This window comes from Pituophis catenifer, unplaced genomic scaffold (genome assembly GCF_029215685.1).
Source record: "Pituophis catenifer annectens isolate HBS135680 unplaced genomic scaffold, rPitCat1.0.hap2 SCAF_16, whole genome shotgun sequence".
Lineage (NCBI taxonomy): Eukaryota > Metazoa > Chordata > Lepidosauria > Squamata > Colubridae > Pituophis > Pituophis catenifer.
Genome location: NW_027256896.1, coordinates 10,480,306 through 10,768,663, shown reverse-complemented (window position 1 = coordinate 10,768,663; position 288,358 = coordinate 10,480,306). Strand labels below are relative to the sequence as shown.

The window sequence follows — 288,358 nt, the reverse complement described above, 5'->3', positions numbered from 1 at the left end:
TCACCTATCTATCTATCTATCTATCTATCTATCTATCTATCTATCTATCATCTATCTATCATCTATCTATCTATCTTGACATGAACAAATATGAAATTCTAGATTTCTAATTGCAATCTCAGTACAGCTTTGGTGATAATACTGCCTTCCTGCAAGATTCATCATTTTCAAATCAAATTGTCTATGTTTGGTAGGTTTTTTAAAAAACAAATAGTTGAACATTTATTCTTTGGGGGCATTTTTTTTTTAAAAAAAAGGACCCAGTGCTCTTGCAAAATGCTAGGTAGGAACTAAAAAAAAAAAGTGTAATGCCTTGAATATTTACTTAGTTATTCATATCCCACTCTTATTTTATTTTATTTTTTTTACAAATAACTCAAGGTGAGGAACCTATTCAGTGCATACCTTCCCCCTCCTATTTTCAGAACAACAACAACCTTGTGAAGTGGGTCGGGCTGAGAGAAAGAGTGACTGGCTCAAAATCACCCACCTGACTTTCATGGGTAACATGGGACTTGAACTCACAGCCTCCCCTTTTTGCTGGCCTGGTGCCTTCACCACTAGACCAAACTAGCTCTACATAAAATAAGAGGTTGAATGCCTCTACTTGCCTCTCCCCCATTCCCCCCTGCCAATTTATAGATGGAGGTACAGGGGAATATGCTCCAGCAGCTGCCCGAATGACACTTTGAAAAACTCACCCGAAGTCAATTCTCCTCCCAGGTTATTACAATGGCAGTGGATGGATGCCATTCCAGCAAATTACAGATTGCAGAAAAGGACAATTATGCATTAGTCCTTTTCAGCAAAACTGCAGGGGCATTTTGGGCTGATCGCAGCCTGCAAACGCGTGAGGGTTTAATGAAAAGAACGTGTTCCATGAAAGGGTCTGCATTGTTACACATCATTTGCCACTCACTCCAGTTTTTTACAGGAACCCCCTATGAAAGCAGCATAGTCCTGAAAAAAGCAGAATATGGATAAAAGTCCCAAAAGAACATGGAATAAAAAAGGGAAGCTAAACGGCACGGTAATTTACCAAAAGCAAGAGAAGGGGATAAAAATCCCCTACATATCAAATCTCGAGATCCCACAGACTCTTGTCATCTTCAAATATGCCACCATCGAATTTTATTTCATTTGCAATGCTCTGAAATCAAATGCAGCTAGTAAAATTGGAATTTCTTGGAAAACACTGGCTCCCATTTCAAAATTGCTCTTAACAATCAGGATTTTATGTTTCCATCTGAAATACATTTCTCCCCCCCTCCCCCAGTTTTGGATTTCTGCAAAACCTGGGAGCCTCCCCCCACCCCCCAACACCTGCCCTGTCCTGCTAAAATATCTGTTTCTTTTCTCTGCTCTTTGGATGGTGCTAATAAATATTAGAGCAGGGGTCAGCAATCCGCGGCTCTGGAGCCGCATGTGGCTCTTTCATCCCACTGCTGCGGCTTCCTGTCACCGGTCGGTGCCACAATTGATAGGACGTTCGGTTAGGACAGGTAGAGGTAAAAGGATGCTGCATTTGGAGGAGACACTATGATGGGGGAACTGGACTTCCGGTCGGCTCCAGAATTGAACGGGGGGCTTCCGTTTAGGACCTTTGTGGCTCTTTGAGTGATTAGGGTTGCCGAACCCTGCATTAGAGGCTAAATATTTAATGAGAGCCAAGAACGGCTCTATTTGGAAGACAAATCTCATTCGGAAGTCTTGGAAGGCCTTCAAAGTGGAGAGATTTATTCCATCATCCACTTTTATGGATTATGCATATTTCACTAGCTGTTTACTCAGTGACAGTCTGCAATCGGCACAAAGGATTATTTGTTGGGCATTTTAGCTGCAAACAAATCATACCGAAAGGCGCTTTTCTAGAACCTGTAATTTACTGGAATAGCATCAATCCATTCACTGCCCGTCGTGATGGACTTTTCTGGACTTCTTAAAAAGTGTATATTCTCGTAACCAGAATACTGGGAAAAGGACACGATTTATGTGGCTGTTCACAAGGATACTCCATAGAGGAGTGTGGATACCCTGTTTCCCCAAAAATAAGACATCCCCTGATAATAAGCCCAATCAGACTTTTGAGCGCATGACGATAAGGCTAAGTGCTTATTTCAGGGTTCAAAAAAATATAAGACAGGGTCTTATTTTGGGGAAAACATGGTATCTATCTATCTATCTATCTATCTATCTATCTATCTATCTATCTATCTATCTATTTATCTACCTACCTACCTACCTACCTACCGACCGACCTACCCTGTTTTCCCCAAAATAAGACACCCCCTGATAATAAGCCCAATTGGGCTTTTGAGCGCATGACGATAAGGCTAAGTGCTTATTTCAGGGTTCAAAAAAATATAAGACAGGGTCTTATTTTTGGGAAAACATGGTATCTATCTATCTATCTATCTATCTATCTATCTATCTATCTATCTACAGTATCTATCTACCTATTTCCCCCAAAATAAGACATCCCCTGATAATAAGCCCAATCGTGCTTTTGAGCACAAGGCATTAAGGCCAAGCACTTATTTCAGGGTTCAATATATATATATGGCAGGTCTTATTTTCGGGGAAACACGGTAGATGTGACCTCTCTAACTTCAGCTCAGAAGCTTGTTATTATTAAAGTAAAATGCTGAGTTTAAAAACTAAATCCTAGCACAGTACCCACAATATGTGTGCATGTGATACACACACATACACACATCCTCAATACACATACTCTCACACACAAATACATATATATTAAAACATTTAAAAGAGAAGACAAATAGTCATAAAAGCTACTATAAAATAAGGAAGAAAGGAAAAGAAAAAAGTCAAAGAGAAAGCAAAAAGGGCAAAAAAAGGAAAAAAAAGTTAAAAATAGAAAAGGAAAATAAGATAGAAGAAGTCATTTTCAATATTCTTCATTGTCATTACAAATAGTTTAACCTCTCTCTCTCTAAAGTAACATCATGATTCTCTTCTTTCTATCGTTTATCCTAACTAATCATCCAAGTCATAAATCACAAGGGTTTTTTTTCCTCATTTTTATACCAAAAAAATCTGACAGTACCAACAAATATGACTTAGGAACCAAGAGGAGGTAAGTAAAACCACTTCTGAATCAAGGACCCAACTCCTGGTGACTTCACTGAAAGGTCCATGAAATTCTGGTTTTGCTCTTTTGGGGGGGACAGTTTAATTTTCCAGTTTAATCTAGAACTTTAAGACATCCTTGGTTGTCTCTCAACTTCATACCGACCAACGCCGAACCTGATCAGCCTTCTGAGTCAATTTCATTGAAGTGCTGCCAGGGATTTTTTAAAATCAGAAGCATTTTCCTTTCGAGTGAAAAAGCTCAGTTAAAGATTTGTTTGGAATGATTTCTTAGTGTTGTCTGCTCGAAACAAAAAGAAATGGCTTTGTGTTACAGCGTGGTATTTCTTTTTGTCATTGAATGAGTTTCTAAGCTATCTTAGTTACTTCTCAAAAGGGCAGAACACTAAAAAAAAAAATTAAAAATACTTTATTAATATACTCTATAACCTTTTTGAACCAAATGTAATGTTAACATTTCTTGCAATGTTAAGCCCAAAAAGAGAAGAATAACATTTTTCAAAGTGGAAAAAAAATAGAGTGGATACAATTTTGATTTAAAAAAAAATAATAATAATAATTATACAAATATCTATTTTGGAAAGTAGTATGGTTTTGCTACAATGTGGTAAAAAAAACCCTGACAACATTATTAAATACGGTATATCTAATAGAGCTAATCTTGCTAAACACCTAAACTATTACCGGTATTAATCAGAATTCTCTGGGTAATGTACACATGATTTAAAAGACTACAAAATATTTAAAATGTGCAATCTATAACAATACAATAATTGAGATAAAATTGTTACCAGCATACAATCATAAATATCTAAATTATTTGAATGTGTACCCTTTTTATTTTCTGTAGTAAAGGAGAAATTGTAGCTGATTTGATCGAAAGAAACAGCACATTGTACTAATAAATATTCCTGATTTATTTCTTTTTTGCAAGTTCTCCAAATTCTGCACTTCTTACTATCTTTTGTATCACATAAATGTGTTTATACTGTATCACATTCTAAATCAGCTTGATTTGCTTGGTTCTGGATAGGCAAACATATTTTAATTTTTCTATTCTCGGCAAGATTCAAACTCTCGTAAAGAAATCTGGAGGAAGGGCTTAAGTGTGTAGGAATCGAAATTCAGAGGGAAAAAAATGAAAATTGTTCCTGTAAAGCAGACTTTCAGTTGACCCCAAATTATGATTAGTGATAGGCAAGGAACACCGAGTACTGTTTTTCTCAATCAATCTTTTATCACTGTCACAGATCAGAATTAAACCCTCTTTTTCTAAAACAGTAGCGTAACAATCTTTGACAACAAATATCCCTGCATTCACGCACAGACTTTTAACTTTTCATCTGCCCTGGCAGTTCAGTTTCCGTTTTAACATCACTTCAGTAACTGATCTTAAGTTTCCATCTCTCTCTCCTTTAGCAGATCTGCCTTTTGCATTCTCTTTAGTATTTTCCAACCTTTATTTTTTTTATTTTTTTGCAAATCACACGATTGTCCAAGATTAACGACCATCTTTCATGTCCTAGATGAAAAGATTAATCTGAAATGAAGAGATTACTTTAAAATTTCTTAGATTACTCTCTTAGAGATGAAGAGATTAATCTGAGATTTTTTAGATTTCTTCTAAAATCTTAGAGCATTTCTTTCCTTGATGCTATCCTGCAAACTTGGTTAGCTCTCTAAACGGAAAAAAAAAAAAAAAAAAGGAAGCTCCTTGGTATCTGGCTAGGCAAGACTGAAATGACCTTGCCTATTGGCTAACAAAAAAAAAAAAAGCAGTTTGGAGCAACGGTTAAGGCATCGGTCAAAAAATTGGGAAGTCTGGGTTCTAGTCCCACCATAAGCCCAAAGCCAGTCACTCTCTCTCAGCCCTAGGAAGGAGACAATGGCAACCAAATTCCAAATAAATCTTTCTTTCTCTCTCTCTTTCTTTCTTTCTTTCTTTCTTTCTTTCTTTCTTTCTTTCTTTCTTTCTTTCTTTCTTTTCTTTCTTTCTTTCTTTCTTTCTTTCTTTCTTTCTTCCTTCCTTCCTTCCTTCCTTCCTTCCTTATTTTATTTTATTTTATTTTATTTTATTTTATTTTATTATTTTATTTTATTTTATTTTATTTGTCAACAAGTACAAGGAAACAAGTAACAGTATAGACACAGACATAGACACATGAAAAAAATTGGCACAAATAAAAGGATATAAATAGGCAAAACATAGCCATAAACACATAGAATGATTACATATAAATGGAGACAGTAGGACAGGGACGGAAGTCACGCTGGTGCGCTTATGCATACTCCCTTAGGGACCTCTTAAGAAACATGAAAGGTCCACGGGAGACAGTTTAAGGTCAAAGGTCTGGGGGTTAGAGAGACTAACAACAGGATCAGGTAGAGTGTCCCAGACACTTACTACTCTATTGCAGAAGTCATATTTCCTATAATCAAGATCAATGCGAATTATATTGAGTTTGAATCTATTGATAGCCCTTGTGTTATTACAGTTGAAGTTAAAGTCCTCATTTACAGGTAGGACTTTTTGGTAAATAATCTTATGAACTCAGTCTAGGTCGGAACGTAGACGGTGTAGTTTGAGGCTATCCAGACCTAAAATTTCAAGCCTGGTGGGATAGGGAATTTTATTTCGAGCAGAGGATTTAAGTACTCTTCTAGTAAAATATCTCTAGAACCTCTTTAGTGTATTGAAATACAGTGGGGGTTCCAGGCAAGTGAGCAGAACCTTGCCAAGAAAACTGCAGAGACTAATCCAGCAGTTGCCAGATTCAAAACTGATGCAAAGGCACGAAAGCAACCACTTGGCTAACAGAAGAGAATCAAGAAAGAGGTACTTTGCACGATGTATGTTTGCACTGATGTAATTGCCAAATAATGTTCAGTGTATTTTCTGCTCAGTGGTTCCAAAACTGTGGCTACATAGCTGGATAATTTTTTTATGACATTTGTCCTTCTGCCAGGAACTTGCTTTCTAATACCATCTTGATACACAGAGAGATTTTACGCGGGTCCTATCAAAGGGGTGCACAATTTAATCATAAGTTTATTTGTCAAGCATATAGAAGATAACAGGTAAAAGTATAAACATAATTTGACTACATGAAAAGAGTAAGAGTAAAAAGGAATATTAGGACAAGTACGGTAGGTACGCTGGTGCTCTTATGCACGCCCCTTACAGACCTCTTAGGAATGGGGTGAGGTCAACAGTAGACAGTTTAAGGTTAAAGTTATGGGAGATTGAGGATGTAACAACAGAGTCAGGTAGTGCATTCCAGGCATTGACCACTCTGTTGCTGAAGTCCTATTTTCTGCAATCAAGTTTGGAGCAGTTTACCTTGAGTTTGTATCTATTGTATGCTCATGTATTGTTGTGGTTGAAGCTGAAGTAGTTGTTGACAGGAAGGACATTGTGGCAGATAATTTTATGTACTATGCTTAGGTCAGACTGAAGTCGGCGTAGTTCTAAGTTGTCTAAGCCCAAAATTTGGAGTCTGATGGCATAGGATATTTTATTGTGGTTAGAGGAATGGAGGACTCTTCTCGTAAAATACCTCATATTTCACATTCTCGTAAAAATTTCCAGTATTATCTCTCCTTGCAATTATATTTTGAAGTTGTGAGGTAGAAGTGAAGGGCAAGCCACTCCAGTAATCCAGGAGATTGCACGGAAAAGAAAAAAAATCAAACTGAATTGTTCAGTGTGATTGGGCTCCAGCCACAAGAAAGGATCTTAGAGAATTTGTGTAAGAATGGCCTTTCAACCATTTTGATTCGAGGCACAAATGTCCAGGCTCAAATTATTCTACTTTGGACATCTTAAGAAGCCTCTGGAGAAGGTTCTGATGCTGGAAAAGATGGAAAGAAAGAAAAGGACAGCCAGAAACAAGGTGAGGGGTCTCATTTACAGTGGTGATGGGGGGGTGGGGCACCCTCGGGAAGATCTGAAGGACCAGCTTGGGAATAGATCCTCTTGCGATCTCTAAGAGTTGAAAACAACTTGATGGCGTAGAATCAGTCAAGAATTGTTTGAACAATGAAACAACTGCCCCTTTTTGGACACTATTTCTTAATAGTAGACATTTAGGGCTTTTGGGAACCTCTCACAAACTGGATATCAAGGCAATCGACAGCCTACTGCTCTTGAACATGGAGATTCATTTGGGTTGTCTAGGGAGATTCTCATTTCGTGTGGGTGGTTTGCTATCTAAAAGCTGTCTTGTACAGTCATTCACAACGAGCGCTGGTATTCCTGACCTCCCAATTGATAAGTCGTTTAACACTCTGTGTACCTCTATTTATGTACAGCTGTTCTCTACTTTATTTGTTCTGCAGTACGAGTTACAGTAACAGTAACAGAGTTGGAAGGGACCTTGGAGGTCATATAGTCCAACCCCCTGTTCACACAGAAGACCTATACTAGGGATTCGAACCGCCGAACTGCCAACTTTTCTGATCGAGAAGCTCAGAGTCTTTGCCACTGAGCCACCTAGTCAGGCTAGGTATGAAGTTTCTTAGGAAATGCAGCAGAAACAATTCTGTAAGATCTAAGAAAAAAAATGGAAACTTACCCTAGGAAGTCCCTTGATCCCACAAATAAATATCTTTTTAAAGTGGGATACATTTCCATTTAGTTGTTGGGCTTAGTGACTAGAGACACAGTAGTAGAGTTCAGTACTAGAAACTATGAGATCGTGAGTTCTAGTCCTGGATGAGTTTAGCAGATTACTCTGTCCAAGCTTTACCTATCTCACAGGGTTGTTGTTATGGAGGGAAAAATAGGAGACAGAATCTATATTATATGCACCACCCCCAGTTGTATGAGAGAAAGCAGAGCTATAAAAATAATATTTTTTTTTCTTTGAATAGCTTATAGCCTTCCTCAAATGGGGAGGATAGAGATCCCTCTTCCTATTTCAGCTCCTTCCTTTTTTAAAAAAAAAAGTCTTTTTCTATGATTTCCTTTTCTTGTACCTGCTTGTCTTTTAAAATCCCATGTAGAGCCTGCTGCTTTTTCAAGAAGACAATTCTCCATTGGAAAAAGGAAATTAAAAAAACAAAACAAAAAAACACCCTTCCAAACTGTTTTGGACTACAGCTCCCATCATCCCTGACTGGCATATTATCTGGGGAGGATGGGGAGATGTACCTCTACTCATCTGGAGGGGAGGTGTCTGGTTAAGGAAGAAAAGCCCTTTTCAATGTAAGGAACTAAAAAAGGCGTGAGAAAAACCAATTTAAATAATATTGATTTTTCTATCAGCTTTAAACGGCTGATCGCTCTCCAAGGGATACCGACTTTTCTCAGCGAATTCCTCCTCTGAAATCTTGTCCTTAGAAACTCTGAAGGTGTACCAATAATATTTAAATGGAAGGAAAGAACCCCACTATTCTAGCCAAAGACAGTTTTTCCATTTGGGGGGGAAAAACCCAGAGCTGGAAATGCAGAAGAAAAACAACTTGATGACATTTGACTCTTTCCCCCCCCCAGATGAATAAATCTAGTAAGGAAACTTTCAGAAAGGTACATTTCAAGTCGAAAAGTCCAAAAAAAACAACAACAAAAACCTTGTGTAAACTTTACTGGGGGGTTGTAAACTGGAACTCCCTGGGAAGAGTTTACTAACTGTGTTTGTGAAAGAATGGGGATGAAAGAAGAAACGCACCAATGCCCTAATCCTGGTTTGAGCAAATCCAGTTGTGTAAACCCTCGCAAAACTCATGCACTGTCAGAAACCCCTATCAGAGGCTGCAAAGATCATCCTTCAACTCACTTCATGCTTTTCCAAACAGAGATTATTATTATTATTATTATTTTCCGGTTGCTTCTGTGCCCAACCAACCAGGTAGAATTTGACTCTTTGCACACCTGCAAACATCCTTCCCCCAAAGTTGGCTCCCTTGCAACCCTCCATGAGCCCAGCACTAAAGAGAAAAGCAAAGTCATCTTCTTACCTCTGAAACGGGACCTCTGCCCTCCCGCTGCGCTGCCTGGTATTGTCTGTGCCGCCTGAGAAGCCGCCGAGATGAGGCAGGCAGGAGGTGTATATTGACGGGCACGGAGGTATCCTTGTCGCATGGCCTGGGTGGCTCCAGCCCCCTTTAAGGAAGGTGGTTTGGTCACATGCTACGCTACTCCCAGCCAAGGATCTGGCACAGAGGGATAAAGGAGGAGGAAAGTGAGAGAGGGAAGGAGGAGAGGAAGCAAAGGAATGGGGAAGGAGGAGGAGGAGGAAGAAGAAGAGGGAGGGAGAGAAGGAGGGAGAGAGATGCAAGCCGATGCCCAGAGAAAGAGAAGAGATGGAGGGGGGGGAATCTTTACTTTAGGAAGAAGTAAAGAGAATTTCCAGGCATCCCTGACTGGCCCAAAGTTTTTTGCATTGCTTCTCTTTTGTATCTGTGACTGCTGGCAACACGTTTCAAGTTTTTATTCAAGGAAGATGTAAAGAAAGCTTGATGCTTCACCTGGTTTGGCCATGGGGAGCTGGGTTGGAGTTTGAATGTGCTGCGATTTTTTTTTTTATGTTTTATTTTTTGTATTTGCATGTACACAGACTTCATCTCCAAACCACCTTTTCGCGTTCCTTTCCTTCCTAGCAAATGAAAATAATAATAATAAAAAATTCCCCGACTGTATTTGCTGTCTTGCCCGAAACCGTCTTTGTGACAGAGGTGACATGGTTATTTATTTATTTATTTTTGTTTAAAACCCTTCCAACTATGAGGATTCCAGCTTTTAGTCCCTAGAATATTATTTTAAAAGGAGGGAGAGAAATGGGCTGTAATATTAAGCAGTTAATTTCTTTTTTTTCTCTCTTCTTTTGGGTCATGTATCCGCAATAATTTATACTTTTATCTGTCATCTTATATATGCTTGACAAAATAAATAAAATAAATTTAAAAAAAATAGAGGGGGGGAGCAGATACCTAATCTCTCTTCCCCCTTTATTTTGTGTATGGTGATGATTTTAACTTTTATAGATGAATTTCCAATAAACGTGCCTCTATCTTAAATTTGGTATTCAATTTTTTAGGGTTTTTTTTTAAAAAAAAATATTTTTACATAGCCCAGAGTCCCTCCGTGCGGGAGATGGACTTTTTCTAAGTGTGATGAATAAATAAATAAGATAAAGTGATGATGAAAAGGAGTCTTTACTCCCAAATTTACAATCAAATTGTGTTTACAATCAAACATGAAGCCGAAAATAATGTTAAAAGGAGAAAAGGAGCTTCTTAGCTCCCAGTTTTTCAGAATGGACATAGCATATGAAGAAACTCCATAGAGTATTTGCTGACAAACCCTGATTTATTTTTCCTCAAGAAAAATATCCATCCTTGAGGATACAATTCTCCCCCTTAGACACATAGGAAGCCTAATTAAGTTGCCCTCTTAATTTTACTCCATTCATAGAAAACAAACTAGAAACCAAATGAAATTTAGGGGTAGTGCTAATTACAGGCAAAAGGTATCTGGAGTTCAGAGCTTCAAAATTAATACAATACCACTTTATAAGGCCTTGGTAAGGCTACACTTGGAATACTACATCCACTTTTGGTTGTCATGACATAAAAAAAGATTTTGAGACTCTAGAAAGAGTGCAGAGAAGAGCAACAAAGATGATTAGGGGACTGGAGGCTAAAACATATGAAGAAAGGTTGCAGGAAATGGGTATGTCTAGTTTGATGCAAAGATGGACCAGGGGAGACATGATAGCAGTCTTCCAATATCTCAGGGGCTGCCACAAAGAAGAGGGAGTCAAGCTATCCTCCAAAGCACGTGACGGCAGGACAAGAAGCAACGGGTGGAAACTCATCAAGGAGAGAAGCAACTTAGAACTAAGGAGAAATTTCCTGACAGTGAGAACAATGAATCAGTGGAACAACTTGCCTCCAAAAGTTGTGAATGCTCCAACACTGGAGGTTTTTGAATTTTAAAGTTTTATTGTTTTATTACTACACATTATGACAAACACATCACATACAACATATAAATATATCCTCTTTTTAACAAATGTTTCTTCGTGGTCTGCTTTCCACTGTGACTTCCCCCCCACCATGTCTCTCATATTGTTTCATTTTCTTCATTGTCCCCTTTTTGATTGATTACAATGTATTTTCTAATCCTAATAGCCTTAATCTTATACATTTCTATATATTTGTTTCAGATGCCTGAAAAACCCATTAATGCTTAACTTTTTTCCCTTAAAACAATTATCTAATATCTATCTATCTATCTATCTATCTATCTATCTATCTATCTATCTATCTATCTATCTATCTAACTATCTAACTATCTAACTATCTAACTATCTATCATCTATCTATCTCAGGGGTGAAATGCTCCCGGTTCGGACTGGATCGCTCCCACAGAGAGGGCCTCCTCAGGGTGCCGTCGGCCAGACAATGCCGGCTGACGACCCCCAGGAGGAGAGCCTTCTCTGTGGTGGCACCTACCCTATGGAACAATCTACCCCCAGAGATACGAGTGATCTCCGACCTTCGGATTTTTCGTCGGGCCCTAAAAACTCATTTTTTCCAGTTAGCCGGTCTGTCTTGATTTTAGGGTTAGTTTTTAAAATTTTAATATTGATTTTAATTGATAAGTTTTAAATTATGGGCCAAATTATAAATTATTTTAACTTCATTTTTAAACTGTGATGTTTTGTATAGATGTTTTTATCTTGGCTGTTCACCGCCCTGAGTCCGAAAGGAGAAGGGCGGTATAGAAATTTGAATAAATGAAATGAAATGAAATGAAATGGATCGCTCGATCCTGTAGCGATGGAAGCAGGTGGTTCGGAGAACCGGTAGCAAAAATCCCTGCTCCTCCCTATGCCCAGCTGAGCCGCACAATCATCAGAGGCTTTTTTTTTTTTACTTTTAAAAGCATTTTTTCTACAAAAAAGCTTTTTTCTACAATTTTTTTTTCTTTTAAAAGCCTCTGACGATCCAAGCTGAGTTGCCTGATCGTCAGAGGCATTTAAAAGAAAAAAACCCTTTTGCCTGATCAGCAGAGGTTTTTTTTCTTTTAAATGCCTCTGACGATCCAAGCTGAGTTGCCTGATCGTCAGAGGCATTTAAAAGAAAAAAACCCTTTTGCCTGATCAGCAGAGGTTTTTTTTCTTTTAAATGCCTCTGACGATCCAAGCTGAATTGCCTGATCAGCAGAGGGATTTTAAAGAAAAAAAGCCTTTGCAGATCAGGCAACTCAGCTGGGATCGTCAGAGCCTTTTGAAAGCATTTTTTTACAACCTCTTCGCCGAAGAGGTTGTAGAAAAAATGGTTTTAAAAGTAAAAAAAAAAAATCCCAGTAGTGGGATTTGGGGGCTCTTTGAACTGCACAGAATCTTAGCTAGAGGTTCTCCCGAATCCCTGCAAACCCCCTACTTCCAACTTTGTTATTCTATTCTATTCTGCACAAATATTGACATTTCTGCCTTTACCATGTCCACAGATAGCTAACCAGAGGCCCCGTTTAGGCTGATCCAATCCTTAACTTGGAAGAGCAGAGTCCGAAATGTACCTGTAGGATCTTTGCAAGGAAGAGCAAAGGCAAAAGTAAAATTACTCAAGTTTGCTGGAAGTTGGAAAAAGGCCATCTAGTGCAGAAAGCATATGAAATCTGACACCAGATAAAATCCTAGCTTTTCTTTTGGGCTAAACTGATATTTTCTAGCCTCAGCCTGACTTTGGCTCGATGGTATCAGGCTTCGTTTCCTGTCACCCCTAAACCGGTACTTACTAGGGCAACCTGGTTTGGTACAGTGGTTAAAGGCACCATGAACAGAAACCAGGAACCTGGGAGTCTTGCATTAGGCATCAAGCCTTACCAAGATGATCTAAGCCCAGTCCCTCTCTCTCAACTGTTAGAAGAAATAATCTTCTGGGTTCAGCTCCAAGTAGGGAAAAAGACACTGGAAACCTGGAGACTGCTTGGAAAGATGGTTTAATGGTGGACAGGATCACATGGTTTGAGTTCCTGAACAGAAAAGGGGGGAGATGCAGCGAGTCCCCGGGTTTTATGCCCTCTCTGGCTTTGAACTTCCTGGGGCCCAGAAAGAGTATCCTGATTGGTTGTCAGACTCCCAGAGGGTGGGGGTCTTAGCTAGCCTTGGTGGCTGATGTAATCTTCCCAGGTGCCATGTGGTGAGTTTCTGTTGCTAGATGGGTCCTATTGTGTTGCAGATGATGGTCCATTGACAAAGATGGGAGGGAATTGAGTTTCTGCCTCTGGCCCATTAACAAAGGTGGGGTGGGGGGGCAAGAAACGACGATCTCCCATCGACCCGTGCGCTCCCACAGAGAGGGCCTCCTCGGGGTGCCATCAGCCAAACAGTGCAGGCTGGTGACCCCCAGGGGGAGGGCCTTCTCTGTGGGGGCACCTACCCTCTGGAATCAATTGCCTCCAGAGATAAGGAGAATCCAAGACCTCAGTGCCTTCCGCCGTGCCCTTAAAACTTTCCTTTTCCAGCAAGCCGGGCTGGCCTAATTTTTTAAGTGTTTTTAAGTGTTTTGTTTATCGTTTTTAATTAATGGGGCCAAATTTATATATACTTTTAATTGTATTTTAATATTTGTATTTGATGTTTTTACTTGGCTGTTCACCGCCCTGAGTCCTCAGGGAGAAGGGCGGTATACAAATTCAAAATAAAATAAAATAAAAAATAAAAGAATGTGGGAGCTGCTTTGTCTTTTAAAACATGCTTCTCCATTTCTCATCCAGGGAAACATAATATTCTGCCTTTGTAATATTTCCTAAAATATTTCATTCTTCTAGGAAAGGGGTGGGCGCTAACTTCCTACACAATCATACCAAGAAAACAAAGGCAAGCCACTTCCTCAAATGTTGCCCAGAAAACCACAAGGACGTATTCATGTACATCACCAGGAATCAAGTTTGATAGCATCATTATGGGAATCAGTCTGATCTGATAAAGGAGAATATTTGTAGCTCAGGGTTGAAATGAGGAGTCCTTGGTGCTCTCTGAGCTTGCTTGGTTTCTTGCTGACGTTTCATTACCCAACTAGGGAACATCATCAGTGCTAGAAGGGAATGGGGTTTGCAGGGAGAGGGAGGAGGAGGAGGAGACGGAGATGTGGGGTCCTTGGTGCTCTCTGAGCTTGCTTGCTTTCTTGCAGATGTTTCATTACCCAACTAGGGAACATCATCAGTGCTAGAAGGGAGTGGGGTCTGCTCTCCATTCTTATTCTAGTGGCTTGCCCTGTCAGCGTTGGTGAGAGTGGACTTGAAGGTTCTGCTGCCCCAACCAACCCACTGCCCTTGGGGCAGCAGAACCTCCCCCCCACCAACACTAACAGGTTGACTGTGAGTTCTAGTCCAACATGGGACACAGAGAACATCTGGGTGACCTCCTCCTCTTTCAGACCTAGGAAGAAAGAAGCTGTCTGCTTGGTCATTCATGCCCTGGCCATCTTCATTTTGGACTATTGCGATGTTCTCTACGTGGGGCTACCTTTGAAAAGAATCCAGAAGCTTCAACTTGCACTTATGACCATCGTAAGCCATTGGCATCTATTTATGACACTTGCAGTGTCCCCAGGTCAAATGCGATTGCCATTTGCAGAATCATTTGTAATGTTTTAAGGGCCCAGTTGCAATGGACGGCTGTGAAAGTTGGACCATAAGAAAGGCTGATTGCCAAAGAATTGAGGGCTGATCTGTGGGGTCCTTGGTGCTCTCTGAGCTTGGTGGATTTCTTGCAGATATTTCATTACCGAACTAGGTAACCTCATCAGTGAACTTTTTAAACATCTACCCGATTTTAGTAGGGCAGCAGGACCCATCTCTTTACAACTTATTCTCATGTGGCATTGCTTTCCTCACACCTGCTGAGAGACAGAGAAAACCATTCACACTGCTTATTTTGGGAGGTAGGGCTTATATTACGAGCATCCTGAAAAATTCCACTAGGGCTTATTTTCCAATAGATATCTCTTTAAAACATCCTCTTCCTTGGTGAAATTGCTTCATAACTCCCAGCTTGAAGGGCCAGGTTAAGTAGGAGACGGAATCTGTCACAAGGCCAACATTTTAATTACAGTAGCAGAATTTCTCAGCTCCCCAAAGCTTCCTTGGTCTTCGTCATTGTGAGCGCTATTGCTTTCATAATTAAAATAGAAATATCCATAAGCAGAAGACTCAGCAAGCTTGGGGAACCCTGAGGATGGCAGAATATATATATTTTTTTAAAAAAAACTAGAATAAAAGACAGCTCTCTGGGAGGAAACCTCCGAGTTGCACAGTGAGAAACACATATGCTTAGTGGCGCTGGAATAATAGTTATCTGCTGCAGGGGAAAAGAGAACATTTGATGTGAAGTGACATGGAATGGACTAACGAGAAGCAGGTCTGATATCGTGAACAGAAGAACTTCATCCTATAATGTTGCGTCGTGAGCTCCATTTGTGAGTTATTGAGCACTAGCTTTCTTTCTAAACTTTCCCACCACTTTTTTTGGAAAGTTGCACAAAGTTGGTGTCCAGAAAGAATAAGATTTTTGAATTGCAGAAGGCTGTTTCTTCCCATTATTTGTAGATCGGTGGAAGTTCAGTGAGAAACTGAAGTCCCAGTTCTTCGAGAATCTGAGCGTGCTTCCAGATGAACGCTTCCTCATGCAATCCCTCAAGAAGCATGGCTCAGTTACTGCCTTGGGCATCATGGAAGGTCTTCTACTGAAAGACCGAAATGCTTGAATGACCCATCAAGCTCCGTAAATAGAGCAGATCTACAGCACGATAAAAGTCTTCATTTGGAAACAAGCTGGAAAACAATCAGGGTATCTAATCAACCACTCATATCCATCCAGGTACCTTCTAAAAGGCCATAAATAGGACGTGTGGGATAACCGCCTTCTCTACAATCATTCTTTTTGGCCTGAACACCCTTCTGGAGATATGGCCTTTTAGATACATGGCCATCAAGACAACAATGACTTCTACAGAGGTCCAAAAAAGGACCCTATTCAAGACTTGATGAACTACAGGTTTCATATGACCCTAATGAGTGTCCAGAAGCTTGGAATCCAGACAAGATCATGGAGAAACAACATGAAGCTCCTACACAGCATTGCTTAATGAACTAATATTCGTGTGACACAGACCAATTTGGGAAGAATTATGGAAAGAAAGATTCTTTTAATTGCTTGATGTTTCTTATGCAGATGAAAATAATGTACATGACTTAGCATGGAGAACCTGAGGTTAAGAGGTCTCCTGAGACCTGAAATGCTGCCTTTCCAAAGAGGAAAGGCCACTTCAGGCCCATAATTTATTCTCCTCACCTGTCAATGGCTCCATTTCCTTATCATAATTCCACCACCCGCGATCTCATACCTCGGTGATGGCATGAAGAACCATCCCTCCCTCCGCCTCCCGTAGGGATGCACGCAAACAAAACACGCCAAGGTGCTCATGCTTTCTTTGAGCCTGGAGGCTGCTTGGAGGAGGGGAGGAGGAGGGGGGGAGGGAAAGGCAAAACGGCGAGCTTGCCACATTTTCTCCCCAGGTCTACCAAGAGGTGTCTGTAGGGCTCATCTCACAGAATGTCAGAGTGCATGTGCTCCACGAAATGGCCTTTCACAACTCATCTCTCCTGCTGTCACATCGGACGCTGCAAATGGGGACTGACAGCTGTCTCCGCACACACCATCCATCTGTAGCAAATGTGTCAGCTAGCTGCATATTCCCAAAGAATCCGTTATGCTGCTCGGGAAAGGAGAGGCCGAGACAGTCAAATGGAAGCAAGGTAGATTTTGGGCAGGTTGGACCATGGTTAGTTGGTCATTCCCTTTGGAGGGCCTTCCGTGTCCATCAGAGTGTCCTACGATGGTCTAACGATTACATAGTGTAAGCAATCCGTCCTATAGCCTCAAACTTATGGAACAAGTTAGTTTTCACCAGCCTAGTACCATGTAGAAGAGCAAAGGCCACAACTTCAAGAAGTTCTAGCCAGGATGGACAATGGAAAGACAGTGGTGGTAAACTTTCTCAACTGACCATCTTCGAAAGTGCCTTCATAGATCTTCCTTCCCCACAGTTGGTATAGTTTCCTAGGTCTTTCTGAATCAAAGAATATACAGGTTGTTGTGGTCTGCCAGCAACCTGCAGAGCTGGCAGCAGAGTCGGACAGTGAGGAGGCTGGGGAGGACAATGGGTCAGTCTTGGAGTCTGGGGAAGGCCCCGACGAGGGCTCTGCGTCAGAGGCAGAGAGGGGGCCAGGGCCATCTGGGAGTGATGTGCGGACTCCGGAGCCTCCAGAGGCAGATAGCAGAGAGGCAGAGGAATAGGAAGAGCCTGTTCCTAATGCACGTATGAAAAGAGCTGCCAGAAGGCAAGCGCAACTAAAGCAAAAAGGACAACTCTTCTGGTAGAACTGGCTGATGGTCATGACCTACGCAACCCACCTTCCCAGCTTGTGTCTCTATGATGTGTTAGGCTTCAACTCTCATAATTTCTCACCAACACAACCATTGATTGCTCCAAAATGGCCTGTGTCATATCACCTGTGTTATATCATCAGTATTCCATAGTAACCTTTGAGGTTCTTAAGACATTGGTTTTGTCCTATGAAAAGAATGAGGTCAGATCCAGAATTATTTGACGCTAGGAACCTACCACATCTGGGGATGCTACCAGATAAAGATTTTATTGCACAACTGTCCCACCATATTCACTGAACCCTACAAAGATCCAAACCAGAGGTGGGTTTCAGCGGGTTCTGACCAGTTCTGGAAAACCGGTAGTGGAAATTTTGAGTAGTTCGGAGAACTGCTAGTAAAAATTCTGACTGGCCCCGCCCCCATCTATTCTCTGCCTCCCAAGTCCCAGCTGATTGGGAGGAAATGGGGATTTTGCAGTAACCTTCGCTTCAATTGGGGAGAAAATGGAGATTTTACACTATCCTTCCCCTGGAGTGGGGTGGGAATGGAGATTTTACAGTATCCTTCCCCTGCCACGCCCACCAAGCCATGCCACACCCACCAAGCCATGCCACGCCCACCAAGCCACACCCACAGAATGGGTAGTAAAAAAATTTGAAACCCACCACTAATCCAAACAATATCTATTCTGCACCTTTCCCATCTCCTCTGCTGTCTTTATTTAGAGGTGGGGGGAAAAGTTAAGAGAGAAGAAATTGAGCAGATGTTCATCTCTTTTGATTGGTCTTGTTAGGCATGGTAGATCTGGAAGTAACCTAGCTATCATCCCAAATTAACCTAAAAACACATGGTTGGTGGGATGGAGTAAGAAACAGGGACATACCGTGTTTCCCCAAAAATAAGACTGGGTCTTCATATTAATTTTTACGAAAGATGCATTAGGGCTTATTTTCTGGTTCGGTCTTATTTTGGGGGAAATACAGCACTAAATACATCCATCTGGCTGACAATCTTAACTGGGGCTTATTTTGGGGGTTGGGCTTATATTACGAGTATCTTGAAAAATCATGCTAGGATTATTGCACAGTCTGTTGATATAGTGGACATGCAATAATCCGGAAAATTTTCGAATGTGCAGAAATGGACAAACTTACTTTAGAACTAAATAATAAGGAAGATTTGGGATACTACTTAACTTGGGAAAATTGGTATCAATGGATAGAAATTAAAAATAAGGCATGTATAGAATAAAATAAGATACAAAATGTGTTTAAATATGTCGATTAAGTAGGAATATGTGGGAATAGATGAACAAAATTAAGAATTATGTACTGTCAGAATGACTTTGAGTTGTATAATTATTACAGATGTATTTTTGTTATAGTATTTTAACTTGTATTTTTGGATTTTAAATATTAATAAAGGTTTATTAAAAAGAAAAGAAAAATCATGCTAGGACTTATTTTCCAATTGGGTCCTATTTTCGGAGAAACAGGATAACAGTGTAGAGATTTCTGAGATATCAAAGTTCAGGTAGTCCTTGACTTATGACCACAATATAGAGCCCAAAATTTCTGTTGTTAAAAGTGAGACATTTGTTAAATAAATCTTGCCCCATTTTATGACCTTTTTTCCCATAGTTCTTAAATGAATCACTGCAGTTGATAAGTTAGTAACCCAGTTGTTAAGTGAACCTGGCTTCCCCATTGACTTTGCTTGTCAGAAGATAGCAAAAGGGGATCGCATGACCTTGGGATGCGGCGACCGTCGTAAGTAAGAACCAGTTGCCAAGCATCTGAATTTTGATCACAGGACCATGGAGATGCTACAAAGGTTGAGAAAAATGGTCGTAGGTCACTTTTCTCAGTGCCGTTGTAACTTTGAACAGTCACTAAATCCGGGGTCTGCTACCTTAAACACTCAAAGAGCCATTTGGACCCGTTTCCCACAGAAAAGAAAACACCAGGAGCCACAAAACCTGGGTGGGCATGGCCAACTCGATGTCACTCACTTCCACCAGTCACATGACTCCCTCTCTGTATATCTCTATGTCTCTCTCTCTCTTCCCCTCTCTCTGTAGCTCTCTGTCTCTGCCCCAGCCACTTCTCCATCACCCGCTGTCGCCTTTTCAGGCCTGGCAAGGAGTGACTGGGAGGGGAGGGCGAGGGGCAGGCCCAGCCAGTGCTGGAATCACCCAACAGGGAGCCACAGCAGAGGGCCCAAATACCCACATGCGGCTCCAGAACCACAGGTTGCTGACACCTGTACTAAATGAACTGTTGTAAATTGAGGATGATCTGTATAAGTTTCCCATTGAAATAACCATCAAAGTAAACTGCTCATTTCAAATTACCGTGTTTCCCCGAAAATAAGACCTCCTCTGAAAATAAGCCCTCCCCAAAAATATTTAACCGCATGTGCAGCTGGTCCCTGCCATTTCCTCTGGTTAGGGTTAGGGAGACAGAGCTGGAAATCAGGTAAAACGGCAAGAGGAGCCCCGTCTCTCCATGTGCCCCAAAATAATAAGACCTCCTCGAAAATAAGGCCAAGCGCTTATTTCAAGGTTCATAAAAATATAAGACAGGGTCTTATTTTTGGGAGAAACATGGTAGAACAGCAAATATATTTATTATCTCAGTTATCTCAAAACCCAACGAGGGGATGAGATGCATCCTGCATGTAGAAAATCAAAAGTTGAGAGTATCATAGGAATCGTTTGTTTAAGAGGAAGAAGGATCATAACTTTGTGGTAGAAGATTTGTTAGAAAATCCAGCTTTAGTTTAAATGGAAAGAAACAAATTTGAGGGGAGCGAATGACTCCCTTTAAACTTTGATAAAGGACAACTTTCTTATGATTGGAAAATACATTTACTATTGATTTGAGCTGAATGTAACGACGGTTATCAGGATAATTCCTTGGTTTTTTTTTTTTTTTTTTTTTGGATAATTCTGCCCTTCTTTTTTGTTTTTAAAATAAAAAATTTGAAAGGGGTCTGGGGGCTACATTCATTCCTGCATCTACAGATAAGTATTTATTTATTTATTTATTTATTTATTTATTTATTTATTTTATTGAATTTGTATAGCGCCCTACTCCCGAAGGACTTAGGGCGGTGAACAGCCATAGAATAAAACATATAAATACAAAATTTAAAATAGAATAAAACAAATTAAATAATTTGGCTGAACAAATTTAAAACCCCAATAATTTAAAACCAAATTTAAAATTTCCATATAAAAAGGGGAAAGACTTAGGTCAGGCCAGCTTGATGAAATAGGAAAGTCTTGAGCGTGCGACAGAAGGTACACAGATCCGGGATCCTCCGTATCTCTGGGGAGAGCTCGTTCCAGATAGTAGGTGCCCCCACAGAGAAGGCTCTCCCCCTGGGGGCCGACAGCCGACATTGTTTGGCCAACGGCACCCGGAGGAGCCCCTCTCTATGGGAGCGTACTGGTCGGTGGGAGGCTATTGGTGGTAGTAGGCGGTCCCGTAAATAACCAGGTCCTAAGCCATGGAGCGCTCTAAAGGTGATAACCAAAACCTTGAAGCGCACTCGGAAGACCACCAGGAGCCAGTGCAGCTCGTGCAGGAGAGGTGTTACATGGGAGCGCCACATCGCTCCCATCACCACCCGCGCAGCCGCACTCTGCACCAGTTGGAGCCTCCGGGTGCTCCTCAAGGGGAGCCCCATGTAGAGAGCGTTACAATAGTCCAGACAGGAGGTGACGAGGGCATGAGTGACCGTGCGTAAGGAGTCCCGATCTAGAAAGAGACGGGAGGCGGATCAGGCAAACCTGATGAAAAATCCTCCCGGATTTCCAATTTAAACATCATGGATCCATTGTCCCAATTAAATATTGTGACACCAACATGTTCATACGATTAATTAAAAATACTTGAAGCCAAAACTGCAAGGCAGAGCTTGTTACAATTAAAACTCGGATCACACGTCTTCTGAATAGTTTTTATCCCAGAGTTATAATTGCAGTCAACAATGAACTAAAGGGCCACCATCAGTGAGCTGTTGGACAGCATTACTTGGTCTGTTGTGTGGATGTTTGGGTGGTTTAGGGGTGGGGAATTTGTGGTGGCTGAGGGTGTGTTTGGGGATTGTTATGTGTGTTGGACCTGGTCTTTGGGTGTTAAGTGAATTTCGTTGTATGGATATACTGTGCATTATATTATTATGCTTCATATAACAATCCTGTCTGCTGTTAGATTATGTAAAATTAAATATGTGTTACCGTTGTTGTTGAAAGGATGCTCAAGATACTGCAGAGGAAAGACCACCCCATGAAGAAGGGGCTGTCACAGATAAGAAGGGGTTGACCTATTCTCCAAAGCAGGGGACTCCAACCTTTAAGACTTATGGACTTCAACTCCCAGAGTTCCTCAGCCAGCAAAGTCCACAAGTCTTAAAGTTGCCAAACTTTGGAGACCCCTGCTCCAAAGCACCTGAGGTCAGGACAAGAAATAACAGGTGGCAGATCATTAAAGAGAGATCTAACCTAGAACTAAGGAGAAATTTCCTGACGGTAAGAACAATGAATCACTGGAACAGCTTGCCTTCAAAAGTTGTGGGTGACATGATGTGGGGACACAATAGGTGTCATCCAGTAATAGAGGGACTGTCGCAGAGAAGAGGGGGTGATTGACCTCTTCTACAAAACACTGGACGGCAGGACAAGAAATAATGGGTGGAAGTTCATTAAATGGAAATCCAGTCTAGAACTAAGGAGAAATTTCCCGATGGTGAGAATTAACTGGCAGAACAGCTTCCCTTCGGAAGTTGTGGGTGCCCCATCACTGGAGGTTTTCAAGAAGAGACTGGACAGTCATTTGTTCAGAATGATATAGGATTTACTGCTCAATTAGAGGTTTGTACTGCCACATGACCACAGAGACGTCTTCGGACAGCGCTGTCTCTTCGGCTTTGAAACGGAGATGAGCACCACCCCCTAGAGTTGGGAACGACTAGCACATATGTGCGAGGGGAACCTTTACCTTTTACCTTATAATGATTATGATGATCGATTATGATAATCAAATTTCGGTTTTAATTGGGTTGTTTTAAATTCGGGCCAATATTATTTAATTGTTTTTTTAAATGTTTTTAAATTTTATATGCTATGTTTTATCCTGGCTGTACACCGCCCTGAGTCCCGCAGGAGAAGGGCGGTATAGAAATATAATAAAATAAATAAATAAATAAATAAATGATGTTTATATGTTAACACTTTGGACACCTAGAAAACACACTGTTCAACATAGAAATGGAATTTGTGATATAAAACAATAAAAAAATATTTATACATAAGAGAAAAAAAAACAATTGAGTGTTGCATTTCTTTATTGGTCGATTTTGGAATGAGAAGACATGTAAGAATTCTTCAGTGCAATCTTTCTTGATCTTCACAACTTTAAGATGAGTGGAGTTCACACACACACACACACACACACACACACACACACACACACACAGAATTACCCAATCAGCGTGAGAGTTGGGAGCTGAACTCCACTCATCTTAAAATGGCCAAGGTTGTTTTAGTTAGGCAGTTCTCTTTTATAGACACACTGGTTCAAATCCTTTCCGATATGCAACATCCCAGAAGATTTTTGCACATTGAGAAAAAGATGCAAAGTTAGGCAGGGGCCTTGCCTGGTGCGACATGTGGCTCAAACCGGCCCCCGTGGTCTCAGTCACGCTTGGCCACCTCGGGCACAACTGTATCCAGAAACAGCAGCCCCTGTCTCTGCATGCTTGGACTGACTTAACGTGGCGTGGAACAGCTGTTCCGTGAAAAGCAATTTCCTGCAGCGGGAAGCTGAAGTCAAAAGAAACGGCTGCAGCTGTTTGGTGGAGAATTAGCTCCGTGTGGGTTAAAGCCTTCACTCCCAGTTAAACCTGCAGGTTGTGAGAAAAAGGGCAATGCTGTCAGGCCCGATGAACGAACGGGGTTCTGACAACCTTTCTTTTCCTTCTTCGGAACAGGAAGCAGGTTTTAGGGAAGGGAGGGCGGGAGAGAGAGAAAGAGAGAGAAAGAAGACGGCAACATTTGGATCTGTCTCTTTGGCTTGGGAATCTCCCCCCCCCTTCCTTGGGAGCGTTTGCCTGCTTTCAGTTCAAGCAGAAATTCAAACAGAAATTCATTCACATTTCAAATTTCAAGGTTGAACTTCCTTCAGAAACGAAACGGACCCTTACCAAACAGAAGATCCAACCTACAACTAAGAAGAGATTTCCTGACGGTGGGAACTATTCATCCGTGGAAGTGAAGAAGTTGTTCTGTCCCCGTACCACACACGCACCCCCACAGACGGCCCAGAATTAATAAGCCACATGACAAAACTCTTTGAAGATAAAGCTGGCAGCAACCCAGTGGCTAGCTGCCAATTCAGACTTTACTCACACAAAACAAAGATTAGACTGCAAGCATTCCGATAAAACAGGCAGAGTTTCAACAATACAAGGATTAATCCAAATGCAGTCCGATAAAGCAGGCAAAGTCCAGTAACGCAGAGATCATGGATTATTTCCAGTTTTTGCTCGTCACAAACTGAACCGGCCACCACACCCACATTTATACCCTGTGGGGTGTGGTCCAGTGACTCAGCTAATCTCTGGCACGCCTTCCACTCTGCTGCGCATGCTTCTCCCTGCGCCTCTGCTGAGGGTCCAGCCAGCACTTATCTTCATCGTCGCTGTCCACCTGTGGCTGCAGGGACGTGCTTGGCTCTGAGCCTATCGTTTGGCCTTCGGTGTCCTCCAGAGGCATTGCCAGAGAGGAGGGTCCTGGAGAAGGAGGCCTTGCCAACTCCTCTCCCTCACTCTCAGAGTCTGCATCTGTCGATAGCCCAGGCTCACGCAACGGAGCCACAACAGAAGTTGCGACTTTTCAAGAAGAGACTTGGACAATCATTTGACCAGGTTGCAATAATAATAACAATCAATGCAATCTTGCCTTTGACAGGAGGCTGGACCTAGAAGCTCTCCAAGGCCCCTTCCAACTCTGTTAATTCTTTTATTCTGTTAAAATTAGATTCGTCCCAAATAATGTATCTTTAGAATGGAAAGATGGCTTTAGCTTGCTAAAATTTTAGTAAAAGAGCAGGGGGGGTTGTTTCTATCCCCCCCATCGTCTCTTGGATAAAAGGAGTGCTCTACAATTCACTTATATTTATTACCTTTCTAATGTTTCTCATAACCAAATGCAAATATCGGGGTTTCAAGCAGAGGTGGTATTTGTTGTGACCTAGGCCCAAGTAGGTATTATCAGACTCAATCAGTTCTAAACAAACAGATTTTATTAGAACAGCTGAGAATTAACTCATTCTCAGTGTAGTCCAAACTAATTCAAAACAAAACACACCAACTAAGACACACATGGTTGGGACGTGGTGGCTTAGTGGCTAAGACGCTGAGCTTGTCAATTGAAAGGTCGGCAGTTCAGTTGTTCGAATCCCTAGTGACGCATAACGGGGTGAGCTCCCGTGACTTTTCCCAGCTTCTGCCAACCTAGCAGTTCGAAAGCAGGTAAAAAATGCAAATAGAAAAATAGGGACCACCTTTGGTGGGAAGGGAACAGCGTTCCGTGTGCCTTTGGCGTTGAGTCATGCCGGCCACATGACCATGGAGACGTCTTCGGACAGCGCTGGCTCTTCGGCTTTGAAACGGAGATGAGCACCGCCCCCTAGAGTCAGGAACGACTTGCACCAGTGGTGGGTTCCTCCCGGTTCAGCCCGGTTCTGCTGAACCGGTAGCGATGACGATATGACATCACCGAACTGGTTCTGCCCCCCCCGCCCCCCGCCCCCCCCACCTCCCCGCGTTATTCTTACCTTTTATTTGGCCCCACCCCCAATCTATTGCTGCCTCCTGAGTCCCAGCTGATGGGCTATAAGGAAAAACTGTTTAAACTCTTGCCGCGGGGCATCAAAGGGCCGCCCTACAGCTGATCAGTGGTAAAAGGCAGTTTGGTGGTAGACCGGTGCCTCCAAAAACAAATGAGTGGATCGGTGCCTGCAAAATAAATGGGTAGACCAGTGCCTGTAAAAATACATGAGTAGACCAATGCCTGCAAAAATAAATGGGTAGACCAGTGCCTGCAAAAATACATGAGTAGACCAGTGCCTGCAAAAATAAATGGGTAGACCAGTACAGCTCTGCAAGTAGTTAAAAGCCCGGTAGACCAGTACCTCTGCTAAATCCTAAAGAATTGCCACATGACCATCAAGCCACACCCACAAAATAAGCCACGCCCACAGAACCAGTAGTAAAAAATATAAATCCAGCCCACCTGATTAGATCATGGTTCAAAAACTACTGTGCAGCCTCAGAAAACGGGATCCTTCAGAACCAGGTAATGAATTAAAACATTTATTATTTAACCCGTTGATACAGCCTGTGGTTATCGGTGTTAGGGTTACCAGAATCAAGCCATGAATGCATTTTTATTGTAGGACTCTTGTTTTTCCCCTGTTCTGCTTCCAAAGCCAGCATGCTTGTTTCTCGGACTTACTAGATGTCACTGTAAGTGATAAGCAATCAAGTGGAATATCGGAGATAAGCAAGACACTGAAAACTTGAGAGTCCATTTCTGAACCCTGCAGCCATTCAGTCTTGTGGGCAGCGAGGACGCAAAGAATTGGTTATTTGTGACTTCCCCTAGAACCTTGCCGCAGGCAGTTTCTGCTGTCAGTGATTGTAAACACTAAGGGTTTTTTGTGTGTGTGTGTGTGTCAAAAGTGTTGAAGTCCAAACCTTGCAGAGAATGGCTCCCTAATGCAGCATTTCTCAACTTTTGGCAACTTTAAGATAGATGGACTTCAACACCCAAGTGGCTGGCTGACTGGGGAAGTCTGGGGGGTTGAAGCAGGGGTGGGCTACTGGGGGTTCGCACGGGTTCGGGAGAACCTCTAGCTAAGATTCTGTGCAGTTTGAAGAACTCACAAATCCCACTCCTGGCTGGCTCTGCCCCGCCCACTCTGCCTCTCCCAGGAGTCTCCATGCGGCCCATTTTGGATGCAGATAAATGCAGGGCACGTGCAGAGGCTCGGGGAGGGCAAAAAATGGGCCTATTGGAAGTTTGGGAAGGCTAGAAACAGGCCCGTTTCCGGCCTCCAGAGGGCCTCCGGAGCCTGGGGAGGCCGTTTTCGTCCTCCCGGAGGCTCGAAGAAAGCCTCCAGAACCCGGGGAGAGCAAAAACGCCCCACCCCTGCCATAGTGCAGGAGGCCGACTAGGCCATGGCCACGCCCACCCAGCAACAGGGCAGAGAACTCCTTGCTAAATTTTTTGAAGCCCACCCCTGCGTTGAAGTCCACCCATCTTAAAATTGCCAAGGTTTGAGGAAAACACGGTCCTAATATGTCAGAATAGCCAACATTAAGCAGAGAAGGCAGGTTGCTATGTTGAAAGGCGGGCTTATCAAAATTGGAAGAAATTACGACGATAGCCGAGAGGGGAAATTGATTACTGCTTAAGCGATATTGGTCTCCCATTAGTCAGACAACTGACAGATCAACAGGCAGGAATCTTCAATAGCTTCTTAGGGCATAACAGATGCCTGAGTGAGTAGGAATGACTTGAATGAAAAGGGCTATCAAGAAAAAAACCATTGGAAACCATCATTTTCGGAAGGTGTCGAACCCGAATATTATACAGCCAAAAACCAAATGTAAATTTTGCATGCAGAAAACAAGTCCCGTGGCTCCCACATCTCAACCTAAGTCAAAGGAGGCCTTCCTCGTTTGAGGCCCTGACTACAACTCCCAGAATCTTGAGCCAGCCTCGGCAGATATGGGCTAAGAGTTTTGGATCGGGTAGTCCAAACATCTTCTAGTGATGAAGGCTTCAATAAATAATACAACCAGGCCAGGAGTGGGTTCTAAAACTTTTTACTACTGGTTCTGTGGGCGTGGCTTATTTTGTGGGCATGGCTTAATGGTCATGTGACAATTCTTTAGGATTTAGCAGAGGTACTGGTCTACCAGGCTTTTAACTGCTTGGAGAGCTGTACCAGTCTACCCATTTATTTTTGCAGGCATCGGTCTACTCATTTGTTTTTGGAGGCACTGGTCTACCCATTTATTTTTGCAGGCACTGGTCTACTCATTTGTTTTTGGAAGCACTGGTCTACCCATTTATTTTTGCAGGCACCGGTCTACTCATTTGTTTTTGGAGGCACCGGTCTACCACCACACTGCCTTTTAATACTGATCAGCTGTAAGGCGGCCCTTTGAAGCCCCGCGGCAAGAGTTTAAACACTTTTTTTCCTTCTAGCCCATCAGCTGGGACTCGGGAGGCAGCAATAGATTGGGGGTGGGGCCAAATAAAAGGTAAGAATAACACGGGTGGCAGGGGGGCGGGGAGGGCAGAACCGGTTCAGTGATGTCATATCGTTACCGCTACCAGCTCGGCGGAACTGGGCGGAACCGGGAGGAACCCACCACTGAACCAGGCATCAGGGGAGAGAAAAAAACTGCCTCTTCTACCTTTCACTTCTGAGGAAAGGTATGGAAAATGGAAGTTCTCTTGTGAGGTTCTTGGTGCTCTCTGAGCTTGGTGGTTTTCATGCAGATATTTCATTACCAAACTAGGTAATATCATCAGTGTTAGGAAGAGTGTGGAGCTTGTTCTTATTTTTGTATACTAGTCAGGAAGTATTCCTGGTAGTTCCTTGATTAGGCTGTCCTTTACTGTCAGCTTGTTCGACTGTGTGGGTAGTTCCTTGATTCGGGTATTGTGTTCTGACCTAGGCTTCCCAAAAGCACGAAGCCGATTCCTCATCCCGATAAAACCCCTTTTATTTAGTTTAAAGGGAAATTCCTCTCCAGCAAAGTCCTGACCAACAGTCTTTCAAGAGATTTCAGGCTTGGAGAGCTGCCAGGCCGATATCTTCCAAACGACAGTCTGTAGCAGACAATACTTGGCAAGAAGTCAGGAACAGATCTTCACTCTAATGAATTGAACTAATTGTCTCCTGCAAAGTCCCCTCCCCATTCGCTCCTCTTTATTCCCTCTGGGAGGGGCCATTCACTGTCCACCTGTGGCTTTACTCCCAAGTCGACCCTTGTTCCTTAGCTGTTCCCTTCGTCTGGCAACTCTGCACATGCGCACACTGGGAACAGGCTCCAGCTGTTCATCTGTCTCACTGATGTCCGACTCCGAAGGCAGTTGGAAACTGCAATCCGGCCCTGGCCCCCTCTCTGCCTCCGATGTAGAGCACTCATCAGAGCCTTCGCCAGACTCCAAGACTGTCCCATGTTCCTCCCCAACCTCCTCACTGTCTGAATCTGCTGCAAGATCCACCGGCATGCCACAACATATTGTTTACTTGATTGTTGGTCTAGTGCAGGGGTGAAATCTACTTACCTTCCTTACCGGTTTGGAAGCGCACACGTTGCACGCACGCACTTGCTTCACATGTACATGTGCACACATGTCATGTGCATGCGCACACCTTCTGCGCATGCACAGAAGGTAAAAAAACATTACTTCCTGGTTAAAACCAGGAAGTAATGACACCTGGACAACAATCACTACCGGATCACCAAACCACAGGGAAAAATCACGACCGGATCAGGCAATCTGGTCCAATCCGGGAGCATTTCACCCCTGGTCTAGTGTTAATTGTAGTCTCTGCTCATAGGGATGTTGATTGCTGGTTAGGAAGTGTTTGGTCTTATTGTTTCCTTTGGGGTTTATTGCATTTTCTTCCCCACTATTTTCCTCCCTACTGCAGAAAAAACCATGGCTACCAACCTGCCTTCCATGGAGGACTTGTATCCTGCACGAGTCAAAAAGAGGGCTGGGAAAATATCTGCAGACCCCTCGCATCCTGGACATAAACTGTTTCAACTCCTACCCTCAAAACAATGCTATAGGGCACTGCACACCAGAACAACTAGACACAAGGACAGGTTTTTCCCGAACGCCATCAGTCTGCTAAAAAAATAATTCCCTCAACACTGTCAAACTATTCACTAAGTCTGCACTACTATTACTATTAATCTTCTCATCGTTCCTATCACCCACCTCCTCCCACTTATGACTGCATGACTGTAACTTATTCCTGTATCCTTATGATTTATATTGATTGTTTCCTAGTATGATTTGATTGTTTATTTGTTCCCTATGACTATCATTAAGTGTTGTACCTTATGATTCTTGATAAATGTATTTTTTTTCTTTTATGTACATTGAGAGAGTATGCACCAAACACAAATTCCTTTTTTGTCCACTCACACTTGGCCAATAAATAATTCTCTTCTCTTCTCTTCTCTTCTCTTCTCTTCTCTTCTCTTCTCTTCTCTTCTCTTCTCTTCTCTTCTCTTCTCTTCTCTTCTCTTCTCTTCTCTTCTCTTCTCTTCTCTTCTCTTCTCTTCTCTTCTCTTCTCTTCCCTTCCCTTCCCTTCCCTTCCCTTCCCTTCCCTTCCCTTCCCTTCCCTTCCCTTCCCTTCCATTCTTTTTCCATACTCCATTCCATTCCATTCCATTCCATTCCATTCCATTCCATTCCATTCCATTCTATTCTATTCTATTCTATTCTATTCTATTCCTGCCATTCCCTTAGCCCTTCATTCCAGATTTTCCAAGTGTTGGAATAGACTTGCCTGATGGTGGGATGGACAGCATATAAATTTAAGAAATAAACGATAAATAACTATCCAGCCAGAGCTAAGCTTCTGTTACATGGGGTCCTGCATGCAAACAAGGGTGGGGGTGGGGGTGGGGGAAATTCGCCTCATCTATTTCCATTGAATTCTTCACTGTCAAAGCAAGCATCCAAGGCCCCTCAAGGATTAATTGCAAAGTTGCACCATTAGCATCTTCGCTGCGTCTCCTAAATACCATTCCCTGCTGGCTTAATGGGTGAGTGAAATGGGGGCTTAAAAAACAAACAAACAAACGAAACCAAATTAAAAAGACAAGGGAGCCTGGGACGAGAGAAACCGGAGGGTGTGGATAATTTCCCAGGCATGCGGGTGATTTTTTGGCCACGTCAAAATGTCACCCAGACAGCGGTCAACAATTCTACCTCGGCAGGTCCACAGACCTTGCTCCTTCCTTGCACGGGAGTGTGTGAGGCTAACGAAGAGGGGTGGGTGGGTTCCCATCCTTCTTTTCACTTAGGTAGATAACGGTTCCAGCAAGGAGGAAGGCCAGAGCCGTTTCCCTCCCCCCCCCACACTCGCTCTCTGCCGTGGAGAGAAACGCGCTGGTGATCGCCCCAAGCAGCTGCATTCAGAGAGCGCTGCGTGGGTCTGCTGTCACTTCGCATCAGCCTCCTGGCTCCGATGTGGGGGACTCGATTAAGTCTGTCGCCGCAGAACCCGTTTAAGGAGTCAGTGATTCACTTCACTGGCTAAGTGGGACCGATCGCGGTGCAGGTCACTGGCAAGGCCTTGGCAGCGTCTCTGGGAAGAAATCGCATCCTACCAGGAGCACAGCAAACCGCAACCTCTTCTTATGGCAGAACATTGCTCCCACGTCTTGTGGGGCTCTGCTGGAGCCAGGACTCCAAAAGAAATATCATGTTGTTGTTGTTGTTGTTGTTAGTTTTGAAGTCATGTCCGACCCATCGCGACCCCATGGACAACGTTCCTCCAGGCCTCCCTGTCCTCTACCATCCTCTGGAGTCCATTTAAGCTCATGCCTACTACTTCAGTGACTCCATCCAGCCATCTCATTCTCTGTCGTCCCCTTTTTCTTTTGCCCTCAATAGTTCCCACCATTAGGCTCTTCTCCAGTGTGTCAGTGTTCCAAATTAGGCTCTTTTCCAGCGCTGACATGATTGGAATAAATGAAAGAGAAGAAGCGTTGATTTATTGCTGAGATGAACTTTTACCTGCATACAGCAGATAAGGTTACCTGGGTGACGGAGGGAGGGGGGCAAATTCCTGTGAAAGAACGTGCTGGGACGAAGAGATGGATCTGCATGATGGCCAATGGGACATTGGGGTTGGAGAGCGGAAGGGGAGGGTGTTGGAGGGGCCAGTTTGGCTGCAAAAGAGTTCAGAAATGTCGTTCTCTATCCTTAAATAAAAAAAAAGATTCATTAGAGACTTTGCATTTGAAAATGAAGTTTATTTAAGATAGCAACGAAACCTGACACAGTGAGTCCTTCCTTCCCATTAGGTGGCCAAAGTATTTGAGTTTCCTCTTCAGGATCTGGCCTTCTAAGACTAACTAAGATGTCACTAGGCTAACCATACCCAAAGCATGCAACCATTCTTTGTACGTTTTCTCCTCCTGCCCTCTAATCATCTTCATTGCTCTTCTCTGTACTCTTTCCAGAGTCTCAACATCTTTTTTTTATATTGTGGTGACCAAAACCGGATGCCAGTATTCCAGGTGAGGTCTTACCAAGGTTTTCTAAAGTGGGACTAAGATCCCCTTGCTTCCCTCCCAACCTGCCAATCCAAAACCCATCGAGTGGTTAGCAGCAACAATGATCTCCGCGCACGGATGAAAGAAACCATACCGCAAGAGGAAGGAAATTAACTTGTTCTTTTCTGCACCCTCTGGGCTCAGCCTTTCGGAGTTTGTCAGCATCAATTTGCATTGCTTGACTGGCACGACCATATTCTCTGCTGGATTAACTGCTCCATAAATTACCATGCTTTCCTCTTGAGGGTTTTGCTTTCACCCGGCATGGAAGCAGATGAGCTGAGGGTCTATTTTGATACTGGAAGTGCCAATCTGCTAACAGCCTCATGACCTTTTGTTTCATTTTGGGGGATAATCCCTTGAATGTAACCTTCTTCTGCTTTGTTTCCCCCCCCCAACCAACTCTTCCAGTGCTCTTATTGAATGTCAATCCATCCATGATGAAACATCAACCATATGGTTGACAAGGTCCACCTAGCAGGCAAATTCAAGAAGCATGAAATCCACAAGGATTTCTGGAAGACCCCATTAATGCTAGAGTAAAGTAGAGACACCCTTAAAAACCGCAAAAGGAAGGCTGAATTATAGCAAGCCAATTCAGGTGGAGGCTATTCCCTTCCCATGACCTCCATCTCTAGGCTGGGTTGCCTCTTCCCAGATCTACTTAACTCCTCCTCTGCTTGGGAGGAGTCCCTGTTAGTTCCTCACATGGGATTTAACAAAATAGCAGAGTTGGAAGGGACCTTGGAGGTCTTCTAGTCAAACATCCTGTTCAAGAAGAAGACCCTACACCATGTCAGACAAATGGCTGTCTGTCTCTTCTTAAAATCCTCCAGTGTTGGAACATCCACAACTTCTGGAGGCAAGTTGTTCCACTGATTAATTGTTCTCACTGTCAGGAATTTCCTCCTTAGTTCGAGGTTGCTTCTCTCCTTGATTAATTTCCATCCTTTGCTTCTTGTCCTGCCCTCAGGTGCTTTGGAGAATAGCTTGACTCCCTCTTCTTTGTGGCAGCCCCTGAGATATTGGAATACTGCTATCATGTCTCCCTTAGTCCTTCTCTTCATTAAACTAGACATAACCCAGTTCCTGCAACCGTTCTTCATGCGGTCTTACTAAGGCTTTACAAAGCAGTAGTAACTTTTCACCTGATCTCGATTCTATCCATTTGTTTGATGGTAATTTTTTTTTAAAATTTGATTTATATGCCGCCCTTCTCCGGAGACTCAGGGCGGCTTACAATGCATTAAGCAATAGCCTTCATCCTTTTGTATATTTATACAAAGTCAGCTTATTGCCCCCACAGTCTGTGTCCTCAATTTACCTACCTTAGAAAGGCTGGAAGGCTGAGTCAACCTTGAGCCTGGGGAGATTCGAACTAGCAGTAATTGCAGGCAACTGGATGATAATAACAGGCTATTAGTTCACTGCGCCACCAGTGAATGGAAAGAAGATCTAAGGTAAATTACTGGGGATTGGGTGAAATCCTGGTCTTGGTGATGGCTGAAGTAAATAAGAGACTTCAACTGAAGCGAAGTCAGAACAAGACACACTGCATATTTCCAGTCACCACTGCTAGTGAGAATCTCTTGGATTCAGGACCATGGAGAGCAATAAAACAGACAGGTTGGTCTATTGCTCCAGGTCCATCAACTGGATTTGATAGCTAAAATAATCTTGCTAGGAAACTCATCCCACTTTTAGTTCTTATAGCTGGCACCTTCTACGAAAGAGAAGTTAGAAATGTGATTGGCAGATTGGTAGATTTTCATCACTGAACTCCACTTTTCCAAATAAAAAAATCAGCATCATATCTTGGGGACCTCAACCTCAACCTCCAAAGACCACGGATCTCTTCTAATCCCTCAACAGAGTCATGATCACAGCTGGCCTCCACAGCTGCGACCTAGTCACTTGACACAGGGAACTCTCAATCCTGGTCTGTTAATGGATCTTCTCATAATCTCCCTCCTTATCAGTTGTTGTTGTTGTTAATTGCGAAGTCATGTCCTACCCATTGTGACCCCATGGACAACGTTCCTCCAGGCCTTCCTGTCCTCTACCATCCCCTGGAGTCCATTTAAACTCACACCGACTGCTTCAGTGACTCCATCCAGCCACCTCGTTCTCTGTTGTCCCCTTCTTCTTTTGCCCTCAATCATTCCCAGCATTAGGCTCTTCTCCAGGGAGTCCTTCCTTCTCATTAGGTGGCCAAAGTATTTGAGTTTCCTCTTCAGGATCTGGCCTTCTAAAGAGCAGTCAGGGTTGATCTCCTCTAGGACCGATCGGTTATCAGAGTACCATAGAATCCCTGCCTGATCTCCAACTAGATCCTCATTTGCTCCAGAGACACTTTAGATCCAACTATTTTTTTTTCCCTTTGAATCCTCTCTTGTGCTTCTGATCTCACAGGACCATACTTCAAATCCATCATAGATATGTGCAGGTCTCCAAGATGATTTTTAAAAAATCATCAGTCCAAGTTCAAGTCCAGATCATAAAAACCATCCAAAGTTTTGTAAGCCGGAGTAGACCAAGCAGGGCCTTTGCTTGTGGCAGCTTCCCTTCCAAACCACCTGCCACTCCACCAAACCAAATCCACCCTAAACTTCATCGTTGTATTCAGAAACAAAGCCAACCCCCATCCCCAGGTCCATTTCTCCCTTTTTCTCTGAATCTGAGTTTCACTGAGTCTCTTGATGCTTCCCCCTGTAGGATGCATGGGGGGGGGGGAAAAACCTGCGTGGGATAAAAGGGCATCATGCAAGACAGAGAGAAGGAATTGCTGGATTCCCAAACCCTCAGATCTTTCTGCGGGTTGCTCTTGAAATATATTTGCTCCGTTCTGCTGCCGATGCTTTGAAAAATATTGGCTAAACATCAAGGACCAGGCAAGTTCTGACCTGTCTTGTGGTTGCATTTAGCACTGGGCATTCGCTGGGTTTTTTGGGGTTTTTTTTTTTTTCCCAACGTCAAGGCTGCACTTGCTATATCGTACAGAAAACACTGGAGGGAGGTGTAGCTTTTTGCTTGCAAAGAAAGCCTTCGAGGCTAGCTCCGGTTCAGAGAAGTTCCTCCTGCCAAACTTAAAAGTAAGCCAACTGGGAAGGAGAGAATTCACAAAGCACCTGACTGGTTAGCAAGACGGATCCCTAATTTTTGATTTCTCCTGCAAAGCCATTTGGAATTTCATAACAGCAAAAAAAAAAAAAATGCAGATTCAATAATAAGGCAAATCCCATGGTAAATTTCCATTTCCTGAAGGCCAAGAAACTCCTTTCTACATGCCAGCTTTTCTGCTTACTTGGGTTTAGAAAAACGAGTGCAAAAACCTCCCTTATAAGATTCTGGTTCGCAAACTGCCAATAAAATACGCCACGTTTTAATCGGGCAGGCAAGCAAAATCCGTCTTTGCTGGTGAAAACCTAGCAAAAACGACGACCGCGTGATCCTAGCAAAGTCATTTGGGGTCTGGCAGATTTTGGGGTCTGGCTACTCTAAAGAAAAGAAGGACTAGGGGAGGCATGATAGCAGTATTCCAGTACTTGAGGGGCTGCCACAAAGAAGAGGGGGTCAAATTATTCTCCAAAGCACCAGAGGGCAGGACAAGAAACAATGGATGGAAACTAACCAAGGAGAGAAGCAACCTAGAACTGAGGAGAAACTTCCTAACAGTGAGAAAATTAACCAGTGGAACAGCTTTTCTCCAGAAATCGTGGGTGCTCCATCACTGGAGGATTTTAAGAAGAAACTAGACAGCCACTTATCTGAAATAATATAGGTTCTCCTGCTTGAGCAGGTGGCTGGACTAGAAGACCTCCAAGGTCCCTTCCAGCTCTATTCTGTTCTAACTCTAATTCAGTGGTGAAATTCAAAATTTTTTTTACTACCGGTTCTGTGGGCGTGGCTTGGTGGGTGTGGCAGGGGAAGGATACTGCAAAATCTCCATTCCCACCCCACTCCAAGGGGAAGGATACTGCAAAATCCCCATTCCCTCCCCACTCCTGGGGGAAGGATATTGCAAAATCTCCATTCTCACCCTACTCTGGGACCAGTCAGAGGTGGTATTTGCTGGTTCTCCAAACTACTCAAAATTTTCCCTACCGGTTCTCCAGAACCTGTCAGAACCTGCTGGATTTCACCCCTGCTCTAATTCATCAAAGAATTTTCAACACCGAATTCAGAAATGCTGGGTGTTCCATTTTCATTGTAACTATTGAGTCTGTCATCTGCACCTCTATAACTGTCTGGTTTGGTTCTGCAACCCAACAAGACAGACACAGACTTCAGAGGATAATTAGAACTGCAGAAAAAACAATGGCTACCAACCTGCTTTCCATGGAGGACCTATATACTGCACGAGTCAAAAAGAGGGCTGGGAAAATATTTACAGACCCCTGGACATAAACGGTTTCAACTCCTACCCTCAAAATGATGCTATAGAGCACTGCACACCAGAACAATTAGACACAAGAACAGTTTTTCCCCGAATGCCATCACTCTGCTAAACAAATAATTCCCTCAACACTGTCAAACTATTCACTAAGTCTGCATTACTATTAATCTTCTCATCGTTCCTGTCGCCCATCTTCTCCCACTTATGACTGTATGACTGCAACTTTGCTGCTTGTATCCTTACGATTTATATTGATTGTTTCCTAGTATGATTTGATTACTTAATTGTACCCTATGACTATCATTAAGTGTTGTACCTTAGGATTCTTGGAGATTGTGCACGAAGCGTGTGCACAAAGAGAACCGGTAGTAACGCCGGTTGGAACCCACCACTGGTGTATGTCAGTGGTGGGTTCCAACCAGCTTTACTACCGGTTCTCTTTGTGCATGCGCTTCGTGTGCGATCGCCACACAAATGCTTGCTTCGCTCGCATGTGTGCCAAACTTGCGCTCCGTACAAGCGCGTTACGAATCTGCCCAGCTGAGATGCGGCAATCCACTCTGCCGCACCTATCAGCTGGGCTAAAAAAGAAGAAATAAAAGGTAGGAATAACACAGGGGCAGGCGGGAGGGCCCAGCTCCCGGACAAAGAGAACCGGTTCGGTGACATTATATCATCACCGCTACCGGCTTGGCCAAACCGGGCCGAACCGGGAAGAATCCACCACTGGTGTATGTATATAGAAAGATAAATGGGATATTATTAAAATGCCGGTATTGGAAAGCTGTAAAAGTGTAACTAAGATTTAAAAGATGTAAACATTGAATAAAAACAATTTAAAAAAAAAGAAAGAAAGAAACGCGGCCAAAAAATTGCATGAAAAGAAACTAAGGATGGGTTGCCCATTCCGTATTTCAGTGCCTCCCTTATTTTTGTTCCTTAACATTTTCTCCCCCCTTCCTCAAAAGCTCAGTTTAGTGCACCAAGTCACGCGCATCTATTAGGCAAATCATATACCCAACATTGGCATATATTTGCATGTATTTCAATATTAGAACTTTCCGGTTTTTACCAGTGCTGAAAACGCATCTCCCCTCCATCTTTACTAAGCGCTGGACTTTCTCTTGTGGAGTCGTCCCCAAAATTCTGGCTCGATAGATTTGCTATCGGTTGCCAGCATTTCGAATCCTATTGTTTTGCATCCGTACCCCTGAGCTGCAGGTTTGTCTCGCCCCCTCCCTCACCAGAATCTAATCACCGAAATCTGTCAACCTTCAGGACAAGTAGCAATGCCCATCTGTCGAACCAGGCTTCTGCCTCAGGTCAACATTGTGGATTATTACGGTTCTGATCAGAGTTTTAACTCCAGGGCTGAATTTACTTGGCTGGATGTTGATCACTAGGATTGTCAGTTTTCGGATACAACCCGGGCATGTGGGCTGAAAGTGGTAAGGATGGGTGCATTCCGCTAAATGACGGGTTCATTATGCAAAAATAAATCAAAGAGAAGACAACGGCGGGACCATCTCTGTCCAGCTGATACGATTGCAACAGGGAGCATTTAAGCAACGCGTAACTATACTATTAATTGCACTTTTATTATTCTGCCTCTTAATGTTTCTGTTGTTCTGAATTAACTACTCAGCTTCACCCAAACTCAGATTGACATCCCATGACAAGGACTGGAGGACTCTGTGGGGGTCAAGGATAAAGGAATACAAAGAGAAGAAGATGGACAAACTGAAATGCAACTTTAGTTGCGGCCAGGGTTGCTATTCAGCAGGTTCTGACAGGTTCTGGAGAACCGGTAGCAGAAATTTTGAGTAGTTCGGAGAACCGGCAAATACCACCTCAAATACTGGCCCCAGAGTGGGGTGGGAATGGAGATTTTGCAATATCCTTCCCCCAAGAGTGGAGAGGGAATGGGGATTTTGCAGTATACTTCCCCTGGAGTGGGGTGGGAATGGAGATTTTGCAGTATCCTTCCCCTGCCATGCCCACCAAGCCATGCCCACCAAGCCACACCACACCACGCCCACCAAGCCACAGCCACAGAACCGGTAGTATAAAAATTTGAATTCCACCAGTGGTTGCGGTCCCTTTCACTATCATTCTCCCGACACAAATGTCTTCACAATGGCAGGTTTTTCTACCCTACCTCCCATAGAACTTCAGCCATCAGAGGTGTTCAAACTAAAGGGGGAAAGGGGCTACTTGAGAGCCAGGTCTTATCCAAGAACATGGAATCATAGGGTTGGAAGGGGACTTGGAGGTCTTCTAGTCCAACCCCCTTATGTCATCCCTGTCAAATGGTTGCCCAATCTATTTTTGGAAACCTCCAGTGATGGAGTACCCACAACTCTGGGAAGCAAACTACTCCATTGATTGTTCTCACTGTCAGAAAATTTCTCCTGGCTTCTTGGTTGGATCTCTCTTTAACAAGCTTCCATCCGTTGCTTCTTGTCCTGCCTTCAGATGTTTCGGGGAATAGGTTGACCCACCCCCTCTTCTTTGTGGCAGCATCTCAAGTATTGGAACACTGCTAACATGTCACCCCTAGTCCTTCCCTCAAATATAAGCAGTGTAGAGATACTAGTAGGAGATAGAGATAGAGATAGATAGATAGATAGATATAATAGATAGATAGATAGATAGATAGATAGATAGATAGATAGATAGGTAGGTAGGTAGGTAGGTAGGTAGGTAGGTAGGTAGGTAGGTAGATAGATAGATAGATAGATAGATAGATAGATAGATAGATAGATAGATAGACAGACAGACAGACAGACAGACAGACAGACAGACAGACAGACGTAAGTAGTAGGTAGGTAGGTAGGTAGAGTAGAGTAGATAGATAGATATTGATGAAAGATAGATAAATATAGGTAGGTAGGTTGGTAGGTAGGTAGATAGATAGATACTGTAGATAAATAGATAGATAGATATTGATGAAAGATAGATAAATATAGGTAGGTAGGTAGGTAGGTAGGTAGGTAGGTAGATAGATAGATAGATAGATAGATAGATAGATAGATAGATAGATAGGTAGATACTGTAGATAAATAGATAGATAGATATTGATGAAAGATAGATAGATAGATAGATAGATAGATAGATAGATAGATAGATAGATAGATATTGATGATAGATAGATAGATAGATAGATAGATAGATAGATAGATAGATAGATAGATAGATGAGAAACAGAGAGAGATGGTAGAGATAGATAGATAAATGAGAGAGACGGAGAGAGAGAGAGAGAGAGATTTTCTGGATTATTTCACTTTTTAATCCTGTTGTGTCCCACTCACAGGCTAAATAGACTTGGGTGGGCTACAAAAACTGCAGATCATTTCATCGATCATTAAATTAAATTAGTGGGGCTCATATCTTGTTCCAAAGAACAAGGCTTGTTTCAGTCTACAAAGCGTAACATCTGGGCTCCCACAACAAATTAAGCTGAAAGCAAGCAGCATACATCATGACTTATTTCTTCGTTAGCCGGACATAACAGCACGCTCAGCAGTTTTGAGTACAATTAAAAAGAAAGGCAGGCAATAAAATCCAAACACATATAGAAAAAAATATATATAATAATAATAGATAACTCTAGCGCCAACTTCAACTTCATGGCCAGAGCCATTAATCCTCAAAATCCTGTGGGAAAGCTCCGTCTTCACTTCTGTAAAGATTCCTACATATCTACCACACAATGGAGGACATCAAAGAAAAGTAAAGGTAGTCCTTGACTTACAACAGTTCATATAGCGCCCGTTGGAAGTTTCAAAGGCACTGAAAATGTGACTTGCGATCATTTTTCACATTTTTGTTGCAACATCCTCATGGTCATATGAACAAAATTAGGATGCTTGGGAACTGGTTCATATTTATGACGGTTGCAATGCCCTGAGGTCACGTGATCCCCTCTTGCGACCTTCTGTTCTGCTCCAGCTACAGATCCCAAAGAACGCAGGAAAGTCCGTTCAAACCTTACTTTACTAAATAAACCAGTCTTTTACAACAATGGCTGTTAATTAACTGCATTAACAGCCGCCAAGAATTCAAAGAATAACTGACAGCTTACTACGGTTGGCAGAATGCCCAGAAGCAATTTTCAGGAAGCTGATAAGATAAGCAAGACAAGATACCAAGGTATGTGAACGAAGTTGTTCCCTGCAAATTGCTTCAGTCGGCGTTCCTCCTTAAATAGGCTAAGGGAGTGGCCAATTAGCCCCAAACCTTACTCTTGAGGAGACCTCCTCCTGAGGAGCCACTCCTGCCTTTTGGCAGCTCTGCGCGCCCGTGTATCGAAAAGAGGCTCCTCCTCTTCATCCTCTTCACTTGAGGGAGCTTCTGGAGGTTCTGAAGGCCCTGGCTGAATCCCTGCCTCTGGCACCACATCTTCTCCAGCCTCCTCATTGTCCGACTCGAGCGCCAGCTGCACAGGCTGCTGGCGCAGCACACCAGCCTCCTCGCTGTCAGAATCAGCTACTAGCTGCACAGGCCACTGACGGGCCACAACCCCTTCTGACAAGAAAAATCAATGGGAAAGCCAAATTCACTTAACAACCGTCTTACCAATTTAGCAACTGCAGTGATTCACTTAACAATTTGCGGAAAGAAAGGATGTAAAATGGGACAAAATTCACTCAAGAACCGTCTCAGTAACAGAAATTTGGGGCTCAATTGTGGCCGTAAATCAAGGACAATCTGTATTTGTGGCCCCCTATCTCATGTGCCACCATCACCACCACCTCAGTGACAATGGCAAGCATATCTTCCACTTTTCCCAAATCCAAACATTTCAAGTTTTCTTTCCCTTTCCAAATCCTTAAGTCATCCCTCACTGAAACAAGCAACATTGAATGATAACATGAAACACCAGCCATCAAGGAATGAGTCCTCCGATTTATTTATGCATTTAATTTGTTTATGCATTTAATTTATTTATATGTATTTAACCAGACTTCCGTGGCTGCATACCTCATACGATAAGGTAGCTCACACACAAAAAAAATCCATAAAAACGTGGTGAGAAAAGAGCCAGTTTGGTCCCTCAGTTTGGGCACTGAGGTAAAAACCATTGCTGTTGTGGGGAAAATAGGAGGAGGAAGGAATATTAGATATGTTCACTGTCTTGAACATATTTATTTATTTACTGAACTTCTATGGCTGCCTACCTCATACGACTGTAGAATAGAATAGAATAGAATAGAATAGAATAGAATAGAATAGAATAGAATAGAATAGAATAGAATAGAATAGAATAGAATAGAATAGAAGCAGAGCAGAGCAGAGCAGAGCAGAGCAGAACAGAATAACAGAGTTGGAAGGGACCTTGGAGGTCTTTTAGAACCCCCTGCTTCGGGGGGTACACTAGTACACCACTAGTACATCACTTCAGACAAATGGTTATCCAACATCTTCTTAAAAACCTCCAGTGTTGGAGCATTCACAACTTTTGGAGGCAAGTTGTTCCACTGATTCATTGTTCTAACTGTCAGGAAATTTCTCCTTAGTTCTAGGTTGCTTCTCTCCTTGATTAGTTTCCACCCGTTGCTTCTTCTCCTGCCCTCAGGTGCTTTGGAGAATAGCTTGACTCCCTCTTCTTTGTGGCAATCCCTGAGATATTGGAAGTCTGCTATCATGTCTCCCCTAGTCCTTCTTTTCATCAAACTAGACATACCCAGTTCCTGCAACCGTTCTTCATATGTTTTAGCCTCCAGTCCCCTAATCCTCTTTGTTGCTTTTCTCTGCACTCTTTCTAGAGTCTCCACATCCTTTTTACTTTGTGGCGACCAAAACTGAATGCAGGATTCCAAGTGTGGCCTTACCAAGCCTTATAAAGTGACATTAACACTTCACACTTCTATGGCTGCCTACCTCATAAAATCTGTAAGTAGCTCACACACACACAAAAATAAATCATAAAAACGTGGTGACAAGAGAGCCAGTTTGGTCTCTAAGGATGAAGGCACCGAAGTAGAAACTATTGTTGTTGTGGGGAAAATAGGAGGAGGAAGGAATATTAGATACGCTCATTGCCTTGAGCCGTTTATAAAATAATAGTGAGATCTTTTTTTAAAAAAAAAACTAAACATGAAGTAACATAATAATAATAAACAGTTTTCTAGCTCACCCTCATGGTCATCTGGAAGACTAAAGGGGTAGAGAGCCCTCAGATCTCAGGTAAAGGAGTGTTCCAATGGGCTGAGGTGGCCTCAGGAATGGGGCATCTCCAAGATCTCATCAGGTGGCCCCATTTAAGGAAGGTAAGAAAAGAGCAACAAAGATTATTAGGGGACTGGAGGCTAAAACATATGAAGAACGGTTGCAGGAATTGAGTTTGCCTAATCTAGAGAAAAGAAGGATCAGGAGGTGACATGATAACAGTCTTCCAGTATTTGAGGAGCTGCCACAGAGAAGAGGGGTTCAAATTATTCTCCAAACCACCTGAAGGCAGGACAAGAAGCAATGGATGGAAACTAATCAAGCAGAGAAGCAACCTAAAACTGAGGAGGAATTTCCTGACCAATTAACCAACTTGCCTTCAGAAGTTGTGGGTGCTCCATCTCTGAAGGTTTTTAAGAAGAAATTGGACAGCCATTTATCCAGAAGGGTAAAAGGTCTCCTGTGTTGTGACCCAGGCCCAAGTAAGTAGTAGGAAAATCAGTCAGTGAAAAAACAAATAAACTTTATTCGAACAGCTGAGAATTACTTCATTCCCAGCGTCGTTCAACTAAATTAAAGCAAATTCCTCCCAACACAAATTCCTCAGTCCTATCGCAAACCTTGGTCCAATTAGGCAAACTGCCAAAGGCCTTTCTTGGCAAATGTTCAGAAGTCACAGATACAAAAATAAACACAAGACGTAGACTAAGAAGAAGACGAAGCTATCAACGTTGTTTTCTGGCAAAGCCCAAATGCCGTTGCTGGTCTGTTTTAAGCCTTATGGGAGGGGCCAATCATCTCTTGGCTCTACTCCCAAGTTGTCTTCTTGGCTTGAGCTGCTTTTGCCTTCTGGCAGTTCTTCTCATGCGTGCATTAGGAACAGGCTCCTCCTGTTCCTCTGCCTCACTCCTATCAGTCTCTGGAGGCTCTGGAGTCCACACCTCACTCCCCGATGGCCCTGGCCCCATCTCTGCCTCCGACGCAGAGCCCTCATTCAGGCCTTCCCCAGCCTCCAGGACTGGCCCATGTTCTTCCTCAGCCTCATCGCTGTCCGACTCCGCTGCCAGCTCCGTAGGCTGCTGGCGGACCACAACATCCTGCTTGAGCAGTGGGGTTGGATTAGAAGACCTCCAAGGCCCCTCCCAACTCTGTTATTGTGCCAACCCTATCTAACCTAGTAGGATGGGAGAGCAGTCCCACAAGTACACTGCCCTGATCAATTTTGGATGCCATCTTTGTCCCTATTCCTTTCCCACTTTTTTCCCCCCAAGCTCTAGATACCCAATTTTAGGACCCTTGCAAACACCAGACAGAGCCCCTTCCCCACCAAAAAAAGATGCTCTAGGAAACACCAAGGCAAAGCGGCAAGGACCTTATCCATCCCAACCCCGTGACTTCTTCAGGTCCGTCTGCCTCCACAAGCTTCTTTTCGCTTCACAAATCCACGCGCGACAAAACCAGAGATTAGAGGCTGATGGAGTGTGTGTGTGTGTATGGGGAGGGAATTGTCGCACGCGGCCTTCCCTCCCTCTCTCTCTTCCCTCCCCCCCACATTTGAGGGAGGGCTAATTGTGAGACAAGGCCAGTGGGGAGGAGAAGGGGGGAGAGACTAGCAATTATTTCTCCTCCCGAAGCCCCGAAACCCATTTGAAACGGTTAAGCAGAAGTCGGGCGGTATGGATGCCACACAGTTTCTTGAGGCGCATTCGCTGTTTTTTCACTTGTGAAATATTTCTGTCAGAACCAGTTAATGTACAAATTAGCAGCAGTGGTCTCTCTCTTACGTCTTCTGACTCACTAATTTGACGGAGGAGAGCGGGGGATGGAAAGCTTGGCCTGTCCGGGGAGAAAATCTCTCTCTCACACAAGGGGGCAAAAGGCCGGTCAGGCACGACCGCGGGTGAAGGGGAGGGGCACACAGGGTGGAGGGTGGAGGAAGGGCTGGGAGGCATTTGTCACAGCTGCGGCAATTAGAAAGCCCACTGCAAGGTGTGCTTCAAAAGTGGGGTGGGGGGAGTGCCCCTTTCCGTAGATGCCATTACAAGAGATGGTCAAACCACCGTTGGGATGATGCCTTGATTCAGCTCAAAACACCCGTCAAAGCTTACGTGTGATTCGGAGATGGCATCTTCCCAATCCTGGGAGATCTTGAAAAGCTAAGCAAGGTCAGAGCTCCATAGGAAGGGATGGGAGACCACCAGAAAAAATTGCCAAGGCTGTGGAATAGATTGGGAAGTCAAACTACACTCCCTTCAAGGTTAGCGTTGGCCAGTTATTCTAAGTCAAGTTGTCCAGAAAACAAGGTCTCCATCCATGGAAGGACTTGCATTCAAGGTCAACGTGAGGTCAACTTCCCTTGGAGCTCCGGTTGGCCCCTGACCTTCATACCTTCCGCCGTGAATTAAAAACCTGGCTATTTATATCCCCCAGCTGGGGTAGTATTTTTTAATTTTTTAAAATACTTTTTTGATTTTTTATGTATATTTGTTGGTTTTAACAGTCGCTTGGTCGATTGTCGTTGTGAGCCGCCCTGAGTCCTCGGAGATAGGGCGGCATACAAATTTTATAAAAAAATAAAAAATACAAAAAATAATAATGCGCATGTGCATGTCACCTGATCTTCCAGTTTCCGGCACTCCTGCATGCGCGGACCAGCTGGCCGGTGCGCAGAACCCGGAAGAGCAACGGGCGAGGGCTGGAGTGCGCAGACAGATGGCTCTGCAACAGTGATGGGTTTCAAATTTTTTAACTACCGGTTCTGTGGGTGTGGCTTGGGTGTGGCATCACTTGGTGGGCGTCGCTTGGTGAGCGTGGCAGAGGAAGGATACTGTAAAATCTCCATTCCCTCCCCACTCCAAGGGAAGGATACTGCAAAATCCCCATTTCCTCCCAATCAGTTGGGACTCGGGAGGCAGAGAATAGATGGGGGTGGGGCCAGTCAGAATTTTTACTACTGGTTCTCCGAACTACTCAAAATTTCCGCTACCGGTTCTCCAGAACTGGTCAGAACCTTCTGAAACCCACCTCTCCTCTGCGGGCCACTTCCAGCACATGTGCCATAGGTTCGCCATCCCTGTTCTAGTCGTTCCCAACTTCCAATGTTCGCTCAGCAACTGGTCGTAAGTCGAGGACAATCTGAATTTCAACAAATCTGGATTTCCAGGGCTTTTAAAAGCAGGGGCTTTTTAGTCTGGTCCGCTTCGGTGGGGATTGGACGCTTAGAAGGTGTTGCTTAAATGACGTTTAGCACCTTTCTGTGATGAGTGGCTATTCAAGTACAAGATGCTTTGCTTGTTCGAAAAGCGTTGCGGGAATCGGCCGCGAAGCTGAAGCGTAGCAAGGGATTTTTTTAAAAAAAATGTGGCACAGGGTGGGGTGGTTCTTTGGCGGTTCTTTTTTTCAAGGGATGAACCGAAAGCACCTTCGGTGAGCGAAAAGTTCCTTCTTTCCAGCAAGATGGCCTGACAGCCTGCTCCCCACCTCCCCTTCAATTAGCGCACACATCTCTATTTTTAAAAAGTACATGGAGCATAATAAATCTCCAGCACTTTCCCTTCACTCGAAAAACCTGACCAGGTGAAAGATGCCCGGGGGGTGGGGATGGGGGGGGGCTTCTGTGCTAATTCTCTAGCTTTGGGCTTTGAGGACTAAACCGCCTTAATACCGGGACAAATTGATGACAAATTGGTTTAGGAATTACGGGCAAATAGCCCCATGGGGAGCCTGGGTCACTGCCCCAGCTCGGCTTTGGAGGTGGGGGGGGCTGGATCCCAGAAGGTGGGGTCAGCTGACATGTTTCCCCCCTCCCTTGCCCCCCCCCCCCCCCGCCCTGAGTGCCTGGTCCTCCTTCTTCTCTGGCTGGAGAAGATTATCCTGACAGATCGTTTGGGTCTGACAAACCATTCTGCTTATCCACCAGCCAACAGGGGCTGCTTGGCGAGGTGGGGTACCCCTGCCAGGCAGGTGGGGAGGCAGGAAGCTGCCTGAGGGTCCCGGGGACAGCATCCACTGGTATGTGATGTGTTGTGGCAGTTTCCCTGCAGCCTGAAGCCAGCCTGGAGCAAACCCCGCTGATGTCTTTAATTGCTTTCCGATTTGATAGCCCACTTTCTGACAGCCTCGGCTGCGCAGCTGCCACACTCGCCACTGTCCCCCCACTTAGTTGGGGGGACAGCCAGGCCCCAGTTTCATCTCCTTCTCCCCCACGACCTTTGAAAAAGAAGGGAGCCAACAAGACAAGAGTGTCGTCCCCTACCCCGTCTCACTGGGCGGACGGAGATTGGACCTCTGCTTGAGATGATCCAAGCTTTCGGTCATCAAAGAATTTCTCCCACGGTGCAGATCCGAATGGAAGAAGAAGATGCAAAGTTGTTGGGTTGCCCCAGTGATTGATTGGGAGCGGAAATGATTACCAAGGGGCCAAAGACAAAAGAGAAGTGGATTGAAGACAGGGAGCTCTTTGGGATCTTTTTTCACAGAGACCTTCTAGGAAGATCTAGGAGTTTGGATCAGCTTTTTCTGGGGTGACATCTGGATTTTTTTTTATTGTACTGTCTGTCTCTACTTTTTCTTCTCTTGGTGGGCTACGGGTGTTTCCCAACTTTGGAAATTTAAGAAGAACGGTTGCAGGAACTGGGTCTGTCTAGTTTAATGACGAGAAGGACCAGGGGAGACATGATAGCAGTCTTCCAATATCTCAGGGGCTGCGACAAAGAAGAGGGAGTCAAGATATTTTCCAAAGCACCTGAAGGCAGGAGAAGAAACAATGGATGGAAACTCATCAAGGAGAGAAGCAACTTAGAACTAAGGAGAAATTTCCTGACAGTGAGAACAATGAATCAGTGGAACAACTTGCCTCCAGAAGTTCTGGGTGCTCCAACACCGGGTGGAAACTCATCAAGGAGAGATTCAACCTAGAAATGAGGAGAAATTTCCTGACAGTTAAAATAATTAATCAGTGGATTAATTGCCTCCAGAAGTTGTGGATGCTCCAACACTGGAAGTTTTTAAGAAGAGGTTGGATAGCCATTTGTCTGAAGTGGTGTAGGGTTTCCTGCCTAAGCAGGGGGTTGGACTAGAAGACCTCCAAGGTCCCTTCCAACTAGAATAACATTCTAGATACTTCTAGAAGATGTGTGGATTTCAGAATAACGGAGTTGGAAGGGACCTTGGAGGTCTTCTAATCCAACTGCCTGCTGAAGCAGTTGACTCTGTACCATTTCAGACAAATGGTCATCCAACATCTTCTTAAAAACTTCCAGTGTTGGAGCATTCACAACTTCTGGATGCAAGTTGTTCCACTGATTAATTGTTCTGTCAGGAAATTCCTCCTTAGTTCTAGGTTGCTTCTTTCCTTGTTTCCATCCTTTGCTTCTTGTCCTGCCCTCTGGTGCTTTGGAGAATAGAATAGAATAGAATAGAATAGAATAGAATAGAATAGAATAGAATAGAATAGAATAGAATAGAATAGAATAGAATAGCAGAGTTGGAAGAGACCTTGGAGATCTTATAGTTTTTTCAACTGGTATGGTGGCCAAGAGGCAGAGCTTTTGCCTCACAATCAGGAGGCAGATATTTCTCTCTCTGGGCACAATGAGAATCTATCTGCTGGACAAGACTCCACATTGGTGACAGGAAGGGCATCCAGCCAGTAAACACTCAGCTCCATTTAGTTGCCCAGACTCCACCCACCAAGGGATTTATGTGGTCTTTAAAAGAAGATGATGATGCTGTGGGTTTTTTATGTTGTAAGCTGCTCAGAGTCACTTGTGTGTGAGTTGGGCGGTCATATAAATTTGTTTAACAAACAAAAAGTAAATAAATTGGAGGAAGGGGAGAAATGAAATAGAAATGTCACTTCTATGGAAATTTCAAGAGAAGTTTTGTCTAGACTAAAATAGAAAAAACAAAGCAAGAGGCTCCTCCAGCCATTGGGTAGAAAAAGAAGATTGAACAATGAACTTTGGAGAGAACTGAGCAAGGAAAAGGTCAGACTCCATCTTCCACAAGTGAGGGATGCTCAAATTTTGTAGCAAAGTTTGGGCCGGTCCAGCCCTTTTCATTGCACAATGTCTAAAGAACGATGGTAGATTTGTTCCCTACTGGGGGCAAGTCCAATTTCCAGCCAAGGAGAGATTGTCCCTCAAGCATATCTGAGCATTCGAGCAGGAGGGATCCATTAGACATCTGCCTACAGCATCCTTGAAGGATAGGAACTTTACTCCTGAGCTGAGGGTACCAAGTGGATTTCTGGGGGAAGTCAGTGAGAGCACCTTGAGCAAGCTGGGTGAACCTCAGAAGCTGAGGTCGGACTGTCCTTGTTGCTTCTCCAACTTTCTTAAGCCAGGATTTCTTTCCAAGACCAGCAGGTGAAGTCAACAAACCCTGGTTATAAACCCAGTGGCTTGGGATGTAATGTTGGGCACTGTCTATCAGCTTCATCAAGTAAATCACAGCAGGAAATGAACTCTAAGGGGAAAGATAAAGGTTCCCCTCGCACATATGTGCTAGTTGTTCCCGACTCTAGGGGGCGGTGCTCATCTCTGTTTCAAAGCCGAAGAACCAGCGCTCTCCGAAGACGTCTCCGTGATCATGTGGCCGGCATGACTCAACGCCAAAGGCGCACGGAACGCTGTTCCCTTCCCACCAAAGGTGGTCCTATTTTTCGACTTGCATTTTTTACCTGCTTTCGAACTGCTAGGTTGGCAGAAGCTGGGACAAGAAACACGAGCTCACTCCGTTACGCGGCACTAGGGATTCGAACTGCTGAACATCCAACCTTTCTGATCGACAAGCTCAGTGTCTTAGCCACTGAGCCACCACGTCCCTAATGAACTCTACAGGAAAGCAAAAACTACTTTCATTGAGATGGGCTACACCGAGATAATTTGCTGGTGCCCTCCATCTCCATTTCCTCTGGTTAGGGTTAGGGAGACAGAGCTGGAAATCAGGTAAGACGGCAAGAGGAGCCCCGTCTTGCTCCACGCGCCCCAAAATAATAAGACCTCCCCAAAAATAAGGCCAAGCGCTTATTTCGGGGTTCAAAAAAATATAAGACGGGGTCTTATTTTCGGGAAAACACGGTAAGAGGAAGACGGACCATTTTGTAACATTTAAGAGAACAGAGAGAAAGAAAAAGAAAGAAAAAGAAAACTTCAGCCGCTTCCCTAGAGATCCTGTGAGAAGCACCACATCTAAAGTTCTGGGAAAGCAGAAAAGAGTGGAGAACTTCGCCAGGCGCTCACAAAGTGCTTACCCCGAAGGGCCATTAGCAAGCAGCCTGCATTATTGAGGAAGGGCTGATGGAGCAACCGCCGACACCGGCTGGCCCTGGGGGCAAACCACTCGGCGTGCTTTCCAAAGCCGCAAGGCCCCAACCGCCTTGCAAAAGGAGACTGTCAGGGCTGGGAAACGTAGGTGGGTTCAGCATCTCTTGTATTTCTGTGCTTCTTCCTGCACCGGCTGTTTTTGAGTCCTTCCTGGGAAGAATGGCTAACGCAGGGATCTGCAACCTTAAACACTCAAAGAGCCACTCGGACCCATTTCGCACAGAAAAGAAAACACTAGGAGTCACAAAAACCCTTCTTGTGCCTGACTATTTCTTGAGTAGCCACAAAACTAGCATATGTAGTTGTTGTTGTTGTTGTTGTTGTTGTTGTTATTATTATTATTATTATTATTATTATTAGTTAATCTTTAGTGAGATTCACAGCCTTTGAGGCTGGTTAATGGCTCAGCAGCTCGAGTCCTAACCAAGGACCTAGGAACTGTTAAGGTATCGTCGGAGGATGTAAGCTGTTCCGAGTAAGGTGGTTTTTTGTAGAGTCAAAATGCTCAAGTCCGGCAAATTTAGAATTTCTAAATAGCGGGGTAGCCCTTTGGGTATTGCTCCAAGGGCTCCAATTACAATCGGGACAACACACGATTTCTTTTTCCACAGTCGCTCAACTTCAATTTGCACATCTCGGTACTTTGTGATTTTTTCTTGCTGATTATTATTATTATTATTATTATTATTATTATTATTATTATTATTATTTATTAGATTTGTATACCGCCCTACTCCCGAAGGACTCAGGGCGGTGAACAGACACAAATTAAAACACATACATACAAAAGTTAAAAAACATAATTAAAACCAAATTGAATAATTTCGCCCGAGACAATTAAAATTCCCAATAATTTAAAAACAAATTAAAATTTCAGTTTAAAAAATTTAAAAGAAAGGGGAGAAAATTAGGCCAGGCCGGCCTGCTGGAATAGGAGGGTCTTAAGAGCACGGCGGAAAGTGCACAGATCCGGGATCCTCCGTATCTCCGGGGGGAGCTCGTTCCAGATAGTAGGTGCCCCCACAGAGAAGGCCCTCCCCCTGGGGGCCGCCAGTCGACATTGTTTGGCTGACGGCACCTGGAGGAGCCCCTCTCTATGAGAGCGTACCGGCCGGTGGGAGGCTGTTTGTGGTAGTAGGCGGTCCCGTAAATAACCAGGTAGTTGAATTAAACGTTCTGTTTTCTTCTGAAACTTTTCTTTTCTTGGATTTATCCATGATTGGCCTACCAAAGGTTGAAAAGCTCAATAAATCGTGTGCCGATGGGTGTTGCACATTGACGGTTGTGATGCATATTTTGAGTGACAGGGAGCTGCAGCAAAGGGGTGAAAGAGCCACATGCGGCTCCAGAGCCGCAGGTTGCTGACCCTTTGGGCTAATGGATACGTTTAGGTGCGGAATAACTTCGTGTTTAAAAAAATAAATAAATAAAAGAGGCGATGTAGAATTTCCTTTTAACCGGGTAAAACTGTTCTTGGGCTCTTTTTAAAGAGAGAGTATGGATTTGGGCTGCCCCTGGAGAAGGCTTTCTTGGCATTTGAGAGTTTGCATTCCGGCTTGAAAAGAAGTTTGAGAGTTTTACTGTGAATCTGATTCGTTACAGTTTAGTGCTCTAAGTTAATAATTTATACCACGTTAACCAGGAATGCTTAGTCCGAAGTGTAAGGTTTTTCCTTTAAAAAGTGGTAGAATGTATTTCATAACTCTAAGGTTCTGTTCAAAAACTTGATCTATGATGGATGGGTGGATGGATTAATGGATGGAAGGAAAGAAGGGAGGGAGGGAGGAAAGAAGGAATTAACCATATGTATTCAAAGAATCTATGGAAAGGAGAGGAAAGGAGGGGAGGGGAGGGGAGAGGAGAGGAAGAAAGGAAAAGAAAGGAAAGGAAAGGAAAGGAAAGGAAAGGAAAGGAAAGGAAAGGAAAGGAAAGGAAAGGAAAGGAAGGAAGGAAGGAAGAAAGAAAGAAAGAAAGAAAGAAAGAAAGAAAGAAAGAAAGAAAGAAAGAAAGAAAGAAAGAAAGAAAGAAAGAAAGAAAGAAAGAAAAGGAACCTTAGCTATGAAAGCCGGCTGGGTGTCTTTGGGCCAATCACCAGGAGACTGGGAGTTCTAGTCCCGCCATAGCTATGAAAGCCAGCTGGGTGACTTTGGGCCAATCACCAGGAGACTGGGAGTTCTAGTCCCGCCATAGCTATGAAAGCTGGCTGGATGACTTTGGGCCAATCACCAGGAGACGGTGAGTTCTAGTCCTGCCTTAACCATGAAAGCCAGCTGGGTGACTTTCTCTCGCAGCCCAACCTACCTCATAGAGTTGTTGTTGTGGGGGAAATAGAGGAAAGAAGGAGGATTAGCTCTATCCGCCATCGTGCGTGGGATTTATAGGATAACCCATAAACAAATGCACATAAATAAGATCCAGTCCCTTTTCCAAGCCATCCTAGGCGTCCTGCCATCCGGCTGTCAGTTACTCCAGCGAGTTAAGCACTCACCTGTTGAGCATGGAATAAAGGCGGCATTTATTTGGTTTCCATCAGCCGGGGGATGATTTATCTTCCCTCCCAACCCAGCCTCTCTGCCTTCTTCCCCGGGATAAAAAGCTGCTCGGTTCTTTGGCAACTGTTGTTGTCTTTAGGCGGAGATTTGTGCTGTAAAATGCACAATATGTTCTATCTGCCCTTTGGGAGACATCAAATATTCACCAGGCTGAAAAAGGAAAAAACTCGGCTGGTGCTTCTCGCTGCTCCCTCCCAACCTTCCCTCCCTCCCAATTCAGGAAGGGGTCAAAATGGGCCAGATCTCCAGCTGCGATGCTGTGTGGGATTTGCAGCAAAGTGAGAGGAGGCTGAAGGACACGGGGACGAGGCGTGTGACGTGTGAGAGAACACAACAGGGACACAAACACACCAATAGCTGATCTAAATCTTCCCCTGTACGCACGCACGCACATGCTTAATCCAAACACACAATAGATTTGGGTCGAAACCCGAGAGAGAAGACTTGGCTGGTGAATCACAGACCACAAAGTTTGAATCACAAGGTCTGTAAAGACGGAGGAGCTGTGAATAACGCTGGAGAACCAGTTTGGCCTTAGTGGTTAAGGCACCACCCTCGAAAACAAGAGGCTGGGAGTTCTAGTCCGACCTTAGTCAGGAAAGCCAGCTGGATGATTTTGGACCAATCATAAGGAGAAGGGGAGTTCTAGTTCCGCCTTAGCTATGAAAACCAGCTGGGTGGCTTTCAGACAATCACTAGGAGATGGTGAGTTCTAGTTCCCCCTTAGCCAGGAAAGCAAAAGGGTGACTTTGGACCAATCATCAGGAGACTGGGAGTTCTAGTTCCGCCTGAGCTATGAAAAGCATCTGGGTGACTTTCAGACAATCACTAGGAGATGGTGAGTTCTAGTTCCCCCTTAGCCAGGAAAGCAAAAGGATGACTTTGGGCCAACCACCAGGAGAAGGAGAGTTGTAATCCTGTCTTAGCCATGACAGCCAACATGGTGACTTTGGGTCAATCCCCAGGAGACTGGGAGTTCTAGTTCCACCTTAGCCAGGAAAGCACACAGGGTGACTTTGAGCCAATCCCCAGGAGGTGGTGAGTTCTAATCCCACCTTTGCCATGAAAGCAAAGCTAACAGGCTGACTTTGGGCCAATCACTCTCTCTCTCTCATCCCAACCCACCTCACAGGGTTGTTTTTATAGGGGAAACAAGAGAAGGAAAGAGCATTAGTTATGTTCACCACCTACATACAATTGTTTATTTTTTTTAAAAAACCCAACAACAGTGGGATTTAAATACATTTTTTAAAAAAAATCCCAGGAAAACTTTTCACACATACATGCAATACACGTTAAGATCCTGCATGCATGAGACGGTAACAGAGTTGGAAGGGACCTTGGAGGACATCAAGTCCAACCCCTTGCTCACGCAGGATACTAGGGAGTTGAACCGCCAACCCAGTGATGAAATCCAAATTTTTTTACTACCAGTAAAAAAAATGTGGGCGTGGCTTGGTGGGCGTGGCAGGGGAAGGATACTGCAAAATCTCCATTCCCTCCCCACTCCAGGGGAAGGATACTGCAAAATCCCCATTCCCTCCCCACTCAAAGGGAAGGATACTGCAAAATCCCCATTCCCTCCCCACTCCTGGGGCCATTCTCTCCCCACTCCTGGGGGAAGGATCCTGCAAAATCCCCATTCCTGCCTCACTCTTGGAGGAAGGATACTGCAAAATCTCCATTCCCTCCCCACTCTGGGGCCAGCCAGAGGTGACATTTGCCGGTTCTCCGAACAACTCAAAATTTCCGCTACCGGTTCTCCAGAACCTGTCAGAACCTGCTGGATTTCACCCCTGCGCTGACCTTTCTGATCGACAAGCTCAGTGTCTTAGCCACTGAGCCACCTAGTCAGGTTGAGTGATACGGCATGGGGGGGGGAGGCAGGCTGAAATCAATTCACTGAGGACTGATGTTGCAGCACAGGACGTCTTTAAGAGAAGGGCATCTCATTGCACGGAGCTTCTTTCCCTCTTTCCGCAGACGACAAAATTCCTCGACGGGAAGAGAGGCCGAACTCAGGCGTGGGGTGGGGGGGCAGGGGGCCTTTAAACAATGCAGCTTCTGCAGAGCCATTCTCCAAGTCTTCTCGCAGCCCCCTCCCCACCGCCTTCCCAATCCTTTCCATCTGTTCCTCTGCAGCTGATGCTGATGGTTTTTGACAAGGCCCTCCTGCACACAAGACTGTTTTGCCCAGAAAATCTATTACAAGTTGCTCTGAGACAGACAGAAATCTTTCTCCTTCTGCCACACCGAGCTGGTCTTGCTCAGTTGTCCCACCCCGGGCAGGCAAGGAGGCTTGGGGTGGGCAAGAGAGGCTGCGGTCTCTGATCAGCAAGGAGGATGGGGTGGGGGGGACGCACCAGACAACTCGGAAGCAATCTGGCCAGCTCTTTCCCCATCTTGGGACGATCGGAAATAATTGGGGGTACAGGATCCCTCTCTGGTATTTCTTCCCCCCACCCCCTCTGCTCTCCTCGGGGGAACCTCAGGGTGGTTGCCTCCATCTGCCGCAAACTAACTAACTTTAACAAAACTGCATCCTGATAGACTGTGGCGGGCAGGGGGGACAAGGCGAGAATGCCTCTGGGGAATGAATCAGAACTTTAGAGCCCAAGCTGGCTCTAAAATTATAATAAAATAATAATAAATAATAATAATAAAAATTGAAGCAGAAAACAAACGGAGTTTTCCCGTTGAAAAGGACAGCCAAAAAAAGGGCACTTTTTTGGGGGGGAAGAGCCAAAACACCGCAATGCCCCAGCCGCGCACACAAACAGGGACAGAGAGACTTAATTGAAATGTTTTGAAGGAGGAAAAGGAATCAATCGATCAAAATATAGAACTGGAAGGGACCTTGGAGGTCTTCTAGTCCAGCCTCCTCCTGCACAAGAAGGACAACTTATACCTGTGATAGTGAACCTATGACAGGTGGCACGCGGAGCCATCTCTGCCGGCACGCGAGCCGTCGCCCTAGGTCACCTCCACCACGCATGCGTGCATGCCTCCTGTTGACCAGCTGACTGGTCTGCGGAGATGCATGCACGAGTGCAGGGGAGACTGGGCAGGGTGTGTGTCATGCACACATGTGCAGGGGGCTGGGAAGGTCATGTGTGCATGCACAGGGGGACTGGGGGGATGCGGCGTGCCCCCCCACTCCATTTTGGGTCTAGCAGGCCTCCATGAAGCCTCCTGGGACCAAAAACGGGCCGGGGGGCCATGCACCTGTGTGGAGAGAGTGGGGGAAGCATGGGCAGTGGGGGAGTGGGGGGATCATGCGTGCATGCGCAGGGGTGCGGGGGACTCACATGCATTTGCAGGGGGTGGGGCACACGGGAGGCATTGCATTATGGGTGTGGGCACTATTGCACACACACACGCACTGTCGGCACCCGAGGAACAAAGGTTAGCCATCACGGACCTATACCATCTCAGACAAGTGACTGTCCAGTCTCTTCTTAAAAATCTCCAGTGATGGAGCACCCATGTTCCACACAGAACACCACCGGTTCGGCATGCACCGAAAATGTGAATGTTGCCCTTCCACGCATGCACCCGGCCTACCACGCATGCGCTTTGCTTGTGCGCGCGGCTTGCATGCATGCACGTGGTTTAGAAAACTTTGGCTAAATAGGACGGCATAATGCCAGGGCGGCTGGGCGGCTCACCCTCAGGTTTGCCCGAACCAGCTGAATACTACCTCTGGTTCCAGCAGTTAATTGTCCTCAATGTTGGGAAGTTTGTTTATTTATTTATTTATTATTCGTATTTCTATGTCGCCCACTGTCCGAGGACTCTGGGTGGCTTACACCAAAGAGAGCATACTAAATAGCATATTGCCCCCAACAATCTGGGTCCTCATTTTACCCACCTCGGAAGGATGGAAGGCTGAGTCAACCTTGAGCCGGTGAGATTTGATTCAGCTAGCAGTCAGCTGAAGTAGCTGCAGTACTGCACTCTAACCACTGTGCCACCTCCTTAAGTTTCTCCTTAATTCCAGGTTACTTCTCTCCTTGATTAGTTTCCATCCATTGCTTCTTGCCTTGCCTTCTGGTGCTATTGTCTGCCAGCAGCCCGTGGAGATGGCAGCGGAGTCAGACAGTGAAGAGGCTGGGGAGGACCATGGGCCAGTCCTGGAGGCTGGGGAAGGCCCGGACGAGGGCTCCGCATTGGAGGCAGAGATGAGGCCAGAGCCATCTGGGAGCGATGCGTGGACTCCGGAGCCTCCAGAGTCGGACAGCAGAGAGGCAGAGGAACAGGAGGAGCCTGTTCCTAGTGCAAGCATGAGAAGAGCTGCCAGAAGGCAAGAGCAGCTAAAGCAAAAAGGACAACTTGGGAGTAAGGCCAGGAGATGATTGGCCCCTCCCATAAGGCTTAAAAGAGCAGCAAAAGCTCTTGGGCTCTTTGTAGGAAAGCAATGTTGCTACATTTGTTTCTAGTCGGCGTCTCTTGTTTCTGAACTTCGTTGGGCTTTGCCAAGAAAAGCCTTTGCCAGGGTGCCAAAGAAGACAAAGATTTGTGATAAGGCCGAAGGACTTTTTCCAAAGGACTTGTTTTGGAATTAATTTGGACTAAGCTGGGAATGAAGTAATTCCCAGCTGTTATAATAAATTAGGTTTGTTTTAAGACTAAGTGTATCTTTTATGCCTAAGTGAGCCTAGGTTACAACAGGTGCTCTGGAAAATAAGTTTCCCTCCTCCTCTTTCTTTCTTCCTTTCCTTGGGATGGATGGAAGTATGGAGGCCAAAGAGGCTGCATATGGAAGAGAGAAGTTTGAGAAAGTTGAGTGTTTCACACTTAAGAAGAGGTTGGATAACCATTTGTCTGAAGTGGTATAGGGTTTCCTGCCTAAGCAGGGGGTTGGACTAGAAGACCTCCAAGGTCCCTTCCAACTCTGTCATTCTCTTCTCTTCTCTTCTCTTCTCTTCTCTTCTCTTCTCTTCTCTTCTCTTCTCTTCTCTTCTCTTCTCTTCTCTTCTCTTCTCTTCTCTTCTCTTCTCTTCTCTTCCTCTCCTCTCCTCTCCTCTCCTCTCCTCTTCTATTCACTTCCTGGGCAATTCATCCCTAAAGAAGGGCAAGGACAGCATCCTTCATTCAGGAGAAACTCCCCCAGACTCTCTTCCCCTTTGGAAGGAAATCTAGGGTAATAATTTCTCTTTATCAAATGAGATAACAATCAGGAAGGGGGGGGGAAGTCAAAGAAATGCCTTTTCCTGCCACTAATTTTAATTTTCCCCCCCCACCCCCTCATCCTGTGCAGGGTGCCAAATGCAATGTTGAACGTGCCAGTGCTAATTCTGAACTAAATTTTTCCATAACGGTGATATGTATTTTAGATGCAGGAAATTCAAAACATTTTCATTCAGGGGAATCTTTGATTGCCAAGCTGGTGCATTAAGACTTACCGATACATGTACTTATAATGATAAATCGCATGAATGGAAGAGTCAATGGTTTATCTACCTGGAATGATGTGCCTTGCTGTTCATTATTGTTGTAATTATTGATGTTGGGACTTAACGTTGCATGGATGTTTATTTTTTGCTGGTACTGTTGTCTATATAGCTTTTGACTGTATCAGCATTAAACTTTCACAATTAAGGAAGAGTGTTGATGCTTTTGAACTCTGATGTTGGTGAAGACTCCCGAGAGCACCCTGGATGTCCAAGAAGACAAATTAGAATAGTATAACAGAGTTGGAAGGGACCTTGGAGATCTTCTAGTCCAACTCCCTGCTCAGGCAGGAAACCCTACACCAGAGATGGCTAACCTTTTTGCCGTCGCGTGCCAAAAGCGGGGGGAGAGCGTGCGTGGGCCCACACCCATAATTCAATGTGTCCCGCCCCCTGCACATGCGCGCGTGACCCCTTCGCACTCCCCCCCCGCTTTTGGCATGTGATGGGATGGTGGGCCTGGTAGGCCTGTTTTTCACCCTCCCCAGGCTCCAGAGGCTTTCTAGGCGCCTGGGGAGGGTGAAAACAGCCTTCCCACCTCCCCCGGAGGCCCTCTGGAGGCCAGAAACAGACCATTTCCCTACTTCCTGTGGGCCCGGAAGGCCTGAAAATTAGATGGCGCTGGAGTTGAGCTAGGGCACTGCTCACATGCCCACAGATATGGCTCCGTGCCATCACGGCCCTACACCATTTCAGACAAATGGTTGTCCAATTTCTTCTTGAAAACTTCCAGTGTTGGAGCATCCACAACTTCTGGTGGCAAGTCGTTCCACTGATGAATTGTTCTCACTGTCAGGAAATTTCTCCTTAGTTCTAAGTTGCTTCTCTCCTTGATGAGTTTCCACCCGTTGCTTCTTATCTTACCCTCAGGTGCTTTGGAGAATAGCTTGACTCCCTCTTCTTTGGGGCAGCCCCTGAGATATTGGAAGACTGCTATCATGTCTCCCCTGGTCCTTCTTTTCATTAAACTAGACATACCCAGTTCCTGCAACCGTTCTTCATATGTTTTAGCCTCCAGTCCCCTAATCCTCTTTGTGGCTCTTCTCTGCACTTTTTCTAGAGTGACTGATCACTGAACAAAGCGATCCAGAATTCTCACTCAAGACACAAATGACCAGGCTCAAATTATCGGAATCGGTTTCAGTAGCAATGTGTGCAATTTTGAAAGACCTGGTTAAGGTCTCCATCAGCACAGAGAAAATCTATTTATCCAACTGCTAAGAACCAACACTCACCAATTACAGGTAGTTCTTGACTTACAACCACAGCTGAGATCAACATTTCCATGGCTAAACATTGCTCAGTTGTTAAGTGAGTTTTGCCCCATGTTATGACCTTTTCTTGCCACAGTTGTTAAGTGAATCACTGCAGTTGTTAAGTTAGTTACACGGTTGTTAAGGGAACCTGGCTTCCCCATTGATTCCGCTCAGTGGTGAAATCCAATTTTTTTTTACTACAGGTTCTATGGGCGTGGCTTGGTGGGTGTGGTGTGGCTTGGTGGGCGTGGCAGGGGAAGGATACTGCAAAATTCCCATTCCCTCTCCACTCCAGGGGGAAGGATACTGCAAAATCTCCATTTCCAGCCCACTCCAGGGAGAAGGATACTGCAAAATCCCCAATCCCACCCCACTTTGAGGCCAGCAAGAGGTGGTATTTGCTGGTTCTCCAAACTGCTCCAAATTTCACCCAGGAGTGGGGAGGGAATGGAGAGTTTGCAGTATCCTTCTCCTGGAGTGGGGAGGGAATGGGGATTTTGCAGTATCCTTTCCCCAGGAGTGGGGAGGGAATGGGGATTTTGCAGTATCCTTTCCCTGGATGGGGAGGGAATGGGGATTTTGCAGTATCCTTCCCCCAGGAGTGGGGAGGGAATGGGGATTTTGCAGTATCCTTCCCCTGGAGTGGGAAGGAGATTTTTCAGTATCCTTCCCCCTGCCACACCCACCAAGCCAAACCACACCCACCAAGCCACGCCTACAGAACCAGTAGTAAAAAAAATTGAATTCCACCACTGCTCTGAGGGTATCTACAGGGTGTTTCATGGGTTTGCAGAGAACAACTTTGAGATGTGACTTGATAAAACTCCATTGATTGTAATTAAGTGTATCAAACGGGAGTCACTCTAAGGGTTGACAGTTTCCCCCCCCCCATGGCTTCTCCTGAGCAAGGGGTTGGGCTAGAAGACCTCCAAGGTCCCTTCCAACTCTTTTGTTATTCTACCTTCCAACCATGTGTCATCTTCTGATCTTATTGGGACTCGGGAGGAACAGCTAATGCTGATCTTTGGACTTTGCTGCCCTCTGCTGTTGACGAGTGTTCAGTTCAAGCTACTTGTGGCTTGGCAGCTCAACTTGAGTTAAGTCTCGTTTACAAAAGGTATATTGTACCTAAAGACTGTACATGTTTTATGTCAGGGTCGTGTTTCGAAACCCGTCGCTACCGGTTCGCTCGTGGGTGCGCGTGCTTTCATGCGCACACGCGTGACACTTCTGCACATGCGCAGAAGCATCCGGGTGGCTGGGCGGAGCCTCCCGCAGCCGCTACAGATTCGCCCGAACTGGGGCGAACTGGTAGCAACCCACCAGTTTTATGTGTCTAATGTATCAGATTCCACCACTACCCCACATACACACACACTTGTCTCTCATTTTTATCTGTTTTTGCTGTAGAAGAGTATGGTTGTAGCCAACTCAAGTATTACAGCCCCTGAATAGTGAAATGCTTCTTGATGATGTTAAAACTCTTTAATATGTGGTCTTTTAAAGTCTCCTTTTCCCACTTCCATTTACTCTGGAGTAGAGCAGGCAGTACATACAGTTGAGAAGTCTTGAGAACTGAAGGGATTATCTCCACTTTTGAACATCCCGCAAAATATTGATGGGAGAACGGAAAATACCGACTTGACTTAATCCAGCTTGCTAAGGCTAGAAGGACCGCTGGACGCATTTCGTGTTCAAACGAGGGACATTAGTTTCACATAAAACGACAGGACCAGCTGAGTTCTTAAATATACCTAACCACAAACTTCCCATGTTTTAACCAAGTTTACTATACTGAGCAAATTCAGCTCGATAGCCTTCCAGATGTGTTGGTTGAAACCAACGTTTTCTAATCTTGGCAACTTTCAAGACGGTGTGTGTGTGTGTGTGTGTGTGTGTGTGTGTGTGTGTGTGTGTGTGTGACTTCGACTCCCAGAATTCTGACTGGCTGGGTGTTTTGCCCTAGCTACAGACCCCAAAGAACTTTTGGCAGCTCTGTGCGCCCGTGTATCGAGAAGAGGCTCCTCCTCTTATTCCTCTTCACTGATGGAAGCTTCTGAAGGCCCTGGCTGAGTCCCTGCCTCTGGCACCACATCTTCTCCAGCCTCCTCATTGTCTGACTCGAGTGCCAGCTGCACAGGCTGCTGGTGCAGCACCACACCAGCCTCCTCGCTGTCAGAGTCAGCTACTAGCTGCACAGGCCGCTGACGGACCACAACACTGGGGAATTCTGGGAGTTGAAGTCCACATGGTGTAAAGTCAGCAAGGTTGAGCAATGTTCTTGGCTGTGCGGATTAAAGGCGATGGAAATTGTAATTGCGCATCTCCCATACACCCCGGTGGAGAAAAATTATGTAAACGTAACAGGGGTGAAATGCTACCGGTTCGCTCCGGTTCAGGCGAATCGGTAGTTTAAAAAAAGCTACCGGTTCGTCTGAACTGGTATTTCCGACGGATCAGCTGTGCCGCACAGTTTATATTCGCTAGAAAGCAGGAAATCCTGTTTTCTAGCGAAGCTAAATTGCATGGCACAGCTGTTCCCGCCCCTCGCTGTTCTACTTAGCTAGTCTTGTTTTTCCACGCAAAGTGCACATTTGGTGTACACTGTGCATGCACGCACAGCGTGCTTTTGGTGTGTGCTGTGCATGTGCACGTGTGTGCTTTTGGCGTGCACTGTGGGCAGTGAACTGGTGGCGATCCGCGGAGGATTTCCCCACTGAGACGTTCTCTTTTCCCTCTTTCAACATCTGCATCCCCCACAAACGTGTCGAGCAAGGCAAGCCATTTTTTTTTAAAAAAACCCAACTTTTTAATTCTTATTTGGTCCTTTGGAACCTGAGCTTGAAAACCACTCATGGGGATAATTCATATTATACAGGGAACTGATTACAGATTTGATTTACAATTGATAAAATATCCTATGCTTTTTTTTTTCTTTTAAGAGGTGCACAATTATTTACACGATTAAAAACTATTCACAGCTCAGTTGAGAGTGAACCGAAAGACACACACGCACATACATTAGACACGGAAAGAAAGAAAAAAAAAAGGAAAAAAAAAGATTTCAGAAAGCAGAAATGGCTGACGTAATTTTCGGACGGAATCCCAAACAAATCAACAAGGAAAAACTGTTGGCCGTTTCTGTTGGCCGCCGGGACAAATGAAAAGCAGGCAGCATGGAAGTTGACTTGGGAGCCAACGTGAAAGAGGGCGAAGGAGCGGAAGAAACAAACAAGCAGGGAAGAGGAAATTAAGCTTCCTTTTCCGCTGCTACCTGAAATATGGGTGAGGAATAAATGTTACAGGTAGGAAGTATGACAAAAGATTGGCAATGCCGTATTAGCCCTCAGTTCAGGCATACCCTGTCCTTCTGGAGGTTTTCCATGCGATGTTGATGCAGCCATGTCCTACACTTCAAAGCCCTTCTCCCTCCCTCCCTCCCTCCCTCCTCCTGAGAGTTTATGGCGTATTTGCAAACAAATCTGTTTTGACATCAGCGTGAATTGCTAAACATTCCTACCCACCACCCCACCCCCTGCTCAAGGTTCTCCGAGAAGAAGAATGGCTATTAAAACACATGGAAGCTGTCTTGAGCTCTCCACGAAGAGAGAGAGAGAGAGAAGAAGAATAATCCCCAGGTCGAGTCCTTCCTCATCGTCTTCTTTTAACGACCCCATAATCCCTTGCATCGGGGTGGAGTCTTGGACAACTGAATGGAGCTGAGTTTTTTTACTGGCCAGAAGCCCTTCCTGTTGCCAATGCGGAGTTCTATTCAGCAGAATATATTCTCAGTGTGCCCAGAGAGAGAAATAAAAATCTGCCTCTACCTAGGATCGAACTCCCAGCCTCCCGATTGTGAGGCGAGAGCTCCACCTCTAGGCCATTGCACCACTCAGGTCAAGTCCTTTCTGCAGCCAGGAATTGTCAGTTCAACCAAACTCGCGACGTCAAAACTTTGGAAGGATCGGGTTGCTGGCCGTGACCCTTTGGATGGACAGGTGAGCAAAACTAGCTGGTCAAGATTTCCTAGAAAGGTGTTTCATCACCTTGCCCTACTCCACCCGTTCCCAATGCACCTCCCCAGCCCGTGGCCACCTGCCACTAAAGGCCACTAAACTACATTTTCCCCAAAGCAAATGCTGGCTTTTTTCTGAACAGAGCTGTCACTTTTGCTCTAGAAGGATGTCCACATCTTTTGTCATCTCTGTGGCCAAAAAGTTTCCATCCCCATCCATTTTTTTTGAGGGGGGGGGGGAAGGACCAGAGAATCGCTCCAATTCTACCGAATGCAGGATTCTCTGATCGACTGGGGATCTATCCCACTCGACACCGGAGGACGACACTGAATGGTGCAGGAGAACATCTCCAGTTCCTAATTTCCAGCTGCTGTGTTTACACAGGAGCAGGTTGCACCACTTTCTTTACGGATACCTAGATCCTTTCACCTTTTTTCCCCCTTCTCTGACTGGCCTGAGTTAATGCTCTCTCTCTCTATGGCTCTGTCCCATTTGTGGTCAGCCCGCAGAGCTTAAAAAGTTGACATGGTCTGATGGCTTCCTCGGCAGGAGATTCCAACAGTCAAGGATGAACCCTGATTGTTGTCGTTCCCACTATGTGGTAGACCAAAGTCCCTGGAGAAGATTCAGTCGCCGCATGCATCTCCAGTTGACTTGTTAAGCCAACGATGGCCAAGTGTTGATTTCACTTCCCTTTTGGTCTTGCTAACTAATCTCTGGAGAAAAATGCCAAGCAAACTGGCCAAATCCTCCCCTGCTCCCAGTCCACCCCCTCTCAAATTTCAAGCGAAGGGCACAAGTCCGCCCCTTCTCCCAGCCCCACCCTTGCTATCCTCATCCGCATCTTCTGCCTAGACAAGCGGCTGAGGAAGAGGAAAGGGGCTTATCTCCTAACTGTAGCAGATTTGAGATAAACCTTCTCTAGATGCCTTCATCAGCAGCACAGGGGCAGAAATCGGTGAGCTTAGACAGGAGACCACGAAGTCCAGGTTCCCTAAACCTTTAGAGAACCGAAAGAGGAACATCTGCTACCGCTGACTCCTCAACATTCTTGAGTCCACGCTTCCTCCAATCCTCTCTTTAAGATCAAGAAGGTTGGGCAAGACGAACGCTATCCCTGCTTCCCTGGGGTTTGAACCCATCCCGTTTCACTCGAAACCCTGCCCCGGATTACCCTGTTCCCGAGTCTAAAACTCCACAGATCTTGATGAGGCTCAGCGACTCCCCTTCAACCTCCTCCTGACCATCTCCCAACTATTCTGACTGATCCATTGGAAGCCCAGCATCTCCCTGCAGGATTCAGTTCACCTTCATGGGAAAAATGGAAGAATCTCTCTACTGGGGGCTCTGTGGGAGGCTGAGCGTCCAACTGCAGAATGTAAAAGTGCTAAGCTCACTCCACGTCTTCAGGTAAATGCCCACCTGTCAAAACCTTCCAGGTAGAGCTTAACCTGAAGCACGGAAGGCAGAGGGACATACAATCCCTAACCTGTTTTTCCTCTCCTTCCCATGGCTGATTTCTGGTTCATCTTTCTTGGGGGGGAAGGGGAAGGGGCCAAAAGCAGACATTGGAGGGGGAGTGCTCCCCTCCCTCTTTTAACAGCTAGAGAGCTCGCACAAGGAAATGGACTCCCAACTCTTTCTAAGGGGCCAAGGGTGTCCTGTGCGCTCACTTCCTTTGTTTCGGCCTCCAGCTGCAACGGAAGGACATTGCAACCCAACAAACGCACACTTTGCTTTGCCTCCTTGGAGGACACCGACAAGGACACAACAACACAAAGACAAATCAAGACCTTCTGCTCTTCCCAGGCGGATAAAGCATTAGCTGGCCGGCCACCAAAATATGGAAGGGTGGGCTTTGGTTCCTCACCCAGCCTCAGATGGGAGTGGGAACCAGGGGTAGGTACCAAAGCAAAAAGACCCCCCCTCAGTATGGCTCCGTTGTGTTGCAGTAACAGGTCCCTCCAGGAAAAGTGCACCCCTGGCCCACCACCAGACTTCCACAGCTGCTTCTTGCTTGCGTTGCATGGTGAGGTGGCTGGTGGCATCATATGCAACCTGCTTTGGGGCCTAGTGTGAAACGCCAACTCACCTTTGGCGACTGCAGGCCAGGTCTACCCAGGTGGATTTGGCCGGCTCCATCTCTCTGGAAATTAGGAGTCTCCAACCTTGGTTACTTTAAGACCTGCGGACTTCAACTCCCAGAATTCCCCAGCCAGCATAGCTTGCTTGAATCGAGCTGAAGTCCAAAGGTCTTAAATTTTGGCTGGGGAATTCTGGGAGTCGAAGTCCACAGGACTTAAAAGTTGCCAGGGTTGGGCAACCCCTGCTGGGAATCTCCTGGGCCTGGACAACTAGAAGGGAGATGAAAACCCACCTCCTTCGCCCTCAATGGAGCAAAGGAACCCACTCTAACCCCCCTCAGCTGCTGACGCCATGAACCGCGAGGGAAGGCAGGCAGACAGACAGACAGACAGATTCGCCAGAGGTATATTGTTGCAGCCGTAGGATATCTGGGTGGCTGAGGGGAAGGACGACCACGCCCCCGCGCCAAGCAGCTGGCAGCGCTCAGGCCGTTCGGTATGCTGGAACCTGCGAGGGGGGCATCCTTCCCCCCCAGCTCTAAAATCTTTTTTCCTTGCTCTCCTATCCTGACCGCAGCTTTGGATAAAGTGCATCTTCTGTGGGAAAAGGGGGGAGGAGGGGGAAAGGGGAGATGGGTTTTTCAAGAGAGGGAGGTGGGAGGGGAACCTGAGCAGCTCCCGGCCTAACCCCAGAGAACAGGAGACGAGGCGCTTAGTTTGAAACCCGCGATTCGTCGGTCCTCCTTAATCCTGACGGGCTCTGCACGGACGGCTGGGGCAATGCGCGAGACAGGCGGGGCTAGAAAAAGGCAGAAGCAGAAGAGGGGGGCTGGGGGGGCCCTTTGTCATAGCGGCCGGGGTCCGTGAAGTCCCGCCACCTCGGGGGTGAGCAGGGGGTTGTGCGTCCCCTTTGTTGACATCCAGTCGTTCAGGAATGCCTGGGTGGCCTTGCGGTGAGCCAGGCGGTGCGTGATGGAGAATCCGGCATTTCCTTCCAGTTGGGATAAAATCACCAGGACCTGCCTGAAGGAGGAGAACCAAAACAGAGAAGAGGGGAAGGAGGGGGGGGGAAGGATGGGAGAGGGAGGTGAGAGAGTTTCTTGAGTCTGAAGAAGTAGTTAGTAATAGCAATAGTAATTGCACTTAGACTTCTATACCACTTCACAGTGCTTTACAGCCCTCTCTAAGTGGTTTACAGAGTCAGCCTCAGGGGTGAAGTGCTACCGGTTACGGCGAACCGGTAATGATAAAAGCTACCAGTTACGGCGAACCAGTAGTGATAAAAGCTACCGGTTCGGGCAAACCAGTATTAAAAAAAGCTACCATTTCAGGCAAACCGGTAGTTAAAAGAAACTACCAGTTCATCCGAAGTGGTATTTCCGACAATCAGTTGTGCCGCGTGATTTATATTCGCTAGAAAGCAGGAAATCTAGGGAATCTAAATCGCACGGCACAACTGTTCCCCCCGCCTTCACTGTTCTACTTACCTTAGAAAAGGCTTCTTTTTGTGCACGAAACGCACGTTTGGCACACACTGTGCATGCACATGTGCAGTGTGTATTTGGTGTGTAATGTGCATGCGGGTGCAGCGTGCTTTTGGCATGCTCTGTGCATGCGCACATGTAGCGAATCCATGTGGCAATCCGTGGAGGATTTCACCACTAGTCAGCCTATTGCACCCAACAATCTGGGTCCTCATTTTACCGACCTCGGAAGGATGGAAGGCTGAGTCAACCTTGAGCCTAGTGAGATTCGAACTGCCAAATTGCAGGCAGCCGGCAGTCGGCAGAAGTAGCCTGCAGTACTGCAGTCTAACCACTGCGTCACTGTGGCTCATCCAGCCCACCCCAATCATTAAAAACTTTGCCAAAAAAAAGTTTCAGAGCTGATATCTTGCAGAATTACTAAAACGATGCAAAATGGGGACATTCTCGTCTAAAACAAGATGAGATCGCACGGATTAGGCTCACTGTAAACCATCAAAGAGAGCCACTTTGGCGTTCTCTTTTTAGTCGTTTAGGGCATCAGACCAGGAGACTGTGAGTTCTAGTCCTGCTTTACACACAAAGCCAACGGGGTGATCTTAAATTTTTCTGGCAATAAATAACCGGCGTCCAGAAAACCAAGGTCAAACACTTGGGAAGCTCAGAATCTGTTCTTTCTTGTTCCTTTCTTTTTCATGCTCTTATTACCAGAGAAGTCCCAAAAAGGTGCTTTTTTCAAGAGGCAACAGGACTTTCTGGTTTTTCTTTGAAGACGTTTCGCTTCTTCATCCAAGAAGCTTTTTGGATGAGAAGCAAAATGTCTTCAAAGAAAAATCAGAAAGTCCTGTTGCCTCTTGAAAAAACCACCTTTGGGACAACCATGACCTGGATGACTGAGAATCAACATAGACATTATGGGAGAAGGAACATTAAAGGTAAAGGTTCTGTTCTGCTCCAGCTACGGACCACAAAGAACGTACAAACCTTAGTTTACTAATTAAGGACTACTAATGAGCTTTCTTAGTAGTTGTTCGAACACAAGTACAGTTTAAATCAGTCTTTTCTGAACAAGGGCTGTTAATTTAACTTCATTAACAGCCAACAAGAATCCAAAGAATAATAACTCAATTCTGAGGCACAGTATTTCAGATAACCGTAATCTTACTGTGGTTGGCAGAATGCCCGGAAGCAATTTGCAGGAAAAATGACAAGAGAGAAGCAAGAGCCGATCAGACGTTTCTGGAGTCAATACGCAAAGGAATATGAACGAAGTTGTTTTCTGCAAATTGCCTCAGTCGTCGGCATTCCTTAAATAGGCTAAGGGAGTGGCCAATTAGCCCCAAGCCTTACTCTCGAGGAGACCTCCTCCTGAGGAGCCATTCCTGCCTTTTGGAAGCTCTGTGAGCCCATGCATTGAGAAGAGGCGCCTCCTCTTCTTCCCCTTCACTTATGGGAGGTTCTGAAGGCCCTGGCTGGATCCCCGCCTCTGGCATCACATCTTCTCCAGCCTCCTCATTATCTGACTCGGGTGCCAGCTGCATAGGCTGCTGGCGAATCACCACACCAGCCTCCTCACTGTCAGAATCAGCTACCAGCCGCACAGGCCGCTGGCGGGACACAACAGGTTCCCCTCACAAATATGTACTAGTCATTCCCGACTCTAGGGGGTGGTGCTCATCTCTGTTTCAAAGCCGAAGAGCCAGCGCTGTCCGAAGACGTCTCCGTGGTCATGTGGCTGGCATGACTAAATGCCAAAGGCGCACGGAACATTGTTATCTTCCCACCAAAGGTGATCCCTATTTTTCTACTTGCATTTTTTTACGTGCTTTCGAACTGCTAGGTTGACAGAAGCTGGGACAAGTAACGGGAGCTCACCCCGTTATGCGGCACTAGGGACTCAAACAGCTGAACTGCCAACCTTTCTGATCGACAAGCTCAGCGTCTTAGCCTCTGTGCCTAAGGAACATTAGGACTTAGCAATAGGGCAGGGATTCACATGAAGTTTCAGTAACCCGTTTGGTTTGTGGTTAGATTTCTAGTCCTGCCTTAGGCACAATGGCAATAGCCTTATATACTTATATATTAGACTTATATACTGCTTCACAGTGCTTTACAGCCCTCTCTGAGCAGTTTACAGAGTGAGCCTATGGCCCCCAACAATCTGGGTCCTCATTTTAATGACCCTGGAAGGATGGAAGTCAACCTTGAGCCCCGTCAGGATCAAACTCCTGACGGTGGGCAGAGTTTGCCTGCAATACTGCACTCTAACCACTGCACTGTCAGAATTTTCTAGCAAGCTGGGTGACTTAGGGCCAGTCACTTCCCTCTCGGTCTTAGGATGCAGGCAATGGCAAACCACTTCTGAAAACACCTTGCCAGGAAAACTGCCAGGAATAATAATAATAATTTATAATAAATGAAAGGTCAGCTAGACTAGTGGATAAGACAGGCTAAAAACTGGGAGACGGCGAGTTCTAGTCCTGCCTTAAGCACCAAAGCCAGCTGGCTGACTTTGGGCCGGTCATTCCTTCTCAACCCTAGGAAATAGGCAATGGCAGAACATTTCTGAAAAAACTTGCCACAGGGACTAGGTCCAGTCACTGAAATCTGATTTGCAGACTTACACACATACACAAGGGCCCAAATAAAAATAAAATAAAATAATAAAATGAAATGAAATAAAATAAAATGAAATAAAATAAAATAAAAAATAAATAAAATAAAATAATAAAATGAAATAAATAACAAAATGAAATAAAATGAAATGAAATAAATAAAATAATGAAATAAAATAAAATAATAAAATAATAAAATAAAATAAGTAATGAAATAATGAAATAAAATAAAATAAAAAAATAAAATAATGAAATAAAATAAAATAAGTAATGAAATAATGAAATAAAATAAAAAAATAAAATAATGAAATAATGAAATAAAATAAAAAATAAAATAATGAAATAAAATAAATAAAATAAAATAATAAAATAAAATAAAAAATAAAATAATGAAATAAAATAAAAAATAAAATAAAATAAAATAATAAAATAAAATAAAATAAATAATGAAATAATGAAATAAAATAAAATAAAACAAAATTAAATTAAATAATAAATAAATAATGAAATAATGAAATAAAATAAAATAAAAGGCTGATTAGGGATCTCATTTCTCCTTATTTCCATAGCTCCAATATTGGAATGCACATTGGACCAGCCATACCTGCCATGCTATTTTGCATTTCTGGGCTCTCACCTGTGCAAAGGTGGCACACTGTCCTGTGTCTTCAAGCTGCCCCGAGTGGACACAACATTGAAGCTATCTGTGCAATCACACTGGACGTGGAGATAGGACTTGGGGTGCCGATTCTCCACCACGACGATGAGACCGGCCCAGCCGTGGGTCAGGTAATAACAGGTCATCCCTTCACGCCCCTGTTCCAAAAAGGAAAATAATCAGCTTGTTTGTCTGAAGGAGTCGTAGGTCAACAGATTGAAGTTGGGATAAAGTTTGCATCCCATCACACTTAAGCCAGGAGTGTCCGACCTTTGGCGTCTTTAAAACTTGTGGACTCCAACTCTGTCAGAGAATTCATGACTGGCAGAGACATGGTACCATGGTAACCATGGTAATGAATAGGCATAGCAACTGAGTCAGCCAATGGGGACTGTTTGGAAACTGAAACTAGGCTTGCTGAATTGAAACTGAAACTAGACTCTTCTCTGCTGTACTCTGCCTGTGTTTTGTACTTATTCCCAATCTCTACTTGCTACAGTGTTTTCCCGAAAATAAGACCCTGTCTTATATTTTTTTGAACCCTCAAATAAGCGCTTGGCCTTATTGCCATGCGCTCAAAAGCCCGATTGGGTTTATTATCAGGGGATGTCTTATTTTGGGGAAAACAGGGTACCACGTTGGAAGAATCTGCTTTTGGCATTGTATGTGTTATTTTATATATAAAGAGAAGTTAATGAATCCTGCTGAATCAGTTATCTGTGTGTGCTTTCTGGATGTGATTTTTGCAACTAACTCTGACAAGCTCCCAGAATTCCCCAGCCAGCACAGCTTTCTTTCAGCACAGCTGGGGGAATTCTGGGAATTGAAGTCCACAAAAGTTGGCAAGGTTGGCCACTCCTGCTCTAAAAGAAGCTGCCGCTTGTGAAATTGTGGGATTTGAAGTCCGCAGGTCTTAAAGTCACCAAGGTTGGACATCCTTGACTAAGCTATAGTTAAGTGGTTGAGTTGGTCAACAGGTTACTCAATGATCCTGAAGAGAACTGAGATCTTTTTTTAAAAAAAATTCTTTTCTAATCGCTTTAATGTCAATAATCAGGACCGCCAAACTCAAATCTAAAACTCTATAGACTCTTCAAGAGGATGATGGCTACCGACACCCACCTCATGCCGCTCGCCCTTGTTCTCCGTGAGGAGAATGATGGCGTCGGCCAAGGTGGTCGATTGGGCCTCAATCTGTTCTACCATCACAAGGCGGGAACCGTAGATGGCTAAGATGTAGCTGGAGACTTCGGTGGGCGGGCATTCGCTGCTAGATGTAGGGCTGGAGCCTGAAAGAGATGGAAAGATATGGCAGAGATGTGGGTTCAGTTGTAGGAGACGGCACCTCAAGCTTTACACCATCCTGCCTGGCATCCCTACCGCGAGCTTAAGAGGATCCAAAAGTCATCCTATCTGAAGAATGAAGGCCTCTCTTCAGCACTTAGGAACTTTGGTTAACTTTTCCCAGGACAACATAAAACACTGAATTATTCAATTGACTATTTGGTGGAAGCTCCTTTTTCACCCAAGGGAGCAAATGTCAAGGGAAAATTAAGAAGGAAATAATTAAGATAGATTTGTCAGATTTTTTTTTTGTCTTGCTTTGACTCCAGGTGCAAAACTCTTTGTTTACCACGAGAGAAGAACCCCGCTGAGAAAATCTCATTTGCTTAGCTCTGCACTGATGAGGTTACCTAGTTTGCAGTGGTGGGATTCAAACAATTTAATAACTGGTTCTATGCCCTAATGATGGGCTGGGTGGGCGTGGCCATGGTGGGTGTGGCCAGGGTGTGTGACAGGCAGCACTTGGCCTCCTGCACCCCCTTGGGAGCAAAAATGGGCTGGGGGGGTACTCCCCCCACGCCCCATTTTGGGCCTAGGAGGCCTCCCTGAAGCCTCCTGGGAGCGAAAAAGGGCCTAGGAAACCTCCCTAAAGCCTCTTTGGAGCAAAACGGGCCTCCGGGGGTTGCCCCCCTGTCCCCTGTTTTGGGCCTAGGCCTCCCTGCATTTATTTGGGAGCCAAAATAGAGCACATGGGGACTCCTGGAAGGGGCGGGGCCAGTCAGCAATTTGACTACCGGTTCGTCTGAACCGGCCCGAACCGGCTGAATCCCACCAATGCTAGCTTAGTAATGAAATGTCTGCAGGAAAACAGCCAAACTGAGAGAGCACCCAGGATGACTCCTCCTCCTCCTCTTTTTTGCCCCCATCCCACTTCCCATCTAGCACTGATGATGTTACCTAGCTTGGTAATGAAACATCTATAGGAAAACCATCAAGCTCAGAGAGCACTGAGGACCTCACAGCTCAACCCTGAGCTACAAAATATTCTCTTGTATTGAAGATCTCATTAAAGGGAAACCCCGGGAGTGTCCGTGGCTGATTGAATCACTGAGCCTCGCACTCCCCCGCTGCAGTTCAACAACCAACACTTCACACTGGCTTCTGGAGAGAGTCCTTGAAACGATTAATAGCAATAGCACTTAGATTTATATCCCGCTTCACAGTGCTTTTACAGCCCTCTCTAAGCTGTTTACAGAGTCAGCACATTGCCCCCAGCAATCTGAGTCCTCATGTTACCCGCCTCGGAAGGATGGAAGGCTGAATCAACTTGAGCGGATCGAACTGCTGGCAGTGGGCAGAGTTAGCCTGCAATACTGCATTCTAACCACTGCACACCATGGATGGATGGATGGATGGAAGGAAGGAAGGAAGGAAAGTATCAATAGCACTTAGATTTATATGCTGCTTCACAGTGCTTTACAGCCCTCTCTAAGCGATTTACAGAGTCAGCCTCTTGCCCCCAACAATCTGACTCCTCATTTGACCCACCTCGGAAGGATGGAAGGTTGAGTCCAACCTTGAGCCTGGTGAGATTCAAACTGCCAATTTGCAGTCAGCCGGTAGTCAGCAGAAGTAGCCTGCAGTACTGCACTCTAACCACTGCGCCACTGTGACTCTTAAAGAGGGCTTTTCTTCAAACGCTGGCATCTTTCTATTCCCTCTCAGTCCTACCTTCCGAGCAAGTCACCCACTGCTCTCACCTGGGCCTGAGGTTCCTGGCACTGGGGCAGTCCAGTGGTTGAAGGCACAGCACACCACGGCATACTCGCCCGGCTCCAGCATGATGTCACAGTTGACAAACTTCTTGACCGCTCGCTTGCTGTGGGCCATCAGGCGTCCCAGGCTTAGCTTGCTCCCATTGATGAAGGTGGCTCGGAACACCATGATGCACAGGTCGAGGAGATGGCTGTCCACGGTGTCCGAGCGTCTGAGAAAGGACAAGGTGGAGTCACTGAAGCAGTCGGCGTGAGCTTAAATGGACTCCCCTCACCAAACCAAGAGGATTGATACCGTAGACCAGTGATAGTTAACCTTTTTGCCGTCGCGTGCCAAAAACGGTGGGAGCGCAGGAGGATCGCACACGTGCGTGCCCACACCCATAACTCAATGTGCCCTGACCACCATGCATGCACGTGCCACACACACACACACACACCCCTTGCGACCCCTGTTTTTGGCACATGATGGCATGGTGGGCCAGGTAGGCCCATTTTTCGCCCTCCCCAGGCTCCAGAGGCTTTTTTGGAGACTGGGGAAGGGGAAAACGGCCTTCCTCACCACCACCCCCGGAGGCCCTCCAGAGGCCGGAAACAGCATGTTTCCCAACTTCCAGTGGGCCCAGAAGGCCAGAAAATCAGCTGACCGACGCACGCATGCGCACTGGAGCTGAGCTAGGGCAATGCTCGCGTGCCCACAGATATGGCTCCACGTGCCACAGGTGTCAAGTTTCTGAAAGATGCCCTAATTAATTCATGAGCCATGATCCAAACTTTAAAGGAAATATATTCATTTATTAGGAGCAACATTCCGGCAATACTGGGATGCAGTTAGGACTGATCCTACGTAGATTTACGTTCCCCTATGACCCTGTCTCTCCCCTCCTCTCTGGCCATGTCATAAATCACATTCTCCAATTAACCACTTTGGCAGGCTGTGAAACCTAACACCCTCCTTCTGATTGCGGTCAGGAAGAATGTATGGAATGCACTTCAGTTAGGGAAATCAATCAGCTCTATCAGTTCTCCCTCCCTCCTGCTCATGGCAACTTGAAAGCTTTGCAAGTTGACAACAGGTGGCACCTGTGCCATAGGTTTACCATCACGGCCATAGACCATCTTTCCCCAAGTCGGCTTGACTCCAACTCCCACATTTCTAAGGTGGCTGGGGCTTTGTGGAAACCGCAACCCAATAGATCTCCAGCTCTCTAATTTGAGAAGAACTTTTAGATAAGCTACAAGTCAGAAAGGAACCAGCCATTTACAACCCACTCACTCTACCATGTCTACAGATGCAATACAGATTCTGCTCCTGATCACAGTACAGGTAGTCCTCGACTTACGGCCACAATTGAGCCCAACGTTTCCATTGCTAAGCAAGATGTTAAGTGAGCTTTGACCCACTTTACGATCTTCCTTACTAGAGCCTTGGTTCTTCACCCAATTGGCTTGATCTTCCGCCTCACCTGCTGCCTTCCTGGAAAAGGGCAAACTCCAAAGTTGCTCGCTCCAGCACAGTCAGTGACGTGACCGTGATGGGCCCACTGGCCTTATTGGGGAAAGCCGCCTGCACACGCACTTCGTGCCAGTCGGAATGAAGCTTGCAGATGTCCACAGAGTCAAAATACCTAGCAAGAGAAGTCAACATCTCTTAACCTTGGGCCAGTCGCTCTCTCTCAGCCCAACCCACCTCACAGGATGGTTGTTGTGGGGAAAAATAGGAGGAAGGAGGTGTGCTGGATACGTTCATAGCCTTGAGTTATTTGCAAAAACAATAAAGGCAGAAGATGGCAGGTAGGTAGGTATGTAGGTAGGTAGGTAGAAGATAGATAATAGATGGGTGGGTAGATAGATGACAGACAGACAGACAGACAAAGACAAACTAGATAGATATAAATATTAGAGGGGATGGATGGATGGATGGATGGATGGATGGATGGATGGATGGATAGATAGATAGATAGATAGATAGATAGATAGATAGATAGATAGATAGATAGATGACAGACAGACAAACAAAGACAGACTAGATAGATATAAATATTAGAGGGGATGGATGGATGGATGGATGGATGGATGGATGGATGGATGGATGGATGGATAGATAGATGACAGACAGACAGACCGACAGACAGATAGATATAAATATTAGAGGAGATGGATGGATGGGTAGATGATAGATAGATAGATAGATAGATAGATAGATAGATAGATAGATAGATAACACAGATAGACAGACAGACGACAGACAGACAGACAAAGGCAGACTAGATAGATATAAATATTAGACGAGATGGATGGATGGATGGATAGATGATAGATCAATCGATAGATAGATAGATATAGATGAGAGACAGATAAATAGATCAAATGTGGGTGGGGGTGGGGGGTTGGTGGGTGGGTGTGCTTGTGTATATGTAGACAGACAGACCCAGGAAGCATTTCTACCTTGTGATCTTAAAATCCACAACCTGACAATCCCACAGCCGAACTCAAGCAACCCAAGAGCTCTGGGACGCAAGCTGGCTCCCCCTGGGAGATACCTGATGAAGTCGCTGTATTCCATCCAGAAGACCCCGTCGCTGCTCCCATGGGGCATCAGCTCGTGACGCAAATGGGAGGGCCAGTGGGACCATTCGTCGGACCAGCTGCCATTCCAAGAGAAGCGGCCCCAGGGATTACGAAGTCGCAGCAGTCTGAAAGGGATTTAGGGATTTAGGGAGGAGAAAAAGAAGAGAAAGATGGGTTACTCAGCTCTTACTCTGAGTTTAAGAATAAGGCATAAACTCTTTACTGTAGGAGAAGAGCAGGTGGACCTGGGAGGGCAGAGTTAAATGTGTCATCAGCCTAGAATTGTTACGTTGCCACAAACGGCCGAAGTCCAAACCTTCTTGAATTCCATTGATCCTTATCTGGCACCAAGGTAGTACTGATCTTCAGTTGACGAGATTAAAGTTAGGCGCAGGAACATCCGTTAAGCTGCAGCTCAGAAAGATTTATCGCTCAAAAACCTATACACAACAATCCAGTCAACTAAAGTTCAGTACTAAATTGGCGGCAGATAAAGGTCAATGGTATTGAAGGAGTTGGACATTTGTGGCAATGCAATGATTCTAGGCTGATGACGCACTTAATTCCACCCCCACCTGTGCCTGCTCTTCTCCTGCATTTAAGAAGATACAAAGATTGGCAGATTAAAGAGTTTACAACGGATTGAATGAATGAATAAGCGTCAGCCTTCCGAATATTAGAACCATTTTGTCCGCTGTCTTAGGTTCCATCGAATTGGACACCGAGTGTGTTTGCTGGGAAAATAATTCCTGCTGTGCTTAAACAGGAAAGCGTGACAAGGGTTACAGTTTATCCCGCTGAAAGCCAGCAAGAATGTAAAGTGGTTGGGGGGTTTTTTGAAAAAAAAAATAGGGCTACAACTTGATTTAAGAAACCTTACATGATTACATTGGTTTCACTTGATTATCTGGTGGTTTGAACATATTTGGCAGCTGGCTCAAAACAATATTCTGGAATCAAAGAGATGTTTTTTAAAATTATTATTTTAGATGTTTCCCATTGGCGAATTCTTTCTCAATCTAGACGGTTATTTTACCGGTGTTTGGATTCACACGTGATGTTGAGACAACATCCCTTTACCCAGGTTAATGTTAATTAATTGACAAGCAGTTATGGTTTGTTTAATAAGCCATGGCTCAGTTTTAAACTCAAACACAGTCAGCAAATCGAAGATGGAAACTAATCAAGGAGAGGAGCAGCCTGGAATTAAGGAGAAACTTCCTAACAGTTAGAACAATTAACCAGTGGAACAACTTGCCTCTAGAAGTTGTGAATGCTCCAACACTGGAAGTTTTTAAGAAGATGTTGGATAACCATTTGTCTGAAGTGGTGTAGGGTTTCCTGCCTAAGCAGGGGGTTGGACTAGAAGACCTCCAAGGTCCCTTCCAACTTTGTTATTTTATGAGAAATACAGTAAATGCACAGAGAAATAAATTAACAATCAGTAAATAATAAACAGCTTTGCTTCAATCAACCCAATCTTCCAGGATCACGTTACACATGGAACAGTATATCGGGGCGCAGTTGGATTTGTGCTTAATGGAGTTGGCTGATTTGTGGTTTGGTGTGTTGCGAGATAAAAGTTTCTGTGTAGTTACACGCGGAAGTTATTAGCGCTGCCCGAATCCATTCTCTCTGCAGCTTGGCAACTGCAGCTCTGTCATTGTTTCATTGCCTTCTTTTTTTTTTTCTCCTTTTTTTAAAGATAGTTTATCTAGTCAATGCTTAGGAAAATAAAAAAAAGTAAAATCGAACAGATGAGATAAAATACTGCATCACAAAAATAAAATAACACATAAAAAATGTGGCACGCACTGGGCAAATCTTAAAATATTGCAGAGTAGGAAGCATAAAGAGGAATCATCTAAAAACAAGATAGCTAGTATGTGGTTAAAATGTACCAATAGAGGAAGAAATAACTAAGAATAACTTAGAAATAACTACAGAGTCAGCCTGTTTGCCCCAATAATCTGGGTCCTCGTTTTACCGACCTCGGAAGGATGGAAGGCTGAGTCAACCTTGAGCCTGGTGAGATTCGAACTGCCAAACTTCTAGATTGAAAATGGTTCTATCTATAGACCCGCTAATTTTAAAGCAAGTAAGCTGTCCATGAGCAAAGCGGGCAGGATCATCAGCGCAGCCATGTTTACCTGCGTCCTTGCACGTCTCGTACATCCAATATGGAGTACGCATGTCGTGGGCGAAGACCCATGCTTTCATAGGCCGCATCATCCACCTTCATGTTGCCTCCTCCACACGATGCTCCCATGAGGAAGCTGAAGAGTAACAGAAACGGGAATAAAATGTGGGGAAGGTACAAGAGAAAGAAAAAGGGACAAAGATTTAGGCCAGAGTTTGCCAACCTTGGCAATCTCCACAGATGTGTGGACTTCAAATCCCACAGTTCCACAGCTATCTTGGCCCCTGCTAAGAATTCTGGGAGTAGAAGTCCACCTGGGAGGTGCCAGGACTGGGTGTGGCTTCCAGTCTTATTTGAAAGTTTGATGTCCCGAAGGTGCTTTCTTAAAAGATAACTGGACTTTTTTTTTTTTTTTTGGCTTGAAGAGGTTTTGCTTCTCATCCCAGAAGCTTCTTCAGTTTCGCTTCTCATCCACGAAGCTTCTTTAGTCAGAACTGAGGAAGCTCCTGGGATGAGAAGCGAAACGTCTTCAAGGAAAAAACGAAGGAAGTCCGGTTGCCTCTTGAAAAAGGACCGTTGGCACAACCATGACCTTGGATGACGGAGAGTCTCCATAGATTTGGAAGTTAGGTATTCATCCTCTACATTTTCCAGAAATATATTACATTTTTTTCCCAGTTTTTTCATGGTTTACTAGAAAATAAAAGCTGACCAGGATCATGGAGGCATGTCCTGCTTCCCTGGCCATTGAAAGTTACGCAACAAATATTGTGACTTTTTCTTAGGACTAATCCACACATGGGGCAAAAGGTGTTGGTAAAATCCTACAGTGGTCTGCCCCACTTCCAACTGGGGTGGGGGAAGGGATAATATTTTTGGAGAATATTTTTTCCCGTGGGAGGGATCGTTACAATGCCGACAAAAGGGCCTAGTGGAAATAGGTTTTCCTTTTGAGGGGACACCCCAGGGGAAGAGTCCATCTTGCACTCCCTGATCCGGGTGGTGAACTACAGGTAGTCCTCGACTTACAACAGTTCATTTAGTAACTGTTTGAAGTTACAACGGCACTGGAAAAAAAAGTGCTTTATTTTTCGAACTATAAGATGCATTTTTTGATCTCCCAAAAGGGGGTGAACATGTCTGTGTCTTATAGATCGAAGATTTGGCCTCCGCACAGCCTGTTTTGGGGTCTTTTTTTGGCCCGTTTTTGAGTCTTTTTTCAGTCCGTTTTTGAGGCTTTTTTGGCCTGTTTTTTCCAAAAGAATGAGCTGGAAAAATACCCCAAAAAGGGCCAAAAAGAGCCTAGAAAATGGGCTGAACAAAGCCTCACAAATGGGCTGAAAAAAGCCTCAAAAATGAGCCCCAAAAAGCCTCAAAAAGAGCCGAAAAAGCCTCAAAAACAGGCTGAAAAAGCCTCGAAAATGGGCCAAAAAAGCCCCCCCAAAAGGGCTGAAAAAAGGCTAGAAAATGGGCTGAAGAAAGCCTCAAAAATGAGCTGAAAAAAGGCTCAAAAACAGGCTGAAAAAGCCTCAAAAACGGGCCCAAAAAAATCCCCCCCAAAAGCCGAAAAGCGCCTCAAAAACGGGCCAAAAAGCCTAGATAACGGGTTGAAAAAAAGGCTGGAAAATTGCCAAAAAAGGGCCAAAAATGGGGTGCGCGGAGGCAAAAAAACTTTTTTGTTGTTGTTTTCCTCTTCTAAAGTTAGGTGCGTCTTATAGTCAGGTACATTTTTTAGTCCGAAAAATACGGTAACTTATGACAGTTTTCCCACACTTATGACCGTTGTAGCATCCCCACGGTCACCTGATCAAAATTTGGATACTTGGCAACTGGCATGTATTTATTTATTTATTTTATTATTTATTTATTTTATTAAATTTCTATACTGCCCTTCTCCCGAAGGACTCAGGGTGGTGAACAGCCAGAAGATAAAACACAGAGATACAAAAATTTAAAATAGATTAAAAACGAATTAAATAATTTGGCTGAAATTTTAAAATACCCCCTAATTTAAACAGATTAAAATTTGTAGTTAAAATTTATATTTAAAAGGGGAGAAGATTTATGACGGTCGCAGTGTCCCGGGGGGGGGTGTGTGTGTCATGTGATCCTCTTTTGGGACCTTCACTTCACAACTGTGTAATTAATTTAACAACGGCAGTGATTCACTTAACAGTGGTGGCAAGAAAGATCGTAAAGCGGGGGCCACATTGGCTGAACAGCTGTCTCGCGCTCAGCCAGAGAAATTTTGGGCTCAAAAACTGTGGTCGTAAGTCGAGGACTACCTCTACTTCAATCGGGATGCAAGAGGACTTAGGCCAAAGGGCCGGATTCTCTCGGGATCCTCGTGATACGAACTTTGTCCTCCTCCAACCTTAAAAGGGAAGCCCCTCCCCTTCTGCCTTGTCTTACCCAGCCTCCTTAGAACTCAGCATTTTGGCCCAGATGAGGTCAGTGTCAATGGCCTCCTCGCGAGGGTTAGTGGAGCTGACCTGCAGCATCAAGCTCTCGCAGGGAGCACCGGTCAGCGTAGCCAGGCCTTCGATGGCGCGCCCTGCTTGGAGGGCGAAGTATGAGCCGTGGAGTTTGGCCAAGGCCTTCTCAATCAGAGCCACCCATAGCTGTTTCCTCTGAGCCTGGGAAAAGGAAGACAAGATACCGAGTTGGATATACAGGTGACAACAGACAGATTTCTCGTCCCTTGTCAGGTGCGAGCCACTGAAGCTACTCCTAAATAGCTAAAAGCCATCAACTTTATTGACGTCTGCCTAGGTTACAAGAACCTCATCAACTCTGACTTTGGAAGACAGCAAAAGTCCACATTTTGGACAGAGAAGACGGCTGGTTTGAAAGAGGGGGAGGGATATGACATCCAGGGGTGAAATGCTCCCGGTTTGGACCGGATCGCCTGATCTGGTAGCGATGGTGACGGGTGGTTCGGAGAACCGGTAACAAAAATCCCTGCGCCCCTCCCCCCATGCTCAGCTGAGTCGCACGATCATCAGAGCCTTTTTTTTTTTTTTTTACTTTTAAAAGCATTTTTTCTACAACCTCTTCCGACGAAAAAATGCTTTTAAAAGTAGGAAAAAAAAAAGCCTCTGATGATCGCACGGCTCAGCTGGGATCCTCAGAGGCTTTTCAAAGCATTTTTTTCTGCAACCTCTTGGCCGAAGAGATGGTTAAAAAAAATGCTTTGAAAAGTCTCTGACGATCCCAGCTGAGTTGCCTGATCGCCAGAGGCTTTTCAAAGCATTAGAAAAAATGCTTTGAAAAGTTAAAAAAAAAAAAAAGTTGGCCACCCCCACCCAGTCACATTACCCCCACTGCCACCAAGCCACACCCACAGAACCGGTAGTAACACATTTTACATTTCACCCCTGATGACCTCCTCTGTCTCCAGTCTTTTAGCAGTTCCAAGAACGGTTCAGCAGAACCGTTCTTTCAGCAGTTCCAAGAAGGATCCCCACCTATTTGCACCACTCAGGTGACCCTGAGGACACAGACTAACCTCCAAGTGGCCTCAATGGCCCTCTAAAAGGATGCAAATGACAAGCTGTCTGCAAGGAGTATAAACCCTTCCATTCCCCACCATACAGTCAGAGCTGAAGAAGCTTCTTGGATGAGAAGCGAAACGTCTTCAAAGAAAAAAACCAGAAAGTCCAGTTGCCTCCTGAAAAAAGCACTTTTGGGACAACCGTGACCTGGATGACGGAGAATCTCCATAAACATTTCTCAGCTCCCATTCCCCATGAGCCACCCCCAATTTGTGGCACCCACCTGGGAGAAGAGGAGATAGCCACACTCATCGCAGGGCAGCATGTCATCCACCAGCACGGTGGTCCAGGTACCATCTTTGCATAGTCGGACTTGGTAAGCCCCCTCGGGGCACATGGTCCTTGTGATCATCACCCTTTCCACCAATTCGGGCCGCTCTGCCAGCACTGCCAGCGCACTCAGGAACCTGAAAGAGATGGGCATCTGATGAAGACCCCTAATGGTGAGGAATGATGAGTCTGTCACCTGCAGCTCCATAACTGTCTAGTTTGGTTCTGCAACCCGACAAGAGAGACACGGACTTCAGAGGATAATTAGGACTGCAGAAAAAACAATGGCTACCAACCTGCCTTCCATTGAGGACCTGTCTACTGCACGAGTCAAAAAGAGGGCTGTGAAAATATTTACAGACCCCTTGCATCCTGGACATAAAGTGTTTCAACTCCTACCCTCAAAACGACGCTATAGGGCACTGCACACCAGAACAACTGGACACAAGGACAGTTTTTTCACTCTGCTAAACAAATAATTCCCTCAACACTGTCAAACTGTTCATTAAGTCTGCATTACTATTACTATTAATCTTCTCATCGTTCCTATCACGCATCTCCTCCCACTTATGACTGTATGACTGCTGTAACCTTGTTGCTGGTATCCTTACCATTTATATTGATTGTTTCCTAGTATGATTTGATTGCTTATTTGTACCCTATGACTACCATTAAGTGCTGTACTTTATGATTCTTGACAAATGTATCTTTTCTTTTATGTACACTGGGAGCATTATGCACCAAAGACAAATTTCTTGTGTGTCCAACCACGCTTGGCCAATAAAAAAATTCAATTCAATTCTAATTCTAATTCTAATTCTAATTCTAATTCTAATTCTAATTCTAATTCTAATTCTAATTCTAATTCTTATTCTATTCTATTCCCGATTTGGTTCGATTCGATTCCCTATTCTATTCTATTCTATTCTATTCTATTCTATTCTATTCTATTCTATTCTATTCTATTCTATTCTATTCTTTCTCTATTCCTTCTCTATTCTATTCTATACAAGTCTCATCAGTGATATGAGAGGGCAGCCTCTATCTATAGCAGGACTGTCAAACTTGTGGCCCGCGGGCTGGATGCGTCACACGCTAGCCACACCCATCCCCGGTGTAGCAAAGGGGGAAAAAAATCGCAATACATCACGTGACGACGACGTGTCTCTGCGAATTTGTCACCTCTGGTCTATAGTCTTTTTTTTTTTTTTTTTTAAAGAGGGCTGTTTCAGCAGGTGGCAGCACCTGACCAACCTTAAGAGGACTGAAAGGGTCAAAAGCAGTTAAGCCCTTCAAAGAGCAGCTTTCCAGGAATATCAAGGTGGTGGGAATTGATGAAACGGTCCTGGAAGGAGGAAAGGGCAAATAACAGTTGTTTTAAAAAAAGCTGTAAAAAAGATGTGGAGACTCTAGAAGGAGTGCAGAGAAGAGCAACAAAGAGGATGAGGGGACTGGAGGCTAAAACATATGAAGAACGGTTGCAGGAACTGGGCATGGCTAGTCTAGTGAAGAGGATCAGGGGAGACATGATAGCAGCCTTCCAATATCTCAGGAGCTGCCACAAAGAAGAGGGAGTCAGGCTATTCTCCAAAGCACCCGAGGGCAGGACAAGAAGCAATGGGTGGAAACTAATCCAGGAGAGAAGCAACTTAGAACTAAGGAGAAATTTCCTAACTGTTAGAACAATTAATCAGTGGAACAACTTGCCTCCAGAAGTTGTGGATGCTCCAACACTGGAAGTTTTTAAGATGTTGGATAACCCTTTGTCTGAAGTGGTGTAGGGTTTCCTGCCTAAGCAGGGGGTTGGATTAGAAGACCTCCAAGGTCCCTCCAAGGTAAATTCAATCCTGACTGGCTAAAGATTGACTCAGCCTTCCGTGCTTCCAAGGTTGGTAAAATGAGGACGCGGATTTTTGGTGGGCAATCAGGCTGACTCTGTAAACCGGTTAGAGAGGGCTGTAAAAGCACTGTGAAGCGGTATATAAGTCTAAGTGCTATTGCTATTAGGAGCCCTGGTGGCGCAGTAGTTAGAATGCAGTATTGCAGGCTAATTCTGCCCACTGTCAGCAGTTTGATCCAGATCGACTCAAGGTTGACTCAGCCTTCCATCCTTCCGAGGTGGGTCAAATGAGGACCCAGATTGTTGGGGGCAAGAGGCTGACTCCGTAAACCGCTTAGAGAGGGCTGTAAAGCACTGTGAAGCGGCATATAAGTCTAAGCGCTATTGCTATGTATCCAGAGCCACACTCCACACTTGGTTCGTGATGGAGGCTAGTGTGCCACGTTGGTGGAAGTAACACAGAAAAGGCCCATCTGCTCTTGGTTTCTTACCAACAGTTTCCCAGGAGTCCCTGCAGGATATCTGAAGGTCGGGGTGTCCGGAAAACTGACCACTTGACCGATCGGTCTTTGAAGATGTTGCAGTTGATTTCGTGAGGCCTAAGCCACTGTTTGACTCGCTGCTGGACGCTGTCTCCTTCGGGAAAGCCAACTGACTTGGGACCGGGAGGAAAGCTGTCATCCACAAAGTTGACCTTGTTCTGCAGGTACGAAGTTTAAGAAGTCAAGGCAAGACCTGATGGAGATTGAGTTCTACGCAAATAAGAAGCTGAGATGTAGGCTGACATTTGTGAGATTCAGAAAACAGTTCTTCCCTTTCCCAGCTACATAACCAGGGGTGGAATGCTCCCGGTTTGGACCGGATAGTCTGATCCGGTAGCGATGGAGGCGAGTGGTTCAGATAACCGGTAGCAAAAATCCCTCCCCCCCCATGCCCAGCTGAGCCGCACAATCATCAGAGGCTTTTTTTTTTACTTTTAAAAGCATTTTTTCTACAGCCTCTTTGGCCAAAAAGTGCTTTTAAAAGTAAAAAAAAAAAGCCTCTGATGATCCCAGCTTTGCCTGACGGGCAGAGGCTTTTTAAAAAAGCTTTTGCCGATCAGGCAACTCAGCTGGGATCGTCAGAGCCTTTTGAAAGCATTTTTTAATAACCTCTTGGGTGAAGAGGTTGTAGAAAAAATGCTTTTAAAAGTAAAAAAAAAAAAAATTGGCCACGCTCACCCAGTCACATTACCCACCACCACCAAGCCACGCCCACAGAACCGGTAGTAACACACTTTAGATTTCACCACTGTATATAACCAATGATTGTCTATGACCGTGATGGCGAACAGCACTCTGATGGCACATGAGCCATCACCCAGTTCAGCTTCACCACATATGTGCACGCATCTCCAGCCGGCCAGCTGGTCTTTGGGTCTCTGGTGCGCATGTGCAGGGGTGGGGCGTGTGCGGGGGTCCATGCACACACGTGTGTGTGGGGGGTAGGATGAATGCAGGGGGGAACGCATGTGCATGCACGGGGCGCGTGTGCAGGGTGCATGCGTGGGGGTCATGCGCACATTGCATTTTGGAACTTTGGGCACGCACTTTGGGTACCCGGTCCGGAAAAGGTTAGCCATCACTGGTCTACGGGGATTCTCAGTCATCCATGTCATGGTTGTCCCAAAAGTGCTTTTTCTCAAGAGGCAACTGGACTTCCTTGTTTTTTCTTTGAAGACGTTTCACTTCTCATCCATGAAGCTTCTTCAGCTCTGACTGGATGGTGGGGAATGGAGAGACGTTGAGGCCACTTGGAGGTCTGTCTGTGTCCTCAGGGACACCTGAGTAGTGCAGATGGGTGGGGAGCCTTCTTGGGACCGCTGAAAAGGACTGCGTTGTGGAGCTGTGCTTTCTTCACGATGTTGTCTGCGTCCCTGTGTCCCTTCACTGTTGGACACAAGAAAACTCCACACCCATTTGCACTACTCAGGTGACCCTAAGGCTGTGATGGTGAACCTATGGCACGTGTGCCACAGGTGGCACACACAGCCATATCAGTGGGCACACCAGGTCAGTTCTGCCGCGCATGCGCGCGCAAGCCAACTAATTTTCGGGCCTCCTGTGCCCACCAGAAGTAGGGAAACAGGCTGTTTCCTGCCTCCGGAGGGCCTCCGAGGGGGTGGGGAAGGCTGTTTTTGCCCTCCCCAGATGCATGGAGAGGATCTGGAGCCAGGTGAGAGAGAAAATCGGGCCTACCGGGCTATCACAGGGAGGGAAGAGGGGTTGTGCGCGCATATGCAGGGCGCATAGAATTATGGGTGTGGGCACGCACACGCACGAACCTCCCCCGCCCCCCTTCCTGGCACGCGATGGCAAAAAGGTTAGCCATCACTGCCCTAAGGAAACAGATAAACCCCCTAGTGCCCTCAACAATTCTCTAAAAGGATGCAAAAGACCAGCTGCCTGCAAGGAGCATCAATCTTTCCATTCCCCACCATCATCCAGTCAGAGCTGAAGAAGTTTCTTGGATGAGAAGCGAAACGTCTTCAAAGAAAAACCAGAATGTCCAGTTGCCTCTTGAAAAAAAAGCATCTTTGGGATAATCAATGATTGGGATTTCGGAGAACAGGAGCCTAACATACAGGTTGTTCTTGACTTACAACAGTTCATTTAGTGACCATTCAAAGTTACTACAGTTCTGAAAAAAAGTGACTTATCAACATTTTTCACACTTATGGCTATTGCCGCATCCCTGTAGTCACGTGATCAAAATCCAGCCACTTGGCAACCGACTCATATTTATGACGGATGCAGTGTCATAAATATGAGTCGCACAAAGTCATACGGGGAAAGCCAGATTCACTTAAGAACCGTGGGAAGAAAGGTTGCAAAATGGGACAAAACTCACTTAACGAACGTCTCACTCAGCAACAGAAATGTTGGGCTCAGTTGTGGTTGTAAGTCGAGGACTACCCGTACTCAAGGAATCTTCCAAACTGTCACTTCTTTCAGTGCTGCCGTAACTTCAAACGGTCACTAAATGAACCGTTATAAGTTAAGAACTACTACTTGTATATGGAAGAATTGCTGTATGGATGAGAAGGGGAATTGAGAAGGTGTTTCAAACTTCAGTCTGCTGTATTATAAAATATTTTCATGAATTCTCATCAATTTTTTTTTTTTTTTTTGCAGAGGTTTTGATCTGTTCCCGATGCCTGTTTGCTCTCTCGGCTGCTATTTTCCCCGGTATTAATTTTACTGCCCTTTTATATCAAATGTTCTCAGGGGTTTTTTGGGACACCACTCTATGAGGTTTGTACCGAAACATAATTGATTTTTTTTTTTTTTTATTCGTTTAGGACTTGCAATAAATGTGTCAGTGCTGGTGTGTTGTTGTTGTTTTTTTTCCTCAACTCGTATTTTTTTTCTTTTTGGTCCTGTTTTGATATTTATCTCACCGTTTTCTTTTGCGTTCTTGCACTAAACATATGTTTCGATTCACTGTTTGTTTTATTTATTCGCTGATTATCGTCTTAACCTACTGTTTGAAACCCGCAAATCGTATGTTAATTGTAAACAGCTCGGAGAGCTCCTTTAATGAGAATTGCTGTAAATGAGATTAAAGTTGTTAAATTAAATTAAAAATTGAACAATCTTTTCAAATGACTAATGATGGCTCTGACCCCGTTTCTGGGTCCTATTCTTACTGGAAGAGACGCAGAGAAAGTCACCTTCGAGGATCAGGGGCCTGGAAATTAGATCTTTGAATGAGAGACCCAAAGCAATTGGAGTATGTTTAGTCTTGAGAAAAAAAGTTCACCGAAGGATATAGGACAGTGACGCCGCGTACCAAAAGTGGGGGGGGGAGACGCGGGAGGGTCGCGTGCGTGCGTGCCCACTCATAATTCAATGCGACCCGCCTCCCTGTGCATGCACGCATGACCCCCCCCCTGCGCTCTCCCCGCTTTTGGCAAGTGATAGCCCGTTTGGCTCGGTAGGCCTGCTTTTTGCCCTCCCCAGGCTCCAGAGACTTTCTAGGAGCCTGGGGAGGGTGAAAACAGCCTTCCCCCATCCACCCAGAGGCCCTCCAGAGGCTGGAAATGGCTTGTTTCCTGACTTCTGGTGGGCCTGAAAGGCCCAAAAAATCAGCTGGCTGGCGCACGCATGCATGCTGGAGCTGAGCTAGGGCAACATTCGCGTGCCCACATATATGGCTCAGGTGGCACGCGTGTCCTAGGTTCACCATCACGGATATAGGATGACATTTTTCAAGTACATGAAACACTTAAGCTGTACAGTTTAAGGTTGGACCCAGAGCCCTCTCTGCTGGCACCTGCGCCGTCGCTCCAGGTCACATCTCCGTGGCGTTTTTTTTTTTTTAAATTTGATTTATATGCCGCCCTTCTCCGGAGACTCAGGGCGGCTTACAAGGCGCTAAGCAATAGCCTTCATCCTTTTGTATATTTATACAAAGTCAGCTTATTGCCCCCACAATCTGGGTCCTCAATTTACCTACCTTAGAAAGGATGGAAGGCTGAGTCAACCTTGAGCCTTGGTGAGATTCGAACTTGCAGTAATTGCAGGCAGCTGTTCTTAATAACAGGGTGCTTTAGACCACTGTACTACCAAGGCTCTTTTGTGAGCTTCTGTTTCCCTGCAAACGACGAAACAGAAGCTCACGAAAGAAAAAGATCTTACCTCCTGCCGCGCTGCCGATGTTGGGATTTGCCCTGCCTCCCGCTGGCCAGCTGGTTTTCTTGCCTTTGCTGCGCATCCACGCATGTCCCTCGCATGTGCACATTCGCGCATGTCCCTCGCAGGCACACATTCGTGCATGTCCTGCACATGCACATATCCGCACATGCGCAGGTTCACGCGTGTGCGCAGCTTTCAGTTTGGGCATGGGTTTGGGCACTCGGGTGTCTGAAAGGTTCGCCATCCCTGCCGTACGACAACCTCAGAACCGGTTCTGTTTCATACAGTGTGCAGGAGACGGGTTGAGCTCTTGGAGGCTTAACCGTTGAAAGGGACCTTGGAGGTCTTCTAGTCCAACCCCCTAGGGAACCCTAGACCAGTGATGGAGAACCTTTTGGCACCGAGTGCCCAAACCAGAGCACCGCAAACTTCATCAAGGCCCTAGACCCGTGATGACAAACCTATGGCACCTTTGGGCATATCTATGGACCCACAAATGTTGCCCTAGCTCAGCTCCAGCACGCATGTGTGCGGCGGCCAGCTGATTTTGGGGCCTTTCAGGCCCACCGGAAGTCAGGAAACAGGCTATTTCCAGCCTCCGGGGTGGGGAGGCTGTTTTCACCCTCCCCAGGCTCCTAGAAAGTCTCTGGAGCCTGGGGAGGGCAAAAAGCAGGCCTACTGGGCCCACCCTGCTATCATGTGCCAAAAGCAGAGGGAGCACGGGGCGGGGGTGGGGGGTCATGCGTGCATGCACATGGGGGCGGGTGGCATTGAATTATGGGTGTGGGCATGCACGCACGGGACCCTCCCACGTTTCCCCCCCACTTTTGGCACGCGGCGGCGAAAAGGTTAGCCGTCACTGCCTAGGACCAGGGATGGCGAATCTTTTGGCACCGAGTGCCCAAACCGGAACACCGGAAACCTGAAGACCAGCTTGTCTTTGAGCACACTGTGGCTGGTCTTTAGTTTTCCAGAGCTCCGACGTGCATGAAGACCAGCTGGCTGGCGCACATGCACCTGCCAGAAACAAAAAGAGCAGCTGGCGATGGCGCGCGTGCCCACAGAGAGGGTTCACCATCAAGGCCCTAGATCAGTAATGGCTAACCTTTTTCTCGTTGTGTGCCGAAAGAGCGCGCAACAGCACACACACATGTGCCTGCACCCACAATGCAATGCGCGCTCCCTGCAGATGTGTGAACGACCCCCCACGCACCCCCCCCCAGTTGGTGACCACTGGAATAGGAGACCTCCAAGGTCCCTTCCGGCCCTACGATTCTAGAACTCTACCAACGCCTGCTTCACCACCCTTTTCCTCTCTGTGCGTTGCACTGCACCGCAACAGCAAGGGAGAAATAATTTATTTCAGGCGGTACCAAAGAACCGACTCGAAAATGCCATTCAGCTAGCAAAGGAAACACCCCATGCGAGGGCCACCCGCTCTTCGCCAGCGCAGCTCCTTCTGAAGCTGGACAGATAGTATTTCTCTCTCTCTCTCTCTCTCTCCCTCCCAGAGATGTCGCTTGATGTGGCTTCATTTGCCAGAGGCAAGTGGAGAAATAAAACAGCCCTTGATCATTAAAGGTTCTGTACGGTTAGTTATTAATAAGTCTGGGATCTGGCTTCTCCCAAAACAGTCAGAGCCTGGCAGGCAGGCTAGCTCTGAAAAGCTATTTCTGGCAGAGACGAGGATAGAGACATGAAACATCTATCCAGTGGAGCTTGGGGTCTTTTTATTTACAGGCCCCCAAAGCACTGTGGGTCTGAAACAAAAAGTTATGCGAGTCCTTTTTTTTTTTTTTTTCCAGCCAGGAGTTTGGACCAGGCATGAAATCCAGCAGGTTCTGACAGGTTCTGAAGAACCGGTAGCGGAAATTTTGAGCAGTTCGGAGAACTGGCAAATGCCACCTCTGGCTGGCCCCAGAGTGGGGAGGGAATGGGGATTTAGCAGTATCCTTCCCCTGGAGTGGGGTGGGAATGGAGATTTCGCAGTATCCTTCCCCTGGAGTGGGGTGGGAATGGAGATTTTGCAGTATCCTTCTCCTGTCATGCCCATCAAACCACGTCCACCAAGTCACGCCCACAGAACAGGTAATAAAAAAATTTGGATTTCACCACTGGTTTGGATTCATACTTTTTTTGGGCCCTGCGGGAGGGGTGGCCATGCGATGTGAACCGTGTTGGAAATACAGGTTAATCCTTGATTTACCACCACAATTGTGCCCCCTAATTGTTGTTGCTAAGTGGGTTTTGCCCCATTTTGCGACTTTTCTTGCCACGGTTTTGTCAGTGAAACGCCGAAAGAAGAACATGGCTGTTAAGTGAATCTGGCTTCATGGGACACCAGGCTCATTTCTGTTCCTGTGGTCAAAGGAGCCAGTGTGGCTATACGCTGCCAAAGACACACGGAACCGCTGTAAACTTCTCACTGAAAGTGGTACCTATTTATCTACTTGCACTTGCAATGCTTTCAGACTGCTAGGTGGGCAAGAGCTGGAGTAAGGAACGGGAGCTCACCCATTGTATGGCGCTTGGGTCTTGAGCCCAGGCTGTCAGTCTTGTTCTGACCTAGGCTCCCTTAAAAAGCATGAAGCAGAGTCTTGGTCCCAGCAAAACCCCTTTTATTTACATGACGGTGAATTCCTTTCATTCACAGTCAGCAAGGCTTGGCAGTCTTTCAGAGGAATATTTATCAACACAAACCTTATCTTGCTTGGAAAGCTGCCAGATACCTAGTTTCCAAACGCAGAGTAAGGCAAAATTTGACATAGATTCTGTTAGAGTCAGGAACAGAACTTTCCACTCTTGAAAACGAACGAACAAACAAACAAATTGTTTCCTGCAAAAGCCCACTCCCCGTTCGCTCCTCTTTTGTTTCCTATGGGAGGGGCCAATCACCTCCAAGATGTGGCTTTACTCCCAAGTTTACCCTGCTTTCTTATTGCTCTTGTCTTTTGGCAGCTCTGCGCATGTGCACAATGGGAACAGGCTCCAGCTGTTCCTCTGCCTCACTGCTGTCTATATCCCTCTCTGCCTCCGACGCAGAGCCCTCGTCCGAATTTTCCCCAGCCCCCAGGACCGGCCCATGTTCCTCCCCAACCGCCTCACTGTCTGATTCTGACCCCAGTGGGCCACAACAAATCTTTAATCGCTGAGCCATCGTAGCCTTTTAAAGGAAACTACTCAGGAGTAATTCTATGTGGCATTCTGGGGGCCTGGCAATGTCAGGACAGGTAACTAAGCCAGAGTTGCGTGTGTAAAAGCAATACCGATCTGTGCTAGGAGCAACTGCTGACAAACAAGAGGTGAGGGTGTCAACTCACCTCTTGACAGAAAGAGACAATGTTCTCCCAGAGGGCTTTGGCCTCCCCCTCGTCCGTCTGCCGCCGCTTCTCCACGTGCATGCTCTCGCGCCGCCGTAGCGGCTTGATGCCCCTGCGCTGCGCCATGTAGACTTGAGGAGTGTGGCAGGCGAGGCAGTGCTTGGCCTTCAGCTCGTTGAGTAGTGTGCAAGCGGGGCACGCCCACTGGCTGGCTCGCTCAGGGGTGACCGGGGGTTGCAAAGGGAAGAGACGGGCTACTTTGCGGGCGGAAGGAGCTCGGGTGCCACAAGCTGTACACCTGCCTTTGTCCGAGCCACATTCGGGGCACTTGGGAGCCAGGTCCGGTTGCAAGCTATGTTCCTGGAAGCCGTGCAGTTTGGAGGAGCCGCAGGCTTTGCACTTCTGGGAAGCGGTGGGGTTCTTCAAGGTACACTTGGAACAGGACCAGGTGGTGAAGTCGGGGCTGGAGGGTCCACAAGGTGTAAAACGAACGGAGTCCCCCGTCAGGTCGATAGTGTCACTGCCCTTCTGGCTGCTGCAAGCCTCGCAGGCCTCACTCCCCGAGGTGTTGAGCAGGGAACAGGTGCTGCACTGCCAGGGCGGCACGCTGACGTCCATCTCTTCCTCCAGCACGCTTAGCCGCTTGGTCGCTATCATTTCCTGGAAGCGAATGGCCTTCTGCACAGGGGTTGGCGGAGAAGCCGGTTGGGCAGCTTCAGGAGCTGGGGGCTGGAGTTGTGGGGGCACCTCTCGGCGGCTACGAGGAACGGGGTTGTTCTGGAGACCTGGGGAGAAAAGGCTGAAGGCTGGCATCTTCTGGCTCTCTTCCTCCACAAGGGTGGTGCCTTGATTGACGGCTGGGTGGCCCTCCGGGGTCTCGGTGGCGGGAGCTATCTGGAAACCAGCGGGAGTGATGATTTCAGGGACCACCAGCGCCTCTGGAGGGATCTTGGGCAGGGAGAGCTTGCGGGGGCCCCCGCAGGCCGAGCAGGAATTCGCGACGGGGGTGTTGTGGAGGGTGCAACGTTGGCAAGCCCAGCCCTCCTCCAGCTCTGCCTCTTCGGGGCTCTTCCCCCCCGAATCCTCAACGGGGCTCTCCATCTGGGGCGTCTCCTCCTTGCTACTGGCTTTGGGTTCTACTAGGACGGTGGGCTTTGGCAGGACCCCATTGAGGATTGGCAGAGGGGAGCCCCCCGGGCCGGGTTCAGGGGTAAAGCCACACACCTCGCAGGCCTCTTTGCCCACAAAGTTCCGGAAGGTGCATCGGGCGCAGGCCCACTTCTGCTCTTCCACGCTCAGGCGCAAGATGTGATTGAGGTCGGGCTTCTGGCGGGGGGCCTCGCAGATGGAGCATTGGCGCTGTCCGACGGGGTTCAGGAAAGTACAGCGGGTGCAGGACCATTCCCGCACAGTGGCCATAGAACCAGAAGAGTGGGTGTGGCTGAAAGAGAAGAAGGAGGGAGAGGGCCGTTAAGAGGACACAGCGAAAAGGATCCCACAAAGGAGGAGAGACGCATCCTAATCATCACGATTGACTCCAAAGGTGGGGTACCAGCAGGGGTGAAATCCAAAAATTTTTCCCTACTGGTTCTGTGGGTGCGGATTGGTGGACGTGGCAGGGGAAGGATATTGCAAAATCTCCATTCCCACCCCACTCCAGGGGAAGGATATTGCAAAACCTCCATTCCCTCTCCTCCTGGAGGAAGAATATTGCTAAATCTCCATTCCCACCCCACTCTGGGGCCAGCCAGAGGTGGTATTTGCCGGTTCTCCGAACTACTCAAAATTTCCGCTACCGATTCTCTAGAACCTGTTAGAACCTGCTGGATTTCACCTCTGGGTACCAATGACCCTCAAGATAGTTCTGGACTCCCAGCAACTCCAGCCAGTTAGCAATGAGGGGGTGAAAGTTAAGTGGCATTTCACCGCTATCTCCCAGTTTCCCCAATCCAATTTACAGGTTGAGATCTACAGAGGAGAATATTTGTAGCTCAGGGTTGACATGAGGGGGTCCTTGGTGCTCTCTGAGCTGGGTGCTTTTCTTGCAAACGTTTCATTACCCAATGAGGTAACATCATCAGTGCTCTGGTGACGTTACCTCGTTGGGTAACGACAATGTCTGCAAGTAAACCACCCAGCTCAGAGAGCACCAAGGATCCCTGTAGGACGAGATCTAGCAAAGCTGACTTTTGATGGTGACATTTCTGGAAACGTCCACACATCAAAGATCCTCCTGCCTGCAAAACTTTCTTAGAGTAACCCCGCGCAATCCTCCGCACAACAGTTATTGAACGCTATACAAATGTCTGCTGTAGTTCATGCACATCCTTCAAGTAAACCTTTTAAAGCGCACCAGTTATTCTTCTGAAGAAAGAACCAAACTGAGATAACGGGCAGCCATTAGCAACTTTGGGAAGGAAGGAAATTTCTAATAAGCCCCCCCCCTTTAGCAGCTCTGTAGCCACTGTCTATCTCACCTTGAAGAGACAGTAAAGCCTCTCTCTATCCCGAGAACCAGTGGTGAAATCCAATTTTTTTTTTTTACTTCTGTGGGGGTGGCTTGGTGGGCATGGTAGGGGAAGGATACTGCAAAATTTCCATTCCCACCCCACTCCTGGGGGAAGGATATTGCAAAATCTCCATTCCCACCCCACCCTCCATTCCCTCCCGCCAGCCAGAGGTGGGTATTTGCTGGTTCTCCAAACTACTCAAAATTTCCACTACCGGTTGTTTTTGGGGGCAAGAGGCTGACTCTGTAAACCTTTTAGAGAGGGCTGTAAAGCACTGTAAAGCGGTATATAAGTCTAAGTGCTATTGCATTCCATTCCATTCCAATTTTCTATTCTATTAAGCCTCCAAAAGGCAAATTATTTCTGCCTAGGTGATGACACGCTTCTTTGCAACGAAGGCTGTAATCTAGCTGAGCTATTATTCTGGAAGTCTTCTGCTACGTTAAGTCTATTTCAGAATAGGGATCTGGAGAGTTGGGCTCATGGGGAATGTGGGCAGGTGAGGGCTAAGGTGATCCCACCTGTCAGCGCATGTGGGAAAGTGGGAGCTGAACTCAGAAGCAGGTTTGCGGCCCATGAATGCGAGACCAAGCACACGAGCCTTTGCAAACCAGCGTGCTGCACGGAACGCATTTTGAGAATCGCTGATTTAACTATTTTGAGATTAATTTTTCCCTGGACATTTCCAAACGGCGTTTATAAAATGTGTGTACAATCGCCAAATGCATTGATTTTTTTTTAAAGGAAAATTACCTAGCAGATTAAGCCACCATAAAAGCAAGAAATGACAGCTAATTTTCATTTGCGCTCCCAATGAAAGATGGCAACCTATAAAACTCTACAGTTATTTCTTTCTGCGTGCTTGCAGAGGAGAGAGGAATAATAATAATAATAATTTTTTTAAAAATGTGCAGAAAAGAAGCAAATTCCACCATCACCTGCTATCACAGCAATTTGAGAAAATAAGGGAGGGGTTGCAATTAACTGTCCTGGGCATTTTATGGCACTTCCGGCCACATCCTGCATGTGCGGTCATGCACCGGACAGTGATTATTGAGAAGGTGACTTCTTCCCCCACCCCCCACCCCCAATTTATTTATGTCTGTCTGTGCTTGCCTACAGACATGTGTTGTTCTTATTGCTTTGACCCTCCACAACAGTCTCAGTTTTTCATGTGGCCCCTTTGGGAAAATTAATAGCCCACTCTTGGGCTAATGGCTTGATTTTCCTAGGCAGATTTAACCCAGGGACTGTCAATTGCTGAGCTGTATTCTACGCAGTGGCTTCAGTGGCTAAGACGCTGAGCTTGTCGATTGAAAGGTCGGCAGTTCAGCGGTTCGAATCCCTAGTGCTGCGTAACGGGGTGAGCTCCCGTTACCTGTCCCAGCTTCTGCCAACCTATTGGATGGATAATTTAAGTGTCAGCAGGCAACAGCCTCTGACTGAGCCCCCTTTGGGCTTAGAAGCTAAATAGCCCTACGTTTGTGTGAATTCATGTGTCTTATGGGAACGCGGTGGCTCAGAGGCTAAGATGCTGAGCTTGTCGATTGAAAGTTCGGCAGTTCAGCGGTTCGAATCCCTAGTGTTAACGCGTAACGGGGTGAGCTCCCGTGACTTGTCCCAGCTTCTGCCAACCTAGTAGTTTGAAAGCAAGTAAAAAACGCAAGTAGAAAAATAGGGACCACCTTTGGTGGGAAGGGAACAGCGTTCCGTGCGCCTTTGGCGTTGAGTCATGCCGGCCACATGACCACGGAGACGTCTTCGGACAGCGCTGGCTCTTTGGCTTTGAAATGGAGATGAGCACTGCCCCCTAGAGTCGGGAACGACTACCACATATATGCAAGGGGAACGTTTACCTTTACCTTATTCTACATGCACACAAGAACACCAGACCAAATTATTTTCTCTAGCAGAGCACAGAAAGGTAGGAGACCGACTTTTTCAACAACACAACAACAATCCACACAACTCAAGTGTCTATGGAGATCCATCCATTATCCAAGTCATGGTTTGTCCCAAAGATGCTTTTCGCAAAGACAACTGGATTTTCTTGGTTTTTGTTTTTGTTTTTTCGTTGAAAACGTTTCGCTTCTGAAGACATTTCTCAACTAGCAGCACCATCAATGCTCTGATGATGTTAATGAAACATCTGCAAAGAAACCACTGAGCTCAGAGAGCACACCAAGGAATTCACAAGATGAGATCTAGCAAAGCTGGACACGCAGCTGAGCTAGGGAAGATGGATGTAGGATCCATCTGAAGAACTGAAGAAGCTTCTAAGGCAGGGGTCAGCAACCTGCGACTCTGGAGCCACATGTGGCTCTTTCATCCCTCTGCTGTGGCTCCCTGTGGCTGGTCGGCTCCACAATTGATAGGGCTTTCAGTTAGGACAGGTAGAGGAAAAAGGATGCCGCGCTAGGAGGCAACTCTATGGTGGGGGAACAAGACTTCTGGTTGGCAGAGGAAAAAGGACGCCGCACTAGGAGAAGGCTCTATGGTGGGGGAACCGGACTTCCAGTCGGCAGAGGAAAAAGGACGCCATGCTAGGAGAAGTCTCTATGGTGGAGGAAATGGACTTCCAGTTGGCTCCAGAATTGAATGGGGGGCTTCCAGTTAGGACCTTTGTGGCTCTTTGGGTGTTTATGGTTGCTGACCCCTGTTTTAAGATGAGAAGTGAAATGTTTTCAAAGAAAAAAAAAAAGAAGAAAGTCCAGTTGCTTTTTGGAAAAGCATCTTTGGGACACTCAGCTCAGTACTGCAAACTGCTGGGCACTGCCAGCAGTGCCTAAAGCTCCAAGTGCCCTAAACAGCGACGACTTCACACTGTTCCTGCTGATGTCTGACAACTTTCAAGTTTAGAATAAACTTCAGGATCGAGAACTGTGTAGATAGGGATGCACGAAGTGAGTCTCTTCCCTCCTCCTCAAAGATGTTGTTGAACTGCAACTCTCAACATTCTGTGCCATTGGCTATATTGGTAAGAACTACAAGGAGTTGCAGTTCCACAACTTCTGGAAAGCTGTAAGTTTCTACTCATGCTTCAGGATGAGGAGGCAAGAATCTTAATTTGATTTGTTTGTGGGGGAGCTGAGGTAAAGTGGTAGGAAAATCCTTTCCTGCTCCAAAAAAATAAAAGGCAGGGGAGGTAGGGGAAGAACTGATGTAACCATGCCCGCTGTCTTTTTGGTGTCAACCTTCATCCCCAATTCCCTTCTCTCCATCCTTCTTCCTGCCATTTTTAAAAATGTTTTATTTATTTCTGTGTATTCCACTTTATTATTTCTACAAATAACTCAATGTGGCAAACACACCCAACACACTTTCCATCTCCTATTTTCTCAACAACAACCCTGTGAGGTGAGTGGGAGGGGGAGAGAGAGAGAGAGAGAGAGAAGAGAGAGAAAGAAAGAGAAGACAGAGAGAGAAAGAGAGAGAGAAGAGAAGAGAAGAGAAAGAGAGAAGAGACAGAGAGAGAGAAGAGAGAGAAGAGAGAGAAAGAGAAGAGAGAGAGAGAGAGAGAGAGAGAGAGAGGAGAGAGTGAAGAGAGAGAAAGAGAGGAGAGAGAGAAGAGAAAGAGAGAGAGAGAGGAGAAAGAGAGAAGAGACTTTCATGTCTAAGGCGGGACTACAACAGTCACAGTGATGATTGGCCCAAAGTTATCCAACCAACTTTCATATCTAAAGTGGGACTAGAACTCCCGGTCTCCTGGTGGTTGGCCCAAAGTCACCCAACTGGTTTTCATGCCTAAAGTGGGACTAGAAATTCACTACCTCCTGATTTCTAAGCCTGGTGCCTTCACCATTAGACCAAACTGGCTTCTTTTTCCTCATCTTCCCCCTTTACTGTTTTCTAAAGGACCTCTTTCTTCTCTCTACCTTCTCAGCTCCAGTTGCTCAATTGCTTTCAAATCCCAAGGTGCTGCTGGCCTAGTTACAAGATCTTGCTGCCTGCCACACGCAACCTTGTCTGACTACATCAGAGAAGGACTGGGAAGAGAGAAATCTCCTGGCCACCCACACTCCATTCTTCCACTTAGTCCTGGAAGGTCTTCTTCTACCAGGAGCTCAGTCAAACTATGGCCACCAGAAGGGTCAAGCAACTCAAGATGTCCCGCAGGCAAGCTAGCCGTTATAAAGGCCAGATGATAGGCCTTACTGAAGCAGTATCTGCTGAGACCTTCCTCCTGGCAATCAGCAATTTGCCTGTTTCTCTTTATCTGATCAACCTGCCTTGATGATGCCAATCGTAATTAGCAAGAGAAGACAGACATCAAACAACCCGCTGATGAAAGCTTAACATTCGGCACCATTAGCTTTTAAACGGACAAAGAGGAGGGGAGACTGTTCTCAAAACTGGCAATGGGATGGGCTCCAAATTAGGCAGGCCAAGCACAACTCAGCCTCACGGCATCTCTGATGTTTATCCCAGGTCCTGGTTATCATGGATGTTTCATTACACATTACCCTTATTAAAAGGTTTTCCAAAATGTGATCGTGGATATTTGGAGAGCTGGGGCATCATGGTCAAGAGAGGAAACTACGGATGATCCTAATCTCTAGTTTAACGAGATCCAAGCTGTGCATTCACCGGAATAACGGATGAAAGAAGGCAAAGGATGTTGTAAAACTGGAGACCTGATTCACTTAACAACGGCCTTGCTTAGCCAATGGAAATCCTGGTCCCGACTGGGGTTGTTAAGTCGAGGATCACATTTATGTGTTCTGACCTAGGCTTCCCAAGAGCAGGTAGCAGACTCCTTGTCCCGACAAAAAACCCTTTTTTATTAAGTGACTGTGAATTCCTCTCATTCACATCCGGCAAAGTCTTTCAAGGGAGAATTCACAGTCACAGACCTTATCTGGGTTGGACAGCTGCCAGACCGATATCTTCAAAACCTGGCAAGGAGTCACGAACCAATTAAGCGAACTAATTGTCTCCTGCAAACTCCCCTCCCCTTTCGCTCCTCTTTTATTCCCTCTGGGAGGAACCATTCACCGTCCACCTGTGGCCTTACTCCTGAGTCGACCCTTGTTCTTTAGCTGTTCCCTTCATCTGGCAACTCTGCGCATGCGCACACTGGGAACAGGCTCCAGCTGTTTGTCTGCTTCACTGATGTCTGACTCTGAAGGCAGCTGATAACTGGCATATGGCCCTGGCCTCCTCTTTGCCTCCGACGCAGAGCCCTCGTCAGAGCCCTCCCCAGACTCCAGGACTGGCCCGTGTTCCTCCCCAACCTCCTTGCTGTCCGAGTCTGCTGCCAGATCTGCTGGCCACTGGCAGGCCACAACATTATGGGGAAGAGAGAAAAACTGCCACCCTTTTCAAAGTAGGCACAACTGTTGTTCTGTTCTGCATCTTTTATTTCCCTAGTGACACGAGAGTCTGCCAGCTAAGCTAACTTCCCCAAAAATCAAAGCTACAAATACAAACAGCTTTGCCGTGGTCTTAAGACTAGTAATATCTTCATAAAACAGTCGAAAAGGCATGTGTGTGTGATAGTGCTGCACAGTCTTCTTCTGCCAACACTAACATCTCGCAGTATAATCCTTTCAGCTAAATGCTGTTGCGTGTCGCAGGTTTTTATGTACCAAAGGCAATTAAACATAAACATCACTTAGGAAAAATGATGAGATTCTGTCAAGAGGGGAATGTAATTAGGAAAATATTAGAATGCGCAGAAATGGATAGATTAACGCTCGCTATTAAGGATAAAGAAGAAACTGAATATTTTTTGATATGGGATGTTTTTTATCAATGGCTAGACAATAGAAACAGGAAGTTAGAAAGGAGGAGATATAAAAAGAGGAAATGTTAATCTGGAGAGTTGTTAAGGAAGATGATGTTAAGTATTATTGTTATTATATTATTATATTATTATTGTGATGACTACTACAACAAATATGTGGATTATGATTGTTCAAAAAGAACTGTACCCAGATCCTTCCATACTTCCGAGGTTGGTAAAATGAGGACCCAGATAGTTGGGGGGAGGGCAATAGGCTGACTCTGTAAACTGCTTAGAGAGGGCTGTAAAGCACTATGAAGCGGTATATAAGTCTAAGTGCTATTGCCCTTCCTTCCTTCCTTCCTTCCTTCCTTTCCTTCCTTCCATGGTGCGCAGTGGTTAGAATGCAGTATTGCAGGCTAATTCTGCTGACTGCCAGCAATTCGATCCTGATTGGCTCAAGGTTGACTCAGCCTTCCATCCTTCCGAGGTGAGTAAACTGAGGACCCAGATTGTTGGGGGGGGCAATAGGCTGACTCTGTAAATCGCTTAGAGTGGGCTGTAAAGCACTATGAAGTGGTATATAAGTCTAACTGCTATTGCCCTTCCTTCCTTCCTTCCTTCCTTCCTTCCTTCCTTCCTTCCTTCCTTCCATCCATCCATCCATCCATCCATCCATCCATCCATCCATCCATCCATGGTACACAGTGGTTAGAATGCATTATTGCAGGCTAATTCTGCCGACTGCCAGCAGTTCAATCTTGACTGGCTCAAGGCGGACTCAATCCTTCCATCCTTCCGAGATTGGTAAAATGGGGACCCAGATAGTTGGGGGGGGGGCGCATAGGCTGACTCTGTAAACCGCTTAGAGAGGGCTGTAAAAGCGCTATGAAGCGGTATATAAGTCCAAGTGCTATTGCTATTGCTAAGTGTCTTCCGCAACTGACTGGCAAATTAGAACATCTACTGCCCAGTTCACACTTTCCTTTGGATTCCCAACTTGCACCGTTCACAAAAATAGACCATTCGCACAAGCAGTCATTTCCCAGTACAAATCAGCTCCCGACGTATTGTCAGTAACGATTACTCAGTACATGAGCAAAGAACATACCAGGTTGTTTCCAAAGCTTCCGGGAGTCCCACTGATAATTCCAACGGCTTTCCTGGAGTTCAGCTTTGCTAAAATTCACAGCCAAAATCTCCAACATCACACTCTTTTCAAGAACAGGGCAGTAGAAACTTGAAAAGAGCACAATTCACAGCCGGTCTACATCCATCCCATCTGAGGGTCAGGGATTTCTGAATGAAACGTGAGCTTTTCCTACGTCTGTCTCATTTTAGACACTCAACGTTTCCTTCCTGTAGCCACCCTATTATGCTTTCTTGCGCAGGAATTTAGAAAACCAGAGTCTAAAAATATTCAGCACCACCAAAAGTGCAGAGTTTAGTTAGTTGGGCACGGCTGACGGTGGAATCGTTTTCAAGAATCTGAGGAGCTTCCAAATTCTCCCTCGTTTGTCCAAACTGTTTTGTCCACTCTTCTTTCTTTTAAAGTTTTTATTTTTATTTCTCATAAACACATTTACACGTATGGTCATTTATCCATCATTTTTCATTCATCTTATCTTTTAACTATCATTTTTAATTTTTACTTTTTCGGGGGCTGCTCTTTTACCATTTACCCTTACCCCAACCTTTCTTCTTCTCCTCCCCTTCTCCTCCTTCCTCTTTCTCCTCCCACTTTCTTCGTTCTTCCTCTCCTTCTCTTTCCTATTTCCCCTTCCCCCACTCCTCTCTTCTTCCCCCCTTCTAACCTTCTCTTCTACTCCTCTTTCCCCTCCTTTTCTTCCTCTCCTTTTCCCTTTCTTCTTTCTCTCCCTCTTCTCTCCTCTCTTATTTATTTATTGTTTATTTATTGGTTCGATTTATATGCCGTCTTTCTCTGGAGACTCAGGGCGGCTTACAATGCATTAAGCAATAGCCTTCATACTTTTGTATATACCTGCTTAGTAGGGCTTTCGCCCCCCCCCCCAAAAGCGGTGTTCTTTTTTATACAAAGTCAGCTTATTGCCCCCACAATCTGGGTCCTCATTTTACCTACCTTGGAAGGATGGAAGGCTGAGTCAACCTTGAGCCTGGTGAGATTTGAACTCGCAGTAATTGCAGGCAGCTGGCAACTAAGTGCTACTTAACAGCACTTTAGTCCGCTGCGCCACCAAGGCTCTTCTCCCTTCCTCTCTCTCTCTCTACTCCTTCCCCTCTCTCTTGTTGTTTCTCTTTTCAGTTCAATCTAGAATGGTATTCAAGCAGCCCCGATTTTCTATTTATCTTTATTCTCATTTCAATTTCTTACTTGATTAATATTTATTTTTATTTCACCATTTGTGTACATTTTTATAATAATCTCACTTTTTCCCTTTTGCCCACCTATTTTATCCCTATACCCTTATTCACATTTCCTTTCTAACCAATCGTAAAATTTATCCCAAGTCCTGAAATACATCGATTCCTCTTTATCTCTTATTCTCAATGTTAATCTATTCATTTCTGCACATTCTATGTCCGCTTTTCTTTTCGTAAAATAAGTTCTGCTTTTCTGAAAATTCCTTAGCGTGCTTCCCTCACACTGTGAATGTCAATCATACAATCTTTAATTGTACAGAATTCAATTCCCCCTCTCCCCCCCCCCCCCCCCGCTTTCCACCAAATTCTGGGAGAGGAACTAAACTTAAACTCAGTGCCAAAACAACAACAATTACTACTTCTTAATGAAGGAAAAGAGACAGCGAGGGAGGCACAGACAATTCAAACCTTCTTCTGCCCGGTTTCTGCAGCTTCGCTTTGCATAAATCTGAGATAAATCTAAACCACGGTGAATCACCCGAGCTAAACAAACTCACATGTTCGGGGGACAGCATGCTAGAGAGGCTGGGGAGGAATAAAAAGGGAATGAATCAGCTTGCCAGTGCCAAGAGAAGGGCCTGCAGTCTTATTAACCCTTGCTCTCCTTTCCCAAATGCTGCCATTGCTAAAAGAAATATAAATAAATAAACCCAGGGAAAGATGTTTTAGTTGGTATTCAAACTGAGGTTCTACCTCGTTGCTTCAAAGAAACCAAGAATCAAAACCAAGAACGGTTCTTAAGATTCTGAGGAAAACGATAAAATTAGGATTTCCAGTTTGCTTGGCATGCTGAATTCAGCTTTTCCTGGACTGCTGAACAGCTGCCATGGTTGGGGAAAGCTAAGCGGAAGGCCCAGCTGTGAAAAATATGAGTCAGTTATTGAAAAACCAGGACACTGAAAAAACAAGGCTATCATTTGGGCTGGTAGGCATCTACTCCCCCATAATGTGTCACAGTATTGTAGTCTCTGAAACTAGGAGATCTGGAGATCTTTAGTGGTTATGTTGGGATGCGGTGGCTCAGTGGCTAAGATGCTGAGCTTGTCGATCGAAAGGTCGGCAGTTCAGCGGTTCGAATCCCTAGTGCCGCGTAGCGGGGTGAGCTCCCGTGACTTGTCCCAGCTTCTGCCAACCTAGCAGTTCGAAAGCAGGTAAAAAAATGCAAGTAGAAAAATAGGGACCATCTTTGGCGGGAAGGGAACAGCGTTCCGTGCGCCTTTGGCGTTGAGTCATGCCGGCCACATGACCACGGAGACGTCTTCGGACAGTGCTGGCTCTTCGGCTTTGAAACGGAGATGAGCACCGTCCCCTGTCTGCCAGGGTCTGGGCCAATCCCATTTTTCCCCACTTTACTTCAAAAGACTGTGGTGGGGAAAATAAAAACTGGGAGGGAGTGTTATGTGTAATATTAATCAATATTTGAAGGGCCGCCACAAAGAAAGGGGAGTCAACTTATTTTCCAAAGCACCAGAAGGCAAGACAAGAAGTGATGGATGGAAACTAATCAAGGAGAGGAGCAAGCTGGAATGAAGGAGAAATTTCCTAACGGCGAGAACAATTAAACCAGTGGAAGAGGCTCGCCTTCCGAAGTTATGGGTGCTCCAACACCGGAGGTTTTTAAGAAGAGATTGGACAGCCACGTGGAACGGTATAGGGTCCCCTGCTTGAATAGGGGGTTGGACTAGAAGACCTCCAAGGTCCCTTCTACTCTGTTATTCTATTATTCTGGGTCCACCTATTTTCCAAAGCACTAAGGAAGGCAAGACAAGAAAGGATGGATGGAAACTAATCAAGGAGAGAAGCAACCTGGAATTAAGGAGAAACTTCCTAACACAGTGAGATCAATTAACCAGTGGAAGGGATTGCTTTTAGGAAGGAAGGAAGGAAGGAAGGAAGGAAGGAAGGAAGGAAGGAAGGAAGATTTTTAAGAAGAGACTGGACAACCATTTGTCTGAAATGGTATGTGGTTTCCTGTTTGAGCAGTGGATTGGATTAGGTGATCGCCAAGGTCTTGCAAAACAGTGGAATACACATTCAATCCAGGGATGGGTTCTAAAAACTTTTACTACTGGTTCTGTGGGCGTGGCTTATTTTGTGGGCGTGGCTTGATGGTCATGTGACAATTCTTTGGGATTTAGCAGAGGTACTGGTCTACCAGGCTTTTAACTGCTTGCAGAGCTGTACCGGTCTATCCATTTGTTTTTGGAGGCACCGGTCTACCCATTTGCTTTTGGAGGCTCCGGTCTACCCATTTGTTTTTGGAGGCACTGGTCTACCCATTTATTTTTGGAGGCACCGGTCTACCCATTTGTTTTTGGAGGCATCGGTCTACCCATTTATTTTTGGAGGCACCGGTCTACCCATTTGTTTTTGGAGGCTCCGGTCTACCCATTTATTTTTGGAGGCACCGGTCTACCCATTTGTTTTTGGAGGCACCAGTCTACCCATTTGTTTTTGGAGGCACCGGTCTACCCATTTGTTTTTGGAGGCATCGGTCTACCCATTTATTTTTGGAGGCACCGGTCTACCCATTTGTTTTTGGAGGCTCCGGTCTACCCATTTGTTTTTGGAGGCACCGGTCTACCCATTTGTTTTTGGAGGCACTGGTCTACCCATTTGTTTTTGGAGGCTCCGGTCTACCCATTTGTTTTTGGAGGCTCCGGTCTACCCATTTATTTTTGGAGGCACCGGTCTACCCATTTGTTTTTGGAGGCACCAGTCTACCCATTTGTTTTTGGAGGCACTGGTCTACCCATTTATTTTTGGAGGCACCGGTCTACCCATTTGTTTTTGGAGGCACTGGTCTACCCATTTATTTTTGGAGGCACCGGTCTACCCATTTGTTTTTGGAGGCTCCGGTCTACCCATTTATTTTTGGAGGCACCGGTCTACCCATTTGTTTTTGGAGGCACCAGTCTACCCATTTGTTTTTGGAGGCACCGGTCTACCCATTTGTTTTTGGAGGCATCGGTCTACCCATTTATTTTTGGAGGCACCGGTCTACCCATTTGTTTTTGGAGGCTCCGGTCTACCCATTTGTTTTTGGAGGCACCGGTCTACCCATTTGTTTTTGGAGGCACTGGTCTACCCATTTGTTTTTGGAGGCTCCGGTCTACCCATTTGTTTTTGGAGGCACTGGTCTACCCATTTGTTTTTGGAGGCTCCGGTCTACCCATTTGTTTTTGGAGGCACTGGTCTACCACCACACTGCCTTTCAACACTGATCAGCTGTAGGGTGGCCCTTTGAAGCCCCACGGCAAGAGTTTAAACAGTTTTTTTCCTTCTAGATGATCATCTGGGACTCGGGAGGCAGCAATAGATTGGGGGTGGGGTCAAATAAAAGGTAAGAATAACGCTGGGGGGGGGGGGGGCGGGAGGGCCCAGCTCCCAAACAAAGAGAACTGGTTCGGTGAGGTCATATCGTCACTGTTACCGGCTCGGCCGAACCGGGAGGAACCCACCATTGATTCAATCTGAATATTCTGCAAAACGAAAAGCCCATTATTAGCAGGAAACAGGTTGAGAGGTTGTTCTCTCTAATTCCACAGCAAAGAATTTAGGCAAAGAAGATAAACATGGTAGATCTTTGCCAAGTTTCACTCTTTTGGATTTGTTTATTTATTTATTATTGCGATTTATATGCCGCCTTTCTCCCTAGGGACTCAAGGCGGCTTACAATATGACAAATTCCAATACAAATCACAATGAAATAAAATTAAAATCAGCAACCCTATTAAAAACAGTTTAAAATTATGACAATGTATCCCCAAACGGATCAGTTGAGTTGTCGAAAGAGCCACGTCTTCAGCTCGCGACGGAAGGAAAGAAGGTCGGGGGCTATCCTGAGCTCGGTGGGCAATCCATTCCAGAGGGTCGGGGCTCCCACAGAGAACACCCTCCTCCTGGGGGCCGTCAGCCGACATTGTTTGGCCGATGGCACCCTGAGGAGGCCGACTCCATGAGAGCGCACAGGACGGTAGGAGAGCGGCTGGAGATGGTCCTGCAAGTATCCCGGGCCTAAGCCATGAAGGGCTTTATAGGTGAGCACCAGCACCTTGAAATGTATCCGGAGCGCCACCGGCAGCCAGTGCAGCTCACGCAGGAGAGGTGTTACACGAGAGGTGTTTTGAATTTGAATGGCAGGGATTAAGGGTTTTTTTTTTCATGTTTTGCTTCACCTTCCGTGGTTGTGCCATTTTAAGTATGACTGTGTTTAAGTGTCACATTAACCTGAGTCAGGTTAATGTGAGATAATGGGCGGGCCATAGACATGTGTTAAATAAATAAAGGAGTTCCTAGGAATTTAACAGATTGGCATTCATTTGGCACCCAAGGCTCCCTCGTAAAACATTGCTAGCCATTTACAGTTGCTAGTTTGCATTAATATGACTTGCACACCATTCTCTTTGGCAAGGCAAACATGCCAACAGATTTATTCCTCGTTTATTTTCAGAAAGTTCCTCGGTTGCCAACGTGAAAAATCCTTGACAAACTGTGAAATCTAAAAATTCCAGACTCTTTTTCTTTTGTGATCTCACACAATATTTGCTTTTTTCGCCAACAGTAAAATAAAAATGAAGGGACTTTAAGGAGAGACAGACATGCACTAACCAAAGTCCATCCCAAATAACTTTAAATTTTGGACATTAGCTGCCTACCACTAGGTCTTTCTATCCCATTATAAAATATTAACAGATGCTCTATTTATTAAGACATAGAACTAATTGGCTTTGCGCGCCAGCCGGGTTTTGGAAATCAGAACATAATGCAATGAAAGAAACAAATTAAAAAAAAAACCACTACAATAAAAGACAGTTCTAAACACTGAAATTATTGCCGTGCAGGAAACATATCCAGGATTTTTTTGGGTACCAGATTTCACTCGGTTTAATTACAGAAAATGTGTTTTTGATTTTTTTTTTTTTTAAAGGAAAAGAGAACGTTGGTGATATTTCCGTATCCCTACATAAGTGGATAGCTGCGTTCCTATCAAACTGGCAACAAGTAGTTTAGTTTAGTTTCCTTTATTGTCATTGCACATGGTACAACGAAATTAAATGCCGTCTTCAGTGTACACTATAACTATAAAAATAAAAACACAAACATACATCCTTTACATTCTATATAATTGAAATTGAAAACCCGATATTGCACTATACCGTAGAATCCAATATGGTTATTGCCCTGGGATAGAAGCTGTTTTTCAGCCTATTTGTCCTTGTTTTTATTATCCTGTACTGTCCGCAGGAGGTTTTAGAATCCACACTCTTCATACTTTACGTAAATGACCTTTGCGATCATATCATAAGCAACTGCATTCTCTTCGCTGATGATGTAAAACACCACCGACAATGCTGTTACCCTACAAAGAAACCTTGAGAATGGTCAAACAATTGGCAACTCCAAATCTCAACCAGCAAATCTTCTGTTTTACACATTGGCAAAAAAAAAAAAAAATCAGAACAACAAATATAATCTGGGCGGATACGACCTTGTAGACGATCCTCACTCTATCAAGGACCTTGGAGTACTCAGCTCAAATGATCTAAGCGCCAGAGCTCACTGCAACAACATTGCCAAAAAGGCATTAAGAGTTGTTAACCTAATCTTGTGAAGCTTCTTCTCCGGTAACACTGTATTGCTAACTAGGGCATACAAAACCTTTGCTAGACCAATTCTCGAATACAGCTCATCTGCCTGGAACCCACACTGCATATCGGACATAAATACAATTGAGTGAGTCCAGAGGTATTTCACGAGAAGATTATTCCACTCCTCTACTCGTAACAGAATCCCTTATGCCATCAGGCTTGAAATTTTGGGCTTAGACAACCTAGAACTACGCTGCTTTCGGTCCGACCTAAGCGTACTACACAAAATTATCTGCTACAACGTCCTACCTGTCAATGACTACTTCAGCTTCAACCGCAACAATACACGAGCACACAATAATACAAACTCAAGGTAAATCGCTCCAAACTCGATTGAAGAAAATACGACTTCAGCAACAAAGTTGTTAACGCCTGGAATGCACTAACAGATTCTGTGGTTTCGTCCCCAAACCCAGCGGTGGGTTGCTCCCGGTTCTGTCCGGTTCTTGAGAACCAGTAGTAAAAGCGGCGGGAGGGTCCGCCCACCCACCCAGACGTCATAAGGCACGATCTGCGCATGCGCAGAAGTGCATGCGCACCCGTTGTGAACTGGTAGTAAAGGTAAGTAGAACCCACCCCTGCCCAAACCCCCAAAACTTTAACCTTAGACTGTCTACTGTCAACCTCACCCCATTCCTAAGAGGTCTGTAAGGGGTCGTGCATAAGTGCACCAGTGTGCCTTCCGTCCCTGTCGTACTGTCCCCTCTTTATTCGTATCCTTATCCTGTATTCATAATCGTGTTTGTACTTACATCTGTTATCTTATACGTGTTTGACAAATAAATAAATAAAAAATAAAAAATAAAAAAATATTCTCAGAAGTGGAGTATGCTCAGCTCTTATTTGGATAGTGGTGGCACAAAGGTCTTTTGCTTTCTTTTGCTACCGAATGCTTTTCTCTGGGAGTTTACAGCTTCCTTTGCTGCAATTAAGTCCCAACGGGAGAGATTGAAAGAAACTTCTTCCAGGACTTTGAGAGGCTTTTTCAGATCGAGGTGTTTTTCAGGCAGGCAAGCAGGCTTTAGTGATGAAAAGCTACGCTAACAGAAAACGGGAACTGCACCAAAGCCTTTGCTATGCTTCAGCAATGAAGGAGGAACAAAAGAAATTTGAAAGAAATTCTCAAGCACCCTGGGAACAGTGTTAAAAAAAACTCAAACGGGTGCTTGATGGCAGAGGAAGAAAACGTTTGTAACATTGTGAAAGCAATTGAAGTTGCAAGGAAACAGGCATTTGAAAGACCAATAAAAATGCTAGGAAGGAAGGAAGGAAGGAAGGAAGGAAGGAAGGAAGGAAGGAAGGAAGGAAGGAAGAAGGAAGGAAGGAAGGAAGGAAGGAAGGAAGGAAGGAAGGAAGGGGGAAGGGAGGGAGGGAGGGAGGGAAGGAGGGAAGGAAGAGGGGAGGGAGGGAGGGAAGGAAGGAAGAGGGAAGGGAGGGAGGGAGGGAAGGAAGGAAGGGAGGGAAGGAAGGAGGGAAGGAGGGAGGGAGGGAAAGAGGAAAAAGAGAAGGGAGGGAGGAAGGGAGGGAGGGAGGGAAGGAAGAAAAAGAGAAGGAAGGAGGGAGGAGGGAGGGAGGAGGGAAAGGGAAAGGAGGGAAGGAAGGAAGAGGGAAGGGAGGGAGGGAGGGAGGGAAGGAAAGAAGGAAAAGGGAAGGGAGGGAGGGAGGGAAGAAAAAGGAAAGGAAGGAGGGAGGGAAGGAAGGAAGAAAAAGGGAAGGAAGGAGGGAGGGAGGGAGGAGGAAAAAGGGAAAGGAGGGAGGGAAGGAAAGAAGGAAGGTGGGAAGGAGGGAGGGAGGGAGGGAGGGAAGGAGGGAAGGAGGAAGGAAGGAAGGATTCCTGCTTACTCAGAAAGACATTTTCTTAAATTGACAAGAGAAGATGAAGGGAAAAATATTATTCACATCAAACCTGCTGATCTCTAGATCCTTTGAATCACAACTCCCACAATCCCCTGCCCATGGGAAACAGGCTGAGGTGCAAAACATTTATTTGTTCAATTTATTTGCCACCTATCTCTCCATGGGGCTACACTCGGCAGCTTACAGCCATATGAGAAAACATGGGCAGTCGAGCCAGAGATGAAAGAAGAGGAAACATCACAAGTGGTCAATCTCTGATCTCTGAGCCAACCTACAAATGGCAAAATCAGAGATACTCATGAATTGAAATGTGTACTGGAATAGAAATGAGTAACTGTCCTCAACTTACAACTGTTCATTCAGTGACCGTTCAAAGTTACAACGGCATTGAAAAAAGTGACGTATGACCATTTTTCACACTTACGAGCCTTGCAGCAGCAACCCCGGGATCACGTGATCAAAATTCGGACGCTTGGCAACTGACTCGTATTTATGACGGTTGCAGTGTCCTACGGTTGCAGTGTTGCAACCTTCTGACAAGCAAAGTCCGTGGGGAACTCAGATTCACTTCACAACCGTATTATTAACTCAACAACTTCCAGTGATTCACTTAAGAACTGTTTGACTTAGAAACAGAAATGTTGGGCTCAATTGTGGCCGTACCTGTGCCTTTCTAACTCATTTAACAGATTACTAGAGGTGGAAGGGACCTTGGAGGTCATCTAGTCCAACCCCCCGCCTAAGCAGGAGACCCTACACCATTTCTGACAGAGGGCAGTCCAGTCTCTTCTTGAAAGCTTCCAGGGATGAAGCTCCCACAACTTCCGAAGGCAACTTCTGTTCCATGGGTTGATTGTTCTCACTGTCAGGAAATTCCTCCTTATTTCCAGGTTGAATCTCTCCTTGATCAGTTTCCATCCATTGTTCCTTGTCTGGCCTTCGGGTGCTTTGGAGAATAACTAGACCCCTTCCTCTCTGTGGCAGCCCCTCAAATATTGGAAGGCTGCTACCCCTGGTCCTTCTCTTCATAGACTAGCCAGACCAAGTTCCTGCAACCGTTTAACCTCCAGTCCCCTAATCATCCTGGTTGCTCTTCTCTGCACTCTTTCTAGAGTCTCAACATCTTTTTTATAATGTTACAGGCAGTTCCTACCTTTGGTTCTTGAGATGGCATTCTTAAAAAAAACAAAAAAACAAGGAGGCAAACAAAACTACATTGACAAGCTAATTATAGATGTCAGACTCACAGAAATAACAATACATACGGGAACCATGTTGTCTTTGAACATCTCATTCCACAGGTAAATAAAAAAACAAGACAAAACAGATCTTTAATGAATTCTCTGCGCTGCTGATGAAAGGGGAAGCAAAGAAATAAAAACTCCTATGATGGCGAGCCTATGGCATGCATGCCACAGGTGGCACACGTAGCCATATCAGTGGGCACCCGAGCTCAGCTGATTTTCGGGCCTCCTGGGCCCACCAGAAGTAGGGAAACAGGCTGTTTCCTGCCTCTGGAGGGCCTCGGGTGGTGGTGGGGAAGGGCTGTTTTTGCTGTCCCCAGCCTCCAGAGCCTCTCTAGGAGTCTGGGGAGGGCGAAAACAGCCTTCCCCACCCCACCGGAGGCTCCTGGAAGCCAGAAACAGCCTGTCTGCAAAATTCCAGTGGGACCGGAAGTTGGCAAACAGGCTGTTTCTGGCCTCCGGAGGGCCTCTGGGGGAGTGGGGAAGCCGTTTTTTGCCCTCCCCAGACTCCTAGAAAGGCTCTGGAGCCAGGTGAGAGAGAAAAATGGGCCTACTGGGGCATCGTGTGCCAGCAGCGGGGGGGGGAGGGGAGCGAGGTGTGGGGGGGGCGCATAGAATTATGGGTCTGGGCATGTGCATTCGTGACCCCCCAGCCCCCCTCCTGGCACACGATGGCAAAAAGGTTAGCCATCACTGTCCTAGACTTTCTAAGTAGGGAAGGGATAGCGAATGACCCAGATATGAAAGAAAAGGGCAAGTGGAAAGAAGAAGAAAAAAATCACCTTTATTGCTTTACCTGAAGACTGCAAGTCTGAAAAAAGGGAATGGAATGGAGTCGCTGGCTCCGTTGGCGTTAACACATTTGACCTGGTTTGAAGAATCTGCTTTTATTTTATCTTGTATTTGTTTGATTTCTAGGGGGACATGCTAATCCGTCGTCCAGTACTTGAGGGGCTGTCACAGAGAAAAAGGGGTTGACTTTTTCTCCAAAGCACCAGACGGCAAGAAAAGATGTAATGGGTGGAAGCTTGTTAAAGAGAGATCTGACCTAGAAGGAAGGAGAAATTTCCTGACCATGAAAACAATTAATCAGTGAAATAGCTTTGCCTCCTAGAGTTGTGAGTGCTCCATCACTGGAGATCCGTTAAAAATAGACTGCATAACCATTTGACTGAGATGCAGAGGTGGTATTCAGCCGGTTCTCTAAAACCGGTAGAGGAAATTTTGAGTAATTTGGAGAACCGGCAAATACCACCACTGCCCGTGATCTATTTGCTGCCTCCTGAATCAGCTGATTGAATCTTCTTTTCTTGCCCTGCACATGGAGCTGGAAAGCAGGCTAGTGGGGGTGGGGAGGGAATGGAGATTTTGCAGTATCCTTCACATGCAATGCCCACCAAGCCAAGCCACACCCACCAAGCCACGCCCACGCAACCGGTAGTAAAAAATTTTGAATCCCACCACTGCTGAGATCAATTAATCAGTGGAATGGCTTGCCTCCAGAAGTTGTGGATGCTCCATCACTGGAGGTTTTTAAGAAGAGAGTGGACAGCCACTTGTCCAGAATGGTATAGGACAGGAGTGAAATCCAGCAGGTTCTGGAGAACCGGTAGCGGACGTTTTGAGCAGTTCGGAGAACCGGTAGCGAAAATTTTGAGCAGTTTGGAGAACCGGCAAATACCACCTCTGGCTGGTCCCAGAGTGGGGTGGGAATGGGGATTTTGCAATATCTTTCCCCCAAGAGTGGGGTGGGAGTGGAGATTTTGCAGTATCCTTCCCTCAGAAGTGGGGTGGGAGTGGAGATTTTGCGGTATCCTTCCCCCAAGAGTGGAGTGGGAATGGAGATTTTTCAGTATCTTTCCCCCAGAAGTGGGGTGGGAATGGAGATTTTGCAGTATCCTTCCCTCAGAAGTGGGATGGGAATGGAGATTTTGTGGTATCCTTCCCTTGGAGTGGGGAGGGAATGGGGATTTTGCAGTATCCCTCCCCTGCTACGCCCACCAAGCCACACCATACCACGCCCACCAAGCCACGCCCACAGAACCGGTAGTAAAAGAATTTGGATTTCATCACTAGTATAGGATCTTCTGCTTAAACAGCGGATTGGACTAGAAAACCTCCAAGATCCCTTCCAATTCTGTTGTTCTGTTACAGATACGTACAACAGTTGGCTTAGTAACTGTTCAAAGTTACAACAGCACTGCAAAAGTGACTTATGGCCATTTCTCACACTTATGACCGCTGCAGCATCCCCATGGTCATGTATTTACATTCGGATGCTTGACAGCTGACTCACATTTATGACGGTTGCAGGATCATGTGATCCATGTTTGTGACCTTCTGACAAGCAAATTCAATTAAGGAAGCCAGATTTCACTTAACAGAACCAGGTTGTTCAGTGATTCGCTTAACAAACGTGGCAAGGAAGGCCGTAAAATGGGGCAAAACTCACTCAACAAATCCCTCACTTAGTGTCAGGATATTCATGAACTGGAATAGGCATAGCAACAGGTCAGCCAACGGGGGACTGTTTGGTAACATAGTATTTGTTGCATGGGGCCATAAGAGACAGTTGGGAGCCTGGGCGTGGCTTAACTGTTCTGTATATAAGCTTGAAGGCACTAGCTTCTCCCGCCTCCATTTTGCCTCCTCCATTTTGCTGCTTCCATTTGCTTGCCTCCTTTTGCTGCCCTCCATTTTGTGCTGTGTTCGTACTTGCTATTTCTCTGAAAAAGGCTACAAGGGTATTTGCATATGCCTTACGCGTTGTTATGTATATAAAGAAGTTTTGAATCCTACTGAATTGTCCGACTGTGTGTGCTGCAACAAACTCTTAGCAACGTAAACTCTGGGTTCAATTGCGGGTCGTAAGTTGAGGACTACCCGTATTCTTCTTGTCAGACTGAAATTGAGAAATTTGGTGGCGATTTGGGGATTTCCAGGAGGTTCCCCTCTAAGCCCATCAGGACGCCTCGGGCAATCTCAGGACCTCAGGTCATGCCCTAGCAAGACAACAAATCTCAGATCAAATTCTCTCTCTCAATTGCCGAGAAGAAAAAGAGGCCATTTCCGCCCCGGAGTTCAAAACACATAAAGCCTTTAAACCTCGCTGTCTTGCTTTGCTCTAGCGCAAAAAAAATAAAATCAATGGCTCTTGTTAACAAGGTATAAAGCTGGAATCCTTTCGCTTGCCAGAACCTTCAAATGGAAATCTCTATATCTTGTTTTGCCTTCCAGGAAGCAACTAAATCTTCCAGGCATGGGCTCTGTAGTTCCTCCGGTCCCTTCTGCCATCTCACAACTGTAGCTCTGGATCAGGGGTCTCCAACTTTAGCAACTTTAAGACTTGTGGACTTCAACTCCCAGAATTCCTCAGCCAGCAAAGCCTGTTTCTATATTATTGCTTTTTACAAAAAAAAAAAAAAATCCCACATTTCCATATGTTTCTTTGCTGGGGAAGAACAGCAAGGCATTTAAAACCTTTGGGATGTCAGCTCTGTAATCAAATGTCTGTTCCAGTTTTTGCTTTCCACCTTCAGAGTCTGAAACATCCCCCCCCCCTCTTCAGCAGGATGTAAGACTTCGCACAAAATAGAATCAGAATCCTAAAGCTGAAAGGGACCTCCTAATCCAGGGGTCTCCAACCTTGGCAACTTTAAGACATTGTGACCCAGGCCCAAGTAGTTAGTATTAAACGCAAACAGTTCGAAAACAGACTTTTATTAGAACGGCAGAGAATTAACTCATTCTCAGCGTAGTCCAAACTAAATTAAAGCAAATTCTTCAAAACACCATTCCTCAGTTTATCGCCGACCTGGATATAATTAGGCAAACTGCCAAAGGCTTTTCTTGGCAAAAGTTCAAGAAGCAGAAGACGCCGACAAGAAATAAATACAGGGAAACAAGAAGCAATTCTCTCAACGTTGTTTTCCGGCAAAGAGCCCAAGAGCCGTTGCTGGTCTTTTAAGCCTTATGGGAGGAGCCAATCATCTCGTGGCCTTACTCCCGAGTTGTCCTCTTTGCTGTAGCTGCTCCTGCCTTCTGGCAGCTCTTCTCATACGTGCACTAGGAACAGGCTCCTCCTGTTCCTCTGCCTCTCTGCTGTCAGCCTCTGGAGGCTCCGGAGTCCGCACATCACTCCCTGATGGCCCTGGCCCCATCTCTGCCTCCGACGCAGAGCTCTCATCCGGGCCTTCCCCAGCCTTCAGGACTGGCCCATGTTCTTCCTCAGCCTCATCGTTGTCCGACTCCGCTGCCAACTCCGCAGGCTGCTAGCGGACCACAACAGACTTGTGGACTTCAACTCCCAGAATTCCTCATCCAGCACAGCCTGGCTGAGGAATTCTGGGGGTTGAAGCCCACAAGTCTTAAAGTTGCCAAGGTTGGAGACCCCTGTTCTAGTCCAATGCTCAAGGAAGGAGACCTTATATCATCCCAGGCAAGTGGATGTCCAATCTTTTCTTGCAAACCTCCAATGATGGAGCACCTACAACTGTGGAAGGGAAACTGTTCCATTGGTTTCCCCTCTTCTTTCAGCTCTATGTGGTTTTTTTTAAAAAAAAAAAAAAACACTATGACCCTTTTCCTCCTTATCTCTCTTATCTGGTGTTTCTTATTTCTTTTGTGTGCTGCTACTACTTTCTCATGAGGGACATGGTGGCTCAGTGGCTAAGACGCTGAATTTGTCAATCAAAAGGTTGGCAGTTCAGTAGTTCGAATCCCTAGTGTTAACGCGTAACGGGGTGAGCTCCCGTTACTTGTCCCAGCTTCTGCCAACCTAGCAGTTCGAAAGCACGTTAAAAATGCAAGTAGGAAAATAGGGACCACCTTTGGTGGGAAGGTAACAGCGCTCCGTGCACCTTTGGCGTTGAGTCATGCCGGCCACATGACCACGGAGACGTCTTCGGACAGCGCTGGCTCTTCGGCTTTGAAACGGAGATGAGCACCGCCCCCTAGAGTCGGGAACGACTAGCACATATGTGTGAGGGGAACCTTTACCTTTACCTTTTACTACTTTCTCCTTTTTTGCATGTTTCATAATGTTGCTTACGCCAAAATGGAAGAGCACGATGAATACATAAGCATGCACATGACAGAAAGAATAATTTTTTCTCGCTCTGTAGATCCTCTATAATCAATAGCAAATTAGCCAGCACTAAGAACTATATTTATTCTGTTGACAAGTGGGCAAAACATATAAAGATATCAACCTTTCTAATCCTCGTGGCTTAAAAGCGTGCAAGCAGCAGCTAGAACAAAGTCAGAAGATCACGAGCTATATCCAAGAGATAAAAATCTCCATATCTGGTGCAGATTCTTCAGTATATCACTAATTATTAAGAGGTCAGTGTCATCGCAGAAATCTCGGTAGACTGGGTGGCTCTCATGGATTTGGTCAATCAACGTTTTCACATCAATTTTTTTAGTAAGTCAGGAAAGATATAATAGACCGGGTTGCCAATCATATTCATGTCACATGAAGCACTGCCTCCTAATAGTTAAGGATGGTACTGGTCACTTTTAACTCATTTTAGCCAGTATTCCCAAGGGTGACCGTAGCCTAGTTTTATTTGGGATTCCAATGTTTAATCTAGAATAGTGTTTCTTAATCTAAAGCAGTGTTTGCTCTAGAATGCTTCATCTAGAGCAGTGTTGCTCAACCTAGGCTTAATCTAGAGCAGTGTTTCCCAACAGGCCATTTTAATGCTTAATCTAAAGTCTCTTTAATGCTTAACCTAGATATTAATCTAGACTGCTTAATCTAGAGCATTTTAAGATGGGTGGACTTCAACTCCCAGAAGTGATGCTTAATCTAGAGCAGTGTTTCTCAAACTATGATATTTGAACACTTAATCTAGAGCTTAATCTAGAACAGTGTTTCCCAACCTAGGCCATTAGAATGCTTACCCTAAAGTTTATTTAATGCTTAACCTAGATCTTAATCTAGACTGCTTAATCTAGAGCATTTTAAGACGGGTGGACTTCAACTCCCAGAAGTGATGCTTAATCTAGAGCAGTGTTTCTCAAACTATGATATTTTAACACTTAATCTAGAGCAGTGTTTCTCAAATTATGATATTTGAACACTTAATCTAGAGCTTAATCTAGAATAGTGTTTCTCAACCTAGGCCATTTTAAGACGGGTGGACTTCAACTCCCAGACTTGATGCTTAATCTAGAGCAGTGTTTCTCCAACCAGGACATTTTAATGCTTAACCTAAAGTTTATTTAATGCTTAACCTAGATCTTAATCTAGACTGCTTAATCTAGAGTTTTTTTAAAACGGGTGGACTTCAAATCCCAGAAGTGATGCTTAATCTAGAGCAGTGTTTCTCAACCTGAGCCATTTTTAAGATGGATGGACTTCAACTCTCAGAATTCTGGGTATTGAAGTCCACCCGTCTTCCAGTGGCCCAGGTTGAGAAACACTGCCCTAGAGGGGTTGCAAGCAAACAGACCGTTGCCTGCATCCTACCGACGAGAAAATACATTCAGTGTCAAAAGGCAACATATGAAGCAACGGATGGCTGTGATGGAACCAAGGTGGTTTGCAAGGATAAAACGGTACGGGGAGATAGGGAGAACTCAGCTGCTGTAAATTAGCTTTGGTTGATTCCTTCTCCTTTCCTTATCTCATGCCATACTTTTCTTACTCTTCTGCGCCTGGTATAATGCTGCTTATCTCAAAAGGGAAATAAAATACAGCATCAGGTACATACCAGATGCCGAATTGTTCAGCGGGCCGCATGCCAATCCTTTCACTTGCACTATTGACATAGAATGTAGAAAATCTACTTGCCTGTGCAGAATATACACAGCTGGGGTCCTTTTTGACAATAGAGTGTCACCTCCTAGAGCTACCAGAACAAATCCTTCAGCCGCTGTGAATAATTTCCAACCTTTGCATGTGCCACCCCCTCCCCACATTCTGCCTTTCCTCCTCCTGCACCCAAATCACCTTTCAGCTTAGACCAGGTCAGCCCGCGATCGATCTTCAAGCAGCGTGTGGCCCCCCCCGACTGTTGCTCTTCATGACGTGCCTGTGGAGTGAGAGGGCCTGGGCAGGCCATTTCTTGAGTGGTTGTCATTCCAGGCCAGCAAGTCAGCCGAACCCACTAGCTAAGAGGCCACATTGTGATGTCACCTGTCTCCCTGGACTGCCTTTGAAGCTAACCTAGGCTATTGCTTTTGAGTTGACTCAAGAGGAGACAAAGTTCAGCTTCTCACTGGACCTGCCCAGTTTCAAAGTCCTCACCACCTTCTTGATAGTTAAGAGTCGTTGACTCATCGAATATCGGCGAGATTCATACAACGAAACCAGAGAGCCAGAACGAAGCCAACCACAGGATGGCTTAAGCTCAGTATGTGAGCCAAGGGAGAGATCTCAAGGAATCAGATCAAGATCTGAAGATCAAAAGGACAGGATCCAGGAGTGGCCTTTTTCCTAGTTGCTTGAAGAGACCTTCTGAAGCTAGTCTTCAACTTTAACGTTTGGGTTAGAGAACTTCTCTACCAGTCATAGCACAGCTCTCCTTCTAATTCCCACCCTTTAGCCTTGAATTCCAACCTTAACGTCAGGCCTGCCATCTTCAGCTTCTTCGCTTCGCTGGCATCCTGCCATAAAACGCAAGGGAGGGAGGAAGGAATTTTGGGAAGTAAAGTTCAGGTTTGGGAATGGGGAAAACAAAAGGAGGAGACAAGCTGACAAGAACCAGAGATGTCAAACCGGAATAGGAGAGCCGCCAAGGACATACGGCCTGGGAACAGAATGTGGAACTACATCAAGAGGTGCCAAACCTCAAAGCAGTTCTCAAAACATCAAAAAGGAATACTACTGGACACTGATGAACTGGTCAAGGGGAGAGGGCCAGGGAAAGGGGAAAAAAGTGTAGCTATTGTGCGGGAATACTCAGATCTAGCTTTACTTTCGCTGCAACCGCTTAACTTTAGTAAAAGAACGTTTCTCTCCAACCAAATGGAGTCGAGGGTCTTTCTTTCCTAAATGTCTAAGCCGGGACAGGTCTGACACCTAAATTGCACCTCCCACTTCTTCACTGTCTAGTACTATTTCTAGAAAAATTCTATACATTCTCACTTGCCTCTGTCCTGAGTCGGGCACTGTTATGTACCCAAAACAAACAAGACATTTTTTCTCTGTTTTAAAATACGAGTTGCATTCCTTTTCCGGTTTTATGTGACCTTTCCGCTAACACAAATATCTGAGTCATGAACTGCATTATAAATTCCAGTCGAGGGCGAATATAAGCATGTGAGCATACTGCCACTTGTGTATAGGGCTGAGAAAGTTAACTAACTAGATAACTATTTGAAGACTAACTTTTTTCTTGCATTCCTTTTTTTATGAATTTACAGGAATGAATGAGAGCCATGAATTCACATTATGGTACAAAAATTTTCAACAGTGCATCAGAAAGAGGCTCTCAAATTTTCTAATGCCAGAGCTGTCCAAGGTAGCTCACACAGTCAAAGCAACATGCAATTTTGATGATAGTCCTACTATGCTTGAGCAAGCCATCAGTAAAAAAAAAAAAAAAAAAAAAAAGACAACACACTTCCCCCCAAACACACACATACAACCGCCAGTTGGTTATGGCCTGGAGAAATTATCACTAACAGCTTAACAGCTCATGTAGTGTGACGTGTGTCAGAGTTCCAAGTAATCTACCTATATAGCGTCAACATTGTCAACGTGAGCTCAAGCAACTTGATTAATTTCTGGGTTTTGTGCAAATCAATGACTGCACTAATGAATGTCACATGAACACAGCCACCAAGTTTAGGAACAGAACAAATAATTAAAAGAACAATTTCCACATACTGTGGCCCATTGAATCTGCAGAAAAGCAGAACTTCAAGCCAGCATCTTGAGGTGGGGCTGGAAAAGCTCTCACTGTGAGGCCCAGGCGAAGCAAGACAGAGGGACCCTTCTTCCAGAGCCAATTGCGTATTTGAAACGATGAATGCATGTTGTTCATACTCTTGCGATTGCTCCTTGATGGGGGGGGGGGGGGGTGGCCAGCACAAAACACGCATTGACCAGAAGGCAAGCTGGAGAGATTGATCCTCACCACTCACTCCTTAAGATATCACAGAGCGGTGGTGGCGCAGTGGTTAGAATGTGGTATTGCAGGCTGTCTCTGCCCACAGCCTGGAGTTCAATCGTGACTGGCTAAAGATTGACTCAGCCTTCCATCCTTCCGAGGTGGGTAAAATGAGGACCCAGATTGTTGGGGGCGATAGGCTGACTCTGTAAACCGCTTAGAGAGGGCTGGAAAGCACTGTGAAGCGGTATATAAGTCTAAGTGCTATTGCTGATTAGCTGTGGTGGCGCAGTGGTTAGAATGAAGCATTGCAGGCAAACTGCCCACTGTCAGCAGTTCGTTCCTGACTGGCTCAAGGTTGACTCAGCCTTCCATCCTTCCGAGGTAGGTAAAATGATGACCCAGATTGTTGGGGGCAATAGGCTGACTTTGTAAATCACTTAGAGAGGGCTGCAAAGCACTGTGAAGCAGTATATAAGTCTAAGTGCTATTGCTATTCCTATCTCCCCACCCACCAAAAAACTCCCTACCATGTCTGCTTAATATTTCCCTTTTTTCTAGACACACAAACAAATGTAGAACTGAAACTTCAACAGCCACCATTTGGGCTTTTCTATGAACAGTCTGTGTAGGAGAAGAGCAGGCAGAGATGGGGGATGGAGTTAAGTATGTCATCAGTTTAGAGCCGTGAGGTTGCCACAAATGGCCCAGGTCCAACCTCTCTTGAATTCCATTGGCCCATATCTGGCGCCAAGGTAGTACTGAACCTCAGTTAATTAGATTCGTGTGTTTAAGGTTCAGCAATAAATCTTTTGAACTGCAACATAATTTATGGACCTGATCGTTAGCGCCCGACACTGTGGAGTCAACCCAAAAAAAACATCGTTAGAAATACAAATTTCTGCTTGATTATGCTTGGCAACATGTTAGCTTTTTGCTTTTTTTTTTTTTTTAACCTAAACATCTAAAAATAATCAGATGGACCAGAGAAACTGGTAGATGCCAAGGACAGTGTTGGGAGACAGACTAGTCTAAGACCAATCTAAGACATGGGTGAATCTAGGTGGACCACCAATCTGGCTTAACATGAAGCTACTTCATATGCTGCTCTTTAAAATCCCTGTAGAGATAGTTTTCAATGTACAATCATTCGTTTAGCAATCGTGTGATTCATTTTAACTGAGCAATTCACTTAACTGAGCGATTCACTTAATGACCATTGCAAAAAAAAAAAAAAGGTTGTAAGATCGGGCATGGCATAGCTCAGTTAACAGTCGCTTTGCTTAACAGCAGAAGTTCCAATCCGAATTGCAGTTGTAAAACAAGGACTATGTTTACTGAGAAAGAGCAAGTTCCCCTTTTTCTGATTAAGATAAATACATGAACAGGATATTAGCCACAGACTTTAAGGATCGCTGCTCACGCAATTTTAGTTACCAAGCTATTGTATTATCAATACACTGAACAAATAAACACATGTTATCAAGGCATACACAGAGGGGCTTCATTTGCATAAGGCCGTGATGACTAACCTTTTTGTTGTTGCGTGCCTGCACCCATAGCGCGATGCGCATGCGCCCCCCCTGTGCATGCGCGCACGACCCCCTCCCCGCGTGACCTGTACATGCACGAGCAACCCCCCCTGCCCTGTTTTGGGACTAGTAGGCTTCCCTGCAGCCTCCTGGGACCAAAATGCGGCTGCGGGGGGACCCCCCCCGCAGCCCGTTTTTGGTCCCAGGAGGCTGCAGGGAGGACTGCTAGGCCCAAAACGGACTGCAGGGGGTGAAGTGACCCCCCCGCAGCCCGTTTTTGGTCCTAGGAGGCTGCAGGGAGGACTGCTAGGCCCAAAACGGACTGCAGGGGGTGAAGTGACCCCCCCGCAGCCCGTTTTTGGTCCTAGGAGGCTGCAGGGAGGACTGCTAGGCCCAAAACGGACTGCAGGGGGTGAAGTGACCCCCCCACAGCCCGTTTTTGGTCCCAGGAGGCTGCAGGGAGGCCTACTAGGCCCAAAACGGGCCGCGGGGGCACGCACCACACCACCCCAATGCTCACCCCATTCCCACGCATTCCCACGCGACCCCATCCCCCATGCATGTGTGCGTGACACACACACCCTGCCGTCCGCGCATGCACGGGAGAGACCCGAAAATCACCTGGCCTGCAGGAGGCGCGCGCATATGCGGGGTGGAGCTGAGCTGGGCGACAGCCCACGTGCCCGCAGAGAGGGCTCTACGTGCCACCTGTGGCACACATGCCATAGGTTCGCCTTCACAGGCATAAGGGATAAACCTCATTGGTATGGGATGGCAAAAAAAAAAAAAAAAACCCAACCCATCGCCCACAGCACATTGTTATGGAGCTCCAGCCTCCTGATTTTTTTTTTGCTTCTCTTTAGATCAGTTTCAAAAAGGAAAAAACCAGCAGCATCCCGATTCAAAAGGAAGCAGCTAGAAACAGGGACCTAAGCATGCAGAGATTTGACACCCATCTCATTCACACAACGTGGCAATCATTGGCGGGCCTCCTCTCTCAGCCCTTTACTGGTAGAAACGCAACCTGCTGAGCTTCAGGGGGAAAGCGAGGCTGTTTGCACACATTCCGTTCAGAGCTGCCAGCGGGAAAGCTTTGCTCAAGCAGATTGTCCAAACATCCGAGCACTTTAGCGGGGGGGAGACACCCCCATCCCCGCAAGTCTATTTGCAAAATAGGGCGTTTTTTTCTAGACAGAGAACATAGAATAACGGAATCGGAAGGGACCTTGAAGGCAGGGGTGGGATTCTGCTGGTTCGGACTGGACTTAATGCCAAAAAGGCATGAAGAGTTGTTAACCTAATCTTGCGTAGCTTCTTCTCTGGTAATGTTGTACTACTAACTAGAGCATGCAAAACGTTTGCTAGACCAGTTCTTGAATACAGCTCATCTGTCTGGAACCCGCACTGCATATCGGACATAAATACAATCGAGAGAGTCCAGAGATATTTTACGAGAAGAGTCCTCCATTCCTCTAACCGCAATAAAATCCCTTATGCCACCAGACTCCAAATTTTGGGCTTAGACAACTTAGAACTACGGCGACTTCAGTCTGACCTAAGCATAGTACATAAAATTAGCTGCCAAAATGTCCTTCCTGTCAACGATTACTTCAGCTTCAACCGCAACAATACACGAGCAAATAATAGATATAAAACTCGAGGTAAACCGTTCCAAACTCAATTGCAGAAAATACGACTTCAGCAGAGTGGTCAAGGCGGCCCGTTTTGGATGCCAGGTAAGTGCAGGGCGAACGCAGAGGCTCTGGGAGGGCGAAAAATGGGCCTACCAGAAGTCTGGAAAAGGGCCTATTTCTGGCCTCCGGAGGGCCTCCGGAGGGCCTCTGGAGCCCAGGGGAGGCTGTCTTCACCCTCCTGGAAGCTCCAGGAAAGCCTCCGGAGCCTGGGGAGGACGAAACCCCCCCCCTGCTGTGTTGCAGGAGGCCGAGTAGGCCACGCCCCCATGGCCACGCCCACCCAGCAACTGGGCAGCGAACCAGTTGCTGAAATTTTTCAATCCCACCTCTGCTTGGAAGTCTTCTAGCCCAACCCCCTGTGTCAAGCTCTATCTTGTTTTTGCCTTCCAGAACTTCCAGAACTTCCAGAACTAAATCCTCCAGGCATGGGCTCTGTATTCCTCCGGCCCCTTTTGTCATCTCACAACTGTGCTCCGGATCCATAATACGCAACTCTATTATGAGGGTCATAGCCAGAGGTCCCCCCTTCTCTTGCCGGTCTCCTTGACTGAGCTTCACGTCGCTTCCCAACTCATCTGGCAGGAGAAACAGGCTGGTTCTGCCTGCTTTAGACAATACCATCTCCGTTTAATTTCGAAATAGGATTTTCTTTCTGCAGCTAACTTTGGGCTCGAGACTATGGCTGAATTTGAGTAACAGAAGAACAGAGTTGGAAGGGACCTTGGAGATCTTCTAGTCCAACCCTCTGCTTAAGCAGGAAACCCTATATTATTTCAGAAAAATGGTTGTCCAATCTCTTCTTTAAAACCTCCAGTGATGGAGCACCCACAACTTCTGGAGGCAACTTGGTCCACTGATTCATTGTTCTAACTGTCAGGAAATTCCTCCCAAGTTGCTTCTCTCCTTGATGAGTTTCCACCCGTTGCTTCTTGTCCTGCCCTCAGGTGCTTTGGAGAATAGCTTGACTCCCTCTTCTTTGTGGCAGCCCCTGAGATACTGGAAGACTGCTATCATGTCTCCCCTAGTCCTTCTGTTCATTAAACTAGACAAACCCAATTCCAGCAACCGTTCTACATAAGTTTTAGCCTCCAGCCCCCCCCCCCCCCAATCATCCTCGTTGCTCCTTCTGCCCTCTTTCCAGTGTCTCGTTTCTAAGCAAGGCAAAGTGACAAGAGCATCAACAGTGGGAAGTTATGCCAGGACCTGCTAAAAGCAGCCACCTTGGAGATCGGCTGCCAAAACCGTGCTAGGAAGCAAGTCACCCAAAGCGAAGGAAAGGAGGAAGCCTGACAGAGATACAAATCAGAACCAAAAGTGCATCTTGTACTTTCTTGGCAAGGCTCAGAGGTTGCATCTGTGATTTGCAAGGCCAAAGCTCACCAATTCAATTGTTTATTTTATTTTTTATTTGATTTGATTTGATTTCTATACCGCCCTACTCCCGAAGGACTCAGGGCGGTGCACAGCCAAACAATAAAACACATACATACAAAATTTAAATGTAGAATAAAATCAAATTAAATAATTTTGGCCCCGACAAATTTAAAACCCCAAACTTTTAAAACCAATTTAAAATTGAATGTATAAAATACTAAAAGATATTTAAAAATTAAAAATCTTTTAAAAGAGGGAGAAAATTAGGCCAGGCCCGCCTGGTGAAATAGTAAGGTCTTTAAAGCGCGGCGGAAGGTGCGCAGATCCGGGATCCTCCGTATCTCTGGGGGGAGCTCGTTCCAGATAGTAGGTGCCCCCACAGAGAAGGCTCTCCCCCTGGGGGCCGCCAGTCGGCATTGTTTGGCTGACGGCACCCGGAGGAGCCCCTCGGTGGGAGGCTATTGGTGGTAGTAGGCGGTCCCGCAAGTACCCAATTGTTCAATTGTTCAATCAGAATAGAGCTCCTGCACCAACCTGCAAGCCAAAACGGGATGCAGGGGCCCGTGCAAGGCCCCCCCTCCATGCCCCATTTTGGGCCTGGAAAGCGTCCTGCACCAATCTGGAAGCCAAAATGGGATGCATGGGAGCTGGGGCACATGCACAGAGGACGTGTGCATATGTGCGGGATGGATGGGTGCTCGCATTGCATTTTGGGGTTCGGGCACGTGAATAGCACATCCGAGCTTTGGGCGCTCAGCACCAAAAAGGTTAATCATCACTACCCTTATTCTCCTTATTCCCTCCCACCCACCATTAAAGGCAATGAAACCACTAAGCTGAATCTCTGACCGTCCTTTAGTTTTCTTAAGCCATCCTTGCATTGTGATTTATTAGAGCAATTAAGAGAGGTGGGGGGGGGGGGGAGTCATTATAGATTGAAAGCCTTGAACCGCTTCAGGGTAATCCATGTGTTGAACAGGCTGGCCTCACCTCTGAGCAACTCTTGAGAATTGAAGTAATAATGGAGAGTCCAAGGGGCTTTGATCTAAAACCACCTACCCAGCTAATTGGTCCTAGAAAATGTCCGATTGGACATTTTAAGATCAAAGCCTCATTGGATGAATACCATCCAAAAAGTCCCATTGGAAGAATGCGATCCGGCTCTCCCCAGCATGGCCGGCTGGGGTAATTCTGGGAGTTGAAGTCCACAAGAAACATGGATCTAATTAGAGCTAGAAACTGTACACAACACAATGCAGGCTGACTTTTTATTATTATTATTTATTTGATTTATATGCCGCCCTTCTCCGGAGACTCAGGGCGGCTTACAGTGCATTAAGCAATAGCCTTCATACTTTTGTATATTTATACAAAGTCAGCTTATTGCCCCCACAAACTGGGTCCTCAATTTACCTACCTTAGAAAGGATGGAAGGCTGAGTCAACCTTGAGCCTGGTGAGATTCGATCTTACTTTAATTGCAGACAGCTGGTGTTAAATTACAGTGCTTCTGTCTGTTGAGCTAAACCAGGCTTTAACCTCTTTATTCTCCACAAATGGAGAAGAAGTGCCAAAAGTGGACATGAAGAAAACAGGTGTTATGTTTTAAGTATTTGCAAGCCTGCTGTATATACAGAATGGAATAGGAATAGGAATAATAGGAATAGGAATAGGAATAGGAATAGGAATAGGAATAGGAATAGGAATAGGAATAGGAATAGGAATAGGAATAGGAATAGAGTAGGATAGGATAGGAGACTGGAATACATATAGAATAGAATAGAATAGAATAGAATAGAATAGAATAGAATAGAATAGAATAGAATAGAATAGAATAGCAATAGCAATAGCAATAGCAATAGCAATAGCACGTAGACTTAAATACCGCTTCACAGTGCTTTTACAACCCTCTCTAAGTGGTTTACAGAGTCAGCCTATTGCCTCCAACAATCTGGGTCTTCATTTTATCAACCTCGGAGGAATAGAAGGCTGAATCAACCTTGAGCCTGGTGGTATTCGAACTGCCAAATTGCAGGCAGCCGGAAGGCAGGCAGAAGTAACCTGCAGTACTGCACTCTAACCACTGCGCCATTCCATTCCATTCCAAGCTGGAATGGAATGGAATAGAATAGAATAGAATAGAATAGAATAGAATAGAATAGAATAGAATAGAATAGAATAGAATAGAATAGAATAGAATACTTTATTGGCCAAGTGTGATTGGACACACAAGGAATTTGTCTCTGGTGCATAAGCTCTCATTGTACATAAAAGCTATAAGTGATAAATCACGATCATAGTCATCATAAAAATAGATTCATCATAAATCATAAGATACAACACTTCGTGTTGATCATAGGATACCAAATAAGCAATATATGCTTATTTTATTAACATGCCACTCGGACTACTGACCGATTCTGAGCAGCTCACGATCCTGCCATATGTGTACAGGATTAAAGAATTAAGAAAAGGGAGGAAAAAAAATACAACACTTATAAATAACAGACGTTAATATTAACAAATTAATAGCCAAATATTCCTGCGTTGAGGAGCTATAAAAGCTAATAAAATCAGTCTGCGTACACTGGAGGAATCTCGCTCAATTTGTCTCCCTCTCCAAAGCCGGTTGAAACAAACAGATTTTGACTGCTTCCCTGAATCTCAATAAGTGGGAGGGAGGATCTCTGGAGAGATCCAGTTCCAGAGACCCATTAAGAGTGACAACTAGCAGCTTGAATCATATCAGGAAGCTGAACGGAAACCAGGGGGTTTCCTAGGGGAAACAGCAACACACCAATTGTGGGTGTTGTGGTCTGCCAGCAGCCTGAGGAGCTGGCAGCGGAGTCGGACAGTGAGGAGGCTGGGGAGAAACATGAGGTTTCGGTATCTGTGAGCATCTTCTCTCTTTCCTGTTAGGTTATTTTTTTTAATACTTTTTTAATGGCTAAGCCAGGCACTATACAGATAATGGACATTTGTTATTAAAAAAAAAAAAAATAAGGGCCCTTGGGCATAAGGAGCCTGGTGGCGCAGTGGACTAAGTGCTGTTAAAGTAGCACTTAGTTGCCAGCTGCCTGCAATTACTGCAAGTTCAAATCTCACCAGGCTCAAGGTTGACTCAGCCTTCCATCCTTCCGAGGTAGGTAAAATGAGGACCCAGATTGTGGGGGCAATAAGCTGACTTTGTATAAAAAAAAACACCGCTTAGGGGGGGGGTGGTCGAAAGCCCTACTAAGCAGGTATATACAAAAGTATGAAGGCTATTGCTTAAAAGCATTGTAAGCCGCCCTGAGTCTCCGGAGAAGGGCAGCATATATAAATCGAACTAATAAATAAGGAACAGTCATAAGGAAGATTTTATATGGCAGATAAGACAAGATTCTTCCTCCCCCTCCCAACCGTTTACGACAGCTACATTTACTATATTTATCCAAAAGGAAGATTATTAGGGTGGTTTCCCTCCCCCCACCCTCTCCTCTCAAAATAATTACACCTTTGAAACGGAAAATGAAAAGGAGCTACTAAAAAAAAAAAGGAAAAAAAAAGAAGCGATTTCCATGCTGCCAAGAGATTCAGGACTTTAGAAAAATGCAAGGAGTCCATGAATGGAGAGCATCTTCTCCCAATGGACTCCAGACATTCACATAATGGACACTGGTTTCCCCTTCTTTCTGGCTTCTACACCTAGATAACATTCCTTCCCTTCCTTTTTCTTTTCTCTTCTTTTCCCTCTCCTTTCCATTTCTTTCCTTTCCTTTTTTCTTGTTTTCCTTTCCTTCTTGTCTCTTCTTTTCCTTTCCTTTTCTCTTCTTTTCCTTTCCTTCTCTTTCCTTTCTTTCCTTCCTTTCCCTCTCCATTTCTTTCTTTCCTTTTCTCTTCCTTTCCTTCTCTTCTTTTCCTTTCCTTTTCTCTTCTTTTCTTCCTTCCCTTCCCTTTTCTTTTCCTTCTGTTTTCTTTCTTTCCTTTCCTTTCCTTTCCCTTTTCCATTTCTTTCCTTTCTTTTCTCTTCCTTCCCTTCCCTCTTCTTTTCCTTTCCTTTTCTCTTCTTTTCCTTTCCTTCTCTTCTTTTCCTTTCCTTTCCTCTTCTTTTCCCTTCCTTCTCTTCTTTCCCTTCCCTTCCCTTTTCTCTTCTTTTATTTCCCTTCCTTTCCCTCTCCTTTCTATTTCTTTCCTTTCGTTCTCTTTTCTCTTCCTTCCCTTCCCTTGCCTTCCCTTCCCTTTCTCTCTGTCCTAGTTTATTCTCATTTCCTTCCCTTCGTTTTCCTTTCCTTTCTGTTCCTTCCTTTCTCTCTCTCTCCTAGTTTGTCCTCATTTCCTTCCCCTTCCCAGATTGCCTTTCTCTCACGTCTTAATCTCCACCTTTTTCTTTTTCTTCTTTGCTAGAAAGCCCTGTGCGCGCGTTAAGGATGAGTGCGTTTGTGTGTTGATGTGTGTTGAGACAGAACGGCCTATACAATGCTGACAACTGTGCATTGTCAGGCAGTGCCTAGATACGGGGTGGGGGTGGGGATTCATTGTAGAGATGGGGTACCTCATCTTATAGGCATCTCATTTTAACAAGCAAGTCAGCCACTCAAGTATGTATGACAAATCAACAGTTCTGATCCAGCCCTTTTGGGGAAGGTGACTTCTGGCTAATTGGTGTAGGGCAGGGGTCGGCAACCTTAAACACTCAAAGAGCCACAAAGGTCCTAACTGGAAGCCCCCCGTTCAATTCTGGAGCTGACCGGAGGTCCGGTTCTCCCACCATAGAGTCTCCTCCTAGCGAGGCGTCCTTTTTCCTCTCCCTGTCCTAACTGAAAGTGCTATCAATTGTGGAGCCGATCGGCGACAGGGAGCCGCAGCAGAGGAATAAAAGAGCCACATGCGGCTCCAGAGCCACAGGTTGCTGACCCCTGGTGTAGGGAGATGACCAGGCTGAACCCACCACGTAAGAGACCTAAGTCCAGCCCCCATTGAAGTCTGCTAACTCTTATCTGGTGCCAATTCGCCTTGACTATTAGTAGTTCAGATTCTTGTCTACAGGTAGCATGAAATCAACTTGTAGTACTTTTGAACTGTATCCTGGTTCCTGGCTTCTTGCAGCCGATGATAGGTTTATAGATACATACCAGGCAGTCCTCAAGTTATGACCACAATTAAGCCCAAAAGTTATGTTGCTAAGTGAAACGTTTTGTTAAGCGAGTTTGCTCCCCATTTTACGACCTTTCTTGCCACGGTTGTTAAGTGAATCGTTGCATTTGTTAAAAGTTAGTAACACGGTGGTTAAAGTGAATCTGGCTTCCCCATGGACTTTGCTTGTCAGAAGGTCGCAAAAGGGGATCATGTGACCCCCCCCCGGGACACTGCGACCGTCATAAATATGAACCAGTTGCCAAGCGTCCGAATTTTGATCACGCGACCATGAGGACGCCTCAACAATCCAAAGCGCGAAAAACAGTCATAATTCACGTTTTTCAGTGCCATTATAACTTCGAGCAATCGCTAAACGAACAGTTGTAAGTCACGACCTACCTGTGCATCTATGCCAGGGGTGAAATGCTCCCGGTTCGGACCGGATCACCCTATCCAGCAGTGATGGCGGTGGGTGGTTTGGAGAACCGGTAGCAAAAATCCCTGCGCTCCCCCCCCCCCCATGCCCAGCTGAGCCACGCAATCATCAGAGGCTTTTTATTTTATTTTTAAAAGCATTTTTTTCTGCAACCCCTTCGGCCGAAGAGGTTGTAGGAAAAAAAATGCCTTTAAAAGCCTCTAGCGATCCCAGCCGACTTGCCTGATCGTCAGAAGCTTCTAAAAGCATTTTTTTCTACGACCTCTTAAGGTTGTAGAAAAAATGCTTTTAAAACTAAAAAAAAAAAAAAAAAAAAAAAAAAAGTTGGCCATGCCCACCCAGTCACCTTCCTCCCCGCCCACGAAGCCACGCCCACAGAACCGGTAGTAACAAATTTTAGATTTCACCCCTGATCTATGCATATACATACCCAAGCATTCATCACACACACACTGTTTAGGAGAAGAAGTGTAAATTTCTGGAAGCAGCCACTCTCGGTTGACAAGGTAGAAAAGCTAAGGAAAAAGTAGAGGTTGCGCGCGCCTGTGTGTTTTATTTGTTTACTGAAAGGATCGTCTTAAAATTCGGTACGTCTTCTTTCTGGGTAAATACAGAATTCCTAGCTGGTTAGTGTTTTGTGTTATTGCTGTTGTTGTTTTAAAAAAAGAACTTGTTACAAGGTAGAAGGCTAAACTAAGCAGAAGAAAACACAAGAAGCTGCCTTACCTTAAATGAAACCGGGCTGATGCTCCATTAAGCTCAGCATCCTATTACAGGCTAGCAGCAATTCTCCAGATATTGAAATGGAAACTTCCCTGCCTCTATTTGGGGATATTGGGGATTAAATTTGGACATTTTTGCATGCGAGGCAAGCAGTCCGTGACTGAGCTGTAACCCTTCTTCTCTTAGGAGAAGAAAAAGAAAAAGGATGGTAAACAAAGAATGCTCTGTGGATGTGATGGAGACCAGGAGCTCTTCCCCGTCCTGGTACCCGTTTAGACGGATGGGGACAATGGTGAAATCCTCCGTGGATTGCCACGGGTTCGCTGCCCGCACATGCGTGGTGCGCACCAAAAGCACACTGCACGCCCATATGTGCAGTGTGTGCCAAAAGCATACTGTGCACATGCACATGTGCAGTGTGCAACAAAAGCATGCTGAGTGTGCATGCACAATACATGCCAAACGCATGCGTTGTGCGGAAAAAGAACACTTAACTAGAACAGTGGAGGGGAGAACAGCTACGCCGTGCGATTTAGCTTTAGGATTTCCTGCTTTCTAATAAATATTAAATCGCGCGGCACAGCTGATCGTTGGAAATACCAGTTCAGACGAACTGGTAGCTTTTTTTAATTACCGGTTCACTCGAACCGGTAGCTTTTCAACTACCGATTCTCCTGAACCGGTAGCTTTTTTTTTTTTTTTTTACTACAGGTTCGCCCGAACTGGTAGTTTTTATCACTATTAATTTGCCTGAACTGGTGTGAACCGGTAGCATTTCACCCCTGGATGGGGACTATAATTCTTGGAAAACCCCTCCAGACATACCAAACTGAAAAGAATTTATATTTAAGTGTCTTTGTTCCAGATGCCTCAGTTTTCAGCTTGTTTCTCCCACTCCCTCCAGGAAGCACCAGAATCCAGAGGCCATCTTATATCAATTACACTGGGAAAGATGCACTCCTCAGCCCACAGAGACCATTTTCCAACGCTGGCAATGAAGCCATCATTGGACCCCACTTCCCAAACGAGTAGAATTAGCAGCGTTTTTTACCTTCCACCTTGGCCCCCAGGCCTAACCATGAAAAAAGAGACAAAAATAACGCGGCCTCTGTAAAGAGCGCTAGGATTCAGAGGCACAAACACAAATTACTGTGTTTGAACATCTTTGGCCATTATTTCCCCTTATTTTAAAAAAAATAGCTTTTTCTTCACGGGTTGCATCAAGTCAAACAGAGTCATCTCAGAAGGGAGTTGGAGAAGAGCCGAGATAACATTTTAGGTCTAATATCTTGGAGGAAAGAAAAGCCCTTTGGACTTGCAGCATATAATAAAGTTGAACAATTAGAATTTTCTACGGTAGGCTAACTTAAACAGCTATTTGTTTACAAAGCTATTCCTTCACGCGTGGCGCTTTTAAGACGTGGGGCATAACTGGGGTGAGCACAATGCTTGTAAGCAGCAGGGACCTAAGGTCATATCACATCTATGCACAGGACTGCCTCCCGATCCAGTTTCGTGCAATAAAACAGGGGCGCCTTCCCCATAGTCAAGCTGTATTGGTGTTATCCTAGGCAGCCAGAAACTGGAAGACAATTTTAGGTTGTTGTTTTTTTTTCCTCTCCCCTTATCATGCTCTGCCTGGAAACCTCAACACAACATAGGCCTAATTAATACTAGGGGGGAAAAAACCCACTGAATGGAAACCTCTTCTCCCCGGACGTCGTAGATTAAAACTCAGTAGCCTGGTTTGAAACGATAAGAGATTCGCAGGAAAAGCCAAGGTCTTCTTCTCGGGAGCTTCTTGAAGAAATCGCGCAGCCTGTTGGGAAAGGCAGATTTGGACAAGGCGGCTGAGAAGCCAGCTCAACAAAAAAAAAAAAAAAAGAGGGCAGAAACGCCCACCGCTGAGCTTCCTTGTTTCAACGCATCCGAAGTAAAAGGAGGTTGATAGACCTGGTTCAGGGTATATAGATCTTAACACCCCCGGCTGCGTTGAAAGAAGAAAGAGTGTTCTCGCTCAGATACGCTGCAGATTGGAAAATTAGCTCCTGTTCAACCAAGGGATTAAACCCAGAAAGCGCATGCCTCCCACATGTTAGATAATACGCTCTAAAGTGGTTCCTAATGTCTCTGGATCTAATAAGCTAGCTGAAATAAAGCTCTAATTCTGTTTTATATATAAAAGGCCCTCTAACTCAGTGTTCTGGCTTCGTGTGGAATTGACGGGGTGGTGATTATGGCTGAAGACAGAAAGTGCTCTCGGATGTAACATGGAAGAAACAACTGAGTTGCTTCTTTATCCCCTTGGCACATCTTGGAATTTGCTTGACACTCAACCGGATGAATCTAATTCTAGAGCACACAAGGACACACAAGTGTGTTGGACACAAGTGTGTGTCCTTGTGGCCAATATGGTATTGTTATTGGTATTGGTATGGTATTGGTATTGGTATTGGTATTGGTATGGTATTGCATTGCATTGCATTGCATTGCATTGCATTGCACTGCACTGCACTGCACTGCAATTATATTGTATTGCATTGCATTGCACTGCACTGCACTGCACTGCAATTATATTGTATTGTATTGTATTGGTATCTGTATTGGTATCTGTATTGTATTGGTATTTGTATTGGCGTATTGTATCCCATCCCATCCCATCCCGTATCCCGTCCTGTATCCTATTTTCTATTGCAGTAATGGCGAATCTTTTCGGCATCGAGTGCCGAAAAGGGAGTGCTTTGTGTGCGCGCTTTACGCGTACGTCTGGGCCACAACAAGGAAGTGGAGCTGCCCAGGGTATATGCGTGCGCCCGAAAATGAACTTCCAGTTTCAGCTACTGGACTTCGGGTTTCAGCCAGCAACTCTTCCGGGTTTCTGAAGTGCAAGCACACACGGCAATCAGCTGGCCAGCGCGCATGCTCACACAGGAAAACGGAAGATCAGCTCTTCCAGTTTCCGGCACTGCCGCATGCAAAAAGGCCATCTGATTGGCATGCGCGCATGCGTGCCAGAAACCCAGAAGAGGAAGACGTGACATGGCTCCATGTGCCACTTCGAGCACGTGTGCCACAGTTCTATTCTATTCTCTTTTCTATTCTATTCTGCAGTCTATCCTATCCTATTTTCAATCCCATCCCATCCCATCCTCTATCCTATTCCATTTTCTCTTCTCCTCTCCTCTTCTCCTTTTCTCCCCTGCCCTGCCCTGCCGATCCTCCCCTCCCCTATTTTATCTCAGTAACTCCAAATCTGTCATAAATTGCTGAGTAGGCAAACTGCAAACCTTAGGACAATTAATCAGTGGAACAGCTTGCCTCCAGAAGTTGTGGGTCCTCCATCACTGGAGGTTTTCAAGAGGTTGCACAGTCATTTGTCTGGAATGATATAGGGCCTCATGCCTGAGCAGAGGGCTGGACTAGAAGACCTCTAAGGTCCCTTCCAACTTTGTTATTCTGTTAATACATCATTCCTGGGTTTTGGGGGTTGTTTCCCCCCCCCAATCTCATCCCTTCTGAGTTTTTCACATTTCTAACTAGACCTATGGAGAAGTATCTGCTCAAACTTTATGATACTTTTTGGTTGGTTTTGATGGGAGTGCTTTTATGTTAAAATTTTTGAATTAATTTCGCTTTGGAAAAAAGAAACCACTTAGCTACGTGGCTAGGACAGATGCTATAGTTCCGTTTGTTTTATTTTATTTTTTCATCTTTCCATGCCTACCTTAAAAGGAAGTGCTTTCTCCCTCTTCTTTCTCTTGAGATCCCTAATGGTGCGTCCTCTGGCTTTCTCCGCACTTTTTAATATAGACTGTTCTTGGCTTGTATTGTCCTGAAAATTACTCCCATCTATATATTTGGATTGTATTTTTCCAGTACTTCCGACATGTTCTTTTTTCCCCCTATTCCCCCCCCCTCCAATCTGGCTTTCTAATAAAATATGGGTTACAAAGACTTATGCTTCAGAAGAATTCTCGGGTGTGGAGGCTCAACTGTGCGAACATAACAGACCTTGAATAACTCCATTAGTAATGTACAAATCTGCAAAAGTGTGCTTTTGTGCAACCAAGAAAAAAAAATGAGGGGCAAAGTCAAAGCAATCGACAGCCACGAAACAGTGAAAAAATGGATATATACTTAAAGCAGAAGGACAGGAAAATGACCTTACCAAGTCTTGATTAGCTTCATTCACAGTCATTGTAGTACAAAGGAAGAGTGACATATTAACCCCAAGTAGTTAACGCCACCAGTTCAAGCCTTTGCCAGTCGATGCATTTAGTCCCTGCTCAGTCTAATAATTGGAGATTACAGATAGTCCTCAATTTACGACCACAAATGAGCCAACGTTTCTGTTGCTAAGTGAAACATTTGTTAGGCGAATTACGCCCCGTTTTACGACCTTTCTTGCCACAGTTGTTAAGTGAATCACTGCGGTTATGGTCGTAAGTCCTCAACTTACGACTACAAATGAGCCAACATTTCTGTTGCTAAGTGAAACATTTGTTAGGCGAATTATGCTCCGTTTTACAATCTTTCTTGCCACAGTTGTTAAGTGAATCACTGCGGTTGTTAAGTTAGCGACTTAAAATGGGGCAAAACACACTTTCACAATTGTCTCATTTAGCAATATACATTTTGGGCTCAATTGCGGTCGTAAGTCGAGGACTCCCTGTACGAGCAAATACTCTTTCCTTCTGCTTCCAGCGTCTCCAAAATAACCTTAGGATTAGAAAAAAATATATTAACTGCACAAAATATGCACCTGTTGCAATGCTGTTGCTATTCACAAAGCCAGTCAGGTAGACGTCTGAATCCAATACTACAGCGTCGCACAATGCCAATAGTTGAGGCTTTAAGCCCAAAAACTAGATATTGGAAATTGCTAGATGAAAGAAAAGCCACTATGTGCACAGAGAACTAATCTTCTCCTGTACACATTTTTCCATTTACGATTTGGGGGGGGGGGGAGAGAGAGAGAGATCTGGCTTAGAAGCCATGTTTCCTCCTGAAACGGAGCTATTCAAAAGTTTATCTTCCCTCTTCACTTTTTATTCCTTTCTTGTCACATGGAGGATTCACAGACAAGAGAAAGACGAGGAGGAGGAAGAGCAGGAGGAGGAGGAAGGAGAAGGAGAGGAAGGAGAGGAGGAGGAGGAGGAGGAGGAGGAGGAGGAGGAGGAGGAGGAGGAGGACGAAGAAGAAGAAGAAGAAAAGAAGAAGAAGAAGAAGAAGAAGAAGAAGAAGAAGAAGAAGAAGAAGAAGAAGAAGAAGAAGAAGAAGAAGAAGAAGAAGGACTATTTCAACTTCAACCACAACAATACAAGAATAGAATACACAATAGATGCAAACAATAGATACAAATAGCACACAATAGATACAAACTTAAGGTAAACCGCTCCAAACTCGAATGCAGAAAATACGACTTTAGCAACAGAGTGGTCAATGCCTAGAATACACTACCTGACTCTGTAGTTTCTTCCCCAAACCCCAAAAACTTTAACCTTAGACTGTCCACTGTTGACCTCACCCCATTCCTAAGAGGTCTGTAAGGGGCGTGCATTAGAGCACCAGCGTGCCTTCCGTCCCTGTCCTACTGTTTTCTTTTATTTGTACCTATTTTATGTATCCAATCCATGCTTATACTTATTACCAAATACGTTCTTGACAAATGAAATAAATAAATAAAATAGGAGAAGGAGAAGGAGAAGGAGAAGGAGAGGGAGAGGAGGAGGAGGAGGAGGAGGAGGAGGAGGAGGAGGAGGAGGAGGAGGAGGAGGAGGAGGAGGAGGAAGAGGAGAAGGAGAAGGAGAAGGAGAAGAAGAAGGAGAAGAAGAAGAAGAAGAAGAAGAAGAAGAAGAAGAAGAAGAAGAAGAAGAAGAAGAAGAAGAAGAAGAAGAAGAAGAAGAAGAAGAAGAAGAAGAAGAAAACTCGTAGTGGGAAGCAACACAGAAAGTCTCACAAAGTTAAAACAGTTTTGTTTTCGGTATTATTTGCTCTTTTTAAATCGGGGGATCAGGAAGCATCGAATTCCGAATTCGATGCTTCCTGATCCCCCGATTTAAAAAGAACAAATGCTCAAAACAAAACAAAACAAAACAAACTTTACTGAAACTCTGGAAGAAACTTCAAGGTCAGTCTTGAAAATGAAAACAAGCCAACAGACAAAAACCAGGAGCATCTTGCCCAGAAAGATTCCCCCAAGTCTGCGTGTTATAGTAGACGCATACAAATGCTTCAAGGATCATAGCAACAAGCAAGAGAAAGAAACACACACAAATACACACACACACAAATATTTTCCAAGACATGGCAGCTCAGAGAGGAAGGAGCAAACTCACTGTTTTTCAGCAAGGCAGCATACAAACTAAGAAAGGCACATGGCGCTTCCACAAGTCGAAAAAGCTATAAAAAGCCGGAATTAATCATAAACTGCAATATTCTTAGCACGCAGCATGGCAGATTTCAACACCCTTCATTTCCCCCCCCACCCTTTTCCCCCCTTCTTTCTTTTGGTTAAAACATCGCTAGTTCCTCTCCGTATAATTCTCAACCCGCAAAAAGGTTACAAACACAGACTGTCATCCCTCTTAACCCCTTTCCAGAGGAAGGCAAATTTTAATTGCTGCTGGGGAAAAAAAACGAGGGGGCGGGCATGTGTTTTATAGTTCTCACGAGTAAGCTTCACGGCCGAGGAAAGAAATCAGGAAATAGAGAGGAAATCGGGAATTTGTGGCTACGATCTCCATGACTCTGGCTTGATGGCTACAGGGATGGAAATCAGTCCCTCTAAATCAGGGATGGGCAACCATGGCAACGTTTGGACTTCAACTCCCAGAATTCAACACCCAGAATTCCCATGCTGGTTGGGGAATTCTGGGAGTCGAACTCCACAGGTCTGAAAGTCGCCAAGGTTGGACGTCCCCGCTCTAGATATTAAGAATTATCTAAGCACATTCTGTATCTCCCCAGTGGGTAAATCTGGGCTCAGGAAATGTTGTTGTTAGTTGCGAAGTCATGTCCGATCCGTCGTGACCCCATGGACAACATTCCTCCAGGCCTTCCTGTCCTCTACCATCCCCTGGAGTCCATTTAAGCTCACACCGACTGCTTCAGTGACTCCATCCAGCCACTTCCTTCTCTGCCGTCCATTCTTCTTTTGCCCTCAATCTTTCCCAGCATTAGGCTCTTCTCCAGTGTGACCTTCCTTCTCATTAGGTGGCCAAAATATTTGAGTTTCATCTTCAGGATCTGGCCTTCTAAAGAGCCATCAGGGTGGATCTCCTCTAGGACTGACTGGTTTGATCGCCTTGCAGTCCAAGGGACTCGCAGGAGTCTTCTCCAGCACCAGAGTTCAAAGGCCTCAATTCTTTGGCGCTCAGCCTTCCTTATGATCCAACTTTCACAGCCATACATTGCAATCAGGAAATGTATTCTTCAGCTAAGAGTTTGTAGAGCAGAGGTCTTCAAACTTGGCAGCTTTAAGACTTGTGGACTTCAACTAGCTGGCTGGAGAATTCTGGGAGTTGAAGTCTACAAGTCTTAAAGCTGCCAGGTTTGGGGACCCCTGCTGTAGAGATTCTCAGTCATCCAGGTCATGGACTTTCTTAGCTATACAATTTGGGATGAACACCCTTGGAATGTGTGGGAGTAGGAACGGATTTCCAAAGGGAAAAATTGCAGACTACAGGAAACAGAAGCACTAACCCTGTGACCCTGAAGGCACAGCTAAACCTCCAAGTGTTTCAATGACCCTCTAAAAAGGATGCAAATGACCAGCTGTCTGCAAGGAGTATCAATCCTTCCATTCCCCACAATCCAGTCAGAGGTGAAGAAGCTTCTTGGATGAGAAGCGAAACATCTTCAAAAGAAGAGAACAAGGAAGTCCAGTCGCCTCCTGAAAAAAGCACCTTTGGGATTTCCAGCTAAGAGATAAAAGTTTAGGGCAATTGAGTCTCCGGAGAGAGGCGGCATATAAATTTAATTTAATTTAATAAATAAATAAATAAATAAATAAATAAATAAATAAATAAATAAATAAATAAATAAATAAATAAATAAATTTGAGGTGTTATAAATTTCATTTTCCGGGCCAATTATTTAATTGTATTTTAATGGTTTTTTAACATTTGTATTATATGTATTTTATTTGGCTGTTCACCGCCCTGAGTCTTCGGGAGTAGGGCAGTATACAAATTCAATAAATAAAATAATAAATAAAATTAATTAATTAATTTAGAAAATGGGAATCCCAAATAAACCTAAGGTGAGAAACAAGTGTCCTGCTGTTTCTAAAAGGGCAAAAGGCCACCAATAAGAAGATTTACAGTGACCGAAGTTGATGACGTTTCCTGAAGCAGGACTTTAAACTAAGCTCGGATTTTACCCTCTTATTGTGTTAATGCCGGCGAGCAGAAACACACTTTTTCAAACAGCATGAAACAGGCCTGTATCTATAGAATCAGCCGAGCTGAAGATAACACCTTAATAGCCGTTCAATTTTTCTCTGTCTCAATATTTAACCTTAGATTATGGATACAGGAGGCGCTTGGGTTGAAAACAAAGAGGTGTGATCTGGCCAATTAATTTAATATAAAACACGGAAACTATTCAAGACAGGTGAAATCTGATTGCCACCTTTTCTAGGCATATTTTTCACCAGGATGTCATGTGTAGATAAGAGGGGAACCCAGTGGTGAAATTCCATTTTTTTTTTTTACTACCGGTTCTGTGGGCATGGTGTGGCTTGGTGAGCGTGGCAGGGGAAGGATACTGCAAAATCTCCATTCCCACCCCACTCCTGGGGGAAGGATACTGCAAAATCCCCATTCCCTCCCCACTCCTGTGGGAAGGATACTGCAAAATCCCCATTCCCTCCCCACTCCTGGGGGAAGAATACTGCAAAATCTCCATTTCCACCACACTCCAGGAGAAAGATACTGCAAAATCTCCATTCCCTCCCCACTCTGGGACCAACCAGAGATGATATTTGCCGGTTCTCCGAACTACTCAAAATTTCCGCTACCGGTTCTCCAGAACCTGTCAGAACCTGCTGGATTTCACCCCTGGGGGAACCTCAGAACTATCTGCGGCGATGCTGCAGTGGTCGTAAGTGTGAAAAACGGCCGCAAGTCACGGTTTTTTCAGTGCCGTTGTAACTTTAAACAAACTGTTGTATCGTAAGCCGAGAACTACCTGTAGCTACACGAATGGATGTAAATCAAGGACTACCTGTATTGACATCTACAAAACCAGCACCTCGGTCAGTAGCACGAAATATTTTGATATTTTTTTACAAAAAAGGCAGAATATTATATTTCCCTGGATGAGAAATTGTGAATCATGCTCTTGGGAGACAGAAAGCAGCCCCCGCTTATCTTGATGGCCCTCAGCAGATGTCAGCACTTAAGAGATAAAGAGATAGATAGCTTTATTCATGAGCAAGTTTCCTGCAGCAAGGTCTGAACAAAGGTAGGGTTAGCCCCTTCAGCCACAATAGGAATTGCCCAACAAGCCCCTTCATTGCATCAGCCCAAACTTCAACCAAGCTTGTCTCAGACAAACTCCCAGGATTTGTACATGGACCCGTGGGAGTCTGACCACAGCCAATAGAATACGTGCTCTTACGCAGGAACAGGAAGCTCAAGTGCAAAGCCCAAGAGAAGGTATAAATATCCCCCCCCTCTCAACTCCATGTGGTCAGCTGCACCAGGACCAACGTGCTTGGTGGTTCTGCTTCATCGTTAAACCATCTTTCCCATCATCCTCCATGTTTCTTTCTCCCGGCTTGGAACTGAACCAGATGGGCATTTCTTCCAGCAACCCCAACCCAACGTCTCATGCCACAAACAGCCAGCGTTAACTATCATGCACATGAACACATAGCGCGTTCCCAGATGCCTCCAGCTGAGTCGTGCAGCCGGGTTGGCAGTTCTTCCATGGCCTCTCATGGGGCTGCAGTTGGAAACACATCCACCCAGCCCCTCCCCAGTTTTCAACTGAGCTGAGACCAAACCAAGTTCCTTCCCCAGCTTTCTCTTACCTTCGTGCCCGGTGATTCACGTGCGGATGTTGCCGTGTTATAAGGGCACTGTCCCAAACGGGGCCACCATGGTTACTTCTATACCAGCTTGCTGCCAGATGCCCAGGATAGGTTGGGCCAGTAAAGCCATGGTCCGACTCCGTCTCGGCGGCCAGCGATGAGGCTGAACTGCCCATGGCTCCCCCCAACCCTGGCCGGGGCCAAGATTTACTCTAGGTTAGGTCCCAGAGAATGGCATGAGATGTCGGCCTGAAAGGACGAAGACTCGTAGCATGGAGTGGAGCAAAAGGTCCCACAACTGGAGAAAAGGAGGCTGGTGTTGATTGAAGAAGAGAAAAAGACACACAAAAACAAAAAAAAAAAACAAGAGGAGAGGGAGAGGGAGAGAAACAGAGAAAGAGAAAGAGAAAGGTATGATTTTCTTTTAAACCCATGAAGTGACATTTCTAAGAGTCTGTCGAAATAAATGGGGGGGAAGCACACGGGAGAGGGGGTTACAGCTAAATTTTAGGGAGAGCTCTGACATTTCTCGGGAAAGAGAGAGGCTGAATCGGAAGACGGGTAATGGTAGATCGTGAGGGATGCCACCCTTAAAATACATATTATTTAGGAAGAACAAGGGTTAAGTAAAACACATTGGATTGGGAAAAGCTGGCTGAAATTCCTTTCAGAATCCTTTGGGAATCTGTACAGGTTGCCCCTGACTTACAACCCTTCGCTTAGTGACTTTTCTGCCCCAGCAAGAAAGGTTGTAAAAGGGAGCAAAACTCACTTAACAAATTTTTCACTTCGCAACATAAATTTTGGGGGTCAGTTGTGGTCGCAAGTTGAGGACTGCCTGTATTTTTGTAAGTCCACATGAAGTCCTTTGATCAAACAAATAAAGTAGATTACAGCATAATATCCTAGCCCCATGATGGCAAACCTATGGCATGTATGGCTGAGGTCGTACGCAGAGCCATCTTTCCAGCCACGCGAACTGTCAGCCAAGTCACCTGCAGCTGCGCATGTGCGCATGCCCCAGCTGGTGTTCGGGCCTCTGGTGCACATGCCCACAATTCAGGGGACCCAGCTGGTCTTCAGAGCTCTCCTGCGCATGCGCGCGGGTTTCCACATGCGTATGAGAGTACTTGCATGCAGCCCACACATGTGTAGATGGCATTCGTTAACGTGCATTGCACGCGTGAAAACCGTTCCCATGTGCAGAATGGTGCGATTGCATGCACAGTGCACGGGGGAACCACGCGAATGTGACGTGCATGCACAGGTGGAGTGGTTTTTTTTTTGTTGTTGTTTTTTAATTTGATTTATATGCCGCCCTTCTCCGGAGACTCAGGGCGGCTTACAATGCGTTAAGCAATAGCCTTCATACTTTTGTATATTTATACAAAGTCAGCTTATTGCCCCCACAATCTGGATCCTCAATTTACCTACCTTAGAAAGGATGGAAGGCTGAGTCAACCTTGAGCCTTGGCGAGATTCGAACCTGCAGTAATTGCAGGCAGCTGGTCTTAATAACAGGGTGCTTTAGACCACTGTACTACCAAGGCTCCTGTGCGTTGCACACGCAGCGCACAGGAAAGCCATGCAAATGCTGCGTGCATGCGCAGCTGGTGTGGTTACACATGCAGCGCAGGTGGAGAGACACAAATGTTGCATGCATGCGTGCGCAGCTGGTGCGATTGCACGTTCAGCGCATGAGGGGAGCCGCAAGAATATTGCGCAGATGCGCAGATGGTGCGGTTGCACGCGCAGCACACGGGGAGGAGCTGTGCGTTAGCGCGGATAGCACGCACACACACGCAAAGCGCGTACCTGTTCAGCACTGTCTGTCCTAGCCTGTTTTCACCCAAGACAATTTTTTGGCGTTTCCAACACTAAAACACAAATTGCCCGATTTCATTTTAGCCAAAAGTAGCATGTCAAAGCGAATCAAAGACGGAGACTTGGAAGTTAGCAGATATTCTGAGCCTTGGGCTGTGATGGTACACATGACTTGGATGAGCGGATGCATACCCAAGGCATAAAACTTGAAAAAAAAAGGAAAGGCACAGACTTAACGATGGCATGGGTTGACATTATTAAAAAGCAAACAAACGGACTCTTAAATCAAACTCCCAAAATATGTTTGAACTTTCACCTTAGCCGGGCTGCCTCTTCCCTCCCTTGTCAACTAAATTGCTTTGCGGGAAGGAAGGCTGAAGATGCATTAATTTAACATCTTGCCAGCCCACAGATTTTTTTTTTTATTTTTTTTTTTATGCTATTTGATATGGAAGACGACAAGCATCTTCTTCTCCAAGGACCAGCCTTGCCAAACGTTTGGCTACGCCGTTCTGCTACCGACGACTCCGCTCTGCCCAGAGGCGGCTTCACTCGACAAGCATGGCCCGAGTCAACCAGCGTTACGGCAAAGGATGCCAAAATGAACACCGCGAATCTTCCGCGTGGGCGGGGAGACCAGGGACCAGGCTAGCTGAAGGACCGTCTCTTTGCCAGTCACATCCACCTGACTCACTAGAGTAGGGAGGGAAGGAATGTTGCGGGTCCTGTCCCCTAAGGAGGTAAAATCTGGCAGGACCCAAAGGAGTCTGACCTGTTCTGACCTAGACTTCCCAAGAGCAGGAAACACACTCCTTGTCCCGACAAAACCCCCTTTTTATTAAGTGGCTGTGAATTCCTCTCATTCACATCCAGCAAAGTCTTTCAAGGGAGAATTCACAGTCACAGACCTTATCTGGCTTGGAGAGCTGCCAGACCGATATCTTCAAAACTTGGCAAGAAGTTTTCTGAGAGTCACGAACAAATTAAGTCAACTAATTGTCTCCTGCAAACTCTCCTCCCCTTTCGCTCCTCTTTTATTCCCTCTGGGAGAGGCCAATCACCATCCACCTGTGGCTTTACTCCTGAGTCGACCCTTGTTCCTTAACTGTTCCCTTCTCCTGGCAGCTCTGCGCATGCGCACATCGGGAACAGACTCCAGCTTTTCTTCTGCCTCACTGATGTCCGACTCCGAAGGCAGCTGACAACTGTCAGACGGCCCTGACCCCTCTCTGCCTCCGATGCAGAGCCCTCATCAGAGCCTTCCCCAGACTCCAGGACTGGCCCATGTTCCTCCCCAACCTCTTCACTGTCCGAATCTGCTGCCCGAAGCTGGTGGCTTCCTCCTTCTAGAATTTTTTTTTTTTTGTCTTTTAAGAAAGACTGGGTCTGCTGTCTTCCATTTAAGACAGGGGTTCCCAACCTTTTCTATACACTGCACCCCTAAAATGCTTCCGATATATTCTCACACCCCTTTAAAAAATAAATAATTATATGCATATAACTATACATATACATTATCACTTTGAAACTTCTAAACCCAGGTTTTTGCACCCCCTGGAATATCGTCTCGCACCCCCCTGGTTGGGAATCCCTGCTTTAAGAGCATGATTTTCCATTTCCCCTTTAGGGGAAATATTCTATTCTGCCTCTTCAATATTTTCCAAACTATTTCTAGGAAGGGAGGGGGTTGAGGCTTCCCACAGGTGTAATACATGCCAGTTGCCAAGGGCCCAAATTTTGATCACGTGATCCCCCGGGTCACTGTTCATAAATGTGAAAACAGGCTGGGTTTTTTTCAGTGTCGTTGTAAATTTAAGCGGTCCCTAAACCAGAGGTGGGTTCAGCCGGTTCTGTCCGGTTCGGGTGAATTGGTAGCGGCAGTTGCGCTAGGCCGTGCCCACCCACCTGGATGTAATGACATCCTATTTTGCCACGTTTTCGAGGCTGGGCTCATGAGTGGGAGGCGCGCGTGCTTGCAAAGAGCATGCGCAGAAGGCAGAGTATGCGTGGAAGGCACGCGCTCACAATTGCGAACCGGTAGGGAAGGTAAATAAATCCCATCTCTGCCCTAAACTAATGGTTGTTAAATCGAGGATTACCTGTATGTCGATTACCTACTGAGCAGAAGACACCCAGAGAGAAATATTGGCAATGATTTATTTTTTAATAGTCCCGGACAATAGTTGCCTACAGATGACGGATGCCTACAATACAATTCCTCAGATGAATTATTGAGTCTGTCATCTGCACCTCCATAACTGTCTGGTTTGGTTCTGCAACCCAACAAGACAGACACAGACTTCAGAGGATAGTTAGAACTGCAGAAAAAACCATAGCTACCAACCTGCCTTCCATTGAGGACCTGTATACTGCACGAGTCAAAAAGAGGGCTGGGAAAATATCTACAGACCCCTCGCATCCTGGACATAAATTGTTTCAACTTCTACCCTCAAATGACGCTATAGAGCACTGCACACCAGAACAACTAGACACAAGGACAGTTTTTCCCCCGAATGCCATCACTCTGCTAAACAAATAATTCACTCAACACCGTCAAACTAGTTACTAAGTCTGCACTACTATTAATCTTCTCATCATTCCCACCACCCATCTCCTTCCACTTATGACTGTACGACTGTAATTTTGTTGCTTGTATCCTTACGATTTATATTGCTTCCTAGTATGATTCGATTGCTTACTTGTTCCCTATGACTATCATTAAGTGTTGCACCTTATGATTCTTGACGAATGTATCTTTTCTTTTATGTACACTGAGAGCATTTGCACCAAAGACAAATTCCTTGTGTGTCCAATCACACTTGGCCAATAAAGAATTCTATTCTATTCAAAGAACCGACACCAATGTTCATCCTTGGGATGTCTTTTTAACTGCAAATCTATCTTGAAATAACAAACAACGGGTAAAAACCACGTAGGCTCTGCACAATTATACACCTGTCACGCTGCAGTTTGCTTGCCGATTTATCGTTTGCATGGGGGCTACGAGTAGGAAAGCACCTCAGGCAGAGTTGAGCATTACTCAAAGTCTTGGGCTCAGTGGTTTGTGAAAAGATGGGGAGGAGAAGAGGGAGGGAGGGAGGAGAAGAGGGAAGCGCTCCGAGATTGGGAATGATAAAAAAACCGGCATGTGCTAAAAATTTAACAGGCAGTAAAAGGAACTGCAGAAAAACTCACTTTCGGAAAAACCTGCATTAGGAAATGGTTGTGCACGGAAGGGAGAATTAGCTTCCCCCCCCCCCACATATACATAACGAAATAAATCACTGTTTGAATTAATCTAATTTGGGAGGCCCAACACTACAGCAATAACAATGGGGGGGGGAGAGAGAAGACAAATGGGAGATTTAACTAATAGAAACAAATAGTTAAGCACCTATTTTCCTTTCTTTTGTGGTTTTAATGCATAATTACCACATTTCAAATGGTACAGTTAATTACGCCTGCAAGAGAGCTTTCTAGAGCAAATACGCTGATCTATTATGAATCCATTTCCTCCTTCCTATTCTCTAAATTAGTTCCCTGCCCACCCCCACAAAAGCACTTACAAAGAGAGGAAACAGAGACATTTTTCCAATCCTGTGACGTTGGGTTTTTTTAAAGGTTCTTCCTGGTTTCCAAAAAGCATCCACAAAGGAAACACACCCATGTTATATCGCTTCTTTGGATTAAACAATAACCAGAGGTTTGAGTTTACTGCCACAAGGTCAACGACGACCGCTCTGTCCATCTACAGGTAATCCTCAATTTATGACCGTAACCAACCAAGCCCAAAATTTTCTTGACCAAGTAAAATGGGACAAAAATTCATTAACGGAATTTTTGTCCCATTTTACGACTTTCCTTGCCAGGTTTGTTAACTGAATCACTGCAGTTGTTAAGAAAGCCACACCATCAGCAGGTTTGATGCAGTGGTGAAATTCAATTTTTTTTTAACTACCGGTTCTGTGGGTGTGGCTGGGCGGGTGTGGTGTGGCTTGGTGGGCGTGGCAGGGGAAGGATACAGCCCTGTTGTGACCTAGGCTTACCGAGTCATTACAAGACACAATTAGTCCCAAGCAAACCTATTTTATTGTTAACAGCTAATAATTACGTTCATTCCCAGCTGAGTCCCAATTAGTTGCAAAACAAGTCCTTCGGAAGAAGTCCTACGGGATAATCACCAACCATTATCTTCTTTGACAACCTGCCAAAGGCCTTACTTGGCAAAGCCCCATGAAGTTCAGAAACAGACAAGAGATGCCGACTGGAAACAGAGTTAGCAACGTTGCTTTCTTGCAAAAAGGCCCAAGTGCCTCTGTTTCTCTTTTAAGCCTTATGGGAGGGGCCAATCATCTCCTGGCCTTACTCCCGAGTCGTCCCTTTTGCTTTAGCTGCTCTTGCCTTCTGGCCGCTCTGCGCATGTGTGCACTAGGAACAGGCTCCTTCTGTTCTTCTGCCCCTCTGCTGTCTGACTCTGGGGCCTCCGGAGTCCACGCATCACTCCCAGATGGCCCTGGCCCCATCTCTGCCTCCGACGCAGAGCCCTCATCTGGGCCTTCCCCAGACACTCCAGGACTGGCCCATGTTCCTGCCCAGCCTTCTCACTGTCCAACTCCACTGCCAGCTCCGCAGGCTGCTGGCGGACCACAACAAGTCCCACCTAAAGCTGATGTTCTCCAGGTTTCCTTGAACACAACAAACAGCTAACTTATGACACACTTACAGCATAAGGCAGAAGCTGCATATTCAAAGGCAGCCCACACAGAGCCAGCAACCGGTTGGTAACCAGGCCCTGGTTAGCCAATGGATTAGATCTTTGCACATATTTACATCCATCCTGCTTTAAAGCTTTTGAGATCCTCTTAAGGCAGCTTACAAAGCGCGGTTACTCAACGCAACCCAGTAGCAGCTTCTGAGCCAGAAATAGCACACCGTTGTGTATCTGGCGCCCATTATTCAAGAGAAAAAAAGATTTCCAGCGGCCTCCTTCCCTTGTGACGTCCCGAGTAGCTGGGTTCCAAGGTTCGATACCTTAAAAAAAACTCGCTCTAGCTACGATGGAAACAAGCTTTGTTTATTGGGACAGACAAGCAATCGCTCCTAATGGGTGTTTTCGTTGAGGCCGGAGGATGCGGCCGAGTTGATGAGGCAAGCTGTTTTTCCCTTCTCATTTGTTATCATCTGGCAAGGAAGAGGTGCTGGGAGATAGTCCACCACTCCTAGCTGTGCTGATCCTTTTATCTTTTCAAGGCCAGGGTTGACCCATCACTTATCACAAGCCGAAAAAAAGAAGAGCTCACTCACGATTACCTCCCTGCTTGTGGCAAGAAATATCATGTTCTCCGAGGGAGCCAAGATACTTCTGAAGAAGATACAGGGGGTCCTTGACTTACAACAGTTCATTCAGGGAGCATTTGAAGTTAGAAAGAGGGACGTATGACCGTTTTTCACGCCTTACGACTGTTACAGTCATGAGATCAAAATTCAGTTGTTTGGCAACTGACTCATATTTATGACGGATGCAATGTCCCGGGTGTCATGTGATCCCCTTACAAGAGCTAAGGTGGCACAGTGGTTAGAATGCAGTACTGCAGGCTACTTCTGCTGACTGCCAGCTGACTGCAATTTGGCAGTTCGAATCTCACCAGCCTCGAGGTTGACTCAGCCTTCCGTCCTTCCGAGGCGGGTAAAATGAGGATCAAGATTGTTGGGGGGCAATAGGCTGACTCTGTAAACCGCTTAGAGAGGGCTGTAAAGTGGTATATAAGTCTAAGTGCTATTGGTATTGTTCGTCCTTCCTTCCTTCCTTCCTTCCTTCCTTCCTTCCTTCCTTCCTTCCTTCCTTCCTTCCTTCCTTCCTTCCCTCCCTCCCTCCCTCCCTCCCTCCCTCCCTCTGCCAGCAGGTCTAAGTGCTATTACTCTTCCTTCCTTCCTTCCTTCCTTCCTTCCTTCCTTCCTTCCTTCCTTCCTTCCTTCGAGTCTTGAGCTGGATATTGACACCATGTTACTAATTTAATAACTGTAAAGATCCACTTAACAACCATGGCAAGAAAGGTCGTGAAAGGGAATGAAATTCACTTAACAACTGTCTTGCTCAGCAACACAAATTATGGGTTCAAGTCAGGGGTGGGCTTCTGGGGGTTTGGTAGAACCTCTAGCTAAGATTCTGTGCAGTTCGAAGAACCCCCAAATCCCACCCCTGGCTAGCCCCGCCCACCCCTCCCCTCCCCTCCCCTAAGTCCCCATGCGGCCTGTTTTGGATGCAGGTAAGTGCAGGGCATGCACGGAGGCTCGGGGAGGGCAAAAAATGGCCCTACTGGAAGTTCGGGAAGGACGGAAATGGGCCTCCAGAGCCTGGGGAGGTTGTTTTCGCCCTCCTGGAGGCTTGAGGAAAGCCTCCGGAGCCTGGGGAGGGCAAAAATGCCCCCCCCTCCCCGGCCGTGGTGCCACACCCACCATGGCCACGCTTACCCAGCAACTGGGCAGAGAATCCCTTGCTAAAATTTTTAAAGCCCACCCCTGGCTCAAGTGTAAGTCATAAGTAGAGGACTAAACCAAGATGAAATGATGTTTAGTTCAAAGTGCTGAATATTCAGTTGAATATTCAGTGTAAAGTACATGTCAAAGGGCTGGAATAGGCCCCCCCCCCAAAAAAAAAAACAGTCTAAAAGGAAGATATTGGGAAGCCTGCCAATCCCACACAAATAGAAATATTTCTCAGAATCACCCCGTTATCTAAAGTAAAATGTGGACTATTTAAGAGCAAGACGGAGATATATGCAGCAGCGGACAGTAGTTTATAGGCCTCCCGACAGCTTCTGACTTGATTTGTTTCCCATTTCAGCTGCACTGCTCTTTTTGCAAAGTTTGCTGGTTGTGTGCAAGCAGAGGGTGGTTTTATTTAATTATTTTTAAAAATATAGTTTTAATTATGCCGTGAGCCAAAGGGAAAACTATTGTGCGCGGTTTATGTCTGTGGGTTTTTTTACCCCTTTAATAGCTGCAGAAAGCAAGCGCTTGTTTCTGTAAACGCTTCTCGATAAAAAGCATTTTTTCTAGACTAATCTGGACTGCTTTAAATTTCTAAACTCCCCTGCCAATTGCTAGTAGCATTTAAGGATTCTCGAGGGATCTGAAAATTATAACACAGGGAAAGAAGGGCGGGGGGGGGGGGAAGGATCATTAAGATTGCAATATCTGCATTAATATTCTGGCTTTACAATCGTTTGGCACGGTGGAATTCATCTTCAACACCAAAAGGATGGCAGGAAGAAGCATTTTAGTATTCAGGAAGGGATTGACACCAGAGTCAGCTGACAGTGAAACGTTTTTGGGTCTCTAAAATAACCTAAAATAATAGCGAGCTCGTAAAGCCAGCGGAGGCAAATTAAAAGGCTCTTCCTTGGAATTGAAAAGTTAAGACTTCTTGAAAGCACCTGCTCACTACCTCCAATTAATTAAATATTGGCAATGATTTCCAAGGGATTTGTTCACCGGAGAAGAACCGGTCCTTTTCCTACTTGCATTTTTTAACGTGCTTTTGAACTGTTAGGTTGGCAGAAGCTGGGACAAGTCACGGGAGCTCACCCCGTTACGCGGCACTAGGGATTCGAACCGCTGAACTGCCAAACTTTCGATCGACAAGCTCAGCGTCTTAGCCACTGAGCCACCGCGTCGTAAAAAAACAGAATAACAAGAGTTGGGAGGGACCTTGGAGGTCTTCCTTCCCTACACAAGCAGGACACCCGTACACCACTTCAGACAAATGGTTATCCAACGTCTTCTTAAAAACCTCCAGTGATGGAGCATTCACAACTTCTGGAGGCGAGTCGTTCCACTGATTAGTTGTACTCACTGCAAGGAAATTTCTCCTTAGTTCTAAGTTGCTTCTCTCCTTGATTAGTTTCCACCCGTTGCTTCTTGTCCTGCCCTCAGGTGCTTTGGAGAATAGCTTGACTCCCTCTTCTTTGGGGCAGCCACTGAGATATTGGAAAGCTAATAGCAACAGCACTTAGACTTATATAATGCTTTCACAGTGCTTTACAGCCCTCTCTAAGCGGTTTATGGAATCAGCACATTGCCCCCCCAACAATCTGGGTCCTTGTTTTACCGACCTCGGAACGATGGGAGGCTGAGTCAATAGCTGGAGAAGCGAGCATCATCTCGGTTGCGTTTGTCCTTGTTTCTGGTGTGCATCTGAACGTGCAAGTAAAAAGGGATAAGAAGATATAGACCAACAACCTGCCACAAAATCGTTGGTGGAGCTGTTATGGGATTGGAGGAGTTTGAAGGGTTAAACAAGCATTAATTTTTCCACTTTAGTTTTTGCTCTTCATTTATAAGTTCGTTGCAGAGAAACAAGCAACCAAGATCTAAACAAGCTGAAAGTGCTTCTATAGAAATGTTCCTATTAGCCAACTGTGTGTAGGCATTTTTTAAAAAAGTGTGGTATTAATAAAAACGCATGTGGGTTGGTATGGCTTGCCTCATTAGCAGCCTAGAAGCAAGATATGCCCCTGCCAGTTTGCCCTCTCTCTCTCTCTTTCTCCCTCTCCGTCTCTCTCTCTGTCTCTCCCTCTCTGCCTCTCTCTGTCTCTCTCTCCCTCTCTGCCTCTTTCCCTCTCCATCTCTCTCCATCTCTGCCTCTCTCTGTCTCTCTCCCTCTCCCTCTCTCTGCCTCTCCCTCTCTCTCTCTCCATCTCTGTCTCTCTCTCCCTCCCTCTCTCTCTCTCTCCCTCTCTGTCTCTCCATCTCTCTGCCTCTGCCTCCCTCTCCCTGTCTCTCTCCCTGTCTCTCTCTGCCTCTTCCTCTCTGTCTCTCCATCTCTCTGTCTCCCCCTCCCTCTCCCTCTCCGTCTCTCCCTCTGTGCCTCTCTCTCTCTCCCTCTCCCTCTGTCTCTCCCTCCCTCTCCGTCTCTGTCTCTCTCCCTCTGTGCCTCTCTCCCTCTCCCTCTCCCTCTCCCTGTCTCTCCCTCCCTCTCCGTCTCTTTCTCCCTCTCTGTCTTTCTCTCTCTCTCACACACACACTCACACACCGAGTAAAGCCTCCCTCTCTCCCCAGAACGCATGTCGCACATAATAAGCCTCTTGTTTCTGATCCATCTTGCTTTGGGTGTTTCATCAGATCTGTAGAAGAAACAATCAGGCTCAAGTACATAAAAGCAGAGACAAAAATCAGCTACAACAGAGAGATTAATAGATGCTAGAGACTGAGACACCTGCGGCCACCTCCAGATTGCGGACTACAGTTCCCAGCATCCTTTATGACTGAGGACGTTAGCTGAGAATGGATGGATTCTTTTTTTTTTAATTCATTGAAAATATGAATTAGCCCAAATGAGTTATTATCTGGTTTTTTGGGGGGTATTAACAGATGCACATTTCATTCCATTGTAATTCGGCAATGCTCCTAAATTCAGCCATTTTCTAAATTCAGCCATCTGCTGAAGAAAACGAAGATACAATATTAAAGAAGCACATTCCGGAGTAAAATTAATATGATTAAATGGTCATTCAACAGGATTTAGCACAATTTGATTGGGATTACACTAGAAAGGCTATTAAGAGCTGTCCTGGTACAAAATACATTTGCCTTTGCCATCCGATATGTCCCTTTTCTTATACCAGAAGTGTCCAACCTTGGTGACTTTAAGACTTGAGGACTTCAAATCCCAGAATTCCCTAGCCAGCCAAGACTGGACATACCTGTTTTATACCTTCTCTAAGATAACCCATGGAGTCTTGCCTATCATAGGTTGTTGAGAAGAAAGCTTAGTACAGTTATTACCCTGTTTCCCCCCAAATAAGACCTCCCCTGATAATGAGCCCAATCGGGCTTTTGAGCGCATGGCAATAAGGCCAAGTGCTTATTTCAGGGTTCAAAAGAATATAAGACAGGGTCTTATTTTCGGGGAAATACGGTTAAAGAAAAGGGATGAGAAAACCAGCAAATGCTTTGTGCAACCTGGTCAGTAAAAATTAGAGAATGAGTTAATAAAAGCCTGAACCTTGGCATGGTAGTTGGGTTTGGGGACAGAAGATGCAAATTTAACCTAATCTGGTTTATTTAACCAAGGAATCGTGGTTCAGTAAGATCCCAGTTTGATGCAAGGTAGGAACCAGATGCATTGATATTCTCAACTGGCAATCAAGTAAGCCAGGGTCAGCTTGGCTTGGCTTTCTCACAGGGCAAGTACAGGTATCTCTTGACTTACGACCACAATTGAGCCCCAACATTTCTGTTGCTAAGCGAGACAGTTGTTAAGTGAGTTTTTGTTCCATTTTACGACCTTCCATGCCACAGCTGTTAAGTGAATCACTGCAGTTGTTAAGTTAGTCACACGGTTGTTGAGTGAATCTGGCCTCCCCGTGGACTTTGCATATCTGAAGGTCACAAAAGGGGATCACGTAACTCCTGAACACTGCAGCCGTCATAAATATGAGCAAGTTGCCTAGTGTCTGAACTTTTGATCACGTGACCATGGGGATGTTGCAAAAAAAATGATCCTAAGTGTGAAAAACGGTCGTAAATCACTTCTTTTCAGTGTGACGTCGTAATTTCGGTCACTAAACGAACGGTTGTAAATCAAGGACTACCTGTAGCCATACTCATTATTGTTTGAGAGGGGAAAGAATGAAAACAGTGTCTCCTCCAAGGCTGGTCAGCAAACATCAATACGATAACAAACTTTGAAATTCAGCAGGTTCTGACAGGTTCGTGAGAACTGGTAGCGGAAATTTTGAGTAGTTTGGAGAACCAGCAAATACTACCTCTGGCTGGCCCCAGAGTGGGGTAGGAATGGAGATTTTGCAATATCCTTCCCCAGGAGTGGGGTGGGAATGGAGATTTTGCAGTATCCTTCCCCCAGGAGTGGGGTGGGAATGGAGATTTTGCAGTATCCTTCCCCTGGAGTGGGGTGGGAATGGAGAGTTTGCAGTATCCTTCCCCTGCCATGCCCACCAAGACACGCCCGCAGACCCGGTAGTTTAAAAAAAATTTGAATTTCACCACTACTTTTAAGACATGCTGGCTAGGGAATTCTGGGAGTTGAAGTCCACAAGTCTTCAAGTCGCCAAGATTGGACGGACACACACACACACCGTGAAGACTTGGCACACTCTCCTGGTAGTAGCAGCGTGTTTTGCCTCGTGTGTAACAACTAGGCTTTGATAAACCGTAGATCTCCCTCTCTGAGACAGTGTCCGCCTGTTCAAAGCAGCATTGTTTTCATTGCACATTCGTAGCCAAGAGAAGAAACACCAGGATGAGCTAGGCACAATTTTCTTCTCCCCGATATCAGCTGCGCCGGTGGCTCATGATTCAGCCTCGGAGGAAACGGGCTTCCAAAATTCTGCGCAAGAGCAACCAAGGTGCAAATACAAGCTGTACGGCGAAGGCTAATGTACCAACTCTTGAGAGGGGCTGACTTGTAAGCCCTGCTTTTATAAAAGCTTCCAACGGTTTTGTGGCAGCAAAGTGAGAAGGAGGGAGGGAGGAAGCAGATCCGATAAGGAGAAAAAAAAAATGCCCCAATTCAATTAAATAACGAAAAGAGGACTGCCACTCATCAGTGGCTTTTTTCAAGTTATCTTCGGATCTATCAATAAATACTAATCTGTTTTCTGCCCATCTTTTCCTGATGGGTTGGTACTATGAATGGCGTTGAAAGGAAAAGCATTTAGTCAGATTTCATTCTCTCTCCTTGATTATTTGTTTCCATCCATTGCTTCTCAGGTGCTTTGGAAAATAGTCTCACCTCCCGATGTGGCAGCCCCTCAAATATTGGAACACTGCAATCAGGTCACCCCTAGTCCTTCTTTTTCACTAGGCTGGACATACCCGATTCCTGAAAATATTTTTTCCTGTGGTGTGGCTTGGTGGGCATGGCAGGGGAAGGATACTGCAAAATCTCCATTCCTACCCCACTCCAGAGGAAGGATACTGTAAAATCTCCATTCCCTCCCCAATCCAGGGGAAGGTTACTGCAATATACAGGTAGTCCTCAACTTACGAACATAACTGAGCCCAACATTTATATTGCTAAGTGAGATATTTGTTAAGTGAATTTTACCCCATTTTACAACCTTTCTTGCCACTGTTGTAACACGGTTGCTAAGTGAATCTGGCTTCCCCATTGACTTTGCTTTTCAGAAGGTCGCAAAAGGGGATCACGTGACCCCAGGACATTGCAACCGTCATAAATATGAATCAGCTGTGAAGCGTCTGAATTTTGATCGCATGACTATGGGAATGCCGCTAGAGTCCTAACCGTGAAAAACAGTCGTAAGGCACTTTTGTCACTGCCGTTGTAACTTTGAATGGTTACTAAATGAACTGTTGTAAGCCGAGAACCATCGTGCTGTACAGCCATATGTTAAAATGGCATACCCTTATTTCTGGAAGGAATGATGAAATATGTCTGATGAGCCAGAACCAGAACAAACCAGATTTGACAGATGAAACAGAGAGGGGAAAAAAAATGAGTACTGAAACGTTTTGTTGAATTTTGAACAATTGTGTCTAAATGCTCCCTTTTTCTCCAAAAAAAAAAAGGGGGGGATAAAGCTAATTGTTAAATATCAATCTTACCAAATGGAATTATTTTACACTTTTCTCTCTCTCTAACCTTCCAACCTCCCTATCCATTGTCTGGAATGCTAGAAGAAAATTTAAGGTTGAGACTGCAATTGTAATTTTTTGCGAGCAAATTAAATTTGAGAGTCTTTCCACCCCATCTCTAATATTCATTCCGGTTGCATTACCGACTAAGACTTTAATAGCATGGGGTTGTTTCAAAGGACAAAGAGAACAGATGTTAATAATCCGGCTAAAGAGATAAGAGAAGTCAGACCAGCAACTTAAGATAAGGCATGTTCTGAAGCAGAAGAACGTTGCCAAAATGTCTGTTTAAGAAGCTGATGTTTACCTAGAGGAAACAGCATGGGCACCAGCTATAAAACGGGCATCTGAACAGGAAGAAACGGGGTCTCGTTCATAACATTTACCACTTTATTAAACTACATGCCAAACTCACTTTAGGGGAACAAAATGTTCTTCAGATGAAAGGTAACATGTCTAGGGTCTAGCACAGGGGTGAAATGCTCCCAGTTCGGACCGGATCGCCCGATCCAGTAGCGATGGAGGCGGGTGGTTCGGAGAACCGGTAGCAAAACTCCCTGCCCCCCCCATGCCCAGCTGAGCCACGCGATCATCAGAGGCTGGTTTTTTTTAACTTTTAAAAGCATTTTTTCTACAACCTCTTCGACCAAAAAATGCTTTTAAAAGTTTTTTTTAAAAAAAAAAAAGCCTCTGATGATTGTGTGGCTCAGCTGGGATCGTCAGAGCCTTTTGAAAGCATTTTTTACAACCTCTTCGACGAAGAGGTTGTAGAAAAAATGGTTTTAAAAGTTAAAAAAAAAAAATTGGCCACGCCCACCCAGTCACATTACCCCCCCACACACACACACCAAGCCATGCCCACAGAACCGGTAGTAACAAATTTTAGATTTCACCACTGGTCTAGCACAGTGATGGCAAACCTTTTTGGCACCAAGTGCCCAAACCGGAATGTGCGTATGCCAGAGCCCAGAAGACCTGTTGGCTGGCACATACATGCCTGTTTTTTGGCTGTTTTTCTGGCTGTTTTCAGGGAGTTTTTTGGAGCATTTTTTGGGCCGTTTTCCGGTGCTCCAGAGCCCGCAAAAAACAGCTGGCCGGCGCACATGTGCGTGCTGAAAACCAGAAGAGCAGCTAACAATGGCGTGCATGCCCACAGAGAGGGCTGTGCGTGCCACCTCTGGCAGGCGTGCCATAGGTTCGCCATCACGGGCGTAGCAGGTACGGTAGCAATTCAAACTATAACTGGACTTTTCTTGGGTTTTTTTGCCTTGAAAACATTTCGCTTCTTAATCCAAGAAGCTTCTTCAGTTCTAAGTTAGAACTGAAGAAACTTCTTGGATGAGAAGCGAAACGATTTCAAGGCAAAAAAAAAAAAAAACCAAGGAAGCTTTGGAAAAAGCACCTTTGGGACTACCTTGACCTGGACGATGGACGATCTCCATGGACAATTCAAAATATACACTTGGGAGTCACGTTTCCAAAAGCTGGCTTCGGAATTAGAAGTGAACTATTCTCCACACTTGGCACGAGAAGGACTTTGCCCAGACCTTTCCCTACTCTGCTTGTTTTCTTACACCTATACTTTGTTGACCTATGAAAGTCCGTGCCAACTGAAAAAGAGTTCCAAAGTTTGCAGGCCACTGTTAACAAGCTGTAATCACCAGCTTACGCAAACTCTCCTGAACTTGTCCCAAAAGTGTTTTTTTTTTTTTCCCAGAGGCATCTGGACTTTCTGGGTTTTTCTTTGAAGAGGTTTCCCTTCTCATCCAAGAAACTTCTTCAGCTGGAGCCCGTTTCAGCTGGAGCTGAAGCAGCTTCTGTCAACTTGCAAAGCTTTCAAGCTGCCATGAGATCTTTCGGAAACTTCACAGCTTCTTGGATGAGAAGCGAAGCGTCTTAGAAGAAAAACCCAGAAACTCCAGTTGCCCCTTGGGAAAAAAAAAAAACACCTTTGGGACAACCATGGCTTGGATGACGGAGACCCTCCATAGACATCCAAGAAGCTGCTTCAGTTTTGGATGAATTACCGTATTTTTCAGAGTATAAGACGCACCTTGGTTTTTGGGGAGGGAAATAAGAAAAAGGCTGATTGGCAGGTGGATCGGCCTCCCGGAATAACCCCAATCAGCTGTTCCCAGAGGTGAATTTTAGCAACAGGTTCCTTGGTTGTGAACTCTGTGCTTTGTTTTTTTTTTTGCTTTGTTTTCTGCCTCTGAAACTACTGAAACTCCGTTTCAGAAAAAAGCTCTTTTTTCTGCCTCTGAAAGCCTCCGAAACAGCTTCAGGAAAAAAGCCTCTGAAGCTCTGTTTGGGGGCTTTTTTTCTGAAGCTTCGTTTCTGATGCTTTTTTCAGCCCTCTGAAACCGCCGTTTGAGAAGCTGGGCAGGGCTACATTCGGAGTATAAGACTCACCCAAATTTTCACCCTCTTTTTTGGGAGAAAAAGGTGCGTCTTATACTCTGAAAAATACAGTATTCAGTTCTTCAGTCAGAACTGGAGAAGCTTCCTGGATGAGAAGCGAAACGTCTTTAGGTTTTAGGTTTTATTAAATTTGTATACCGCCCTACTCCCGGAGGACTCAGGGCGGTGAACAGCACAAGATAAAATACAGAAATACAAAAGTTAAAACAATTTAAAACCAAATTAAATAATATTGGCCCACGACAATTAAAATCCCAATAAATTTAAGGAAAAACAAAGTCCAGTTGTCTTTTGAAAAAGCACTTTTGGGACAACCACGACCTGGATCATGACCGAGAATCTCCATGGACATTCTCCTGAACGTGATAAGGATCCTCCTTGAAGACCTTCAAGATAGATCTAAGTAGAGAGACAAGCTTGGTGAAGGTGGCCATTCAGACAACTCAAGTCTTAATTGGTCAACTGCTTTATAGGGTCCAGGTATTCTGCTCAGCATCCAAAACTCACATTTTGCAGCCGCTGAAGTTTTAGAGACAGTCCCAAATAAAGTGCAGTGCAATTACAATTTTAATTAATTCAGGCATCTGCAATCCCAGCCAGCTTTGACTGACATACCAGCCAGAATTCATTACAAGAAACACTTCTAAACCACTTGCCAACCACAAGGAGCAATCCCAAGATGTAAATTGGCTCTCCGGGGAAATGCTGTGCTATCAAGGATTTGTGTGCAGGGCTATCCAGATCAGCTGGCTTTGCAACCTATTAAATTGCCCGCTTTTGTACACCTCCTCATCCATTGCAAATTTAAGCTCAAGAACATCAGACACACCCTGGAATCCTTCGGTGGAATATAGAGGTAGAGCTGTAAGTCAACACCGTGTCAGTTGCAGGAAAGATTAAATTAATAAATGACTTCTGCCAGCAGTTTCATAGTTGTTCAAGAGCAAGGGAGGTAAGGCAGAACTTCCGCAGCACACCTCAAAGGCTATATAAAGTGGAACAGAATCGCCTAATGCTATGTTCTAAAATCCACCATTTAAGGAGGACTGAAAACCATAGTATCTGCGCCTTCTAAACTGGTCTGACAAGTACGCCTTTACTATTTATATATCTTTAAACCTACCTCCTGTAACCAAAATTAACTGAGCCTGTTAAAGTCTGCAATAACTGCTAATTGCACAATTCAAATGTAATGAAGTCAGGCACTATTTATTCGCGTTTATCTGAGATCAATATACCTCTGGAAATCCAAGAGACTATTAAGAAAAAAAAGGTAGCAGGGAAGAAATGGCAAAGAGAGGCAGAGCTTATGATCGTGGCAGAATGAAGAGCTGGCAACTGGAACAGCAAAAGGGGGTGATGAGAACGGACCAAAGGTCCGGATGAATTTCAAATCAGATTTTGAATTTAATGATAAGAATCCTTCTTATCATTAAATTCAAGAAAACGCTATCGTTTGGAATTCTTTAAAAAGTGATAGGATGAGGTTTGAAGGTTGGACACTAGGGGGAACCAAAGGGAATTAAAGATTACAGTTAAAGGAGAAGATCAGTTAAATTTGAGTTACTAATAGAGAACGGAGCAATATACTTTAATTTGGACATATGGATGGATATTTATGAACAACGGACTCAGAGGTTAATTTTAAGAGTGTCTGCCATTACAGGCAGTCTTTGTTTTAAAAATGTTATGGAAGAGGAACAAGCTTTACCAGACAAAACTGAGACCGACCTGAAAATGGATTTTAAAATGACAGGCTATAGGAATGATATGGGAAAAGATGTTGCACTGGATATACAAATAAAAGTGATTGTTCTCTTGATCATTAAAAGAGATATACAAATAACAAACCAAAAGAACAACCTGGGTTTGCATACTAGATTTACAAAAGAGATTTATTCATTTAGAAGAATTGAGAAAAGATAAAGAAAAAGAAGATGAAAAGAAATCAAAACTCCAGAATGTTATTAACGATCAAGATTAAAAGGAAAGGATATAAAGTTGTTTTATTTGATCAAGGTTAGTAGGTATGTTGTTTTCTCTGGTAATCCTTGATTTTGCTGACTAGGTTTTAAGAATCTGTTTCTAAATAAGAGATGAAATATGGGAAGGCAACCATTTATCATATTTTAAGAAAAGGTGGCAGATTACTAAAATTGACTATATTTATTGTGAAGGGAGAAGTAATTTCTTTGTATATTTTTGTTTCCTTTTACCATGTCCTTTTCTATTTTTCTATCTTTTCTGCATTTTCTATTTTTGCTATTTTTTAAATTTTTCTTAGTTTATATTAGTGTTTATCTTTTAAATATTAATATTTAATAAAATTAAATATTAATAATATTTAATAAAATTTATATGATAAAGGGACAGCAGATCTTCCCAGCCTATTAGCGATACTTGTAAGATCCTTATAAACTGCTGAGAACAATCTAAGTCCCACTGACCACCCTAAGTATTACCATTTCTACATTCATAAACCTATAACATAGACTTCGAAGACCATCATGAATAGATGTGGCATGAGGGTGATAAGATCTGAAACTAGATCTTTCAAGGTATTTCACTGGACCACTTCTTAGCTACATTTATCTTCATTTGATGTCCTTCTGCAGCAATCGGGGATTGTATTATACGCAAAAAAGATGGCTGACAGCCCAACAAAGCTTTTAGCTCCAGCATTTCAATTTAATTTGCCGTTTCCCGGTTCAAATAATTCTGTATGTCCTAATTTCCTACCTGCTGTCCTATATTTGAGAGGGCTGGTTGGGAAAGGCGACGTTTTCATTAGAAACCAGACGCCGCACACAAACCGTGTTGAGCAATAGTAGACCTTCCCCCTATTTCTTTCCTTCCCAGAAGACTCTGTAACTCGGGAAACAAAATTGTATACTTGCTGCGCAGATTAATTTCTTGCACCATCCTCAAGAAAGAGAAATAAACTTGAAACGCGACGAGCAGACCATGTAGCGAAAATCCATTATTTCACTGTGACCGAATCAAAAATAAAGACAGTTGGGGCATAAAGGGCCCAAGCAAAGACTCCCAAGGGATCAGGTGCGAATGACGGTTTTTTTATATATATATTCATTGAATTTTATCATGCCCTTCCTCCAAGGAGCCCGGAAAACATCTCCCTCTGCGTTTTAAAGTCAACAACAACCCAGTGCGAGATGGAGACAGAGTGTTGGATCTAAATTTCCTCGGGGTTTAAGCAGCGATTTGGATTTAAGACACCAATCTCATTAGGATCATGTTTCCTTCTTGGTATGACAGTTGCATTTGCTATCACAAAAAGTAGGTGTTCAGTCAGGGTCACCCCATATGGCCAAGTTCCTTTCCAATAAATAACACAAGGTAGCCAAGTACGTAGTGTGTGAAAACGAACCGCAAAGGATGTAGCACGGCGCTAGGCGCAAGCATCGGTAAAACCCAACAAATCAACGACCTCGCTTTCCTATGAGAAGTAGCAGATGGTTCCCTGTGGATTATTCTAATAGTATCAGGACATGTAAATTATATCTATGAATATCCCACCAGAGATGCAGACACTTGTATCTTGGACTTTCACCCACTTTCATCAGGAGAACGGACGCCAAGGTCACACAAGGACCTCAACCCTTCCCAACAGATAGTAAATTGCCTTTTGGGCAAACGAAGCCGCAGGCCCTCTTGTACTTTACGAGTTTCCATCACTTGCCGATTCTTGTGAGACAGCTCTGGAAGACTAGTTGCTTCCTGACAGCCAAGATAAGAAGGCTGGAGACAGATTGGTAACAACACCACAAAAGGGCAACAATTCTCAACTTCCAAATAAGCACTCAAGGTCAGCGCAACGGAAAAGTCCGCTCATCCCTTGTGGAAGGAGGACAATGGCTACTTCAGGATAGAAATAAAGCTGAAAAGGATGGGCGCTGACAGCCAAGGTCATTCTGAACCATCGGAGCGAGCAAGGTGCATTTTATCCTTATAGCTCAAGTTATGCGAGTTGGAAGGGACCTTGGAGGTTTTCTAGTCCCGTGTTCAAGCAGACGACCTTATACCATTCCAGACAAATGGCTCTCCGGTCACTTCTTGAAAACCTCCAATGACAAAACACCCACAACTTCTGAAGGCAAGCCATTCCACCAATTAATTGTTCTGCCAGGAACTTTCTCCTTAACTCTAGGTTGAGTCTCTCTTGGTTGGTCTTTCATCCGTTCCTTCTTGTCTTGCCCTCAGGTGCCTTGGAGAATAGGTTGTACCTCTCTTCTTTGTGACAGCCCCTCAAATATTGGAAACTTCTTCTTCTTATTGTGCCATATCCATCATTGGACGTTGGCGATCCTATTTTTATCAACAGCCACATGACAAAGTGCTGCTGAGTTTTGTCCAAACCGGTGCCTTAGGTTTTGAAGCCACGATGTTTTTCTTCTGCCTGGATCTCGTTTGCCTTCAATCTTTCCCTAGAGGATTAAGTGAAATATGCTGTATTTTTCCAGGTGTCTCATCACATGTCCAAAATATTCTAACTTTCGCTTTTTAATGGTTTTGATGATTTCCCTTGGCTATCCCAAGCGGCTTATCACCTCCTCATTTCTGAATTTGTCAACCCAATTTATACGTAACAGCCTGTAAATCCACATTTCAAATGCTTCTAGTCTCTTCAAGTGGTTTTCTGTCAGAGACCAACTCTCCACTCCGTAGAGCAGGATAGAAAAGATGTAACATCTGACAAGCCTGATTTTCAATCTTCAGTTTTATGTCGTGATTGCAGAAGGCCTTTTTCATTTTGAAGAATGCTGCTCGAGCTTGTCTTTACTTCAGTGGAAAACTGCTCTCAAATTATTCTTAATCCTTCTCTTCACTAGATTAGACATTCCCAGTTCCCACAATCGTTCATCGTATGGTTTAGCCTCCAATCTCCTATTTATCTTTGTTGGGCAAATGTTACGGTGTGAATATTGGGACTTACAGTAGTGACCAAAATTGTGGAAATCGTTTGGGAAAAGTGTATTTTCTAAAACTAGCTAATAACATCAATTTTTTTTTTGGAGTAGTACCATAAAAGTATATATCAATGGAAAGATAATTGAATCAAGAATGTAATGCAATAACTTTTAAGAAAGACTTGCTATTAGAATAGCAGTTACAGTAGAAAGAAGAAAAGTAAAACATGTAGAAAAAACGAGATATACAAAAATGATCACATCAGTTAATATTTAGTTGGGGAACCTTTAGCATGAATTACGGTCTTACAACGCCTTCCCATGGAGTGAGCCAAGTCTTTTAGTTCTGCAGCTGTTATCATGTGAAACCAAGATTGAATGATTGCTTCTATTAACTGGGTTTTATTACTGGGTCGCTTCTGACTAACAAGTTTCTTTAGTCGGCTCCGTAGATTTTCAATTGGGTTAAGGTCTGGGCTATTCCCAGGCCATTCCAGCAGTGGAATAGGATTATCTTGACACTCCAAAAAAAAAAAAAAAGTGGTGTTATTAGCCATCAAACCTCAAAAATACACTTTTCCCAAAAGGCTTCCACAATTTTGGCCGCTACTGTAGATTCAGCTTCCACCTCTTCACATTCATTTTTACTCAAGCTGCGAAGGAGATGACAGGTAACCCTGCACACAGAACCTCGTGTTCCTGATCCTGTTTTACGGCCAGCCACTTAACACTCACGCATCTCCTCCAAGCTCTTTGTGTGGGCAAGCTGGCCCAAGGCTCTTATTTGCTCCCATAGCAACACACAGTTCCCGACAGCAGCACACAGAGCATGGATCCCAATGCCCCCTAAATTGGAGTGCGAGGAAAAGCAAGCAAGAATAGCACATCTGGGCACAGAAGGGGAAATGGGAGACATGGGGAAGGTTAAAAGAAACAACACCCTTATCTCATGGAAGCATGAATCTTCTAATCTAGACACCGCGGGATGTAAGGCTGCAAACTCAGTTAAATGCACAGTCTTTGAGATGCTCATTCAGGCCAGCTTTTTATCCTTCAAACCTGGAGTATCAACCCCACCTCCCTATTGCAGAGTTCAATCAAACCTTAACTGCAAAGTAGTGCTGCTGATTGCAAGCTGGCCTTGTGATGTTAAACTCTTTTCATTTTATGGATTTATACATATTTAGACTATTTGTGTACAATTCCAGGCAGCATGCATAACACACTTCCAATATTTCTCCCCAGTCTCTGAAAAATGGATTGAGCTCAGAAAGGGAGACAAGCCCAAAGTCACCCAAAAGCTAGAACTCCCAGTTTTTAATTCAGTATGAGAGCCAGTTTGGTGTAGTGGTTAAAGTGCTGGCCTGAAAACCAGGGGACTGTGAGTTCTAGTCCCACCATAGGCATGAAAACCGGCTTGGTGAGTTTCAGCCAATCACCAGGAGACTGTGAGTTCTAGTTCCATTTTAGGCATGAAAGCTGGCTGGGTGACTTCCAGTCAGTCACTCGCTCTCAGCCCAACCCACCTCACAGGGTTGTTTTGTGGGGAGAATAGGAGGAGGGAGGAGAATTGCGTATCTTTGTCATCTTGAGTTACTTATCCAGTAATAAAGGTGGGATAAAAATCTAATAAATAAATAAATCTTAGCCATCACACCACGTTTGTATTTCAGGAGGAATCTTTGTTACTCTCAGCCCTGACAGGTTTTTCATGACTCCAGGCCCAATGAACTACCTGACCAGCACTGTAAACAGATATAATGAAAAACATCCTTTTAATGTTGTGTTTAATGTCACAAACTCTATGGATACTAACAGCCAAGGGTTGTTGCTTGAGAACTTATAGACTTTTGGGGGGTCTCTTTCTTGGAAGTCAGCAAAACATTTACATTTAAATGGCTATCCTGGGTCTGCCTCTGAAAAATGTTATACAGTACATAAATGCGTGGGAAATGTTTATAGCCACTGCAAATCAATGGCGGGTTCTGAAAACAAGGCAAACTTTGCAAGATCTAAACTGGAACTGTGATGCCTCAAGTATGAGTTACTTGAGCCCAAGGCAACTAGTACATGCAGGCAAGTGCATAGAATTCCACACAGGTGAAGCACAGAGGGAGCGAGGAAAGGGGAGAAAGAGAGAGAGGGAGGTAGACAGACAGACACACAAAGGCAGATAGGTACCAATAAAGGAGAATATTTGTAGCTCAGGGTTCAAATGAGGGGTCCTTGGTGGTCTCTAAGCTTGGTGGTTTTCTTGCCGACATTTCATTATCCTAATTAGGTAACATCATCAGTGCTAACATTGATGATGTTACCTGGTTAGGGTAATGAAACAAATGTCTGCAAGAAAACAAGTTTAGAGACCACCAAGGATCCTTCAGGTAGATAGGTAGGTAGGTAGGTAGGTAGGTAAATGAGACAGAGAAAGAGAGAGAAGGAAAGAGATGATAAATGATAGAGAGAGATGATAGATAGATAGATAGATAGATAGATAGATAGATAGATAGATAGACAGACAGACAGATAAGACAGATGAGAGAGAAAAGGAAAGATGATAAATAATAGAGAGATGGTAAAAGATAGATAAGAGAGATGAGAGAGAAAGAGAAAGAGAGGAAAGAGATGATGATAGATAGATAGATTAGATAGATAGATATAGATAGATGAGAGAAGGAAAGAGATGATAAATGATAGAGAGATGATAAATGATAGATAAATGAGATGACAGAGATGATAAATGATAGATAGATAGATAGATAAATGAGAGAAAGAAGGAAAGAGATGATAAATAATAGAGAGAAATGATAAAAGGTAGATAAGAGAGATGAGAGAGAAAGAGAAGGAAAGATGATAAATGATAGATAGATAGATAGATAGATAGATAGATAGATAAGATAGATAGATAGGAGAGATGAGAGGGAGAGAAGGAAAGAGATGATAAATAATAGAGAATATAAAAGGTAGATAAGAGAGATGAGAGAGAAAGAGAAGGAAAGATGATAAATGATAGAGATAGATAGATAGATAGATAGATAGATAGATAGATAGATAGATAGATAGGAGAGATGAGAGAAAGAGAGAGAAGGAAAGAGATGATAAATGAGAAAGATGATAGATAATAGATACATACGGTGGAAAGATACGGTAGCTTGATAGATAGATCGATATCCATTCAAGAGAAGAATACCATTCTCTCTCTATCCAGCACAAAAATGCACCAAGATCAAAGTTTTCTACCGTCTCCACGGGCAACATTTACCCAAGAATAGTAGCTCGGGTGGCTTTATTTACAAGTAAGTCTTAAATCTTGACCTTGGTGTGTCTCAACCTTGGCAGGTGTGTGGGCTTCCGCTCCCTGGGCTGGCTGGAGAATTCTGGGAGCTAAAAGGCCATCTAACTTAAACTTAACAAGGTTGAGAAACGCAGATTCTAGCCTCTGCTCGTTGGAATACAAAGTGGGGAAAAACACACACAAATATTCAAATGGGGAAAAAGTAACATCGTTTAAGCAGCCTGGCTAATTTGTTTTATTTGATTTAAAAACAAATGGATCTGACTAGGTGACCTAGTTTGCCTTCAATCTTTCCTTGGAGGATTAAGTGAAGGATGCCATATTTTTCCGAGTTTCACATCACATGTCTGAAATATCCTACCCTGTTTCCCCAAAAATAAGACATCCCCTGATAATAAGCCCAATCGAGTTTTTGAGCGCATGCGCTAAAATAAGCGCGCCCCCCCCCCAAAAAATAAGCGCTCCCCGAAAATATTTAAACACAGAGCTGGAAATCAGCTAAGACGGCAAGAGGAGCCCCATCTTGGTCCACGCGCCCCAAAATAATAAGGCCTCCCTGAAAATAAGGCCAAGGGCTTATTTTCGGGAAAACGCGGTAACATGGCCTAACACAGGAGTAAGCAACCTACGGCTCTGAAGCCACATGTGGTTCTTTCACCCCTCTGCTGCGGCTCCATCACTCAAAATATGCATCACAACCGCCAATGTGCGACACCCACTGGCACGTGATTTATTGAGGTTTTCAATCCCCGGTAGGCCAACTATGGATAAATCCAAGAAAAGAAAAGTTTCAGAAGAAAACAGAATGTTTAATTCAACTACATAGGCTAGTTTTGTAGCCGCTCAAGAAATAGTCAGGCACGGAAGGGGTTTTGTGGCTCCCGGTGTTTTCTTTTCTGTGGGAAATGGGTCCAAATGGCTCTTTGAGTGTTGAAGGTTGCAAACCCCTGGCCTAACACAATGTAAGAAATGTCATACTTCAAACATTGATCTCCTATAACGGTTCCAATATTCTTTAATTCATTTTCGAGGAGCCGAAGACGGAAATTAAAAAGTTTGACCTTGATATGAGCCTCTAATGTTAAGATTCTGCACTCTTCGGCATCAACTAGTTGTTCTGATATTGTGCATAACCGTTACAACATGGTCTTGGGAACATTGCTGCATTATTCCTAAATTGGCTGAAAGCGCTGCTCAGAGGGAAGCAGTAAAAAAATTTTTAAAGAGTCACATGCAGCTATAATGAATCCACCCACCACCAAAGTAGAATTTTGCTAGCCTCCAGCCAGGAGTAATTATTTCCAGCTTGCAAGGAAAAACACTCCTTTTGCAGAAGCACCTCTCTCTCTCTCTCATCTCTACAACAAGCAACCCATTTTTCTTTACTTATGACTCAGCAGCCAACCTCTTGTAAATGCCTGACTCTGCTATCTTCGAGCAGCACTGTCCTTTTCCAACCGGTATTTATTTACAAGCCAGCTTAAATCAGAGCCTGAAGTCAGAACTTATCAGTTTAAGTTACCCCTTATTGTTTCGGAAACGAGAATGGAAAGAGATGGAGAGCTTTCCAATGCCCGGTTGAAATGAATACTTAACTGTTGCACAGGGATTCCTATCTCAAAAAAAAAAAAAAAAAAAAAAACCAATCCTGCACACATTAGCTAGTTAACATGTCACTGAGAGTATTCCTAAAGATTTAGTTCTCTTTGAAAACCCGGTTTTATGAGCGGCTGGCTTGTTGGTTTGACTTTTTCATCGGTCAGAGAGGACAAAAGTAAAGCTTAGTCTCTCTTGGGAAAGATAACCGAAAAGATAACTGTATTTATCTCGAATGGGAAAATCCAGACCTCAGTTGGAATCGACTTTAGCTTAATCAGAAAGGTGGCGGCTGTTTTGGGGGGCACAACAGCACTTTTTAAAGGAAGTTTGCTGTCCAGAAGATAAGGATGCACTGCACAGGTTTGTCCTCAATTTATGACCACAATTGAGCCCTGTTGCTAAGCGAGACAGTGGTTCGGTGAATTTTGCTCTATTTCACGACCTTTCTTGCCACAGTTGATGAACAGTTGTAAGTTGAGGACTTCCTGTATACCATCTCCCTCTATCTATCTATCTATCTATCTATCTATCTATCTATCTATCTATCATCTATCTATCTATCTATCTATCTATCTATCTATCTATGAGCCAAGGTGGCACAGTGGTTAGAATGCAGAACTGCAGGCTACTTCAGCTGACTGCTAGCTGCAGTTCGGCAGATCAAATCTCACCAGGCTCAAGGTTGACTCAGCCTTCCATCCTTCCGAGGTGGATAAAATGAGGACCCAAATTGTTGGGGGCCATAGGCTGACTCTGTAAACCACTTAGAGAGGGCTGCAAAGCACTGTGAAGCGGTATATAAGTCTAAGTGCTAAGTGCTAAGTGCTATTGCTATCTATCAATCGCTTTCTATCTATCAATCACTATCTAGCTATATACTTCTATCGCTATCTATCTATCATGTAAATCTATCATCCATCTATCTACCTATCTATCTACCTACCTGCCTACCCATCCATCCATCCATCCATCCATCATCCATCCATCCATCCATCTATAGAATAAAACTAAACAGTGTCGGGCTAGATAGAAGCAGCAATGTTTGTTGAATTCCCACATCACACAAAACTACCCTGCATTTGCGTGGCTGTGGCGTAGGATGTGGTGTGAATCCAGTGATGAATGATGGGTTTTTTATACAATCAACTGTTAGCTTTAGCGGCTGCAAAAACCACTCAGTTTCCATGAGATGCTTCAGAGGCACTTGGGAAGGAAATTTGAGCAAAATAATTTGAAAGCACCATTTATTAGGTTTCTCATTTCGAAACTCAACCATGAATATCCGCCCCTGCCTCCAATGTACACCTCGGCAGAAATAGAATAACCTCATAACTCAGTATCCATTCAGCTACTGGTGCCTAACTGGCGCATGCTGAACTGATCTAGTAATTGGGAAAGGGGGGGGGGGAGGAAATCAGTGGAAAGATTGCGACGAGCCAGTAGAATCTAAAAACCCCCCAAATCTGTGAAGGCTGCAGTATTTCCCCCCCCCCCCACTCTATCAAATTAAAGCAACTTCTCATTCCCACTCGATATGGTCGCTGGATTTAAAACTAATGTTGCCCCTAAGCTAGACATCCACTTGCCTGTCCTTCTAATTACATCAATATACATGCCTTATCTTTGCTGTCAAAGCTTGAGTGTCTTGAGCAGCAGTCTTGCATGAGATCAAACGCGGAGGTGGTGGGTGGGAAGCCTGAGCACTTATATTACAATCTAGATCCATGTCCCCACTTCCTCTGCTCACCTTGGATTTCTGGGGAAGAAAAACCGGACTTCGTAATACAAGAAGGGCAGGACATTCTCTCTCTCTCTCTCTTTTTTTTTTTCCCCCTTTCCCCAGCCTTCCTACATTTTTACTCATTTCCTTTAGCCAAATCTCTGGTGAACGAGAGGATGGAGAAACGAGAAGGAAGCGTCTCTCTTCTGCCTCTCGAAAGACAACTGGGCATCAAAGCGAAATGAGGGACAGAATCAAGTACGAACGTTGTAGGCGAAAACCAGCTTTACTGTCAGGCTGTAGCAATCAAATTGCTTCTCTCTAACCCACGTAGCCTCTAAACTAAGCTGCAGACATCAGCGTTATACCGAAGAGGCTTGGATTTTCATTAGAAGAATTATGTAAGAACAGGCAAGTAGGCCACTATTGCCAACCTGCGCCACAAGCCGGGCTGGCTCGCTCCCGGATATATTTTACTATTTCTATTGCATTACCTGGAGGAAATTGGACTCTTAAAACAGGTAACAGAGCGACCCATAGATATAAATAGCAATTAAAGGGAAAGAACTTTGTCTGAAGTCAAACATATTGTCCTAAGCCTTAAATGGCCTTGCTTGGGTTTCTGATGCGACGGCCATTGATGGTAGCCAATGTTGAATTCTCCAATGACCCGTAATGAAACCAAGATGGAACAGACTGTGGCTTGTAGTGAGTCGAAAATGGCTTAGAAAAGGATTCTTGGTGGATCTGGACCTAATGTTCTCAATGCAACTTGGGAAAAGAAGGAACAAGAAGGAACAAGAAAAATAGAGGAAGATTGCAGGAATGGGGTGTGTTTACTCTAAGTGAAAAAAAGGACTAGGGGTAACATGATGGCAGTATTCCAATATTTGAGGGGCTGCCACAAAGAAGAGGGTGGTCAACCTATTCTCCAAAGCACCTGAAGGCAAGACAAGAAGCAATGGGTGGAAACTAATCAAGGAGAGATCTAGAGCTAAGGAAAAATTTCCTGACACTGCGAACAATTAACCAGTGGAACTGCTTGCCTTCAGAAGTTGTGGGTGCTCCATCACAGGAGGTTTTCAAGAAGAGACTGGACAACCACTTGATAGGGTCTCCTGATTGAGAAGGGGGTTGGACTAGAAGACCTCCAAGGTCCCTTCCAGCTTGGTTGTATATTTTGATAAATGCTCCAATAAGGTCATATTGGAGTTGTGGACTATGTTATATATATATTTTTTACCTTGGTCAAAATCAGAATGAGGTAGCAATTAGGGCTGGGCTCAGATTATGTAGAGCAGGGATGTCCAGCCTTGGCATCTATGCTGGCTGGGGAATTCTGGGAGTTGGGAGTCCACAAGTCTTAAAGTTGCCAAGGTTGGGCACCTCTGGTACAGAGCTTTGAATCTGGTTTTCTTTAATGATGAAGTTGAGTGATCCTGAACAAGAGAATCATATGTTGTTCACAGCCTTTCAAAAAAGTTAAGGGGAACAGGGATGGACTAATTACTTCCTCCATTACATAGAAGACAGAAATTGGGTTCATGCAACACAGAAGGCTAAATATAATCAGGGTTTAGGAGCCACAATTCACCCAATAGCATTCCAAAAACCTGCCAGATTTTGGTTAGCATGTTGTAGTAGGAACCCAACCAAGGTCCAGCCATATTGAAGCATTTCCATGCAACCCAAGTCTTTTTTACATAAGAATTCTGAAGAAACTACTTCAGAACGGAAAATATAAATGATGACGAATGTAGACTTTATAGTCAAAGCAAAACCCAATTTAATAGATCACATTGCATGGAAATGATCTTTTGACAGCAAGCCATCTCAGAAAGCTCCGGATTTACACAAATCACATGGATGCCTATTATTCAAAACAAACAAAGTGAAGAGGAAGCCAACTGGAGCAATTAAAGCTGTTTATATATATTTATATTTTATGTCTATATATATATATATATATATATATATGAAGCATGTCCATGTAAAGCCTAACTTATTTACTCTAGGGAAGGACTCAGTACTTTCAAACAAGGAAGCACAGAATGAAAAACTTTTTTTGTTGTTCAACGGGCGTTCTCCTAAGTTAGTCCACGGAGTTGAGTGACTCAGATATTAACTGGCTTTAGCTAGTTATTTCTCATGAGGATATAAAATATTTTCTGGCCGGTTTCGGATCTACAGTTTCTATACTTGGGTACCGATAACACAAGACTTGGAGGAAAAGAACAATAAAGGGACAGTGAATCACTTCTGAGAATTTCTTCCTGCATTACCCAACCTCCACAGCTCATGCCTGCGATGAAAACATTAGTCCCAACGTGTTGAGAAATGAGCTACATCTTAGACTAAAGACAAAGGGCAGGGGGATTTTTCAAAAAAAGAAACCCAAACAGAAGGCTAAAATAAAATCCATCGTCTAACTTAAGTCCTTTTAAAATATATATAACCGTTTCATACTTGACAAGCCTTACTCCGTAATATACAGGAAAAGCAAACCATTCTCAAAGGTCAGATTTGAAATTCCCCAGAGATTTAAGCAACGGGCAAAGAAGAGATTCCTGCAGCATTTCAATGTGATCTACAAGATTCGGAATCCCTTCCTGCCCCGTTCAGTAACCGTATGGTTTCTATGCACGTAATATGCATGAGCAATGCAATGACACATAGGCACTGTCTAGCTTCTTTCAGTTTAAGAAAAGAGAAACAGGTTTAACCAAAAATTAACATGGTAGATTATTCAGGTCATATTCGACACATAGAGAACAATCAAATCCCCAAGATGGCAATGAGATGGACTGCCCTGATGCCACATAACCAACAGGATGCCCTCAAAGTATATGGTGAAAAACATTCATGGAAAAGGGTCTAAACCAGTGATTCTTCACCATGGACACCCTTTAAATACCTTTTGTGGCCACAGACCCTCCCAAGACCTAACTCAAGATTTAAATCATAACATTTCTTCAAGCCTTCGTGGACCCCCTGTGACATCACAGCCCCCCCCCCGGGATTGTGGACAATGGGTTCAGAACCACTGTTCTAAACATCACATGGGAAGACACTGACGTACTCACCCAACCTTGTTGCTGCCTTACATAGCAAGAACACTTAGACTTATAAACCACTTCACAGTGTTTTTACAGCCCTCTCTAAGCGATTTAGAATCAGCCTACTGCCCCCAACAATCTGGGTCCTCATTTTACCAACCTCAGAAGGATGGAAGGCTGAGTCGACCTTGAGCCAGTGAGAATTAAACTATCGGCAGCCGGCAGTACTGCATTCTAACCACTGCGCCACCATGGCTCTTTGGTGAGCATGGCTTCCACAGTATAGGAGGATCTATTGCTAAAAAACTTATTCATCATATTTCTAACCAGACTTTCCTTTACAGTGGAAAGGGCAGGTTCACAAGGGTTTATGCCTTCTGGCCTTCACAACTATCCTACTGTGTGAATTTGATTCAATGAAGGAAGCAGCACTCGCCAAAGGCCGCTCAGGAGCCCTGATAGGTGACCACGAACGAGAAGACAAGCTCCTTCTGTTAGCTAGCCGACTTCTACATCATCCTGGCGCAAAGAATTTTGGGGAATGAATGAGCTACTTTTCTAACACGCTAAGTCAATCTATGAGTCATTAATACTCCACACTAAAATATTTATCTTTGATTGAGTGGAGACTAGTCTTTTAACAACTCTCAGCGCTGAACCACTTTCATTTGCTCAAACTAAACTCAAAGATTAAAGAAGCATGGGTTTTGGAATTAAGAATCACCTTTGTAGCTTTTCTCAACTGGGTCAATCATATCTAGGCTTTTGGTATCATTTATAGAAAGCTGTTAACATAGCTCAATACTGCCCTAGATCTCAGAAAGAAACGGTGAAATATATATATATTGCCTCCTTCAAAAGAGGCGAGCCCATCCTGCATTATGGAATCTGTCAAATTTACAGAATAGTCAAAGGGAAGAAAAATTTCCCTTGATAGGTTTTAAGCCAGGGTTCTCCAACCTTGGCAACCTTAAGCCTGGAGAACTTTAACTCCCAGAATTCCCCAGCCAGGTTTGCTGGCTGGGGAATTCTGGGAATTTAAGTCCTCCAGGCTTAAAGTTGCCAAGGTTGGAGAGCCCTGTTTTAAGCAGTCCCTCACAATTTCCCAGCAAAACTGTGAGCAGAGTTAGAAAGTTGTAAGCCTCACTCTCAATAGTGACAATCTACAAAAAAAATAAATAAACTTTCACCATACAGAGATCCAAAATCAGCCATATTGTAGCATCTTTGGAAGAATCAACTAAAGTATTCCCATGTATCAATTAAGAGCAAGTTCCTCCATTCACCCAAACTGAAATTTAAAGGAGGTGGTGTTGCCCTATTGAACCAACAAATCTTTTTGTTTTGTTTTGTTAAAGCAAATACAATGTTACTTGCCATTACCGCAAAACCAAGAAAAAATATCTGAAAATAACACGCAGGGTTTCAATAGCCAGCAGAGAAGAACAGTTTTGTTCGCTGGTGAGGTGTATTACGCTGAAATTGGGAGAGATTTTTGGAAGCTCTGCTATAAAATAACCATAAAACTCTGACAAATCTTTCGCAGTGCACAGTTTTAGACATCTGATGACATTCTGCAGGAAAACAAAGTGAGGGCATCTGTAATTATAAATACTTATCGGCAAAGCTGCTAGAAGTCTACTGTTTGTATTGATAGCTTGTGAATTACAGGCTATTATAAATCAGTCCACTATTGTGTTAGATAAGACTAAAACTTCAATGCAATTCCACTACCCTAACAACAGCAGGACAGAGGCATCTCCATCAAGTGCAGATTACAAATTATTTCCAGTAAAACTGAAAGAATTCGGCAGAAAAACTCAGGCAGGGAACCTATTTTCCTTGTTCTACCACAGAGTCTTCATTTGACCTTATGGCAGGTGATATACCAGGGTCATTCAATGCCCGTTCCAGATACCTGCAACTTTTTCCCTGTCTCAAAACCGGATTTATGCCCAGTTCATTCCTGTTTTGGGAATGACGGAATGAAGTTTAGCTTTGCTGTGGCATAGTTAATAATATTCATTAAAGACAAGTGCAAGGAAGCACCAAAGCAGTGATGGGTGTGTACGTCTGTGTGTGGCTCCTAAATTAAAAGATACTTTGAAGACACTGTACTGGGCACAGTCATCAAGAAACTTTTAAAAGGGAAAGATGACATTTTTTTTGAAAACTCACTTGCAGGCTCATTAATGTAAGTCCCAAAACTTTTACAAGCACAGGTTTAAAGGGGTACATTGATCGTTCTTCCTCTTGTTATCCAATTTTTTTTATATTATTCCAAGATGTATCCAATATGATGGGATATTTTTGTTTGTTTTTATCCTGCCTTTTATCCTTCCTCTTTCCCACAATAATATCCCTGTGAGGTTAGTTGAGCTAAGAGAAAGAGGGACTGGCCCAACTGACCGTCTTCTTTTGCAAATAATGTGTGTTCCCCTTTTGTTTATTCTCGCTCAGATTTTCCCAGGATACATTTCCTTCAATACTAGCAATATACAAAAATTTAATTCTGAAAAGAATATACTTCTCCTTCTCTGGCTCTTTAGCAACTCATCACCTAATCCCGAAAAATATACCGGAATGTCAACTTACATAAAATCAACAGGAAAAATGCCGCTCATTTCTATTTACGTGAACACATCCACAATATTGTTCAGAAATCTATCCTGTCTTGTCCAATTAGCCGGCAGCTATTATTTGGACAGTCGCATTAAAGGGAGTTTTCCAAGAGATGGCCAACTCCAATCTAACCTGGTGTCCTGCGTGCATTTCTCACAACCCCACAACAAACCTATCCATGGTCTGCAAGCCAGGACTGATAACACAATTTAATATACCTCGATTTCCATAAATGACTAGAAAGGCGGAGAAACACTGGGTGTACCCCAAAAAGCATATGATAAATACAGGATATCCAGAATTCACATGGGACACCTAGTTTATAGAATATAGAATCATGAGGGACTCTCCAAGGGACCTTGGAGATCTTCTAGTCCAATTCCTTGCTCAAAGCAGGAGCCTTACACCATAGAGGTCAAATGGTTGTCCGGTCTATTTTGGAGAACCTCCAGGGATGGGAGCACCCACAACTCCAAAAAGCAAGCTATTCCATTAATTGTTCAGAAAAATTCTCCATATTCTTAAGTTGGCTCTCTCTTTAACGAACTTTCACCCATTACTTCTTGTCCTGCCCCCCATGGGAAAATAAGACAATCCCCTCTTCTCTGTGACAGTCCCACAAGTACTGGAAGACAGCATGTTCCCCCTAAACCTTCTGTTTTTTAGGCTGGACATATCGAGTTCCCACAACCATTCATCATACAATTTAGCCTCCAGGCCCATTATCGTGACCTCCTGCAGGACGGAAGGGGAGGCCATCCCAGCAGAAAACTAATGGGAACAAGGGTGTGTGAAGGAGCAGGTACAAGAAATAAGACTAAGCCCCCAGTAGGATTACAAGTCAATCTTCCCCCAGTTGTGTGACCACTAGACATATGGACTTCCAGAATTCCCTAGCAGGCATAGCTAATATTGAGGATGCTGGAAGCTAAATTTCACACATCAAACACAGGTTGCTTTCTCTCATTAAAAAGGATAACTCTGAAACTGCACCGTTCCAAAATAATGATACCTAAACGAGGGAATTTATTTTTACCCACGGTAAGGTTTTCTAACTCCCACTTCATCCATTTACAAATAGGTTCTTAAAACCATTTAAATTCAGTGGACTTTTCTTTCTAACTGCCACCAATGTTACGCTTTCCAGTTTGCAGTGCAAATACGGTTCTTCTTTTTTGTTGACATTTTAACTGCTGTTTGTATATTATGTTTTATACTTCATCTTGTTTTAACAGTTTTATGACTGTTTCATTTCTCATTTATAAGCCACCACAAATTCCAGGGTTTGGGTTTTTTTTTTTTTTTTTTTATCACTCAAGAGGCAAAATATGAGCATTCAGAGGCTACAACAGGAAAAAGCAGGATCCCATATCTATGTTATGGAATTTCTCTACCAGATAGAGAAGAATAACAAGAGAAGCAAGCATGGGTTGGAACAGTGTTTCTCAACCCTGGCTGCTTGAAGATGGGTGGACTTTAATTCCCAGAATTCCCCAGCCAGCATGCTTGAATTCTGGGAGTTAAAGAGTCCACCCATGGGAGTTGAAATCCCATTCATGCTCACTGGAGAATTATCCGAGTTAAAAATCCACACATTTTCAAATGGTCAAGGTTGGGAAAATACCGAGTTAGAAAGAAACAGCTAAGACATTTAAGCAGCTTCAGCAAGGGGGGAAAAATCACTTATTCATTTCCACGTTATATATATATATAATATAATGTCAATTCAAATATTTATATATGCCACCTTTTTTTTTCCCCAACATGCAAGGGAGGTTCTACAGAGTTCACCTTTCCCATTCATCCCCGCAATAAAAAGGAAGTAGACTGCATCAAGAGGAAGGGACCAACCAGTCACCCCAAGACTTCCTATGATCACGAATGGACTGGATCCTGGTTCCTCCCATCATAGTACCAGCCTTGTTCTCCATCCAGGACTTTCAGGGCACTACTGACCATTCCCCGCTTCCCATAACCCTAGTACTTTCATCCTGCTGGCTGGGGACTCTGGGTGCCGTAGTCCAACCTCCTACTACACCTGAAGAACACCATGTTGCCCACTTAGGCACCCCAAGAGACACCACACACACACACCTCTGCAGCTCCCCTACAAGAGCTCCCTGGCCCAACTTCTTTCTCTTACCCACCCGCCCTCAAACTGATCCCTCACCCTAAGCCACCTTTCTCCCCCACTCTGCCTTCTGGGTGCCGTAGTCCAACCTCCTCCACCTGAAGACCACCATGTTGCCCACATAGGCACCCCAAGAGACAACCCCACGCAGACACACACCCCTCTGCAGCTCCCCTACAAGAGCTCCCTGGCTCTTTCTCTTAACCCACCCTTCCCCCCCCACAAACTGAGGCCCGCCCCCACCCCTCCCTAAGCCAACTTTCTCCCCCACTCTGCCTTCTGGGGCAAGACACCCCACACACACCCCCATTAACGCCAATGATGGAGGTGTGTGTGAGAGAGAGGGATGGAAGTTGCAGTCCAACCCAAGTTGAGGAAGGGGCCGCAGGTGGGGGAGCTGTGAGAGGGGGGTGGAGAGGGGGAGGACAGTGTCCTTCAGACCAACCCCTCCCCCCCCACCTCTCCAGGCTATCCCACAGGAGGAGCCCCTCCCCCACACTCCTCTTCCCTCAGAGACTCCCCATCCCACCCCCACTCATTCATCTCCCCCCCCCACGCAGGAGGGCGCGAGCGCTCCCCCTCTCGCCCCCCCCCTCCACGCACCTCCACCGCGTTCTATCTCCTCCCCCCCGGCTGCCTCGCGCGCTCTCTCATTGGCCCTCTCCCTGCTGCCTCCCCCTCCCCCCCTCCCCTCCCCTCCCGAGGGTCGCGCGCTCCACTGACCGTTGCTGAGGGACGCGGCGGCGGCGGCGGCCGTTGGCGGCGTGTCTGCCGTCCTCTCTCTCTCTCTCTCTCTCTCTCCTTCTCCCGGGCAGGACGGCTGAGTAACTTGGACCCCCTCCCCACCCACCCCTCCTCCCACCCCGCAGGGCTGTCGGCCGCTTCCCACCCTCACCCCTTCCCCAGCGCCCGTGGTGGTCCGGCTGGGCTGCCTCTATTCTTCTTCTTTTTCTGCTTGTTCTTCTTCTTCTTCGGCTTCTCTTTAACCTCCCCCTCCTCCACCCCCAGCCCTCCTTTTTCTTCCCCTCCCCTCCCCTGCCCTCCCTCCCGCCTTCCTCCTTCCCGCCCGCCCGCCTTCCTCCCGGGAATCCAGAAGCCGGCCCCCCCTTTACGCCGTTTGCGTAACGTAGCGGCGCTGCGCCGGAGCCGGCCTCCCGCCCTGCGGAAAGTGCGCCCAAGGTTTCGTGAATGGCGAGGTGAGACTACAAGGCCCAGAGGGCCTAGCGGGGCGGAGGAAGGAGGGAGGTGGGGGGGCGGGCGGAGGGAGGAGAGAGCCGGCGGATGTGGCGCTCTCGGGCCCGAAGAGCTCGGCGGGAATTGTGGTCCGCGGAGAAGGGAGAGGAGAGGGGATTTTATTTCCCCCTCGCTAGGGGGGTGAGGGGAAACGTAGGAAGAGGGCGGGGATGAGACGGAGGAGAGTGGGGGGCACGGAGCTTGGCCGCCTCGGCCTCCGAGAAGGTGGAGAGGAGGGGAACGGGGAGGGGAGACTACAACTCCCAGGGTCCTTCGCGCGTTTCTTTCAAACCCCGCCCCCAAAAGCCGAGCAGCTGTGCGGCGACTCACCTGAGCCTCAGCTGGGAACCGGGGTGGGCGGGGCCAAGCGGAGTGGGGGCGGGGTCAAGCGATGCGATGTGATGTGATGCCCGAAGCGGCCCCTCGGCCGCTTCTGCGGTCTTTTTAAGCAGTGGCGATCGCCCACCCCGGTTCGAGAGGCAGAAATAAAGCGCCCCCTGCCCCGAATGTCGGCGAAGAGCAGCCCCAAACCGCAGCCGCCGCCAAAGCGAGAGGAGAATAGAGGGGGCGTGTGCAGGACCCCCTCCTCCCCAGGAAAGGAAGATTAAACCCACTGCATTGATGATGTTGCCGAGTTCATCATGAGCCTTTCTTACTGTTGCCTGTTATCCAGTTGCCTCTTGTCTTCTCATTCACATGCTTCATTGGATACACCAGGATTCCTCATAGCAATAGCACAGACTTACATTCCGCTTCAGTACTTTACAGTCCTCTCTAAGTGGTTTACAGAGTCAGCCTTTTGCCCCCAACAATCTGGGTCCTCATTTTACCGACCTCAGAAGGATGCAAGGCTGAGTCAACCTTGAACCGGTCAGGATCGAACTCCTGGCAGTGGGCAGTTAGCCAGAAATGCTGCATTCTAATCACTGTGCACCAGGAAGGAAGGAAGGGAGAAAAGGAAGAGCAATAGCACTTATATACTGCTTCACAGTGCTTTTACAGCCCTCTCTAAGTGGTTTACAGAATCAGCACATTGCCCCCAGCAATCTGGGTCCTCATTTTACCCACCTCGGAAGGATGGAAGGCTGAGTCAACCTTGAGCCCGATGTGATTGAACTTCTGGCGGTCGGCAGAGTTAGACTGCAATACTGCATTCTAACCACTGCGCCACCAGGAAGGAGAATCAGAAAGGGAATAAGAGAGGAAGGAAGGAAGGAATGGCAATAGCACTTAGATTTATATAGCGCTTCACAGGGCTTTGCAGCCCTCTCTAAGCGGTTTACATTGCCCCCCAACAATCTGAGTCCTCATTTTACCACCCTCGGAAGGATGAAAGGCTGAGTCAACCTGGAGCCTGGTGAGAATTAAACTGCCAAATTGCATGAAACGTTTGAAGAAGACAAGTTCAGAGCACACCAGGGCACCCCTCAAATCCATTTCCACCCTACTGAGGAATCAGCGGTAAGGGATAAGGAATTCTAAGCAAAACCAGGTTCACTAGGGAAGAGTCTCTCCCACCTTGTGCCCTTATTGCCCACATCCTCGACTCCTGACCCCATCCACAGCTCACAAATGACTGGGCTTTGTTTTTTCTGGTAGCGGGCACCCAATTGCAGCCTGTGACTTAGGGTACAAGTAGTCCTCAACCTGCAACCATTTGTTCAGTGACGGTTCAGCAATAAAAATTAGAGTACTGGAGGCTAAAACAAAGAATGTGTGCTGGAATTGGGTTTAGTGAAAAGAAGGACTAGGGATGGCTTGATAGCAGTGTTTCAGTGTCTCAGGGGCTGCCACAAAGAAGAGGGGGTCCATCTATCCTTCAAAGCACCTGAGGGCAGGACAAGAAGCAATGGGTGGAAACTAATCAAGGAGAGAAGCAATTTAGAACTAAAGAGAAATTTCCTGACAGTGAGAACAATGAATCAGTGGAACAACTTGCCTGCAGAAGTTGTGGATGCTCCAACACTGGAAGTTTTTAAGAAAATGTTGGATATCCATTTGTCTGAAATGATAGAGGGTTTCCTGCCTAAGCAGGGGGTTGGACTAGATGACCTCCAAGGTTCCTTATTCTACTCTGTTCTGTTCAAAGTTACAACAGCACTGGAAAAAGGGACTTAATGACAGTTTTTCACTCTCGGCTGTTGCAGCTTATCCCATGGTTACGTGATCAAAATTCAGCCGCTTGGCAACCGATTGATATTTATGATGGTTGCCGTTTCCCGGGATCACGTGATTCCTTTTTGCAACCTTTTGACAAGTCAACTCAATGGGGGAAGCCAGATTCGCTTAACCTTGTTACTAACTTTACCAGTGCAGTGATTCACTTAAAAACTGTGGCAAGAAAGGTTGTATAACAGGGCAAAACTCACTTTAACAACCATCTTGCTTAGGAATGGAAATTTTGCGCTCAGTTGTGATTGTAAGTCGAGGATGATGGTTCTCGTATTGGGTGAGCCTCATTCATTGGCATGTATCCAGATATCCCATGCTGAAGCAAACTTGCCTAGCTTGATGGGAAACCTGTTTCTCTCTAAGATTGCAATGTGTGCAGAAGTACTTGTGGGATACCTTCCCGACAAAGGCAGCAAGGCAGATGGGAAAGGCGGGTGTCCCCCAAGACAGGTGGCTCTGCCAACCCCACCCTGCAGGATCCTACTGCTGCTGGATACTTTTCAAAGATCTGTTATAACTGCATCATAAATTAGATAAAGGGTGCGGGCTTTAATTCAACTTCAAAGGTAGTTTTTGCCAAAGGAAATAGGACGTATTTAGGGACCGTGCATTTAGTTCTGGAGCACAAATGTAGCAGATACTATTTTTATTTCAGAATTTATGCACATATTTATTGTGACAAATCTGTTTTGCCTTTATTTTTATTCTGTGTGTTAAATGTATTTCCTTCCTTTCCTCAAGGTCAGGCAGCACACATAACACCTTTTCCTCCAATATTTTCCCCTCTCTTCAGTCTTTCATATCTAGAGATCAGACTGATATGCGCTTGCATATTGTGGGGTGGGGAGGAGCATTGCTTATGACAAAAATCTATCTCATCAAGGCTTTAGCCCTATTTTTTCAGTCAGTATCTGTAGATCTTTATATACTTTGCACAGTTTACTTTTTAAGATGTATTACTTTTCGTTAGTATTTGTTTTGTTTTTATTTTTGTTTATTTTTCTGTACACTATATACCAGAGTCAAACAGTTTGATGAAATAGTTAAGGCATCAGACTAGAAACTGGGAGACCATGAGTTCTTTTTCTACCTTAGGCACAAACCAGCTGGTGACCTTGAGCCACTCCTTCCCTCTCGGCTCTAGAAAGAAAGTAATGGCAAGCCATTTCTGGAAAACTTTGTCAAGAAAACTTCAAGCAGTCACTAGGAATCAAAAACTGACTCAGCCACATGAAGAAAGACAGGTAGATAGCTGGTTCTTGCATAGCCTCTACAACAGGGCTGTCAAACTCAGGGCAGTGTCATGTGATGTATTGGAACTTTTTTTTCCCCCATTGCTAAACTCGGCATGGCCACCAGATAATGCATCTGGCTCGCAGGCCGGGAGTTTGACAGCCCTGCTCTACAACATTATTTATTTTTACAATGGTGATAACAAAAGCCAAATGTCTATAGAACTACAATAACAATAAAGTTTGTGGAGGTGGATGAGTAATTTTTATATCAGCCAAATTAAGACTGTGCAGGGCAGTCATTTTTTTTCTCAGCCCAAATGACTTCATATAGATACCACACAGTTGCCATTGTGGGGAAGATGGAAGGAAAGAGCCTTATGTATGCTACCTTGACATTCAAAAATAAAGGCGGGATATAAATAATCATTCATTAGTTGCAGAATAATTAAAGAACCAGGAAATGAAGCTTTTTTCTCTTTTAAAAGGATATGGCTGGGCTTCTCCTCCAAGATGGCTGCTGAGTGGTAAGAAGATTTTTCTCTTCTGCCGACGATCTGCTGATTTTGCTGCCAAAGCCAGGTTCTTGGCAGCATTGGTTCCTGACCTGACTGGGATACTTAAGAAGATTTCCATCTGATTCCTCTGCTAAACAAACTTTTATTTTGATGTACTGGGGCTTAGGCAACATTTTTGAATCTAGGACTGATGTAACATTTGAGAGGAGAACAAGAGCCACTAATTTTCACTTATATAAGATATTTTTTTTAAAAAATACTTTCAGTACAGACATAGTCTCAGGGACCATTAAAAGGGGGGAATATGTCACATCTAATCATGATAAACTGCCAATTTCTGCAATGGAATTTTCCAGCACTGATTTTAGACTTTCAAGTGTGGCTAGTTTGCCTTTTGTCAAGCAGATCTGATTTTTAGACAATATAGAATAACAAAATATCAGAGTTGGAAGGGACCTTGGAGGTCTTCTAGTCCAACCCCCTGCTCAAACAGGAGACTATACCATTTCAGGCAAATGGCTGCCCATATAAACCATTTTAAATGATGTATTTTACTAAACATTTATACCGCTATTAAAGGTCATTGTTTACAATAAAAATCAACAAAGATATTAAAATGATTATAATTGAACATTAATTTCAATTGCCCGTACCAGACTTTTAAAGCACCAAGAGGTCAGTTCTCTTAATTTGAAAGGAATTGCCTTGCAAATATAATATGCCCTATGTCTTTATTTGGAGAGAAAGGTGAGGCTGGTAATTAATAATTTCATGTAAATGTGAGTAGCAGAAATATGAGAAGCTGTAAAATTCTATTTGCAAAGATATTGCCCTGAAGTAAAATAAATGCTGTGTTTAAGTTGCTTGCAGTGTTCTAACGTTAAATGGAAAGTAGTTTACTTTTCAGGGAGGAGAGAAACTGAATGAGGAAGCAGAATTGTCTTGTCATCAAAAGCCATGAGGAACACAGTATTGTAGACAGGAGCTTCTGTACCAGTGGTGGTATTCAGCCAGTTCTATCCGGTTCGGGCAAACTGGTAGCAGTGGCTGTGGGAGGCTCTGCCCACCCACCCAGATGTCATCACATCCCGTTTTTTATGCTCTGTGCATGTGCGGAAGGCCGTGCATATGCACGGAGGTGGCAAACCGGTAGCGAAGGCAAGTGAATACCACCCCTGTTCTGTACTGATACATGCAGTGACAAGCCAACAAGCCAGCCTTCCTTCCAAATCTAGGGTAGGAACAGGACTTCTTGCCTGCCTGCCTGCCTGCCTGCCTGCCTGCCTGCCTGCCTTCACAGATGGCATCAGCCCCCACCCCTTTAATCTGTTTATTTCAGGAAATACAGAAATCAAAACATTGCTGGTCTGTTTTACCTGTTGCTCCTACTGCATTTCATCTTCCAGATCCATACATGGAAAGGCATTTGGAAATTGGCAGGTGTTGGAAACATTTTTTAAAATTACAGTAACATTTTATAGAACCTCATCACCATTCATTCTCCATTTAATTTTGATAAGTTCTATCATCTAAATTTAGTGTGACAGGGAGCTTTTTCTTTGTCAACTCACCCCAACAATTTTATTTCTGATTGGTAGAATACAATAAACTGATTTTTTTGGAAATTAATGTTCCACTAAGCCTTTAAATGATCAATGTGATTTCTAATCAGCTATGCTAGCTCCAGCATTTATCAGACTGAGTTCACAGGTCTGTTGGGACCAAGGAAAACAATAAAACCTTACAGCTTCTTAATCCACAAAAGTACTGCCATTAGTACAAGAAGGACACATAAAAGATTATGTCCGTATGGACTCATCAAATCAATTTATAATCAGTTTGTCTGGGTCACTGACTAAGAAAATAAATTTGTAGTATATATATGTACATATAGGCTTCCTTTTAAATAAGGGTACTAATACTCTAGGTAGTTGCACAGTTTGATAAACACCAAGATCCAGAAAAGATTATTGAAACTTAGTATAACTTTGTCTTGAAAAAAAACAACAAACTAAAATTGAAATCTTAATAATGTCTGGCTTATCGTGCTAATTCCACTTTTGCTAACTATCACCTGATTTCACCAGCTCACTATCAGCAGGGGTGGTTTACAATGCTGCAGTTTCAGGTTTCTTCTCATGGCTCAGGGAAATTCTTGAGTGCTCCTTGACCCTGAGATAATAATACAATTATGGCAATTAAATGTTAATGTTGTACATGTGGTTTGGGTGACTTGTACAATAAAAGAAGAAGAAGAAAACAATACAGCCTTGTACTGAATACTGGAAAATCTATTCAAAGACAGCCTTTGGCAATGCGGCTATGTATAATTTTGGGCAGGCAGTACCTGTTCAGCTTCCCAGAGCTCCAAATTGAAGACTTCACATTAGCTGCAGTTGATACCGCAACTGTTGTGAGCTCCACCAAAGGAAACCATTTTCACAAAGGCAGAAAATCATATGCTACAGGAAGAGAGAATCCAGGGACACCAAGAGAGATTTCACATTAGTTTGTACTACAGAAGCTGAAGCTTTTTCCTTCTGGTCTGGTTGGAAAAAAGCAGCATATTGCTCTTTGTTTAACACTAATGGCGGAAAAAGTTAAGGTTTGAAATTCCCAGTGAGGTTTCAGTGGAAAGAAGCTGAGTCACTTTTATTAGACAAAGTTCTTGCAGAAAGTCAAACTAGGGCGCTGTCCGGATTTGGCTGGCACATTCTCCACCTTGCAGTCAAACACTAAATGTGATTCTATACTCCCATCTAGCTTTGGCTCTGGTCTCCCACCCACTCCTGACTTAACTTTTATTTATTTGACTTGTCGCCCATCACCAAGGTGGGCTTCCAGTTTATAAATAATTGCCCATACCTGGCTTAAATGGAACAGCAGCATAAAAGCTCCTGTTTACTTTCATGCGTGGTAGAACCTGCACAGAGAAAAGCCAACATCTGTGGCTGAATTCCATCAGCAAGCAACTCTTCCCATCCTCCTACAGCAGGCCTAGTTCTTGCACAGCTGTTTCCCTTTTGAGACAGAAATGCTAGCAACTTTAAACCACTGGAACAACATGGCTGTATTTGTTAATATATAAACAGAAAAACAGCAAACAATCTAGCCATTGAAGTCAAAGCAATGAAGAGGAAGAGGTTGAGAAGAAATAGGTGGAGGTGTTGTCTGCACTTGTAATGTACGATAATTCTTTGGGTTCGAAGAAACGTTGTGAAGTTCATCTGGACATGGAACTCTGCAGTCCCAGTTTGGAAGGACAGAGTCTAGCATAATGGGGGCACTGGAAATCCATTGTAGTAACTCTGGATGTTAATTTTGTGAAGCCACTTGTGGTTTTCCTTCAGTTTTTGGTACCACCTGTCTTCAAAGCTGGTGGAAGTGCCATAGCATAAAGCTCTCCAGTGGTTTATGGCAGCAGCTGCAGCTTATAGTTAATAACATAATAACATCTGGGAGGGGGCTTGGAGGGGATCTAGTCCAATCCCTTTCTTGCGCAGAATACCATTCCAAACAAGTGGCTGTACAGTCTCTTTTTGAAAGCCTCCACTGATAGAGCCCCCACAACTTCTGAAGGCAAACCGTTCTACTGCTTAATTGTTCTCACCGTTAAGAAGTTTCTCCTTAGTTCTAGGTTGCTTCTCTCTTTGATTAGTTTCCACCCGTTGTTTCTTGTCCTACCCTCAGGTGCTTTGGAGAATAGCTTGACCCCCTCTTCTTTGGGAAATCATCTTTGTTACTCTTCTCTGTACTCTTTTTAGAGTTTCAACATCTTTTTTACATTGTGACGATCAAAACTGGATGGTACTTTCAGTAGAGTCCAAGACTCGCATCCATGTAAGAGGGAAGGGCTACTAATCCCAGGAAATTTAGAGCAAAATTTCCCCTGAAATGCATAGATAGAGAGAATGGTCCAAGAGGCATGCAAACCTTCTCCTCTATCACAAATTTAAAGTGAGATAGGTTTGCATGCCTCTTGGACCATTCTCTCTATCTATGCATTTCAGGGGAAATTTTGCTCTCAATTTCCTTGGATTTATTCAATTTTCCATTTTGAAGTTGTATTTCCCCCCCTCCCAAAAAAACCCATGCCTATTTCAAGTCATAAAGGGAGTTTCAGGATTCCAATAAATAATGGGCTTTGAGAAGCAAGATGGGGGGGGGTGGAATCCTCCTCAAATTGTTTCATTTGAGACTCTTCCTGTCAAATTACATGGCAGGGGGGTTTAAAATTTGTGTATAATTTTAGCTGAGAGATAAAAGACTGCTGCCAGAAAAGCTGGGAGAAAAATGGTGCCAAATAGCAAAATCAAATATTATTTTCACACATATGCTGCAAAAAGCTCCCCTAAGCAGAAACCATTTGGGGAAGTGTTATCCAACACATTTTGAGGCCCCAGGCCAAGGAAAGCCATCTTCCTGTGGAATGAATGAATGTACCAAAAACATTTCATTGCTCTGTCCTTTGACTGAGTGCTTCCAAGTAGCTAGTAATTATTCTCTATTGTTGGCCAACTCAAAAAATGTTCCAGATGAGATCAAGCCAAGCCTGAACATCCCTCCCATGACAAAATAAATAATATTTAAAATAGGCACAAAATACGGGCACAAGCTGCTGTTCCTGTCAATTAGTTGGCTGCACTTGAGCAGCTACATTAAAAATCAAATCCTTATTTTACAAAACCAAAGACAAGAGGCATAGAAAACAGGCTTTTTTAAAAACACCATATTTCAACAGAAATCTCAATCTATTTGGCTTGGATTTTGTTAACTCAAAGTTCCATAAATTTACAGTGGCAAATATTCTGCAAAAGTAACTTGAAAAACCACATTTAAAGGTTTAAAAACTATTATTCATCCACCATGCCTTGGAAATCTAACTTTGAAGAAACTAAATGCAAATTACAGTAATGTTTTACACAGAGAACTAAATCCCAATGTCTATCCTAGCACTTTTTTTTTTAGTTTGCATTTTCCACTTGAAATTTGAACTTTTACTTTTCAGTCTTAATTAACTAGAAATAGACATAGCCTTTGATAAGTTTCCCCCAGTAACTGCAACACTTCACTATAGGAATATATTAACTTTGTGAGAGTCAGTGGAGGACGAATGCAATTCTAAATATCATACAACTGATCGGAGGCAGAGTTGTCAATAATAATAATTACTAGAAGTACAAGGTGGAGAATTCCCAGACCTGGAAAAAAAAATGAAGCCAAAATCCTGCTCTGTCAACAGATCTTCGCATGAGTTGCATTTGGTGCCCAACCATTTCGATTTTTCATTTAAAAGGTGCAAAGAATCAGAGCTAACGTTCCTGGCATTTGTCATAAAAAAAAACCCAAAGAAAATGAAACATAGAGCGACATGAATATTTCAGCTGAAAGTCAGTACATCTGGGCAAAAGTTAAGAAGAGGTCACTCATCACAGGTGTGAAATTCTATCTTGGTGGAAATCCTTGCACCTCAATCTTTTGAAGAGAAAAATAAAGAATAACCGTTGCCCTCAGGGGGAAAGGACTGTGATTTCTCTAATTTTCAGAGTTAATGAGGCAGGCTCAAAACCCATGCTGGCGTCAGAGCTTTGTCTCCCCCCCCCCCCACGTGTCATCTCTCATTCGTGATGCAACCTCAGACAGTTCAATTTCCTCATAAGTACCAGGTTCACGTTCGGGGAAAATCCAAGTTCTAATGAAGTGCAGCGGTCAACACCAAAACGATTTTTTAACTAGAGGCCAGGAATTAATTGGAAGTCAGCCAGGCAAACCTCAAGTTATTATTATTATTATTTAAAGAAAGTGTTGCAAATTACCTCCTGCCTCCTGCCTTAAAACGGTCAAAGCCGGAACTGGGTTTCTCCACTATTCCTGCTACAGAAGCAAGGCTCTTGTCCACACAGAAGCTGTACTCGGGGGGAGGGGGGCATCAGGAGTGAAATTTCCCAAGGCAGGCTCGCTCTAGAGCAGGTTCTCTCTCTAAACTTGGAACTTTAAGACACGTGGACTTCAATTCCCAGAATTCCCATGCTGGCTGGGGGATTCTGGGTGTTGAAGTCCACAGGTCTTAAAATGGCAAAGTTTGGAGATGCTTTCTTTAGAGCAACCCAGCTGTCCTTAAAACTCACTTCTGTGGCATGAGATGGAAAGAGGCAATGCCTTGTCTACCACTCTTCTAGAAATAAGGACGCAGTAGGGATACTGACTCGTTGAGTCATCGTTCCAGAGATATTTCTTGGCCAGATTTCCCCAAAGCCTTCAACAACTGCAGATCTTACTCTCCCATCTTTCAAACAACTCTGGGCAGGTCCCAAAGATAAGAGAGAGACAGAGACATAGATTTTTACATTTTAATCATTGGGACCTGCCCAAGAGTTAATTCAGGGTAATATTCAGAGATGTACCTGCCTTGAAAGTTGAACTGTACGTACAGCACAGTTCAAACATCAGGACTTGACAACAGGAAATGTTTTATGACAGGAGTCTCCAACCTTGGCAACTTTTAAGACTTGTGGACTTCAACTCCCAGAATTCCTCAGCCAGCTTAGGTTTATGATTATGTTATAAAATGTTTTATAAAATTTACCAAATTTCAGTTCCACATGAATCATGAGTCCCTGTGGTGGGGATGCTGCAACAGTCATAAGTGTGAGAAAGAATATGTCACTTTTTTCAGTGCTGCTGTAACTTCTGTCACTAAACAAACTGTTGTAAGTCAAGGACTACCTGTATAAGTTCCTAGGAGAAGTAATACAGATCATGGCCTCAGAAACTCTGCTTCCTCAATAAAACACACACAGATTATAAGAAATAATATTAATCCTTGAATATCAATGTTGTGGTATCAGATTATCTTCTAGTTTATCATTGTTTTTTATCCTCTTTCTACAAGGGGTTGAGAACAAAGCCTGTTCTTATTTATCTTACTTCGCTACTGTAAAGTAAGATAAAAGAATAAGGCTTCACTGCTGCCATCTACTGAAGAACGCTTTTCTTTTCCAAATTTTGTATTCTACTTTGCTGTTTTAATTAAACAATTTACTGTAAAAGTATTTGAGGCATTGGTAGCTTTGGCCTGAAGGTGATTACAATTAACAAAGTTAACCACACAAAATATAAAATATAAAATGATGCCAGAATAACAAAGGGGTTCCTTTGTTACAGAGTGAGAATTTTCGTTTCTGAGCGGAGGTCAAAGTGGAGAGACATCGCCCTGCCAACAAAAGTGTGTATAGTCAAGGCTACGGTTTTCCCAGTTGCAATGGATGGCTGTGAAAGTTGGACCATAAGAAAGGCTGAGCACCAAAGAATGGAGGGCTTGAACTCTGGTTCTGGAGAAGATTCCTGCGAGTCCCTTGGACTGCAAGGCGATCCAACCAGTCAGTCCTAGAGGAGATCAACCCTGACTGCTCTTTAGAAGGCCAGATCCTGAAGAGGAAACTCTTTGGCCACCTAATGAGAAGGAAGGACTCCCTGGAGAAGAGCCTAATGCTGGGAATGATTGAGGGCAAAAGAAGAAGGGGACAGCAGAGAACGAGGTGGCTGGATGGAGTCACTGAAGCTGTCAGCGTGAGATTAAATGGACTCCAGAGGATGGTAGAGGACAGGAAGGGCTGAAGGAATGTTGTCCATGGGATCGCGATGGGTCGGATTGACTTCACAACTAACAAAACCAAATCACAGAATTCACACACACACACACACACACACACACACACACACACACACACACACGGTGCTTTGGTGATCAGCCTGCTTATGAAATTAGCTACAGGGGAAAAAAAAATAGCTGCTCCTAAACTCTTGCTTTGCAACTTGCTAGTCGCCAAAAACATTAGGATCGCAACGGATTTATAGCCAACGCTATCCCTATCTGTGTTGCTTCAGAACCCTGGAAATCACCGCTCAACACACTTGCAGCCCACTAGATTAAGTTAAAGCTTACCCATTGCCTGCTTTGTAAAACCCTGCAAGATCATTACATGGCAGTAAAAGGGTATTAGAATTCCTCTTTGCTGCCAAATGGTGGTCCTTTGGGGTTCCGCAGCCCAGTTCTAGCAGCTGAAGCTTTATTGTAGAAAGATATATATATATTTTTAAAGGCAGATCATGTACCAAAGAGCAGATCTGAATCTTGGTGAACTGGAACCGGATAAAATTCAGCAACATCACTAAAAATCCAGCTTTTTTGCTTTGCGTATGCGAGGGAAAAACCATCCATTCCTTAAGGGAGAAAACCAACACATTGCAAATTCCAAGCAATGCTTTGATGCCACCTTGTGCCAAACCAGAGAAATGATCCTAACTCTCCCAAGGTACAAAGAGCTTCCATTATAATTGGTACAATTCTGCAATGATTCTAACATCCCCTTATAGTAGGGAACAACTGTGATCTTCTAGTTCAGCCTTTCCCAACCTTGGCCATTTTAAAATGACTTCAACTCCCAGAATTCCCCTAGCCACAAAGACTTAACTATTGCTACGACTCGGGCTGGTTTCTTCTCTGCCCCGCCTGAGCCAAGAGCATAAGCCTGCATCATGAACCTAGCGGGGTCATTTCCTACTGTTGCCTGTTATCCAGTTGCCTCTTGTCTTGTCATTCACATGCTTCATTGGATACACCAGGATTCCTCATAGCAATAGCACAGACTTACATTCTGCTTCAGTACTTTACAGCCCTCTCTAAGCGGTTTACAGAGTCAGCCTTTTGCCCCCAACAATCTGGGTCCTCATTTTACCCACCTCGGAAGGATGGAAGGCTGAGTCAACCTTGAACCAGTCAGGATCGAACTCCTGGCAGTGGGCAGTTAGCCAGAAATGCTGCATTCTAATCACCGTGCACCAGGAAGGAAGGAAGGAAGGAAGAGCAATAGCACTTAGACTTATATACCGCTTCAAAGTGTAGTTTACAGAGTCAGCATTTTGCCCACAACAATCTGGGTCCTCATTTTACCCACCCAGGAAGAATGGAAGGCTGAGTAGCTATCTTCACGCTCACTGCTATTGTGAGGCAAAGTCAAAAACAATGAAAATGCAGAGATAGCTCACTTAGTCCTCGACTTATGACCACAACTCAGCCCAAAGCTTCCGTTAAGCGAGACATTTGTTAATTGAGTTTTGCCCCCATTTTATGGCCTTCCTTGCCACATTTGTTTTAAGTGAATCACTGCAGCTGATAAGTTAGTAACCTGGTTGTTAAGTGAATCTGGCTTCCCCACTGACTTTGTCAGAAGGTTGCCAAAGAGGAACGAACACATGACTCCGGGACACTGCAGTGGTCATAAATGTTAGAGATCAAGCATCTGGCTGTAAATCACATGACCATCAGAATGCTGCAACGGTCCTAAGTGTGAAAAATGGTCCTAATTCAATATCTGAAGGACTGCCATAAAGAAGTGGGGGTCAACTTATTCTCCAAAGCACCAGAAGGCAGGACAAGAAGCAATGGATGGAAACTAATTAAGGAGGGAAGCAACCTGAGGACAAGGAGAAATTTCCTAACAGTGAGAAAAATCAACCAGTGGAATGGCTTGCCTTCAGATGTTGTGAGTACCCCAGTGGAGTCTGGAAAGGTATGGGATCTGCTGCTTGAGCTGGGGGTTGGACTAGAAGACCTCCCAGGGTCCCTTCCAACTCTGATGATATTCTATATTCAACCTTGAGAAGTTGCCTCCTTCTTCCTTTAGCTTGAAGGACAATGCAACAGTCAACCTACCCACTTCTTCCATTAACTTTAATGTCACCATCGGCACCAGTAGGTTACTACTTATTTAGTGAATCTCCAGCCCATTTAGTCAGTGCCAACTGCGGTCCAAATCAGGTTTCACTTAGCGGCCAAAAGCAAAGCTTGTTTGAACCTTTCACTCTTCTCCATACTACGGACAAAGAACAGAAACCCCTAGCCTATCAGAGAACAGAAATAAATGAACGTTGTGAATAAGTGGACAGGTTAACTTGCGAGTACAGCTCCATGGCATAGGATCTAATTTGAATTTGGGCACAAGGGCTAACAAATCTCATTTTGGGTGGAAGGCAATTCTGACAGTTGCACCAAGGTCACCTACATGGCAAAGATGTCCACAACCAGGGGTGGGTTGTGGGGGGTTCACATGGGTTCGGGAGAACCTCTAGCTAAGATTTTGTGCAGTTCTGAGAACCCCCAAATCCCACTCCTGGCTGACCCTGCCCCTCCCAGGAGTCCCCACGCGGCCCGTTTTGGATGCAGGTAAGTGCAGGGCCCACACAGAGGCTCTCAGAGGGAGAAAAACGGGCCTACCGGAAGTTCAGGACCACCTCCGGACAGGGGTGGGTTCTACTTACCTTTACTACCGGTTTGTAGATGGGCCGCGTGCAAGCGCAGAAGCTTCTGCACATGCGCAGAAGCATTTTGATGACGTCAGGGTCGGTGGGCGGAGCCTCCCGCCAGTTTTCCTACCAGTTCTATAGAACCGGTGCAAACCAGGGGCAACCCACCACTGCCTCTGGAGCCTGGGGAGGCCGTTTTCTCCCTCCCAGAGGCTCGAAAAAAGCCTCCGGAGCCCAGGGAGGGCAAAAACGCCCCCACCCCCATGGTGCAGGAGGCCGACTAGGCCACGCCCACCATGGCCACGCCCATCCAGCAACCGGGCAGAGAACCCCTTGCTAAAATTTTTGAAGCCCAACCCTGTCCGCCACCCCTGAATGCAAGAAGAAAAAGACAAGGCAAGCTGGTTCTCCAGCCAGAGACAGTAACAGCTTTTAATTAGACAAGAGTCAGCACACCCGTTAAGACAAATAACCATTTGCCTCTTTTTGGAAACTCCTTCATATTACCCACTGGGGAGAACAATTTTCCTTGAGAAATTAAAACCGTGTGCGCAAGCCAGAGCTTCACTATTTATGGTGGATCTGCTGTTTTTCCTCCTGCTGTGTGACTATTTACATTACAGTACCACGTTGTGATCAACCAGGAGGCCAGGAGGAGCTGGGGGTGGGGGGGAGGGGTTAACAATACGGACAGGTGAGCCCAAGTCCAGAAAGGCAATCTGATTATTTATAGATTTGTACATTATACAATACATACATACATACATATATATATTTATAGATTTGTGTGTTTACACAGATACATTGCTCTCTGAAGTATTAAAAAAATTGATCGGCCTCCGTTCTATAAAAAATACCTAACTCTACAAGGTAGAAAAAGAAAAAAAAATCTTTTTCTTCCCAAGTATACACTGATTTACACCCAAAGTTTCTTCTGGAAATGTACAGTATGCGGATTCTTCCTGCAGGCTCTTTTTTTTTTTCTATTTTTTGGGTACAGAGAAATACAGGACATTAGTAAGTGTGTAAGAATATTTGGGGTTTGAGAATCACTCTCCAGCGGAACATCATTTCTGCGTTTCTCTGACCGTTTCACCTCCACGTTCAAGCCAGTTGGAAACCATTAACAGGGGAATCTACTGATTTTTCTTTTTTCTTTTCTTTTTTTAATTCCAGTGTCCTGGTTCAAGGAACTGTAAAGCATTCCAATGGCCCAACAGTTGTGAGAACTCAATGTGAGAAAGCGAAAGCGTATGGCTTTGGCCTGGAACTAGCATCAGGTCACTTTCACCGTACATGAAGGTGACTCAAAAACTCAACAACTTGATGATTTCAAAGAAAGGAGAGGAACAGCGTATACCAGCTCTCAGCACGATCTCTTGCACCCCAGGAAAACGATCTGCATATGTGGGTCACACAGACACAAGTCTGGTTGCTCCATACGTTGTGTGTCCAAGTTGCCCAATTGTTCTGTGTGTGCTTTAGAGAGGGGGGACAGTGGAGGAGATACAGAGAAGGTCTGTGTCGAAATGTACAATCTCTCCCTCCCGTGGGCTTCGGAATGTTCTCTCTAAAATAAAGCATTGGTGAAGCAGGATTCGCTCACGAGAGGTATAAGACGCCCCTTTCAAATTCCAAATAGTGGCATTTAAAAATAAAATAAAGAACCCCAAGAAGCAAGCCTCTTAAAACGCATCTCAAAGGGCAGATTTAAAATTCATTGAAAACCTTTTCTCTTTTTTTTTCCAAGGGAAATAGCCTGCTTTCTAGGTACGGGCAAAATTCATCTTCTCCCTTCAAATTTATGTTGGGAGGGAAAGTTGACTTGTCCCCAATTGCTTGTTTATCAGACTCCCATCCATATACAAATCTACTTCGATCTGCCAAGGAGAAGGCAGAAGAGCAAAAGAGTTCTGTGCAGTATCTGTTTCAGCACCTTCCCAGAGGGATGGATGCAAAGCCAAACCAGTAATTCAATGTTCTACTAGAGCTTGAGCAATGTGATGTGTTGGTGCCAACAAAGAAAACAACTCTGTTCTTCCGGTCTGTGATGTGTGCCCTGCCTCCCCCTTCCCTGTTTTAATTATTGAACCGACACATCCGTTGCCATTCTCGCCTTAAAAGTGGTTTAACTGAATGAAAATGCCAAACGAAAAAGGGTGTTGAGATGAAGCATGGAAGGAACCGGCTGCAGCAAAGAGGGATAAAGGATCAGCTCTGCTTCCACGTTCAGTATCATCAGCTGAGCTTCCTCCTCCTCCAGCACAGCCATCGCCAGCTGCCCGCTCCCCCCCCCATCGACAACCAACTTCATCAGCCAGAGCTGCCACCCACCAAAATCATCCAGAGGACCACGCCTGGGTTTGACTGCTTCCTTCTTTTCTTTTACATCAGCCCGCCTCTCTTCAGAGTGGCTCCATTCCCCGGAACGCCTGCAACTCCTGAGTTTTAAGGCAGACGACCCTCCCCCCCCCCAAAAAAAAAAAACACAGGGGCTCCGAAACACGCCATGCCTTGTGAGACACGGCGCAAGAGACAACGAACCCAGCCGGAGTTCAAGGCAGCCCCGTTTTCCTTTCCACCGGCCGAACAACCCAGGCAGCTTCAAAAAGGAGGGCGATCGGCGGGCTGATGATTAAACAGAGAGGCAGGGGAAGGCAGGTCCAGGAAGGGATCTGAGAGAGTCTTCCTTTGACTGCCGTGCTACAACTTCCAGGTGCCGAGGGATCCAGCTACCTCCCGCGCAGCACAAGCCTGCTTCTGTTGCTTGCGGACAGGAGAAGTTTCCAAGAAGGCTATTTCAAGGGGCCACCCAGATTCTGCTCCATTCCTGCAAAAGAGGGCAGGTGTGTATGTTCACCCCCCCACCCTCACCCCTCGTTTCTGTGACTCCCTTTCTTTTTTGCCAAACTCTTTTTGCCACCCGTAGCCCCGTTCCCACAAGCCAGAGGGTTCCAAAACCCGTTAGAATCAGGACAGCCTTACTTAATGGCTGGTCCTTTCTCTTCTCTCTCTCTCTCTCTCTTTCTTTCTTTCTCTCTCTCTTCTCCACCCCAGGTTCACTGCGATCTGCCACCCAACCACTCCAACGTGAGGCTTCCTGTGCCTTCTCCATAGAGTGAAGACTTGGCCAGTATTTCCTTCTTCCAAGTAGCAAATCCGCCACACCCACGCGAAGCTGGGTTTGTGTGTGTTGCTCTCAATTCTTTTAAGTCTCCTACTTGACTTCCAGGATGGATGGGTTGGTTTCCATGATGGCCACAATGATTCGGTCAATGTAGTCTTGGAGTCGGAAGTTGATCTCTTCTTGCTTCTGGATTGCCTCCATCAGCTGGAGAGGAAAAAGTATCGAGCTTATTTATTTCCACCACCACCACCACCACAATTTTACAAAAAGGTTAATGAAAATCTGAAAACCAACATAACAAAAGATTGAAAGATCAAGTAGGATATGTTGCTGGATAACTAAAATATGCAGTGAGATTAGCAAAGACTAAGCAATAGCAACCGCTTCACTGTGCTTTCCAGCCCTCTCTAAGTGGTTTATAGAGTCAGATTCTTGCCCCCAACAATCTGGGTCCTCATTTTACCAATTTCGGAAGGATGGAAGGCCGAGTCAACCTTGAGCCAATCAGGATCGTACTGCTGGCAGTCGACAGAGTTAGCCTGCAATGCTGCATTCTAACCCCAGTGCCACCACAAAATACCAGTCAACACCTTTTTTTTCCTTTTTCCTCTTCTACCTCACACTTCCTTTCCCCACTCTCCCCTTGCTCCCATTATTTTTATTTTCCTTTGTCTTTTATATTCTGATAAAATAAAATTGTGACACATAATAGTTCTATTCTTCTTTATTCATTTAGTTAACTGGTATAAGGCTGAAGCTTATTACAGGAAGACCACTCTATTATAGTGCAGGACTACCTAATGCCAGGCAATAAATGGGTCACTGGCTGGGATTTATCAAGTGAAGAATTTATGGTAGACCTAGTTGGAGGGATTATCATCCCTCCAACTTGATTATCATCAAGGCATCTCCAATGGGGGTCTGGTTTTCTAGGGCCCCAGGAGCCACTGCAGCCGATGCGCTAGTCAGAAGCATTCCTCAAGCTGCGTTCCTGGAAATACAATAGAACGGAACGGGACAAATCGCCAAGGCCAACTCACTGTGGCCAACTTGCTGTGGGACAATTCATCACAGCCAGGGATGGGATTCAGCCGGTTCGGACCAATTTGGGCAAACTGGATGTTAATTTTAATCTGGTTCGCTGAACCGGTACTTGCAAGGACTGGCTGTCCCTGCCCACCCCGTCCCTCCCCTCCCAGAAGTCTCCACCCGGCCCATTTTGGATGCCAGGTAAGTGCAGGGCCTGTGTGGAGGCTCTGGGAGGGCGAAAAATGGGCCTACCGGAAGTCTGGAAATGAGCCAATTTCCGGCCTCAGGAGGGCCTCTGGAACCCGGAGGAGTTGGCCCGGTGGCTCAAAGAAAGCCACTGGAGCCTGGGGAGGGTGAAAACACCCCCTCACCATGGTGCAGGAGGCCGACTAGGCCACACCCCCATTGCCACGCCCACACAGCAACCGGGCAAAGAAACAGTTGCTAAAATTTTTCAATCCCACCCCTGATTACAGCCAAGTCGCTGCAGGACAACTTGCTAAGGGACAATTTAACGATTTGATTTAATTATTTAAAACAAAAAACATTTTAACTTTTGTCATTCACATTTCACTTTGTCCCTACTTTTTGCATCCTTTCTTTAATGAATCTATTCCATTTCTTTAATATTAGTGTAACTCTTGTCCTGCAAGTGAGTTGTCCGTGGCAAGTTGGCCGCAGCAAATCGTCACAGACACCAACAGAACTATGCAATGTTGTGGATTCCTTGTAGAAGAGGACCCCTGTCTCATTAAAGCACCTAGCTCATTAAAGCAGCTGTATCTGTTTCCAGCACTGTATAGCAGCACACCTAGAAAACAATTCCCATCCTGATGGGAAATCAACTTCCTACTATCTCTCATTTGCCTTGCTATGGATTCTAAGCAGGCTTTCAGAACTGAAGTGGTTCTCATGAAACATGGGAAGAAGTACAGCTAAATGTCACCAGATAACTGAAGCTTGTTAGCTCTGAGGCAGCGCTCTCCAAACTTGGCAACTTTTGGACTTCAACTCCCAAGAATTCTCCAGCCAGCATGGCTAGCTGAGAAATTCTGGCAGTTGAAGTCCACAAGTTTTAAAGTTAAAAGCTTTGGAGAGCCTTTCCCCAGCATGGTACTTAAAAATACAAATAGAATGAGCTCCATGCAGAATCTCTCAGGACTATAAAACAAAACAAAACTGTCTGGAGGATTTACACAATCTATGGGATATATCCCTTCATAATAGGCTCACCTAATTCTCCAAAATTAGTGTTATGAGGAACTCGGCTGGATGTTAAAGAAAAAAGGGATCAATTGTTACCTAGTTTGATCAACAAGATCAAGAGAAATCCTCCAAGTGCCTGTCAGAACCGAAGTAGCCCTTTCTAATGTGAATGTGTGGATTCGTCTAAATTGCCTCTCCCAACACCCTCACCTCCCCCTTCATGGTTTGCAGGGAAAGTCCCTGTAAGGTCGGCACATTTACCTCGTCTCTGGAGACCAAGCTGATTTCCGCAGCCAGAGATTCAGAGAAGGAAGCAGAGAAGAGATTCTTGGCACCTTGAATACTGAGGTTGATGATCTGCCCATTCAACTCATCGTTCTGCTCCTTCAAGATTCGGTTGTCCTGTTTGCAAAGAAAAATTGCCCCCTATGGTCACATCAGTTTCGGCTTTAAGCAGGAGACCAAGAGAAGCTGCCTATTGTGGTCTGCCTGCAGCCTGCAGAGCTGGCAGCGGAGTCGGACAGCGATGAGGCTGAGGAAGAACCTGGGCCTGTCCTGGAGGCTGGGGAAGGGCCGGATGAGGGCTCTGTGTCAGAGGCAGAGATGGGGCCAGGGCCATCGGGGAGTGATGTGCAGACTCTGGAGCCTCCAGAGGCTGACAGCAGAGAGGCGGAGGAACAGGAGGAGCCTGTTCCTAGTGCACGCATGAGAAGAGCTGCCAAAAGGCAAGAGCAGCTGAAGCAAAAAGGACTCGGGAATAAAGCCAAGAGATGATTGGCCCCTCCCATAAGGCTTAAAAGACCAGCAACGGCTCTTGGCCTCTTTGCCGGAAAACAACGTTGATAGATTTGTCGGCGTCTTCTGCTTCTGAACTTTTGCCAAGAAAAGCCTTTGGCAGGTTGCCTAATTAGACCAAGGTCGGTGATTAAGGCTGAAGAATTGTGTTATGAAGAATTTGTTTTGAATTAGTTTGAACTATGCTGAGAATGAGTTTAATTCTCAGCTGTTCGAATAAAGTCTGTTTGTTTAGAACTGATTGTGTCTGATAATACCTACTTGGGCCTGGGTCACAACACTGCCTTCCACAGAGGCCGACCACCAAGGGCTCTTTTGACCAAGGTTCTCTCTGCTCGAATCTTTCCCCAAGTCCTCACCCCATGATTGTTTTGTGCATACGCGCATCTGGGCAGTAACCCGGAAGAGGAGCTGCCTAGGGTGCATGCGTGCACCTAAAAATGAACTTCTGGTTTCAGCTACTGAACTTACCGAACTTCTGGTTTCAGCCAGTTAGTCTTCCGGGTTTCTGGCAGCATGTGCTCGCAACAATCAGCTGGCCAGCGCGCATGCTCACGCAGGAAAACGGACGACCAACTCTTCTGGTTTCCAGCACTGCCACATGCAAAAAGGCCAACTGATTGCTGCACGCACATGCGTGCCAGAAACCCAGAAGAGGAACGGGTTATACCACGCATGCCAGGCAACGTGGCTCCGCGTGCCACTTCGGGCATGCGTGCCATAGTTTCGCCATCATGGAAGTAGACTGTTGCCCTTGGAATGTCAAAAGAGCCTTGATGGTACAGTGGTTAATGCACCCTGTTATTAACACAGCTGCCTGCAATTTCTGCTGGTTCGAATCTCTCCAAGGCTCAAGGTTGACTCAGCCTTCCATCCTTTCTAAGGTAGGTGAAATGAGGACCCAGTTTGTGGGGGCAATAAGCTGACTTTGTATAAAAATATACAAAAGAATGAAGGCTATTGCTTAACACATTGTAAGCCGCCCTGAGTCTCCGGAGAAGGGCGGCATATAAATCAAATTAAAAAAAAAAAAATGCCAGGGAAATCAGGAGATTCAGGCAGTTCAAATTAGCATAAAATTATTGCAAGTTTAAGCTCTCTACAGGACTCTAACTGGCGGTTAAGGGAAATGAGTGGACGATAAAAGAGTCATTCCAAGGTGGGGTGGGCTCAGACCTCTTGCGGGTGTGCTGCAGGGACTCATGACTTACGATGCGTTTGACCCCTCCCTCAGGCTCAGCCTGGTCATCTCCTACATGGAATCTTCTTGAGGCTCCAGCTCTCCAGCAACCCATGCTAGCTGGGGAATTCTGGGAGTTGAAGTCCATATATCTTAAAAGTTGGTAAAGTTGAGAAACGCTGCTTTAACCTGATGCCCACACCTCATTTCCCCCAAATACCACAGACTGGGTAACTACCCCACGAAGCTTCAGAGCCCCACACAGCTTCTCTCCATCCCCCACTAGATATCCCCAACAATGCTACCGCCAGCGGAAAGTGCCTCCACCGTCCCATGTCTTAAGATTTCGTCTACCTGCTTGAGCCGCCTGATCTCTTGCTCCAGTTCATTCTCTCGCGTCCGGCTGTTGTATTCCTGCAGGCCGATGCTGCTACTCCGGCCTCTCCGCTGCTCGGCTTCTAGCTTAAAGAGCTGCAGGTGTTCCAGCTGTTTCCTGAGGTCCTCAATCAGCTACAAGACAAGCAAGCAAAATCAAGGCCTGGTGGCGCAGCAGACTAATAGCCTGTTATTATCATTCAGCTGCCTGCAATTACTGCTGGTCCGAATCTCCCCAGGCTCAAGGTTGACTCAGCCTTCCATCCTTTCTAAGGTAGGTAAATTGAGGACCCAGTTTGTGGGGGCAATAAGCTGACTTTGTATAAATATACAAAAGGATGAAGGCTATTGCTTAACGCATTGTAAGCCGCCCTGAATCTCCGGAGAAGGGCGGCATATAAATCAAATCAAATAAATAAAAATAAATAAAAAAGGCCAACGGGCATTTGCAAGCAATTCAAGCAAACAGGTTCATGCTGTTTAAAAAAAAAAAAGTCAGCCAGAAGAAAGCATAGATTGTCCCAGCCGGGCCAGGAGTCTTTTCGCCCTCTCCATGCCATCTTTCCTACAATTTACTGTATTTTTCGGAGTATAAGACGCTCCGGACTATAAGATGCACCTACCTTTTTGTGGGAGGAAAACAAGAAAAAAAAACTGCCTCTGCCTCCCAGCAATTTGCCTCCTTGCAGCAAACAGCCTGCTTTAGTTTCATTTTCAGCATAGCCTGATTAGTACAAGAAAAAAAAATCTGCCTCCCAGCAATTTGCCTCCTTGCAGCAAGCAGCGGAGGCCCACGTGGCAATAAGCAACGGCAATCCCTGCAGCCTGAAACAGCTGTGGGTCGAGAGGCTGCTTGTACTAATCAGGCTGTGCTGAAGCTGAAATGGACTGTTTGCTCGAAGGAGGTAAATTTCTGGGAGGCAGAGGCCAAAGGGTGGGGGCCGGTAGGTGGGCAGGGCTATATTCGATGTATAAGATGCACCCAAATTTTCACCCTCTTTTAGGGTGGAAAAAGTGTGTCTTATACTCCAAAAAAATACAGTAAACTGAACAGCGCCCAGAAGTAGGGCTTCCCTGCCAAGAAACATGTCTTGTTTTCCAAACGCACCCTAGCTCTATTGTCTGCAGCTATCCTGCACTGAAGGAAGACCTACGGTAACACTGCAGATGGATTGTGTGTCTGCAAAGGGGGCGAAAAGATGTCATTAAATAATTGTTGTCAATGGTCCAAATAAATGCAACATCTAAAATATCCTCTGGGCAGAAGGGCAAAATACGACTCGCAGGGAGGAAGAATTCATTTCAGAGTTGCTACACAGTTCTCGTACTGACATCAGTTTGTTTCGTTTCATTTTCTCTTCCATAAAGTTTACAAGTAGTCCTCGACTTACAACAGTTCGTTTAGTGACCGTTCAAAGTTACAACGGCACTGAAAAAAGTGACTTATGACCGTTTTTCACATTTACGACTGTTGCAGCATCCTTGTGCTCATAAAAAATCAAAATTCGGGCACTTGGCAATTGACTCCTATTTATGACGGTTGCAGTGTCCCGGGGTCATGTGATCCCCTTTTGCGACCTTCTGACAAGCAAAAGTCCAGGGGGAAGCCAGATTCACTTAACAACCACGTTACTAACTTAACAACTGCAATGATCCACTTAACCACCGTGGCAAGAAAGGTCGTAAAATAGGACAAAGTTCACTTAACAAACGTTTCACTTAGCAACAGAAATTCTGGGCTCAATTGTGGTCGTACGCCGAGGACTACCTGTACAGATGGCACGATACAATTCAGATCTTGCAGACATTTTATTCTGTTCCTCAAAATCTTCTCTCCGGCTTCCCGACTGCAAAGGAAATCCTGATCTTGAAAACCGTGCAAAAGTTTTCCCATATAGCGAAGTTCCCTTCCGAAACCTCACAAGCGTGTCATGGTCTATCTGAGCCTCTGGGAACCAGCGGAGGCCCTTCTCACCTCTTGCGTGGACTCTTTATCCTTCTGAAACTGGTGTCTCTCATGGTTCAACTTCTCTCCCAGCTTTCTCTTGTCCTCCTGCTCTTCCGTGAGCTGAACGGTGAGATCTTCAATTTCGTCCAACAACTTCTGCTTCTCCTAAAAGAAGAAGAAGAAGGGAGGGGGGAAAAGGAAAACAATGAAACTGGGAAACTTCTAGCAGCTTCATCCCCGGGAGAAAGGCTCAGGTCCCTCAGCTATAAAGCATTAGGTTGGAATGCAAACCAGCTAGGCTTAATCTCACCACTTGACTATACCCAGAGGTGGGCTGCTGGGGGTTTGCAGGGGTTCGGGAGAACCTCAAGCTAAGATTCTGTGCAGTTCGGAGAACCCCCAAATCCCATTCCTGGCTGGCCCCACCCAACCCTCCCCTCCCAGGAGTCCCCACGTGGCCTGTTTTGGATGCAGGTAAGTGCAGGGTGCACGGAGAGGCTCAGGGAGGGCAGAAAATGGGCCTACCAGAGGTTTGGGGACTCCAGAGGGTTTCTGGAGCCTGGGGAGGCCATTGCCCTCCCCGAGGCTCAAGGAAAACCTCCGGAGCCCGGGGAGGGCAAAGACGCCCCCTCCACCATGGTAGAGGACGCTAACTAGGCCACGCCCACCATGGCCACGCCCACCCAGCAAGCGGGCAGAGAACCCCTTGCTAAAATTTTTGAAGCCCACCCCTGACTATATCTGCTGTCTACGGGCAGCAGAACTAGACCAAGAAATGGTGCTAGTCAAGGCCAACATCTGTCCCAGCTGTTGAACAGAAACGGCTGGATTGTGATTTTTGTATGGGGGATTAGAACTCACTGAGACTCAGCAGACTCAGCTAGCTGGTTGGCCACAGAATTGTCCTCCAATCTTCCTTTCCCGTTAAGCAGCTGCCATCTGCTGCCTCTGTTCTTCCCAACGATAAGGACTAGAGAAGAGTCAACGAAGCTTTGCCCCGTGCTGCTGGTTATTGCGAGATAATGAAGGTTTCGTGGAGACCGCCAGTGCCCCATCACAATGTTCTGGGATACTGCAAGGGCTTGCATTTCATCTGGGTTTAATAATATGGGGGAACGTAATTGCCTAATCCCGTGATGGCGAACCCGTGGCACGTGTGCCACAGGTGGCACATGGAGCCATATCTGTGGGCACACAAGCATTGCCGTAGCTCAGCTCCAGCGTGCATGTGCACACCGGCCATCTGATTTTTGGGCCTTCCGGTCCTACTGGAAGTCAGGAAATGGGCCGTTTCCGGCCTCCGGAGGGCCTCCATGGGGTGGGGAAGGCTGTTTTAACCCTCCCCAGGCTCCTAGAAAGCCTCTGGAGCCTGGGGAGGGCGAAAAACGGGCCTACCGGGCCCACAGTGCCATCACGTGCCAAAAGCAGGGGAGCGCAAGTAGGGAGCGCAAGCCTGCGCCGGGTGCATTGAATTATGGGTGTGAACATTCGCGACCCCCCTGCGCTCCCCCCACTTTTGGCACGCGACAGCAAAAAGGTTAGCCATCACTGGCCTAGTCCCTCAATACTTGAAGTAGGGAGGAGGAGGAGAGAGAGAGGAGGAGGAGGAGGAGGAGGAGGAGGAGGAGAAAACTGCCTAGAAGAAAGGACTCACCTCCTCCAGCCTCTCAATATTGGCCTTGAGGCAGGGGACGCAGGACCGAAGTTCTCCGTTTTCATTGTCCAGCTGATGCAACCTGGGCATGTGCATAAACCCAAATGCATGCTTAGAAATCTTATTTATTTATTTAAAACATTTGTATCCCAAAACTTCAGCGGCTACCAATAGAAAATCAAAACCAATTATCTGTGATAAAACGAACGAACAAACAAACAAACAAATAAAACCCGAATTAAAACTGTCAAACCCATAAACAAAAACTTTGCACCAAGTTAAACAGACATCTGTTATGGAGCGTTATCCCAGCTGGCCCTGACAGGGCTGCGTAATGCCACGGACTCTTAATTAATCAACACTATTCAAAAGCTTGCATCAGAAATGCAAAACAAGAGGAAGCGATGCCAGCTTCTTCCTGCTGTTTTTCGTATGGCCTAAACTACAACTCCCAATTGTTATTCTTTGGGGATTTTTTTTCCTGTATTCTGTGCAACTGCAGACTTCTCTGAAAAAAACGGCTCTTTCAGAGCCACAGAGGTGAAGGCAACTGTGCTTCCTTACCAAGCTTCTTTTTTTCTCTTCTTTTGTTCAATTAAAATGTTTTAGCCCAAATCTCCTGTAATCGTTCTCCTAACAGGGCTAGAAATCTAAATATGTCAGGTGCAGAATTTGGCAGCTGTGAATTTAGAGCGAGTTAACACTGTGGAAGAGGGTTCAATACACCGAGTGCAGATATCCCCCTCCTCTCCCCACCTGCCTGTCCCAAATGTTCCTCCAAGTGCACTGAGCAGATACAATTATTATTTTTTTTTAACCTCTGTAATGATTATTTCATTAGCCTCAGGAAATCAGACGTTCAATATTCTCCTGAGATGATACACAAACTGTCAGGGTTCCAAGGAACACCCCCAACGAAAGAAGACTCTGAGATTTGAGTTTCCTCAAAGTTCCATTTTATTAGAGATGTCATATTGGCACATCTGGGGGAACCCGAATCTGAAAGCTTCCAGGTTTTCCCCACCCAAAGGAAAGTCTAAGTCCCTGCCCAGCACCCACATGTCCATCACATGGCCCAATCAATGCACCGTCCCAACTGGAGATGCTTCCCAGTCACACCCCTTCAGGTGCAGGGCAGGATGTCCTTGACTCTCAGAGAAAAGAATGTTATTTTGACTACAGATCTCTCCAGCTCCATACAATCCCCTCTCCCGGTTTCCCACAGTAATAAATGTGGTAGGAGATCAAATGCCCAAAAATGGCTTCCAGGCCTGACACAAACGACAATAATCCAGGGACTCCCATCGCTTCCCTGGACGGATCCAATTTACCGGGCTTGCAGGTTTTCAATCTCAATGCTTTTTTCTCGTTCCATCCTGCTGAGCAGATCTTTCTGTTTCCGGATTTCATCCATCAGAATTTCATCAGATTTCATCTCTTGCTCTTTCAGCTGCTCTTCCAAGGCGTTTGCCCTGTCCGGAAGAAGAGAGGTTTCAAATTTAACGCCACTTACCATCCCATGAGAACAAGAGAGATTTTTCATTTGGATCCACAAAATCTGAGAGTTACACCTGGATTTTCTTGTAGACATTGTGAGGTGATATAGATTGGAGTGGTGCAGCAGCCTGGAGGTAGAGCTCTCGCCTCACAATCAGGAGGCTGTGAGTTCGATCCTAGGTAGAGGCAGAGATTTCTCTCTCTGGGCACACTGAGAATTTATCTGCCGAACTAGATTCCAGATTGGTGACAGGAAGGGCATCTGGCCATTAAAACACTCTGCTAGTTCCATTCAGTTGCCCAGACTCCACCCCGCAAGGGATTATGGGGTCGTTAAAAGAAGATGATGATTATGAGGTGATATAGGTGGCGTACAAGTTTAAGGCGTTTGGTGAGATGGGGCAGCATACAATTTTAATTAATCAGTAAATTGTAGGCGGGGCCACATATCAGGAGTTTGGCAGCCCCTTTTCAGATTAACAGATGTTGTTAAAAGGCACCAACTTTTGTGTTTCATTTCCTCAAGATGCACAGAGGGGTTAAAGCGTTTCAGGTTTTAAACTGGGACTACGGAAGCTGTTAATCTGAAGAAGACTACCAGGCTCTTCTTCCTGTGATGTTGGCTAATCCCAGTCTGCCTTGGCAATTCTAATGACGGCCTGATTTCTATCTCAGAGGAGGTTCAAAACAAGACAATATCTGGCAAAGCTGCACGCCTTCTCTAGAAGATGGCTTTCTCATCCTCTTTATGGTGTACTAAACCAGGGGTCTCCAACCTTGGCAACTTTAAGACTTGTGGACTTCAACTCCCGTAAATCTTTACGCTCATTTGATTCGCCCTGATTTCCCCAGCGCTTGACACGTAGGTTCCATTAGAAAACGTTCTCTTCTCAATTCCCTCTCTTAAATGTGTCTGTTTTTTTAAAAGGCTGACCCCAATTTTTTTTACCGCTTGCCTTGAGCAATAATTAAGTCATTACGCAGCCTAATCCATCAAAGTCCAATTGAGAAAGTACTGTTGAAAATGCAGCGGTGTGAAGAAACAATCCTTATAACAATTGTATCAACCTGCCCAGTGGTGGGTTGCTCCCGGTTCAGTCCGGTTCTATAGAACCAGTAGTAAAACCAGGTGGAGGCCGCCACGACGTCATCATGGGTGATCTGCGTTCCCATTGCAAACCGATAGTAAAAGTAAGTAGAACGCACTCCTGAAACCTGCCCACAAAAAGATGAATTTCTAATCTTCTGGCTGTTCTACAAGCATTTTAAACGAAACCCCTCTCCAAACAAGTCAGCTTCCAAACCCCAGCACAAAATTGGGGCTCTGCTCTTTCCAAACGGACAGTTCCATTTCTCAAGGTATATTTATTTACCTGTGCACCAGCTGAAGGTTTTCTTGCTTTAACCGGCTCTGCTGCTCCCCGTTTGCTGCGGTGTCCTTTTCCAACTCCGTCACTCTTTTCTCTAAGAAGATCACCTGCATCGTGGGCATTGACAAAAAACCCCATCAGTCAATTGCAAAAAGGCAGCTTTACTTGGAACAGCTTACATCCTGCCACGATACCTTTAATGTTCTTAAACAACACCTGCCCGTCCCAGTTCCTCGGGAAAGACTCGAGAGGTGGGTTAAAATGCCAAATTCAGTCCGAGCATCTGGCTGACTGTGTGACCAACCGTAACCAGAATAATAAACACACCCATACACAATCTCCTTCGCACTTACCTTATCAGTGATATCCTCCTCCAGGCACTCAGAGCTCTTCTGGAAAGGTTGCTCTATATTATCCATCGAAAAGCTTCCTGTCTGATGCAGGTGTCTGTAAACAAGATAGAGGGACACAAACCAAAGCATGGCTACCACCATCATAACAAACAATGGGTAACCAGCGCAGGCGTTCAACAATGAAATAATATCATATTTCAAATTCATAGCTTGGCGGCTCCCATCTATTATGACCCTCCAGATTTTTGGTGGTCTTTTCTAAGCAATCCGGTCTGCTTTAAGTTCGCTCTAGAGCAAAAGAACAAATTGATAGAACTTTACCCTTTTAATATTTTTGCTCTTTGGAATATGGGATGATCAAAGTCTCACACTTCTCTTCTTGCACACTCCAAAGCAATAAACTGAAAGGATTCGGGGTAGGTTGAGATGTAGCAAGAGAGTGAAATAGCTCTCCTAGGACCAGCACCAGAAGTTAAACTGGACCTCTACCACGTCACCCAGCTTCTGTGTTGTGGTCCAAAGTCTGCCGTTTTATGGCAGGTCATTTGAGCCAGGCGTTTTATCAGCCGCTAACTAATAACACAATTTACCACTATACAGATGTTCAAGCGATTAAGAACCAAGTTCGGTACAGGTGGTCCTCGACTTGCAACCACAATGGAGGCCGACATTTCTGTCGCTAAGCCAGAGATTTGTGAAGTAAATTTTGCCCCATATTATTATTTATTTACTATTTTATTTTATTAAATTTGTATACCGCTCTTCTCCTGCTGGACTCAGGGCGGTGCACAGCCAAAATAGGGACCTTTTAGGACCTTTCTCGCCACAGCTGTCAAGTGAATGGCTGCCGTTCTCATTCATAATACAGTTGTTAAGTGAATCTGGCTTCCCCATCGCTTGTCAGAAAGTCATAACAGGTGATCCCATGACCCCGGGACACTGCAACCGCCATAATTACATGCTTGTTGTCAAGTGCCTGAATTTTGACCAGGTGACCATGGGGGATGCTGTAATATAGGGGTGAAATGCTCCCGGTTTGGACCGGATCGCCTGATCCGGTAGTGATGGTGTCGGGTGGTTCGGAGAACTGGTAGCAAAAATCCCTTCCCCCCCCATGTCCCCCCATTTTTTCTACAACCTCTTCGGCCGAAGAGGTTGTAGAAAAAATGCTTTTAAAAGCCTCTGACGATCCCAGCTGAGTTGCCTGATCGTCAGAGGCTTTTAAAAGCTTTTTTTTTTTTTTGCAACCTCTTCGGCTGAAGAGGTTGTAGAAAAAATGGTTTTAAAAGTTAAAAAAAAAAAAGTTGGCCACGCCCACCCAGTCCATTACACCCCCCCACCAAGCCACGCCCACAGAACCGATAGTAACAAATTTTACATTTCACCACTGCTGTAATGGTCTTAAGTGTGAAATGTGGCCATAAATCGCATTTTTCAGTGCCGTGGTAACTGAACGGTCATTAAATGAACTGTTGTAAGTTGAGGGCTACCTGTATCCCACGTCATTCCCCCAGCAAAACCTCGCCCATCCCTATTTTTTATTTTCTTTGGAGATATTTTTTTTACCTCCTAATCCAGCCCTCAAAACTTGGGATTTTTTTTCTAGGAGGGGTTCTCCCTTCCATGCATTCACACAAAAACGTAAAGGTTCCCCTCGCACGTATGCGCTAGTCGTTCCCGACTCTAGGGGGCAGTGCTCATCTCCGTTTCAAAGCAAAAGAGCCAGCGCTGTCCAAAGACTTCTCTGTGGTCATGTGGCCAGCATGACTCCATGCCAAAGGTGCACGGAACGCTGTTACCTTCCCACCAAAGGTAGTCTCTATTTTTCTACTTGCATTTTTTACGTGCTTTCGAACTGCTAGGTTGGCAGAAGCTGGGACAAGTAACGGGAGCTCTCACCCCGTTACGCGGCACTAGGGATTCAAACCGCTGAACTGCCGACCTTTCGAGCGACAAACTCAGCGTCTCAGCCACTGAGCCACCGTGTCCCCATACGACACATGCATTCACACAAACGTAGGGCTAATTAGCTTCTAAGCCCAAAGGGGGTTGGTCAGATGCTGACACTTATATTATCCATCCAATTTCAAAGAAGAAGAATCCTGAGGGCAGGGCACTAACTGGCTGAAGCATCTGCTTCTCCGCCAGGGAAAGACGAATGGCTCTCTCCTTTGGAGATCTTTATTGATCAGAGAAAGAAACGATCCCACGACATTCCTGGAGATTGGAAATAACAATTCATCCCTCTCCCTCCCCCCCATGAGAAGAAACTGCCCAAGGAAAGCTGGATCCCTTCAAAACAAAGAAAAAGGAAGGAAAGAAACACCATCCTACCTTGCTACCTTTTTGCTGGAGAGTCTCTTATTCGGGCTGTGGAAACAAACAACAGGAAAACTAAGTCAGGAAAGCTGACACCAAACGAGCCACGGTGAAACAGGAAGCAAGCAAAGACAGAGCCGTATCCTTTACAATTTGCAGCACAGCACACAAACATACCACTCCCACGTTGCATGCATCGCCCTTCCCTTCGTCTCAGCCCTCCGGCCATGCCGACCTTTGGAAGTCCCTCCCAAGGGCGCTTTCCTTAGAGAAGCATCACAATTGACCCTCTCTGGAACCTGTAGACCAGTTTCTTCTTCAACTCCCAGAATTCCCCAGCCAGCAAAGTTGTTTTTTTTTTCCTGGCTCAGGGCGAGACCTCTCTTTGAGTGGCCTGCCAAGGAGGCAATAATCCAGGTATTTCGTTGGAAGAAGACAAAGCAAGGTTTCACCGAACGTGAAACCATCGGCCAACAGGTTATAAAATTGCTCCCCGGGCTAATAATAATAATATTATTAATGTTTTCCTACATTAAAATGCAGAGGCGTCACCCTGCCAACAAAAGTGCGTATAGTCAAGATGATGGTTTTCCCAGTTGCAATGTATGGCTGTGAAAGTTGGACCATAAGGAAGGCTAAGTGCCAAAGAATGGAGGCCTCTGAACTCTGGTGCTGGAGAAGACTCCTGCAAGTCCCTTGGACTGCAAGGCGATCCAACCGGTCAGTCCTAGAGGAGATCAATCCTGACTGCTCTTTAGAAGTCCAGATCCTGAAGAGGAAACTCAAATACTTTGGCCACCTAATGAGAAGGAAGGACTCCCTGGAGAAGAGCCTAATGCTGGGAACGATTGAGGGCAAAAGAAGAAGAGGACGGCAGAGAATGAGCTGGATGGAGTCACTGAAGCAGTCGGCGTGAACTTAAATGGACTCCAGAGGATGGTAGAGGACAGGAAGGCCTGGAGGAACGTTGTCCATGGGTTCGCGATGGGTCGGACACGACTTCATGACTAACAACAACAGTTTTTCCTTCATCTTCTGCGCTTCATCAAACATCACATTTTGTTCTTTCAGGGATATTCCAAACAACCACACTCGCAATACACATAAAGGTATGTTTTCCTGTGAAATACCATCAAAGTAAATTGCAAATATGAATGTTCACCATAAATTGATGGCTGGAAATTAAGCAGTAAGGAAAAGGGTTCCAGAGATATGTCTTGTAGGAGCTGGGCTACCATCAAGAGTGCCAACAGCCTTGGCATTTACTCTTTATTCGGCATAGCCTTCCCTCAACTTGAGGTCCTTCTAGATCAGTGTTTCTCAACCTTGGTAGCTTGAAGATGGGTGGACTTCAACTCACAGAATCCCCCAGCCAGCGCTGCTGGCTGGGGGATTCTGGGAGTTGAAGTCCACCCATTTTCAAGCTACCAAGGTTGAAAAAAACTGTTCTAGATGTTCTGGTCCATCAGAAGAGGCCTTGTTGGGAAGCGACCACCTCCAGCAAATAATTCCCTCAAGGACATGAGGAACCATCACTCAAAAATAAAGACGGGAAACATTTTGCAGATTAAAGAACTTCCCCATCAGTCTTCATCAGCAAAGGCTCCACTCCAAAGCTTCCAAAATTACAAAATTCTCACCTGACCCTCTCCCTCCACCAGCAACCAAGCTACACCATGCAGGGTAGTCCTTGACTTACAAACGTTTGTTTAACGACAGTTTGAAGTTAAAACAGCACTGAAAAAAGTGATTTGTGACCGATCCTCGCGCTTATGACCGTCACAGCATCCCCATGGTCACGTGATCAACATTCAGGCGCCTCCTAACTGGCATGTTTTTACAATTATTATGAGGTCCTGCGATCACCATTTGCGACCTCCCCAGACGGTTTCCGACGAGCAAAAGTCAATGAGGAAAGCCGGATTCACTCAACAACTTGCAGTGATGGGCTTAACGGCTGTGAAAAATGGTCATAAAATCAAGGCACGACTCAATTAGCAATGGGAATGCTGGTCAACTGTGGTCATAAGTCAAAGACTACCTGTAAATGAATCTGGACACTAAACCTGACTTTTCATAGCCTTCCAAATAAATTGCCTCCTCAGGGGACTGCCCCATTCTGCTGAATAAGATAGGGCAGCCCTAAATTTTAGTCCCTATGAATTCTGGTAATGCAGAGAAGGGGCCCCAGTGGTGGGATTCACATTTTTTTACTACCGGTTCTGTGGGCGTGGCTTGGTGGGCGTGGCACTGGGTGTGGTGTGGCTTGGTGGGCGTGGCAGGGGAAAGTTACTGCAAAATCCCCATTTCCTCCCAATCAGCTGGGACTCGATGGGGGAAGGGCCAACCAGAGGTGGTATTTACCGGTTCTCCGAACACTACTCAAAACTTCAGCAACTTCTCCAGAACTGGTCAGAACCTGCTGAATAGCACCTCTGAGGCAGGGGTGAAATCCAGCAGGTTCTGACAGGTTCTGGAGAACTGGTAGTGGAAATATTGAGTAGTTCGGAGAACTGGCAAATACCACCTCTGGCTGGCCCCAGAGTGGGGAGGGAATGGAGATTTTGCAGTATCCTTCCCTTGGAGTGGGGCAGAAATGGAGATTTTGCAATATCCTTCCCCCAGGAGTGCGGAGGGAATGGAGATTTTGCAGTATCCTTCCCCTGCCATGCCCACCAAACCAAACCACGCCCGCCTAGCCACGCCCACAGAACCGGTAGTAAAAAAAAATTGGATTTCACCACTGCTCTGAGGGCCCCCATCCTATGATGGTAGACTTTCATTGGTTGACAACCACTCATGAGGTAGCGGTCCTCATTTTTTGTAACCAGCTGGCACGTTCCTCTTCTTTCCGCTTCCACCTCTGCTCCGTGTAGATCACAAACCGCAAGTTAAGGAGGAATTAAGCATCGCATCCACATTAGGACCACAGGGAACCATGCAAAGAGAAAGCTGTAGAGCAGAACACACAAACACACACAAAGCATTCCCACCAGCAATGTCCTTGCTTTAAGCTTAAATAACCATCAAAGAGGTTTTCTGGGTTTGAAGGAAGGAAGGCCATTTCTAGAAGCACTGACGGCGTTATCTGTCATTAAAACGATCGGGATCAGACCAGGTGCATTCTCCACAAGCAATAATGGTCCCTGTTATTGAGAAACTCGTGTGTCCTTTTAGAGGACGCTGGTGGTATATCCCACCCGAGAGAATAATGGATCCAAAATATTGTAGAAAGCAAGAGAAGGAACATGTAAATCAGGGGTGTCAAAACTCAAGGCCCGCGGGGGGCTAGATCCGGCCCACGGGGTGCTTAGACCTGTCCCGCAGGGCCCGCCCTGGAAACAGCGAAGGACCGGCCCGCGGTGCCTCTGCCAGCAAAAGCGGAGCCCGGGCAGGCTGCCGGCGGCCTCCCCAAGCTCTGTTTTTGCTGGCAGAGGGCTGCAGGAGTCCTTCGCGGCCGAAAACAGAGCCTCGACGAGTGACATCGAGCTGGCCATGCCCCCCCAGCCATGCCCCCCCACAACCCTGATGCGGCCCTCAATGAAATTGAGTTTGACACCCCTGATGTAAATGAAGATTTTTTTTCCAAAAAAGTTTTTTTTATATTATATTTTATATTTCTGATAAACATATTTAGATGTACAGTCATTTATCCATCATTTTTCATTAGTCTTATCTTTTAACTTTCATTTTTAATTTTTAATTGTTCGGGGCTGCTCTTTTACCATTTACCCTTCTTTATTTTGCCACAACTTTTCTTCTTCTCTTCCTTCCTCTATCTCTTCCTACTTTCTTCGTTCTTCCTGTCCTTCTCTTTCCTACTTCCCCTTCCCTTCCCCCACTCCTCTCTTCTTTCCCCCTTCTAACCCTCTCTCCTACTCCTCTTTCCCCTCCCTTTTCTTCCTCTCCTTTTCCCTTTCTTCTCTCTCTCCCTCTCCCCTCCTCTCTTCTCCCTTTCTCTCTCTCTACTCCTTTCCCTCTCTCATTGTTTCCCTTTTCAATTCAATCTAGAATGGTATTCGAGCAGCCCCGATTTTCTATTTATCTCTATTCTCATTTCTATTTCTTATTTATTTAATAATTACATCTATTTCATCACTTGTGTACATTTTTATAATAATCTCACTTTTTCCCTCCCCCTCCCCTTTCTCCCTTTACCTAGGCATCATCTGGGTTTCTGTTCTTCTAATTATTTTCTCCCATCTTTTCCCTATCTATTTTATCTCCATACCCTTATTCATATTTCCTATCTAACCAATCATAAAATTTATCCCAGGTCTTGAAATACATCTGTTAGGATATGGTTTGAGCCTAACAGTTGTCCAGGCAATATAAGTATACTGGAACTTTAATCTGTAAATGTATTATGTGACTTTAATGCTGAGTCATGCTGTAATTAGGTAATGACTGGTTGTGAGAGTATTTAAGCAAGGTATTGTAACATGTTCAGTTGCTGCTATGCTATGCTGCCATTGTGTATGAAGATGATGAGATGATGAAGCTGCTATGATATGCTGCCATGATGATGAAGCTGCTATGATAAGCTACCATTGAGAGGAGTTGTTATCTGCTAATCATCGTTTGATGGATCTGCAACCATCGTGGTTTGTGAACCAGAGTGAATTTGTTAACCAACTACTGTTTGTTGGGTAAGAAGATTCTGTAACTACTGGACTGATTTACTGGCAAAGACTTGGAATTTGTTTAAAGACTATGAGACTGTTTTTCTACTATAAAGTAAGCTTTTGATAAACCAGTTTGCATAACTCTTATTCATTGCTCTCAGCAACGTTTCCTTGTGCATTTACTCTGCTGGTTGGTAACACAACACCAATATCCTTAACAACATCGACTCTTCTTTATCTTTTATTCTCAGTGTTAATCTGTTCATTTCTGCACATTCTAAAATTTTCTTTATAATTTCTCCTTCTAACAGGATTTCAATCTTCTTAGATTTTAGATACAAGAGAAGGAACCAACGTCCAGGCCAGCTCAAGAAAGTCTGCCGACATGCAATGCATATTTTTGTTTTCTTTTAAGAGATCGAAAAGCAAGGACATATGCTTGATTAAAAACACACACAAACACACACAGCTCATGCTTTTAAGAAGGGAAGTGCCATGCCTCAAACCGGTTACCTATTCATTTCAAGATCACTGAGGCGGGAGGAAAGATCTTCGAGGCGGTTGATTTGTTTATGGCACTGGCTACAGTAAAACTCAAACACCTCGTCAGTGATAATGCTGTGCAGTTTCGTGGCAAGTGGGTTGGTGCTAGAGAAATCACATTGACACGTTAAGTGAGGTCTTTTACACGCACACACACACACAAAAAGACGTAGCTTGGGTGGCTTACAGAAGTTTTGGGGTTTTTTTTTTCAAAAACAGAAAGTTGAAAAGTTATGAGTGAGGGGTCCTTGGTGCTCTTTGACCCTGGGGGCTTTTTTTTGCCAACATTTCATAAACCAACAAGTGCTAGCGCTGATGATGTTACTTAGTTGGGTCGTGAAACATCTATATGTCAAAATAATGAGCCTCGGTGGCGCAGTGGTTAGAGTGCAGTATTGCAGGCTACTTCTGCTGACTGCCGGCTGACTGCAATTTGGCTGTTCGAATCTCACCAGGCTCAAGGTGGACTCAGCTTTCCATCCTTCCGAGGTGGGTAAAATGAGGGCCCAGATTATTGGGGGCAATAAGGCTGACTCTGTAAACCCCTTAGAGAGGGTTGTAAAGCACTGTGAAGCGGTATATAAGTGCTAATTGCTATTGCTATAACAATACAACAGAGTTAGAAGGGACCTTGGAGGTCTTCTAGTCTAACCCCCTGCTCAAATTGGAGACCCTATACTATTTCAGACAAGCAGTTGTCCAACATCTTCTTAAAAACCTCCAGTGCTGGAGCATTCACAACTTCTGGAGGCAAGTTGTTCCACTGATTAATTGTTCTAACTGTCAGGAAATTTCTCCTTAGTTCTAGGTTGCTTCTCTCCTTGATGAGTTTCCACCCATTGCTTCTTGTCCTGCCCTCAGGTGCTTTGGAGAATAGCTTGACTCCCTCTTCTTTGTGGCAGCCCCTGAGATATTGGAAGACTGCTATCATGTCTCCCCTGGTCCTTCTTTTCATTAAACTAGACATACCTAGACAAGAGCCTTGATAGTACAGGGGTTTAGTGCACCCTGTTATTAACACAGCTGCCTGCAATTTCTGCTGGTTCGAATCTCTCCAAGGCTCAAGGTTGACTCAGCCTTCCATCCTTTCTAAGGTAGGTGAAATGAGGACCCAGTTTGTGGGGGCAATAAGCTGACTTTGTATAAAATATACAAAAGAATGAAGGCTATTGCTTAACGCATTGTAAGCCGCCCTGAGTCTCCGGAGAAGGGCGGCATATAAATCAAATAAAAATAAAAATAAAATACCCAGTTCCCGCAACCGTTCTTCATATATTTTAGCCTCCAGCCCCCTAATCCTCTTGATTGCTCTTCCCTGCACTCTTTTCAGAGTCTGAGCATCCTTTTTATATCATGATGACCAAAACTGGATGCAGTATTCCAAGTATGGTCTTACCGGGGCATATCAATATGGCTGGTGCTGACAGTATTAAAAAATAAATAAAGAGAAAAGATTTACTTTTTCTTTTTTGGGGGGGAAAGCTGACTTGTGACTGACGCTCCCTTCCAGGGAAATAAAACTTCTGAAAGCCAGCAGGCTTAGTCGGAGAAAGGTTAACTGTGAAAGCCGCAGTCATCAAACAAACGCAGTTAAACAGGCAAACTGCTGGGAAAAACAGGGGAAAAAATCAATCGTGGGATCTTCATCCGTACTGTTTTGTGAAGGAACGAGACACCAGAGAAAGCACTCATCTTCCACTGAACAGAACAGAGAAATAAGATGCATACAAACCACAGGAGATTCACACCCTTGGAACCAAACGTTTAACATTCCTCCCCCCCGCCTGCCACCCCGGCAACACTACCCCCCTTTTCCCAATCCTATCTCCCAAACTTTTGGTATAAAAATCAAGAGGTTCCTTTCTTCTCCCTGGATTTTTCCCAACTATGGGTAGGTTCAAACTGAAGTTGTCTGGTGGGCATCACAAGTTGGAGGAAAGAGTGTGCGGTCAAGGCCTGATTTCTCAGCAAGCCTTTTTCTGAGAACCATAGAATCCTAGGGGCGAGAAGGGACCTTGGAAGTCTTCTAGTCTGACCTCCTGCCCAAGGCAGGGGTCCTTATCAGTGGTGAAATCCTCTGCTACCGGTTCTGTGAGTCTGCTATCGAGCGCACGCTTCATGCGCAGTGCTAAAAAAGGAACATTTTGAAGGCTTCCGAGTCTGCAAAGGGAAGTAGAACAGCGAGGGGGGTGGGGAATCCGCTGTACCATGCGATTTAGACTAGCTAGAAAGCAGGAAATCCGATGATTCCAGCTAATATAAATCGCACGTCACAGCTGATCGTCGCCTAGCGGATCGTCGGAAATACCGGTTCGCCCAATCCAGTAGCATTTTTTTTTACTACCGGTTTGGTAGAATCGGTCCGAACCGGTAGCATTTCACCCCTGGTCCTTATATCATTCTGAAGCACCCACAACTTTTGGATGCAAGCTGTTCCATTGATTAATTGTTCTCACTGTCCGAAAATTTTCTCTTTAGTTCTAAGTTGGATCTCTCTTTAGCAAGCTTCCATCCATTGCTTCTTGTCCTTCCCTCCGATGCTTTGGAGGACAAGTCAATCTCTTTTTCTCTGTGCAGCCCCTCAAGTACCGGAATACAGTTATCATGGGTCCCGTCCCGTCCCCCCCGATCCTTCTCATCATTAGACTAAACCAGGGATCAGCAACACGCAACTCTAGAGCCACATGTGGCTCTTTCATCCCTCTACTGCGGCTCCCTGTTGCTGGTCGGCTCCACAATTGATAGGGCTTTTGGTTAGGACACCTAGAGGAAAAAGGATGCCATGCTAGGAGGAGACTCTATGGTGGGGGAACCAGTCTTCTGGTCGGCTCCAGAATTGAATGGGAGGCTTCTGGTTAGGACCTTTGTGGCTCTTTGAGTGTTTAAAGTTGCTGACCCCTGGACTAGATATACCTAATGTTCCCTTAACCATTCATCATATGGCTTAGTCTCCAGACCCCTTATCATCTTCGTTGCTTCTTTCCCATGCCTTGATGACATGAAGATGCGGAGAGGTCTCCAAGGCTGAAATTTGGCTCTTCCAAGTCTTCTCAATTTAATCACACAGTTGCTTCTCTAGGACTATGTTTTAAAGTTAAGATTCTGAATTACTCCTTCCTGTTTGAAGCATTTGAGATAGTGGAAAGCCTCCATCGGTTTATTTCGTGTATCTCCTGATCCACCTCAGGACCAAGAGAAAGTTCACGAGGTATCTAAACCAGTGGTTCTCAACCTGTGGTCCGTGGACACCCCCCCGGGGTCTCCGCCATGTCGTCACAGGACTGCGAAGGCTTGAAAGGAATGTTAGGATCTTGAGTTAAGTCTTGGCGGTCCGTGGCCATGGTCCATGGTCAGAAAAGGTATTTAAAGGGGTTCTGTGACGAAGTAAAGGCTGAGGACTACTGATCTAAAACACACACACATACACACGAGGTACTATATAGTCCAGGAGATCATTTAAGGTTTCTTTCTTGGCTGTAACTGCAGCTGGGTTATATAGCACAGGAGTGAGAAGGATTAAAAAATCAAAACGGGATTTTCCCCCAGGCTGTGCTAATCCAGATTATCCCACCTTCTCCGGGGTTGTTTCAGATTCTGGACAGAAATCATGCAAACAAGCTTCCCTGAACATCTCTCTCTCTCTCTCTCTCTCTCTCTCTCTCTCTCTCTCTCTCTCTCTCTCTCTCCCTCCCTCCCTCTCTCTCTCCCCCTCCCTCCCTCCCTCCCTAAGAAAAACATCACAAGCACAGACGAGATGTAAACATGAACACATCGATACTAGGCATCTCTCTTGCTTATTCTTAAGAAGCCTTCGTTGGACTTCCTGTGACGTGCGAGTGTGTCAAAAAAAAAAAAAAAACCCACCCTAACTGGACCTGAAAGCAATGCTGAGGGCCACTGGCTCATGCCAATAAATACCTGGGAGAAAGGAAAGAGGAGCTGCTGAAGCCACTCTCTCCATTGCACAAGCTGTCCGAGAAAAGGTCCCCCTCGTTCCCTTCTCCGTAGTCCTCAAAATGCTCCTCTCCGCTGATTACAGTGACGATGGCGTGGCTGTTGACATCGGCGGTCAAGGACAAGTCATGAGGGTGGGATCTGTTGGGAGAAAAAGAAGGATCAAAGCATCAAGAGAAGGCATCGGGAAGAGGGCACGGGACCTAGCGAACGGTTTACACATTGCTGTGATGTGACCGGAGGCCGATTCAGGAATTCCATCTCCAGAGACGACATTGAAAAGAGGCTGGGAGTGTAGATCTCTAAATTCCCAGGTTCATCTAGAGCAGGGAGGTCAAACTCAATTTCATTGAGGGCCACATCAGGGTTGTGTTTGACCTCGGTGGGGCCAGGCGGCGTGGCCAGCTCAATGTCACTCATGTTGGGGGGCACCTGGGGTGGCCAAGTGCTAAGGCAGGACTTCCCTCAGACCCTCCCTTACTCTCATCACCTACCTACCTACCTTCCTTCCTTCCTTCCTTCCTTCCTTCCTTCCTTCCTTCCTTCCTTTCCCTTCCTTTTCCTTCCCTCTTCATTCTTTCTTCTTCCATCCCCTCTTTCCTTATTTTTCCTTCCTTGCTCTCTTCCCATCTTTTTCTTTGTCTTTCCTCTTTCCCTTTCTCCTTTCCTGTCCCTTCTTGCATGCTCAAATGCAAAAGGGGAAACATTTCTCCTTTTGTTTTCTTTTTAGTTTGCTTTGCTAAACCTCTGCCAGCGAAAATGGAGCCTGCGCCCGGCCCCTCCAAGCCCCATTTTCACTGGCAGAGGCACCGCCTGTCCTTTGCTGTTTCCAGAGTGGCCCCGCAGGCCAGATCTAAGCGAGCCTTGTGTTTGACACTCCTGATCTAGAGCAATAGTAATAAAACTTAGACTTATATACCGCTTCACAGTGCTTTACAGCCATCTCTAAGTAGTTTACAGAATCAGTATATTGCCCGCAATTTGGGTCCTCATTTTACCGACCTCGGAAGGATGGAAAGCTACGTCAACCTTGAGCCGGTGAGAATCGAACTGCTGGCAGTAGGCAGAGTTAACCTGCAATATTGCATTCTAACCACTGCGCCACCACAGCTCTTTGCCACACGGCAATCTTTCTCAACCTTGAAGATGTGTGGACTTCAACACCCCGTATTTCCCAACCAGCTGAAGTCCCACAACATCTTCAAGCTGCCAAGGTTGTGAAGCACTGATCTTCTAGAGCAAGGATCAGCAATCTGTGGCTCTGGAGCCTTCATCCCTCTGCTGCGGCTCCCTGTCGCTGGTTGGCTCCACAACTGATAGGGCTTTTGGTTAGGGCAGGTAGAGGAAAAAGGACACTGCACTAGGAGGAGACTCTATGGTGGGGAAACTGGACTTCCGGTCAGCAGAGGAAAAAGGGCGCCGCACTAGAAGGAGTCTCTATGGTGGGAGAACTGGACTTCCGGTCAGCTCCATAATTGAATGGGGGGCTTTCGGTTAGGACCTTTGTGGCTCTTTAAGTGTTTAAGGTTGCCGACCGCTGTTCTAGAGGGAAGACTTTGGAGAAGACCATTCCAGAACAATCTGGGGCTCTGTAGGAGCAGTGTCACCTTGGAAACAAAGTGCTAGTTATTGAACGTCTACAGGAGGCAGCTGGGCCACAACCAGCAAAGACATGAAATCTTGTTAAAAAGAAAAATACAAGCAGTGCAGTGCATTTGATGTGACCAGAATCTAATGCTTAAAGGAGGACATTCCCTTTGGATTCAGAAGTTCTTGTTTCTCACCCCCAGCATTTTCTTTCTATAAACGAAAGAAGCTCTAGAAATACACAGCCACCTTTGCAGGATTTGTATGTCGTTCCACACTGCAACATCATGTGGGCTGAATTCTCACCGCTTTCATGTACACGTTGTTGTATCTTGCAGTTGAAATGTGCTTCAAAGCGCTTCTTTTTATCATTTTGTAGCATTTTGCAAGCAGCAGATCGGCTGAACGTGGCACAAAGCCTCAGGTTTGATCCCCAGTATTTACTACATTTTAAAGGACTTAAAAAATAAATAATGGAGCAGCCTGTCTTTCTGGTGCCTGTCAAAGGAGACAGCCCTGGGCTATAGAAGAAAACCAGATATAAATCTTCTGGAATAGCAAGTAGTTTGTGCACGTGCAAAACAGCAAGTTTTTCACAGAACCTCCTAGGGCAGGGATTGGCAACCTGTGGCTCTGGAGCCGCATGTGGCTCTTTCATTCCTCTGCTGCGGCTCCTGTCGCCAGTCAGCTCCACAATTGATAGGGCTTTCAGTTAGGATAGGTAGAGGAAAAAGGACGCCGCGCTAGGGGGATACGCTATGGTGGGGGAACCGGACTTCCGGTCAGCAGAGGAAAAAGGATTCCGCACTAGGAGGAGACACTATGGTGGGGGGAACCGGACTTCCGATTGGCTCCAGAATTGAACAGGGGGCTTCCGGTCAGGGTCTTTGCGGCTCTTTGAGTGTTTAAGGTTGCCGACCCCTGACCTAGGGAAACAAAATACTTCGCTCTTATGGGTTGAGAGATCACACTGAACAATTGCTTTACTACCTAAATCACAACTGGCTGGTTTCATAACCCACACCAAGTCACTATTTCCTGATTCATAGAGTATGCGGAGCCCAAACAATTTGGCAATGGATGTTGTGTGATGCTTAGCAGATGGTTTTAAGGTTCGGGATACTTTTTCTGGTGAATCATAGAACGGTGGTGTTGGAAAGCACCATATGGATCATCCAACCCAACCTGTATAATGTGCAGCAAATTCAGTTCAACCATCCACAAGGAATGAATGTCCATCCTCTTCTTCAAAATCCCCAGAGATGAGAAATCCACTCCTTCCATAAGTAGACTGTTCCATGGTGGGGAAAGTCTTATTACTTACTACTTTTCTTATATTTAAACAAAATCTAAGTAGCTGCAACTATTTTTTATTGTCTATATTTATCTATTGTTTCTGGTCCTACTTTTGGCCATGGACAAGAGTTGTTGGCCATCTTCCATGTAGCTTCTCTTGATGGTTCTTCAACATAAGTCATCTCTAAGTTTTGATCTGTCACGGAAAAGTTTGCCAGCATCATTTCTGGTCACCGTTGTCTCCGCTTGCTGTTAAATCAAGGACAGCATAACCTGCTACCTTTTTAGAAGCCTAGAACATGATGCTTTGATCGTGCACGACCATCAACTGATTATATACCAGAGCTAGGACATGGCTATCTATTAATACCCAGACCTGGACTCCATCTCTGCATGGAACCAGCTCAAGAAAATTTGTCCCAAAGAAATCCAAATAATATCCGTTAAATGCCTGAATGTATTTTAAAAAAAACCCAAATCAACAAGATCAAAATGAAGGAGGGGGATCACTTTAGATTCACAAATTGATGGCTTGCTATTAAGAAAAACATCTGGCCCAGATTGTTTCAATCCTCACCACTCTACTGCTGTTTCTTCAAGATATCACCTCTGGATGTGGCTTGCTATCAAGTCTATTTTTGTAAGGAGGAGAATTATTCATACGGTTTGCCCTTTTCCCTTGAAATATTTTGCCACGTGAATATCCTTCTGATACCGAATAACCTTCCAATTTCACCAACGTACCTTGCCTGGGTTTCCATCTGTTGTACAAAAAAAAAATAATGCATGCATTTGATTGACTATTATGATCTTTGGGGGGATAGTATTGTAACACGTTGGGGCAGCCCGAGTTAGGTTTTCACTTGGAATTAGCACTAAATAAAACTTGTTTAATCTAGATCAGGGGTCACCAACCTTTCGGACCTCAGGGACCACTAAATTCATAATTTTAAATCCCGCAGACCACTAATATGAATTAGTGACGGGATAGGGTCCTTCAGGCACTTAGTTTGGACACCTGTTAGCAGAGAGAAACGCCTGGGGTCAACCCTAGCTTTGCTATTCATTGTAGCTAGGAATCTCAAATACAGCCAAGAATGAACGTTTGTCTTGTAGCCAGCCCGGGTGCTAGATCGCCCCCCCTGCAAACTCTTATCTCTCAAGGAGCCCATCTGAAGTTTCGTGCGCCACTCACTGAAGCACTTGGACTCCCAGGGAGGGAGGGTGGGAGGGGCTGGAGCTACTAAACAGGCAGCCAAGCTAAGTGCCTGAAGGACCCCATCCCGCCAGCGAGTGGGATTAATTGCTTTGGCAGGCCGTATCCAGCCCAGGGGCCGTAGTTTTAGGATCCCTGATTTAGTGCAATATAAAAAATGCAAAAATGCAAAGATTTTTTTCTGCGGACCACCAAAATTTTCTCACAGACCACCAGTGGTCCACAGACCACCAGTTGGTGACCGCTGATCTAGCTCAGGGATCACCACCCTTCCGGACCTCAGGAACCACTAAATTCATAATTTTAAATCCCACGGACGCTAATATGATTTTTTTTAAAAAAAGATAGAGAGTATTTAGTGCAATATAAAAAATGCAAATAATTTTTCTGTGGACCACCAAAATTTCCTCGCAGACCACCAGTGGTCTGTGGATCACAGGTTGGTGACCACTGATCTAGCTCAAAACAAAGGATTAGGCAAAAAGATTAGACCCCATCATTCACGAACTGTGTATTTGTGTGTCTGTGTGTCTGAATATATGTGAATGGGTGGGTGTGTTTAGCCTATCCTACTCAATGACGAGATCAGAACATTCTCCACCATCTCTGGGAAGTCCAAGGAGAAGTCCAAGGACAAGTCACTGAACAAGTCAAACTAACTCAATTCTGTGCCAGGAAAATTATTGGCTGCTTTGTTGGGATGCCGACGGGACAAAGGATGCAGAATTCTTTAAGGGAGCTGCAGGGATTTTTTTTTTTCATAGTAGAATCAACTCTACCGTGTTTCCCTGAAAATAAGACCCTGTCTTATATTTTTTTGAATCCTGAAATAAGTGCTTAGCCTTATTTTTGGGGAAGTCTTATTCTTTTGGGGCATGTGGAAGAAACCAGAGGAAATGGCGGGGATCGGCTGCGCAAGCTTTTAAATATTTTTGGGGAGAGCTTATTTTTAGGGCGGGCTTATTTTAGCACATGCGCTCAAAAGCCCAATTGGGTTTATTATCAGGGGATGTCTTATTTTCAGGGAAACAGGGTAGATGTACACGAAAACTTTTCCAAAAGTTTTTCTAATTCAAATTAAGAATGATTTAAAAAAAAAAAATGCCTGTGCCTGAGGCTGTGTGGTTCTGAGTTTTACTCCATTCAAAAACAGGAAACTATTTTATCAGTAAGTCCAACGTGCTCATGTCTGCATTATTTTTGCATTAACAGTCAAAATGGTCTTGTTATCCTCCGGAAATGTGGAGAACGAGATACAAATTCCAACATCTTCCCATTCTCAGAGTGCTGATTAGAAAGTTCCATTCAGAATGGATGAGATCATTATCCGAAGATACAGATAAAAACAAACCAGTAAAACTCCTCCAAATAAAATGTAGAGTAAACTGAAAACCCCGTATGACATAATATTGTTGTTTGTGGGTTCGGGAGAGGAGAGAGAGAGAGAATTAATATTTGCTCTTAAAAAACACAACATCTTTGTATAGAACTGCTTTGTGGCAGTTTCCAGTGTATATAGTCCACTGCACATTTGTCATATCTGTAATGGACTTCAATAATCACGGAGGAGGAGGAGGAGGAGGAGGAGGAGGAGGAGGAGGAGGAGGAGGAGGAGGAGGAGGAGGGGGAGGAGGAGGAGGGGGAGGAGGAGGAAGAAGAAGAAGAAGAGGAAGAGGAAGAAGGAGAAGGAGAAGGAGAAGGAGAAGGAGAAGGAGAAGGAGAAGGAGAAGGAGAAGGAGAAGGAGAAGGAGAAGGAGAAGGAGAAGGAGAAGGAGAAGAAGAAGAAAACAGAGTGTTAACAATTGTTGATATGACAAAAAAGAATCTGGATAGCGGACATGGTAGTACTTGGAGATGGCAGAATAGAAGATAGAGAACTGGAGAAAAATCACAGAATGCAAAGACTCACAAATAGAAGTAGAACAACAATGGCAAAAGAAAAAACCGAGATAGCACCAATAGTAATAGGCGCCTTGGGTGCAATCCCAAAACATCTGGAGCAGCCCTTGAGCACCCTCGGCATTGACAACATCCCCATCAGTCAATTGCAAAAGACAGCTTTACTTGGAACATCCTGCGACTTTTAACTCCATCAAACAGCAACATCTGACTTTGGTGGATAAAAACACCAAATCCCGTTTAAACATCTGGGCTGACTATATGGCAAACCATAATAATCGGCGTTGACGAAATCAACATCAGTCAATTGCAAAAGGCAGCTTTATCTGAAACAGCTGACATCCTGCAACGATATCTCTAACATCATCATACCACATCTGCCTCTCCTGGGGAAAAACTCAATAGGTAGACAAAAATGCTGAATCTAATCTAAACATCTGGCTGGCTGTGTGATCCACAAAGATCATTAAAAAGAGTAATTTCTGTAGACGTGGCAAATTCCAGGGGCAGCAGATTTTCCAGGGAAAAAGATTGCAAAAACATTTCAGAATCTAGAGATCAAATTATCAACACTGGCAGACAATGAAAACAATATTGCAAAGTCATGTCTACAGTTATCTTGCATCAGGGCAAAATAACAAAAAGATCGAAAAAATGTTACCATATATCAACCACAAAATTACCACAAAGCATTACCTTGTTACTTGGATATTTCCAATTTTTCCAATAGATTCCTAGATAGAAATCGAATTTTCAAAGAGCAGCAATCAAAAATATTTGCCTCTTCTTTGCACTGTATTGTTAATTGATCGATAAAAACATCATCATCGTTATATTGGATTGATTGCTTCTTCTAAGACAAGCCTATAGATTATACAAGAATCAGAAATATGCCTATGCTATAATTTAGGAAGAGTTACTTTTTGATCTAGAGAGGCAGATTAAATTTGATTGGACCGAGAGAGGAAAAGCATTTTCCTGCCTCAGCAAGAATTCCTGACTCATCAAAGAATATTTAGTAAACTGTCAAAACAAGAGTTATCAGGAAACATTTCCTGGACATCAACAAACAAAAGAATTTCTAATCGTAAGGGGGAAAAAATGTTTAAGGAAGGAGGAAATAGTCAAGGCCAGATGGATGGGTAAAGAAAGACTGTAGGAAACAAAAGGGATAACATAATGTGAGAGATCTGGAAGCAGGTCATTTCCAAAGCTCATTTGTCACAGACTGCAGATACGCTGCTGGCACCGCTAGCACTGATGATGTTACCTAGTTTGGTAATGAAACGTCTGGAAAAAACCCCCCACCAAGCTAAGAGAGCACGGAAGACACCACCGATCACCCCTGAGTAACATATATTCTCCTTTATCAATAAGTACAATATTCCTTCTTATTTTGACATCTGATATTAGACCTGCTGTCTACCGAGCTCGGAAGGGGCGGTGGGATATATCTTTGGTCTTCAAACTGGGCATGATAGAAATCGTGTGCCCGAGAGGATGGTGAACTTTGGAGCCAAAAGGAGGAAACTGTTGTCTTGCACAAATGCCTTTCCAGCTATTATTACTGTTGTTGTTGTATGGCATTGTTACAATAGCCAGGAGATCACAGTGCTATTGCAGAGTAGTAGTTTGGCTTGCTAAGGTACCAGCCGTGTTGTAGGACCTGCATGCACGCTTCCCAAGATGCACCAAAGGAAGGTGAGTTGGTTTCACACCAGAAAGAAAGACAAGTGGCTCTTCCTGGAGTGTCACCCAAGGCCCCCTCCCTTCTTGGAGCTGCCTCGAAAATGGGCACTGTAACAAGGAAGGTTCAGAGCCAGCAGGAATCTGACTACCTGCACAGAGCACCAGCTCACCTTACCATCAAAGTGGTACCTATCTATCTACTTGCATATAACAATTAAGTGGACAAAAGCTGAGGCAAGTGACGGGAGCTCACGCTGCCATGCAGTGCTAGGGCTCGAACTGCCGGAGTTGAGACCATCTCTAACATCATTAAGTCACTGAGCCGCCGCACCTCCCCTTTTCAGCTAAAGTGGGGGTAAAAGTAGTCTTTGACTTACAAAGGTTCACTTAGTGACCGCTCAAAGTTTCAAAGCACTGAAAAAGGGACTTATCACCATATTTCACACTTATGATCGTTGCAGCATCCCCATGGTCACGTGATTTACATTCGGGTGCTTGACAACCGGCACACATTTATGACAGTTGCAGTATCCCGGGGTCACGTGATCCCCTTTTGCGAACTTCCGACAAGCCAAGTCCATGGGGGGAAGCCAGATTCACTTAACAACCGTGTTACTACTTTAGTGGTTCACTTAACCAATGTGGCAAGAAAAGTCGTAACATGGGGCAACACTCCCTTAACAAATTTCCCACTTAGCAATATACACTTTGGGATCAACTGTGGTCATAAGTCGAGGACTATCTGTACAGTCCCACAAAACTGAAGCGAGCTTCAACCGAGGCCCATATCCAAGCCACCAGCTACGTCACAGATCAGCCTTTCTCCTACAACACCACAATCTCTCCTGGGATGCCCTCAGGGGTGGGCTTCAAAAATTTTAGCACGGGTGCTGGGTGGGCGTGGCCATGGTGGATGTGGCCTAGTCAGCCTCCTGCACCATGGTGGTGGGGGGACGTTTTTGCCCTCCCCAGGCTCCAGAGGCTTTTTTTGAGCCTCTGGGAAGGCAAAAATGGCCTCCCAGGCTCCGGAGGCTCTGAACTTCCGGTAGGCCTGTTTTTCATCCTCCCTGAGCCTCCACGCGCGCCCTGCACTTACCTGCATCCAAAACAGGCCGCGTGGGGACTCCAGGGAGGGGAGGGGAGGGGTGGGCGGGGCTAGCCAGGAGTGGGATTTGGGGGTTCTCTGAACTGCACAGAATCTTAGCTAGAGGTTCTCCCGAACCCCTGTGAACCCCCAGAAGCCCACCCCTGGATGCCCTCCTGCCAACTCTTTTCCACAAAAGTTTCATCCATCACTGCATTGCTGAGGGAACACGAAAGTCCATATGCTTTTATTTTAAATTCTTTATTTTGCAGGGATTACGAGGCCCCTCCAGTCTCAAAGGACACCTGGAGGCTTACCCTCTCGGCTCTTTCAGGATGAAGGAAATATTAAAGAAGAGCTCTTAATTTCAACTGAAGCTGCAAAAAGTTTCAAACATCCTTCGAAACCCAAAGCTGCTCCAATCAATTCTCCTTCCAGGGCTTTCTTATATGGACAGCTTTTATTTTTCTTTTCTTTTTTTTTAATGTAAGTTTTTATTAAAAGTTTTAAAAAGGAAATGAAAACTAACATGAACTAATATAAAGAGGAAAGAGAGAAAGAGCAAAGAAAAGGACTAAAGGCTCAAAAAAAATGGAAAGAAGGAGCTTCCCATTTTCTTTGCAGCAAATATAAGTGCAATTTAAAAAAAAAAACCTCTTCCTCTAAGGTTACAAAACCTATTATCCTTTTTCTCCCCCTGTTCATCAGAACCATAAATCACAAGCTCCTTTTTCTTTCCTGTTTCCTGTTGCAAAAAGTCTATTAAGGGACTTCCAGTCCATCGCAAACATAAATATTGTCTTTTGCAGGTTTTCTGAAGTTCAACAGGGCAAGCCAGTCAGAAGGCAAAGCATTGCAAACAAAAGAGAGCTACCACAGAGAAAGTTCACCCATTAAAGCAGAGGTCTTCAAACTTGGTAGCTTTTAAGACTTGTGGACTTCAACTCCCAGAATTCAACTCCCAGAATTCTCCAGCCAGCTATAGCTGGCTGGAGAATTCTGGGAGTTGAATTCTGGGAGTTGAAGTCCACAAGTCTTAAAGCTGCAAAGTTTGAAGACCTCTGCATTAAAGGGGGAAAAAAATCCTTGCAAAAACAACAAAACACCCCTGCAACCTTCCTGAACAATGGATGGCAGCTAAAATAGGAATTGGTCTTTACTGGCACTTCCAGACTAATAGATATTAGATCACAGATAGTAGATATGGAGAGCCAGATCAGACTGGTTAAAGCACCAGGCTAAAAAGCAGGAGAATGTGAATTTCCTGAGGACCACAAATCCCGCTGTGGTGTGGTTCCTGACACTCCGCAACCTCCTAGTCCCCTTCATTCGGAGGGAGGCGGGAGGGGGCACAGAAAATAAACAGATTCAAGCTTTGCCACCTTCCTGCCAGCTCTTTGCTTCTCTGCCCCCCCAATTCTGCCCCATTCTGATCGCATGCGCACCTCTCTCTCAGCTGAGATAACCGGAAGTTTTAAAAGCAAGAGCAAAATCGAATGCAAACAAACAAAACTAGAATAAGAAAGAAAGTAAGAAACAAAACAAAAAGGCAGGCATAAAAGGAAAAAAAAACTAAAGTGCAAAACAAAACAAAAAGGGAAAAAGTGACAGATAAATAAAGGAAAAAGACCTAAAGAACAGTCTCTCTCTCTCTCTCTCTCTCTCTCTCTCTCTCTCTCTCTCTCTCTCTCTCTCTCTCTCTCTCTCTCTCTCTCTCTCTCTCGGGTCTAAGGCACCCTGTTATTAAGCTGGTTATTAACACCAGCTGCCTGCAATTACTGCAGGGTTCGAATCTCGCTAAGGCTCAAGGTTGACTCAGCCTTCCATCCTTTCTAAGGTGGGTAAATTGAGGAGCCAGTTGTGGGGGCAATAAGCTGACTTTGTATAAATATACAAAAGGATGAAGGCTATTGCTGAGCACATTGTAAGCCGCCCTGAGTCTTCGGAGAAGGGCGGCATATAAATCAAATTAATATATATATATATATATATATATATATATATATATATATGTATGTATGTATGTATGTATGTATGTATGTATGTATGTATGTATGTATGTCTCTCCTTCTGTATGTGTGTGTGTGTCTCTCTCTCTCTGTCTCTGTCTCTCTGTGTGTGTGTCTCTCTGTCTCTCTCTGTGTCTGTCTCTGTCTCTCTGTCTCTGTCTCTCTCTCTTTCTCTGTCTCTGTCTCTCTCTCTTTCTGTCTCTGTCTCTCTCTCTGTCTCTCTCTTCCGATGCATTTCTTCCTTGTGTTGGAAAAACAACAATGCTCATCACACATGGATCTTGCAGGGACCAGAGGCACCCAAAACCAAAAGCAGCTTGCAGCTGTTGATACCTCCTACCCATCTTAATTTTCCAAAGGTCAAATCCAGCTCCCCCCCCTTACACACACAATACCTACATCTCCAGAAGAGCATCCGTACTTCCAGAGTAGTGAGGCCAAAGCTATATCTTCCCAAGAGGAGGGCTACAACAGATCCAAAGTTGCCAGCCTCTGGACAAGACCTCCCGCAATAAAGCCGATTATGGGCTGAGCGAGGCAAGTAAAAGGAATCAGCAGCAACTTAATCCTGCTGGGCAACCAATAAGGAAAGTCCCTCTCGGCTTCTGGAGGTTTCTCTGAATCCTTGAAAGGCAGCAGGCCAGGCAACGTGGGTGGGGTGATGCTGTAATCAGCAGGAAGAAGAACCTTCAACCATGGAAGTTATATATATAATAACAGAGTTGGAAGGGACCTTGGAGGTCTTCTACTCCAATCCCCTGCCCAGGCAGGAATCCCTACACCACTTCAGACAAATGGTTATCCAACATCTTCTTAAAAACTTCCAGTGTTGGAGTATCCACAACTTCTGGAGGCAAGTTGCTCCACTGATTAATTGTTCTCACTGTCAGAAAATTTCTCTTTAGTTTTATATATACCAGTGGCTGCTGAGCTTGTAGATCGAAAGGTCGGCAGTTCACCGGTTCGAATCCCTAGTGCCGCATAACAGAGTGAGCTCCCGTTATTTGTCCCAGCTTCTGCCAACCTGGCAGTTCGAAAGCATGTAAAAAATGCAAGTGGAAAAATAGGGACCACCTTTGGTGGGAAGGTAACAGCGTTCCGTGTGCCTTTGGCCTTTAGTCATGCTGGCCACATGACCATGGAGACGTCTTTGGACAGCATTGGCTCTTCGGCTTTGAAACAGAGATGAGCACTGCCCCCCTAGAGTCAGGAACAACTAGCATATATGTGCAAGGGGAACCTTTACCTTTACCTATATATTTTTAAAAAACTTTTGGGAGCTGCCCAGAGTTGGCTGAAAGATGGGTGACTATATAAATGTTTTAAATAAGTAAATAAATACCCATTCTCCGTTTCCTCTGGCTCCATGAATTCCGAATGCACCGTGGAATCGACAGCGCTGTCTGTCTCAACTTCGTCGTGCATCTCATGATGGACCAGCGTGCTCGTGTCCTCATCCGTGAAGGTCTCACACTCGCTGTAGGTGCTCTCTGAGCCCATATACGCACTGTCGGTTACCTCATTGGCCTAGGGCGGGCAAAAAGAGAAACAGATATTAATGACAAACCTGCACCAAGCACAACAAAGGCGAAGAAGAATGGATGACTCTTTAACGTGGAGCACATCACATAGTATAGGTAGTCCTCGACTTACAACTTCAAGTGAGCCCCAAATTTCTGTTGTTAAACGAGACATTTGTGAAGTGAGTTTTGCTCCTTTTCTTGCCCCACTTGTTAAGTGAAACACCACAGTTGTTAAGTTAGTAATGCAGTTGTTAAGTGTTGTGGCCTGCCGGCAGCCAGTGGATCTGGCAGCAGAGTTGGACAGTGAGGAGGTTGGGGAAGAACATGGACCAGTCCTGGGGGCCGGGGAAAGTTCAGACGAGGGCTGTGCATCGGAGGCAGAGCGGGAGATAGACAGTAGTGAGGCAGAGGAACAGCTGGAGCCCGTTCCCAGTGTGCGCATGTGCAGAGCTGCCAGAAGACAAGAACGATTAAGAAAGCAGGGTCGACTCAGGAGTAAAGCCACACCTTGGAGATGATTGTCCCCTCCCATAGGACATAAAAGAGGAGCGAACAGGACATGGGCTTTTGCAGGAAGCAATTAGTTCATTTGGTCGATTCAAGATTGGAAAGTTCTGTTCGTGACTCTAATAGAATCTGTGGCAAGTTTGGCCTTGCCCTGCGCTTGGAAATTGGTTCTCTGGCAGCGTTCCACGTGAGATACGGTGGGTGTTGATCAACATTCCTCTGAAAGACTGTTTGCCAAAGCCTTGTCGACTGTGAATGACCGTAATTCCCAGTCGTTTAAATAAAAGAGGTTTGGTTGGATTTATGACTTTGCTTCATGCTTTCTAGGTCAGAACATTAAGTGAATCTAGTTTTCCCACTGACTTTGCTTGTCAGAAGGTCGCAAAAAGGGGATCATATGACCCCAGCACACTGCAGCAGTCATAAATGCGAGCCAGTTGCCAAGAATCTGAATTTTGATCATGTGACTATGGGGATGCTGCAATGGTCGTTAAGTATGAAAAACGATCATGAGTTTTTCAGTGCTTTTGTAACTTTAAACAGTCGCTAAATGAACTGTTGTAAGTCCAGGCCTACCTGTAATAACTTGTTTGTGGTTTAGTGCGATGTATGAACCCAGCATCCCTAGTTTGATATAGAGAAGGATGGGCAGAGCCTGGGGGCAGAGTCAAGAGAGGAAGCAGCCTGGAATCCTTACGTTCCCACAAATGGTTTAGGTCAATGGTAAAATTAAAACCCAATTGGTTTTAATTGGGTTGTTTTAAATTGTGGGCCGAAATTATTTAATTACCTTTTAAACTGTTTTTTAAATTTTGTATGCTCTGTTTTATCTCGGCTGTTCATCGCCCTGAGTCCTGCTGGAGAAGGGCGGTATAAAAATCAAACCAAATAAAAATAAAAAATAAAATCCAAAATTTTTTACTACCGGTTCTGTGGGCATGGCTTGGTAGGCGTGGCAGGGGAAGGATACTGCAAAATGTCCATTCCCACCCCACTCCAGGGGAAGGATATTGCAAAATCTCCATTCCCTCCCTACTCCAGGGGAAGGATACTGCAAAATCTCCATTCCCACCCACCTCCAGGGGAAGGATACTGTAAAATCTCCATTCCCACCCCACTCTGGGGCCAGCCAGAGGTTCTCCGAACTGCTCAAAATTTCCACTACTGGTTCTCCAGAACTTGTCAATACCTGCTGGATTTCACCCCTGCTTTAGGTCCAACAACCCCTCTTGAATTCCACTGATTCTTTTCTAGTGCCAATTTAGAGCTGACTAGATGCTTATGCAAGAGGCCAGAGCAATAAATCATTGTAACCAGGCTTAACAAAAACACAGGTGGAGATAGATTCCTGAATCAGATTTAGTGTTCTGTACTTTTCATGAACAGACCTATCAGAATAAATGTTGGTGTGATCTATGTTGGACAATTTTGATTTGTCCAGGTCCCAGAGATCTTTCTCAAATTAGGCAGTTTTTGTCTGTTGTGTATGTCTCAATGCACAGGCAGCTGGCAAATCTTTATAACTGCACCGCCAGTCCGCAATATAATCAGTCATGTTATATTTTATAAATATAATTTTATAAACTTAGAAAATCATGTGGCTTTTTCTTCCAGAACTGCAAGTCTCAAGATGCTTTTGAAAAAAGTATTAGAAACAGCAACATTTTAAAATGACAATTGGTTCTTGTTAAAAGGCATTCTGGAGCTACTGATTCGGAGGGCTTTAAAGATTAATATACAATTGAAACCAGAGATTTTTTTTTCTTTTGGGATTGATGGACAAGCAGTTGGGGAAAAAGGTCATGGAGCTGTTTTTTTTATAGATGGTAACTGCAGCGAGATTATTGACTTCTTTGATCAGAGAAAAGACAATTATTGATGTTTGTTGGTGAGTGGAAACCCCTTTGTAGACTTTTTGCAGGAAACAAAAATGAGCTTACAATTTATGGTTGCAATGAATAGAGGGGACAGATTATAAAAAGAAGACAGCTATGCTATAGCCACAGGTAAATTTATAATTGTATTTTTAAACTGCTGTAAAGAAGTTCAGAAGCTGCTTCTATCTTTTTAATTTCTTTTCTATTTCTCTTTTGTTTTCTCTCCCTTTCTTGAACTTTTAGCTTTCTCTTTCTTCTTTTTCTTTTTTCTTTTACATTAGTTTACATTTGTTTTGATTATTGAGTCTGTCATCTGCACTTCCATAACTGTCTGGTTTGGTTCTGCAACCCAACAAGACGGACACAGATTTCAGAGGATAATCAGAACTGCAGAAAAAAACAATGGCTACCAACCTGCCTTCTATTGAGGACCTGTATACTGCACGAATCAAAAAGACGGCTGGGAAAATATTTACAGACTCCTCGCATCCTGGACCTAAACTGTTTCAACTCCTACCTCAAAACGATGCTATAGGGCACTGCACACCAGAACAACTAGACACAAGAACAATTTTTTCCTGAACGCCATCACTCTGCTAACCAAATAATTCCCTCAACACTGTCAAACTATTTACTAAGTCTGCATTATTATTACTATTAATCTTCTCATCGTTCCTATCACCCATCTCCTCCCATTTATGATTGTATGACTGCATCCTTGTTGCTGGTATCCTTACGATTTATATTGACTGTTTCCTAATATGATTTGATTGCTTATTTGTACCCTATGGCTATCATTAAATGTTGTACCTTATGATTCTTGACGAATGTACCTTTTCTTTTTATGTACACTTGAGAGCGTATGCACCAAAGACAAATTTCTTGTATGTCCAATCACACTTGGCCAATAAAGAATTCTATTCTATTCTATTCTTTTTAAAAGCATTTTTAGTAAAAATTATACAAAACAAGCAATCCAGAGGCATTTCTTTCCAATATTATAGAAACAATCTCGAAATTAACCTTATTGTGCCCGAATAGGAACGAAAAACAATCTTGCCAATGACTTTTGAAGGACCCCTGGGAGAAAATCAAGATAAACCAAACCAAACATCCTTATCAGGTTCAGAGGAGGGCTGCCTTAAAAATAAAGCAGAAAAGTCTACTTAAAGGTTAGAGCAAGACCACTCGCTTGGGAGCCAATGTTGACCAACTGGAAGTCACATGTTCAACGGTCAGTTGGAGGTAAGTGAAAGATAAAAGCTCAAGGTTTGCATTTTTCATAGGGGGTTTCAACGGTTAAGTGAGGACTACCTGTATTCTGGAAGGAGGCCCAGCTGGCTGGGTAGCATTCTGCTCCAAAAGATTGTGCACACCCATGTTTTGCTCTAATTTCTGTCCTGGATCCTGGCAGATCAATGATTTGTTAAGAGTGTTTTGGGTTCCACTGAGAGTTAGGGAGGGAGGGAGGAAAGGAAGGCAGGAGGGAGGGAGGGAGGGAGGGAGGGAGAGAGGAGGAGGAAGGAAGGAAGGAAAGAAGGAAGGAAGGAGTGAGAAGGGAAGGAGGGAGGAAAGGAGGAAAGAGCTGGGGAGGGAGGTTAGGAAGGAAGGAAGGAAGGAAGGAAGGAAGGAAGGAAGGAAGGAAGGAAGGAAGGAAGGAAGGAGCTGAGAAAGGAGGAAGGGAGGGAGGAAGGAGCTGAGAAGGGAGGGAGATTAGGAAGGAAGGAGGGAAGGAAAGAAAGAACTGAGAAGGGAGGGAGGAAAGGAAGGCAGGAGGGAGGGAGGGAGAGAGAGGAGGAGGAAGGAAGGAAGGAAGGAAGGAAGGAAGGAAGGAAGGAAAGAAGGAAGGAAGGAAGGAAGGAAGGAAAGAAGGAAGGGAGGGAGGAAGGAAGCAAGGAAGGAAGGAAGGAGTGAGAAGGGAAGGAGGGAGGAAAGGAGGAAAGAGCTGGGGAGGGAGGTTAGGAAGGAAGGAAGGAAGGAAGGAAGGAAGGAAGGAAGGAAAGAAGGAAGGAGCTGAGAAGGGAGGGAGGTAAGGAGGTTAGGAAGGAAGGAGGGAAGGAAGGAAGGAAGGAGCTGAGAAGGGAGGAAGGGAGGGAGGAAGGAGCTGAGAAGGGAGGGAGGTTAGGAAGGAAGGAGGGAAGGAAAGAAGGAACTGAGAAGGGAGGAAGGGAGGGAGGGAAGGAGGAAGGAAGGAGGGAAGGGAGGAAGGAATTTCCAAAGCTATGTTGGCTCTTCTTGATTGTTAGAATGAACTCTTTTAGCACGCTGATGAAGAAAGTGGGTAAGGAAGAATCTATGAACCCTAAGCAGACATGGCTCCCCTGGGATTTGCTTCTCTGGCCAACCAACTCTCGGTTCCATTTGAGACAGCGACATGCAGAGGAAAGTCCAACGTGACACTCTCGAAATAGATGCTCTGGGCCTACCTGCACGTTGGCCATTGCTTGTCTTTAAGAAGGACCGTTTTCTGGGATAGAGAGAGAAAGAGAGAGAGAGAGAGAGGGAGGGAGGGAGGGAGGGAGGGAGGGAGAGAGAGAGAGAGAGAGAAAGAAAGAAAGAAAGAAAGAAAGAAAGAAAGAAAGAAAGAAAGAAAGAAAGAAAGAAAGAAAGAAAGAAAGAAAGAAAGAAAGAATTCTTTATTGGCCAAGTGTGGACACACTTTGGACACACAAAGAATTTGTCTTTGGTGCATGTGCTCTCAGTGTACATAAAGAAAAAATAAAATATATTCGTCAAGGATCATAAGATACAACCCTTACTGATAGCCATAGGATACTCATAAGCAATCAAATCATACTTTTGTGGGTGGATTGTATTTATTGTTAAGAAAAAGAGGTGTGGACTTCAACTCCCAGAATCCTGGGAGGCTGGTGAGAGGTTCAACCCGTGATGGCGCGGGTGACACAGGTGGCACACAGAGCCCTCTCTTCAGGCACACGGGCCATCGCCCCAGCTCAGCTCCGCTGCACATGCACCTCCCACCGGCCAGCTTTTTTTTGGGTCTCTGCCGCGCATGCACGGGGGACGGGGGCACATGCGGGAGATGCGCTGCATGTGCGGGGTTGTGAGGCACATACAGGGGTCACGCACACATGCGTGGGGTTGCACATGCATGCTCAGGGCATGCAGAGTGCATGCACACATTGCATTATGGGTGTGTGAGTGCACACGCATTTTCGGCATTCAGTGCCAAAAAGGTTAGCCATCATTGGGTTAGACTGTGGCTTAAACCTAGCTAGCTAACACACCCTTTGCCCCCCCCAGCTCCTCCATTTACAACTCCAAGAAGGGTCAGCCGTTTTCCTGGGCAGCTGTTTGGTGCCCTTGACGAATCCCTCCCTCTGGAAAGGAAGTTTTTGCATTACCGACACTCCTGCTGACTCGACGCATTTCGCCTCCTCTGATAAACCCTTTCCTCCAGGATTGCTGCAGGATTGCTAAACAAATCCCTGGTTTTAAAATGAGCAGAGGGGAGTGAAGCAGGATACGGAGATACGGACTTCTCTGAGAGTTATAGAAAAGAAATAAACCTGAACCAGAAAAAGGAAATTGGTCCCAATGAGAGCTATGCCACTACTCTTACTCTACCCCCAAAGTTCTCCGGAAGAAAGAATGCCCCAAAGACACCTTACTACAACTTATGAACCCAGAAACTCCAACATGGTCAGTTATTTTATTCCCATCGACCATCTCAGCACAACCCAAAGGCAAGCAAAGCCACTTTGGTCTAGTGGTGAAGGCATCAGGTTAAAAGCCAGGAGACCGTGAGTTCTAGTCCCACCTTAGCCATGAAAACTACCTGGTTGACTTTGGGCCAATCACCAGGAGACGGTGAGTTCTACCGTGTTTCCCCAAAAATGAGCCCTCCCCTGAAAATAAGCCCTCCCTGAAAACAAGCCCTCCCCTGAAAATAATCCGTCCCCCGAGAATAAGCCCTTCCCTGAAAATAATCCCTCTCCAAAAATAAGGCCCCCCTGAGAATAAGCCCTCCCCTGAGAATAAGCCCTCCCCTGAGAATAAGCCCCCCCCGAGAATAAGCCCTCCCCTGAAAATAATCCCTCTCCAAAAAATAAGCCCTCCCCTGAGAATAAGCCCTCCCTGAAAATAAGCCCTCCCCTGAAAATAATCCTTCCCCCGAGAATAATCCCTCCCCGAGAATAAGCCCTTCCCTGAAAATAAGCCCTCTCCAAAAATAAGCCCTCCCCTGAAAATAAGCCCTCCCTGAAAATATTTAAATGCATGCACAGCCAGTCCCCGCCATTTCCTCTGGTTAGGGTTGGGGAGACAGAGCTGGAAATCAGATAAGACAGCAAGAGGAGACCCGTCTTGCTCCACATATACAAGACCGCCTTCTGCCACTGATAGCCTCCCACCGGCCAATACGCTCCCACAGAGAGGGACTCCTCAGGGTGCCGTCGGCCAAACAATGTCGACTGGCGACACCCAGGGGGAGAGCCTTCTCTGTGGGGACCCCTTACCTCTGGAATGAGCTGCCTCTAGAGGTTCGTATGATCCCCGACCTGCGTACCTTCCGCCACATGGAATTATTAGTTTTAAACTTTCTGGGCCAAATTTTATATATCCGTTTTCAATTGTTTTTAATTTGTGTGAGTTTATATGTGTTTTAATATGGCTGTACACCGCCTTGAGTCCTTTGGGAGAAGGGCAGTATAGAAGTTCAATAAAATCAAATCAAACATGCCCCAAAATAATAAGACCTCCCCGAAAATAAGGCCAAGCACTTATTTCAGGGTTCAAAAAAAATATAAGACAGGGTCTTATTTTTGGGGAAACACGGTAGTCTAATTTTAGCTATGAAAACCAGCTGGCTGACTTTGAGCCAATCACCAGGAGTCAGGGAGTTCCAAAGTCCCTCCTTAGCCCTGGAAGACACCAACTGGGTGATTTGGGGCCAGTAGTCCCTCTCTCTCTCAGCCCAACCTACCCCACAGGGTTGTTGTTGTGGGGGAAAAGAGGAGAAGGAAAGTTTGCTACCTTGAGGAGGAGGAAGGTTTGCCGCCTTGAGGTATTTGTAAAAATAACAACAACAAGATAGAAATAAATGAAATAATCATACTATATAAAACGCCCACCTGCCTTATCCCAGGCCCTTGGAAAGGACTCGATAGGTGGATTAAAAAAGATCCAATCTGAACATCTGGCTGACTGTGCAACAAACTAATAATAATAATAATAATAATAATAATAATAATAATAATAACAACAACAACAACAACAACAACAACATTTTTTGAATGTTCAATTGACTGAGTTTCATGTTTAATGAAATAATAATAATAACTTAATTTTATTTATTTATTTATTTATTTATTTATTTATTTATTTATTTATTTATTTCAATTTGTATCCCGCCCTTCTCCTAGTGGACTCAGGGCGGTGAACAGCCAGAGCTAAAACACATGCAGATACAAAATTTAAAATTGTTAAAAGAATTATATAACTGGCCCAATTTAAAACAATTCAATTTAAAACCCCATGACAATTTAAAACTAAAAAACTAAAAAGACTAAAAAAAGGGGGGGTTCACGCCAGCCCTGCTTGATGGAAAAGAAAAGTTTTTAGGGCATCGGAGATCCGATATCCTTCGTATCTCTGGGGGCAAATCGTTCCAGAGGGCAGGAGCTGCCACAGAGAAGGCCCTCCCTCTGGGGTCGCCAGCCGACATTGCCTTGCTGACGGCACCCTGAGGAGTCCCTCTCTGTGGGCGCGTACTGGTCGGTGGGAGGCTATCGGCGGCAGAAGGCGGTCCTGCAAATACCCAGGTCCTATGCCATGGAGCGCTTTAAAGGTGGTAACCAACACCTTGAAGCGCACCCGGAAGACAACTGGAAGCCAATGCAGCTCACGCAGGAGAGGTGTCACATGGGAGCGCCCCCTGGCTCCCATAATCCCCTGCGCGGCCGCATTCTGCACCAGTTGGAGCCTCTGGGTACTCCTCAAGGGGAGCCCCATGTAGAGAGCATTGCAGTAGTCCAGGCGGGAAGTGACGAGTGCCTGAGTGACTGTGCGTAAGGAGTCCCGATCCAGAAATAATAATAATAATAAGTTGTTATTACTGTTTATAAATAATTTATAAATAAATAATAATAATAATAACGGGACTTATGAAACCCACCCAAAATTGCACGCACGAGAATACAAGCTCTCTAGGGTGCCCCCCACAACCCCCGACTCCCAGGTATATTCAGACAACACGCTCCTTACATCAAGGACAACAATCCTTTCTATGAATCTTGCAGGTTAACTCATCCAAAAACCACTGTGGGCATTCTCACAATAGACTCCATTCCTGAATTAATGCGTTTGGGGGGGGGGGTTGGCATGATACCTTCAGCCGCCGCCCAAACCCTAACCGAACTTCACACTCAGTATCTCAGGGGCTGCCCCAAAGAAGAGGGAGTCAAGCTATTCTCCAAAGCAGCTGAGGGCAGGACAAGAAGCAACGGGTGGAAATTGATCAAGGAGAGAAACAACTTAGAACTAAGGAGAAATTTCCTGACAGAACAATTAATCAGTGGAACAGCTTGCCACTAGAAATTGTGGTTGCTCCAACACTGGAAGTTTTTAAGAAGAGGTTGGATAACCATTTGTCTGAAGTGGTGTGGGGTTTCCTGCCTAAGCAGGGGGTTGGACTAGAAGACCTCCAAGGTCCCTTCCAACTCTGTTATTCTAAATTCTAAAACTCACCAAGCTCAGGACATTCTACGCCAACCCCACGGAGTCTTTCACTAACCTGGTTCAGCCCGGTCGAAAGTTGCCTGTTTTCCAACCCACGTCCGGCGCTGCCTATTTTTGCTTACATTTTTCCTTCACGGAGCACGGCCCTTTTCCTGACCTCAACAGAATCCACGGTGCGTTAATTCTCCAGCTATTTCAAACCAATGATTTACCTGGACTGTGTTGCTGTGTCCAACCTGCATTTCCCACCCAACCTGTTTCTCCGCTGAACAGAGAGTCGAGTCTACTTCTCTCTCCCTCCCCCCCCCCAATCCCTCCGCCTTTCCAGCTCTGGAACAAGGAAATCCATTTCAAAGTTACAATACGCTGCCTAAGCAGATTCAAGGAAAAAAAACTTTCCGGCTGATTTCCTACCTTTTTTCCAAGCAGGATGGGCAGTCCTACAAGCCAGTAACCAACTCAGATTAAGCGTCTTCAAAGTGTAGACGCTTCACCGGGCTTCCTACAGAGCTGCCACCTGGGCTGGACTAAGAACCGTACAGCCCATCCTGGCAGACCTGATCAGGATTTTAAGTTAGGGAGTGATTGGTTGAAGCAAGGGTGAAATCCAGCAGGTTCTGACAGGTTCTGGAGAACTGGTAGCGGAAATTTTGAGCAGTTCGGAGAACCGGCAAATGCCACCTCTGGCTGGCCCCAGAGTGGGGAGGGAATGGAGATTTTGCAGTATCTTTCCCCTGGAGTGGGGAGGGAATGGAGATTTTGCAGTATCCTTCCCCTGGAGTGGGGTGGGAATGGGGATTTTGCAGTATCCTTCCCTTGGAGTGGGGGGGGGAATGGGGATTTTGCAGTATCCTTCCCAGCTCCTGAACAAAGAGAACCAGTTCAGTGACATCATATCGTCACCGCTACCAGTTCGGCCAAACCGGGCCGAACCAGGAGGAACCCACCATCAAGTGGAATATAGTTTGCCTTCAGAAGTTGTGGATGCTCCAACGATGGAGGCTTTTAAGAAGAGACTGGACAGCCATTTATCTAGAACGGTTTAGGGCAGCGGTCTTCAAATTTGGCAGCTTTAAGACTTGTGGACTTCAACTCCCAGAATTCTCCAGCCAGCTATGCTCTGGCCAGTTATGCTGGCTGGAGAATTCTGGGAGTTGAAGTCCACAAGTCTTAAAGCTGCCAAGTTTGAAGACCTCTGCCCTGCAGGTATTAGGATACACTAGAGGTTCAGGGCAGTATAGTTTGCAGGATCCCCAGAGCCAGAACGATTCCTCTGATCCTTAGGAGGGCTGTAAAAGCTCCCTGGGAATACTAACTTTTTACGGATTTCTTGATTTCTCCAGCATAGCTGGCTGGAGAATTCTGTTATTCTACGTTCTAAGTTCCAGTCTCCCGAAAAGAACGGTTTTTGTTCTTGAGTAGCTGTGGCGTAGCCATTGTCTTCTTCCACTTCCCCCTTTCTCTGCCGTTTGATGGGAACAATTCGGCCCTTGAAATTAAAAGGGAGTTTTTGTTTGGCCTCTGGGACAGAAAAAAAAAGAGAAAGGACGAGCACAGGCATCGTTCGCGAAACTTCTCCATTTCCAGGCAAATCCAGTGAGGGGCAAGAAAATAGGGAGAAAAGAGAAGTGAAAGCGATTGGCCGTCACATCTGGTGATGGGAATATTGCTGGACTTCCAAGGTGGCTCTTCTTCTGCCAAGAGAAACTGATCATGTTTTGGTCCATCCCAAATTAGATAAGCCTGTTGGAGCCAATATTCAACACCTACTGGGGGGCGGGGAGGGGAATTTGGAGGATATATTTGAAGAGCCTTGGTAGTACAGGGGTTTAAGGCACCCTGTTATTAAGCTAGTTATTAAGACCAGCTGCCTGCAATTACTGCAGGGTTCGAATCTCGCCAAGGCTCAAGGTTGACTCAGCCTTCCATCCTTTCTAAGGTAGGTGAAATGAGGACCCAGTTTATGGGGGCAATAAGCTGACTTTGTAAAAATATACAAAAGGATGAAGGCTATTGCTGAGCACATTGTAAGCTGCCCTGAGTCTTCGGAGAAGGGCGGCATATAAATCAAATTAAAATATATATATATATAGGAGGGAGGAATCACCTAGTTGGATGGGTAGAGATTGAGCAGAATGGCATGGTGCAGATCCCATCAGCCAAAGGGCTGGTGGGGATCAGAAGATGGGCTTTTTCTGCAGTGGCCCCTGATCTTATGGAACATCCTCCCTTCGGAGGAGACCAGAATGGCCCCAACCTGTTAGCATTTTGCCAGAGCCTTAAAATCTGGCTGTGTTCCTGAGCCTTGGGCACTGAGTGTGCCAAGGGCCCCATTTCTTGGGTTGCAACTGGCCAGGTATCTCGGCTGCTATGTATATTTATTTTGGATGTTTCTATTGATTTTTGTTTGAAATTGTTTTTAATATTTTAATTGTTAAACTGCTCAGAGTCACTGATGGAGATGGGTGGCAGGCAGGCAGGCAGGTGAAAAAGGGAGGGAGGAAGGGAGGGAGGGAGGGAAGGAAGGAAGGAGGAAGGAGATGGGAATGAGAGAAAGAAGAAAGGAAAGAAGGAAGGGAGGAAGGAGGGAGGGAGGGAGGGAGAGGAAGGAGGAAGGAAGGAAGGAGGAAGGAAGGGAGGAGATGGGAATGAGAGAAAGGAAGGAGGGAGGGAGGGAGGGAGGGAGGAAGAAAGAAGAAAGGAGGGGGAAGGAAGGAAGGAGGAAGGAAGGGAGGAAGGAGGGAAGGAAGGAAAGAAGAATGGGAGGAGGGAGGGAAGAAGAGGGAAGGAAGGAAGGGGGAGGAAGGAGGGAGGGAGGGAGGAAGAGGGAAAGAAGGAAGGAAGGGGGAAGGAGGAAGGGAGGAAGGAAGGAGGAGGGAGGGAAGGAAGGAAGGAAGGGGGATAAAGGAAGGAAGGAGGAAGGAAGGAAGGGAAGGAGGAAGGAAGGAAGAAAGGAGGGAGGGAGGGAAGGAAGGAAGGAAGGAAGGAAGGAAGGAAGGAAGGAAGGAAGGAAGGAAGGAAGGAAGGAAGGTAGGTCGGTCTTGGGGCACCCTGTGGTGATGGGCTGCTTCAGCGCAAGACTGATTCAGTTACAAGCCCTTCTGAGTTGCACACACCCCTCCCTTGAGTAAGCTATGCCCAGAGCGATGGACTTTGCATACTCTTGAGAAAGTTTATCCTCGTGAGCTGTTCCAAAGTCCTGAACCGTCTTTGAAGAAAATCAAGTAAATATTAACTCTCCACAAATAAGGCACACATGCCTGGTCAGTTAATCCCAAACCTCCCCGGATCTTGCTGCCTTCATCCAGAAACCATTCTGTCCACCTGGCAGCAGGAACTAGCATGGTTCTTCCCTGGGAATTTAGGACTAAGGTCTGTTGACAGCACCCGCCACTCACAGGCAGACTGCTCTTATAAATGGAAGCTCTCGTTTAGCTGCCGTAACTCACATCTATTAATAGTGATACGAATGGATTAAATATGAATTACAATGCAGGAGGCACCTCTCACTAATTATGACTAATGCTGAGCGCATCTCTCTCACCAAACCAATATATCTAGTGAACAGCTGATGGATAACTTAAAGATTAATAAATTTCTTATCTCCGAAAATTTTTGAGGCACACAATCCACAGATTATGGACTCTGTCTCCCCAATTAAATCCTTTGCAGCTGACCAGGTGTAATCCATAAACTCTTCTATGATTCATAAATCATGGAAGGAAGGAAGGAAGGAAGGAAGGAAGGAAGGAAGGAAGGAAGGAAGGAAGGAAGGAAGGAAAGGGCAATAGCATTTATACCTATATACCACTTCACAGCACTCTCTAAGCAGTTTACAGATCCACCAACGATCTGGGTCCTCATTTTACTGCCCTCGGAAGGAGGGAAGGCTGAGTCAACCTTGAGCCTAGTGAGATTCGAACTGCCAAATTGCAGGCAGCCGGCAGTCAGCAGAAGTAGCCTGCAGTACTGCACTCTAACCACTGCGCCACCGAGGCTCTGTCTTGTTCCTGTTCAAAAGAGTATAATTTCCCACAAACGATTATAAATAAATCCAACCTTCCCTTAAACAACTTCCATCCACTCAACTCTGATATTTCCTCCGCTGTTTGTTTTGGGTTTTTTTTGTTTGTTTGTTTTTCAGCTCTTGGTTCAGGCATTTCCAGATAATAAAGACAGACGATTGTACAGTTTTATTTGACACTTTGTGTTTGGATTGTTGCTGAATTTATTCCCATTTTCTGTCCTTGCACAGTTTCTGGATGAGCACTGAGGTCAGATACTTTGGACAGCCACAAGAGGGCAGCATTGCCAACTTAGAAAATTTAGATTTTATTTTTTTTAACTCTTCAAAAATCATTTCTTTCTTTTCCTCTAGTTACTACCTATTAGATTGTGTTGGTTTTATTCCCCCCCACCCCCCCACCGGGGAACCTGTTCCAACATTGCTTCCTAGCTCCTTAATAATTTCAGTTTTTTAAAAAATCCTTACTGATGCCTTGTTTTCTTCAGAGTTTCGATTCTCAAAGAACAAGTTTCAATGGTCTTAACTGAAGTAGCCAAGGGGGCAAAAAAACTAAACAGAACAGGATCTAAGCCAGGGATGACAAACTCAAAGCCGAGGGGGCCAGATCTGCCCTGCGGGGGTGCTTAGATCTGGCCTGTGGGGCTGCCCTGGAAACAGTAAAGGGCCAGCCCATGGTGTCTCTGCTAGCGAATCATTTTCGCTGGCAGAGGGTTGCAGGAGGCCATTACAGGCAAAAACGGAGCTCGGGAGCCCGTTTTCGCTGGCAGAATGCTCAGGCCACCACAGGCACTCCAACATGAGTAGAGTAGAGTAGAGTAGAGTAGAGTAGAGTAGAGTAGAGTAGAGTAGAGTAGAGTAGAATAGAATAGAATAGAATAGAATAGAATAGAATAGAATAGAATAGAATAGAATAGAATAGAATAGAATAGAATAGAATAGAATAGAATAGAATAGAATAGAATAACAGAGTTGGAAGGGACCTTGGAGGTCTTCTAGTCTAACCCCCTACTTGGGCAGGAAACCCTACACCACTTCAGACAAATGGTTATCCAACCTCTTCTTAAAAACTTCCAGTGTTGGAGCATTCACGACTTCTGGAGGCCAGTTGTTCCACTGATTCATTGTTCTCAGTGTCAGGAAATTTCTCCTTAGTTCTAGGTTGCTTCTATCCTTGATGAGTTTCCACCCATTGCTTCTTGTCCTGCCTTCAGGTGCTTTGGAGAATAGCTTCACTCCCTCTTCTTTGTGGCAGCTCCTGAGATCCTGGAAGACTGCTATCATGTCACTCCTAGTCCTTCTTTTCATTAAACTAGATAGACATACCCAGTTCCTGCAACTGTTCGTCATATGTTTTAGCCTCCAGTCCCCTAATTATCTTTGTTGCTCTTTTCTGCGCTCTTTCTAAAGTCTCCACATCTTTTTTACATCGTGGAGACCAAAACTGGATGCAGGATTCCAAGTGTGGCTTTACCAAGGCCTTATAAAGTGGTATTAACACTTCACGTGATCTTGATTCTATCTCTCTGTTGATGCAGCCTAGAACTGTGATGGCTAACCTTTTCTGGAGCAAATGCCCAAAGCACGTGTGCGCCCGCCCCCTGCATATGCACATGTGACCCCCCCATGAGACCTGGAGACCAGCTAGTGGCAGGAGGCATGGGCGCATGCACGGCAGAACTGAACTGGGGAGATGGCTCGCGTGCCATCAGAGAGGGCACTGTGTGCCACCTCTGGCACGCATGCCATAGGTTCGCCATCACGGGCCTACAACATGAGTGACATTGAGCTGGCCATGCCCATCTTGGGCCCACAAGATCAAAGACAACCCTGATGCGGCCCTCAATAAAATTGACTTTGACACCCCTGATCTAAGCCATCTCCTTTGCTTGAACCCCACCCAAGGAAGTTTTAAAAGACCCTCTTCCTTAAAACACTAAACAAAAATGATCCCAGTCAAAAACTACATCTGATGGACCTACAACTGTGTAAGTCTGCAGAAACACCAGCGGGGTAGAAAAATTGATCATGGAATCATTTCCACAAAAACAAGAGAAAGGGCCATCATTTTCTCACCAATAGTAGCTCACATGCTTAGCCAGACACAGCATTGGCTCATTACAAAGAATGTAAGTATTTCATTATATTTGATTTTTGGTTTTATTTTTTATTTGGTTTTAATGAGGGCGAAGGGGAGGGAGGCTTGGGGGGGGCGGCCTTCTGCTTGATCAGAAGGTTTTATCGCATAGCGCCTAGATGGAATCTGTGAAATCGATGCTATAACGATGCTATAAAAGAAGTATCAATAATCTGCTTTGTTTCCAGCCTGCCCTTATGTGGAGTCCTCGATTTACGATGACAATTGGACCAGAATTTCTGTTGATTTACGGGAAGGGGGTGGCAGAATCTGGGGGTGGAGTTAAAAGAGGGATCAGCCTAGAATCCCTACGTAGCCACAAGCAAGCTAAGTCCAAACACACACACACACACACCTTGAATTCCATTGTCCCTCATCTGACTTCTAGTAGGTGCTAACCTAAGTTGAGAAGATTCCTGTGCACAGGCTGTTTAGCAATAAATCAGTTTATTTGGGCCTTTCACGCCTAACAGTTGGTGTCTCTAGGACTTTACAATCATTTCTGCCTGCAACTTGATAGCCTATAATCAATCAATAAAAGGGAAACATCCCGTTCTTCTCAGCGGAGCAAAAAGGAACATGTTGTGGCCTGCCAGCAGCCAGCAGATCTGGCAGCAGATTCAGACAGTGAGGAGATTGGGGAGGAACATGGGCCAGTCCTGGAGTCTGAGGAAGGTTCTGATGATGGCTCTGCGTCTGAGGCAGAGAGGGGACCAGGGCCGTCTGACAGTTATCAGCTGCCTTCGGAGTCAGACATCAGTGAGGCAGACAAACAGCTGGAGCCTGTTCCCAGTATGCGCATGTGAAGAATTGCCAGACGAAGGGAACAGCTAAAGAACAAGGGTCGACTCAGGAGTAAAGCCACAGGTGGATGATGAATGACCCTTCCCAGAGGGAATAAAAGAATAAAAGAGGAGCAAAAGCAGAGTGGAGTTTGCAGGAGACAATTAGTTCATTCCTGCATTCTTGCCAAGTATTGCAGTGTCCACGTTTGATAAAGGTCAGTAATTGTGAACTATCTTGAAAGTCTGCGGGAGAAGGAAGACTTTCCTGAGAGGAATTCACTGTAAATTAAATAAAAGGGGGGTTTGTCGGGACAAGGATTCTGCTTCGTGGTTTGGGGAAGCCTAGGTGGGAACACCGGTTATAAAAGTCAGAGGGTACAGAACGGAAGAGGTTTAGGGGCGGGAAAAATAGTCCTCAATTTACGACTTGTAACTCAGCGACCATTCAAATTATGCCTTTGCCTTAAAACGTTGCAGAAAGACGACAAAATCTTCATTCTCTACAATATTATAGTTTACTTATTTATTTATTGCCATTTTTGTACCGGGCTGTGCATGTCAGTGAATGCCTTGCAGCTCACTATTTCCAGTAATTATCAACCCTGCCTGCTTCCAGGCAGAATGGGTCAGGATTTAGGAAAGAAGCTATAATTCCGTGAAGGAATGTCTGCTATGCTTAGGTTTAATCCCTGACCATTCCAGATGATATACAAGGGCAAGGAGCAACTCATTTTGGCTTGGGGAATCTCACTTCGGATATGACAAAAGCTTGTCTCAAAACACAAAGTGCAAAAACCTGTTTTCCCTCCATTTTCATAAAATTGTATTCTCATTAAAACTCCATGCTGCTGTGTTGATTTTCTTGCTTAATCCTTAAATTTTCTCAATAATTGATTCCTAAATCACTTTATACAATACATTTGGCTACTTAAGTGATTCAAAAATATTGGATTGCATTTTGACAGGTATTTTTTTTCCCCGTTTAATCTGTAATTGCAGATCAATCAATCGATCGATTATTGATTTATCATTTCAAATTTATGTAATTATAAATTTATATTATATTGCAATATAACTATAATTTATATTGATATTGTTTCCTGATTGCTATTTGTACCCTATGACTATCATTAAGTGTTGTACCTTATGATTCTTGACGAATGTATCTTTTCTTTTTATGTACACTGAGAGCATTTGCACCAAAGACAAATTCCTTGTGTGTCCAATCACACTTGGCCAATAAAGAATTCTATTCTATTCTATTCTAATCACCCATCTCATATATATGACTTTGGGCATCTTACAAACAATTAAAAGAAACATAAAGTGAACAAAAACAAACAATACATTTTTTAAAAAAAAGAAATAATATAGAAGAATTTAAAAAAAACATTGTAAAACATACATAAAATATGCATTATTCTGAATCCTAAAGACAATCTCTGGCCTTTTGTCTTGGCCAATGTTTGCTACAAAAGTGGAAAAGAAGGAACAAACTAAGCTGTGAAAAAAAACCCAGCAATTCTTGAACTTAATTGCACCAAGGAAGACAACTGCCTCCTAAAATAATGAGCCGTGATGGCACCAGTGGTTAAAATGCAGTATTGCAGGTGTCCGGGTCGTTTCTGAATGAGGGTCATTTTTGACAGCAGGCTAATTCTGCCGACCGCCAGCAGTTTGATCCTAACCCACTCAAGATTGACTCAGCCTTCCATCCTTCCGAGTTCGGTAAAATGAGGACCCAGATTGTTGGGGGCAAGAGGCTGACTCTATAAACCGCTTAGAGAAGGCTGTAAAGCACTGTAAAACAGTATATAAGTCTAAGTGCTATTGCTATTAGGAGCCCTGGTGGCGCAGTAATTAGAATGCAGTATTGCAACGCTAACTTTGCCCACTGTCAACAGTTTGTTCCTAATCAACTCAAAGTTGACTCAATCCTTCCATCCTTCCGAGGTCAGTAAAATGAGGACCCAGATGGTTGGGGGGGCAATAGGCTGACTCTGTAAACCACTTAGAGAGGGCTGTAAAAGCACTGCAAAGTGGTATATAAGCCTAAGTGGTATTGCTATTCCTTTTCTCCTTCCTTCCTTCCTTCCTTCCTTCCTTCCTTCCTTCCCTCCTTCCTTCTTTCCTTCCTTCCTTCCTTCCTTTCCTCCCTCCTTCCTTCCTTCCTTCCTTTCTTCCTTCCCTCCCTCCCTCCTTCCTTCCTTCCTTCCTTCCCTCCTTCCTTCCTTCCTTCCCTCCCTCCCTCCCTCCTTCCTTCCTTCTTTCCTTCCTTCCCTCCTTCCTTCTTTCCTTCCTTCCTTCCTTCCTTCCTTCCTTCCTTCCCTCCCTCCCTCCTTCCCTCCTTCCTTCCTTCCTTCCTTCCTTCCTTCCTTCCTTCCCCCCCTCCCTCCCTCCTTCCTTCTTTCCTTCCTTCCTTCCTTTCCTCCCTCCTTCCTTCCTTCCTTCCTTCCTTCCTTCCTTCCCTCCCTCCTTCCTTCCTTCCTTCCCTCCTTCCTTCCTTCCCTCCCTCCCTCCCTCCTTCCTTCCTTCTTTCCTTCCTTCCCTCCTTCCTTCTTTCCTTCCTTCCTTCCTTCCTTCCTTCCTTCCTTCCTTCCTTCCCTCCCTCCCTCCCTCCCTCCCTCCCTCCTTCCTTCCTTCCTTCCTTCCTTCCTTCCAAGTGCTATTGCTACAGAAATCCTTGAGAAGCTATCAGAGATAAGGCCCTTCTTAAGCATCATCTGCATTCTCTCACATTCTCTAAAGTAGCAAATTGAGACGCACTTAAGCCACCAAAAGGGACCCAAAGCCATTGGGTGGATATGCTCTCGCTCACCTCGTATGCAACGAAGTCATCAAATTCATCAGCGCATGCAGGAGGCGGCACATCAGGAGTGTATCCCATGGGGCACAGCTGACTGTCTGGATCTGTTGGAGAAAGAAGACAGAGTCAACTAGGCTGCAAAGAGAGTAAGATCATTCTTACATTCTTGGGTTAGAACTCTGGGCTCAGTGGCCCAGGACACTGGAACCGCCATAAATATGAGTCAGTTGCCAACGGTCTGAATTTTGATCATGTGACCATGGGGATGCTGCAATGGTCATATGTTCTGTGGGCATGGTTTGGTGGGTGTGGTGTGGCTTGGTGGGCATGGCTTGGTGGGTACGGCAGGGGAAGGATCAGGGGTGAAATGCTCCCGATCGCCCGATCTGGTAGCGATGGAGGCGGGTGGTTCGTAGAACCGACAGCAAAAATCCCTGCCCCCCCCCAATTGCCCAGCTGAGCCACGTAATCATCAGAGGCTTTTTTTTTTTTTTACTTTTAAAAGCATTTTTTTTACAATCTCTTTGCTTTTAAAAGTAAAAAAAAAAGCCTCTGATGATCGTGTGGCTCAGCTGGGCTTTTAAAAGCATTTTTTCTACAACCTCTTTGGCCGAAGAGGTTGTAGAAAAAATGGTTTTAAAAGTAAAAAGTTAAAAAAAAAAAAAGTTGGCCATGCCCACTCAGTCATATTACCCACCACCACCAAGCCACGCCCACAGAACCAGTAGTAACAAATTTTACATTTCACCCCTGGGAAGGATACTGCAAAATCCCCATTCCCTCCTCACTCCTGGGGGAAGGATATTGCAAACTCCCCATTCCCACCCCACTCCTGGAGGAAGGATATTGCAAAATCCCCATTCCCTCCCCACTCCTGGGGGAAGGATACTGCAAAATCCCCATTCCCTCCCCACTCCTGGGGGAAGAATATTGCAAAATCTCCATTCCCACCCCATTCTGGGGACAGCCAGAGGTGGTATTTCCCGGTTCTCCGAATTACACAAAATTTCCGCTACCGGTTCTCACGAACCTGTCAGAACCTGCTGGATTTCACCCCTGCCTACCCCCCCCACCCCCATGCTGACCTGTCCCTAATTAAGTCTTCTAACGGTGGAAAGAAAAAAACCGAATTGCTTTAAAACTAGGGATTAGAATGTCATAGATAGCGATTATAACTCTATCCAGCTTTTCCGGCTTATCTAGCGATAGTAATACTGTTTATTGCTCTTTGCCATGTGTTGTATTTACATTGCGGAATGTTTGCTCCCCCGCTTAAAGGAAAAGCTTAAAAATAAAATTTGCAGGCGGACGATTAGAAACTGATCACCTGGAATTTTGCGGGTTTTTATAACAGTTCTTGAAGGACTTAAAATTTGCTTTGAACAAGGGAAATAGCTATTTGCAATTTCCAGGCCAGCCCCCACAGGCCAGATTTGAAGCAATCCATGGGCCGAATTGTTGTGGCCCGTCAGCGGCCTGGGCAGTTAGTAGCTGATTCCGACAGCGAGGAGGCTGGTGTGGTGCTGTGCCAGGAGCCTGTGTAGCTGGCGCTCAAGTCAGACAATGAGGAGGCTGGAGAAGATGTGGTGCCAGAGGCGGGGATTCAGCCAGGGCCTTCAGAACCTCCAGAAGCTTCCATAAGTGAAGAAGAAGAGGAGGAGCCTTTTCTCGATGCACGGGCACACGGAGCTGCCAAAAGGCAGGAGTGGTTCCTCAGGAGGAGATCTCCTTGAGAGTAAGGCTTGGGGCTAATTGGCCACTCCCTTAGCCTATTTAAGGAGGAACGCCGACTGAAGCAATTTGCAGGGAACAATTTCGTTCACTCTCCTTTGTGTCTTGATCTTAGTTCTCTGCAAATTGCTTCTGGGCTTTCTGCCAATCCTAGTAAGAATACAATTATTTATTCTTTGGATTCTTGTAGGCTGTTAAGAAAGTTAATTAACAGCCTTTGTTTGAAAAAGACTGATTTAATTTAGTAAACTAAGGTTTGTACAGACTTTGTGTGTGCTGCGTTCTTTGGGGTCCGTAGCTGGGGCAGAACATGGATGTGGCCTGCGGGCCTTGAGTTTGACACACTGCCCTGTTGTAGATCATCCACTTATTCTCATCTGATCGTAGCCATTTATTCAGTCTGAAGCACCGTGGATGACAGCAGATGCAAAGGCTAATTAGGTATTCCAGATGAAAAATGTCTCCGCTTCCAGCATCTGAATTGAAATTAACCTCCCAGGAGGACGTAACTAGAAGCATCAAGAGGTTCATTCTAATCACCAAATGCTGGATTCCCGCTTAACGGGCCTAACAGAAGGTTAGTTTCTCCCCAAATGTTTCAGGAAAATATGGAAGAAGAAAAGGACACTGTTCATCCTCTACTGCAGATACAGTGGTGGGATTCAGCCGGTTCTCTCCAAATCGGGCGAACCGGTAGCGGCGACTGTGGGAGGCTCCGCCCACACATAATGCACAAGTACTGCGGATGCGCAGATGGCCGTGTGCATGCTCAGATGGGGCGCATGAGAGTGAAGCGCGAGCACACACACACACACACACACATGTGAACCGGTAGGGAAGGTAAGTGAATCCCGACGCTGTACAGGTAGTCCTTGACTTACAACAGTTCATTTAGTGACCATTTGAAGTTATAACAGTACAGGAAAAAAGTGACTTATGTATAGCTGTTTTTCACACAACCATCGCAGCGTTCCCCGTGGTCATGTGATCGAAATTCAGATGCCTGGCAAATGACTGGTGCATTTACGACGGTTGCAGTGTCCCAGGGTCATGTGATCCCCTTTTGCGACCTTCTGACAAAGCCAAGTCAACGGGAAAAGGCCGATTCACTTAACAACCATGTGGCTAACTGTAGTTTTTACTGACTTAACAACTCCAGTGATTTTTTGCCTTCCCAACTGTGACAAGAAAGATTGTACAATAGAGGCAAAACTCACCTAACGAACGTCTCATTTAGCAACAGCAATTCTGGGCTCGAAATTGTGGTTGCAAGTCAAGGATCACCGTATTTGTACTACCCTGGATGGTATATGTTAAATAAAGATGGGAAGACTTTCAAGACTTAACTTTCTCCAATCTTGGCTTAGCAGGTCATTTTGAAAACAGGGACTATGGTTTAATATTACACAAGCTTTGATTAAAGATTCATTTTTTAAAAAATGCCCTGAAGATCCCCCTAAACCAGGGGTCAGCAACCTGCAGCTCTGGAGCCGCATGTGGCTCTTTCACCCCTCTGCTGTGGCTCCCTGTCACTCAAAATATGTGTCTCCACTACCAATGTGTGACACCCGCCGACATGCAATTTATTGAGCTTTTCAATCCCCGGTAGGCCAACCATGGATAAATCCAAGAAAAGAAAAATTTCAGAAGAAAACAGAACGTTTAATTCAACTACATATGCTAATTTTGTGGCTGCTCAAAAAATAGTCAGGCACGGGAAGGGTTTTGTGGCTCCCGGTGTTTTCTTTTCTGTGGGAAACGGATCCAAATGACTCTGAGTGTTTAAGGTTGCAGACCCCTGCCCTAAACCAGTGTTGGTGAACCTTTTCGGCATCGAGGCAGCTGCTTTTCCAGTTTCTGGCATTCCTGCATGTGTGAAGACCAGCTGGCCGGCGCGCTGGAACCCGGAAGAGCAGCACACGATAGTTCGCGTGCCCGGAGAGATGGCTCTGTGTGCCACTTCTGGCACACGTGCCATAGATTCGCCATCACGGCCCTAAACCTTGGCCAATTTTCCCCAAAACTGGAATGCACTCCTAACCTAGTGCAATAGGAAAACGTTTGGTCTCAGTCTATCAAACTGATTCTTCCTCTCTGTTCGTCTTGTTTTAAAGAGCCATGAATTTTCAAGAAACAGGTTTAGAATATCCCATCATTGTTATCATTGCCCCCCAATTGAGGATCTAGGACAGGGGTTGGCAACCTTAAACACTCAAAGAGCCACAAAGGTCCTAACCGGAAGCCCCCCGTTCAATTCTGGAGCCGACCGGAAGTCCGGTTCCCCCACCATAGAGTCTCCTCCTAGCACGGCATCCTTTTTCCTCTACCTATCCTAACCGGAAGCCCCCCGTTCAATTCTGGAGCCGACCGGAAGTCCTGTTTCCCCCACCATAGAGTCTCCTCCTAGCACAGCATCCTTTTTTCTCTACCTGTCCTAACCAAAAGCCCTATCAATTGTGGAGCCGACTGGTGACAGGGAGCTGCAGCAGTGGGATGAAAGAGCCACATGCGGCTCCAGAGCTGCGGGTTGCCGACCCCTGATCTGGGAGAAGAAGGAAGGGCCTCTTCCAAGTTGTGGGTGTATTTTCTGATCCACCTGTACAAAAAAAAAAAAAGAAAGAAAAGAAACCGACCTCCGTTTCTGATTGCAGAAATCCCTCGACAGAAGTCTTCAAAGCTGATCACACCAAGCCCAATAGGGTCCAAGAACTTGATCAAATCCTTCACCTGCGAACAGAGACACAAATCAGACTTGTCGTGCAACAGATTAAAAAAATGTAATTCAAGCTTCAGCCTCGCACGACACACTTTCAGTTTTTTTCCTAAACAGTCCCAACGATGGGCATAAAATGTGCTTCAAGTTCATAAATATAAATGAACACAATTTGGCTGTAAATTGCACTCATTCGATAATCAGGTGCACGATGTACACAATGACTTAAAATTACATCACTTTCATTTAAAAGACATTCAGGCCCAAAAGATTAAACCCCCTCCCCTTCTCGCCAATTAGTCCACAAAATCAAGGTTTTGGTAAATTCAAAAGGGTTTTTTTTCTCTCGCTCTCTTTTTAGCTACTTTAACGAAGTATATAAATTGGACATAAATAATGAATGTGCATATTTAAACCGCCGTTATCATTCCTTAAATTTACAGTTATATATTCCCAATATGGGTTATTATTTTCCCCTAATTGTAGCGCTGGTGGAGTTTGCAAATGTTTGTTGGATAGATTTGTTTTATTATTATTATTGCCAATGTTTTATTGAGGTGTTGCTCGTTTGTATAAGCAAAAATAGAAACTTTCAAAAGGACTTAAATTAATCCTTGATTTACAACCATTTACCGTGTTTCCCTGAAAATAAGACCCTGTCTTATATTTCTTTGAACCCTGAAATAAACGCTTGGCCTTATTTTCGGGGAGGTCTTATTATTTTGGGGCGCGTGGAGCAAGACGGGGCTCCTCTTGCCGTCTTACCTGATTTCCAGCTCTGTCTCCCTAACCCTAACCAGAGGAAATGGCGGGGACTGGCTGCACATGCATTTAAATATTTTCAGGGAGAGCTTATTTTAGCACATGTGCTCAAAAGCCCAATTGAGTTTATTATCCGAGGAGGTCTTATTTTTGGGGAAACAGGGTAGTGACTGTTAGAAGTGACGGCACCGAAAAAAATGACTTATGACCGTTTTTTACGCTTACGACCGTTGTAGCATCCCCATGGTCACGGGATTTATATTTGGATGACTCACATTTATGACGAACACAGAGTCCCGGAGTTACGTGATCCCGTTTTGTAACCTTCGGACAAGCAAAGTCCATGGGGAAGCCAGATTCACTTCGCAACCATGTTCCTATAACTTAAACAACTGCAGGGATTCACTTAACAACTCCTGGCAAGCAAGGTCATAAAATGGGGCAAAACTCATTTAGCAGTCTCGCTTAGCGACAGAAATTTTGGGATCAATTGTGGTCGTAAGTCAAGGACTTTCTGTACTTAACCATCAGAGCAGTGTTGTCATGAACACTCTACTTCAGTCCTGTGAATCTAAGCTATGTTGTTTTTAAACCCTGATTCGTAGCTTAGCTCGTTACGCAAACCCAAGTCAAGTCTGACTTCATCTAAAAATCAGATGATTAAAAGATGATTAAACTCTGCCAAGGACCTTGGAGTACTCATCTCAAATGATCAAAGTGCCAGAGCTCACTGTAACAGCATTGCCAAAAAGGCATTAAGAGCTGTTAACCTAATTTTACGAAGCTTCATCTCCGGTAATATTGTACTGCAAACTAGGGCATACAAAACCTTTGCTAGACCAATTCTCGAATACAGCTCATCTGCCTGGAATCTACACTGTATATCAAACATTAATACAATTGAGCGAGTCCAGAGGTATTTCACGAGAAGAGTCCTCCACTCCTCTGCTCACAACAGAATCCCTTATGCCACCAGGCTTGAAATTATGGGCTTGGACAACTTAGAACTACGCCATCTGCAGTCTGACCTAAGTGTAGTACACAAAATCGTCTGCTACAACGTCCTACCTGTCAATGACTACTTCAGCTTCAACCGCAACAATACATGAGCACACAATAGATACAAACTCAAGGTAAACTGCTCCAAACTCGATTGCAGAAAATACGACTTCAGCAACAGAGCGGTCAATGCCTGGAATGCACTACCTGACTCTGTGGTTTCTCCCCCAAACCCCAAAAACTTTAACCTTAGACTGTCTACTGTTGACCTCATCCCATTCCTAAGAGGCCTGTAAGGGGCGTGCATAAGCGCACCAACGTGACTTCCGTCCCTATCCTACTGTCCCCATTTATTTGTATCCATTTCCTGTATTCATAATCATGTTTATACTTATATATGTTATCTAATACGTGCTTGACAAAATAAATAAATAAAATAAATAAATAAATAAATAAATAAATAAATAAATAAATAAATAAATAAATAAATAAATAAATAGAAGGCAGCTTAATCATCAGCAGTGTGTGATTATAAAGATGCCATGCACAGGATCTCACTTCTTCAGCTATGAATCAAATAGGGTGGTTTATGCCTTCCTTAGTAATTGGGGGGATCATCTTGGCCAATTATTGTACGGATTACTATAGCTAACAGCTGCAAAGCTTTGAAACGACATTACATAAACGGGTGAGAAATTATCTGGGCGATAAAAACCCAGAAAGTCTCTCCCCGACCCGCTTTTTAAAGCTTGCAAGCATTTTCATTTATAATATCCTTTTAAAAGAATATTTTGATTGCCGAGGCTTTACTGGAAGAATTGGGCAATTTGTCAGGATTCCCCAATTATAGGGACTTTATAGTAGTAAAAAAAAAAACCCCATCCTTGAGTCTGCAGCTGTAGATAATAACACTTTTATAATGCTGCAGCAATTAGCAGGAAAAAGAAGAGAGAAGAGGGAAAAAAATCACAGGTTAGCAAAGATTAGGAGACTGGGAGAGAAAGACGAAGCGGGGAAAGAGATATAATTAGCCTTTTTCTGAAACAAAAAAATATTCCAATTCTGCATGATGGGGCAAAATAGAACCGAGAGCTTCTTAAACAGGCCAAACAAATAAAACGGGAAAGATGCAGTGTTGTATCTGGAGATGTGTACTGAACAATGCAACAAATGTGACCCAACACACTCATTACAATATAGTCATTGTGATATGTTTTTGAACGATCAGCCACTCAGAAGAGTTGCTGAGATGGGTGGCTACAGAAATCAGTCAATCGATCAAACAAATAAATAAATAAAGGTAGACCAGATTAGATTAGATTAGATTACTCTAAGAGTAGAGTAGAGTAAAGTAGAATAGAATAGAATAGAATAGAATAGAATAGAATAGAATAGAATAGAATAGAATAGAATAGAATAGAATAGAAGTAGAGTAGAGTAGAGTAGAGTAGAGTAGAGTAGAGTAGAGTAGAGTAGAGTAGAGTAGAGTAGAGTAGAGTAAAAAATAGAATAGAGAAAAAAAACTTCCTCACTGTTAGGAAGTTTCTCCTTAATCCCAGGTTGCTTGTCTCTTTACTTAGTTTCCATCCATTGTTTCTTGTCCTGCCTTCAGGCGTTTTGGAAAATAAGTTGACCACCCTCTGGTTCGTTTAGTGACCGTTCAAAGTTACAACGGCACTGAAAAAAAAAGTGACTTATGACCATTTTTCAGAGTTATGACCTTTGCAGCATCCTCATGGCCAGTGATCAAAATTCAGATGCTTGGCAACTGACTCACATTTATGACGGTTGCAGTGTCCCAGAGGTCACGTGTTCGATCCCCTTTTGCGACCTTCTGACAAGCAAAGTTAACGGGGAAAGCCAGATTCACTTAACAACCGGGTTACCTAACTTATCAAACTGCAGTGTTTCGCTTAACAACTTTGGCGAGAAAGGTCGTAAAACGGGGCAAAACTCACTGAACAAAAGTCCCACTTAACCACAGAAGTGTTGGGGTCCATTGCGGTTGCAAGTCGAGGACGACCTATAAATTCTGATCAGCCTCCATGGCAGTAGTGGGATTCAAATCCCGGCTCTACCACTTCGCTATTGGGAGTGTGTAGGCGCACGGGGCACTTCTGCGCACGCGCAGAGTGTTTTTTGTTTTTTGAAAAAAGTTTTTTATTTTGTTTAAAACATAAAAGACATCTTTTCGAAAATGAAGCATTGATCCGGTCACAAATTAATACAAATCACTACCAAATCTTAATTTTCAATTAACACAACTTAATATTTTACACAGTTATTTCCCACTATTCTATTTAACTATGCCATTATCCCAAAAACCCGTTACTTAAATCTTAAATCCTAACCAAATATCGTTCCATTTTTCTTTCTTTTTGCTTAGATGGATGTATTTTAACAATATAAATCATTACAGTTATTATAAGCATTTAAAAAATATTTTAACTATTACTCCCAGTATAATCATCTTCATTACTTTACTATTAATCCTAGCACAATCATTTCATTTTTACTGTTCCCAACATAATCATTTTTATTTTTTGGCTGTTAATTCCAGCATAATCATTTTATTTTTACTGCTGAACTCACGCAGAGCGTTTTTGATGACGTCTGGGTGGACGGACGGAGACTCCCACCCAAACCAGGGTGAACCAGTAGCAACCCACCCATTCCGAGGACACCATAAGGAAAAAAAAATTCCACGGCTCCGATTCGAACATCATCCAAGTTAAAAACAGCCCCTGGGGCAAGACAAGAATGACAAACCAGTGAAGCCTCATGCAGCCACGGGCATCTCTCTTTGACCCCAGAGAAAGTGGGGTCAAAAATTGTGGTCCATTTTTAAAAACATTAGAATGTCCAGAAAATGAACGGATTTAACATGAGCCATTAAAGAGAAAGAGCAAACTGAGTATTATATGATATGGGAAGTATTTTATCAATGGTTGGAGAATAAAAAGAGAATCTGGAAATGAAGACGACTAAGAGAATAAGTAGAAAACATAGTAAGATAGAGATGTTAAGTAAGATGAAAACTGTTAGTATGTGTATGAAGAGAAGAATGATATTCAATGTTAATATGGTATTATTACTAAAAAGATACTAAGAAGAAAATGGGGAGGTTTACGATATTCAAATGTTTAATATATTGTAACATTAATGTTAACGTGAATGTGAAAGAGGTGACAAAGGAGGAATGATGACGCACAGAGATGTTTGTACCAGGGGTGAAATGCTACCAGTTTGCTCAGTTTCGACGAACCGGTAGCAGCGTCAGCGTGAGGCTCCGCCTGGACGTCATTAATTCCTGGTTTTAACCTGTTTTTGACCCTCTGGGCATGCGCAGAAGGCTTCGCGCATGCACAGAGGGTCCTGTTAGGAAATGAGTATTACCTACCTTGTTGGGTTGGCATTATATAAACCATCAATATAGCTTTAAGACTGCTGTATTGCATCATACTGTGTCCTGATTGGTTAGCTCTGTAGCCAATCTCCTTAAGAGGGAGCTAGAAACATGGTTTGTTTCTCTTTACTGTTCTTGTTCCCCGATATCTCTGTATGCTACTGTTTGCAAATCCAGAAGAACTGTTTATTGTGAATGACTACGACGACTGGTAAGAAGACTTTGTTATTGGATTATCCCTGGACTGTCGTTTTGCTATCTCCTGCTTTTATATGTGTATGACCTGGACTGTTTATTGGACTGTGCCTTACTATTTCCTGAAAGTAAACACAACTCAGTGTATCTGTGTGTTGACTGTGTTTATTCGTACCTACTCTCAATCGCTTTCATGTGTACACCCTTGCTATTCAAGGGTTACTCTGCGAATTCCTCAACAGGTCCAAAACAGGGGTGAAATCCAGCAGGTTCTGACAGGTCCTGGAGAACAGGTAGCGGAAATTTTGAGCAGGTCGGAGAACTGGCAAATACCACCTCTGGCTGGCCCCAGAGTAGGGTGGGAATGGAGATTTTGCAGTATCCTTCCCCTGCCATGCCCACCAAGCCACGCCCACAAAACCAGTAGTAAAAAAAATTGGATTTCACCACTGGTCCAAAATTAGGTGTGACGATGGCGCACACGCACTTCCGAGCCGGTAGGGAAGGTAAGTAGATTTCACCCTTGGTTTCATACCCAGATGATACACTGCATAAGGAAGAATTAAAGAATAAAAAACCTTTAACTCCCCCCCAAAAAATTGTGGTCCATTTTTGCATTGCAGGGAAAGGTATCAAAGACAGATGTGGATGTCATGAGCCTTGCAGAAGCTCAAGGCACCCACTTGAGACTTTTAACAGTCCAGACCCCCTCCTGCAAACAGAACCTGATCTTGTCCCTTTATTGGGGGGGAGGGGCAAGCGTGATCTTCAACCTGTCAATCAAAGCCACTCAAGGCCATCAAGGGGTCGGAGATGGCGGCCCTTGTTGCATTATTGGGCTCTGTGGTGACTGAACAAAGTCATCACAAAGTGACTCATTTCAACCTTCACAAATGCTGTTTTGGCTCAGCTTTTTTTTTTTTCCGTCGTGTTTTAACTTATGCAGGCAAAAAGCATCACAGGAAAAGCAAGGGTGACCACGCAACTCATCACATAGTGGGGGGGGGGATGGGAGTAGAGATCTTACTGTTCTTGTGATTTTTCTGTGGAAAGTTTTGCTTACGAAAAAGCAAAATGCAAATGCACCTCTTCCAACCAGGGGAAACTGATGGTGGTTTCCAAGATGATGCATCTCTCAAATAACAGCAACACAGCAAAAGATCCATCCATCTCTTTCTTTTTTTCTCTCTCTCTCTCTCGTCTGTCTCTATCTATCTCCATCTCTCTCTACATCCACCCACCCACCCATCCAACCATCCATCCATCCATTCACCCATCCATCCATCCCTCCCCTCCCTCCCTCCCTCCATCCATCCATCCATTCACCCATCCATCCATCCCTCCCCTCCCTCCCTCCATCCATCCATCCATTCACCCATCCACCCATCCACCCATCCATCCATCCATCCCTCCACCCACCCATCCATCCATCCATCCATCCATCCATCCATCCATCCATCCATCCATCCATCCATTCACCCATCCATCCATCCATCCATCCATCCATTCACCCATCCATCCATCCATCCATCCATTCACCCATCCATCCCTCCATCCATCCATTCACCCACCCATCCCTCCCTCCCTCCCTCCCCCCCACCCACCCACTCATCCCCCCACCCACCCATCCATTCACCCATCCATCCATCCATCCATCCACCCATCCATCTATCCACCCACCCATCCATCTATCCACCCACCCACCCACCCATCCATCCATCCATCCACCCAACCACCCACCCACCTATCCATCCCTCCATCCATCCATCCATCCTTCTATCCATCCATCCATCCATCTTGTCCATTTACAATCTCTATCTCCATTTCTCTGTCTCACTTAGCAACAGAGATTTGGGGCTCCGTTGTGGTCGTAAGCCAAGGACTACCTATCTTTCTTGCATTTTCCATGCTTAGGCATGGCCAATGTGGGACAGACAAACATACTTTTCACAGACCTAAGCTTCCACCCAGCAGATGCGTTGATACTAGGAAAAAACCGTTTCTGTAATTAATCTTCATATTATCAACTATTGGGCCGTCTTACATGGAGTAGCAAGGAAAAGGTACAGTATAGTGCAGCCTTTATTATCATTGTACATCATGTATATAACGAAATTGGTTAGAATTAAAAGGTGGCAGATTCTTCTCAGGATGAGAGTTAAAATAATCTTGAGAAAGCCCTATTTAGGGGGAAAACTGAAGAAATGTGAGCAAGCTACGATTTCCCACCTCCCTGCCCCAAAACGCAGCGGTGCATAGGATTCCTGGAAGAAAAAACAAGCACCACCCATCCTAAATCAAGGCCTTTGGCTATATGGATTTGACTTGGCACCTGAGAAAAGCAGGACGGGGTAGCCTGTCAAAGCACAAGATTTGAGACCAGGAAAGGGAAGGGTTGAATTCCACCCAAAACATACAAAGGAGCTTCAGAGGGCAGGCCAGCAGCCTATATATACCAAAAGCAGACTACTGGGGAACTCCCTAGTAGCTAGACCCGTCTTCCATTCATAGAGAGGACTTTGCATCTCGACGCTAATCCAAAGAAGCCAGATATTTTTGTCATTTTTTAAATTATGGGGCCAAATAGATATATATTCTTTTAATTGTTTTTAATGTTTGTATTTTATGTTTCTTATTTGTGGCTGTACACCGCCCTGAGTCCTCCGGGAGAAGGGCGGTATATAAATTCGAAATAATAAATAAATAAATAAATAAATAAATAAATAAATAAATAAATAAATAAATAAATAAATAAATAAATAAGAATTTGTCTGTCCCCGGGACCGCAACTGGAGGACGCCAAGGTCACATGTTTGTGGAGTCTGCACAACAGGGGAGGGGAGGGGAGGGGAGGGGAGGGGAGAGGAGAGGAGAGGAGAGGAGAGGAGAGGAGAGGAGAGGAGAGGAGAGAGTTGGAAGGGACCTTGGAGGTCTTCTAGTCCAATCCTCTGTTTAGGTAGAAAACCCTACACCATTTCAGACAAATGATTATCCAACCTCTTCTTAAAAACTTCCAGTGTTGGAGCATTCGCAACTTCTGGTGGCAAGTTGTTCCACTGATTCATTCTTCTGTCAGGAAATTTCTCCTTAGTTCCTTTGTTCCTTGATGAGTTTCCACCCATTGCTTCTTGTCCTGCCTTCAAGTGCTTTGGAGAATAGCTTGACTCCCTCTTCTTTGGGGCAGCCCCTGAGATATTGGAACACTGCTATCATGTCTCCCCTAGTCCTTCTCTTCATTAAACTAGACATACCCAGTTCCTGCAACCGTTCTTCATATTTTTTTGGCTTCCAGTCCCCCAATTATCTTTGTTGCTCTTCTCTGCACTCTTTCTAAAGTCTCCACATCTTTTTTACATCGTGGCAACCAAAACTGAATGCAGTTTGCAGATGATGAATGAGGGCAAGTCACTATGAGATGAGATGGTGACTTCATAGCCAAGTCCTGGTCACTTTTTTGGGAACAGAAGAAAAGTGGTTTTTACATGCTTTCTTCTCCTGGGATGTTTTTTTTTCCCCCACTTCCCAATCTGGCCTACAGCCGTGGGAGAGCCTCCCTCTCTCCAAGTTCATCCCATTTGGCTTTCCAAGATCAACCACAGTCTGCATCGTATTTCTAGCCGCAACATGGAAGTGATTTGCCATGGATTTCTTCTTCTCAGTCTGTGCCCAGCTCTGGGACTCTTTGGTAGCCTTTCTTTCTTTCTTTCTTTCTTTCTTTCTTTCTTTCTTTCTTTCTTTCTTTCTTTCTTTCTTTCTTTCTTTCTTTTCTTTTCTTTTCTTTTCTTTTCTTTTCTTTTCTTTTCTTTCTTTTTCTTTTTTTCTTCCTTCCTTCCTTCCTTCCTCTTCCTTCCTCTTCCTTTCTTTCATCTTTTCCTTCCTTCCTTCCCTTCCCTTCTTTCTTTTTCTTCCTCCCTCCCTCCCTCCCTTCTTTTTCTTTTCTTTTTCTTTCTTTCTTTTCTTTTATCATTTCTTTCCTTCCTTCCTTCCTTCCTCTTCCTTCCTCTCTTCCTTTCTTTCATCTTTTCCTTCCTTCCTTCCTTCCCTTCCCTTTTCTTTTTCATCCTCCCTTCTTTTTCTTTTCTTTTTCTTTCTTTCTTTTCTTTTATCATTTCCTTCCTTCCTTCCCTTCTTTCCTTCCTTCCTCTTTCATTTTTTCCTTCCCTTCCTTCCTTCCTCTCTTCCTCTTTCTTTCTCTTTCATCTTTTCCTTCCTTCCCTTCCCTTCCTTTCTTTTTCTTCCTCCCTCCCTCCTTTTTCTTTTCTTCTTTTTCTTTCTTTCTTTCTTGTTTCTTTCCTACTTACTTACTTACTGTACTTACTTACTTATAAAATTTATTGACTGCCCGTCTACAAGGTTACATATATCCAACTGGCCAACCCTGCCTAGCTTGCAAGGAACAGATCCTCTTGGAGGAAAAGTCTACCTAGGTGGTTACTAAGAGCCCACGTTGATTAGATGACACATGATCAATGGATCAAGGCAGAGATTTCTCTTTTGGAAAAGGTGAGGAGGAGGAGGAGGATCAGTTGCAAGGAGGGTGGCCTGAATTACGTTGGCCATGGAGATACTGTTTGAAGACCTGAAAGTGACCTAAAACGAGACTAAAACGGTTGCAAAATCGGGCACAATTCACTTAACAACCCCCCTTGCTCAGCAATTCTGTTCCCAATTAAGGTTGTAACTCGAAGACTGTCTGTAGTATGAATATTTGGAATTGCATGTTCACATCTATGCAACCGATGTCTCTCTGTTAACCTAAAATGCTCTCGAACTCAAGACGGAAAAGTCTTATTCCATTCTGGCCCCGTTTACACGTAGTCCTCGACTTGTAACAGTTCATTTAGTGACCGTTCGAAGTTACAACGGAACTGAAAAAAAAAGAGACTTATGACCGCTTTTCACACTTATGACCGTTGCAGCATCCCCAGGGCCACGAGATTTGCATTCGGATGCTTGACCACCGACTCACATTTTACGACGGTCGCCGTGTCCCGCGAGTCCCGCGATCCCCTTTTGCGACCTTCTGACAAGCAAAAGACAACGGGAATGGGGGGGGAGGCAGATTCACTTAACAACCGTGTCTCTAACTTAACACCCGCAGCGATTCGCTTAACAAACGTGGCAAGTGAAGTCGTAAAACGGGGCAAAATTCACTTAACCGAACGTTTCTCTCTCTTTCTCTCTCTCTTTAGCAACATCAATTCCCGGGCTCCAAATGTGGTCATAAGCCAAGGACTGCCTGCATAACTTCTCCTGCAGGGAGGGAGGGAGGGAGGGATAGTCTTTGCAATGTTTGTAAAAAGGACTTGACGGAAAACAGAACCTGCTTCCCCTTGTCTGTAAACCTAACCATGCTGGCTTTATGCAGAAATATTTACTCCCAAGCGAAACCACATGAGCTCACAGAGAGACCGAAGGTTTGATAACCAAGCTCAGGTTGTCTGGAGAATAATCCTTGCACTGCAGCTTCTGTTTCAAAGGGGGTGGGGGAATTACAGAAAGGTTTCTGTTCCTCATACAGGGCCCTCCCTCCATCTCAAGAGACACGCATACCAATTCCACCTTTGCTATGCAGACTTGGGAGGGGGAAAGGAACAAGACGGGGGTTTTTTAACGAAGCCTGAAACTTAGAGAGAGAGAGAGAGGGGAAAAAAAAAAAAGGAAAGTAAAGGGCCATCTAACCAGGAAAAGAAAAACATTCTTGATTGCTTAACCACAAAACCGCAACATCAAAACAGGGAGCACGAAATGAATGGGTGTTGCCTAACACAAAATAACGCGTCTCTCTTGCCAAGCTTGGAAGGTTGAACGGGCTTCGAACTTGAATGAAGGTGCTCTGGTTTTTTTTATTAATTTTTTTTTTACTAATGTTTTTTTACTAAGGTAAGGTAAAGGTAAAGGTTCCCCTCGCACATATGTGCTAGTCGTTCCCGACTCTAGGGGGCGGTGCTCATCTCCGTTTCAAAGCCGAAGAGCCAGCGCTGTCCGAAGACATCTCCGTGGTCATGTGGCCGGCATGACATAACGCCAAAGGCCCACGGAACGCTGTGACCTTCCCACCAAAGGTGGTCCCTATTTTTCTACTTGCATTTTTTATGTGCTTTCGAACTGCTAGGTTGGCAGAAGCTGGGACAAGTAACGGGAGCTCACCCCATTATGCGGCACTAGGGATTCAAACCGCTGAACTGCCAATCTTTCAATCAACAAGCTCACCGTCTTAGCCACTGAGATGTTAGTAGCGAAGTCGTGTCCAACCCATCGCGATCCCATGGACAACATTCCTGTCCTCTACCATCCCCCGGAGACCATTTAAGCTCACACCGACTGCTTCAGTGACTCCATCCAGCATGGATGTAATTTATAAATATAGATTTATTTATTTATTTATTTATTTATTTTATTATATTTCTATACCGCCTTTCTCCCGTAGGACTCAAGGCGGTGTACAGTCAAGAAAAATATAGACACACAAACATCATAAAATTGCTAATTAAAATTATTACTTAGTTTGGTCAATTAAATAAAACCCAGAATTAGATAACATTTAAAAAATCATTCACATGTTCGTATGTTTAGCCCCGCCTGTTGGAACATCAGGGTCTTGAGGGCACGGCGGAAAGCACGGAGATCAGGGATATTCCGTATCTCCGGGGGCAGTTCATTCCAAAGGGTTGGAGCCCCCACAGAGAAGGCCCTCCCCCGGGAGTCGCCAGTCGACATAATTTGACTGATGGTACCCTGAGTAGTCCCTCCCTGTGAGAACGAACTGGTCGGTGGGAGGCTATTGGTGGCAAAAGACGGTCTCGTAGGTACCCAGGTCCTAAGCCATGGAGTGCTTTAAAGGTGATAACTAACACCTTGAATCGCACCCGGAAGACCACCGGGAGCCAGTGCAGCTCGCGTAGGAGAGGTGTTACATGGGCGTAACGAGCTGCGCCCATAATCACCCGCGCGGCTACGTTCTGGACCAGTTGGAGCCTCCGGGTGCTTTTCAAGGGGAGCCCCATGTAGAGAGCATTACAGTAGTCCATACGGGAGGTAACTAGGGCATGAGTGACCGTGCGCAAGGCGTCCCGATCCAGAAAGGGACGCAACTGGCGGATCAGGCGAACCTGATAAAAGGCACCCCTGGCCACGGCCGTCAAATGATCTTCCAAAGATAACCGTGAATCCAGGAGGACACCCAAGTTGCGGGCCCTCTCTGTTGGGAGCAAGATCTCAACCCCTATTGTCAGTGATGGTACCAGCTGACTATACCGGGACGCCGGAAGCCACAGCCACTCGGTCTTGGAGGGGTTGAGTCTGAGCTTGTTTCTCCCCATCCAGATCCACATGGCCTCCAGGCAACGGGACATCACAGCAAGGGCATCATTGGGGTGGTCTGGGGTAGAGATGTATAGCTGTGTGTCATCAGCATACTGATGAACACTCACCCCGAAACCACGGATGATCTCGCCTAGCGGTTTTACATAAATGTTGAACAGAAGGGGTGAGAGGACTGACCCTTGCGGCACCCCACAAATAAGGTGCCTCGAGGTCGACCTCTGCCCCCCTGCCAACACAAACTGCGAACGGTCAGAGAGGAAGGAGGAGAACCACTGAAGCACGGTGCCCCCTATTCCTAACCCCTCCAGCCGGTGCAGTAAGATACCATGGTCGATGGTATCAAAAGCCGCTGAGAGATCTAATAGGACCAGGATAGAGGAGCAACCTCTGTCATAGAGGTTGTCATATTGAGTGTGCATACTTAAAATATGTTTTTATGGACAAGCATCTGTGATAAGAAGAGTTTGGAGACCCTTACTCCGTCAATGCCAATACGGATCAAGAGAAAAATATATACAATCTTGGATATGTAGAGATCCAATGATGTACTTCATTTTCCTTTAATTACGAACTAAAGGCAATTTAAAGAGTGGTGAGCAACTACATTTAATATTCTGTTTCACTTAAAAGAAATCCTTGTTGGAACAGCGGGTTTTTTTCCTCCTAAAGAACAATTCCGTAGACAGAATTTGCATGAAATATCAGATGAAACGCATGAATAGATTGGCTTGTTGGTTTCAGTGCAGCGTAAATTAGGTATGACTAATTTGGAGAGCAAAGGAGTCTTTCCAACAATAACAAGCATTTAAAAACTCTCTAACATACTGCCTCAGTTTGCACTGAATGGAACCTAATAATTTCCGTAGTTACCACGCTGAAAAGAATCAAAAGTGGAAAAGAAACTCAAATCTTAAGTTTCAAATGCTAAGTAGCCAAAAACTTGGTTATTTGAAGCTAGAGGCCTCTCAAAAGAAAAGGGAAGGGAAGGAAGATAAAAGAAGAGGGAAGGGAAGGGAGATAAAAGAAGTGGGAAGGGAAGGAAGATAAAAGAAGAGGGAAGGGAAGGGAAGGGAAGGGAAGGGAAGGGAAGGGAAGGGAAGGGAAGGGAAGGGAAGGGAAGGGAAGGGAAGGGAAGGGAGATAAAAGAAGAGGGAAGGGAAGGAAGATAAAAGAAGTGGAAAGGGAAGGGAAGGGAAGGGAAGGGAAGGGAAGGGAAGGGAAGGGAAGGGAAGGGAAGGGAAGGGAAGGGAAGGGAAGGGAAGGGAAGGGAAGGGAAGGGAAGGGAAGGGAAGGGAAGGGAAGGGAAGGGAAGGGAGATAAAAGAAGAGGGAAGGGAAGGAAGATAAAAGAAGTGGAAAGGGAAGGGAAGGGAAGGGAAGGGAAGGGAAGGGAAGGGAAGAGAAGAGAAGAGAAGAGAAGAGAAGAGAAGAGAAGAGAAGAGAAGAGAAGAGAAGAGAAGAGAAGAGAAGTGGGAAGGGAAGGGAAGGGAGATAAAAGAAGTGCAAAAGGAAGGGCAGGAAGATAAAAGAAGTGGGAAGGGAAGGGGAAGGGGAAGGGGAAGGGGAAGGGGAAGGGGAAGGGGAAGGGGAAGGGGAAGGGGAAGGGGAAGGATTGGCCCGAAGTCACCCAGTCAGCTTTCATGCCTTAAGAGGTACTAGAATTCACAATTGCCTGATTTTTAGGCGGGCTTCTTAAGCCCTATGTATAATTTTTCTTAACAGACAATTTTTTTGGTCTCTTTTCCTTTTTCCTTCTCTTCGTTCTGTATTATTAAAAACAACACCAACACCTTACTTATTAGGAAAAAAAACCCACCAATTGTCAGATTCACACTCTCTCATAAAGCCTCGCCAGATCAGTCCAGTGCTCAGAAACGGTACCTAGAGTTAGGATCTCAGAACAGGAAGTTGCCTTCGAATGGATTTGGATTTCACGGCCAACCTGTTATTCTGGAATCTGCGGTTCCATTTATGGGCAGCCCCGATCCGAGGAGGCTGGAGGCCAAGCAAGGGCACACCCAATCCTTTCTTGGCAAGGTTGCGGATACGGATCCTGCCCTGAACTCCCTCCCCCTCCCTTGTCTTTCATGACGCCCTGCAAACAAAACCCACTTCTTTCGTGCCAGGAAGACAAGATCTCCATTGTTAATTTTTTTTTGGGGGGGGGAATAAAAATAAACCACAGATGGACACATTCCTCTCATCGTTTGCTCTTTTTTTCTTTCTTTCTTCATCTGACCTGTTGTTGTTTTTTTCATGCTTTTGAGTTTGCAAAGGGGGCCGTAGCCTTGAGACCTTGGTGGGAGTGGGGAAGGGGGGGGGAATCGCTGGGAAAAAATATATATATAAGTGTGGATTCTCAATAGATGCTCCAGGCTGCATCTGGACAAGCTACCGTTCTGGATGGAGTCAAAACCAGGGTGGATTTGATTTAAATCGAGTTGATTTAAATCACAATTTAAATCATGATTTAAATCACTAGTAAAAAGGCTTGATTTAAATCAACTCGATTTAAATCATAATTTTTAAAGAGCAACTGTCATCTCTGCTACTCCTTTGACCCGCTGTTGACTCACCGATAGTCCCAGTGTTGCAGACTATACAGCCTCCTGCTACATAACTAAGCTCCATTTCATGCTGAATAAACTAAATTATTTATGTATCTTAAATAGAAAACTATCTTCCGATAGATTTTTACCCCAAAAGTTTTTCATTAAAATAAATTCAATAAAAATAAAAAAAAATCCGATTTAAATCAAAAAAATCTGATTTTTTTGACTTTTTTTAAAAAAATCATTGATTTTTATCCACCCTGGTCAAAACCCACAAATATGGTCTTAAGATTCATTTCATGATTAAGATGTGGTTTGGAGGAACATATGGGGAAAATTATTTAACAGCTGTTAAGTGAATCACTGCAACTGATCAGTAACAAAGTTGTGAAGTGAATTGATTTTGCTTCTCAAAAGGTCGCCAAAGGGGGATTCCGTGACCTTGGGAAACAGCAACGGTTGTTAAGTATGAACCGGTTGCCAAGCATTTGAATTTTGATCACGTGATCACGGGGATGCTACAAAGTTCGTAAGTGTGAAAAAAAGTCACGAGTCTCCTTTTTCAGTGCTGTTGTGACTTGGAATTGTCACTTAAATGAATGGTCGTTAAGTCAAGGGTTAGAGTTAGTTATACAGGTAGTCCTGGAATACCATTCAAAGCAGTAGTGAAATTCAACTTTTTTTTACTATCGGTTCTGTGGGCGTGGCTTGGTGGGCGTGGTGTGGCTTGGTGGGCGTGACTTGGTGGGCATGGCAGGGGAAGGATACTGCAAAATCTCCATTCCCACCCCACTCCAGGGGAAGGATACTGCAAAATCTCCATTCCCACCCCACTCTGGGACCAGTCAGAGGTGGTATTTGCCGGTTCTCCGAACTGCTCAAAATTTCCGCTACCGGTTCTCCAAAACCTGTCAGAACCTGCTGGATTTCACCCCTGATACGCGCGTGCCCCCTCATGTGCCCCCACCCCTGCACATGCATGGCAGAGATCCAATGAGCTGGCCGGCAGGAGGCACATGCGCAGCAGAGCTGAACTGGGGCAACGGCTCGCGTGCCCAGAGAGAGGGCGCTGTGTGCCACCCCTGGCACACATCCATAGGTTCGCCATCACGGCTATGGACTCTTGGCTTTGTTGGTGGTTATTTAGGGATCTTGGCTATTTCTTTTTTTAAAAAAAATATTATATTATCTATCGCCATGATGGCAAACCTATGGCACACGTGCCACAGGTGGCACGCGGAAGCCATATCTTTGGGCACACGAGCATTGCCCTAGCTCAGCTCCAGCGCACATGCACGCACTGGCCAGCTGATTTTCGGGCCTTCCGGGCCCACCGGAAGTCGGGAAATGGCCCGTTTCCAACTTCCGGAGGGCCTCCAGGGGGTAGGGAAGGCCGTTTTCGTCCTCCCCAGGCTCCTAGAAAGGCTCTGGAGCCTGGGGAGGGCAAAAAAACAGGCCTACCAGGCCCACTGTGCCATCGCGTGTCAAAAGCAGGGGGGGTCACGTGCGCATGCGTGGGGGGGCAGGGCACATTGAATTATGTGTGTGCGACCCCATCCCCACTCCCCCCGCTTTTGACACACAATGGCAAAAAGGTTAGCCATCACTGATCTATCGTATTGATTTTTATCTACTTAAAGTTGCCCACAGTCACTTGTATAAGGTGGGCAGCTTTATAAATCAATCCAGAAATAAAAAAATCCAGAAGAGACTCAGGAAAAAAAAATATTGCTGGATGTGAAAAAAGCAGAGAATCAAGGAATTATTTCAGGACAGATAGTAGATGACGTAACAGAGGGACACACGGGTGTGATTCAAACATGGCACTGCAGCCTGCAGCCCTTTTCCTCAAATTAAACCTCAGGAAAGATAATGATTGTCAGTGAAACAGAAGAAGAGAGAGGGAACAGCCTGAATAATTCAAAGAAATCCAGGTTGCTTGGGAGTTCAGAGGAACAATTACAAGCAAACGCAAAAGCCAGATATAGCTAAGTTAAGAAACTGGCCGTTCTCGGAGCAATATCATTTCTGAAAAATTACTATCCAAAATTCAGACTGGGATCAGTATTTATTTATTTTATTTATTTATTTATTAGATTTTTATACCGCCCCCTCTCCCGAAGGACTCGGGGCGGTGCACAGCCAAAAGTTAAAAACATACAATATAAACTATTAAAATACGTTTAAAACAGAATTAAATCTACAATGGCTCCCCAATTTAAAATGCCTTACCCATACCCCTATAAAAAGACGAATTTAAAATTTAAAAATTTAAAATTCCCACATTTAAAAAGGGGGAAGATTTAGGCCAGGCCAGCTTGATAAAATAGAAAAGTCTTAAGCGCGCGGCGGAAGGTGCGCAGATCCGGGATCCTACGTATCTCCGGGGGGAGCTCGTTCCAAATCGTAGGTGCCCCCACAGAGAAGGCTCTCCCCCTAGGGGCCGACAGCCGACATTGTTTGGCCAACGGCACCCGGAGGAGCCCCTCTCTATGGGAGCGTACTGGCCGGTGGGAGGCTATTGGTGGTAGCAGGCGGTCCCGTAAATAACCAGGTCCTAAGCCATGTAATAAGCCAATGTTTGCTCTGCTGGAGCTGGGTGCAGCATGCTTGTTTAACTAGCCCAAGTTCAAAACACCTTGGCTTAGTATAATGTGTGAACCCAGCAAAGGTACATTTTTAAACAATGGCTAGTTTCAAACTTGGCATTTGTTTTTGTTTTTTTTTTAAACTACGGTTTACAAAACAAGCACAACTGCTAGCTTCATAGCCCAGCTCAAATTGGGCATCATTCATTTCATAACATGCCTTGCTTAGCAACTGAAATTCTCATCCCAACTGTAGTTGTAAGTCCAGTACTATCTATATAATAATAATAAATAAACTTTATTGTCATTGTATGTGTATATACAGTATACACATACAACGAAATTTACTTGACATCCAAAGACCAGGTCCAACACACATAATCCTCAAACACCCCCCCACCCACCACAATTCTCCACCCTAAACCACCCAAACATCCACACAACAGACCAAGTAATGCTGTCCAACAGCTCACTGATGGTGGCCCTTTAGTTCATTGTTGAGTGCAATTATAGCTCTGGGATAAAAACTATTCAGAAAACGTTATGTTCTTTATTTCACATGCCCTTTTACTGTACTAAATTCTGCTGAAAAGTCAATCTTGAGACGAGTACCTCTATGTAATAGCAGGAAAAAAAGCACACTTGATTCAGCGTGTAAAATGAGAGTAACTTCTACATTCTCAGGAAGAATAGAATAGAATAACAAGAGTTGGAAGGGACCTTAGAGGTCTTCTAGTCCAACCCTCTCCTTAGGCAGGAAACCCTCCACCACTTCAGACAAATGGTTATCCAACCTCTTCTTAAAAACTTCCAGTGTTGGAGCATTCACAATTTCTGGTGGCAAGTTGTTCCGCTGATTCATTGTTCTTAAGTGTCAGGAAATTTCTCCTTAGTTCTAAGTTGCTTCTCTCCTTGATGAGTTTCCACCCATTGCTTCTTGTCCTGCCCTCAGGGGCTTTGGAGAATAGCTTGACTCCCTCCTCTTTGTGGCAGCCCCTGAGATATTGGAAGACTGCTATCATGTCTCCCCTAGTCCTTCTTTTCAAGACACATGGATAACTTTCTACCTCACTAAATTCAGCTCCCTTGCTCAGTGGGAAAATATTCAGTGAGAATAACCTGCAGTGCCCTACACCAGTGGTGGGTTGCTCCCGGTTCGGACCAGTTCGCAAGAAGCGGTAGTAAAACCGGCAGGAGGTCCCGCCCACTGCCCCGGATGTCATCATCGCTGATCTGTGCACGCGAGCACGATCCCGATAGTAAAGGTAAGTAGAACCCACCCCTGTCCTACCCCTCACACCAATACACAAGTCATACAACAGGAACACATTTAGTTCACGTGATGGATTGGATTTGACTTGCCACGAAGTGATGAGATACTCTAAAGCTGTACCAATCCATCAATATGATCCCCTTACTAATGGAAAGATACAACAGGAAAGTTGCAGGAAGAAATTCAGACCAGCAAGCAATTCATTACATGTTTATAGATCTCAAATTGCTTCCAGAAGAATCTAATCTGACACCTCTTAGGGATCCCTGTATGTAACTTTTGTTTCAACTCCAGGTGCAAATTTAAAAAGTGACTCTAAAAGAGAAAATTCGGATTATAGGCTCTATAATAAAAAAAATTACTGGGTTCTGTTTCAGGCTTATTATATTATCTAGTGCAGTGGTCCCCAACCTTTTTATCGCCGCGGCCCGCTGAGCGCGCGCAGGGGTGGGGGCACGGCCCAGGAGCTTTTGCGCATGGCCCATTGCGCACGGCCCAGGAGCCTTTGCACTGCAGCGTTCATGTCCCCCGGCCGCTGTGCAGCCCGGTGCCAGGTACTCCACGGCCCGGCACCGGTCCGCGGACCGGGGGTTGGGGACCACTGATCTAGTGGAATATACAGTAGTGGCCAAAATTGTGGAAACCTTTTGGGAAAAGTGTATATTTGAGGTTTGATGGCTAATAACACCACTTTTTTGGGAGGTTCAAAATAATCCTATTCCACTGCTGGAATGGCCTGAGAATAGCCCAGATCTTAACCCAATTGAAAATCTATAGAGCCAACTAAAGAAACTTGTTAGTCAAAAGCGACCCAGCAATAAAACCCAGTTAATAGAAGCCATCCTTCAATCTTGGTTTCACACTGTAACAGCTGCAAAACTCAAAGACTTGGTTCACTCCCTGGGAAGACGTTGTAAGGCCGTCATTCATGCTAAAGGTTACCCAACTAAGGATTAACTGACACGGTGATAATTTTTGTATATCTCGTTTTTTCTACGTGTTTCACTTTTCTTCTTTATACTGTAACTGCTATTCTATTAGCAAATCCTTCCTAAAAGTTATTGCATTACATTCTTGATTAAATTATCTTTCCATTGATATATAATTTTCTGTTACTATTCCAAAAAAAGTGGTGTTATTAGTTAGTTTTAGAAAATGCACTTTTCCCAAAAGATTTCCACAATTTTGGCCACTACTGTACAAGATTCAACCTTTTCTTCCTCCCTTTTAATCCACGAAACAGAAACCCTGTGAGGTTGGATTTCAAAGAAGGGCGGGATTCCCACTCTGCCAAAGCATAATATGCAACATGCAGACAACAATGGTCAAGTTTGATTGAAGAATGGACACTAAAAGTAATGAACTTAGCAGAGATGGCCAAAATTTCAGCGTATTTGAAGGACCATTCAAATGAAAGATATATTTTGGAATGGAGAAGATGGATTGACTATATTCGAAACAAATATGGGATTAAAAAGTTTCAAATATTTTATGAATGAATAAAGAGACTTTAGAAAGTATTTAAATTTAGTCATGTAAAAGGGGAGTTAAAAGTACAAGAGGGAGATAGGAGTCTATAGATAGTTAGCATATGTTAGTATATAATTGTTAAATGCTATACTCTGTATTTTGCTCTGGGAAGTGGGGGGGGGTTGGGGTGGGAGGTGGGAGGTGGGATGGGAAAACATTTGTAAAATTCTTTAAAACTTTTTAATAAAAAAAAATAATGGTCAAATTTGCAAAATACTGTTATGTGAAGTCAAATCCAAGCAAAGGGATTGTGGATTATTAGTGCAATATGTTCTCCACTTGGTGATATGTAGATTTTGTTTCCCAAAATTCCCTGGTCAAATTAGACAGTTTTGAGAATTCTGGGAGTTGAAGTCAACACATCTGGAGTTGTCAAGGCTGAGAAGCAAGAGATGTGAAATCAACATTTGTCTCTATTTCACTCCCCTGCTCCAAATATTTAGATACATTATACACATTATTCTTAAATATATTACCTTAAATATATTACATATATTATGGAATATATTACTCTTGCCAGTAGTTTTAAGCAAACTTTTGAAATTTAGCTAAGGACTTCCTTCAACCCTAGGATCCAAAACTTCCCATCCTAAACTAAGTCTTCCTTCAACTTTCTCTCACTGCAGATACAGTATATGCCTTCGATTCCCAGAATTTCCTAGCCAGTATGAACTGCTGCTAAGAATTCTGGGAGTTGAAGTCCACAAGTCCTAAAGTTGGCCAAGGTTGGAAAGCAGCTTTTCACAAACAGGGCAGATCCTTGCTTGTAAAATTATCGCCTTTATCCTAACCTGCCTATGTTAAATCATGGGTCTTTACTGTGATCCCTGGAGCACAACTGGATTATCCATGAAGTCAGTCCGGAAGATAATCCACACCTGGGCCCAAAGCAAATTTAAGAGCCATGGATTTACCTCAGGAGTTTAGCTAGAATGGACCAAGCAGGCATCAAAGCAACATTATGAAGCATTTCTAGCATTATCACGTGGGCCAACCTCACTCATCTCACCTGCACAATGACCCAACACTAGGCAGAGGCATCAAACTAAGCTTAGCTGTTAAAGAAAGCTTCTACCTTAAGGGGGAAAAAAGCAGTTCTGCTTGTAGCAAATGCAAATTAAGTGACTCACAGATAAAACCATCTAGGCTCATTCTCCATAGCCTCCTAATTCCCTTCCTCTTTTTTATCAACTAGGTCAATGTTTCCCAACCTTAGCAAATTTAAGATATGTGGTCTTCAACTCCCAGAATTCCCAACGTGGGCCAGGATTGAAAAACACCAAGTTCTAGGCCCGTGATGGCGAACCTATAGTGGCACACGGAGCCATATCGGTGGGCACACGAGCGTTGCCCTAGCTCAGGTCTGGCGCGCATGCGGACACTGGCCAACTGATTTTCGGGCCTTCCGGGCCCATGGGAAGTTGGGAAACAGGCTGTTTCTGGCCTCCAGAGGGTTTCCAGGGGGGTAGGGAAGGCCATTTTCACCCTCCCCAGGCTCCCAGAAAGGCTCTGGAGCCTGGGGAGGGCGAAAAAACAGGCTACTGGGCCCACCATGCCATCACGTGCCAAATGTGGAGGGAGTTCGGGGGGATGGGGCACATTAAATTATGGGTGTGGGCACCCGCGTGCATGACCCCCTGCACTCCCCCCGCTTTTGGCACACAATGGCAAAAAGGTTAGCCATCACTGATCTATATAACCCTTGGAAAATGTGAATTAGGCCTAATGTTTTACAATGACCAGGTTTACACACTAAATCAAGGAACGGTTTGTTTAATCGCAGTTTAGAGCAGAGGTGTCCCACCTTGGTGACTTTTAAGATTTGTGGACTTCAACTCCCAGAATTCCCCAGCTAGCTAGCTGGGAAATTCTGGGAACTGAGGTGCAAAAGTCTTAAAGTTTGCCAAGGTTGGACATCCCAGGTTAGAGAATAAGCCATGAAAGGAGGTGCATCCCTACAGTATGTTAAGCTATAAATCATAGTTAACAACGGACCACAGCTGGATTCACCTAGCCCAAACCAACCCCAAACAAACTGAAGTACCACATTATCTGGTTCTTGCTTCCCCAAATTAATTAAGACAAACCTAACTAAATTGAACCGGGATATTAAATGTGATCTCACTTGGGTCAATTTTTATTAGAGGAGATGATGTTACTCTTCTCTGAGTTTGGGCCCTTTAAATGTATTTACTTCTCTACGTTGTTTATTCAAACTGTATACCAGTTTACACACAGATTATCAAAATCCTCAAAACGTTTTGCAAGACTGCATCCTTATCAACCTGCAGGTGAAGAGCAGGAAATCTGAATTATTTCCCTATTCGTAGTTCTGAAACTAAAAAAATTCCTGGCATATGGGAACCAAAAGTTTCTTTAGGGCCTGGCCAAATTTGTTATCCCAAAGGTGTATGAAACAGCACTGAAACAACACAAGCCTTATCTGTAATGTGATTCCCTGCTAGCCAAATAAACTGAGTCTCAACAAACCAGGCCCAACCATTAGCCAGAATTGCAGCCGTCACCATCCTTGTAACCCAAGACTAAGCAACTATTGTTCAGTTTGTCGATAATTCTCCAATCCAATGCAGAGGGCCCCTCTTTCATGGACCAAGCCTGCATAGATCTCAGGGCATCCTTTCCCGGATAAATAAGACGGACAGGCCCCAATTTTGTCAGCAAAGGTTGGAAAAGGGAGCATCCTTTAAACACGAAACCCCAGTAAACTCCCCCCCCCAATTTTACCTGCTCTGCTCCGTAGACAGTGGCAAACTGCACAAACTCCTCTATCCGGACAAATCCATCATCGTCCTGGTCCAGGGCTCGGAAGACCGTTCGGAGCTGAGGGGCATCTTCCAAACAGCCAGGTAGCTCTTCTTCCAGGTGTTGGGCCTGCCCCAAAGGTAAGTGGGGAACGAGATCGTTGGAAGACCGGAGAGTGGGAAGCAATGTACTTGGGGGGGTCGGCACTAAAGGCCTTAACAAAGGGGGACCCCGGCCCATTTGAGAGTCCGTGTGGTCCATCTCATCCGTCCAAGGGCAATCCAGAAAGAGCCTAGAGCTGTAGGATTCCTCTTCCGGAGGGGCCGCGAGATCCAGGAAAAGACCCTCCGAGCCTGGGAGGGTCCCCGAAATGGGGCAGAAAGGTTCCTCTGCGTCCAACTCTTCCCTCTTAGTGACTGCCTCCCGTCGTAAATCCGGAGCAAGGGGAGGTTCTGCTAAACAGTTCCAGGGCTCACCATCAGCACTTTCCTCCAGGATCTGCTCAACGGCGGCGTCTTCTTCTTCTTCTTCTTGCAAGAGATCTCCCGCACCTGAGTGGCTTTCCTCGAGGCTGATTGGGCCGTCGCGTCCCCGAGAACCCGGCTGCGCTTCTGGCTCTGCCGGCCCGGCTAGGCAGCAGCCTCCGACGGAAGAAGAAGAAGAGGAGGAGGAGGAGGAGGAGGAAGAAGAAGAAGCAGAAGCTCGGCGGGGACCCCGCTCGGCCATCCCGCGCAGCACCTGCTCCAGGATCGGAGGAGGCACCGCGTCCTGCAGCATCGCGGCGCTAGGGGAGCAGCTTCCCCCGACGGGGCTCTTTGGAGAACGGCACAGCAGCAGCTCCGGGCCGGGCAGAGGCGGCGGGGACGGGGGTCGCCGGTGGAGACCCTCCACCCCCAGGGGCTCCAGGCTCAGCCTCGCCTCCCGCGCCGTCGGGCTCCCCGGGTCGGAGAACTCCATGGCCGTCGGAAAAGCGGACGAGGCGGGCGGGGGTCGCGTCTTTCCAGCCCCCTCTTCCTCCCCCAGCGGGGGCGGCTGATCAGGGAGGGCCCCTCCAAGCAGCAGCAGCAGCAGCAGCCGCCGTGGTCCCCCACGTCCCCGGGAGCGGCCCGCCGAGCTTCCCCCGCCGCCTCCTTCGCCGCCGCCGCCTCCTCCTTCGCCTTCGCCGCTCTTTTTGGGGGCGCAGCCGGGGCGCCTCCATCAGCTCCGCGCCCTTCGCATCTCCGGCAGCTGCTGCTGCTGCTGCTGCTGCTCCTCCGGCTCCGGGGGCGCGCAAAGCGGGGCGGGAGCGCGCGCACTGCTTTTCCCCCAGCCGGGGAGGGAAGGAAAAAAAAAAGGGGGGGGGGAAGGAAGGGAAGAGGAAGAAAGGATGCAAAAAGGGGAGATTTGCAAAAAAAAAAAAAAAGAAAAAAAGGGGGGGGTGGAGGGAAACCCCCTCCCCAAAAGCAGCGCTGGAGACCCCCCCCCCACACTCCGCAATTAGCAGCAGCTGCTTTGCAAGGCAAAGGCCGGGCAGGGGGGGCAGGAGGGACCCTCCCCTCCCGGGCTTGCTTGCTTGCTGGCGAGATTACCCTGGATGGGGATGGGGGGGGGGGGTCTCCCAGCCCCGCTTGCTGCAAAGGCGCCGGGCGAAGCGGAGGAGGAAGGAGGCTGCTTCTTCCAGCGAGCCGGGTTGCCGGGAGGAAGAGCGGCTGGGGCTCGGCTCGGCCTGGCCGGCGGCGCTTGGCGGCTCCTCCCCGGCGGAGGAGGGTCGGCTTTGTGCGCGGCCCTCGCTCGCTTTTCCTCCCCTCCCTTCCTCCGCGCGAGGCTGGGCGGGCGGGCGGGCGGGCTGGCTGGCTGGGGAGGGGAGGCTTAGCGGCGGTGATGATGCCCTCCGGAGACCCCGACGCAGCCCCCCCGCCGGCTGCCAGGCGGGCGTGGAGGAGGGAGAAGCTCGGCTCGGTTAGGCAGCTTGCCCGGCGGCCGCAGTGCTTGGCGAATCCGACACCGGCGCATCAAATTGGGGCTCCCCTCCTAGGAGCTCCCACAATGGGTTTGGGGTGGAGGGGTCCTTTTCTGCGATGCCTGGGAAGGCAGGTAGTCCTCGATTTGCCACCGTTCGTTTAGTGACCGTTCGAAGTTACGACAGCACCGAACAAAGGGACTTTACGACCGCTCTTTTTTTTTGCTTTGATTTATATGCCGCCCTTCTCTGGAGACTCAGGGCGGCTTACAATGCGCTAAGCAATAGCCTTCATACTTTTGTATATTTATACAAAATCAGCTTATTGCCCCCACAACTGGGTCCTCAATTTACCTACCTTAGAAAGGATGGAAGGCTGAGTCAACCTTGAGCCTGGCAAGATTCGAACTCGCACTAATTGCAGGCAACTGGCAGCTAAGTGTTACATAACAGCACTTAGTCCGCTGCACCACCAAGGCTCTTGCTTGGTAACTGGTTCATATTTATGACAGGTCGCAGGGAGGGGGGACATGTGACCTTCTTTTGCAACCTTTCTGACAAACCAAGGGGGGGGGTGCAGCCAGATTCACTTAACGACGGTGTTACTAAACTAAGCGCTACAGTGATTCATTTAACCACGAGCGAGCCCAACATTTCTGTTCTTGAGGGGAACAACGGTTAAAAGTGCATTTTGCCCCGTTTTGCAACCTTCCTTTGCGACAGTTGTTAAGTGAATCATTGCAGAAGTTAAGTTCGTAGGCCGGTTGTCCGGTGAATCTGGCTTCCCCGTTGAGTTTCTTTGTCTGAAGGTCGCAAAAGGGGGTCATGTGACCTTTTTCTCATTTTTTTTCCAGTGCCCTTGTAACTTTGAACAATCGCTAAACAAACGGTTGTAAATCAAGGACTATGTGTATTAAATAAAAAAAGAGCCGCATCCAGCAAGAGACAGAAATGGAGCTATGTTAACCTGTTATGGCAAAATACAGGTGGTCCTTGATTTACAACCGTTCATTTAGTGACCATTCGAAATTACAATGGCACTGAAAAAAAGTGACTTACGACCATTTCCCACACTTACGACCATTACAGCATTCCCCCCCAGTCACGGGACGCATTTGGACGCTTGGTAACTGACTCATATTTATGACAGTTGCAGTGTCCCTGGGATCATGTGATCCCCTTTTGCGACCTTCTGACGATGGGGAACGGTGGCAAACAAGGTCGTAAAATGGGGCCAAACTCACTTAACAGCTGTCTCGCTTCGTAATATGAATTTTGGGCTCGATTCTGATCGCAAGTCGAGGACTACCTGTAATAACAACAACGCGGATAAACATGCCAAATTCAGTCCAAATGTCTGGGTAAATATGCAACCAATCATTATGATAACAATCAGGAGTTTGGTAGCACCTTTTCCAATTTCTGACTAGATCAGAAATTAATTTTGTTAAAAAGCATCAACTTTCCTGAACTACAGCTCTCGTCATCACGCCTGCAGAAGCTCAGTGAATTGAATGTTGATGAAGCGAGCTGTAGTTCACAAAAGTGGCATCACTGACGCCTTTTAATCAAATGTAAAAGGTTCTCTGGGACTCTTCGTGACAAGGCCTCTGCCTCACTTTGTTGCTGGATAATTTAACAACTATGTGTTGTGCTAACTCGGCCCTCGAGGTTAATTCAATAAATCATAGCATGGTGTGGCCGGAGAATATTTTTTTTAAAGTTTTAGTTTAAACATAGTAACAATGATAGGCATACCAATTTGTATGTGTTTTCTTTTTGCTTGTGATACTATATTGCTGTTATTTTTCTTTGCTACAGTGTTTCCCCAAAAGTTAAGAGCCTGTCTTATATTTTTTTGAACCCTGAATTAAGCGCTTGGCTTTATTTTCGGGGAAGTCTTATTATTTTGGGGCGTGTGGAGCAAGACGGGGCTCCTCTTGCCGTCTTACCTGATTTCCAACTCTTGTCTCCCTAACCTTAACCAGAGGAAATGGCGGGGACTGGCTATGCCTGCGTTTAAATATTTTTGGGGAGGGCTTATTTTCAGGGGAGGGTTTATTTTGGGCAGAGGGCTTATTTTTGGGAAAACACGTTTTCTTTTAATGTGTTCTTGCAAAACAAGAAATTGCAAACTGCAAACATTTGGGGAACAAGGTGATCCAGAAAATAGATGCCACTTTCTAAAAGCCCACATAATTTCCTGTCTCTCTTATCATGGGCAATGTGGCCTGATCAAGATGTCCTGCTGCATTTCAACCAAGATTATTACTATGATATCCCCAAAACCTCATTCCAGGAAGCAAAAGTTCACAAACTCAACCGGCTGTGCTAATTGTCTGGAGGGTCACCTCTGGTGAACCGTAAGATTTATTGCCTTTTTGTTTTCAGTCACCGCCACTGGCAGACTCTCGCAGGCAAGGAGACGCTCGAGTCAGTATTCCGACTCAATGCTCACCTCCACTGCGCATGTACGGGGGGGAAAGCTTGATTTAAAGGGCCAGTAGCTCCCGTTTCAAATCTCGAAGCTGCCTTTCTACCCTGACCACAAAATGAGAGATGGGTTTTCCATGGATTAGCACCACAACCCCCCCTCCCCAATACATCAGTACAATAATGGCCAAAATTGTGGAAACCTTTTGGGAAAAGTGTATGTTTGAGGTTTGATGGCTAATAACACCACTTTTTGGGGGAGTTTCTAGATAAATCATATTCTACTCCTGGAATGGCCTGGGAATAGCCCAGATCTTAACCCAATTGAAAATCTATGGAGCTGACTAAAGAAACTTGTTAGTCATAAGTGACCCAGCAATAAAACCCAGTTAATAGAAGCAATCCTTCAATTTTGGTTTCACATGATAACAGCTGCAGAACTAAAAGACTTGGGAAGACGTTGTAAGGCTAACGGTTACCCAACTAAGTATTAACTGATGTGATAATTTTTGTATATCTCGTTTTTTCTATGGTGATAATTTTTGTATATCTCGTTTTTTCTAGGGTGATAACTTTTGTATATCTCGTTTTTTCTATGTGTTTCACTTTTCTTCTTTATATTGTAACTGCTATTCTAATAGCAAATCCTTCCTAAAAGTTATTGCATTACATTCTTGATGAAATTATCTTTCCATTGATATATAATTTTATGGTACTACTCCAAAAAAAGTATTTTTAGAAAATACACTTTTCCCAAAAGGTTTGCACAATTTTGGCCACTACTGTATGTGAACTATAACACAGCAATCCCTTTTGATATTTAGATCTAAGAAACTATGTGCTTCATACTTTCTGCTGTACAGGGGGTTCTCGATTTATGACAGGTTCCTTAATGACTGTTGAAAGTTATGATGGACCTTCCCAGATCTACATACAACTTGCTCTCAGAGTTATGACAGCCTAACTTTTTCCCATAGTCACACGATTGCATTTTGGATGCTTGGTTTACATTCGAATTTTTATGCTGTGGAAAGTATGAACGCTCCTGTTATCTTTTTAAGCCTGCCCAGTTTTACATCTTCTAATCTTTAATTTCTAAAACTGCCAACACAGACCCGAGCCTTCTATTCAGGGATACACTGCCTCCAAATCTGGAGGATTTACATCGCCATTGATCGTACTTGTTCAGGCATTTATCTATTTTATTTTAAAGGCTTTTAATCCAACGAGCATCGGCTCATTTGTTCTCTAGCCAAATTCTATCTTTCTCTTTTGTTCCACCGCTGCTATGACTAAGAAAAAAATGCCGAATTTTTGCTGAACCTCATCTAGTGACAGGCCCGGACTCGGAGTGACATCTCCCAAAAGGCTGATGGAAGCCATGACAAAAGCTAAATTTAATCTCATCTCGGCTTAATTAAAACTGAATTCAGTCAATACAAATACTCTCCAGTCATGCGTGTAATTAGTTTCTCTAGGACAAGCAACGCTTTTCAACAATTGCAGAAATAATTCTAACTCCCTAAGCATCTCCACCCCGAGCAATAAAGGACGGGACCTGGATTAAACTATGGTTTTAAAAACCATGATTAGTATCCCAATGGTGGAATCAAGCAACATGCTAAGAGAAACTCAAATAACCAACAATGGCTTAGCCACACATCTGAACTTGGATCTGAATTTAATATATGACTACAGGTACTCCTCGACTTATAAGTTTGTTTAGTGGCCATTCAAAGTTACAATGGCACTGAAAAAAGTAATTTATGACCATTTTGTACACTTACAACCGTTGCAGCATGCCCCTGGTCATGGGATCAAAATTTGGACACTTGGCAACTGGCATGTACTTATGACAGTTGCAGTGTCCCTACAGGGGATCACGTCAGGGGTGAAATGTTCCCGGTTCGGACCGGATCGCCTGATCCGGTAGCAATGGCGGCGGGGGGTTCAGAGAACCGGTAGCAAAACTCCCTGCGCCCCCTTCTCATGCCAGCTGAGCCGCGCAATCATCAGAGGCTTTTTTTTTTACTTTTAAAAGCATTTTTTCTACAACCTCTTCGGCCGAAAAAATGCTTTTAAAAGTAAAAAAAAAAAAAAAAGCCTCTGATGATCGCGCGGCTCAGCTGGGACCGTCAGAGGCTTTTAAAAGCATTTTTTCAACAACCTCTTCGGCCGAAGAGGTTGTAGAAAAAAGGCTTTTAAAAGTTAAAAAAAAAAAAGTTGACTACGCCCACCCAGTCACATTACCCCACCCCCCCACCAAGCCACGCCCACAGAACCGCTAGTAGCAAATTTTACATTTCACCACTGGGTCATGTGATCCCCTTTTGCGACCACCTGACAAAGTAAAGCCAATGGGAAGCCAGATTCACTTAACAACCGTATTTCTAACTTCAGTGATTCACTTAACAACCGTGCTTCAGTAACAACGTCAGTGATTCACTTACCAACGGGGGAGAGAAAGGTTATAAAATGGGGCAAAACCTGTTTAACAACTGTCTTAACAACATAAATTTTGAGCTCGCTTGGGGTCGTAAATCGACTATCTCTACAGTATGTTTAACCTGAGTTTTTGTTTTATCACGCAGTGGCCTCTTTTTTTCTCATTTTAGAAACATCGAAGACTAAAAAACCTGTTATTAGCACTGAATCACATTGTATTTTGGACTCCGAAAGTGTTGTTTCTTACATCCCGGGGGATCTTTCACTGGTTCTTAATTTAGCGTGCAGCCAAAATCTTGCCCAGCTCCACGCACAGGATAGGATGTCAAGTCTATTACAAAGCAAATTAAAAAGGGATGAATTAACTGCATAAGACAAGCCAGGATTGGGCGAGAAAGAGCCCCGGTATAAAAACATGTCAGTTGCCATTAAGAGCTGGCCATGTTACCGATTATATTTGGGCATCAAAGAAGAAGGCAAACAGACTTATCCGAAAGCAATCTTCCGGAGCTTTAAATCAACATGAAAGAATGCAGCGGCTATAGACTGACATTTCAAAGGGAAAAATACAGGTATTTACTTCGGTTTTTGAAGATGCAAGAAAGCAGATGGAAAAAGTTAAGAAGCTGCCCTCTCTCTCTCTCTCATTTACAACTTCTAGGAAGGCCTGAAGGAAAAGCACAGCCCTTTAGAATCAAGCAACCATTTTTATTTCCCATAATTCTCCCAAGCACTCGATATAACCCTGCTGAAGGGCATTCTGGGAAATATAAAAGGTTCACCGTTTTTATTTCCCATAATTCCCCCCAGCACTCGACCTAACCCTGCTGAAGGGCATTCTAGGAAATATAAAAGGTTCGCCGTTTTTATTTCCCATAATTCCCCCCAGCACTCGACCTAACCCTGCTGAAGGGCATTCTGGGAAATATTAAAGGTTCACCATTTTTATTTCCCATAATTCCCCCCAGCACTCAATCTAACCTAATAGGCCTAATAGGAATTTTAAATTGGGTGTCTGTTAGCTTTTAATTTTGTGGGCCAATTTTTTATATATTTGTTTTTAAATTGTTTTTAAATTTTGTAAGTGTATATATGTTTTAAGATGGCTGTACACCACCCTGAGTTCTTTGGGTGAAGGGGGGTATAGAAGTGTAATAAAATCTAAATCTAAAATCTAACCCTGCTGAAGGGCATTCTGGGAAATATAAAAGGTTCATTCTGTCACTGCCAGCAACCTATGACCAGTGACGTGTATGTAACGGGCATTTTTGCAAATTGTTTTTTTTTTTATGCCGTTCTCCAAGCAAACCGTCTTTTTTTTTTTTCTGAAAAAAAATAAAAAATTGGTTGCAAGAAATAACAGCTCAACTGGAATTTCTACTGGAACTATACTTCCTGGGAATAATGGGAAAAACCTACGATAAGAAGACAAGACATATGATTTTACATATAACAACAGCGGCGAGATTGGCTTTTGAGCAATGTTGGAAAAATGTAAAGACACCCTCCGAGGATCAAATAATTAAAAAAATTTATGACTGGGCTGAAATGGACAAACTAACGTTGGAATTGAAAGGAATGACAGACTCGGAGTATTACGTATCATGGGAGAAATGGTACAAATGGATTAAAAAGAGAAAGATGAAACAGGCTCAGACATAATAAAATTTGTTGAAGTAAAATATATAGAGCATAAGTATTTTATAGGGGTAAGTTTTGTAAATGGACAGTTTCGCATAAAAATATTCTTTCCTTTTTTTTTCTCTTTCTTTTTTTTGTAACTACTGTATTCTTTTCTTTGTATTTTTGTATGTATGTTTTTGGTTTTGTGTTTATTGAAAAATTAATAAAATATATATTTTTTAAAAAGCAAACTGTCTTTTATATGGGGCTTAAAGATGAGAAATACTCTACTATAAACAGCATTCCCTACCTAGGAGTGTTTATAATCAAGTGTTTCAGAGCGGGCTGTGGAATTCTGGGAGTTGAAGTCCACACATCTTAAAGCAAATAATAAATTTTTAAAAAACACTGGTTTAGACGTAGCCTCACAAATACAGAGAAAAAAATATATAAATATATAAATATAAAAAAAGTTAAAACGGGCATCAATTAGTAAATAGTTCTTCAAATGCCTAGATAAAATTAGATAAAATTTAGATAAAATTTGTGAGATTATGTCTAAATCAGTGTTTTTTATTTATTGTTTCCTTTAAGATGTGTGGACTTCAACTCCCAGAATTATTTGGCGTGAGCCCTTAATAAACTCTTTTCTTGGGTCCTACATCTTACTACTGCCCACCTACCACTTCAATGCCTCCTCTTGCATTCTGTCCCTCCATTTTCCTTTCTAATTTCTAAGACTCAAACCTGGAGCTCAAAAGCGCTTTCATCTCTGCAAAGTCTTTAACAAGAGAAGAGGAAAACGGACAGGATTTCTGCTTCATTTGGTCCCTAGCCAGGACTGAACTCCAGTTATCCATTCCTGAAGAATTAACTGCACTTTTCTCAAGGCCAAAACAAGCTTTTAAAAGTGTTGTCAAATGCCAGCTTGTTTTTACCGTGTTTCCCTGAAAATAAGACCCTGTCTTATATTTTTTTTGAACCCCAAAATAAGTACTTGGCTTGATTTTCGGGGAGGTCTTATTATTTTGGGGCACGTGGAAGAAGACGGGGCTCCTCTTGTCGTCTTACCTGATTTCCAGCTCTGCCTCCATAACCCAGAGGTCTGCAACCTTAAACACTCAAAGAGCCATTTGGACTTGTTTCCCACAGAAAAGAAAACACCGGGAGCCACAAAACCCTTCCAGTGCCTGACTATTTCTTTAGTGGCCACAAAACTAACATATGTAGTTGAATAAAACGTTCTGATTTTTTCTAAAACTTTTCTTTTCTTGGACTTATCCATGGTTGGCCTACCAGAGGTTGAAAAGCTCAATAAATCGCGTGCCAGCGGGTGTCGCACATTGGCAGTTGCAACGCATATTTTGAGAGACAGGGAGCCACAGCAGAGGGGTGAAAGAGCCACACGCGGCTCCAGAGCCGCAGGTTGCTGACCCCTGCTTTAACCCTAACCAGAGGAAATGGCAGGGACCAGCTGCGCACGCATTTAAATATTTTCAGGGAGGGCTTATTTTTTGGAGGGAGGGGGGTTATTTTAGCGCATGCGCTCAAAAGCCCACTTGGGCTTATTATCCAGGGAGGTCTTATTTTGGGGGAACAGGGTACAGGTAGTCCTCGACTTATAACAGTTCATTTAGTGACCATTCAAAGTTACAACGGCACTGAAAATAAGAGACCTATGACCATTTTTCACACTTATGACCGTTGTAGCATTCTCAGGGTCACAAGATTTACATTTGGATGCTTGACAACTGACTCACATTTATGACGGTTGCAGTGTTCTCGAATCATGTGAGCCCCTTTTGCGACCTACTGACAAGCAAAGTCCATGGATTCACTTAACAGCCATGTTCCTAATTTAAGAACTGCAGTGATTCATTTAACAAACGTGGCGAGAAAAGTCGTAAAATGGGGCAAAACTCCTTTAACAAGTTTCTCACTTAACAACATAAATTTTGGACCCTATTGTGGTAGTAAGTTGAGGACTACCTGTATATATGTACATATATACACACACGTGTTTGTTGATAAACTCACACATACAGACTACCCCCTTCTAAAGAGCCATTCATAAATATGGAATTTGACCAGACAAGGAGATTACAGAATTTGCAGTCTAAAATTTAAACCAGGGAAGAGCACTGGAAGGTGCTTTCACACCCAAGAAGTCAATTTAGGGTCTTATCATTTGCTTGTGATTGTCAGAATCGGATGGATATTTTATCATTTCGATTTTCTATTTATATCCTGACTATTTGATGATGATGATGATGATGATGATGATGATGATGTGTTTACATTATACGCTGCCCAGAATCACCCAGTCCAAATGAAAAGGTCTTATAAACCACAAAATAAATCAATAAACAGATTGTGTGTTATCACGCCCATGTCGACTCTTTACTTTCTCTCTGAACTTGCCTGCCTGGTGTATCTAATCAAACGGTCTCAGGAACCTCCCTTGGGAGCTACCACCGGAGAAGCAGATGCCACAGCACTGAGCTAAGTCATCCTCAACAGTTTTTTTTTCCCTCAACAAACAAGGACATTTGGGGGAACTGGACAAAAATCCTTCCCTC

At 44.9% G+C, this 288,358-nt stretch overlaps 2 protein-coding genes and 1 long non-coding RNA gene across 3 annotated transcripts; 1 reads left to right on the top strand and 2 right to left on the bottom strand.

Moving 5' to 3' along the window:
- Positions 1-65,988: 65,988 nt before the first annotated feature.
- CAPN15 (calpain 15) lies at positions 65,989-177,748 on the bottom strand. The gene is made up of 13 exons (XM_070955029.1): positions 177,653-177,748; positions 140,719-141,031; positions 91,352-92,792; positions 83,847-84,055; positions 81,469-81,652; positions 80,104-80,327; positions 77,702-77,827; positions 75,524-75,676; positions 74,447-74,608; positions 72,966-73,192; positions 71,044-71,210; positions 69,901-70,079; positions 65,989-66,187 (listed from the first exon to the last, which is right to left on the bottom strand). Exons 2-13 carry the CDS (start codon positions 140,892-140,894, stop codon positions 66,010-66,012), a joined length of 3,426 nt encoding a protein of 1,141 aa, XP_070811130.1. The 5' UTR covers positions 140,895-141,031; positions 177,653-177,748; the 3' UTR covers positions 65,989-66,009.
- Positions 177,749-181,473: 3,725 nt separating this feature from the next.
- Positions 181,474-182,943, top strand: LOC139325415 (uncharacterized). Its single transcript, XR_011601089.1, has 2 exons — positions 181,474-181,578; positions 182,055-182,943. It is a non-coding gene; the product is annotated as an uncharacterized lncRNA (long non-coding RNA).
- Positions 182,944-195,284: 12,341 nt separating this feature from the next.
- Positions 195,285-278,296, bottom strand: RAB11FIP3 (RAB11 family interacting protein 3). The gene is made up of 14 exons (XM_070955200.1): positions 277,322-278,296; positions 253,867-253,960; positions 249,515-249,606; positions 230,487-230,671; positions 218,329-218,505; positions 209,258-209,293; positions 206,924-207,017; positions 206,574-206,677; positions 205,035-205,175; positions 203,704-203,785; positions 202,077-202,214; positions 200,081-200,236; positions 198,013-198,153; positions 195,285-195,720 (listed from the first exon to the last, which is right to left on the bottom strand). The coding sequence occupies exons 1-14, from the start codon at positions 278,294-278,296 to the stop codon at positions 195,607-195,609; spliced, it is 2,529 nt and encodes an 842-aa protein (XP_070811301.1). The 3' UTR covers positions 195,285-195,606.
- Between the last annotated feature and the right edge of the window lie 10,062 nt (positions 278,297-288,358).

Coding starts and splice junctions, on each gene's coding strand:
- CAPN15 (XM_070955029.1), bottom strand. CDS start 140,894: ATGGGCAGTTCAGCCTCATCGCTGGCCGCCGAGACGGAGTCGGACCAT. Junction 81,653..83,846: donor GGACTCCTGGGAAACTGTTG/GTAAGAAACCAA, acceptor CATCTCTTTCAG/GTTCCTGAGTGCGCTGGCAG. Junction 70,080..71,043: donor ACAAGGGCGAGCGGCATGAG/GTGGGTGTCGGT, acceptor TTTTTGGAACAG/GGGCGTGAAGGGATGACCTG.
- RAB11FIP3 (XM_070955200.1), bottom strand. CDS start 278,296: ATGGAGTTCTCCGACCCGGGGAGCCCGACGGCGCGGGAGGCGAGGCTG. Junction 230,672..249,514: donor ATGACTTCGTTGCATACGAG/GTGAGCGAGAGC, acceptor TGCCCGCCCTAG/GCCAATGAGGTAACCGACAG. Junction 198,154..200,080: donor AGATCAGGCGGCTCAAGCAG/GTAGACGAAATC, acceptor CTTTGCAAACAG/GACAACCGAATCTTGAAGGA.